This window comes from Euprymna scolopes, chromosome 45 (assembly GCF_053919585.1).
Source record: "Euprymna scolopes isolate OS-2025 chromosome 45, ASM5391958v1, whole genome shotgun sequence".
Taxonomy (NCBI): Eukaryota; Metazoa; Mollusca; class Cephalopoda; order Sepiida; family Sepiolidae; genus Euprymna; species Euprymna scolopes.
The window spans coordinates 34,891,316-35,145,234 of NC_136526.1; the positions used below are offsets into that span (position 1 = coordinate 34,891,316).

The 253,919-nt window shown below is 33.9% G+C and overlaps 4 protein-coding genes, 2 long non-coding RNA genes and 1 pseudogene across 11 annotated transcripts in view; 5 read left to right on the plus strand and 2 right to left on the minus strand.

The window, feature by feature from the left end:
* LOC145269410 (uncharacterized) overlaps nt 1-10,933 on the minus strand; it is a 17,642-nt gene extending 6,709 nt beyond the window's left edge. Inside the window, exon 1 of the long non-coding RNA XR_013865037.1 lies at nt 10,612-10,933. This is a non-coding gene — a long non-coding RNA (uncharacterized LOC145269410). The remainder of the gene's footprint in view (nt 1-10,611) is intronic.
* A 21,218-nt stretch (nt 10,934-32,151) lies between these two features.
* Nucleotides 32,152-93,664, plus strand: LOC145269162 (uncharacterized). Its single transcript, XM_080124770.1, has 3 exons — nt 32,152-32,236; nt 40,537-42,046; nt 88,406-93,664. Exons 2-3 carry the CDS (start codon nt 41,090-41,092, stop codon nt 89,297-89,299), a joined length of 1,851 nt encoding a protein of 616 aa, XP_079980896.1. The 5' UTR covers nt 32,152-32,236; nt 40,537-41,089; the 3' UTR covers nt 89,300-93,664.
* On the minus strand, nt 75,703-75,931 carry LOC145269911 (U2 spliceosomal RNA; annotated as a pseudogene).
* A 26,945-nt stretch (nt 93,665-120,609) lies between the features above and the next one.
* Nucleotides 120,610-201,276, plus strand: LOC145269412 (uncharacterized). Of its 2 annotated transcripts, XR_013865040.1 has the most exons (4): nt 120,610-121,076; nt 137,488-137,602; nt 197,454-197,555; nt 198,428-201,276. It is a non-coding gene; the product is annotated as an uncharacterized LOC145269412 (long non-coding RNA). The 2 variants fall into 2 exon arrangements; XR_013865039.1 differs by having other exon boundaries at nt 197,454-201,276.
* Nucleotides 169,438-197,337, plus strand: LOC145269411 (histone-lysine N-methyltransferase SETMAR-like). 2 transcript variants are annotated; one of them, XR_013865038.1, is made up of 2 exons: nt 169,438-170,270; nt 174,255-177,835. XR_013865038.1 is itself a non-coding variant. In XM_080125096.1 (2 exons), exons 1-2 carry the CDS (start codon nt 170,229-170,231, stop codon nt 195,599-195,601), a joined length of 252 nt encoding a protein of 83 aa, XP_079981222.1. In that variant the 5' UTR covers nt 169,438-170,228; the 3' UTR covers nt 195,602-197,337. The 2 variants fall into 2 exon arrangements, 1 of the variants encoding a protein (XP_079981222.1); XM_080125096.1 differs by lacking the exon at nt 174,255-177,835 and adding an exon at nt 195,392-197,337.
* A 20,780-nt stretch (nt 201,277-222,056) lies between the features above and the next one.
* Nucleotides 222,057-222,482, plus strand: LOC145269163 (uncharacterized). The gene has a single exon (XM_080124771.1). The coding sequence runs from the start codon at nt 222,057-222,059 to the stop codon at nt 222,480-222,482; it is 426 nt and encodes a 141-aa protein (XP_079980897.1).
* Nucleotides 222,483-225,608: 3,126 nt separating this feature from the next.
* On the plus strand, nt 225,609-241,196 carry LOC145269413 (uncharacterized). Of its 4 annotated transcripts, XM_080125097.1 has the most exons (3): nt 225,609-226,183; nt 236,455-236,556; nt 238,154-241,196. In XM_080125097.1, the coding sequence occupies exon 3, from the start codon at nt 239,546-239,548 to the stop codon at nt 241,187-241,189; it is 1,644 nt and encodes a 547-aa protein (XP_079981223.1). In that variant the 5' UTR covers nt 225,609-226,183; nt 236,455-236,556; nt 238,154-239,545; the 3' UTR covers nt 241,190-241,196. The 4 variants fall into 4 exon arrangements, 1 of the variants encoding a protein (XP_079981223.1); XR_013865042.1 differs by lacking the exons at nt 236,455-236,556; nt 238,154-241,196 and adding an exon at nt 233,935-235,120; XR_013865041.1 differs by lacking the exons at nt 236,455-236,556; nt 238,154-241,196 and adding an exon at nt 233,994-235,120.
* Nucleotides 241,197-253,919: the final 12,723 nt, after the last annotated feature.

Below are 253,919 nucleotides of genomic sequence, written 5' to 3' on the forward strand. Positions count from 1 at the left end.
ATATAGAATATACTTTTGTAGATATAATAGAACATACTTTTGTAGACACTAGCATTAAAACCTGGGGTTGCCTGGGTGTTTGGAGATGTACGTTGAGCTCCCCAAAAAACACGGTCAATTTTTTAAAACTTTGACTCCTATTATGACCCTTAATATTTATTGTTTTCGGCTCAAATAAACTTATAAGCTTAGATCCATGTCCAAGGAGCCTATATCTAAAATTTCAAGTGTTCCGACCAAAAATTGTCGGAGGAGTTTGGTAGAGTTCTCAAAGGTCAAATCGTTGAACTTTGACCACTTAACAGTCAAATTCTTGGCCTAAAATAGACGACCAAGATTTTTCTAAATTTCAGTTCCCTGTATATCAATTTTCGAGTCTGTAGACTAAAAATTGACAGAGTTATTGCACAGGGAAATGTATCCACACACACGCAAACGTGCACTTTTATAGATATATAGAATGATAATAAAATATACTTTTATAGATATAATAGTATATACTTTTATAGATAGATAATAGAATATACTTTCATAGATAATATAAAATATACTTTTATTGTTATAATAGAATATACTTTCATAGATATAATAGAATATACTTTTATAGTTATAATAAAATATACTTTTATAGATATAATAGAATATACTTTTATAGATAATATAGAATATACTTTTGTAGATAATATAGATTATACTTTCATAGATAATATAGAATATACTTTTATAGATATAATAGAATATACTTTTATAGATATAATAGAATATATTTTGTAGATATAATAGAATATACTTTTATAGATAAAATAAAATATACTTTTATAGATATAATAGAATATACTTTTGTAGATATAATAGAATATACTTTTATAGATATAATAGAATATACTTTTATAGATATAATAGAATATACTTTTATAGATATAATAGAATATACTTTTGTAAATATAATAGAATATACTTTTATAGATATAATAGAATATACTTTTGTAGATATAATAGAATATACTTTTGTAGATATAATAAAATATACTTTTATAGATATAATAGAATATACTTTTGTAGATATAATAGAATATACTTTTGTAGATATAATAGAATATACGTTTACAGATACAATAGAATATACTTTTATAGATATAATAGAATATACTTTTATAGATATAATAGAATATACTTTTATAGATATAATAGAATATACTTTTGTAGATATAATAGAATATACTTTTATAGATATAATAGAATATACTTCTATATATATAATAGAATATACTTTTTTAGATATAATAGAATATACTTTTATAGATATAATAGAATATACTTTTATAGATATAATAGAATATACTTTTGTAGTTATAATAGAATATACTTTTATGGATATAATATAATATACTTTTGTAGATATAATAGAATATACTTTTGTAGATATAAAAGAATACACTTTTGTAGATATAATAGAATATACTTTTGTAGATATAATAGAATATACTTTTATAGATATATTAGAATATACTTTTATAGACATAATAGAATATACTTTTATAGATATAATAGAATATACTTTTGTAGATATAATAGAATATACTTCTATAGATATAATAGAATATACTTTTATAGATATAATAGAATATACTTTTATAGATATAATATAATATACTTTTGTAGATATAATAGAATATACTTTTATAGATATAATAGAATATACTTTTGTAGTTATAACAGAATATACTTTTATAGATATAATAGAATATACTTTTGTAGATATAATAGAATATACTTTTATAGATATAATAGAATATACTTTTGTAGATATAATAGAATATACTTTTGTAGATATAATAGAATATACTTTTATAGATATAATAGAATATACTTTTGTAGATATTATAGAATATACTTTTGTAGATATAATAGAATATACTTTTATAGATATAATAGAATATACCTTTGTAGATATAATAGAATATACTTTTGTAGATATAATAGAATATACTTAGTTTCGGCTACAATAAACTTATTAAGTTAGATCCATGTCCAGGGGGCCTATGTCTAAAATTTCAAGTGTTCCGACCGAAAATTGTCGGAGGAGTTTGGTAGAGTTCTCAAATGTCAAATCGTTGAACTTTGACCACTTAACAGTCAAATGTTTGGGCTAAAATGGACGACAAAAGTTTTTCCAAATTTCAGTACCCTGTATATCACATTTCGAGTCTGTAGACTAAAAATTAACATAGATATTGCACAGGGAAATGTACACACACACACAAACGTGTACTTTTATAGATATATAGATAGATAATAGAATATACTTTTATAGATATAATAGTTATATACTTTTATAGATGGATAAAAGAATATACTTTTATAGATGGATAAAAGAATATACTTTTATAGATATAATCGTATATACTTTTATAGATAGATAATAGAATATGCTTTTATAGATAGATACTAGAATATACTTTTATAGATAATAGAATATACTTTTATAGATAATAGAGATTATACTTTTATAGATATAATAGAATATACTTTTATAGATATAATAGAATATACTTTTATAGATATAATAGAATATACTTTTGTAGATGTAATAGAATATACTTTTATATTTATAATAGAATATACTTTTATAGTTATAATAGAATATACTTTTATAGATATAATAGAACATACTTTTATAGATACAATAGAACATACTTTTATACATATAATAGAATATACTTTTATATATGTAATAGAATATACATTTATTGTTATAATAGAACATACTTTTAGACATATTATAGAATATACTTTTATAGATATAATAGAATATACTTTTATAGATAATATAGAATATACTTTTGTAGATAATATAGATTATACTTTCATAGATAATATAGAATATACTTTTGTAGATATAATAGAATATACTTTTATAAATATAATAGAATATACTTTTGTAGATATAATAGAATATACTTTTAAAGATATAATAAAATATACTTTTATAGATACAATAGAATATACTTTTGTAGATATAATAGAATATACTTTTATAGATATAATAGAATTTACTTTTGTAGATATAATAGAATATACTTTTATAGATATAATAGAATATACTTTTATAGATATAATAGAATATACTTTTATAGATATAATAGAATATACTTTTATAGATATAATAGAATATACTTTTGTAGATATAATAGAATATAGCTTTGTAGATATAATAGAATATACTTTTATAGATATAATAGAATATACTTTTATAGATATAATAGAATATACTTTTATAGACATAATAGAATATACTTTTATAGATATAATAGAATATACTTTTGTAGATATAATAGAATATACTTCTATAGATATAATCGAATATACTTATAGAGTTTGGTAGAGTTCTCAAAGGTCAAATCGTTGAACTTTGACCACTTAACAGTCAAATTTTTGGCCTAAAATGGACGACAAAGATTTTTCCAGATTTCAGTACCCTGTATATCACATTTCGAGTCTGTAGACTAAAAATTGACAGAGTTATTTCACAGGGAAATGTACACACACACAAAAAAAACGTGTACTTTTATAGATATATATATAGATAATAGAATATTTTTATAGATATAATAGTATATACTTTTATAGATGGATAAAAGAATATACTTTTATAGATGGATAAAAGAATATACTTTTATAGATATAATAGTATATACTTATATAGATAGATAATAGAATATACTTTTATAGATAGATAATAGAATATACTTTTATAGATAGATACTAGAATATACTTTTATAGATAATAGAATATACTTTTATGGATAATATAGATTATACTTTTATAGATATAATAGAATATACTTTTATAGATATAATAGAATATACTTTTATAGATATAATAGAATATACTTTTATAGATAGAATATATTTTATTGTTATAATAGAATATACTTTTATAGATATAATAGAATATACTTTATAGTCATAATAGAATATACTTTTATTGATATAATAGAATATACTTTTGTAGATATAATAGAATATACTTTTATAGATATAATAGAATATACTTTTATAGTTATTATAGAATATACATTTATAGATATAATATAATATACTTTTATAGTTATTATATAGTTATAATATAATATACTTTTATAGTTATTATAGAATATACATTTATAGATATAATAGAATATACTTTTATAGATAAATTAGAATATACTTTTATAGATATTATAGAATATACGTTTATAGATATTATGGAGTATACATTTATAGATATGATAGAATATACTTTTATAGCTATAATAGAATATACTTTTATAGTTATAATAGAATCTACTTTTATAGAAATTATAGAATATACTTTTATAGCTATTATAAAATATACTTTTATACTTATAATAGAATATACTTTTATAGTTATTATGGAATATACTTTTATAGATAATATAGAATATACTTTCATAGATATAATAGAATATACTTTTATAGATAATATAGAATATACTTTTATAGATAATATAGAATATACTTTTATAGTTATAATAGAATATACTTTTATAGTTATAATAGAATATACTTTTATAGATATTATAGAATATACTTTTATAGATATAATAGAATATACTTTTATAGATATAATATAATCTACTTTTATAGATATTATAGAATATACTTTCATAGATAATATAAAATATACTTTTATAGATATAGTAGAGAATACTTTTATAGATATAATAGAATATACTTTTATAGATATAATAGAATATACTTTTATAGATATAATAGAATATACTTTCATAGAAATAATAGAATATACTTTTATAGATATAATAGAATATACTTTCTAGATAATAGAGAATTTACTTTCATAGATATAATAGATTATACTTTTATAGATATAATAGAATATACTTTTATAGATAATATAGAATATGCTTTTATAGATAATATAGAATATACTTGTATAGATATAATCGAATATACTTTTATAGATATGATAGAATATACTTTTATAGATACGATAGAATATACTTTTATAGATAATATAGAATATACTTTTATAGATATAATAGAATATACTTTTATAGATAATATAGAATATACTTTTTTAGATAATATAGAATATACTTTTATAGATATAATGGAATATACTTTTATAGATACATTAGAATATACTTTTATAGATATGATAGAATATACTTTTATAGATAATATCGAATATACTTTTATAGATAATATAGAATATACTTTTTTAGATATAATAGAACATACTTTTATAGATAATGTAGAATATACTTTTATAGATATAATAGAATATACTTTTAGAGCTTTTTTAGAATATACTTTTATAGATATTATAGAATATACTTTTATTGATAATATAGAATATACTTTTATAGATAATATAGAATATACTTTTATAGCTATTATAGAATATACTTCTATAGATATTATAGAATATACTTTTATAGATATTATAGAATATACTTTTATAGATATTATAGTATATACTTCTATAGACATTATAGGATATACTTTTATAGCTATTATAGAATATACCTTTATAGATATTATAGAATATACTTTTATAGATATTATAGAATATACTTTTATAGATATTATAGAATATACTTCTATAAATAATATAGAATATACTTCTATTGATAATATAGAATATACTTGTATAGATATTATAGAATATACTGTTATAGTTAGAATATACTTTTATCGATATTATATAGAATATATTTTTATAGATATTATAGGATATACTTTTCTAGATATAATAGAATACACTTTTATAGATATAATAGAATATACTTTTATGGCTATTATAGAATATACATTTATAGATATTATAGAATATAAGTTTATAGATATAATAGAATAGACTAGCAGGTCGCCCATTATTGCTCAATCATAAAATACACATAAACATTGTATTTTAATTAATGCTCAATTCTAAGTTATTATAAACAGAAATGCCATAACATAAAATTCTCCTAAAAGGATGAAGTATCAAAAACAGAAAGAAACTGAAAAGCATGCATACAAGTAGTATATTTTTTTCTAAACTTCTTGTGAGTAAAAAACTCTTGCTGAAATCGAAACCAAAACGTAAACACAAATAGTCCAGTACAAAAACCATTCAGCCAGGTTTACATGTTTTTGAAAAAGTGTTTTCAAACCTACTTATTCTTAACATAAGTAATCTGTGATATGAATGATTCATGCATGCACATTCATTACACATTTGAAAAACAGATAAAAATCCAATGACCTCCTACATATCTATTCTTCAATTTTAATCCCTTAGCCGTCCATTTTTCTTAAATGAAACTGACGAAAATTTTTTCCATGTCTAAATACCATATATACCAAATTTCATGCCTTTAAATCAAAAACTCACCTTCATCAAGAACTTTTTTACATTGGACTTGAAGACTACCATATTCTAATCAGCTTGAAAGCAGGTAAAAGGAAGTTCTGCAAACATGCAGTTCTCAGAAAGAAGCTTTGTTAATGGAATCTACGTTTAGGTTCAGGCACAGATAAAGAGTGAGGGAAATTATTGATAGTGTTTTCAGCTAGATGAGTGTTCTTCGTGAAAGTTTGGAAAGGGGGGACCATAGATTCGAGCTCGCCACATCTCTTCTGTGGGAATGAGGTTGCATGAAAAAAAAAGGGGCATCCCCTACTAGGCTATGAAGTATGCTTTGAACTCTGTCAAGGCAGGTTAAGATGCTTCTAGCAGCTCCTGCAGAGGTGTGGCAGCAGTACTCCATTCTAGGACATACTTGGCTCTTATACAGCTAGAGAATTCCATCCGTAGTGATATATCTACTGGAGCAGTAGAATGGTCCCACCATTTTTCCAGCGACATTGGCAACAGATTTGATGTATGGGTTCCATTACAGATCAGGAGTAAAGGTTAGATCCAAGACCTTGTCAAAACATGGAGCCATTCCTTCCAATTGATGCGAGATGGGGGTCAGAGGATTGATGATATAAAGATAGAAGCTTGGTTTGGGGTGCATTAAAATCAACCAGCCACCACTTTCCCCATTGCACCACATGCTCAAGATCTGAGGAATGAGAATCAGAGAGAACTTGGTCATTGAAGTGTTGCCATAAATGGCAATGTCATCAGCCTGATCTTAAAATGTAATTTGGTAGATCATTAATGTAGATCAAGAAGAGAGTTGCGCCTAGGGGCTCCACCAATAATGCTGTCAGCTTTTGATTTATACCCCTCAACCACTACTTTTATGAACCTATCAGAGAGAAATGATTTTATAATTTAGAAGACATTTCCAGCTATACCGTAGCTGGAGATCTTATGGAGTAAACCTTATGCAATACTGTATCAGAGGCCTTTGATATCTCCCGAGCAATTGCCCTAGACAGATTCGCTAATCCTATGAGATATAACTCATTAGCATATTTGCTGTAGATCTAGCAGAATGTAAACCATATTGCATATCAATGATGAGGTTATTTTTTTCTGAGGTGTTTAACTACTTCTTGACGTAACAAAGATTCCAGCAACTTTCTCATAATGCACAGGAGATTCTTTAGTCTGTATTAAGAGGAAGATAACTGATCACCTTTTTTTTTTAAATATGGGCATACCAGTTAGTGTTGTATGGTCAGGGGGATTTTATATAAAATGTGACATATGTTATATGTCGGAGCTAATAATTTGTTAATGATATTTTCTCATAACATCTGTATTAAAACGTATTAATCGTATGTATATTTGTTTAGCCAGGAGGATATGATATTGACGTATGAACTGAGTCATGTTGTATCAGAGAGTTATCACATGTGTATATATTACAGTTCATATATAAGAAAAATAATATATGTGTCATAACTTCTTTCCTCGTGAGTTCTTCTATCTTCCTGCTGAGCTCCATGACGAACCATGAAATGACCAGCACCATCCAATTGAGACATCTGTTCTTTCTTCACTTGTGAAACCACAAGAACAACACTTTATATTTTCATAATATAAATTTATTTCAGTTGTCTGAAATGGCTTCACAGGGTCTGCATTTCGTCTACATGGTTATTCTTCCAGCCCGCTTCCTGGCTGATTGTCCATCCCCCTGACTAGACTCCAACTCTGCCATCTCTTCACTCTCATGATCAAACTCTAACTCCCAACTCTAAACTACCTGACCTTTGACCTCAGTTCCGTTATGTCATCATTCAAAACCACACGTATCTCTTACGTGTGACCTTTCCACATCTGCCTGCCCAAGATTATTTTGTTTATATTTAACCTAGTTAATTTATATAAACATCAGCTAAAATCCATTGCTACACTTTATTCTATAAACAATACATAACTCCCAATATAAACTATTTTAAGAATATTATTGAATAGATAGATAAATAGATAGATCGACAGATAGCTCACTAAAACTAATTAACTTTTAACAATGTTAATAACCCAACATCAGGTTTTCCAGGGTTTGGGAAGCAATTCTCCTTAAGACAACATTTAAAGAGTTTTGTAAATATGGGAACTAATTCTGGTTGAAGCTTTTTCAGCACTATAATCCAAATGCCATCAGGATCAGTTGCTTTACTTTAATCAAGGTTTTTGATTAGCTTGGTAGAGTGTTTTCAGGCACAGGAGGAAAGACAGAGGGTTGGCTGCACTGATCGCATGGGGTAGAATTAGCTGAATAGTTCTTAGCAAAGAGATTGCCTTTGTCTGATGCTGATGAGATAACTTCAGGCTCATTGAAGATGGTGAAGCCCATGCTTCTATTCAGGACCCTATTTGTAATGTGAGAACTAAGCCACTGGTCAGCTTCTTTGCACTTGATGGACTGAGCATACTACTTTAGTACTCTTTTACAGATACTGCTGGCAGTCCTTAAGGTGGCTTTAATCTCAGTAGATCTTTTATGTTGGAAGCAATGAAAAAAGTGACTTCTGTGTGCAATGGCAGCAGCACGTTCTGAAGAGAACCACTGCTGGCTGTTAGGTTTTTGCTGGAATTTTTTAGAGGGTATAAAGTAGTCTATACCTACAATTAATCTTTTTAGACATGTAATGCAGAGTTATATCTGATATAAATGTACAGAAGCTATTCCAGTCAGCCATAGAGTATCGATATACTGTACGATAAAGAGGTACATCTGAGGATTTATTATGTTTTGTTTTCATCTTAACTGAGGCAACCGAGTCGTTGGAAGATCCCCGTGGAGACAGAATGGAGGATGAACATAGCTCAGCACAAGTTGTGAGAAAAAATCTAGGAGACTGTCAGTGTTGGCCACATGGGTGGTTCTTGAACAACCTGAGTTATGTCATAAGCAATTGAGAAATTTTAACAGAACCTCCCTTATCATCTGTCTTGTTTGAGTGGAATAACAATTTAACACTGTGTACATTGAAGTTTCTACAGACTTGAATGTTAGCCGATAGATGAGCAAATAGGATGTTGTCAATATTTTCAGATATGCTCTTCAAGATAGTAACTCCACTATTGCGGGTGCGACAGCAGACAAATATGAAAATAGTGGTTTGAGAAAGTGCAACCCAAAATCACATATAGGGCAATTTAGAGTCTTCTGAAAAGCCATCTCGGGTTAGGGTTAGAGTAAATGGGTCACCCATTTTTTCATTTTTTTCTAAACACGGAAGTGTCTTCAGAAGAAATGGTCCCATGTTGACAAAGCAATGTATTGGGAGGCGTATGATATGAAAATTGACAATGAGATGGAAAATTATGAAACATTTATCCAGCATGTTAGTGAAATTTATAATACTTCAAAGATTAAAAAAAAAAAGTTTTGAAAAAAAAAGCAATAAAACCTCACCTTTCATAAAAACAGATAAATTATGGTAAAGAAACACCCACAAATTCACCTTTCATAAAAACAAATAAATTATTTAAAAATAAAAAACACCCACAAACTCACTTTTCAGTACCAAAAACTAAATAAGTTTAAAAAAAACTCCTGAAAACTTTATTTTCATAAAAAAACAATGTTCATTCTAATTTTTTTTCTATTTTTTTCTTTGAGAAACAAAAATATTTGTGACTTACAAATGCGATAGGCTCACGTTATTTTTTACTTTCTATGGTATTGATATACCCGCGTTTTTATTGGTTACAAAATGGGTAACTGATTTACCAGAACGTTGTAACTAAAAAGTGAGCAGCCCCTTTCAAATGTCGAAATAATGATTTTTTTTTCATAATCTTGTTAATTAGTGTCCAATCAATAATAATCCAGTGAAAAAAAATTAAAAAAAACAAAAAAAAAAAAACTATCAGAATAGAAATTACGCATAGTTGTACAACTTCGCCGATTCTTAATTCTTGAGAATACTGGAGAATCAATATATTACAAATTTTTACAATTATTTGAAATAGGGGGTCGAAATTTCCGTTTTTATTAAGTATGACTATTAATCAATTGAATTCGCCTAAAATCTTCAACTAGATTAAATTTATTTTTAATGACATTAAAGTTAATCTTATCTAATTTCAATTACCGACATAAAATTGCTTGCCGCCTCCTCGATGTGATTTTTTTTGAAAATTAATAAAAACATATTTCACAAAAAATGGAAATAATCAAAGTTACTTACATTTATTGAATCCTCTTTCGCTTCACTTGTTTGATGGAAACATTCGTTGATGTTTTAAGGGTGACGTGTGTGTTTTTGTTTTTAAGTGAATCTCGTCAAGGTCGCATTCCGTCATCATCAAAACTAAGGTTTCTTCCCCTCCTCTCTCTTACAAGTTTGTAATTTTTATTTATTATAAACACAATTTCTACATTTTATTTTTACTTATTATTCTATCGATCAATTATTATTTATTATTATCGTTGTTAAACTTAAGTCTATAAGTCTAGCCTGGTGACCTCATATATTACAAGCCGAGCAGGACAACAACGCCTTTGTTCTCAGATTGGAGTAATCAGCGCATGCGTCATCAACTAAACAAGTCTTTGTTTTGTGTTAACTCGCCTCTAGGTGTATCAGAATTTTTGTAGGAATTTTTGACACCCCTTACACGAAACTGCAAATAAAAAGGAATAGAAATATTCTTTAAAAAAATAGTAATGAAATTAATTGAATGTTACGAGTTCAGTATTTTTCAATTTTTAAACTTTAAAAATCTGTCAAAATTTTTCTATTGATTCTATTTTTACGATATTTTCAGGGTCAATGTGAAATTTTATGTTCTTTCCAATAAACCGAATATAATATTTTAGACAAACGTTTTTTTTTTTTAATTCACGCCCCCATTCTCAAATGTCTATTAAAAAGTAAATAATTAATTTATGTACCAAAGTTTTATATATTACAAATTGAAGATAAAAGATCAATAAATAATATATTCAAATTTAAAAACAAAAAAAGTAGTGTTTTTTAGAAATTTACCTGTAAAGTCCGAAGTTTAAAACCTTTTTTAAAAAAACACCCACGTTGTTTGTTTTTGTGTGTTTTTTTTAATAAAACCTTGGTCCTTGCTCCTTTAATTGAAAAAAAAAATTAGGGCTTGAATGACATTTTTCGAGGAGATATAAGCTCTGAAAGATAGCGGATGGAATTATTCAATAGTTTTCACGAAATTTCTGACTCTGCTAGCTTCTCTCTCTCTATCTATCTATCTATCTATATATATATATATATATATATATATATATATATATATATATATATATATATAAAATATATATATATCCGTCCTCATTTCCTTCTCTCACGCACTCTCTCATTCCCGAATCATTTAATTTTCTGCAATATACAACGAAAGTATATTGTAAGTAAATGCCGGATAAGTACATTTATATCAATATATATATATATATATATATATATATATATATATATATATATATATATATATATATATATATATATATATATATATAGAGAGAGAGAGAGAGAGAGAGAGAGAGAGAGAGAGATAAGAATATAGAAATATATATATATATATATATATATATATATATAGATAAGAATATAGAAATATATATATATATATATATATATAGAGAGAGAGAGAGATAGATAAGAATATAGAAATATATATATATATATATATATATATAGAGAGAGAGAGAGATAAGAATATAGACATATATATATATATATTATATATATATATATATATATATATATATATATATATATATATATATATATATATATATAGATGGATAGATAAGTATGCCGGATACGTACATTTATATAAATATAAACATAATTTTTTTTTAATCCATTCTAAAATTAATAAATAATTATTTTTATTTGTTATTTAAAGTGTTGTTTTTATTTATTGTTACATATTCTTTATTAAAAGTGAAAGTGTACCCATTTTTAATGTCATTTTTAAATATGAGCGTGGGTAAAAAACGATATGTAGTTTGTATAGTAGAGGACTAGGATATATATATATATATATATATATATATATATATATATATATATATATATCCTAATCCCGGTAAAAAGAAAATAATTAAACGAATGGAAAGAAGGAAAAAAAAACTCAATTGCTGGATAAAATAAACGTGTCGTTTATTTCCAGTTGAAAAAATGAATATATTAGGCATAACACGTGTTCACTAAAGCTGTGTGCCATGTTAGCAGTCAGCTACGCGAAGGTATTCTCAGGCACAAGTTGTATATATAGAGAGAGAAAGAGTGAGAATGTCAATCCAGTTCATGGAGAAAGAAAACGTATAAGGTGTACGTACTGCCTGTTAACTCTTGTCCCACGCATAGTAGCGGGTGGCGTGAGGCGCGTGCGCTGAAAGGGCAGGCTGTTGGTTCATCGACCGTTCAGCTGGTCCGAAAAGAAAGCAGCTGCTTATTGCTCTTGCTTTTATAGTTGTTTCCGGTGGTCTTTTGCGCATGTGTGGATTTCCTGGGAAGTGACGGTGCCCATGTGTGCGTACATGTGCGCGTATATGTGAGTACATGTGTACGGTAGCGTGTGTGTGTATACACGTGAATGTGAGTGTATGTCCGCGAACATGAATATATGTATGTGTGCGGACGTGCGCGCGTATATTTTTGTGCGCGTATGTATATGACAAGTAATATAGCTTGAGATGTGAATGCGTGTTTTTGTGTGAGACTAGAAAAGGCTCGCACAGTATGAAACGATTTATGCGGAATCTGAAAATCAAATTGAACAAGGAAAACAGTCATTACAATAAAGTATTTCAGCGGCGTAAGTTATTTCACGGGCAAAAATTTATTAAAAAATATTTATTTTTATATAAAACACATTATTAGATTATTAATGTGTTTTATAAAAATATTTATTTTTATATAAAACATTATTAGATTATTAATGTGTTTTATAAAAAAAATATTTATTTTTATATAAAACACATTAATAAACCCTAGGGCTGAAATAAAACACGAAAAAATTTTATTTTTATTTTTTCAACATTTTTTATTTTTAGACTAAATTTTTTTATTAGACTAAATTTTTTATTAGACTAAATTTTTTTATTAGACTAAATTTTTTATTAGACTAAATTTTTTTATTAGACTAAATTTTTTATTAGACTAAATTTTTGATTAGAATAAATTTTTTATTAGACTAAATTTTTTATTTTTAGACTGATTTTTTTATTAGACTAAATTTTTTTATTAGACTAAATTTTTTTATTAGACTAAATTTTTTATTAGACTAAATTTTTTATTAGACTAAATTTTTTATTAGACTAAATTTTTTATTAGACTAAATTTTTTATTAGACTAAATTTTTTTATTAGACTAAATTTTTTTATTAGACTAAATTTTTTATTAGACTAAATTTTTTATTAGACTAAACTTTTTATTTTTAGACTACATTTTTTATTAGACTAAATTATTTATTAGACTAAATTTTTTATTAGACTAAATTTTTTATTAGACTAAAATTTTTATTTTTAGACTAAATTTTTTATTAGACTAAATTTTTTATTAGACTAAATTTTTTATTAGACTAAATCTTTTATTAGACTAAATTTTTTATTAGACTAAATTTTTTTTTAGACTAAATTTTTTATTAGACTAATTTTTTTATTAGACTAAATTTTTTATTAGACTAAATTTTTTATTAGACTTAATTTTTTATTAGACTAAATTTTTTATTAGACTAAATTTTTTATTAGACTAAATTTTTTATTTTTAGACTAAATTTTTTATTAGACTAAATTTTTTATTAGACTAAATTTTTTTTTAGACTAAATTTTTTATTAGACTAAATTTTTTATTAGACTAAATTTTTTATTAGACTAAATTTTTTATTTTTAGACTAAATGTACATTACAACAACGGAGACCGCCATCTTGTTTTGATTCTGACTGGATCTTGAGAGTGAATTGCAGAAGCCAATTCAACAAGATACGATTATAATTTTGTTTATCCTAATTTAATTCCAAACGTCACTCTCTTACAAAAATTATAGTCTTGGATATTAATCATCGAGTCGGACATTTGGGTATAAGCACAACAGTGACCAAATTAAGATTATCCGGATTGCAACTCAATTTGTAAAGTCTCTGACTGCAATACATAGTAGCCTTCAATTTCCTCACTTTGACAAAATTGCCTAAACACAGAGTAAGGTTAATTAAATTCATTCAAACACACCAGTATCGATTACACGGGTCACATTTGAATGCAAAGAGATGGAAACTCTCAAAAAATGCATTTATTGATTTTCACGTGTATGAATGTGAGAGCTATTCACGTTGAGCTTGTGCCTCATATGATCCCTCAAGCTTTAGTCCAAGCATTGCTTCATTTTACTTATATTTATGGATTACCCAGCCACATATACAGTGACAGTGCACGTTCCTTTAATGCAGCCATGGGCAATGATGTAATTAAACATCACATCAACAGCAATGAGTTCTGTAACTCATATACAAGCTCTGTCATCAATAGAGCTAGGACAACAGCATATTCTTTTTATTGTTTGGATTCTCGAGTGTGTAGCCGTTGATATCTTATATGCTTTTATATAGAGTGATGTGCGGTGATTAAGTGTCGGATATATATTCGAGAGTCAAAAGAAGGAAAAGAATATGCTCTTGTCATAGCAAACATATAAAATACATGTTATATCGCATATCCCTCTATATGTTCATGACCAAACCGAAAACCAGCAATGGCGACACTAGGACAAATCTGTTCGTCGGTACAACGCAAATGAACACAATAAATACACATGACAACTTCAAATCCCATTTCTTTAGATACACACATCATTAGAATAACTCGCACCTTACTTCAACAAAGAAAACCACCACAGCAAAAGACAAAACCAAAATACAAAACACGAACATCACAGCAAACGCAACTCCTAAGCATATAAACACCAATATATAATTCACATAACGATGCAACCATACAACACCGACTAGATACCATTCACAATTTTATTAGCTTCAAATCGATATAACACACCCATACATACACCAAAGAGACGGCTCACTACAACACATTATAGCACGGGAAACAAACACAATCATAAAGCAGACTCAAGCCAGCGATTAAAAAAGCTTTATGTGCTCCTACTACGTCCGCTTCATCAATATATAAATACCAGCCTTTTTGACAGACAGACCGATCCTAGCGTGGAACGCTGTGAATGCGCTCCGTCATCAGCCAGCACCCAGCCTCTCTCAGCGACATCAGACTCGGAGCGTACTACACAAGCATCGCCCGCCGCTACCATCTCACCCGCGATCCTGATACAAGCTCCTTTCCTTCTTCGGCTGATACCAAATCATCACCTCTCACCAACCCCACTTGTGCTACCAAGCTTACTACATACAGCCGGCATCACTCCGCCAAGCGACATCAGCTAACAAGTATCGCCGGACACGCTAAGCCACATTCCTGCCATCACCGCCCCGCACCCAACCGAATCCAAAGAACTTTGATCATCGACGATTTTATCTCAACGCCCGGCTGGCCATCATAACAACGACGCCTAAATCTTTAATTTGGTGAGAAATAAAATATATTTATTAACCTTACTCGGTCGTCTGGATTTTTCTTGCAACCTTACGCTTATTTATTAGATAAATCTGTAGCAGAGACAAATGTGATTTTTTCTTTCACAAATCAATGCCTCTCCCCTGTGCTATTTGGTCACACATTGACCAATCAGGGGTACGGGGCATTGATCCTTCCTATCCTCTAAGGAAATCGGCCAGCATCCGGTTTGAAGAAGAAGAACTCTTCCTGACTGAGACAGCCACCAAACAGAACGGACCTCCCTTTTTTTCTCTCTCTCCACCTCGATGATTTCTAACGGTATCGACGATTCCACTGGGAATAACTACCGCGATAGCACCAGGTAGCCGGAGTTCAGCTTTTGACAAGGACCGTATCACATTCTCCTTAATAAACCTTTGTTGTGTAACCTCTTATGAAGTTGTTGCGTTCGTCATTTCAGAAGCTTGTATTGAATTATTTATTTTATTAGGTTGTGCCCTAAAAGCATTCTAAACCCTAAAATGGTGACCCCCCCTCGTAATATACAAGCAATTCTAAATGGCAAGCCTTTTTCTTCATTTTTTTTTTGTAAAACCCGACACAGCACAGAAAAACCAGCGAGCTAAAATTCGGCCCCAAAAAGCGAACTTTTCAACAAAGAAAAACAACAAGTGAACTACTACTGACAAGTAACTCAACAAGCAACAATGGCATTGAACCTCCTTTTTTCTTTGTGCTAATGGACCTCGTTTTTCCAGAACTCTTTTCCTTTACAGACAACCGACACATCACGCCGTTATTTGACTAAAGACAAGCAACGTTGGGTATACAGACAGTGAGGAAAAAGAGGATTTTGCTGGCAGCGGACGAACAATGACAAAACCCCTCATCAGACTCGACAAAGAAAAATAAACACGGAGCTGTTGACTTCATATCTAATTTTAAAAAATTCGAGCTCGACAAAAAAAAAAAAGGAAAAGGCGCTATTTCCTTGTTATGTATTGGACCGTTGGTGTTTTCTTTACCTGAAATAAATATATACATAAAGATATTTTAAGGAGTCAGCGCCACATCTTTTGACGCATGTGGTCGATATATTCTCTCAGAAGAAAACGCGTGCTGCCACATCACATAGCAGTCCGTAAGCGACAGACTACAAGAACGTTCAAAAAAAAGAAAGTGACTAAACATTTTTTTTTGTTTTGGCTAAGAAGGACGCAAGCACGCACACACGTGCGTACACATACACACTCAAGCAAGAGACAACTGATACAGAAAAGAGAACGTTTCAAAATAAAAAATATATATATATAATATTTCTCTTCGTTTCTCAGCCAAAGAAAACTTAAGTACCCTTTTAAAAAGATTTAACTTCAGGCTTTACGTATATACATAAAAATCTCTCTCTCTCTTTCTCTCTCATATATATATATATATATATAGAGAGAGAGAGAGAGAGAGAGAGACACACACACACACACAAAATCACACACGCATATATTAACTCTTTTACCACTACCTTTTCCTTTCAAGAGTATATTTTTTAATTTTATTTTTTGTGGAATTTTTTTTTCTGTCTTTTTCTCTAGTATTTTTTGTTTAGTGTTAAATATTCCCCCTTTTTTCTCATGTGGTCCTTCGACAATGTCCTATCTATATTTCAGATAGTTAATTTTTTTGGTCTGTTGTTGCTTTCTTTATATATACGAGTATATAAAATAGTTGCTGCGAGCCTTCGCAATGATGTCACAACCTAACGACATCATGGATATGGCTATTTTAAAAGCCATTGAGAGACTCACTCATGGGGTAAAAAAATTTGGCAAGCTGGAGCCGCAGTTGCGTAGGCACCAAATCCAGACTAACTCCTTACATACAGGCAACTACCGTCGCCACCGCCGCCACTCAAACAAGCCAAAACTGTGCTTTTATGACAGTCATTTTGGTATGGAGGCACGGAAATGCAAAAAACCTTGTTTGTACCTTGCTTGGTTGATACTGGAGCGGCCTGTAGTATCTGGCCACTGAAACTTCTCACAGAGAAACCTCCAGTGTCGTCCATCACACTGCAGACAGTAAATCACTCCCCCATCCCCACATACGGTTAAATTTCTCGTTTTCTGGACTTGGAATTACAGTGGGACTTTATGTGGGTCTTCTCTATAGTAGATTTACCCTACCCCATACTAGGTGCGGACTTCCTGCACCACTTCAACCTGATAGTGGATATGCGCAGACGTCGGCTGATAGATGCAAATACAGAACTTTTTGTCTCTGGTGTAAAAACAAACACCCCCCTCTATCAGCCCAGTATTCTTCATTGCCGCTTCAGATAACCTGTATCAGACTGCGTTACACTCCTACCCGGAGTTAACAAATTTAAATTTTGTCGTAAGCAAACCCACGCACACTACAAAACACCACATCGAGACCATAGGTGCTCCTGTTTTCTCATGCCCTCGCCACCTTCCTGCGGATAAACTTAGGACAGCGAAGGCAGAATTTAACCATATGCTGCAGCTAGGAATAATACGCCCCTTGTCCAGTCCATGGGCTTCCCCTTTGCATATGGTCCCAAAAGGAGATGGAGATTGGTGTCCGATTGGAGACTACCGACGACTCAATGCCATGACAGTACCTGATCATTACCCAATCCCACATATACAAGACTTTGCTTCCTCTCTGCATGGTTGTAAGACCTTTTCCAAACTAGACTTAGTTAAGGCTTACCATCAGATTCCAGTGAATCTGGCCGACATACCCAAGACTGCGGTAACGACTCCATTCGGAGTGTTTGAATTCTTAACTATGCTCTTTGGTTTGCGAAATGCGGCTAGCACATTTCAGCGCTTTATGGACAAAGTAGTGCGTGACTTGGACTTCGTCTATAACTATATAGACGACATTCTCGTGGCAAGTGCCTCACCTAAGGAACATGTCACTCACCTCCGCCTACTATTCGAACGGTTTCAGTGATACCAGGTCAGGATTAACCCTGGTAAATGTGTTTTCAGTGCATCGTCACTAGTTTTCCTGGACCACATTATCAGCCCAGACAGTATATCTCTGTTACCGGAAAAGGTGAAAGCTCTGTAAGACCTTCATCCACCCACTTCACTTCGCCAACTAAGGCACTTCCTCAGTCTGTTAAACTATTACAGACGATTTATCCCACACTGCGCAGATCTCCTAGCTCATCTTTCCGACCTGTTACGTAATAGGAAGAAGAAAAATGAGCAAATCTCACTTAATGAGATCCTGCTTAAGACTTTTAATGAAGTCAAAATAAAACTGGCGACAACATCTCTACTTGCACATCCTGTACCCGATGCCCAGTTTTCTCTGTTCGTTGATGCATCAGGCACAGCTGTAGGTGCAGTGTTGCAACAGCAGCACCAACAACAGTTACAACCTCTCGCATACTTTTCAAGACAGCTGAAACTGGCGGAACAACGTTACAGCACGTTTGGCAATGTACCTCGCAGTGAAAAATTTCCAACATTCACTCGAGGGTCGTCAATTTGTGATCTAGACTGATCACCGTCCGCTTACGTATGCACTGCGTTCTAAGCTGGACAAATATTTTCCTGTGAAACGTGCCACTTGGATTTTGTTTCTCAATTTACCAGCGATATCTGACATATCTCAGGTGAGCAGAACGCCGCGGCAGACTCCTTGTCTCGCCTTCCCATTAATTCTCTGTCCTCACCATCTGGACAAATATTTTCCCCGCGAAACGTGCCACTTGGATTTTTTCGCAATTTACCAGCGATATCTGACATATCTCGGGTGAGCAGAACACAGCTGCAGACTCCTTTTCTCGCCTTCCCATTAATTCTCTGTCCTCACCATCGGATATCGACTTACAGAAGATGGCCTAGCCAAGTCTGGACACGTTGGATCCATCGTCACCTGAATTTGCAACTTACAAATTCACATACCTGCCCGTGCCTACCTCGAACACACAAATCATTTGTGACACTTCAACTGATTCACCTCGACCATTCGTTCCAATGACTCATCATCGAGTTGTTTTTGACACCCCCACACAATTTGGCACACCCCGGATGCAGAGCCACAGTGAAGCTGATTACAGCTAGATTTTTCTGGTAAAATAAGAGGCGTGATATCACTGCCTTGATACGTTCCCGTGTATCCTGCCAAAAGTCAAAGGTGCACAAGCATATCCGTGCACCCCTAGGAACATTCACCACCCCAGACGCTCGGTTTAGCCATGTGCACATCGACCTTGTTGGACCTAGGCCAGTCAGTCAAGGATTTACTTATCTCATGACCTGTATAGACCATTTCACATAGTGGCCTGAAGCCATTCCCCTCACAGACATTTCGGCTGAGTCTGTAGTGCGAGCCCTTATATCAGGCTGGATATTGCATTACGGAGTTCCCACCACCATCACCACTGATCGTGGCGTACAGTTTGAATCCCACCTCTTCCAGGAACTCTCCAGGTTTCTAGGGATCTAACGTATTTGCACTAGAAGCTATCACCCTGCTTCTAACGGGATGATTGAATGCTTCCATCGCCAATTGAAAGCAGCATTACGTGCTTACCCTGACCAACAGTGATCGAGCGAAAATATACCAGTTGTCCTTCTTGTCTGTCGTACTGCTATCAAAGAGGACCTGAGATACTCTTCAGCCGAACTTGTATATGGAGTACCTCTATCGTTGCCAGGCCAAATGTTGAGCCCGATAGAGTTAACAACAAACGATTCAGCTCTGTATGTCAACAGACTGCGAGCTTATTTTAGTAAGCTCCGACTGATGCACACTAGGGAACAGACCATTAGATCTTTGGCCCCAAAGGACATTTCGTCTTGGACTCATGTTTTTCTTAGAAAGGACGCCGTGAAAGCCTCCTTAACTTCACCTTATACTGGCCCCTATCGAGTGCTTTCATGTACTGATAAACTTTTTACTTTAGATATCAGTGGTAGAAGAGAAACTGTTTCTATTAATAGAGTAAAAAAAAGCCTTTCTTGACCCAAAAACACACGAGCCACACATTCCTCCTACTTTCACACAGCATCAAAACATGCATACACCTGAATTTAATGCTCCAAATGAAGACGATCATGTCACCACTACACATAGTGGTCGACGGGTACATTGGCTAAAGAGACTGTGCAAAATTTGGTAGTTCTGCTAAGAAAATATTTTTCCTTGTTTTCCCTTCTTTCAAAAAAAAATATTCTATTACAAAAAGTTGCAAATATTCCCCAACTTTTCACATAAAAGTAAGAACATTTTTTTTCTTTCGCGTAAAAATAAATACAATAAAAAGACATTTTTATTTTTCGCCATTTGTTATGCTACTTTTTTCTCTGTCGGCTTTCAGCCTAAGCAGGGGGTTATGTAGCAGAAACATGGAACTTTTTTTTCTTCGAATCAATGCCTCTCCCCTGTGCTATTTGGCCACATACTGACCAATTCCTATCCCCTAAGTAAATCGGCCAGCATCCGGTTTGAAGAAGAAGGACTCTTCCTTACTGAATGAGCACCCAAACAGAACGGACCTGCCTTTTCTTCTCTCTCTCCACCTCGGTGATTTCTAACTGTATCGACGATTCCACTGGGAATTACTACTGCAATAGCACCAGGTAACCGGAGTCCAGCTTTTGACAAGGAACATATCACATTCTCCTTAATAAACCTTTTCTGTGTTACATTTTATGAAGTTGTTGCGTTCATCAGTTCAGAAGCTTGTATGGAATTATTTATTTTATTAGGTTGTGCCCTAAAAGCATTCTAAACCCTAAACATCTATACTCACCTTGTATTGGTAATACTTAAAAAAGAATGTTCAGATAATTTGAACGGTTAGTCGGTGGTATTGTACAACAAATTCCACCTCATCTCTCCAAATATGTTGCCTACTTTACGTATCTGACAAACTTACTTCTCTAAACTTCTTTGTGGATGCCAGTGCCACTGTTAGTGTAGTCCCTCCTAGACGATGTAACATTACAGCAGCAAACTCTACTACAATACAAGCAGTGAACGGCAGCCCCATCCAAACTTTTCTTTAACCCTCTACTTCGGTCTTGGATGAAGACTCCCATGGATATTTTTCATTGCTGACGTTAAAACATATTGTCTTGGTGCTGATTATTAATCCCATTTCCAACTTTCCATCGACCTGAGAAACCTTTGTTTAGCCGATACAAGAACATCCTTTACTGTTCTCCACGGTACGCTTTCTTGCATATGCACCACAACACCATCACATGCAGTTTTTGCTGAACTGTTGAGTAAATTCCCTGACTCACCTAACCCTTCTCCTATACTGAGAACATTAAACACCATGTGCGACATCACATCACAACTTGAGGTGCTCCTGTGCATGCCAAACCTCAACAATTGTGCCTGGAGAAGCTAGTTTTTGCCTGCTCAGAATGTCAACATATGATTGATCTTGGCATAATATGATGCTCCATCAGCCCTTGGTCTTCACTACTACACATGGTATGAAAGAAATTAGAAGGAGACTGGAAATCCTGCACTGACTACCGCGCACTTAATGCAGCAGCCATACCGGGCAGGTATCCTATTCCACACCTGCACGATTTTTTAGTTTAACAGTTTTTTCCTGGATCGATTTAGTCCATATGACGTGATCACCTAAGGGAGCGATATTGCTCCCCATTGTGGAGATTAAGATCCCCTAAATACTGAGTAAGACTGGGTAATTATGTTGAGATTGTCTGTTAAGTGTTAACTGAATCCCGGACAGCGGCAGGTAACATATCAAAAGGGATGAATTTATTGTTTTTGTAACACAGATATATATTTTATTGTTTGGGAAAGATAACAAGAAGATGTCAGATTAACGTAGAATGAAATCATACATTCGTTTGGCCTGACGAACACCTGCTCAGGCTGTCTGGCTTCTGAGTGTGAAAACATGAAACTGTTGACCTTTGAGCATGTAAATAAAATCGAGTTTTGATCCCAGATCGCAGGCTATGGAATGCCTGCCGAGGTGCACACACGCACAAAGAATTTGGGAATTCCCCGAGTGATGGGTGGAATTCTAGTTGGTCAGGGAGATTACCCCAACCTTCCCTGCCCCTTGGTACATAAGCGAATGCACAGGCTGAAATTGCAGATTAAGCCAGACCTCGGGAGAGAGAACCTTACCAAGAGATATCACTCTTACCCATCTGTCGTCTCCACCACTAACCTGAGAGAATAAGTGAATGCGTGGTTCATGAAATGTAATCGAACTGAACAATTGTACATATGTAACCACCTGTAAATTTTCGTGAATTAACTTTTAAATAGACTAGAACCTCTTTGAGTTTGTCTTCCTTTTTGGCTTGCATGTGAAGCTAATTGATTTTCAGCGATAATCGATACAAAGCATGCGACGCTGAGAATTTTGTTAAAGTGCTCCTGGAGAAGATAATCATTGGCCATCGCAGTTTCAACAGAGTCAGAGGCATCCACTGACCTAAGACAGGGGATCCTTAATTGGGAAGCACTTTACATTGGTTGCCGCGACCGAGAAACGACCCTGAAAAAAAAAAACGAAAAAGAAACAAATGGATATATTAGAGAGAGAGAGAGAGAGAGAGAGAGAGAGAGAGAGAGAGAGAGAGAGAGAGAGAGAGAGAGACAAACAAAAAAAACACGGAACACACATTTGAAAATAAGACGATCATTAAAGGCTGAAAAAAAAGGAACTATAAATAAATAGAGAAAGAGAGAGAGAGAGAGAGAGAGAGACAAAAAAAGAAACAACCTGCATTTAGTCGATTTGCTGCTCCCATAATAGCGTTAACAAAAAAGCATGCCCGTTATAAATGGACGCCAGAATGTCAGAGGGCTTTGACGCCCTGAATGACCATTTGGCTGCTATACCGTTCCTGGCATATCCGGAACTGAGTAAGTCCATGGTTCTATAAACAGATGCGAGTGACACGTGTATAGGGGCAGTGTTGACCCAACCATGTCCTAAGAAGGAATGTCCCATGCTTGGCATACCGGAGGACATTCCAATATACTTCCTGTCACATAAGCAGAAGAGGTGGCTAGTGATTGAGAAGGAAGCTTTTGCGATTCTATATGCGGTACAAAAGCTAAACTATTATCTAAGTGGGGCTGAATTTGTGGTGAAAACTGACCACAAATCGTTGAGATATCTGTTTGAGGCGGATTGGACAAAGAAGAAGATCCAGCAGTGGGCACTCAAGTTATCCGGCTATCAATGCCAAATCGAATACTTACAAGGTAAGGAGAATACCTGCATGGATCTTTTGTCCCAGATTCCAGAGCAGCCATTTGATTGGAGCATGAATAAAGATAGAAGGGAGGTAGAGTTCAAGGTGAGAAACACTGTTTACTATAATGTGAAAACTCAAGAAGGGAAGCTGGATAGACGTTGGACTCCTTACTACCGAATAGTAGAGCAGACCAGCCCCCCTTTCTTTTATAATCTGGGACCAGGTCGCTGGGAAGACAAAGAGAGTTGGCAAAATTGGAATTTGATACAAAACCTGCCCCATGGAAATCGGGGAGGAACCCACATAAGGCTACCTTGGTCGCATCCTAGGAAATGGAAACCTCTGATGAAGTGGGGGGTCGGTTCAACTAGACATGGATGTTATGAGAACGCTTAGAAACCAGGGTAATAGGGGGGCAGGCTCTCAAGACTCCTAAGCGGCCGGAAATTAGTGCCAGTCCAAGCGGATTTCCGATCAGAGAACAACAGAGGGCGTTGGCACTGAGGATGGGGACAGTGAGACCCAGAGGGACTTGGATGACTCTTGGGAGGAGTAAGATGAAATTCCCCAATCATTGCTCAAAGAAGCTGTCATGGCAAATGGAGGAGAGTGACTCTCAAACTGGCCCGTCGTTACTTCCAGGTGAAAAGCCCCAAGGGACAGACTGTGGGGGGGAGCCATGGCGAACCCAGGAAGGACTGACTAATAAGCGGAATTGAATTATACCTCAATGGGGCGAAGTTCTGTCCGCTAATAGAAATCGGGTGATTGAATTGGTAAAAAAAGGGAAGAAAGAGATATAGAATCCTTGCAGAGCGCCTCTATAAAATTGAACCAATAAAAGTATGAGTGTTGACGATTAAATTTATTTTTGAGAAGAAAATAGAATTTTGCCTCAGTCTTGAAAGATTTCCCTCATAAAATTGAGCAGATGTCGGTTGAGTTCAGTCGGGAATGGCTGAGTGTGATTAATTGAAAACAATTATGAGTATTACTGAGCATTGGGAGATTATTTTGTGGTGCACTCGTTTTAGCGTAAAAAATGATTTTTTTTTCTTTAGATGGACTTTTCATTACAAGTAGATTGTGTGGGTAGCATTTGCACCTGGAGAATTTAATTCAAGTGGGAAGAATGAAACTTGGTGCTCAAATATGTCCTCACTTTTCTCAATAACTAGGTCTTGAAATTTTTTTAAATTTTGCACAAACATTAAACATGATATGAGTAAAAAAGTAACAACAGATTTTCCAGGAAAACTCCGGTTGCCCCCCTAGGGGTACCCTTTGGGTTAAAATGACTAAAATCGGCACTTTTGTGCTTATTAAAAAAAAATTAATGCCTTAAATCTTTATAAAACTTTCTGAAAAGTTGTAACTGATTTCTATATAATTTTGTTTGTCTATATTATTATATTATTATATTGTCACAATAACTCTTGGGTGTGCCCCAGGGGCACCTTTAGGGCAAATAAAAACACTCCATTTTTGGGACTATTTTACTATATTTGTCCAAATTTTTCTGTGTATGTCTATTTAGCAGTTTTGCATGGTGCTGAACTCAAACTTAAACATGTTAAGGCCTTGGGGACTTTTGGGACTAAATGTGGGGGGAGGCAAATGATGACTTAGTCATTTCTTTTTTGCATGTTGCACAACTAAAATTTACATATGTTTAGGCTTAAAAGTGCACTGTTTGTGCATTTTCACCAGGATTTGACATGCCCTGGGGACTGGGGGGGGGGGCTAAATGGAGGGGGAAATGCTGAACTTAGTCATTTTTTATGCCTCGTTCACAGTGCGCACACGGGGGACCATGCATGCTTCACTTGTTACTATAGAAATTGACATTTATATCACCAATTTGTCTATATTTTTACCTATTACTTTTTCATTTTTTAATAACTTTATTTTTTAAGTTTTCATATATTTATTCGCATAGTTTTTGGTTTTATATACTTTTTTTTATTGATATATATATATATATATTATTAATTTATTTCTTATTGCTTATTTATTTATTTTTTACTATTTATTTACTATTACCAGTTTATGTTAAGAACGACTTTCGAAGTTACGGGTGTTTATTCAGAAAGCTAATCTTAATATGGGGAGGTTGTAGGTGTTTATACTATCCTAGGTTACGTCGTAAAAATACCTTAATATTTTTGGATAAGTGTAGGGAAAGGCGTGACTTACCTAACCAGCACGTGTGCATAATTCAACGGGCCAGTCGTGGAACGAAATGAATGAAGAAGAAAGAAACAAAAATGGCTGCCTTATCTTTTTATATGCCTGTAATGTTACCACTTGATATGCAGATGAGATGATCCTGGTTGGAGATAAAAGAGGGTTGATTTGGCAGAGAGCATGTTCATTTTGAAGTTGGATTTTAAGAAGTAATTTCGATCAGCAGAAGTGCTTTTGCAGTTGAGTGAAGGTGCGTTACTGCGTTACATATGTTATGTGTGTAGACATGCATATAAGGACAACAGACACGGATGCTAGGGACAAGATTCATATTGTAGCTTATTCGCCATAATGGCTATCTTACAGACACCCCACACCAAGGTGAGTTATGCCGGCCAAGGGAGGTAAGTAGGGGAAGTGTACCTCTACTAGGAGAGTTACACCTAAAGGCGGGGGGGGTATTGTTTATACACGTAACATCTCCCTCCTTACAGGGGAAGAGAGAAAGTGTGTCCTTTTCAAAATTCAGGTAGATCATTCACAATATCTGACAGGCTTTCTTATGACTTTGCCCGATCTTGTCTGTATTGGTGATATTGTTCTCTCGTTTGGGTCTTGTTGATCTGCTGGTGTTTCCATCTCATTTTGTCTATTTGTTGCATTGTCTGGGGTGAGTCTTTCTATCTCAGAGTGGTTGTAGATGGTGCCTCTTGGTTGGTGTATGGGGAAAGAGTGTTGTGGTTGTATTGTTTGGCGTATGAAACGACGGTTGTGGCGGTATCGTTGTCCGCTTGCATTTTCAACTTCGTACGACCGACCAGTCAACCTTTTTCTTACCGTGGCTTCCTCCCACTCTCTTGCGTGAGGTCTTAGAGGCTGGATCCAGACATTGCTGCCCACATGAAGTTGGCTCAGTTCTCTGCCTTTGCCCTGCCGCCTCAGCTTCTTATCTTCTTTCTTTTGTGCCTCATAATGTGAGTAAGTGTAGCTGGGCCTCAGTAGGGCCTCGGCGGTTGGTACTGTTGCCTTTGTCCGTCGGCCTAGCAGTCTCTGTGCTAGACTAGTATTGAGACCTTCAGTGGGTATATTTCGCATGTTCAGTAGCCCAAGTAATAGGTCCTCTCCCGAAGCTTTGCACTTTCGCATTAGACGCTTCATAATTTTCACAGCTGCCTCAGCAGCACCATTTGCTTGACTGTTCCCAGGGGATATTGTTTCGTGAGTAAACGCCCAATCTTTTACGAACTTCCGAAACATGCTAGATGAGAATTGGGGTCCATTATCAGAAATGAGGATGTCTGGTATACCATATCTAGCAAAATGACCTCTAAGATGACTGATCACTGCATCTGACGTTGAGCCATTCAACTTGTCCACCTCAAAAAAACTGCTATGCTGGTCCACCGTGACCAAATATTCATTTCCACCCCATGAGAAAATGTCGGTAGCAACTCGTTGCCAGGGTCTCTTTGGTACTTCTGTGACTATGAGGGGCTCCGCTGGTTGACGGTCTGCATATGTTGCACATGTGGCACAGGCTTGGACATATCGGCGTATTTCAGCGGACATACCTGGCCAAAACAATAGCTCTCTCGCTCTTCTGAGACAAGAGTTTATGCCTAGGTGGCCCACATGACATTTTTGTTTCATTTCAACTCTCATAGACTGAGGTACGACTATTCTTTGTCCTCTTAGTATTAGTCCATCTTGTGCTGTCAACTCGTCCCTGTAGTCAAAAAAAGGTTTTACTGAGTCGGGCAACAGTTTTTTGTCACTGGGCCAGCCTGTCGCAATAACCTCGGCAAATATCTTCATGACAGGATCCTCCAGTGTCTTGAATCTGATCTCAGAAAGTCTGCGGTCTTTGATGGGATGCATCGTCAAATTATTTACAGTCATGAGCTCTTCTGATTTTGGTTTGTCTATGAGCGCACGTGAGAGAGTGTCTGCTAATGGGATTTCTTTCCCTGGCTTGTATCTGATAGAGAAATCATACTGTTGCGCCCGTAGCAGCAAGTTTTGGAGTCGTTTAGGTGCTTTCGCTAGTGGCTTCTGGCAGATCGCCACAAGTGGTTTATGGTCAGTGAGGACATTCACTTTCCTTCCATGCGTGTAATGGTGAAATTTTTCCAGACCATATACCACTGCAAGCATCTCTTTTTCAATTTGGGCATATCTTCCTTCGGTGTTCGATAGGGAACGGCTTGCATAGGCAACTGGTTGCCCTTCTTGGATCAGGGCTGCTCCCAACCCATACTCACATGCATCATTCTCAAGTGTGAGTTCTTTAAGTGGGTTGTAGTAAGAGAGCACTGGTGCTTTGCATATCATATCTTTGACTGTCTTGAAAGCCGATTGCTGTGCCTCTGACCACGTCCACGTGACATCTTTTTTTGTTAGGTTTTGGAGGGGCTTTAAGATTGTCGTCAGGTTGGGGATAAATTTCCGAGCATAGTTTACCATGCCAAGAAATCTACGTAGGTCTCCAATAGTTTCTGGTGCTGGCATGTCAGTAATGGCCCTGATTTTTTCTGGGTCAGCCATTATACCTTCCTTGGTTATGCGATGCCCCATGAAAACGATAGCGTCTAGGCCTATTTTTAACTTTTCAGGGTTTAATTTTATCCCTATAGTCTGGCATTTTTTTAGAAGGCTGTGAAGTCATCTGTCATGTTCCTCCTGGTTAGTTCCATAAACCACCAGGTCATCAGCAATGATAATGACTCCTTTCATGTCCTGGAATTGCTCTACCAGCTTCCTTTGAAATATTTCGGCTGCCGAGTTTAGACCAAAAGGTAGTCGACGCCAACGGTATCGGCCGAAACATGTTTGGAATGTGGTCAAGTTGCTGGAGGCTTCATCAAGTTCGACATGCCAATATCCTGAAGATAGATCCGCCTTGCTAAATATCTTTGCATCCCTCATATCGTGGAGGGTATCCTCGAGGATAGGCATGATGTAGTGTTCCCGCATGAGTGCTTTGTTGAGCTCATGCGGGTCCAGGCATATTCTTAAGGTTCCATTCTTCTTCCTTGTGAGGACTAGTTGGCTAACCCATGGAGTAGGCTTATATACCGGCTCGATGACTCCCATTTTTGTCAGTCTGTCTAGTTCCTTCTTTAGTTCTGGTCGTACCGCCACAGGTGTCCTCCTGTTCGGCATCACCGCTGGAATAGCATCTGGCTTAAGTTGTAGGGTTACAACTCCTGGTAGCCTTCCCAATTTTCCATCAAACACCTCCTGGTAGTTATTGTCCATGTTAACTGCTGCAACACGGTGGAAATTCTGCTGTTTTATTTCAACCAGGCCTATATGCGTACTTGTAGGTAGGCCCAATAAGGGTTGACAGTTGTATTCGTCTCTGAATACGACAAACTCCACTGAATATGTTTTGTTCGTCTTAGGGTTTTTAACATTTTTGTGACATATTCCGAGTGGTTTCAAAAGAGATTTGTTCCACATTGTCAGAACCCCATTGCATGGTGTTAATTCATTTGCAAACCTTGCAGGAAGTGTGTTGATGGTTGCCCCTGTGTCAATCTGGAAGACAATTTCCTGGTTGTCGAGGAGCATGAGACACTTGGCATCTTTCCTATGCTTCCTATTTGACTTCACTGCATTCACCCAGTGGGTATATTCTCCCTCATCATCCTCTGATGAAGTGTCGACATGGTGCACATGTGGTCGTGGCCTACTGTACTTTTTATTCTTTGATGTGTTGCTCCATTGTCCCATAGCTTTACTGGACTTGTTGGGGCACCTTGACTCAAAATGGCCTTTCTCCATACATGCGTTACATCGTTTACCAAAAGCTGGACATCTGCTGCGCTTTGCTGCATGCAAGTAACCACAGAAGGAGCATTTCTTCTTTTGAGCTGGTTCCCAAGCTTTACTGGTTTCTACTGACCCTCATTATCCGGGCAGTAGCATTCTCTGTTCCCATATTTTGACTTTGTATAGAGGCCTTTTCAGCTGCCCTGCAAATGTCTACACTTTTCTGCAGGGTAAGGTTTTGGAGTTTTAGAAGGTCCTGCTTTGTGTTTTGATCCCGGATGCCTCCCACAAGCTGGTCTCTGAGCATCGACTCATAGCATTTGAAACAAAAATTACAGCTTCGTGACAGGAGTCTTAAGTCGTTATAGAAAACATCAAAGGCTTCACCTTCCTCCTGCTTCCTCTGACGAAAAACAAACCTCTCGTAAGTTTCATTCGTTATTCCTACAGCATATTCACTTAAAGCCTGTAGTATATCTTGTACAGTGCGGTCTGTATCTGGGGTGTCGAACTGTATACTCTGGTATATCCTCATAGCTTCATCGCCTAAACAGTTTTCTAGCACTGCCACTTGTATTTCTCTCGGTTTTCGGTCAAGTCGGGTTAGCAGTGTTGGACCATCTTTTGAAAAACAAGTTCCATGAGTCAGCCTTATTCCCGCCGAATACGAGTCTTTCAGGAGCCCCCATGTGTAGACCAGCCATATCAGTAGAGAGATTAGTGACAGTAGTGGTAGTAGCCGTCGTATCATCAATAGACATCTTGATGGTGTAAATAGGACAGATAAATAGTCACAGTGACAAAGTGATGCTAGTAAACACCAGAAGTTAACAGTAAACAGACCAGACACCGTCACCGTCCGTAGCAGAGAAGACAAAAAAAAAAATAATAAATAAAAAACAGCTTACTCAGTTTTATGACGACCGGCAGTTGTTTTTATAGTTTAGGAGACGTGTTTCGGTTTTTACCACAATCTGCCACCATGTTATGTGTGTAGATGCATATAATAAGGACAACAGACACGGATGCTAGGGACAAGATTCATATTGTAGTTTATTCGCCATAATGGCTATCTTACAGACACCCCACACCAAGGTGAGTTATGCCGGCCAAGGGAGGTAAGTAGGGGAAGTGAAGTGTACCTCTACTAGGAGAATAACACCTAAAGGGGGGGGGTATTGTTTATACACGTAACAACGTATACAGAAGTTGGAAGTTTGGACAACAGTGTCAATCTTAACCAATGGCAGAAGAAATAACACGCGGGTTATTTAATTATAATAAATGCGCTTTTTTTTTCTTTGAAAAAAGCATTAATTTGAGTATTTGTAAAAAGTAAGATATTTCATGACGTTTATTTTTTTAATAATTTTTTTTTATTTATAAAAAAATTCTTTCGCTTTTAGTTTTTTTTCTCTGTGGTTGGTACTCATGCAGCCGTGCTAAAATAACGTTATTATTTTTAAAAAAAAAGCCATTCTTAACATGGGGAGGGGGCGGGTGTTTTCTACCTATTCTGTACTTTAACCTTACAATTGAATAATAAAAAAACATAAAACTTTAATTAAACGTGGGGAAATACGATTTAAAAAAATAATCACTCTTTGCATTAGCACCATTTCTGTAAGTAAACATATTTTAATAAAGGAAATTGCACTTACATGTGTTTTCGTATGTTTAAAATGCAAAATTCACAGGGTTATATATTTAAGGTACAAAGGCAATTCCTTGACACTTTCTTAGGACGAAAAAAGGCTAGTTTCAGTGAAAAATCGATCAACATTACCTTTTCACCCATCGTCCATCTCATATTTTGTTTTGTTCCCATCAAACTATTAAAATATTGCGACAAATAATATTTTTTGCATCATATTCACAAAAGTGGTCGAATGTTCCACAATAATGCATTTAAATTAGTTCGGATTATATTTTCTGCGAACTAGTTTTTTCATTCCGCCATCTTAAATTTAGACTTTCGACAGTCAAATTCGAATTAACGCATCATATAATTGTTTCTTTCTTTAAAATAATTTGTCAAACAAAAGGTTAGTGCATTTCTTGAATTTAATTGCTTTTATGTGTGTGTGTTTTTTTTCCTTCTTACAAGTGCAATCTGAACCATTATGATAGACTTTGCGGGTTTGTTTTACTATACACATAGATTCGAAAAGGTTATCAAAAAAACAAAAAAACAAATATATAACAAATAAATGTTATGAAAGGCAAAATAAGTAAAACTATACAGAATACTGTTAGGAACTCAATATATGTTACCGTGATATAGGCTAACATATATTCGGTGGGGTTTAGCAGTATTTTGTATAATTTACTTGGTACTTGTACAGTTTAATCAAGACATTAAAAAATGAAAATATCGGAAAAAGTTTATATTGCAGATATCCATTATGGAATGAAGTTCTCCGAAAAAAAAAAAAATCACTTAATTTCATCAAGTAGTTTTTGTTTTACAGTGAAAAGACAATTTGGTACTCATGCACTTATTGACCCGTGCTAAAATAATAACGTTATTATTTTAAAAGCCATTCTTAACATGGGGAGGGGAGGGTGTTTTGTACCTATTCTGTAGTTTAACCTTACAATTGAATAAAAAAACAAAACTAATTAAACTTGGAAATACGATTTACAAAATAGTGTGGATCGGTAAGGACATTAACAGTAACACCAACAATTTGTTATGATATCGGGAAAAAGGTTCGATTTTTAGGAAGAATAGCTAATATTAAAGATGGAGAGAGAGTGTCGGCGCTTTAGATTGAGTTATCTCCCCGTAGCGTGTTCAAAAAATCCAAACAAAAATTTAAAAATTCAAAGATGTCTACCTTCAACGTGCTGTCATAAAAACGTGTTTTTCCGCTGTAAAAAAAAAAAAAAAAAAAAAAAAAAAACTATTCTATCAAATTAAGTGAAATTTTTTTGGCGCTTATGTCAACTGATCATTAAATCTAAGGGAGATAACCAGCATAGATATAGCAAAAATAAGCATATTTTGCAAGATATAATTTGGGACGCTGAAATAATCATCAGAACAATGAAAGAATGTTAAATGACCCCCCCCCCAAAAAAAAAAAAAAACGATTACTGTAACTGAGTTACGGAAATTGATGAAAAGGAAACAAGTTAGCGAAGTTAAGTAACAAAATAAACATATTAATTAACGTATTATTGCCTACACTAAACAAAAGAAAACTGTTACAATGTTTCGATGTTCCACAACAAAAAATGAAATAAACTTGTTTGAAACGAGGATAATTTGTGTAGATTTTTTAGTTTTAATAAAAAAGTAACGTGTTCAGCAGTCAGCACAGAGTTCGCCACCATTTGTATTTTTCAAATACATCGATAAACACTCTGTTTTTCAAGCCGAATAAAATTTTACATTAAATAAAAACACTAAAAAAATAGCTAGTTAGACAGAAAAGTAACTTATCTTGCCTTTGAGAACATTTGTTACGTATTCGTTTTTTGACAACTATGTTGAATCTACAAGTCCGACTTTGGTTTTGATATAGAAATGAATCAACATTTCAAGGGGAGGAAACCATTAATATTGATTTATTTGTGTACTTTGTTAGTTATTTACATTTGCTTTTAAATCTGTGGAAATTTACTTTTACTACCACTTATGCAGAATACGAACCGCACTGAAATTTTAACGTTATAAATTAGAAACCCATTTTTAACATGGATATTTTTTTTTAAATTATGTACTTTCACCTATCGATTTAATAATAGTACTGCGTCATTATTGTAGCAAAATCTGACATCCAAAAAATTGAGTTTTCACTAAAAAAAACATAACTACTTACTTTTGGTATTTTTTTTTTTAGATAAGTCCACCTCCACAATATTTTTTTAAATGATGACTTTTAGAAGTTTTCTACTATGCTGAATACGGAAATTGCTTTGAAATTTTGCAAAAATAAGTAGTTATCGAGATATAAATAGATAAATAGTTGTATTATGCATTGTATTTTTTGGTGGCCATCGTTTTTACGCGCGTGCCATAAACAAATCTATGCGCGTAACAAAGATGACCGCCAAAAATAGATTGCATAATACAATTTTTTATATCTCGATAACTAATTATTTCTGCAAAATTTCATGGCGATTTTCGTGTTCAGTATGGCCGAAAACCCTAAAAGTCGTCATTTAAAAGAAAATTGTGGAGGTAGACCTAATCTGAAAATTTACCTTACCTTTTGTGGTTTGAGTTGTCCCCCTTTGCAAATTGGCTGTTTGGAGAAATGGAAAACTAGATGGTTCTGGTTGATAGTCAATTTGCATAAGTGGAGAAATGGGCAGCATATAAACGGTACTTTTTTTAAGCAGGGGTGAAGAGCGTAGAGAGTGAAACAACGGTTGGAAGAAGTGACGGTGAATTCTTTTTGTGACGGTGAATTATTTTTGGACGTTGAAGAGCTCAACCTTTTGGAAGGAACAGCTGTGTCTTATATATATATTTTTTAATTTGTTTTTTTTTCTACTTCACTACAAGCTATTTCGGCGGGAACTATGGAAGCAAAGAGGATCAGCAGTGAAATGCTTAAGACGTTCTCTGGAGAGGGAGATGTTATAACCTGGCTGACCAAGGTTAAACTTGTCGTTAAGTTGCGGGACATCGCGGATGTAGCCAGCTTGATACCACTGTATCTTGATGGTGATGCTCTGGCCCTATATCTGGAGATGCGGGAGGAGGATCGACTGTCTGTTGACGCCATTGAGGAAAAGTTGAAGGAAGCATTTACCGAAGAACCGTTTGTGGCATATGGCAAACTAAGTCCTATGGTGTGGACCGGAGAGCCTGTCAATGTTTACGCCAACAATATCAGGAGGTTGACGGGACTAGCAGGATTCAATGGAGGAGGCCGTCGACAGATGGTTAAGATGGCCTTTATCAATGGCTTCCCGGACCATATTTCTACAGCTCTGCAGCAACTGCCCGGAGTAAATACTATGGAGGTGGCGGAGTTGATTACACAGGCTAGGGTGCTGACCAGGAGAAAAGAGAGTGAGCAGGGAATCGTAGCTGTCGCTCAATGAAGCAAACTGCAGCAGGAAATTGTGCCGGACGAAAAGCAGAGAGGACTGTGACAGAGACCCAGGTTCTCTGGCAGATGCTACCGATGCCAAGGCCCCCATATGGCGAGGGAGTGTAGGGAGCCAAAGCCAGAAGTCACGTGTTACCACTGTGGGGAAGTAAGCCACATCAGCAGATTCTGTCCCCAGGGAAACGAACAGGGGGAAGCCACTGCGCCGGTGGCTACCCCACTTATTCGATGAAGGTGCTTCAGGGTATGTCACCACAAGTAGAGGTGACCCTAAATGGACGAAGTGCAAAAGCCCTTGTCGACACGAGCTGTACTTCAACAATTGTCACCAAAGACATGGTTGACACATGCAATAGAACCAGCAGCATTACGGCAGTTGACGGCAGAGAGGTGAAGTGCAATGGCACAAGTATCGTCCGGTTGATGGTACGTGGGATGTCACTAACAATCCAGGCGATTGTTATTAACAAAATTGTCACGGGTGTCGATTTGGTGCTAGGGATGGACACAATTGCTCGACTAGGGGGCGTTACGGTATATAGGAACTCCGTGAGATTTGGAGAACATCAAGGGGCTGCAGGTGTGCAATTCGAAAAAGGTGTCACAGGAACGGCCGGGTCAGACAAAAGTTGCACGATAGAGGACCAAGATTTCTCTGCACACTTTGATGGTGAGAAATGGACAGTCAAGTGGGAATGGAAGGAAGAACCTCCCATACTGAACAACAGAGTGGAATGCTACGAGCATACATTGTGAGGAGGTACAAGAGTTGAATTTGAGAAGGAGGTGGACCGATGGATCTCAGAGGGGATTTTAAGACCATGGACGGAGAAGGTGGAAGGTGTGCTGCCGTTAATGGCGGTTGTTCAGCCCACAAAACAAAAAGTTCGGCCAGTACTGGACTTCAGGGAGCTGAATATACACGTTGCGTGTCACACGGGAGGCGATGTGATAGACGTGTGCGGAGAGACCATGCGAGAGTGGAGGCAGATTCAGAAGGCTGCGACGATTGTGGATTTAAAATCTGCATACCTACAGATCCACATTTCACAGGAATTCTGGAAATACCAGCTGGTTAGATACAAGGGCCGAATGTACTGCCTTACTAGGTTGGGTTTTGGCCTGAATTCTGCACCAAAAATCATGGCAGCGATCCTCAAAACGGTGCTAAGCAAGGAGGACGCTTTCAGAAGAGCCACCAGTTCCTACATTGGTGATATTTTGGTGGATGAGACGGTAACAACTGCGGAGGACGTAGTAAAACACCTCAACAGCTTTGGGCTAATTGCAAAATGCCCGGAATCGTTGGAGGGAGGAGCTGTGTTAGGGCTCAAACTAAGAAAGGACCAGATAGGACGGTTAGTGTTCCGGAGGGGAAATGAGATCCCGGAGGTGTTGGAAAAATTGAGCAGGCGAGAACTCTTCTCAATATGTGGAAGACTGGTGGGCCATTACCCTATTGCAGGATGGCTACGGACTGCATGTAGTTATATCAAAAGGCTAGCTAGTGGAGCGAAGTGGGAGGATGGAGTTGATAAAGAGACTGTGAACATTATGAGAGAGATTATTGAAGAGGTGAAGAGGGAGGATCCAGTGAGAGGTGCTTGGCATGTACCCAACAGTGCAGAAGGTGTTGTGTGGTGTGATGCAAACTGTATAGCAGTGGGGGTCACCTTGGAGATAGGTGGTGTTACTGCAGAAGATGCTGCTTGGTTGCGGAAGAAGGACGACGTGGCTCACATAAATGTGGCGGAACTGGATGCGGTTATGAAGGGCATCAACTTAGCCTTGAAATGGGGGCTACAGAATGTTGAGGTGAGGACCAACTCAGCCACTGTGTTTTCCTGGATCCAGTCCGAAGCTACAGGAGAAAGGAGGGCGAAGACGAAAGGCGCTGCCAAGATGCTAGTAAAGCTTCGATTGATGATGTTAAGGGAGTTGATTAGGGAATTTGATCATCAACTTAGGGTCACTATCGTTCCTTCAGCGAAGAACAGAGCAGATGTGATGACGAGGGTGCGGAAGACCTGGCTAAAGGCGCCGAATGAGGCGGCTGTTGCAATATGTTGTTTGAATGAAGACACTCTGAAGGATTTGCATGACATGCACCATTTTGGAGTGAATAGAACCTTGTTCTTGGCCAGGAAGGTAGACCCCAGAATCACAAAGGAAGCCGTTAGGACAGTGGTTGAGAGATGCAGCCGGTGTCAATCAATCGACCCTGCGCCGAATAGACAACAAGCTGGTGAGGTTCAGGTGGCAGAGAACTGGAGCAGGTTGGCGATAGACGTAACGCACTATTGATAGAGGCCGTATCTGTCAATGGTCGACTGTGGACCAGGAAGAGTAGCCATTTGGAGGGAGATCAAGGTGGAAAATGCAGGTGAAATTGCAAAGGTCTTGAAAGAGGTGTTTTTGGAGAGGGGTCCAGTGACGGAAGTGCTAATGGACAATGGAACTGCCTTTCGCTCAGCTGCCATGGAGAATGTGTTGGATAAGTGGGGAGTGCAGCGCTATTTCAGGGCTGCATATAGACCAGGCAGAAACGGAATTGTGGAGCGGCATCACAGGACCATTAAGGCTATAGCTGAAATTTCGCCGCCAGAAGCTGTCTTCTGGTATAATATGGCTCCAAAGTCAGAGCAAAAAGTGGAGTCAGTGCCGCAGAGGGCAGTCTTCAAGTACGAGTGGCGGCATCCCCGAACTGCACAGGTACCCGCGAAGGAAGGCGAGAAGCGAGCGACTGTGCGAGTGGGAGAGGAAGTGTGGAATAAAGTGCCTGATGCTCGCTGTACCACACGCTGGGGGAGGGGCATTGTGACAAGTGTCCAGTCCCCGAACAATGTATCTATCGACGGCATCTCTCGACACATCCTTGATGTGCGGCCGGTAGTGGTGTCATCAGAGGATGACAGCGACGTCGAGCCAAGTAGCGACGTTCACGAAGAGGCTTCGCGGAGATCGCAGCGAGAGAGACGGCCGCCATGTTGGTCGAGCGACGACGTGATGGGTTGACATGTGATGATCGTGTAGATCAAGGGGGCGTGTGGTTTGAGTTGTCCCCCTTTGCAAATTGGCTGTTTGGAGAAATGGAAAACTAGATGGCTCTGGTTGATAGTCAATTTGCATAAGTGGAGAAATGGGCAGCATATAAACGGTACTTTTTTTTTTTTAAGCAGGGGTGAAGAGCGCAGAGAGTGAAACGACGGTTGGAAGAAGTGATGGCGAATTCTTTTTGTGACGGTGAATTATTTTTGGATGTTGAAGAGCTCAACCTTTTGGAAGGAACAGCTGTGTCATATTTTTTTTTTTTAATTTCTTTTTTTTTTCTACTTTACTACAGTTTTTTGTCAATTTCAAGGACAAGCAATTGTCATGTCACAATTATATGATCTTACATAAAATACTTATTTCCATTATTCAACGAAAATAATTTCAGCCATGTTTTTTGTCACGTGTTACGTGTGACGTAAACAAAGGTAAATAACTCTTAAAATAAAAATAAATAGCTTTTATTGTTAAAGAAGGATTTATTAAAACCAAAGCAATAACAACGAAATGAATATAATGTATAACTCATAGTTTTGATTTTTTTTCTTTCCTTTTTCCTTTCGTATAAAAAGAAATAATTGAAAATAAACATATATTCATATTTTGCATCTTTTTAAACGAATTATCTCCCTTGCTAATATGAACGCTTTTTGATTACCATGAAATTAAAATGGTATTGCTTTATATTAACTCCATCTCACCATTCATAGACGAAATGTAGACTTTTATAGATTTTTCAGATAGTCTTACAATGAATAATACAATTAAATTTGGGGCTGATAAGGAGTTTACCCGATATGAAAACAGTTATTATCCAATGTAAAATCTAATGTAATTCTTGGCACCTATAATACAATGAAAGAGGTCACATTGGCGACCTCACTTTATATTTTTAGACTGGTGGTCCCGGATATGACATTAAACTATATCCGATAACCGGGAGTGTGGAGTTACCCCTTAATTGCCAGGTCTACTCTGATCCGGAGTGGTAGTACCTGTTAGGGTCCCAACTATGGGTTAAATAGAAACCGACTTGAAAAAAATACAAAAAATATTTCAAAGTATTTCTTCCAAATAAAAATTAAAGACTTTTTTTGCTGTCCAGTGCATTCTCTAATCGTTGTTTCTACTTAATACATCTTTTTTCATTAGATCACATATTATCCACTATTAACGACCTTCCTTTCATAGAGCACTAAGAATCAATTAACTATAAATATATGAATGTTGTAGATAAATCGTCATCTGCTTTTCCTCACTTAACTGCAGTCAGACCATGAACGCACCATATGTTATAGGCATCAATATTAGACAGAAAGTCGAAACTCTTCATCAAGCTTAACTGACACATGAAATCAAATTTCTAAATTAATTCAATATTAAATTGTCTGGGCTGTGCACTACTAATTTCTATTATAAGTTTTTAATAAAATTTTCCCTAAAATAGTTTGTAATGTTCATTAGGAAATTATTTCAACTTTAATCACTTTCCATTTTCGATTACCGTAATTGCTTTTAAGTTTTCCTTCCATCTTTATCTGTGCCTAAACCTAAACGTAGATTCCATGAACAAAGCTTTTTTATTAGAACTGCACGTCTCTGCTTTCCGGCTGACTACAATATGGTTGTCTTCAAGTCTAACGTAAATAAGTTCTTGATGAGCCGTTCCATATAAGTTATCAAATTTAACAAATTTTCATTACTAATGATTATTATATTGTCCAATTTCTACTGTACACTCTTTAACCCTTATCCTTGAGTGGCCTCTTGGCCTTGATAATGAGTTGATACCTATGAAAAAAAAAAAGAAAAAGTCCAATGTGAACAAGTTCTAATTGAATCGTCCCCCTAAGTAATCCAAGTTTCAAAATTCCCACTGTTTACTATGCTAAAATCACAATGACTAATGTATACCTATTAACCCTTATCCTCGAGTGGCCTCTGGACCTTGATAAGTGGTGACTCCCTTATAAAAAAAAATCTAAGAAGATGAGAAAAAGAGTCCAATTGCATTACTTAATATTGTTACACAAAAACTTATTTAATAAAGAATTGAATAATAAAATAAAATTAAAACTTTGTCTCGTGTCTTTTAAACCACTATACATAAATATTTTTTTATGAAATATGGCAGTGCATTTAAGAATATTTTTCAGTTGTTTTAATTTTGCAAAATATGTATAAAATATATATTTTTTTTAAATTTATTATTTTTAATTTTGCAGGATATCATTAATTCATGGGCAAAACGAGTATCATTGGATTTGAATGGGTCTACATTTTTTGGTGCCTATAAATATGGAAATGTCTTACAAAATATATTTTTCAATTTTACATTTTTATGTAAATTGTCTACTATTGTGAACAGGACAAATGTTTATCTTTCGTCGAATCAAATATTACAATAGTACATTATACAAAAGATTTTCTTGTAAACTGTATATTATTTTCCTTCTTAGCTTTATTTAATAGAACACTTATTTAAAAGAACACAAGCTCGAATTATTGTTACAGATACATGCACTTGATGTACATATGCTTTTGTATGTTTAATGAACTCAGAAATTTATTCATATAAATAAATTTCTTATCCGTTAAAAATTAAAACATTGTGAATAATTTCAAATTCATAGCTGATCACATAAACTACAGATGCTAAAATTGTACTTTAACATGAATATTTCACCTTTAAAATGAATTATAAGCAGAATACCGAAAAAGATTCCTATTCTTGTGAAATGTGTGGCTCTTTTTATACAAATAAACACTACTATACATATGCGAACACATACTAGAGAGAAACAACAATATCCTTGTGAAGTGTGTGACTCTTCTTTTAGACAGAAACAAAACATGGTGCAACATATGCGAACACATACTGGAGAAAAGCCATATTCCTGTGAAGTATGTGGCTCTTGTTTTAAACAGAAACAAAACATGTTGAAACATATGCGAACGCATACTGGAGAAAAACCATATTCTTGCCAAATATGTGGCTCTTCTTTTACACAGAAACAAAGTATGATGACACATATGCGAACGCATACTGGAGAGAAACCATATTCTTGTGAAATATGTGGCTCTTCTTATACATGGAAACAAAGTATGTTTCTACATATGAGAACTCATACTGGAGAGAAACCATATTCTTGTGAAATATGTGGCTCGACTTTTACGTGGAAAAAAAGTATGTTGCAACATATGCGAATACATACTGGAGAGAAACCATATTCTTGTGAAGTATGTGGCTCTTCTTTTACACAGAAGCAAAGTATGTTGGAACATATGCGAACTCATACTGGAGAAAAACCATATTCTTGTGAAGTATGTGGCGCTTCTTTTACACAGAAACAAAACATGTTGAAACATATGCGAACACATACTGGAGAAAAGCCATATTCCTGTGAAGTATGTGGCTTTTCTTTTACACAGAAAGAAAATATGTTGAAGCACACCAGAACACATACTAGAGACAAACTATATTCTTGTGAAATATGTAGCTCTTCTTTTACACAGAAACAAAATATGTTGGAACATATGCAAATGCATACTGGAGAACAGCCATATTATTGTGAAGTATGTGGCTTTTCCTTTACACAGAAACAAAACATGTTGCAACATATGCGAACACATACTACAGAGAAACCATATTCTTGTGACGTCTGCGGCTCTTCTTTTACATACAAACAAAACATGTTGAGACATAGGAAGCAAATACATTCAGGAGAGGAAACAAACTGATAACATTTAAAACGAGAAACTATACCTGTTTCCCACCTGAGTACAACTTAGATGTCTTCAAGTCCAACATAAACAAATTCCTGATGAACCACCCCCTTAAGTAAGACACGTTATCAAATCTCCAATATCAATGATTACTACGATGCTGTCCCATTGATTACTGTACATGCAATGACCCTTTTCCCCGAGTGGCTTCTGGGACTTGATAAGTGATGACCTCATGTAAAAAAAAACAAAAAGAGAAACTATTTTATTGTGAAGTATGTGGGTCTTCTGTTACAAATAAACAATATATTTTCCGACACATTTGAACACGTCTTTAGTACAGTTTATTTAACAGAGTCAGACCATTTATGGACTTCGGAAAATGAAACGAATGTGTGACATGTTATTCTGAATGGAATAAAGGGGAAACTGAAATCTGTCATGGTTTGTTCATATTTAAAAAAATAGTTCACTATTTAATGAACTACTCTGGTTAAAAGTATGCCTGGAAGAAATTTGATTCAGCATTGAATGTAGGATATGCGACTATATTATATAGGTTGGTGTTAGATTTTAATGGATATTGCAATATAAAGAAGTGATTGTACAAGGAATGAATATATTCTTGTTATGTATTTGTAATATTATATGAGAGTTGAGGAACATATCTTAGCAGTGAGAGATGAAAAAATGGAACAAAAAGAATTTTACCCGATCATAGGTGGCAGAATGAAAACATGCTACCCTCGTCAATGAAATAAAGGATTATGTTTTAAATTTTGTACAGATTCCCGAGCTCAAGAAATAACAGATTATCAATTATCATTTAACAAAAACAAGAAACATAATAAATCATTTTCTTTTCAATTTGTATATTTGATGAATTTCACAAAATTTTTGTTTATTGCTCGTCAGCGCTTAATTGCAGAATTTATATATGATGGGTGATAAATATTCAGTTTTTTAAAAACTAAATTCTGTAATACTTAATCTAAGATTATAAATATCATGCGATTTTGTAATCTTGTTAAATAACTAAGTTCTGTATTTATGTCACTTTTATATTTTGGTTTATATCATGTCGAAAATACATAATGTCAAAATTTTTATATTTAATTTGTTTAATACACATTACATAGATAAAAGTGAACAGAAAAAACTTTATAAAAAGCCAATCAATTTTTTTTGTTGATAAATCAAATTCTTATATTAATAAAATTATAAAACTTTTGAAGCGCACTTTGCACGTGCACTATTAATAAAACGTTATTGAATTTTCAAAAGACTTTATGTACAAAAGTGCAATATATTTGACCACATATTTTTTATCATGCTTTATTAAGAAAAACATTTATAAAAACCTATGGATCCAAACTAAAATAACTGTCGGAATTAGCCTAATGACAAGTAGGGGAGGAGGGGAAGAAAAGACGGTTAAAGTCTTGCAACGAAATGTCGACGTTGCTTACAAGCAGTCTTTCCTTGTAAAAGTAACAAATGGGTAACGATGGTCGAAGTGTAATTTGTCTAAAAGACAGCAACAACTACAACAGTATAGCGGCCACCCCCTTTTTATCTACTCCAACTCTCAGTCAACGAGATTCACGCGTGACTGAAATGTCTATTTAACTTGTAAGGAATAGGCACTCAGGTTCTTTGATTAATGGACCACCGGCCGTGTTGGTCACAGCTACCAGCACTCCTTTCTTCCCCACCGACCTACCCTCGGCAAGTCAACCAATTCAAAATTCTCACATAACTTAAGAAAAAGCAATACTGGAATTGTAAAAACTTACCGACATTTTTCTGGAAATTGAAGGTAAAATATCTGGAGCAAGCAATACTATGAATGCAATTGCAAAATAACTTAATCTTACCCAATCAAAGTTAATGAAATAGTATACCGAACGAAATAAAAAAGGAATTGAAAATTACGGATGAAGTAAAGAATAGATACCCCGTAGCAGACGCCGCCGCCTGGCGGTGCCAGGCGCACAATTCAACTAACACCGGTGATTCGACCTTTTAAACACGTCAAATAGCAAACATGCTCGAATATTCACCAGCATTTTTTTAAAAATATATTTACAAAACCTTGGAAGATTTAAAAGAAAAAGTGTATATTTACAAAACATTTTAAGACAATTCAATATTTATTCTTTAAAACATTAACTTCAGCGACAATTAATATATTTTCAAAATAATATTTTTAAATATTACATTTTTACGAATATTCGCGAGCAAGATTTTTTTTATAAAGGCGGCGTCGTCTGCTACGGGGTATCTAATATTTACTTCATCCAAAATTACTTTAAAATCTTACCAATCAAAAATAACGGAATGAAAGCATGCTGCTCTCCTGAGATAAAGGAGTAAGTTTTAAATTTTGTACAGATTCCGAGTTCAAGAAATAAGTGATTATCAATTATCATTTCACAAATGAAAAAACATTAGTCATTTTTTCTTCAATTTGTATATTTTTGTTTATTGCTCATCAGCGCTCAATCGAAGAATTTATATATGATGGGTGATAAATATTCAGTTTGTTTGAAAATTAAATTCTGTAATATTTAATCTAAGATTGTAAATATCACGTGATTTTGTAATATTGAACTAAATATTATGCAAGTTTCTAATATTGTTAAATAACTAAGGATCCAAACTAAAATAACTTTAACAAAAACTTTCTAGCCTTTATATATTTGTAAATATATACAAAATGAAATTTGTTTTTAAAAGGCATAGAAAGTAAATTTCAGTAGTAATAGTTAGAGTTGTGCGATTCGAATGGTATCCCTGGAACAGTGACGAAGATTAGTTTCATAATTTAAATATCGAAAGCACTGTCCAAACTTGTACTGTCACGCTGTGTTAGCTTGTGTTGTGTGATTGGTTAATAGAGAGAAACGAAAAGACGCGTGTTGTTAGTTTTAAATATAAAACATGGAGGCCTTTATTTCCAGTGTGCATGCGTGGTTGTTACAAAACAAGGATTGTCATGAAACGAAATGATAACGTTGTTACAAAACTAGGATTGTAACAAAACAAAACGATAACATCGTTACATCCCCCCTTTACCAATATGAAGATTATGATATTGAGCATATTCAATATATGATAAAAGGTAAGGGCTAATTCAGGGCAGACTGCCTGAATAGCGACAGCGAAGCAGGGGATTATTCTGCCCCATGAATTGCTTGCTATACTTCTCTAGAAAATGTTCACAAGTTCATTTTTGATGGTGGTCGTACCATCCTGCCACTGCGAGTGTATTGTTGGGAGTCTCTTTGTGGAGACTGAGTTGTACATGCAGGTGGTTCTGCAAATGTTACATGCTTTGGCGTTTGTGGTGGTGTTGGCCTTATTGGAGCACTCCTAATATGCTGCCGGTTTCTCCGTATCATATATCCGTTTGCAGTTTGTAGGAGATATGATCGGGGACCATCTGCTTGAGAAGCTACGGTTGCTAAGTCCCAGTTTCCGTGTGTAGGGGTTTGTGCTCTTACCCTCTGGCCAGGATATAAAGGTGGTAGGTCTTCCTTGAGCGCATGCTGGTCAAAATATTTCTTTTGCTTGTGTTGCCTTTGTTTAAAAGCATCATATATTTGATCCAGATCTTGGTGGTTGTTTTCTATTTTTGTTGCAATTGGGGATTGGATTCGTCTTCCCATGAGTAGCTGTGCAGGGCTGGGTATGGCGTTTGAGATAGGTGTGCAGCGCAAGTGCAATAATGCAATTTCGGGTGTTGTCCTAGATTGCTTGGCCTTTTTGAGGATGGTCTTGATGGTCCTTATCTGGCGCTCTATGAAACCATTTCCCTGTGGTCTTCGAGGTGAGGTGGTCTGATGGTTGAAACCCCATTCTGTGGCAAATTCGTAGTAAAGGGCGCTTGAGAAGTGCGGCCCATTGTCACTAACCACTTTTGATGGTATGCTAAACTCCGCAAAGGTTTGTTGCATTATTTTTATGACAACACTGCTTGGTGAGTGGGCAGGTAACTGTTTGATAACAGGGTACTTGGAGTAGTAGTCTGCTATGATCAGCCATTGATGTCCATGGAGCTCGAAAAGGTCTGTTCCAACTATGTCCCATGGCTTTGTCGGAATGTCGTGCTACAGAAGAGGCTCTGACATTTGTGATGGCTGATGTTGTTGACAGATGTTACATGAGCTTGTGAATTGTTCGATGTCTCTGTTTATATTTTTCCAATAGACAGTGTCTTTGGCTAGGAGTTAGGTTTTCTCCTGTCCTAATTGAGCGGTGTGGAGTTGCTTTAGGATATCTTCTTGGAGGGTCTGAGGAATGACAATTTGTTGTCCTTTAAGGATAAGGCCGTCATCAATTGATAGCTGATCTCTTAGGCTCCAGAATTCTCTGATATCGGTAGGCAGTTGCTTGATTGTCTCAGGCCATCCCATGACAATGGTATCTCTTAGCTGGTTAAGCAGAGGGTCAGCTGTTGTGCAGTCTCTCAGTTTTTCAATGCGGTCAGCAGAGAAACGAATGGTGTCAACTCGAACATCCAGATCGATAGGGTACGAATTACCAGGTGATGGCAGGCGTGATAACCCATCAGCCAATATGTTTTCGGATCCCTTGTTGTAGGATAATCTGAAATTATATCCCTGTAGCTGGATGAGCATTCGTTGTAGGCGAGCTGGAGCTGAGGTGAGAGGTTTGTCAATGATCATGACAAGAGGTTTGTGGTCAGTGACAATTTGGAAACCATGACCGTATAAATATGTGTGGAATCTATGTGTGCCAAACACGATTGCCAGTAGTTCCCGCTCGATACATGCGTATCGTTGTTCTGTTTGTGTCAGACTCTTGCTTTCGTATAAGACAGGCATTAAATTGCCAGCTGAGTCTGGTTGTAGAAGCGCTGCTGCTCCTATTCCATGAAGACTTGCGTCACAGTGTAAGTAGATTGGGCGCTTGGGGTCAAAAACATCGTTACATGTACAATCTAACGTCCAGAAGATGTGGCAAATATCCTTGGCAATAGTAAAAGTTCAGCGATTTTAAATTCCATTTGTTTTGGTATTAAATAGTCTACAGATTTCCCTACAAATTATTTCCTTTCAACAACATTTTTTAAACCACAATTATAATTAATCTGTGATTTAACTCATCTCATTGTTCGGATTTTGTGCCTAAAAGACACAAGTGTTAGATGTGTTCACAATTATCATTGCAGGAAATGATAATTATGGCTTTTCGGGAATTTCGAACCTAGTTACAAAGTCAACCTTTAACCTCATTGGCTAAGACGTTACCTTTGGGTCAGTAGCACTTAACACAAGAATTAAGGGAACTTAAACACCTATAAATGTCAAATGTGAGAATAACAAAGTAAAGAAATCAGAGAGCATTCGATCGGAAGTTGGATGTTGCCTTTTGTTAATTCCTGAAACAATAAATACTGCAAACAAACACACCACATATGCATTGTTAAATTCGCAACTCTTATCATCTTCCTATTCATCAAAATAATATGTTGGAGAAATTCTTTAGTCTTCAGGAGTGAGTATCTCCGAATTAATGAGAGATCACCATTAAATGAATACGTGTTGTGATACTCAAGTAAAACTTCATTGTTGTGAACTGCACAATTCACTATGTTCATAGAGATACACATGGATCAAAGGAAAATTATATGCGAACATCAGTGAAAAACTGTATTGTTTGAAGTATGTTGCTCAGAAGTTTCCGGCAAAGGTGAAACTTTAACTTGAATGATTACTTAAAGAACTTTGAGTGTCTTCGATTTTAGGTACTCTGACAGGAAGATAATTTCCATTTGAACAAAACTATGACAAAATATTTAAATATATGTTATTTTCTTCTCAAGTTATCCAATGAAAAAGCAGTAGACAATGATGAACTCATCTATATATATAAAAGGCAAAATCTTTGTGCACATTTTTTGTATGTCCAGCAAAGGCTTTGGGGGGTTCTCTGTGGAGTTACTACATTCTAGATCTTTTTCTATACTGTAGAGATCGTTTAAACCCAAAATTGGCGGAGGAGTTCGGTAGAGTTTTCAAGGTCAAATCATTGGATCTCGCCCCCTTGACGGCCAAATTTTTGGCCGAAAAACGATTATAAAGTTTTTTCCCAAACCTCAATACCACTTATGTCAAATCTCGAAACTGAAAATTGGCAGAGTAGTTTGGTAGGGAAATGTACACACACAGACAATTTCACTTTTATAGATATATAGATTACTATATATTGAGTCTAATATAATATAATAATAAATACAAAATCTGCATTAATCAAAATATCATATTTAAGCGTATTTTATGATCGGGCAATGCCTGGCGGCCTGCTAGTATTCAAATATTCCATTAAAGTTTTACTTTCTCTCTTAAACACACACGAATGGAAATAAAGATAAAAATATGGAGAGTTGACCACCAAAACAGAGATGACCGCAGGCGGATGAATAAATTAAATACAAAATTTTTTTTTTTAAATTGTAAATAAATGAAAAGATAAGAAAAGCTTCTTCTTAATTTAAAGTCTCTTCCTGCGACTGAGGTAATTAAATGTTTTTGTTATGTAATGGAGAAGACAGTTCTGCAACTGAGGAATCAAAAGTTCTTTACGTAATGAAGAAAAGTTCTTTTTAGGAAGAATTAAACAATATAAAAATCCATTGCTTACTTTAGCGGAGAACTAGAAAAGAGTAAAAATCCATTAAGATAAAAGGCCCATCTCCATTCGACTATTGCTCTTATGGTTGGATCGTCATTTTCTCGCTGGCGACTGTCCATGGGAACATGCATGGTTTCACAAAAGTAGAAATTTAAGTCGTATAACAAAGAAAGGAAAACACAAATGCCAATGTTTCGCATATATTTGAAGGTTGGACTTGTGAGCATGTGTGTCTTATCCCTATTCTATCGATGTTAAGTTCGTCTGTCAGTCACAATTTGTCTCTATTTCTGTTTCGCAGTCAACTCTAAAAACTGTCCAACTTCTGTCGCTATCAACTCCGATCCGTTGCAACCAGCAACTCTGTGTCAACTAAGTGTCTTCTCTGCGTTGGTATCTGAAGTCGCCTCCACCCCCCATCCACCCGGAAGCTGCCCTTCCTTTGTCACCTGTAGGCTTCTATTGTCATTGTCAAATCTAAAAGTCTCGATCTAAAAATACTTACAGATTCATTGTTTGCTACTTCCTATTTCATTGTACATTGTAGGACACTTCCTATTCCTTTGTCTATTGCCCCCCCCCTCTCAGTACTTAGTGGCTCAAGTCCACCTCAGGTCCACTTTATAGTATCACAACGCCATCCAATCTAAAATTTGATGTATTGAGAAATAGTAGTTCATATATCAGCGTTTGTTACTGAATGAATAGAACAGGTGGTGCTAACAGTTAAGTGAGAAACATAGTTTTCAACTTAAAATTATTTCTCTTCATATATAGCATAACGTTCTCTTGGACGTAAGAATGGCGTTCTATCAGAATTTGTCATACAAAAAAAAATGCAGTACAATATAAAAGCGAAATTTCACTCCAAGAAAGCACTAAAATGGCAGATGGAGAAATGGAAGCAATAACTCCTATGTACACTAAAATATCAGCTGAATAAATTCCCTAAAAGTCAAGACAAACAAGAAACTCATTTTCTTATTTATGGTTAAAGAAAGATTTAAACACAATTAAGGTTGAAGGAAGATTTAAAGGCTTGAATGCACTGACGGTTGATGGAAAACGTGAAAGCAATTATGTTTGTCAAAAGATGTAAAGAGACTAATGTTAGAAAGAGTTTTCCTTACAAATATTACAAACAATCTCAGTGGTGTGATGATTGATGTTGTAAGTAATCGATACTTGCTAAATATCGATTATTACTGTAGTGAGGTTGAGGGATGGATAGTGATTAAGGAGAGAGAGAAAGAGAAAAACGAACACCTGAAATGGTGTTTTTTAAATATACAGACTGATCATCCCCGGATGTCACCAGGGGCCGTAACTCCTGTGACACAAGAGGTTATCTCCCTTTATTGTTTAAGACATTACAAGTGGCATGGTCATAGTTTCAATTTTACAATAATACAAGAAAATTATAGTGCAGAAACCAGCCAATCCTAAATTTGATGGATTGAGAAACTTAATTTATCAGCAGTGTCTGATGAATAGATCTGACTGCCTAACGGGTGGGGCATTCATGTCTTGCTAGAAGTTAAGTGAGGAAAATGGGATGTTTCACTTCTATGAAACGAAACATTATATACATGCCATTTGCTGGAATGAAAAAAGTCAAATGTATTATCTTGCAATGTGAATGTGTCTCAGAAAAGTCAACACTCATTAATTCATTCTGAGTGCTCATGTACACGACTGAGTAAGAGAAAATGTTGAACTTACCAAAAGCAAACTTTTCAGGTAATTACTCTTGATGGTGAAATGCAGCCACAATTAGGTTTTGGTCACTAATGAAAAAAATCAGGTCTTGCAGATGTATTATTTTGCTATATATATATATATATGTTTCTGAAAACTTAATGCTTATTCTTAGTGGTGAAATGCAGAGATCCTGACAATAGTGAAAGACACAATTAGGTTTTGGTCACTAATGAAAATAAATCTTTCATATGTATTCTAAGAAAATATTAAAATAGATGCAATGAAAACTTCTACAAGTATATGTGCCATTTGCAGGAATGACAGTAGCAGATCTTACAAATGTATTCGTAAATGTGTCTAGAAAAGGTTGAAACTCTCTTTTGAACGAATATTACAAACAATCTCAGTGGCATAGTTTAAATTTTAAAATAATAATGCAAGAGAATATAACTACTAAATTTGATGGATTAATAAAGTGAAGTTAATGTATCAGCAGCGTCTGATTAATAGATTTGACTGCCTGATACCCATGCATATAACGGGTGGTGCATTCATAGTCTGCTAGTAGTTAAGTGAGGAAAATGGGATGTTTTACTGCTATAAAACGAAACATTATTCACAACATGTACACATGCCATTTGCTGGAATGAAAAAAGAATCATTTCTTGCAGATGTATTCTCTTGCTATACTTTTGGTGGTGAAATGTAGAGATAAGAAAATATGAAAATAAATGCAATGAAAACTCCTACAAGAGTATCTACCTCCAAGACAGGAGGGTCGAATTTTCTGAAGAGCTAGTTTCTGTATGTGTGACTGGACGTGCCGTTGTTGTCTTACAGTCATCTTTTTAATGGATGGTGTATTCATGGTCTGCTAGCACTTAAGTGAAGAACTTGGAATGTTTCACCTCCATAAAAGAAGCATTATTCAAAATATTTATGCATTCCGTTCGCTGGATTCAAAAGGAATCAAGTCTTGCAGATGCATTCTCTTGCAGTGTGTAGAGAATAGGAACGACCATTAAGACGGGACACACAAAAGAGTGACACCGTCGTCTGATGAGTAGTATAAATAGAGCACGCACGCACGCACCGGTAGGAAAAACTACGACTACGACGATAGTCGACTCGGAAACTTTACATGGCGCTACGAACAGGATTTATTTTTCAACATAATTTCTTTTGCACGATTTTTGGAGTATAATGGTGTCAGGACAACACGAGGACGGCCAATACATGCAGTTGATTCAACAACTAATAAATCTGCAAAGAGAAAACAATGAGCTTCGCGGAGGGAGTGCCTCGAGTCGGTCTAACACCAAGAAACCAGACCGGCCACGTATCGAACATGGATTCACCGATGCGGACTGGGCGCTTTTCATCGACTCGTGGGCCCGATACAAACAAATGTGCGGCCTTACCGACCCCGTGGAAATCCGCAATGAACTAAGGACAGCCTGCTCAAATGAGGTAAATAAACTTTTATTTGACTTAGTTGGGCCTGAAACCCTCAATTCTGTCACAGAGGAACAACTCTTAAGGCATATACAGTTCATTGCGGTGAAAGGTCTACACCCGGAGGTGCATAGACATAAATTTCATAACATCAGAAAACAGACGGGGGAGGGACCCGCACAGTTCTTGGCAAAGCTTCGGTCCCAGGCACGGTTTTGCAATTTCACGGTTCTGTGCCCCAACGAGAACTGCCGGCAAGCCGTAAACTATTAGGAGGGACCAAATCCATGACGATGGGTCAAAACTGGGAGAGTCGTCGAGACAATGGGTAACAGGCAGTACAGGATACGGTTGGATGGTAGCGGCAGGATCACATTACGCAATCGCCGTTTCCTCAGGAAAATCAAACCGGTCATGGATACGCCGGAGTATCCACCCACTCAACAACCCCATCAACCACCTCCCCAAACACCAAGAAGGGAGGACAGCAAACCACCGTTCAACATGCATGAGATGATGGAGGTGGAAGAAGCTGATTGTGACACATCAGAAACAGATATGGAGGTGGACCAAGATCCGATCAACCACAAGCCAATGCAGACGAGTCCGGTCCCACGACGCAGCATGAGGGTAACACGAGCACCAAGGCCACTTTCCCCTCAAATGCAAGGACCAACTCACTACTACACGGAATTCTCCAGTCACATGACCACAAAACGACGGTAGTGTGGTCACATGGTGGGGGGAGGGCATGTAGAGAATAGGAACGACCATTAAGACGGGACACACAAAAGAGTGAAACCGTCATCTGATTAGTAGTATATACAGAGTACAAAATAGACTTCGTGGCTTAGTGGGGGATGCCCTTTTCTCTACCCTGCAACCTCTCTCCCACAGAAGAGACGTTGCGAGCCTGTCCTTGTTTTATCGTTATTTCCATGGCAGATGCTCGTCTGAACTCCAATCTCTGGTCCCCCCCTCGCCAATCTTTCACGAAAAACACCCGTCTAGCTGAATCCACTGTGAAAAATTTCCCCCACTCTATATCTGTGTCTAAATCAAAACGCGGATTCCATGAACAAAGCTTCTTTCTTAGAACTGCACGCCTGTGGAACTCTGTTCCGTCTGCCTGCTTCCCTCCGGACTTCAACTTGGATGTCTTCAAGTCCAATGTTAACAAATTCCTAATGAACCGCCCCCTTAAGTAAACACTTCAGCAAATCTCCTCAGTAACTTAATGTACTTGCAATAACCCTTATCCCTGAGTGGCTTCCGGGCCTTGATAAGTGGTGATCACTGTGTAAAAAAAAAAAAAAGTCCTGATTATGGTGAAAGACTCAGTTGGGTTTTTGTCCCTGATGTAGATAGAGGCAATGTAAGCCCCTACCTTTATGCCATATTTATTTGTATTTATCTATAGTCAGAAGGGGCCAATTTTTCATGAGCCAGTTTCTGTGTGTTTAACTCTATAGCCCTTGTTGCCCTAGAGTCTTCTTTACATGCAGATTTAATTTCACTACGAAATGGTATTGCAATATAGAGAAAAATTGTTTACTTTATATGACAAATATACCTTAAACTGATTTATAGATTTCAAGTAAAACAAATAGAAATAGTTATATGTTACAAATTACTAGAACCTCAAACTTCATGTTGACTTATAAAATGTTGACACTGATTTTTGTGTCATAAAATTTAAGGCCAGGAGATGATGAGGATCAAACACTGTTAATCGATCTATGATCTGCCTTTAATTTTTCTGATCTAAGATACAATTTGGATATTGTTTATAACAGCTGTAGGTATCTGGAAATGAAGAGGTTCATTATCCTTGCCTTATATTCAGACAACTACATTAAGAAAACAACCCCGGAATATATCAACAACTTATATGAAATTGTCACATCTGAATTATATATTTCTTAACACTTGTCGCATTTTGGATTATTTATATTAATTGGAAATCTAGGAATTTGATTATTTCTAACTTGGAAACAGGTTACTCGAAGTTCTACATATTATTAACAAAACGAAGATGTTTTATAATTACTCACTGTATATCATCCCTTCAAGTATTTGTCATCATAATACGCAAACAAAGGTGTATTGTCAGGTTAGGATGAGTGGGTTGAGAATCCCCGATTTGTATATGCAAAGAGAGACCATTAACAGGGTCTAAAAATATAATGAATAGACTTATGCAAAGGTTGCTGGAGACAATTAGGAATGAGGCAGAGTCTGTGTTGCAGGCACAAGTCACTGCAAATGACAGCATTAACTACAATTAAATACAATGAATCCATTAAAGTAGCAACCATTTTGGAATATGATGGACAAAAAAACTCCAAGATCATTGCTATTACTATAAGAAACATTGATTTGTAATTTATAATTTAATTGTTTTTATAGTGTGTGTCCATTAATCCCGTGCAGAATCGATGGAAAAATGAGAAGATTAGAATTATCAAAGTAATGACAAAGTTTTTTATTGCTGTTAATCAATATTGAGATGTGCACTTCCTCACACTCATCAATTGATTATTCTGTTGCATTGATTATTATAATAGACAGGCACTCACCAACAAGATTCCTAACGGACAACAACACAAGCATTTAACAATAGGAGCTTCAAAAAGTATGATGAGAGTTTGAAGGTCTTACTGTATTTCCACTTTGCATACAAACATAGCTCTTTTCATGCAAGTTAATAAAATAACAATTATCTAAAAACAAAAAATCCACTTGTAATGCTAATTAACTCAGTGTGTAATATCCTTACAATCATCTTTCGTTATAATACGCAGAAACATGTGTATTGCCAGGTTATGATGACTAGGTTGAGAATCCCCTATTTGTAAATGCAAACAGAGACCATCAACATGGTATCACAAAAGAATAGTGAGTAGACTCATGCTGAAGACAATTAAGAATGAGGCAGAGTCTGTGTTGCAGATAAATGTCACTGCCAATGACAGCATTAACTACAATTAAATACAATGAATCCATTAAAAAAGCAAACATATTGGAATATGATGGACAAAGAAACATCAAGATGATTTCTGCTACTAAAAGAAACATGTATTTGTAATTTAATTTTAGATTTATAGATTGCTTTCTTTATATAATGCGTGTCTATTTATCCCGTGCAGAATTGATGGAACAATGCGAAAACAAGAATTCTCAAATTAGTAACAAACTCTGGTATTGTTGTTAGCCAGTATTAGGGTGCTTACTACCTTCCCATCGTCAATTGATTATTCTATTACATTGCTTACGTGTCTCAATTCCATTATAATAGACAGGCATTCGTCCACAATAGAGAATCCACAAAGAATCATGAATGAACAGACATTTAACAAGAACTTCAAAAAAGAGAATTTAAAAGCTTTACTGCATTTCCAGGTTTGTAGTAGAATGCGACAATAAACTTGTATTAGTATTAAACAAAGCTCGTTTCCTTTAACAGTTATAAGTAACCAACAATAGCCAGTGTGAAATAAGAATCCATTATTCTAAATTCTTGGGCTAACACTCATAAATAACATGCATGGAACAAATGAAGATATTGCCAAGTTTGCATCAAAGAAAGTGAGCTCTCTATACAATGCTATTTAACTTCTCACACCTTGCAGTATCCTATATCTATTAAGTTGACAGAAAAGTTCTTGCAGAATTTTTAATTTTGATTTCAAATGATATATTTTTAAATAAGTTTTCGTAATAATACCTTTACTTTATCATTTTAATGAGTGTTTTTCGATCTATTTAATTTAAATTACGATTACAATAGACTTCGTAGCCTCGTAGGAGATGTCCTTTTCTCTTCCCTGCAACCTCTATCTCACAGAAGAGATGTTGCGAGTTTGTCTCTGATGTATCGTTATTTTCATGGAAAGTGTTCGACTGAGCTTCAGTCTATGGTCCCCCCTCGCCAAACTTTCACAAGAAACACTCGTCTAGCTGAAAACACTATCAATAATTCCCCCCACTCTTTATCTGTGCCTAAACCTAAACGTAGATTCCATGAACAGAGCTTCTTTCTTAGAACTGCACGCCTGTGGAATTGTCTTCCATTTTCCTGCTTTCCGGCTGACTACAATATGGTTGTCTTCAAGTCTAACGTAAACAAGTTCTTGATGAGCCGTTCCATATAAGTTATCAAATTTACAGAATTTTCATTACTAATGATTACTATATTGTCCAATTTCTACGGTACACTCTTTAACCCTTATCCTTGAGTGGCCTCTTGGCCTTGATAATGTGGTGATGCCTGTGTAAAAAAAAAAAAATTTTTAAACAATAGTCTTCTCTCTAGAATATTGAATGGAAAAAAAGCAAATTCACACAATTTCCTTATTCACTTTAAGTTAGGCCGAAAAGCTGTTAAAACAGCTCTCGATACTAACAAAGCGTTTGGCTCAGGAACCAGTAATGAATTCACAGCACAATGGTGGTTTAAGAAATTTTGTAGCGGCGATTAGAATTTTGAAGATGATGAGCATTTTAGGGTTTTGAATGCTTTTAGGGCACAGCCTAAGAAAATAAATAATTCCATACAAGCTTCTGAAATGACGAACGCAACAACTTCATAAAATGTAACACAGAAAAGGTTTATTAAGGAGAATGTGATATGTTCCTGGTCAAAAGCTGAACTCTGGCTACCTTGTGCTATCGCGGTAGTTATTCCCAGTGGAATCGTCAATACCAGTTGAAATAGCACCGAGGTGGAGAGAGCAAAGAAAAAGGAGGTCCGTTCTGTTTGGTGTCTCTCTCAGTAAGAGAGAGTTGTTATTCTTCAAACCGGACGCTGGCCGATTTCCTTAGGGGATAGAAAGGATTAATGCGCCGTACCCCTGACTGGACAGTATGTGGCCAAATAGCACAGGGGAGAGGCATTGATTCGTGGAAGAAAAAAGTTCCATTTGTTCTGCTACAGTATAGAGGTCGGCCATTGGATGTTGAAAATGATTAATTTAGAGCCTTAGTTGACGCCAATTAAGGCACAACTATTCGAGAACTTGCTTCTGAATTAGACGTAATGTATACAATGATTTCCAACCACTTGAGAGAGAGATTGGAAAAAAAAAACAAAAAAACTAGATAATGGGTACTTCACGAATTAAATAACAACAAAAAGAAACACCGTTTTGAAGCGTCATCTCTTTTATGCAACAAGAATGGCCCGTTTCTTAACCATCTTGTGACTTGGAATAAAATGGATTTTTTACAACTGGCGATGCCCAGCTCAGTGGTTAGACGCCAAAAAAGCTCCACAACGCTTCCCAAAGCCAGAGGTGCATCAAAAAGAAGGTTATGCTTACAATAACAAAACATTAAGTGCACTTAGAGTTGTTTTTGCGCCCACCTTATTTTTCCAGATCTGACGCCATCACCACTAACACCACCAGTAACTATTAGCTGTCTACAGAATTCAAAAGAATTCTCCAGGGAAAAAGATTGTGCTCCAATGAAGAAGTGATATTGAAAAAGTAGGTGTATTTTGAAGAGAAATTGTTCTACAAAAAATTAGGCATCAAATTGTGAGAGAAACATTGGAAACAGTGTATCACCTTTGAAGGAAATGAAACTGATTAAAGTTAAATTTTGCCTAAAATTTATCGTTTTATTAATTAAACTTGGGACTTATTAAGTGATGTTTTCATTGGTATAAAGAAACTGCTGATTTGAGTTTTGTACAAACAAGAACCAACATATAAAACAGCATTCACTGTCGTTGCTATTACAGGGTGACTGTATTAATCTATTTTTATTTCGGACTATTATTCTCATCTTTATTAGTTGTTGTTTTTCGTCTTTTATTGGTTGTTTTTATTCACACTATAGAAGATCAGATAATAAATAAACGTGGATTTATAAGATCAAAGAATCCAACCTTGATCGCCCTTCGGGGGCCCGTGGAGCAGTTGATAGAGACGTTGAATCTCCACAGTTCCAGATGAACATTGTCTGAAGATAGCGGTTTCAATCCCACCCAAAGCGTGCCAGAGGTTTACTTGGCCAAAATGTGGTGAGCCGACAACTACGGATAGCAGTGATTGCTGAGAATGCAGTTAGGAGATTCGAAGTTCCTATCCGTCGCAGTCACCACCTGACGAAGGCCAAAGGAATAGTTGGCCGAAACGGTTGTGAATAAACAAAACCAATAAAAGATGAAAAACAACAACTAATAAAGATGAGAATAATAGTCCGAAATAAAAATAAATTAATATATATAATGCTCATCTCAAAAATGAATTCCAATTAAGGAATAATATATATATCATTCAATGTCACTGCTACTACAGGGTGATAACCCACCAAAAAAAAAAAAAAAGAGGCCATCTAGAACATATGCTGTAGAACGGAGAAAAAAAAGAAAAAAAAGGCCAAAGACCCTAGTGTTTTGATGTGATATTTTGAATATAATAAACTAGTTATGACCAAAGTTTCATTTCATTCGGACAAAACAGTAAGAAACGGGGCCTAATTAGAGCTGGGCCCGTTTTTTATGGGTCACCCTGTATAAACAATATAACGAATATAGCAAGAAATATATTAGCATTTCAATGTTTTCTAATGCACTTGATAACATTTCTGATATAAATAAAACATTAATTTAATGAAAATCTTATTTTTAAATAATAAACTTTGAAACATGTAAAAAAAATATTTGTTTTAATTGATGCTTTTATTAAAAAAAGTTGGACAATTTGTTTTTAATTGAAATAAAAAAAAAATATGTGAAAATAATAACATTCTACATTTTTACTTTTAAAGATTTTTTTTAACATTTTCACAAAAATCAAATTTATGTAAAATAAATTAAAAATTTCATGTGATTGCAAATTTCAAATTATTAATTTTTTATATTGCTGCGGGACTACGGGCATCGATATTAGTCCCGCAAACTAAAAAAAAAAAAAAAAAAAATAATAATAATAATAATAATAATAATAATAAAAAAAAATAAAAAAAAAATTGGAGAAATAACGCACATGCGCAACTGTTTTTTTTTTTTTTAATAATTACACAGCACTTTAACTTTAAATCAATGTATTCAAACAGTCCTTTGGGGGGGGGGGGGAAAAACGGTACTCATGCACTATGCAGAGAGTGATCCGTGCTGAAATAATAACGTTATTATTTAAAAAGCCATTCTTAACATGGGGAGGGTGTTTTGTACCTACTTTAACCTTACAATTGAATAATAATAATAAAAAAAAACATATAACATTTTAATTAAACTTAGAAATACGATTTAAAAAAATAGGTCGGATAACTCTCTGCATTAGCACCAAAAGAAATATGTAAAATAAAGTGGTGAATTTTTAAAAATCGTATTTTCGGGTTTGTATTAGATTCGAAAAAGTTGTCACAAAACAAATATATAACAAGTTATCAAAGGCAAGATAAGTTACTTTTCTACCTAACTGGATATATTTTTTGTGTTTTTATTCAATGTAACAATTTATTCAGCTCGAAAAACATACAGTGTTTACCGATGTATTGGAAAATTCAAGATGGCGTCTCACACCCTCTTTAACACCGTAAGTTTGGGAAAAGGTGTTATAAATAAAAAACTATACAAAATACTATTAAAAACCCGCCGAATATATGTCAACCTATGTCACAGTAACATATATTGAGCGAGTTTTTAACAGTATTTTAACCGGTTTTTTATTTATAACACCTTTTCTCAAACTTACGGTGTTAAAGAGAGAATCAGACGCCATCTTGAATGTTCCAATACATCGGTAAACACTGTATGGTTTTCGAGCTGAATAAACATGTTACATTGAATAAAAACACGAAAAATATATCCAGTTTGGTAGAAAAGTAACTTATCTAGCCTTTGATAACATTTATTTGTTATATATTTGTTTTTTGACAACTTTTTCGAATCTATGTGTACAGTAATACAAACACTTTATTTGTTATATATTTGTTTTTGACAACTTTTTCGAATCTATGTGTACAGTAATACAAACCCAAATTAATTTGTTGTTGATCCTTCAAAGTTGTTTTAATTTAAAAAAAATGTTTTAAATTATTTATTTGTTCGAAAAAATTAAAAAAAAAGCAACAAAAAAACAAACAAACCATAAAAATCCAATGTTGCTTTCATTACAAAATTGTTTTATTAAAATTATATTTTCTAGCGCAAACTTTTCAATAAATGTTTTTACAATTATACTTTGATAAATTTTATACAGTAAATATTTTGGTTTTCGAATGGTGCTCGGCCAGTTTAGACAATTATTAATATGTCATTTTCATTTTCTGTTTTTCCTTGGCGTTCGGGTCAAGATCAAAGTGTAGTATCCGTTCTTATTGCTGCACTTCAATTTCTTGTTCTTTGGCAGTGGAAGAGAAATTCTTCACGACTGAGACAATTTTTATTTTTGTTCCTTTTCTCCACATTAAAAAACGACCCTGGTGTCTAACTCTGTCCCGTGGGGAGGCATTGTAAATAGGAACATTTCCAATTAAACAATTACGGATATATGTTCTCTTTCACTTTCTTTACTTTTTTCATAGTTCTTTCCGGAAGTTAATCTAGTTTAAGCTTTTGTTATTTATTTCATGCTTCGGCCATAGTTTAAAATACTGATTTCTCCCTTGGATTTTTACGACAGGTGCGTGAAATAAAATGGCGTCTCCAGTTTCGACGATAAAGTGTAGAACTACCAAAATTTATTTTTAAGAACAAAACGAGGTGTTTTTTAATTAATTTTTTTTTCAATTACATTGAAACTTGGTCTTTTTGGTAAAGATCAAAGTGTAGTATCTGTTCTTCAGATGCTGCACTTCCATTTCTTGTTCTCTTTCAGTGGAGGACTGGAGGATCAGTTCTTCACTACTGAGACAATTTTTTTTTTATTTTTGTACCTTTTCTCCACGTTAAAAAACGACCCTGGTGTCTAACTCTGTCCCGTGGGGAGGCATAGTAAATAGGTACATTGACGCTTGATTTAAAACATTGCCGGGGACGATTTTTTCGCATACACCGCCATGTTCATAGTTTCGCAGAACAACGGAGATGCCAAAGTAAAACAAATGCATTCCAACTCGTAATCACTTATATAAGAAGAGGGGTCTCATTTTGGTGGGAGTGCGATTTATCTGAAGGTGTGCTGTATTATTCCGTTGTATTTGTTAGGACGAATAAGTAAACATATAGGGGAGATAAGGACGAGTCTTTAGTGTACAAGAAACCATTTTGGATTTTCTATTCAAAGGGGCGTAACTCGTACAGTTAAAAACACAAAACAAGGTGAGATAATCCATATCTTGACAAAGTGACAAATTTATCAACAATTATTTAAATATAATATTTTCAAACTTCTTTAAAGTCCTCCCTGGTGTGCTTTAAAATATATAAACTCTAGAATGTATTATGGATGTTCGTTAGTGCAAATTTATTTATCTATAATAATTTTATTTTATTTTTTGCCCACAAATGATTTCAAATTTCATAGAGAACGTTTTTACTTTACCACTGCGAAGAAAGCAATACGAAACTAAAAACAATTTAAAAGACGCAAATATCTGGGAGCTAACATATTTAATATAGCACAGGCTAATATTTCACAGCTCTAATATTTTCAATATAGTGGTCATTTTGGGTTTGTGTTACTGTACACATAGATTCGAAAAAGTTGTCAAAAAAAACAAATATATAACAAATAAATGTTATCAAAGGCAAGATAAGTTACTTTTCTACCAAATTGGATATATTTTTTGTGTTTTTATTCAATGTAACATATTTATTCAGCTCGAAAAACATGCAGTGTTTACCGATGTATTAGACAATTCAAAATGGCGGCCGACTATCTCTTAAACACGGTAAGTTCGAGAAAAGGTGTTATAAATAATAAACTAGACAAAATACTATTAAAAAACACCGAATATATGTCAACCTATGTCACAGTAATATATATTGAGCGAATTTCTAACAGTATTTTGTCTAGTTTATTATTTATAACACCTTTTCCCGAACTTACGGTGTTTAAGAGATAGTCGGCCGCCATTTTGAATTTTCCAATACATCGGTAAACACTGCATGTTTTTCGAGCTGAATAAACATGTTACATTGAATAAAAACACGAAAATTATATCCAGTTTGGTAGAAAAGTAACTTATCTTGCCTTTGATAACATTTATTTGTTATATATTTGTTTTTTGACAACTTTTTCGAATCTATGTGTACAGTAATACAAACCCGTCATTTTTAATTATCTTTTTAAAGAGTTAAATTTATTTAATCCCAAATAATTACCGACATTTTCCTTTTAAAAATTGCTTTTCATCTCGGTATGATATTTTTGAAAATTAATAACATATTTACAAAAAGATAAAATAAGGTTTTGTACACAGATTTGAAAAAGTTGTCACAAAACAAATATATATCAAATAAATGTTATCAAAGGCAAGATAATTACTTTTCTAACTGGATATGTTTTTGTGTTTTTATTCGATGTAACATGTTTATTCAGCTCGAAAAACATACAGTGTTCACCGATGTATTGGAAATATGGCAGCCGACTCTCTCCTTGAGGCGGTAAGTTTGGGAATATGAGTTATAAATAAATAAATAAATAAATAAATAAATAAAAAACAGACAAAATACTGTTAGAAACGCGGCCAATATATGTTACCGCGACATAGGCTGACATATATTCGGCGGGTTTTTAACAGTATTTTGACTGGTTTTTATTTATAACTCCTTTTCCCAAACTTACCGTCTCCGAGAGAGAGTCGGCCGCCATTCTGAATTTTCCAATACATCGGTAAACACTGTATGTTTTTCGAGCTGAATAAACATGTTACATTAAATATAAACACTAAAAACATATTCAGTTAGTTAGAAAAGTAACTTATCTTGCCTTTGATAACATTTATTTGTTATATATTTGTTTTGTGACAACTTTTTTCGAATCTATGTGTACAGTAAAACAAACCCTAAAATAATTCAAGTTTTACTCACATTCATCGAACCTTTTTTTCGCTTGACTTGTTTGATGGAAATATTCGGTGATATTTTAAAGAATGCGTGTGTTTTCTTTGAAGGACAGAAGTAGATGAATCTTGTCAAGGGCAAATGACGCATAGCGTCATCAACAAAACTGAGGTTTTCTACTGGGGTTCTCCTCCTCCTCTCTGTAACAAGTTTGTTATTTTTATTTATTGTACACACAATTGTTACCTTTTCTTTTTACTTATTATTCTGTTCATTAATTTTTTATTTTTTATTGTTGTTAAATTTAAATCTATAAGTCTAGCCTTGTGACCTCATGCTGAGCTGGAAAAAGACTTTGTTGCTAGATTGGAGTAATCGGAGCATGCCCCATCAATCCAAACGTGCCTTCCTTCTACGTTTTCACTCTCTCTCTCTCTCTCTCTCTCTCTCTCTCTCTCTCTCTCTCTCCCTCCCTCCCTCTCTCTCTCTCTTTGTCATGCTCATTTCTTTCCCTTTCGCCCTCTCATAACTGATAAGTTTTAGTATTTTTGTTGCTGTTATTGTTGTTGTTAATAATAGTAATAATAATAATAATTCTGATTTCGCTTATGAACATCTCTCTGGAAAGGGATGGGATTCATTTCCAGAGGATTTCCCTTAATCCCGGCTTCAAACAAGGAGCTTCAAAGATCAAGGGTTTTCCTAAGGATGTTGGTGGTACCTATAATTGCAGAGGTTTGAAGACCGCCTAAAACATTGGGGATTTGTAGTTTTTTTCAGTTGTCCTTCCAGACGAATTGATACTACTCCTAGTGTACCAACTATGACCGGGATTATTTGTGTTTTAACCCCATGTATACACCTTATCTCCAAGGCCAATTGAGCATAATTGCTCCACTTCTTATTCTCCTTCTCTCTCACATTCCTGTGCCAGGGTACTGAGAAGTCTACAATCTGCCAGTTTTTTGAGACCTTGTCAATGACGACCAAATCCGGACGATTATGTTCCGATTGCTTGGTCGTTATGACACTTTTGTCCCACCATACCTCTACCTTGCCATCCTCACTTGTTCTCACTTCATCAGGCACCTCCTTAAACCATTTTCCAGCACACTTCACCCCAACCCTCTTACACGCCTGCCAATATATCCGGAGTCCCATGCGGTTGTGTCTTTGCGGTTCTCTCTCTGGGCCAGTCCACTACACCCTGCTGCAAGGTGCGCAATTGACTCTGAGGTCTTACCACAAATCCGGCATTCTGCAGCAACTTCCTCTCCTAGAACCACTTTTTTGAACGATCGTGTTCCTAATGCCTGCTCTTGTGGTGCACAAACAAAAGCTTCAGTACTCTTAGCCAGATACCCAGCTCTAAGCCATTGCCATGATCTTTCATCAGCCACTTCTGCTATATCCTTGAAGAACCTTCCATGCATTTTCTTCCTAGCCAGTTCCTCTGCCCTTTCTCTATCCATACGTTTCACATAATCAGCCTTGGTCTCACACACCTCCACTTCATTGGCCTCAACCTTAAGCATCCACTCCCCACTTCTAACCACATGCTCCTTCAATGACATCTCCTCGGTTCTAACACAATCTTTTACACTTTTCAATCCTCTCCCACCATCTTTCCTCTTTTGATACAGCCTTGCTATGCTACTTCGAATGTGAAATATACCAAACATTGCTAAAACTTTTCTTGTTTTGATATCCATGTCATGCAACTCCTTGTCATAATAATAATAATAATAATAATAATAATAATAATAATAATAATAATAATAATAATAATAATAATTTCTACCTAGAAAGAAAGGTCGTCGAGGCTTACTTAGTGTTGAAGATGTAAATATAGAAAAAGAACTAACTGAATATATTTCTGAAAGCCATGAAATTCTTTTACATAAAGTAAGAAGAGAAAAAATATTAAGACCTGGAGTGAAGATTTGTCAGCGATTACGAGAGAGAGAGAGAGAGAGAGAGAGAGAGAGAGAGAGAGAGAGGGGGGTTATTTGGAAAGAAACTACACAATGCATTCTATAAGAATACTGAATTTAGAGATAACAACAGCTGGAATTGGTTGGTCAGGGGAGATCTTAAAAGATCTACTGAGAGCACATTAATGGCAGCCGAGGAACAAGCCACTCGCACTAAGTCCATCAAACATTACATCGACAAAACTGCAGAATCACCGATGTGCAGATTGTTTAATGAAAAGGAAGAAACATTAGCGCATATTGTATCAGAATGTCCTGTGCTAGTTCAACACCAATATAAAAAAATGGAGACACGACAAAGTCGCTCAGGTTCTACACTGGAATTTATGCAAACTCTATGCATTAGACCACAGTGAGAAGTGGTATGAGCATAAACCGGAAGTGGTGCAGGAAAACGACAATGTCAAACTTCTTTGGGATATGTGCATACAGACTGATAAGGTCCTTGATAACTCCAAACCTCATATAATTTTACTAAATAAAAACGAGAACTTGCTCAATTATTGACGTAGACAGCCCTTTTGATACCAGATTACGAGAGAAAGAATAAAAATAAATACCAAGATCTAAAATAAGAATTATTTAGACTCTGGAAATGTAAAGAAGTCAAGGTGATTCCCATTGTAATAGGAACGACTGGAACCATAACAAAAAGCCACCACAAATGGCTTAATCATATTAACAGGACAATTTCTTTTACAATCTTACAAAAGGCTTGCTTGTTGGGAACAGCGAAAGTGTTAAGGTACAAGCAATACCTATAATATAATGTTTAAAAAAAAAAACAATTTTTTTAAAATTGTTTTAATTTTAAAAAATTCGTCATAAAAGTTATGAAACAATAATAATATATCAACACCTCAAACTGTATGACAGTGTAGTGGACTGGTGAATATATTATACATATCCCCCAGTCGTACAAAATAGGAAAAATGATTTGAATTGGGAAAGGAAAAATGAATTGCCTTGAGGAAGGAATGAACAACGCGTTTACTTGAATTAAACGAACTGGGATTTATTTCGTGAAGAAACAAGTGAAAGAAAAGGGTACAACATGTGTTCATGTCTGCGTTTTTCTCTCGCTGTTTACTGGTGAGGTGGAAAGTCTATTGTAGTATAGAGAGAGAGAGAAAATGAGAAAAAGTCAATCCAGGCCATTGAGAGAGTAAGCATATAAGGTGTACGTACAGTCTGTTAGCTTTTTGCCCCTCATGGTAGCAAGTGGCGTGAGGCACGCGCGTGCGCGCACTTGCCGAAATGGCTGCTGTGCTAACCACTCACCTTGGAAGCTGGTCCGAAAAAGGGAAGATGCTGCTTATTGATCTTGCTTTTATAATTGTTTCCGGTGGTCTTTTGCGCATGTGTGGATTTCCTTTGAAAGGGGAAGTGACGTTGCCCTTGCGTGTGTACGTGTGTGCGTTTGTGAGTACATGTGTGTATGTTAGCATGTATGTGTATACACGTGAATGTGAGTGTATGTACGCGAACGGTAATATATCTGCTTGTGTGTACATGTGCGTGTATGTCTGTGTGCGCGTATGTATATGACATGAAATATGACTTGAAATGTGAACGCGTGTTTTTGTGTGAGACTAGGAAAGGCACCCACAACAGCCAAGGTAAAGTCCATTGTAATTGAAAAGCTTGAGAACGTGACACAAAAGCCACCATAAATTGCTTAATCAGATTAACAAGACAATTTCTTTTCCAATTTTGAAAAAGGCTTGCCTGTTGGAAACGGCGATAGTGTTAATACAGCTTGAATGTCTAAAGTCAAAGGAAATGACCTGATGTTGAAGAAAGAAAATCCAACTAAAAACATTCAAAGGTTGAGACTACGATGATAATAATAATAATAATAATAATAATAATAATAATAATAAGAAGAAGAAGAAGAAGAAGAAGAAGAAGAAGAAGAAGAAGAAGAAAAAGAAAGTGGCAAGCCGGATGCAAGTTCTCTAATACAGAGGGAAAAAATGAACTACCTGATGTACATTGACAATCTGAAAATGAACTAGCGACACTGAGAGACACTAGCAGGTCCTTCAGTCATGATATCCAAATAGAGCTAGGTATGGAAAAGTGCTCAGTACTAGTTATAAGACAGGGAAAACTAGAGACGACAAAAGGCATGGGTCTACTCAACCTAATAGAGATGATAGCACTAGGGGAACAAGACACCTATAAAGACTCGGGAGCTCTGGAAGCGGACACTGTCAAAGCAACAGAAATGAAAGAGAGAATTGGAAAGGAATACCTCAGGAGAACAAGAACATTCCTGGAAGTAAATAATATAGCAGAAAACTAATAAAAGGTATAAATACATGGTCAGTATCATTAGTAAGATACTCTGGACCATTCATAGGATGGACTAAAGAAGAACTGAGACAACTCGGTCTAGACTAGGAAACTCATGACCATGCACAACTCTACGTGAAAAGGAAAGACGGCAGGAGAGGACTTGCTTGTATAGAAAGCTGTGTGAATGACACACAAAAAAAAATACATAATGCAGAACACTGGAAGGATAATTATGGCAGCGAGAGACACTGAAAATAAATCGAAAACGAAAACAGAAAACGAAAACAGAAAACAGAGAAACAAAGGATAAGAGGAGAAAAAAATGTGAAGAGAAACAACTACACAGAAGATTCATAAGAATTACAGAAGATGAGAATAACGAAGACACTTGGACCTGGATGTGAAAAGGACACATAAACCAAGAAACTGAATCCTTAATAACTGCAGTACAGTAAAACCCGATAGAACCAACCACATCAAAGCAAAGATCGACAAAATACAAGAAAACAGCAAATGCAGACTCTGTGGAGAAAGAAACGAAATGATAAACCATATAATAAGTGAATGCAGCAAACTGGCCCAATCCAATATAAGAACTGGCACAACCAAGTGGGGAAGGCAGTATACTGGGAATTATGCAAACAACTGCATCCTGAACGCACAGACAAATGGTACGAGCATAAGCCAGCAACAGTACTTGAAAATGAGGATCACAAAATCCGATGGGGATATGAACATACAAACGGATAAACCCATCTAAGCAAGAAGACTGGATATTATAATAATTAACAAGAAAGAAAAGTCCTGTCAAATCGTAAACTTTGCTGTTCCAGCTGACCACGGGGTGAATATCAGTAACAATAAAAACAACCACAACAGCAACAAAATAATAATAATAATAATAATAATAATAATAATAATAATAATAATAATAATGTTTACTTTAATTACAACAGAACGAGACCAATAAAATTTGTTTTTTACGAGTTTTCGGGGTTGCTTATAATGAATCTGATATTCAAACCCGTCGCAAATTTACTGTTTGCATGGTATTAACCCCTGGACCCTCACACTTGTTTACACTATTCTTACATGATACGTTCGTGCTCACATGCGTAATCAAGTGACTTGTCACATCGCGAAGGAATATTTACCGGACATTTGAAATAACGAGAAAGTTTTAAAAAACAAAAAAAATGTGGGTTATTTTTCTGTGTTACATAATTTTTTATGCTTTTAATTGATCTAAGTTTTCACAAGTGGTTTACAAGAACATTTTTATGTTTTTCGTTCATTTTTTTTAGGGAGGGGGGTATTCAATTATAGAACTTGTATAGTTTTTAACAGGTGCTTCTGTAGGTGTATCAGAATTTTGGGGGAATTTTTACACCCCCAACACAAAACTGCAAATAAAATATAAAAACTCGTAATTGCTCTTTTTTAAGTGGGTTGTTTATTTTTATTTATGAAATATACTTCCGAAATAAACTATTAAAGTTGTTTAAAAAATAATAGAAATATTATTTTTTATTTAAAAAAAACAGTGTTTACAAAGTGCCGGCTGACCTTCATGCAGCCATTTTTTTTTTTTTACGTAATGAAATCAATGGAATTTTATGAGTTAAATATTTTTCTATTTTTAAACTTAAAAAATCTATCCAAATTTTCTATTTGTTCACTTTTTACAATATTTTCAGGGTTAATGTGAAATTTTATGCTCTTTCCAATAAACCAAATATAATATTTTAGACAAGCGTTTTTTTAATTCACCGCCCCCATTTCGAAATGTCTATTAAAATTTTAATAATTAATTTACTCACCAAAGTTTTATATATCACAAATTAAAGATAAAAGATCAATAAATAAAATATTCTAATTTAAAACAAAAAAAAAGAAGTGTTTTTTGGAAATTTACCTGTAAAGTCCAAAGTATAAAACCTTTTTTTTTTAAATCACGTTGATTTTTTTTTCAGTGGAAGCATATGTTATGCTTAGATTGTCAAGTACATATTGGACGCTGACGGCAATTTTTTCTATTTCATTGAATGTTTTCTTTTTTAGATATAAAAAAATAAATTCACTCGATAAAGAAGAATTAAAATATATTAAATCAAAAATTAGTGTATTTCTTTAAGAGAATAAAGAACATCGGTTGAGTGTTTTTTTTTATAAAGGCAAAAACGTATAAGTGAATGTGTTCATTTTTTACCTACGGATGCACCAAAATACTAATTTTTGTTTACAGCACGCAACAGAAAGAGATATTAATTATGTCCCTTTAAAGCCACCGGAAGATAAAGGCTAATAAAATTAGACGTTTGTCTCCCTTCATTTGAACAGTTAAAAAAAAAATCTGAGTTCGCTTTTTTTAATGCTTATTAAAAAAAATATTTTATTTAAAAATGACATAGAATATAAGTATAAATATGGATAAATTCTTAACAATGAACAATTGAACTACTCATTGAATAGTAGTTTTTATAGGTAAGTTATTTTTTTGGAATTTATTTTTTTTATAATCGAAGTAAGTAAAATTTCGTTGATTTCCTTTAAATCTTTTTTTTTTAAAGAAAACTGATTTAAAAAAATAAATATTGCATAATTTGCTATTAAACCTGTTATGTTTTTAAAAATTTGGTTTTTGCTCCTTTAATTAAAAAAAATATTAGGGTTTGAATTACATTTTTCAAGTTATAAGCTTCGAAAGATAGTGAGTTGAATTATTCAAGTTCATATACGGCATTTTTAATGACGGCTTTTGTTCTGCAGTTTAATTAACCGTTTTCTCGCAAGTAACGCGCTGACATGGACCGAGTAGAAGAACAGTTTAACTTTTCACCAAAATTCCGTTTACATTTAGGTCTTGTGGTGAATTTTTGTGAAAAATTAAATGGTTCTTCTGCATTTCAGTGCGTTACTTACCATAACATCCGCTGGCTCTCCCCAATGTAAACAGAATTAGCATGAAATAAATGGTTCTTCTGCTTTGTTAATGTTGCTGCGTTACTTACAGAAAAACAGTTGATTAAAACGCAGAAACACCTATTAGTTCTTACGGAAAAATTAGAAAGAAGAAAATTAGAACTTGTGCGCAATAATTATCTAAATTAAATGTAATGTTAACAAATATTAATTCTTTCCTTATGAGGACGGAACTTCTTAAAAATGTAAACAAAAACATGTACACCCAAAAATGTCTGCAGAGACATGTACATAAGGAAAGCCGAAAACGAGGCTAAGCTCCTCCTACCAAAATGTGCGCAAACTAAAATTTGAAAACGAGGCTGTTTTTAACAGTGCATTATATATATTTTATTTATTTATCTTTGTTCTCTTATTGCAGTCTTACTAAAAATTGAAACTCCTTAACATTACCTATCATGTCTTATTACTCATGTTTTAACCTTTTTTTGTTAAATACGTCTGGTATTATCCTAAACTAGCCTTTAAATAAGATGCCCCCAATCTAAAAACATAAGCTGACCTCACAAGTTGCATTATTGAAACGTAATTATAAGTTTAATCTCGAAGGTTCTATCGCGAAGTACCTAAAGCAAAAAAAAAAACAAAAAAACAAAAAAAAAAACACACTTCCACGGATTAATATGGGAGGGGAGACTATCTTCAAATTCTATCCTAAACTGGGAATGGGCAAAGGACTTATACAAAGTAGATATAAATAAGTCCCTCTTACCGTTTTTCTTCTTTATGTTAATGGAGAGTAGATAATGCAGTGGATGTGTTATTGCCAGCTCCAGTAACTCTCGCTTCTCCTTTTTTGTCCCCCAGTCCTCATTTCTAATGAGTGATGTTTCTGACAAAGGGTGAAGAAAAAGCTGCTTCCCAGGTCGGTAGTAGTTCGTGAACAGTAGTCTGAGATGTCGGAAATTTTCTGTCTCTATGTCTATCCTTGCGGCCATGTCACTAGTAAGGGTGCTGGAGGTAAACGTTTTCATCTGGGCTGGCGTTAACCGCCTGATAGTCAGGGACACGAACCTTGGAAAACCACTAAGGAGGCTGTCCTATCAGCAGGTGCAAAGTACTGCGGCTGCTGTATTGCCATTTGGTGAATGGATTCTGGACCATACAGTAGTCTCTGGTAGGGCCTCTCGATGCCATACTAGTGGGTAATTGTTACGGCTTTACCTTATCATGTGCTACAAAAAAAAAAAAAATTCCTATCTTTCCTCTCTTACTTTCCCTCTCTGCTCTGCTCTAACCAAGTATACTGACCTGTTCCACAAACCCCAAAATCCTCAACATGAAATATCTCAAAAAAGAAAACACGAATAAACCTAGAACCCCATCCTCCTACGTAGACCCCTACTACCATGTCTCCTTCTCCAACATCAGGGGTCTACGTTCTAACCTTCCAGAGGTTGAAACACAATTACAGGAGACGAAACCTGACATATTCTTCCTAAGTGAAACTGGAATAGGGCTGACCACCTCCTAGATGAGTTCATAATTAAAGGATACTCTAACTTAACATCTAAATCTGACCCCCAAGATCGCCACAGGCATGGAATATCTGCCTACATTAAAGATGGCTTTCCATGTGGCAGGGATATCTCCAGAGAAGACCCTAATCTACCTTATATGTGCTTCCAGGTTGCACTTGCTTACACCACCGCATTTATATTTGCCCTCTATCGCCCCCACAACAGTGGAGTTACTGTCTTTAAGAGTATATCAGAAAAAATTGACCACATCCTGTCTGCTCATCCCTCAGCTAACATTCACATTTGCAGTGACTTCAATGTCCATAATGTGGAATGGCTGACCCACTCAAATAAGACTGATGATGAGGAGAGGTTCGGTCATGATTTTGCCATTGCCTATGACCTCACTCAGATTGTCCGCGAGCCCACCCGTGTGCCCGATAGTACCGGTCAGTTCACAAGCCTCCTAGACCTTTTTCTATCCACATCCCCTGAGCTATGCTTGTGTCCTGTTCTATCTCCTCTGGGATCCTCTGACAACTGCGTCGTATCAGTTAAGATAAAAATGAAATATAATACATCTACAGACGTACCTCTCCACCGTACTGTATACCGATACTCTATGGCGGACTGGGATAGCTTCCGTACATTCATATCTGATCTCCCTCTCCATTCCATGTTTAAAAAGGATGTGTCCTCTATAGTATCAGACCTGACCGAATGGTTACTTGTAGGCATAGACTAATTCATACCACCCAAAAAATTTCAACAAAAACCTAACATGGTTCTCCCCTGAATGTGCTGCTGCCATCGCACACAGAAATCACTTTTTCCATAGCTACCAACGTAATAGATGCACTGAAACTAAAGCTGCTTTCAGAACCGCCAGCAACCACTGTAAAAGAGTAATAAAAAATGCAAGAGAACTATATGCGCAATCTGTTAAATCCAAAGTAGCTGAGCAGCGGCTTGGTTCCCACCAGTTCTGGCAAATAGCAAATAGGATCCTGAACAGAAACCTGCGTTCTATCCCAACCATTATCAATGGACCAGAGGTCATCTCGACAGCATCCGACAAGGCCAAACAATTTGCCAAAAACTTTGCAGCAAATTCTACCCTGTGTGACTAAGGCCATCAACTCCCCATATTCCCTCCTATAACAGACAACACGCTATGCAACATACAAATATCTGTGCGTGAGGTCGCCAAGCTAATCAGGAACCTTGACTCCAGTAAAGCAACTGGTCCCGACGGTATTCCAATTATAGTGTTAAAAAAATTACAACCAGAACTTGCCCCCATACTTTCCAAACTGTTTAAGCGCTGCCTTAAGGAGAAGTGCTTCCCAACACCCTGGAAAACCTCATCAGTATGCCCTGTATTTAAGAATTCAGGAGATAAGTTATCCCCCTCCTAGTACAGACCAATAAGTCTCCTGTGTGTCATAAGTTGCTGGAATCCACAATAAATAGAGAAGTAGTCAACCACCTCAGCATAAATAACCTTCTTAGCGACACGCAATATGGTTTCCGCTCTGCTAGATCTACAGCAGATGTTCTAACGGTTATATCTCATAGGATTAGTGAATCTCTCGACAAAGGTTCATTTCTAGGGCAATTGCTCTCAACATATCAAAGGCCTTCGATAAGATTTGGCAAAAAGGCCTACTACACAAGATTTCCAGCTATGGTATAACTGGAAATGTTTTCTCTATCATTAAGTCATTTCTCTCAGATAGGCTCATAAGAGTAGTGGTTGATGGGCAGAAATCAGAGGCCCACAGTATTAATGCTGGAGTACCCCAGGGGTCCATCCTGGGCCCATCTCTCTTCCTGATCTACATCAATGATCTCCCAAACCACATACTAAAATCTTTCATTGACATCTATGCTAATGACACGACCATCTATGGCAACACATCAAAGGCTGTAAATGATGATGTTCTCTCTGATTCACTCTCCTCTGATCTTGAGCAGGTGGTACAGTGGGGAAAGAGGTGGCTGGTTACCTTTAATGCATCTAAGACCAAGCTCCCATCTCTACATCATAAACGCTCTGATCCCCATCTTGCATCAATTGAAATGGATGGCTCTCGTCTAAGGGAGGCCCCAGGCTTTGATAAGCTCCTGGGTTTGACCTTTACACCTGATCTTAAATGGAACACATACGTCAAGTCTGTGGCCAAGGTTGCTGGGAAAATGGTGGGATCCTTCTCCTGTTCCAGAAGATATCTCACTAATGATGCAATTCTCTATCTATATAAGAGCCAAGTACGTCCAAAGATGGAGTACTGCTGCCACATCTGGGCAGGGGCTGCTAAAAACAGCCTATCCTGCCTTGACAGAGTACAAAATAGACTCTGTGGCTTGGTGGGGGATGCCCTTTTCTCTACCCTGCAACCTCTTTCCCACAGAAGAGACGTAGCGAGCCTGTCATTGTTCTATTTTTATTTCCCTGGCAGGTGCTCGTCTGAGCTCCATTCTCTGGTCCCCCCTCGCCAATCTTTTTCAAAAAACACCCGACTAGCTGAAACCACCGTCAATAATTTTCCCCACTCCCTATCTGTGCCTAAATTAAAACGTAGATACCATGAACAAAGCTTCTTTGTTAGAACTGCACGCCCGTGGAACTCTGTTCCGCTTACCTGTTTCCCTCCCGACTACAACCTGGATGTCTTCAAGTCCAACACAAACAAATTCCTGATGAACCGCCCCCCCTAAGTAATGACACCTTACAAATTCTCCAATACTATTGCTACACTATGACGCTCCTCGAACAAAAATTCGGCAAATGTGTATTTCAGCGGCTTAAATTCAAGTTTTACACGCGTGGGTGCTCAATTTACGTAAAATTCTTCATATCTTGGAAACTACTCGTTTGCTGGAATTTTAAACGTTATTTTCGTTTTCAACATCCTCAGAAACTTATAAATGTCTTAATTTTCCAAGTTTTTTTTTTCTATAGTGTGGAAAGTCGATTGTCTGCCCCCTTGTCGATCTTATATTCCCAATAGGTGTCGTTAGCAGTGTATAATTCAAAAACAAGATGGTGGGAAGTTTTTCTTCGATAAAATTTCTCATAGTATTTGATTTTCTTAAATAAAAAAAAAAAGTACTTGATCGATTTACGTTATTTTTGGAATATGACATTTTCATGAAGTGACGTACAATATAAAGATTTTTTTCAGATTTTTATAGTAAAAAAGATTACTATTGGCCCATTTATAGACTTGCACCAAAAATAACAACGTTCAAAGATTCTGCACAAGATAAAGTGTCCGCTTTTTTTTTGTAGGGGGGGGGATCTCTTAAATAAGGGAGACATTTTTCTTTGGCTAATTGGACAACAAATTCTTGATTAATTAACAAGTTTATTTAATTTTTGTTTCATTGTAATAGGTTGTTTACTTTTGTTTTGTTCTTTTTGTAATACTTTAATTAATAAGTTTATTTTGTTACTTAACAATAACATGGTTATATTTTTAAGTTCGTTGATTAACTTCGCTAATTTATTTCCTTTTCGTAAATTGCTTCAGCAATTTCCGGAACTCGGCTCGGGCTACAGTAATCGTGTAATCATTTATTTTATTTTATTTTTTATTTAACATTCTTTTATTGTTCTGCTGATTATTTTGAAATTATATCTTGCAAAATATGTTTATTTTTTTTTTGCTATGTCTATACTGGTTTGATTTGGTTAGATTTGATGATCCGTTGTTCGTTGACATATTGGCATTTATTTTGCCCGTACCTAATAGTATTCAGTTTTCGCCATCTATAATTATTAGGACTCGTAAAACCTTATTATTTGAAATGAAATAAATAGCGTTTTAATCAACTTTAAAACACCAACAAATGCTGCAAGTAAGTTGGCAAGTAATTTTTATAACCGCTGGTAACATTTATTTGTCGTATATTGTACTTTTTGACCAAATTTTTCGAATCAATGTGTATAGTAAAACAAACCCATATTTTTTTTCCTTTGGGAAATTAACTTAAGTCTTTAATCTTTCAAATACAATCAAAAAGTTGTTGGAAACCTACAAAAAAATTATAATAAATCAGCTCTCAAAACTATGTCTCCTTATCTTTATTCGGCCATTCTTGCCCATAAAAAAATAATAAATTTAAAAAAATTAGAATGGATAAAAAATATATTAACATTTATAAAATATAAATGTACGTACCTATTTACAATGCCTCCCCACGGGACAGAGTTAGACACCAGGGTCGTTTTTTAACGTGGAGAAAAGGTACAAAAATAAAAATTGTCTCAGTCGTGAAGGATTTCTCCTCCACCGAAAGAGAACAAGAAATGGAAGGGCAACATCTGAAGAACAGATACTACACTTTGATCTTGGCCAATAGGCCAAGAATTGTTGGCATATCAGTTTAATTCTCATCTAGTTTCGTTGTTTATTAAAAAAAATACATAAATAATAAAAAAAATTAAATGATTCAGGAATAAGAGAGAGAGAGAGAGAGAGAGAGAGAGAGAGGGGGGGGTAAAAGAAAGACTCGTTTGAGTTAATCACGCATGCGCTGATTACTTTAAAGGCTGATAACAAGGCCTTTGTCCTGCTCACCATGTAACTCATGAGGTCACAAGGATAGACTTATAGACTTAAATTTAACAATAAATAAAATAAAAAAATTAATCAACAGAATAAATAACAAACTTGTTAGGAAGAAGAAGGGAGAGAAACCCAGTAGAAAACCTCAGTTTTGATGATGACGCAATGCGTTATTTGACCTTGACGAGATTCATTTAATTCTGACCTTTAAAGCAAAAAAAAAAAAAAAAAAGCACACACACACACACACACACACACACACGCGCATCCTTTAAAACATCAACGAATGTTTCCATCAACGTCATGCGAAAAAAAGTTTCACTAAATGTAAGTAAAATATTACTTGAATTCTTTCACATTTTTTGTAAATATTTGGGTTTGTATTACTGTACACATAGATTCGAAAAAGTTGTCAAAAAACAAATATATAACAAATAAATGTTATCAAAGGCAAGATAAGTTACTTTTCTATCTTACTGGATATGTTTTTAGTTGTTATATTTAATGTAGCATGTTTATTCAGCTCGAAAAACACAGCGTTTACCGATGTATTGGAAAATTTAAAATGGCGGCTGACTCTCTCTTTGAGGCGGTAAGTTTGGGAAAATGAGTTATAAACAAAAAAAAAACAGAGAAAATACTGTTAGAAACTCGGTCAATATATGTTACCGTGACATAGGCTGACATGTATTCGGCGGGTTTTTAACAGTATTTTGACTGTATTTTTATTTATAACTCATTTTCCCAAACTTAACGTCGCAGAGAATGAGCCAGCCGCCATTTTTAAATTTTCCAATACATCGGAAAACACTGTATTTTTTTTGAGCTGAATAAACATGTTACATTGAATATAAACACTAAAACATATCCAGTTAGGTAGAAAAGTAACTTATCTTGCCTTTGATAACATTTATTTGTTCTATATTTGTTTTTTGACAACTTTTTCGAATCTATGTGTATAGTAAAACAAATCCAAATATGTTTTTATTAATTTTCAAAAAAGGAAAATGTCGGTAATTTAAATTAGATAAATTTAACTCTTTAAAACATATAATTAAAAATGAATTTAATCTTTTTGAAGATTTTAGGCAAATTCGGTTGATTAATAGCGAAACTTAATAAAAACGGAATTTTCGACGCCCATAAGAACAATGTGACATATCTGAAGATCCAGCCTCTGAGTTCGGGGTAAAGGTGTATTACGTCGTACCTTGTGACCAGTGTCGTGGCAAAAAATTAACCTTTTGAATATATTATTTATTACTATAGACAACATTTAAGAATTAGAATTTAAAAAAATAAAAATAAACAATTCAAAGAATTAGAGGCAAATGTGTATTTCAGTGGCGTGAATTATTTGACAGACAAAAATTTATAAAAATTATTTATTTTTATATAAAACACATTATTAGACCCTATGGCTGAAATAAAACCCGAAAAAATTTAATTTTTATTATTTTTTTCAACATTTCTATTAGACAAAATATACAACAATCGAGACCGCCATTTTGTTTGGAAATTTTGGCCTTTCTAAGGCTTGCCGGTTGGCTTTTTTGAGGCCAAATTTGGCCTTTTTCACGCTCATGCATGGAACCATGGTCCATGGAATTTTTGTTTTCTATAATAAATTATATATATATATATATATATATATATATATATATATATATATTGATGTATAATTATATCTTCTTGGCAGTATTTTGCAAACAAAGATGCTATGAAGGAGGTTTTCCACCTCAACTGCAGGCACGCTTGTGGCTGACGAGCATGATGCGGGACAAGCAAGTTCGGCCACAGCGGCAGCAGTCAAAAGTCACGTTAGGTGTTGCTGCTGAGGTTTCCCGAATCTTTTTCCCGCAGCGCTTCTCCCTCAGATTCTCTGTGCAGGAGATCTCAAAGGAGGCGACAGCCTGGTGGACAGTACGTCGCCAGGTAACACGGTCAGCAGCGAGAGTAGACCACGGGAGGTGGTCAATGTGGCAGTCACCGAGGGACTTTTTCAGAGAGTCTTTATATCTTTTTTCTTTGATGCCCCTCTGTCACGATGGCCATTAGAGAGTTCGCCATATAGGACTATCTTGGGCAGGTGATGATCCTCCATTCTGAAGACGTGCCCGACCCAGCATAGCTGTGACTTCAGCAGAATGGCCTCGATGCTGGTGATTTCCGCCCGCTTGATGACCTCAACATTGGTGACATAGTCACTCCACTAGACGTTGGTCGCCCCCCCCCCTTCTGCCATTGATGAGGCATCTGTCCGTCAAGTTGAGGTTGCCCAAGATGTCAAGATTAGTACAGGGTCTGTGGCAAGTATCATTCATGACCATTTGCATATGCATAAGGTGTCTGCCAGATGGATTCTCAGGTTGCTCACACCATTCCAGAAGCAAGAATGTGTCGAGGGCTCGAGGATGAATTTGGAGATGTGCCAAGAAAATGAGTCAAAGTTTTTTAAAAGACTAATTACACAGGATGAAACCTGGGTCCATCACTTTGATTCAGAGACCAAAGCCCAGTCAATGCAGTGGAAGCACTTGGACTCACCACCTCCAAAGAAGGCAAGGGTGCGGCCCTCCGCTGGCAAGGTCATGCTCACAGTCTTCTGGGACAAGGACGGAGTAGTGATGACAGATTTCATGGCAAAGGGTACCACAATTACAGGAGCCTATTATGCTTAGCTTTTGAGGAAATTAAGGGAAGCTATCAAAATCAAGAGGCTGGAAAGATCAGCAAAGGTACTCTCCTCCTGCAGGACAACGCTTCGGTCCACAACTCGCATGTCACCAGATCAGTAGCACGGGTGTGTGGTTATGAACCCCCTCCCCATTCTCTCTACTCTCCCAACCTTGAACCCTCTGACTTTCATCTCTTCCCAGCCATGAAGTTGTTTTTGAAAGGAAAACGGTTCCCAAATGATGCAGCCTTGATTTCTGAAGTCACATCATGGTTGGAGGACCAACCTGGGGTGTTCTACAAAAACGGTCTGCAAAGCTGCATCAAACGATGGTATAAATGTATAACTCTGGGTGGTTCCTATGTAGAGAAAGACCAATAACTCTGCCAAGTTTCGTAGCTTCACTGCTATGGGAAGTGGGTTAGGGGCATTACTTATTGTACGCCCTTTGTTATATATATATATATATATATATATATATATAGATGTATAATTTTAATATATATATATATTATATTAATTTTGTTTTTATAAGATAATATAAATGTATAATTATATATATATATAATATATATATATACATCTATATATATATATATATATATATAAAATATATATATATATACATCTATATATATATAATATATATATATATATACATCTATATATATATATATATATATATATATATACATCTATATATATAATCTTATTATAGAAAACCAAAATTAATTATATATATATATGTATATATGTATGTACACATAGGTATATTTATATATATATAAAAATAAAAGGAAGGAAAACGTCTACCTTAAACCACTAACGTAGTTCTAAAACAGATCCTTTGTTCGATAAAATGCATGCCCATTGGTTGATAGGAAGGGGCGCGGTGGATACTAGAAAGCTGATTGGCTAACTAGAAATCCTCAACATATATAAAAACAAGAAGCAACCACAAAATTCGCGCATAAGCCTGACGAATCCTATAGTGGATGAAACGCAGAATATTCAGTGTAGCTTAATCGCCATATATATTTTATAAATTACTATATATATATATATATATATATATAATATATTATATTATTATTATTATTATTATTAGTGGTGCTATCTCTATGTCAGGAACTTATAGTGTATAATGTTACAGTACAAGAAATATTTAGTTCCAAAAGTTTATCTGTTTAATAAAACTGAAAGTTTATTAAAAATATTTTATTTAAAAATTTAATATTAGTATTTGACATTTGTTTAAAAGCAATTAGTATTTTTCATTATTCACAGAATTTTAAGTGTTATTGAATTCATTTGTCGTTTATTATGATTGAAAAATATATTTTTAGAATTTACAAATCGATCATGGCGTCATTCTTCTTGAACTATTTTGAAAATGAACGTATGTAGTAGATATATAATAGCAGAAAAAATATTGTTTTCCAAAGATATAATTTATTGCACGATTTTTTATTTAAATTATAATGAAAAAAACATGAGATTTTATTTGTTATGGTTAAAAAAATATAAAGAAAATTAGAATTTAATGAACAAATTTCTGACAATGAGAAATCAGAACTGGTCACGTCTGTTGTTATAGAAAACTAAAATTAATAAATTTGTTTTTTGCAGAGTTGTTCCAGAAAATATGAATTCCAGAAAATATGAACTGCATATTTTAAATAACAGACTGCTATAATGGGAAATAATTTTTAAATAACAGGTAATTATTCGAATTTGTAAGATTTTGGTGTTTATTTCTTTAATTATTAAAATTGCATATGTTTATTTAATTTTGACAGCAAAATAAATATGATAATTCTACTCAGAAATAATTACATTTTGTGGGATTGTTTTAAATAATAACATGAAACTCTAAGAACTTTAATAAAATGTAATAAAAACTAGTTGGTAGGTCTGGAGATATGTAATAACGAAAATTGATTTAAAAAAAAAACAACATTCATTTAATATTATAGAAACATTATGATTTAATATTTTTTGCTTCAAGTAGTAGTTCTTCAATTTTTGAAATGAAATAATAAATAATTTTTATGATTGCAATATATAAATGTAGAATTACATGAATAAACAATGTTTTACTAAACAAACTTGAGATTTAACACGACATATTCTTTGATTTTTTTCCTCTAATATTTTGCATATATTTTTTACATTGAGGACATGGATTATCGCAATTGAAATTTTAGTTAATAATGAAGATAACGAAAGGAAGTCTCATTTTAACATTTAATAAAAAACTTTATTTGTTATCTTTGTTAGTAGCTTTGGTGGAAGAGAGAAACGTATTAGTAAAAGAGTTCACTGAAAGAGAGAGAAAAGTGTTCAATATGTTTAAAGATAGAATTAATAACATGCCGGCTGGTTGAAGAAGAGAATAGTTCAGTGTTCGTGCACGCACGTGTTTATAGCTGTTGTATACATACATCATTATATATGTGATTTATATAAGCAAAGTTTTTCTATTTGTGAGTGTGACAATAAAATAAGTTTGTCTTACCGTGCAGATACTTATTTAATATCAGTATGGGTTAGTAGAGATCAGGATGTCCTGTGGAAGACATATGAGGAAAGAGATTGACTCCAAGTAGTTTAAAACAACTTTTATTTCCAGTAAGCCATCTTACCAGAAGCCCCAGCTACTGAAAGTGTCCTAAACTGTCAACCCGCAGTAAATGTGTTTCGTATGCATATACATACATATATAACATCCCCCCTCCCAAGGTCTTTTGCTATTGAAATGATGCAAGTTCACTAAACATATATAATCTTGCATCTGGGTTGATGTATTGGTCATCCTGACCTTGATCGAACTCCTAACTCTGGAGTTGCCGGGTTTGGTGCTTCTGATCTTGGTTGATGAGCTTGCTTGGGTAAACCAAATATTGTGTCAGGGTATGGTTGTGCTGTTGGTACCTTTGAATGAGGTACTAGCAGAAGATCTTGGCAGTTTTGGTGTATAGTTCTGCCATTATCCATCAGTACCAAGTATGACCTTGGTTGAGAGCAAGGTTCAATCACTTTGCCTTTCCTGGACCAAGTTTTCCCATATGTGACCCCCTATCTTTGGTGAAGGCAGCATGGGGTAAAAGAGAAAGAAAGGACAAAGTCTTCAGTATACTCATGTGTTGGCGTGCGTAAGTATGAGTTGTATCGACGAGTCCTGTAGAATGATAGATAAAGTTCATGTGGGTACCGCACGTGGAAATAAGTGGATTGGCAGGCGTCAGCACTGTAATTCTCTTGCATTATTTTTAAATTAAAACTATGACACTGAGAGTGAGCCCAGGATCTCTGCTTTTCACCACCAAGAGTAAGTTTTTGGAGACACATTCACATTGCAAGAGAATACATCTGCAAGAAATGATTCTTTTCATTCGAGCAAATGGCATGTATACATGTTGTGAATAATGTTTCATTTTATAGCAGTAAAACATCCCATTTTCCTCACTTAACTACTAGCAGACTATGAATGCACCACCCGTTATATGCATGGGTATCAGGCAGTCAAATCTATTAATCAGACACTGCTGATACATTAACTTCACTTTATTAATCCATCAAATTTAGTAGTTATATTCTCTTGCATTATTATTTTAAAATTTAAACTATGCCACTGAGATTGTTTGTAATATTCGTTCAAAAGAGAGTTTCAACTTTTTCTAGACACATTTACTAAACTAAAAGAATACATATGAAATATCTGCTACCGTCATTCCTGTAAATGGCACATATACTTGTGACTAAAGATATTTTTTATAGAAACTGACCTCATCAGAAAATTTGACTTTCCTGTAGGAATTTTCATTGCATCGATTTCCATTCTATTAACTTTTTGGAAGCATTCAGATAGCCAAAGAATACATCTGCAAGATTTGATTTTTTTCATTCCAGTGAATGACATGTGTACATGTTGTGAATACTGTTTTTTTATAGAAGTAAAACATCCCATTTTCCTCACTTTACTTCTAGCAAACCATTGTATTATTTTAAAATTTAAACTATGACCATGCCACTGAGATTGATTGTAATATTTGTAAGAAATGATTTAATGATTGAGAAAACATTTCCAGTTATACCGTAGCTGGAAATCTTGTGAAGTAGACCCTTATGCCATACCTTGTCAAAGGCCTTTGATATGTCAATAGCAATTTCCCTAGAAAGGAAGCCTTTGTCAAGAGATTAACTAATCCTGTGGGATATAACCGTCAGCACATCTGCGGTAGATCTTGCAGAGCGGAAACCATATTGTGTGTCACTAAGAAGGTTATTCCTGCTGAGGTGGTTGACTATTTCTCTATTTAATATTGATTCCAGCAACTTACTCATAACACAGAGGAGACTTATTGGTCTGTACTGAGAGGGAGATGACTTATCACCTGAATTCTTAAATACAGGGCAAACTGGTGAGGTCTTCCAGGGGGTCGGAAAGCACTTCTCCTTAAGGCAGCGCTTAAATAGTTTCGTAAGTATGGGAGCAAGTTCTGGTTGAAGCTTTTTTAACACTATAATTGGGATGCCATCAGGGCCAGTTGCTTTACTGGAATCTAGGTTTTTTATTAGCTTGGCGACCTCGTGCACGGATATTTGTATGTTACCTAGCTTGGTCTGTGTTATAGGAGGAAATATGGGGAGTTGATGGCCTTCGTCGCATAGGGTAGAATTAGCTGCAAAGTTCTTTGCAAATAGTTTGGCCTTGTCTGACGCTGACGAGATGACCTCTGGTCCATTGATAATGGTTGGGATAGAACGCACACTTCTGTTCAGGATCCTATTTGTTATTTGCCAAAACTGGTGAGAACCAAGCCGCTGATCAGCTACCTTGGATTTAACAGACTGGGCATATAGCTCTCTTGCATTTTTTATTACTCTTTTACAGTGGTTGCTGGCAGTCCTGAAAGCAGCTTTAGTCTCAGTGCATCTATTACGTTGGTAGCTATGGAAAAAGTGATTTCTGTGCGCGATAGCAGCAGCACATTCTGGGGAGAACCATGGCTGGCTTTTAGGTTTTTGTTGGAATTTTTTAGATGGTATGAATTGGTCAATGCCTACAATTCACCATTCGGTCAGATCTGATACTATAGAGGACACTTCCTTTTTAAACATGGAGTGCAGAGGTAAATCAGATATGAAATGGAACACGTACATCAAGTCTGTTGCCAAGGTCGCTGGAAAGATGGTGGGATCCTTCTACCGCTCCAGAAGATATCTCACTACTGATGATATTCTCTATCTATATAAAAGCCAAGTACGTCCAAGGATGGAATACTGTTGCCATATCTGGGCAGGAGCTGCCAAAAACAGCCTATCATGCCTTGACAGAGTACAAAATAGACTTCGTGGCTTAGTGGGGGATGCCCTTTTCTCTACCCTGCAACCCATCTCTCACAGAAGAGACGTTGCGAGCCTATCCTTGTTTTATCGTTATTTTCATGGCAGGTGCTCGTCTGAACTCCAATCCCTGGTCCCCCCTCACCAATCTTTCACGAAAAACACCCGTCTAGCTGAATCCACTGTGAAAAATTTCCCCCACTCTTAATCTGTGCCTAAATCAAAACGCGGATTCCATGAACAAAGCTTCTTTCTTAGAACTGCACGCCTGTGGAACTCTGTTCCGTCTGCCTGCTTCCCTCCGGACTACAACTTGGATGTCTTCAAGTCTAATGTTAACAAATTCCTAATGAACCGCCCCCTTAAGTAAACACTCCATCAAATCTCCACACTAACGTAATGTACTTGCAATAACCCTTATCCCTGAGTGGCTTCCGGGGCTTGATAAGTGGTGATCACTGTGTAAAAAAAAAAAAAAAAAAAAAAGGGAAACTCTTTCTAACCTTGGTCTCTTTGCATCATTCAACAGCCGTAATTGCTTTTACATTTTCCATCAACCCTCAGTGCATTCAAGCCTTCCTGCCTTTTAGTCTTCGTTCAATCTTAATTGTGTTTGTCTTTCTTCAACCATAAATAAGAAAACGATTTTCCTCGCTTAACTACTAGCAGACCATAAATGCACCACCTTTATATGCATGTGTATCAGGCAGTCATATCTATTTATTAGACAATGCTGATGCATAAACTGCACTCTCTCAATACATCAAATTTAGGATTGGCAGGCATCAGCACTATAATTCTCTTGCATTATTTTTAAATTAAAACTATGACTATGCTACTGAGATTGTTTGTAATATTCGAAAAGGAAACTTTTTCTAACTTTGGGTGTTCACATTTTTCAACAACCGTAATTGCTTTTAACCCTCATTGCAGACAAGTCTTTCTGCCTTTTAGTCTTCGTTCAATCTTAATTGCGTTTAAGTCTTTCTTCAACCATAAATAAGAAAACGAATCTCTTGTTTGTCTTGACTTTTACGGAATTTATTCAGGTAGTCTTTTAGTGTACATGTGAGTTATCGCTTCTATTTCTCCATTTTCTTTGAGTGAAATCTCGCTTTTATATTGTACTGTATTTTTTTATATGACAAATTTTGATAGAATACCATTCTAAGTACAAGAGAACGTTATGCTATTTATGAAGAGAAATGATTTTTAGTTGAAAACTGTTTCTTAATACACAAGTAGCAAATTTAATTATCTAAGGTGATTCGTCATGTCACAGCTATTTAGTATGGCTCCACACATGCACACGTGCATGTGCATGTGAAAATAATTGTAACGTTTTAAAGAAACCAAATGAAACTAATTTGATGCAGCTATAATCTGATTCACCTCGTGGGAAGGACCTATCGCTTTTTTAAGTTGTTAACATTAAAAGTTTTAACAATGTTAAAAGGCCCATTTTTAAATGTTGAAATAAAATACGTTTTTATCGTTATTTTTCTTTACACAAAACATTTTAATAAATAAAGTGAGTAATTAAATGAAATCATCTTATAATTGTCTTATGCTTTTAAAATACTATATACAAACATGTATTCATTATAGCATATTACACCTCTTTAAAATATTTTTCAATTTTTTTAAAATTACATTTTAACCCCAAACAATGCACGTTGCCACTTTGATGTAGGGGGCTACTATCAGGGACCTAAGTTGCGGGGGTACTTGTAGGGAGTTTAGCAGAAAGATGTCTGTTCACATTACACTTGAACGTCTGCATGTCAGTACAGTTGGCGGAAGTAGGAGACCAGGAGAGAATTCCAAAATCTTGCAGTTCTGGGGAAGAAGCTATCAGAGTAAAAGGCTTTCTTACATCTAGGGATCTCAACTGCGTAGAGTGGGACTTCGCTGCTTGTCGGATTTGTCGGGGGTATTTTTGTCGAGGGGGGTACAAGGGTTTGTAGTTCGTCAGACCATCCAACATTAAAATACTTGTAAAACAGGCAGAGGTATGCAACATTACGTCTGTGGGACAGGGGCTGAAGTTTAGATGACAGTTTTATTATAACATACTATGCGTCTTTAAAATATTTTTCAATGGTTTTAATTTTGCAGAATAAAATCATATCTTTTCCTGAAATTTATATTTTAATTATTTTTATTTTTTCAGGATATCATTGATTCATTCTTGAGAAAAACAAGTATCATTGGATCTAAATATATATGCATTCTCTTGGTGAATTAAAATGTGGAAATATATTACAAAATATATTTTGTGATTCTAATGTTTTTATGTAAATTGTTTTGTATTTGTGAACAATAGAAATGGATTTCTTTTATCAAATCAAACTTTATGATGGTATCTTAAACAAAACATTTTCTTGTTAATTAAATATGTATTTGATATCTTAATAATTAAATCCAGTAGAAGACAAGCATTCACATGTATATATTTAATGAACTTACAAATTTATTCATATGATCAAATTTTAAATCAATTCTGGGCTTGACATTTACTCCTGATCTGAAATGGAACACATACATTAAATTCGTTGCCAAGGCAGTTGGAAAAATGGTAGGATCTTTCTATCGATCCATGAGATATCTCACCGCTGATGCAATTCTCTATCTATATAAGAGCCAGGTACGTCCAAGGATGGAGTACTGTTGCCACATCTGGGCAGGAGCTGCTAGAAAGGACTTATCCTGCTTTGATAGAGTTCAAAATAGACTTTGTAGCCTCGTAGGGGATGTCCTTTTCTCTTCTCTGCAACCCCTTTCTCACAGAAGAGATGTTGCGAGTTTGTCTCTGCTTTATCGGTATTTTCATGGCAAGTGCTCTGTCAACCCTCATTGCATTAAAGTCTTCCTGCCTTTAAGACTTCTCTCAATCTTAATTGCGTTTAAGTTTTCCTTCAACTATAAATAAGACAACGAGCCTCATTAGATTACTGAATTCGTCTTTAAAAAAAAAGATATTTTAATAAAGAAATGGAGTAATTAAATGAAAACTATTATCTTATAATTGTCTTATGCTTTTAAAATACTATATACAAACATGTATTTATTATAACATATTACGCCTCTTTAAAAATATGTTTCAATTGTTTTAATTTTGCAAAATGAAATATCTTCCTTGAATTCATCTGTTTATTTTTTTTTCAATTTTTCAGGATATCATTCATTCATTCTTGAGAAAAAATACTATCATTGGATTTAAATGGATCTACGTTCTCTTGGTGACTGAACTGATGGAAATATATTAGAAAAATATATTATGAAAATCTTTGTCTGATTTATAATCCATTCATCATGTAAACTACAGGGAATCAAATCGTACTAAATAATTTAAAACATTCCATTTTAAAACTGAAACTTGAAAGGATTCAAATTGTGCTGTGCGAACACAAACTAAAAAGAATGATATTGTTTTGAAGTATGTAGTTATTTACAATGAAATAAAATCTTCATTATTCGTTATTGTCATGGAAAGTGTTCGACTGAGCTTCAATCTATGGTACTCCCTCGCCAAACTTTCACAAGAAACACTCATCTAGCTGAAATCACTATCAAATTCCCCCCACTCTTTATCTGTGCCTAATCCTAAACGTAGATTCCATGAACAAAGATTCTTTCTTAGAACTGCACGCCTGTGGAATTGTCTTCCATTTTCCTGCTTTCCAGCTGACTACAATATGGTTGTCTTCAAGTCAAATGTAAACAAGTTCTTGATGAGCTATTTCACTTGTTAACAAATTTATCGAATTTCCATTACTAACGATTACTATATTGTCCAATTAACTACTCTACACTTTTAACCCTTATCCTCGAGTGCTCTCTGGGCCTTGATAAGTGGGTCTGCCTATGTAAAAAAAATCCTGAGAGAAACCATATTCTTATGAAAGAGGTGCCTCTACTTGTAAACAGAAACAAAATATACTGCGACATATGCATGCAGAAAATAAACTACATTCCTGGAAAGAATATCACTCTTATTTTACAACAAAGTATATTGCAACACAGGCGAACACTTACTGGAGAGAAACCATATTCTTGTGACATATGTGACTCTTCTTTTATATTGAAACAAAACATGTAACACATGCAAAAACATATTTGAGAGTAACCATATTCTTGTGTAGTATGTGGCTCTTTTACAGAAAAACAAAGTATGTTGCAACATATGCTGACATATACTGGAGAGAAATTATATTCTTGTAAAGTATGTGGCTCTCCCTTTACATGGAAATAAAACATGTTGCAACACATGCAAACACATACGGGAGAGAAACCATATTCCTGTGATATATGTGGCTCTTCATTTACAGCAAAACAAAGTATGTTAAAACACATGCGAATACATACTGGAGAGAAACCATATACTTGTGAAGTATGTGACTCTTCTTTTAAATGGAAACAAAGTATGTTGCAACACATGCGAATACATACTGGAGAGAAACCATATTCTTGTGAAGTATGTGGCTTTTCTTTTACACAGAAACAAAGTGTGCTGCAACATATGCGAACACATACCGGTGAAAAGCCATATGCTTGTGAAGTATGTGACTCTTCTTTTAAACAAAAACAACATATGTTAAAACACATGCGAACACATACTGGGGAGAAACCATATTCTTGTGAAGTGTGTGGTTCTTCTTTTACATGGAAACAAAGTATGTTGCATCACATGCGAACACATGCTGGAGAGAAACCATATTCTTGTGAAGTATGTGGCTTTTCTTTTACACAGAAACAAAGTCTGTTAAAACATATGCGAACACATACTGGTGAAAAGCCATATGCTTGTGAAGTATGTGGCTCTTCTTTTAAACAGAAGCAAAATATGTTGCGACACATGCAAACACATACTGGTGAAAAGCCATATCTATGTGAAGTATGTGGAACTTCTTTTAAACAGAAACAACATGTCGTGGGACACATGCGAACACATACTGGAGAGAAACCATATTCTTGTGAAGTGTGTGGCTCTACTTTTAAACAGAAACAAAGTATGTTGGAGCACATGCGAACACATACTGGGGAGAAACCATATTCTTGTGAAGTCTGTGGCTCTTCTTTTACATGGAAAAAAAGTATGTTGCAACACATGCAAACGCATACTGGAGAGGTGCCACAGGACTTATGAAGAAGAACCTGAAGTCCTACCTAACTAATATTCCTGGTGAACCAAGTGCAAAAGAGATTCAGACAATTGCACTTAAGGGAACAGCGAGGATACTAAAAAGAGCTCTCGGATGGTTTCAATAAAAAAGCGAGGCAATGTTGGCAGCTGGTTTGGCTGCCCCATACCCGGCATTACAATCTTCAAAGGAAGAAAAATAAAAAAAAAATTAAAAAAAGAGAGAAACCATAATCTTGTGAAGCATGTGGCTCTTCTTTTAAACAGAAACAACATTTGTTGCAGCACATGCAAGCACATACGCTGTTGCCCTATATCTTCATTGTTGCGCTGTATCCTCGAGCAATACAGAGTTTCCCCAGGTTGTGGATTGGGGAAAACCCTCTATTTATAGAGGACAGCTTTGAATATTAAGTCAGAAGCCGTTGACAATGAGGAATTATGAAATGAAAATGAATACCAAAAATAATCATTACTGGCTGACTATCGCCCAGGATAAAAAGGAGCCCTTAACTCGTTCACACGCTGACAAGAAAGAGTATTTGAAGGTGTAAACCCTCTTACCTCAGATAATGGTACTACCATGACAAAGGTCCACTTGGATCAGCCAACAGATCGTAAATTTGATCCTGGCCCCAAACCATGTGAACCAACAAAAAAAGGAAACAGAAGAGGCCTAAAAACCCAACCCTGTTGCACAAAAGAAGGTCCTTTTATATTGCTATCATTATTCAAAGCTTAAAAAATGGAGCAAATCGTCAAATAAGGTCCTAAAAGAGAAAATCAAGAATTCAAACCTTCCTGAAGAAAAAAAACAGACAACAGTTGCTAAACTATGATCCCTTATATCGTAAATCAAGATATATCACAGAAGAAGACGAAATTGACATAAAAAGTAAAGCCCTAAAAGATGCTAAGCATGATTGGGTTCTTATTCAGTAAGAGGAGACTGAGAAAAGACTAAAAGCCAGATGGAGTAAGGACGAAAAGTGGACTTTAATTTGGGCCATGGAATATGCTAGAAGCAAATATGTAAAGCAAAAACAAAGAACAGAAATCTGCTGCTATTTCTGGCCATGGAGGAAGAATATCCCACTTAGTAATATATCCTCTCAAAAATATAATATTTTAAAAGGACGAGTGTTCAGTGAGGAAGAACTAAAATACATGAGAAAGGAAGTAAAAGCCCAAAGGTTAATCCACTAGAGAAACCTATTTTGTATCCCACCAAAGTTAATGACACTGCAAATGTGAGCTCGCAACATCACCACCATAGATCAGTGTAACATTTGTCGGTAACTACTCAAAAGATAACCCTTACAACGAAAACTCCAATAGAGGTGCATAACTCCATAACAAAAACACCTACAGAATCCTCTCCACCTATGGCACAGTTTCATCTCCGTCAACGTGTGAAATAACTTCCTCACCAAGAAAAATTCCATCATTTGTTTTGCTTCCAGAACCTAAGAATGACCAGTTGGAAGTAGAAGATGAACTCTGCAACACGATAGAGATAGAGTAACCAATATGAGGATGGAAGAAAGGTCAAGGTTACCTAAAATACAAGCCTCAAGTTTCTTTCAGCCCTTAACCATAAAAGTATATATTGCACTCATAAGACCTTAGGCAGCTAAATAATATAACACATATACAACTAGACTATACATGAGCAACAAAATACTTCCTCCCAATAAACACCAAAATACAAACAAAAAACTTATGTAACCAAAGCAACACTACAATGGAAAGTCAAGCTGCTAAAACAAATAAACACCTGTAGAAAGGAAGCAAGCCAATTAAAACAGTTCATGAAGAATCCCACAGAGGAAGGTAGGCTCAAAAACACTGTCAAAAAATTCTGTTCCAAATTTCAAACAAATTGTAAAAATATAGGAAACATAATGAAGGAACTGGAAGACAAAATACCAGCCATTGCCCAAAGGATTAAGCATTGTATGGCAAAGATTAACTCAAAGACATAGAATAAACTTTTTACAAATAATACCAGAAATTCTACAGAAATCTAATAAGGGAAGAAATTAAAATCCAAGATCCCCCATGTAAACAGGAATTAGACGATTACTGGAGACCCTTATTTGAAAAAGAGGAAGTGCATAACCAAGACGCCCAGTGGATTGGGGATATTATCAATGCAAACAAAAATAAAAGAGAAATGTCAGAGCCAGAAATAACACCAGACAAAATTAGATGAAAGTTGGCACGACTTTCAAACCACAAAAAAAATGGCATTGACAATATATCCAACTTCTGGTTAAAACAGCTGACAGCACTACACGATCATTATAGCAAATGCTTCACCAGAATTTTGAAAGCTTATGAAGTGACACCATCATGGCTATTAAAATGCGATACAAGCTTAATACTGAAGAGCACGGAAAGTAAAACACCCAGCAAATATCGCCCAATATGCTGCTTGACCACAACTTACAAGCTATTCACTGGATTGATAGCTGACAGCATTTATGAACATCTTTTCACATCCGGAGATTATCTTAAGGAAGAACAAACAGGATGCAGGAAAACTGTCAGGGCACCAAAGATCAATTGCTCATCAATAAGACCATTTTGGACGATTGCAGGAAAAGAAAAAGGAATCTAAATATGGCATGCATAGATTATCAAAAATGATTCGATAGTGTACCCCATTCGTGGATACTAAAGTGCCTTAAATTATATAAAATCCACCCGACTATAAGAGAAATTATAGCAGATGCATTAAACCATAACGGGGGAAGGATACCCATTCCAAATATAAAAATAAAAAAAGGAATCTTCCAAGGAGACACTTTATCTCCTGTACTATTTTGCTTAGCAATTGATCCTCAGTAAGCTGCTAAAGGACTGCCAAGATGCTTATAATCTTAGCTACAGCCGCCAAAAGGAATCTCCCAAGATAATAAACCATTTTTATGGTTGAGCTTAAGCTGTATGCTAGCTCGGATAAGGACTTGTGTCATCTATTAAAAGTTGTTCACATTTTTTTCCAATGACATCAAAATGAAACTTGAGTAAGATAAGTATGCTAATGTACTCTGAAATCTGGCAAGAGAATATCTACTGAAAACATACATAAAAAGTAGTGAAATCAGAGAACTGGATGAACAGGAAACATACACATACCTTGGCATTGATGAAAATGCATCCATCAAGTATGCCCAGATGAGAGAGAAGCTAAGCCAAGAATATTTCCAACTTGCCATGCGAACATATAGTTATGGCATTATTGACTGGTCTCAGAAAGATATAAATTGGCTTGACACAAAGACAAGGAAAATGTTAACCTTGTACCGATTTATTTATCGAAACCAGTGCATGCCTGATTCAAAGAAATCCAATATGTTGCAAATAATGAGACAAAGATTCCTGTTTAATATAAATTTTTTTACAAATTTTGAATATTATACGAAAGCATGTGTGATAGAAACTAAAATCCTGTGGATTTCTCTGTTGCAATTAAATTTATCAAGTTACCTGACTAATTTATATCATGATAGGAGAGAGGTAAACATTATAATTAAATAATGGTTTTGAGTTTTAAATTAGTATCTCTTATTTGGATGCGATTCACAGAAAACAGTTTAATTATATATTTCACACACATGATATAAAACATCTGCGCAGGTACAGGAATTACCATAGATCCTTTTGTAATGTGCATTCAGGAGATAAGCGCCCGCATGTTTGCGTGTTGTGTGAGTGCGTAAGAGAGACGGACGAAAAGGAAAGACTTCCCTCGAGACCAGCTCGGCGTCACCGACCGAAAATAGATAAAGAAAGATCAAGATGGTGGCTGCCGTCTTTTGTAAAGGATGATATCTCACAAAGTCACATGAATTCTGGCAATATGCAACGACCATAAAAGCGGGTGATGAAAAAGACGTTGGGAGAGCGACGATTGAGTTGGTCGGGGAATCGTGTTGCTGTTGCTTCTCGTGCCGTGTGAGGATATGTTACCGTTGTTGGGTCCGGTCTGAGTAACCGTTCGCGTCCGTCTAGGCACCTTGCTAGTTGGATTCCGTGCAGAACCGGTGTATACTGGTTATTGAATTGCTGCAACATTTATAACATCTTTTCCTGAACGTATCGTGTTAAAGAGAGAGTCGGGCGCCATCTTGAATTTTTCCTTATACATCTACAGAGGGCGCAGTAATTTTTTTTAAAGGACTTTCCTTACACATTTTTCTACACCTTTGAAAGGAAATATGAACTACCATTCCACTATAAGGAGTTAAACTACCGGCTCTCTATTTGAAAGGCAAAACTGGACCACCGTTTTGCAATGGACTATACTAGGACCAGTAACTTTTCTTTGCTGTTATAACTGAATAAATTTTGAGTTTAAAGGTATGGCTTTTGTAATTTGTGAAAGGTTGAGGGTGCTTCATGTGAGAGACACGTGTGGAGTTAATCCGTGAGCTTGGACAGATGATGCGAGCAGTTATGTATGAAATGGAAGTAATAGTTCACAAGTCTGACATAACAACGTAATTGGCACAAGGAAGTAAGTACAGGAAAATCCTGGATTTCTTGCACTTTTGAAAAGGGCGTAAGTCGAGATTTGTTAATTGGTTGTCCGAGAAGATCTAGGGAATTGACACTGAATTCATATTTTGCAACATTTACTTTTAGTCCATAGGATTGAAAATGTTGGAAGACTGTAACGTGGGTCAAGTGTTCTTCCTGTGACGAACTTGCGATTAGGATGTAGGCAATGTTTCGCCGACGGTTTCTCAGGTCAATGGAAAGTTGGAAATGGGATAAATAATCAGCACCAAGAAAATATGTTTTACTGTCAGCAATGAAAAATATCTGGAAATATTCATCGAAAACCGAAGTAGAGGGTTAGAGAAAATGTACCAAAGGTTTGGATGGGGCTGCTGTTCGATACTTGTAGTGTAGAAGAGTTTGCTGCTTTAACGTTACATCGTGTAGGAGGGACTACACTAATAGTGGCACCAGTATCTACAAAGAAGTTCCGACGAGTAAGTTTGTCAGATACGTAAAGTAGGCAACATATCTGGAGAAATGAAGTGGAATTTGTCGCACAATTCCACCGATTACCCATTTAAATTACATGAACATTCTTTCCTAAGTATTACCAATACAAGATGAGTATAGATGTATTTTATATGTTTAATGACTAGGACTATGACAGCAGCATATTCTTTTTCTTTCTTTTGATTCGCAAATATATATCAGACATAGTTAATCATCCGAGAACCACATCACTCTATATAAAAGCATATAAGATATCAACGGATACACACCCGAGAGTCAAAACAATAAAAAAAATATGCTGTTGTCCTAGCTGTATTGATAACAGAGCTTGTATATGAGTTACAGAACTCATTGCTGTTGATGTGATGTTTAATTACATCATTGCCCATGGCTGCATTAAAGGAACGCGCACTGTCACTGTATAAAAATGAAGCAACACTTGGGCTAAAACTTGAGTGCTCATATTAGACATAAACTCAATGTGAATAGCTCTCACATTCATACACGTGAAAATCAATAAATACATTTTTTGAGACTTTCCAATTCTTTGCACTCAAATGTGACCTGTGTAATCGATACTAGTGTGTTCAAATGGATTTATTGACCTTATTCTGTGTTTAGGCAATTTTGCCCAATTGAGGAAATTGAAGGCTAGGCTGTTTTATTTTCTACTAAGTATTGCAGTCACAGACAACAATGTTCACAGATTGCCTTGCTTGTACTATCCAACAATATCCGGATAATCTTAATTTGGTCACTGTTGTGCTTATACCCCAATGCTCGACTCGATGATGGCTATCCAAGACTTATTTTTTAGGCTGACGTTTTGCAATTAAATTAAGATTAAAAAAAAATTATAATCTTGTTTTATTGGCTTCTGCAGTTCACTCTCAAGATCTATTCAGAATCAACATTTGATTTATTTCTTGACGTCACTAATTCTCTCATTGTAGTTATCAAATATTTGTGCCAGGGAGGATTAACACGTCACCACTCAATGGTTAATCTCCCTTCTTAAGACTACTGGTAATTTTTCTTACATAATGTGGCTGACCAAGAACAATCCTGGGAAGCTATCCTAAAAAAAATCTGATATGAAGTTTTTAGTTCAGAGAAATCTGCTCTCACCTCAACAAGGTATTGCTTCATAGACACAAATTCAAGATGATGTTGAGGAGAAGCAGAAATGATTTTCTTGAAAATCTCATTGATGATAAAAGGCACAGCCAAAGATTCTTTGATTAGCAAGTTTACAACTACATCAAAATTTTTATCTTCCAAGGTAACGATGGTAAGCCAATTATAATGGATAATCTCTCAAATATTGCATTAATGTTACCAACCAGACTTAATATTCAGTGCAGTTTTTGAATTGAGAGAAAATTTTTGATTTCGAACTTGGAAGGATTGATTTCATTAAAAATTGCACACTGTAATTTGAAGATGGAAAGCAAAGGTACTGATTCAGCTTCAGTTTTCTCCGATGTAGTGAGTTTTTTAACAGAATTTTCATTTAAAGTATTCCATTTTATTGTTAGCTGTTCTCCTTTGTGTTTGACGAAGATTAATGGGTTTTATTTATTTTAAATCAAAGTGTGATACCAATTCCTTTAAATCGTCAAAACAACAAAAATTAGAACAATTTCTGCTTTTAATTAAACAAATCCGTTGGGAATTATCTCCATATGTGATATTTTGATTGTGGGAATCCCCTTTGGACCAAATTATCGTAGGTTTGCAACAACAGATGCTATATACTAATTCATTACGTCTAGGCTTTTAGCCTATGGGCTCGGTTTTTATGAAAAAGGATTAGAGGAGGAAAGGATGCCATAGAGGCCACAACCAAGAATACATGAAATGAATAACGTTGGAAGTGTGTAGATCTGACTCCATATAATTAAAGACAGACGAATATTGAAGGTTGAGAACCGATTTTATTTACTACCAACAATTTGTATTAGGAGAGGCAAAGTGTTCGTAGGATGGAATGTGATTTAACAAAGGAGATGAATGTTCGTAAAATGTTTGTAGGTATGTATGAATTAACAAGGAATGAATGTTTGTAAAATGTTTGAAGGTATGTATTAATTGACGAAGAATGAATGTTCGTAAAATGTAACTTATCTTTTGGACGATGGAGATGGTTAGGATAGGCCGGTCATCCTGCTGTCGGTGATGTGTGTCCTGGCTTGTAACTGGAAAGCAAGTGACTTTTTCATCAGCAGCTAGCAGCCCAGCGTCTTCATCTTCTTTTTCTTCCTCCTCTTCATCTCCTTAGGTCGGGTGGGAGAATCTGTCCATGCGTTCACTGACGCAGCAGGGCGAATCTCCCCTTCCTTCCTTCTGGTTCCCTCAAATCCCTCGTTTTATAGTGGCAAACTGGCTCCCAGTGACTGTGATATTTGAGGTGTTTATTTTAGGCGCGGAGCTCTGCCATTGGTCAATAATTATTTTGTGGTTATCTTATTTTTTTTCCCAAGCGGAAGCGATGCGTGGAGCCATGTGCAAAAGACGATTTTTCATTTTGTCTCTCATGGTGGATGCGTTAACATCAAGTTCGCTGCTAATTCTCATCATGTTCCCACAAGTCGTTATAAATAAATAATGCTACTTGCATTCTACGAGCAACACCATGAAAATCGCCCCATCTATAGAGGAAGGAGGCCCTATTTTTCTCTATAAATATTAGTCCTCCTCTTACTGCTACTAGTTGACACTGGGACCAATACTACATTTTCCTACTATAGTTATGAGGGGTGTGCACTAAGTAATGCCCCTTACCCACTTCCCATGGCAGTAGAGCAACGACACTTGGCAGAGTTATTAGTCTTTCTCTACATAGGAACCACCCAGAGTTATGCATTTTTCCCATCATTTGATGCAGCTCTGGAGACCGTTTTTGTAGAACACCCCAGGTTGGTCCTCCAGCCATGACGTGACTTCAGAAATCAAGGCTGCATCATCTGGGAAACGCTTTCCTTTCAAAAATAACTTCATGGCTGGGAAGAGGTGAAAGTGAGAAGGAGAGTAGGGAGGATTGGGAAGGATTTCATAACCACATGCCCATGCTTCTGATCTGGCGACATGCAAGTTGTGGACCAGAGCGTTGTCCTGCAAGAGGAGGGTACCTTTGCTGATCTTGCCCTGCCTCTTGATTTTGATAGCTTCCCTTAATTTCATCAAAAGTGAAACATAATAGGCTCCTGTAATTGTGGTACCTTTTGCCTGGAAATCTGTCATCACTACTCCGTCCTAGTCCCAGAAGACTGTGAGCATGACCTTGCCAGCGGAGGGCTGCACTCTTGCCTTCTTTGGAGGTGGTAAGTCCAAGTGCTTCCACTGCATTGACTGGGCTTTGGTCTCTGGATCATAGTGATGGACCCAGGTTTCATCCTGTGTAACTAGTCTTTTGAAAAACTTTGACTCATTTTCTTGGCACATCTCCAAATTCATCCTTGAGCACTCAACGCATTCTTGCTTCTGGAATGGTGTGAGAAATCTGGTAATCCATCTGGCAGACACCTTATGTATATGCAAATGGTAATGAATGATAGTTTCCACAGACCCTGTACTAATCTTGACATCTTGGGCTATTTGACGAATAGTAATGCACCGGTCTTCCAAAATGGTAGCCTCAACTTGACGAACAGATGCCTGATCAATGGCAGAAGGGGGCGACCAGGTGTGGGAGCTGTTTCCACAGACTTCCGGCCATGTTTGAATTCACGATGCCAGCGTTTTACAAGGTCATATGATGGGTCATTATCACCATTAGTTTCTTTCATTTCATCAAAAGTCTCCTGTGGTGTGCGTCCTTTCAAATACAAAAACCGACATTCAACAGGCTCCATTTCACACCTGACTCAGTTCAAACACCTGTAAAACAGAAACCACAATTAGTTCAGAGCTGTAATTTGCTACATAACCGTAGAGATATAAATCATTGCACATGCAAAATTTCAGCTATATCAGACAAATGGAAGAGGGCCAGGGGCATTACTTATTGCACACCCCTTGTATATTGCATCCATCATAACTGTTTTTTTTTAGCTACATACAAATAACATAATCTTTCGTTTTCCTGATTCTAAAATAATAAATTCTTAAAATCTGCCTATTCTCATTGGCTGAGAGCTGGCAATTCTATTATTCCGGAATCAACATCTGCACATATAAACGAACGCTCCAGAAATTTTCCAATATGGCTTCTATCTCTACATAAGACAATCGTGCTAAAAAAAATAATAGGTACGAGTAAAAATGGGTGGATAAAGATAGGGAATCTAGTTTTGAAAGCCGATTTATCATAATTCTTTTGTAGGTTTCTGTTATGGCTTGCAATAAGCCACAAAGAAAACAGAACAATAGAATAGAGTTTCAACAATGTATTACTGGAACAAAAACATAAAAAGGTTACAACTGAAAAGAGTAATAAATGTCACCGAGCAGGCGAGGGTCGCCCTGGTGTTTAATCCACACCTCGGATCAAAAGGTCTATGGTTTATATAATGGATAGAACGGTCTATTTGGAGGATGATTCCCCCACAACAGTTTCCGGCTACTTTTTGATTGTATTTAAAAGATTAAAGACTAAACTTAATTTCCAAACGGAAAAAAATATTTTTACACATGAATAAAAAAAAAAAAATTATGAAAAATGTTTTCACGGCGAGCTAACCAATTCAGCTAAATTTTGAAGTTAAATAAATTTATTGTAAAAATCCTTTAAAAGATAAATATTAGTTTTCTGGGTCTATTTCAAAGATAATTAGTAAAGTCCCAAGATATTGAAATTAATTAAAAAAAAAACACAATATATTATTTGTACAAAACAGAAATTAATTAGCCCCCAAACAGAGTGATTCTGCCGTTTGCAAAATGCAATAAACGAAAGTTTGGTAAACACGGAATATACGAAAGCTCAAAATTTCAGCCAGTCGAAAGACTGTGAAAATGGCGTCATGTAATTAAAAGAGAGAAAGGGGGTGCTGTTTTTCTTTTTTTTTCCCCCAGACGTGCATCCGTAAATTCCTATTCTGAACGTTTGTATAATTTTTACCATTTTTTGATTTAATTATTTTTCTTTATTCCTGTTTTTAAATTTAAGTTTTTTTTAATTATTGTTCAATATTATATAAAAATTATGTTTCACATTCAGTTAAGCAAGGAAAATATTAAAATCTTAGATATAAAAATTATGCGAAACCTGTAATTAAAAAAAAGTAGAAATATTTTTTGCTATTATAATTTTTAGTGTGAAAATGTTACATAAACAATGCTTATTACAATGATAATATCGGTAGTTGGAGAAATTCATTTTTCTTCAAATTATATCCAATTCATAATTACAGACTTTAGGGGCTTTTATCGGAATGTTCCTGTAAAATTACATTTTTTTTTTTAATTGTTATATTTTATGATGCTTTATTTTCGTTAAAAAAAGCAAAACTAAATTAATTCATTTTTTTTACTACTGAAAACCGTAACTTTTGTAAAGGTATTTAAAAAAAAATACATTTTCACTAAGATTTTTTTTTTTACATAGGCATCACCACTTATCAAAGCCAAGAGGCCACTCAAGGATAAGGGTTAAAGAGTGTATAGTAGACATTAGACAATATAGTAATCATTAGTAATGAAAATTTGGTAAATTTGATAACTTATATAGAACGGCTCATCAAGAACTTATTTACGTTAGACTTGAACACAACCATTTTGTAGTCAGCCGGAAAGCAGGAAAACGGAAGACAATTCCACAGGCGTGCAGTTCTAAGACAGAAGCTTTGTTCATGGAATCTATGTTTAGGTTTAGGCACAGATAAAGAGTGGGTGGAATTATTAATAGTGTGTACAGCTAGACGAGTGTTTCTTGTGAAAGTTTGGCGAGGGGGGACCATAGATTGAAGCTCAGTTGAACACCTTCCATGAAAATAACGATACATCAGAGACAAACTCGCAACATCTCTTCTGTGAGATAGAGGTTGCAAGGAAGAGAAAAGGACATCTCCTACGAGGCTACGAAGTCTATTTTGAACTCTATCAAGGCAGGACAAGTCCTTTCTAGCAGCTCCTGCCCAGATGTGGCAACAATATTCCATCCTTGGACGTACCTGGCTCTTATATAGATAGAGAATAGCATCAGCAGTGAGATATTTACCGGATCGATAGAAAGATCCCACCATTTTTCCAGCGGCCTTGGCAACAGATTTGATGTACGTGTTCCATTTAAGATCAGGAGTAAAGGTCAAGCCCAGAAGCTTGTCAAAACTTGAGGCCTCCTGAAGAAGATTTAAATAAAAATAATGGGTTCAATATATTCTGTGAACATTATTTGATAAATACTGAAAATTGATTAAAATTGGTTAATTTCCTGATTTTTGGTGAATTTTTAAGTAAAGCGGGGGTCAAAATATTCATACATTTTTATCATCGGCATTCATTTTGCACGTACCTAAAAAATACAAACATAATTACCGTCCAGAAACAGAAATTTAGATATTTGTGCCCACATTGACTACACGCCGTTAGAAAAAAAAAACAAAACAAAACAAACAAAAAAACAGATCCTGAAAAAAATAGACAAACAGGGTTTGTATTACTGTACACATAGATTCGAAAAAGTTGTCAGAAAACAAATATATAACAAATAAATGTTATCAAAGGCAAGATAAATTACTTTTCTACCAAACTGGATATATTTTTTGTGTTTTTATTCAATGTAACATGTTTATTTAGCTTGAAAAACATGCTTCACCGATGTATTGGAAAATTCAAAATGGCGCCCAACTCTCTCTTTAACACGGTAAGTTTGGGAAAACGTGTTATAAATAATAAACTAGGCCAAATACTATTAAAAAGACACCGAATATATGTAAACTTATTTCATGGTAACATATATTGAGCAAATTTCTAACAGTATTTTGTCTAGTTTATTATTTATAACACCTTTTCCCGAACTTACCGTGTTAAAGAGAGAGAGTCGAGCGCCATTTTGAATTTTCCAATATATCGGTAAACAGTATATGCTTTTCGAGCTGAATAAACATGTTACATTGAATAAAAACACGAAAATTATATTCAGTTTGGTAGAAAAGTAACTTATCTTGCCTTTGATAACATTTATTTGTTATATATTTGTTTTTTGACAACTTTTTCGAATCTATGTGTACAGTAATACAAACCCGACAAACAATTTTCGGGTACCATTATTTATTTAGCTTTTTGGGGGGATGGGGGATCTTTTACTTTGTTTTGTGGTCGGCGTTTTTTTTTTTTTTTTTTTTTTTTTTTGTGTGTGTTTTAAAAATCTTTTTCTTATCTCTTTCGACAGTCTCTTGCAGTTACGCTCAGCAAAGTCGAAAGTAAGTTCGACAACTCTAGAAGAATCTGTATTTTACACCATCAAGTCACGATATTACGAATTATTAGTTTCAGAACTTCAAATCAATACAATATTTTTTTAAAAAATATATGAATACTTTTTAATATTTTAAAAATATTTTTTAAATATTTTATTTGTTTTAAGTTTTACGATTTATTACACACGACAAAGTTTCACGGTTTTAAAAAAATATTTTAACATTTTTAATATCTTTTTTTTTATTATTTATTTCATAGGAAGGCCATATCAGTATTTTCCACCGTCAAATCACAATATTACGAATTATTAAAGTTTTATCACAATATTACGAATTATTAAAGTTTTATTACGATATTACAAATTATTAAAGCTTAAAAATATATTTGGGGTTTGTAATTGTACACATAGATTTAAAAAAGTTGTCAAAAAAACAAACAAACAAAGATATAACAAATAAATGTTATCATAGGCAAGATAAGTTACTTTCTACCTAACTGGATCATTTTTTTTTTAGTGTTTTAATTTAATGTAACATGTTTATTCAGCTCGAAAAACATACAGTGTTTACCGATGTATTGGAAAATTTGTGACTGGAAAACTCATCCCCAGAAAACCCATACCCGGAAAACTCGTACCCGGAAAACTTGCCCCTTTTTGGTAGGTAGGAAAACTGGTCCTTTACTTAATGAATATCGATTGAAAACACATTTTATGACCGTTCTTGGAGAAGATATTGTCTTTAAAAGGGAATACAGATCCGAAAATATTTTTTAAAATTATTTTTAACTCTTGTTTTAACAGAATAAACTTGATCACGAAGTCAAGACACGAAAAATGAAACTATATACTTATTTTTAAAAAATACTATAGTGTGGTAAAATAATAATCACTTGAGAGTAGTCTGCCCCTGTTAGAAAATTGTCTCCCTTTGTTTGATATACCGAGTTGCCATCTTGTATATGTATCGTGTGTAATAAAACCTAAATCTCCTAAAGGTATTCTTTATTCTAGTAATTCGCCACATCTAGTTTTTACACTTTTTGTATTATTATTACGAAACAAAAAATAAAACAAAGAAAGCAATTATTTTATTCAAAAGAATTAATTTTGTTTAAACAATTCTTATGTTATTACGAAACAACAAAAAAGAAAACATGATACTTATGTATTTTTGGTACCGTGCTGAAATAATAATGTTATTATTTTGAAAGCCATTCTTAACATGGGGAAGGGAGAGTATCGTTTAATTAATAATTAATTAATTTTGGGGGCACTTGTGCTGTATGCAGACGGCGGCTACTGTTAGGGGGCGATAACTCCAATGTCTCTTGGTCAAATAACGCGGCAAAAAAGTAATAAACAAGATTTTTTTTTTCCGAACAGAAGAATATTTGAAAACCAAAACATTTATTGTATAAAAATGTATCAATATATAATTGTAAAAACATTTATTGTATAAAAATGTATCACTATATAATTGTAAAAACATTTATTGTATAAAAATGTATCAATTTATAATTGTAAAAACATTTATTGTATAAAAATGTATCAGTTTATAATTGTAAAAACATTTATTGTATAAAAATGTATCACTATATAATTGTAAAAACATTTATTGTATCAAAATGTATCAATATATAATTGTAAAAACATTTATTGTATCAAAATGTATCAATATATAATTGTAAAAACATTTATTGTATCAAAATGTATCACTATATAATTGTAAAACATTTATTGTATACAAATATATCAATATATAATTGTAAAAACATTTATTGTATAAAAATGTATCAATATATAATTGTAAAACATTTATTTAAAAATATGCGTAAAGAAAATATAACTTTAATAAAACAATTTTGGGGTTTGTATTACTGTACACATAGATTCAAAAAAGTTGTCAAAAAAACAAATATATAACAAATAAATGTTATCAAAGGCAAGATAAGTTACTTTTCTACCTAACTGGATATGTTTTCAGTGTTTATATTTCATGTAACAATTTTATTCAGCTCGAAAAATATGCAGTGTTTACCGATGTATTGGAAAATTCAAAATAGCGCTCGACTCTCTCTTTAACACGGTAAGTTTGGGAAAAGGTGCTATAAATATAAAACTAGACAAAATACTGTTAGAAACTCGCTCAATATATATTACCGTGACTTAGGTTTACATATATTCGGTAGGTTTTTAATAGTATTTTGTCTAGTTTATTATTTATAACACCTTTTCCAGAACTTACCATGTTAAAGAGAGAGTCGGGCGCGATTTTGAATTTTCCAATGCATCGCTAAACAATGTATGTTTTTCGAGCTAAATAAACATGTTACATTGAATAAAAACACGAAAATTATATCCGGTTCGGTAGAAAAGTAACTTATCTTGCCTTTGATAACATTTCTTTGTTATATATTTGTTTTCTGACAACTTTTTCGAATCTATGTGTACAATACAACCCCAAGAGTTTTGTAACAAAAGCAGCATTGGATTTTTGTAAAGTAAAATAACTTTTTTTGCGAAGGAATAAATAATTTAAATGAAACATTTTTTTTTAATTAAAGCAACTTTGAAGGGACAACAACAAAATTATAATTTAAATGTTTTTGGACCGAGAAACGAAGCGCCATCTGGCGACAGTTTAGTGAAATGCGCGGAAAAAAGATTGCCGCCGTCCTCATACTGCACAAGTGCCTTTTGTTGTTTCATGAATACAAAAAGTGTTAAAACTAAATTAATTTTTCGGTATGTCAGTCTTCACGGGGAATGTGGACCCTGCGTAAACAGTGTTTTTATTTATTAAATTTGATTCACACTTTTATTTTGTGCTTGTTTTTATTTTATTTTTATTTCGTTTTATTTTAATTGTTTTTATTTTCTCCACTAAATATTATTTTTTTGATAAATTATTTTTTGATAAATTATTTTTTGATAAATTATTTTTTGATAAATTATTTTTTTGATAAATTATTTTTTTGATAAATTATTTTTTTGATAAATTATTTTTTGTTAAATTATTTTTTTGATAAATTATTTTTTTGATAAATTATTTTTTTGATAAATTATTTTTTTGATAAATTATTTTTTGTTAAATTATTTTTTGTTAAATTATTTTTTTGTTAAATTATTTTTTTGATAAATTATTTTTTTGATAAATTATTTTTTTGATAAATTATTTTTTTGATAAATTATTTTTTTGTTAAATTATTTTTTTGATAAATTATTTTTTGATAAATTATTTTTTGATAAATTATTTTTTGATAAATTATTTTTTTGTTAAATTATTTTTTTGATAAATTATTTTTTTGATAAATTATTTTTTGTTAAATTATTTTTTTGATAAATTATTTTTTGTTAAATTATTTTTTTGATAAATTATTTTTTTGATAAATTATTTTTTTGATAAATTATTTTTTTGTTAAATTATTTTTTTGATAAATTATTTTTTGTTAAATTATTTTTTTGATAAATTATTTTTTTGATAAATTATTTTTTGTTAAATTATTTTTTTGATAAATTATTTTTTGTTAAATTATTTTTTTGATAAATTATTTTTTTGATAAATTATTTTTTTGATAAATTATTTTTTTGTTAAATTATTTTTTTGATAAATTATTTTTTGTTAAATTATTTTTTTGATAAATTATTTTTTTGATAAATTATTTTTTTGTTAAATTATTTTTTTGTTAAATTATTTTTTTGTTAAATTATTTTTTGTTAAATTATTTTTTGTTAAATTATTTTTTGTTAAATTATTTTTTTGATAAATTATTTTTTTGTTAAATTATTTTTTTGATAAATTATTTTTTGTTAAATTATTTTTTTGATAAATTATTTTTTTGTTAAATTATTTTTTGTTAAATTATTTTTTGTTAAATTATTTTTTTGATAAATTATTTTTTTGTTAAATTATTTTTTGATAAATTATTTTTTTGTTAAATTATTTTTTTGATAAATTATTTTTTGTTAAATTATTTTTTTGATAAATTATTTTTTTGTTAAATTATTTTTTGTTAAATTATTTTTTGTTAAATTATTTTTTTGATAAATTATTTTTTTGATAAATTATTTTTTGTTAAATTATTTTTTTGATAAATTATTTTTTGTTAAATTATTTTTTTGATAAATTATTTTTTTGTTAAATTATTTTTTGTTAAATTATTTTTTTGATAAATTATTTTTTTGATAAATTATTTTTTGTTAAATTATTTTTTGTTAAATTATTTTTTTGTTAAATTATTTTTTTGATAAATTATTTTTTGTTAAATTATTTTTTTGTTAAATTATTTTTTTGTTAAATTATTTTTTGTTAAATTATTTTTTGTTAAATTATTTTTTTGATAAATTATTTTTTTGATAAATTATTTTTTTGTTAAATTATTTTTTTGATAAATTATTTTTTGTTAAATTATTTTTTTGATAAATTATTTTTTTGTTAAATTATTTTTTGTTAAATTATTTTTTGTTAAATTATTTTTTTGATAAATTATTTTTTTGTTAAATTATTTTTTGATAAATTATTTTTTTGTTAAATTATTTTTTTGATAAATTATTTTTTGTTAAATTATTTTTTTGATAAATTATTTTTTTGTTAAATTATTTTTTGTTAAATTATTTTTTTGATAAATTATTTTTTTGATAAATTATTTTTTCATACATATTCAAATAATGCTTTTGCTCTCCATTTTTGGGGGCTTCAAAAAGTTTTCGTAATTAAAGAAACTAAAGAAAACCTTTTGCACATGCGCTTTGAGGGAGCAATCATTAAATAAAAACACAGTTTCTGCAAAGTCCACCTTCCCCGTGAAGTACCAATTTTTCTAGATAAAATATTTGTTTGATTATTTGGTAATACAAAGAGTGTTTTCTTTTTTGTTTTTGTTGATTTGTTTCGTAATAACACAAAAAATGTTAAAATCTAACGAAATTTTGGGTTCGTTATCAAAATCCGTTTTCCATGGTAACAAAAATGAAAGGAAAAAAATATGGATTCCAGCAACTTACTCATGACACACAGGGGACTTATTGGTCTGTACTAAAAGTGCGACGACTTATCATACAGGGTATACTGATGAGGTTTTCCAGGGTGTTGGGAATAAGATATAATAATAAGAAGAATTAGATCAGCTGAAATACCTTGTAATATCCAACGAGAAGGTATGTTCAGAAAGACGTATCTACTGAGAGTACAAACATGATCCAATTTTTTTTATTAGTTTCGTTTAGACAAGGTAAGGGTGAGATTGACTAAGCAATGCCTCTCTATTGAGCCATTCCGGGCCATACACCCAGAAATTGAATAACTGGGAAAATGTAGAAGTGTTGATACCTCTAGTTAGAAGATCTGCCGAATTTTCCGACGAAGAAACATATTTTAATTTCGGTAGAACGCCAAATTTAATATTAATATCTTCTGAGAATTTTTTTTAACTCTGCGATCCTGTTTTCAATAAATATATCTTTCTTGGGTCCTTTACCGTTCAGGACCCACGAGAGTGCAACCTGGGAATCAGACATCAGAAAGGAATTATCAATGTTAAGGAGCCCCAGAGCGCCCAAAAGTTGAGGCGCCACCTTAAGGGCTAAAAACAGAGCCAATAGTTCCAAAGTGGGAAGTGACTCCCCTTTTATTGGGGCCACTCTGGCCTTTGCGAACAACAGAGAACAATTCACTCCCTGTTTTGCATGCAGGGTGAATCCGTACGCGTTTTTTGACACATCACAGAAACAGATAAATTCGACAGAATGATTTTTTGACAATACACACCTGGGAAATTCAAAATTCCCCAAGTCATTTAAATACTTGACATGGATTTGCCATAGCTTATTGAGCTCTTCGGGTATCCGCTCATCCCATGACTACTTGCTTTTCCAGATCGAGTTGACAATGATCTTCCCCTGTATTGTGACGGGGAGAAGCATAGATAAGGGGTCATACACTCCTGATATTTGCGAAAGAATCACCCCTTTGGTATTGACCTCAGGGTCCAGTGAAGTGGGAGAAAGTTTGAACGTGTCCCGAATAGGATTTTATAGGCATCACAATACCTTCTCAAAGGCTGGGAAGGGAGAAGAAATAGTTTCATCCTCCAACATTTTATCTTGTATCTTAGAACAGTTAGAATTGTAGGATCGCAAATCGAAGCCTGTCTCTGACAGTCTGCTACGAACATTGTTATAAATAGCAAGAAGGGACACAACTGGTGATGACAAAATTATCCACATAAAAATTGTTGGAAATAGCATGCGATGCTGCATCCTTTGCATATTTTTCCGCATGAAATTTCAAAATGAAGTTCAGAATGAAGGGGCTAGCGTTGAACCCAAATATAATTGTTTTGTACCTTTATGAACATAACTTGTCACCCTTTTTAAGGAAAAAACAAAATCTGTTTTTATCCTTTTCCAATTTAAGGTGAATTTGTAAAAAGGCCTTCCTTATATCACCTAGAAGGACATGTTCGTTTTTCCTGAATCTCAGCAATAAATCCAATAATTTAGCAGTTAAGTTCACACTCATGTAGACAGTGTCATCAATTGACATCCCCTCTCGATGTTTCAGGGAGCAGTTAAATCCGGGACGAATTTTTGTCGTCACTCCAGGTCCCTCCTTAATAACGGGTCTATGTGGAACTCAAATACAATCTTCATACTTCCCACGCGGGGCAAAAAACTGCTCCACTATTCCACATTACTTATAATCCTCAAACACTTGGAGGTACTCATTATACATTCCTTTCCTTTCTAAGGACTCTGCCACTCTGTTCAGTACCTTCAAGGAAGTCACAAAGTTACTTTTTACCTGTGGGAGTTTATCGTGATGCCACGGTAAATTTACATAATATTTCCCCTCCTCCCATACGATGGAGTCTTTAAACTCTTCTATCTTCTCCTTGTCCACGGCAAATAACTTAACCTCTCCACCGATTCCTAATGAGTCAAGAGTGAGCAAAGTCTCTATCCCTCGTTCAACTGTGGATTCGGATAAGAAAGGCTTTAATCCGTCCTCATAAGATAGGTTCGGATTTAGAACAGAATTGATTAAATAGCTGTTGCATTGAGGAAGGGACTTCACAACGCTATTAAAGGGAGACAATTCTATCTTTTTCAAATCTTTATTAAAAAAGTGTTGGCTCTCGCCAAACGGAATTATGAAATTCCCGTGTCGCCATGCATTGCCATTAAGACACTCAACTAATCTAAGATTATTTAATTTACTCAGAAGGTCCAAACCAATAATCCCTTTAATGGGAGTTCTGTTTAAATTCTTATAACCGGGACAGAGCCGGAATTCTTCTTGAGATAATTTATTGACAACTTTATCGAAATTATCAACTTCGAATTTGAAATTCAAATCCCTGGAAAATTACGCCGCAAATTTAAAAGGATTTTGATCACCTAATTTTATAGATATATTGTACTCCTGCAATCTCAAGGAGTCACTGCTAATCAACATGTTCACAGCCATATCAACCTTCTTGTGGTTTATGGTTTTAGCAGAACACAACTTAAACAGAATTTCCTGGGCGAAAAACGATCATTGACTCCCAGTATCAATCAAACAGAAAAAAATAGATCGGTCGTCCATGTGCTTTCATCGATATTCTAAGGACGGGAAAAATACTGTTCTGTGATTCAGAATATGTTGTTCGGCCCACAAAGACTTACTTCCCTTAGGACACCCAACACTAAAATAACTTTTCAACCCACAGACTGCACAAGGGTAAGGAAATCCCTTACTTCCACGACAAACTGCATCTGAGTGCTCACCCAGACACCGAGTACATAATTTTAACTGTTTTTCCCTTCGGCATTTCGCATCAAAGGAAGGAAATTTACTACAGTTCTTAATCGAATTATCTGTAGCTTTCGCACAGCTTGCATAATAAAGTGGTCTTCATCCCTCGTGGGTAGGAAGACACCATATTGGATTTCATCTTAGGTGAAGAAGGCGCCAATTGTGGCGCGCAAATATCCCGCCGAACATCGAGCAGGGCGGCTAGTAAATATTCCGTAATTTCAAACACATGGGGCATAATAGAATTCAGAGAACATTAGGACATTTAGCAAATAGTATGTGGGCTATCAATGCCCCTGAGGTCCCACTCTCAGCAAAAAATAGGACTTATCAAGTTCGGTCAAATCTCTCCTAACTTTTTCGAGAAATGACTTCAAAATTTTTAAATCCGTTATAAGAGACAGAGAAGGAATAATTTCCTCAGAAACCCGATTTTTAATCAAATCAGGATTTAAATATTTTCCCCTTAACAATTTCAGGTTTACGTCATAATTATCTGACGTTACATATAGGCTGGAGATATGCATCACCATCCAGTTTTAATCTAAGCACTAACAACCTGTCAGCCTTATTCAAACTATCAGTGCAAAATTCGAATTTTTTCAGAAATGTTCTTATCATCCATAGACGTTCCAGAAAATCTCGGATAGTTCAATCGCATCTACACTGGCATAACTGTCAGAGCTTGCTTGACTTGAGGGGCATCAAATTTTAATTTTAGCGAAAGCAATTTTTCTTCGATTTCCGAAGAAAACCTTTCCGAAACCTCGCAAAGCTGCAATTTCCCCTCTTCTGGAGTCTTGATTGGAATTTGGTCTATCAGATCGTCCAGGTTCCTTAACCAAACTCTAATTACTGCTTACTGGGGCCTGAAAAAAATCTGGTGAAGGGTCGTTAATTTCTAACCACTTCACAGCAGCCTTTTGGCCTCACATTTAATCATGAGTTCCTTTAGGGTCATATTTCGTCCCTCGAGAACAATTAATAAAATAACAGAGATATAATTATCTGCAAATATTAAGGTGGCGAAAACCGCCAATATTATTCCAAAACGGAATTATAATCACAAATAACTCACGCTAACAAAATGGCCGCCAGCGATTAATCTACCCCACAATTAGGGCGAATGCGCTAAGAAATATGATCCACTTACACATTTATAACCGAATTCGAAATTACCGAGCTACACCAAGGATATCTGAAAAATGTGGGATAGATTAAACCCTTCCCTGTCCGCTATTTTTTTTTTAAATAAAATTTCAACTCACATTATCATTTTGAAACCCGACAACAGAAGCACAAAATATCCAATGTGTACTTTAAACATTACATCATAATTACAAATCAAACATTAGCAATCTCAAATTCAAATTAATCAATTTAAAAATCAAATTAATATCCAATGCGTGCAATAAACACATTTAAAGTGTGACTTTTACATTAAAACATTTAAATTTTGGAAAAAAATCATTAATGGTTTCTTAATACATGTTTTTTTTTTTTTTACGGATACAGAATTTGAACCAAAGTTTTTTTTTTCTTAATTTAGTCATGCAAATGATCCACGTGGGATCTTAAATCGAAAAAATGCAATCATGCAATTATACACGCTAGTAACTTACGACCCCAAATACAAGGTCAAATTAAATTATTATCTAACGCAATTTCAAATGTAAGAAGAATTCCAATTTTTTTCTTACTTTTTTAAGAGTGCAAACATAGCATCAATCGAAACTTATTAATGTCTTATTAGTTTTTAGCGACATAAGTTACATTAGCGAAATAAATTATTTTTCTGATTCAACGAAACAGAAAAAAATATTTTATCTTTTTCTCCCCCCTTTTTTTTGGAGTTAACAAACCATAGTTTCTAAGAATTATGTTATGGCGCCTATATTAAGGCATAAAGTGAGCCCCTTGGGACTCAAGATTAATTGATATGATCCAATATTTGGTAAATAAACATGCAGAACAGTTCTTGAATGTCATCCTTGATTTGGGTAGATTCAGCAATATAACTTGTCTCTGCTTGTAGAAATGTGTCCTTCGTTCACCAACTGTTTAGTGTTCATGAAGGAATTATCTTAGCTCCCTCGAGGGAGAGAGAGAGAGAGAGAGAGAGAGAGAGAGAGAGAGAGAGAGAGAGAGAGAGAGAGAGACTGTATTGAGTTTATCCCGATGCCGAGTTTCTGTTAGACTGAAAAATAAAAGCATGTTACAAAAAGGGCGCCAAGCAATTTACTTGACTTATTAAAAATTAACCAATCACGGACTGGCTACTAGAACTGTGTGGCCGGCCTAAACAAGAAAGATGGTGGTTGTATATGAAATTTCTCACAAACAATAGTCTGGATACTGGATACTGAATGTCTTCAAATATGGATAACTGCATATTTGCGCCAAATATAAATGCGATATTCGTTCTCAGCATACTTGAAAACATAAAAGTCGACAAATTAAAGGTGAATGCGGAGAGGTCGGTAAACTAAAAAAAAAAAAAAAAAAAAGACGTGATAACTCTCATGTCGGATATTTTTTGTTCAAAAGTAACACTTGACATTACTTGTTTTTCTTTCTTTTCTTTTTACTAAATAAACTCTTTTATCAGTGCTGGGGGTTCAGAATGCCATCCGTTGAGTTGATTTCTGGTAGATATAATCAACCCAATCATCGGCAAATCTCCATCATACGTCAAAAACTCAGCTCACTTCGTGGAAATAATAAAAAATGCTCCCATTCATTCCAACCAGATGGTGAGTCTAGATGTAGTGAGTCTGTTCACAAAAGTACCCACTGATGAGACTCTGACAATGGCACGGGATAAGTTGACATCGGATGCCTCACTAAAAGATCGCATTTGCATCCCAACTGACAATCTAATGGAGATGTTGACATTCTGTATAGAAACTACATACTTCGTGATGGGTTCAGAAATATATCGGCAGGAAGAGGGTCTGGCGATGGGATCATCATTGTCCCCAGTACTGGCCAATGCATACATGGAATACTTTGAGGAAATGGCATTAGGATCAACACCACTAAAGCCAACAATGTGGTTGCAATACGTAGATGACACATTCATACTCTGGCGCCATCAGGAAGATGTTCAAACGTTACTAGACCATGTGAACTCGATCCGTCCAACTATGCAGTTCACAATGGAAAAAGAAAATAACAATAAATTATCATTCCTAGATGTGCTGATAACTCGCACAGGTCAAGGATTTATGTCATCTGTATACCGAAAGCCAACTTTCATTGGACAGTATCTAAATTACAACTCCCACCATCCATATAATGTAAAGAAAGGGATCGTCCGTTGCCTAAAACACCGAGCAAAAGCAATATGTAGTAACATCAGTGCATATCAAGTGGAGATGGACAGTTTAAGAGAAAACCTTCACCGAAACAATTATCCAGAGAGCATGACATCAGCTCCAAGAAATCTGGACCAAACACAAAAGGACACGACTCAGAAACTCACCGCAGTTTGTATACCATATATGAAGGGCTTGTCTGAAAAACTTCAACAAATATGTAATCCATATGACATCAGGACAGTATTCAGGAGTGATTCAACTCTCTAAAAACAGCTTGTGAGAGTCAAGCCCCCATACAGAAAAAAATCATGACTAACAACTGTGTATATGAAATCCCATGTAAATGTGGAAAACTATACAAAGGTTAAACATGACGTCCGTTGAATGCACGGTTAGAAGAACATCAAAAAGCCGTAGTACATGGAGAGACTGAAAAGTCAGTTATAGCTGACCATATATGGAAAGAAAAGGGAAACCATCTACCATTATGGGACGAAGTAAAAATTATAGACAGAGAGGAACGGTGGAGAGTAAGACGACTGAAAGAAGCAGCACAAATGCTGGGGAATAACCAACTGCTAAGTAGACCTTGTATAGAATTCAATACGGTATGGGAACCAGTAATCATAAACAATAGAATATATGTATACAAGTAAATAAAAAAAACATTAATATATGCATGTAATAAGTATAGAGATAGATATACATTAATATATAGTAATAACCTTGGATTAACCACTAAGGAGGCTGTCCTATCAGCAGGCGCAAAGTACTGGGACTGCTGTATTGCCATTTGGTGAGTGGATCTGGACCATGCAGTAGTCTCTGGTGGGGCCTCTCGATGACATACTAGTGGGTAATTGTTACGGCTTTACCTTTTCGTGCGCTACAAAAAATAATTCCTGTCTTTTTCTCTCTTACTGTCCCTCTCTGTACTGCTCTAACCAAGTATGCCGACCTATTCCACAAATCCCAAAACCTCAACATGAAATATCTCCAGAATAAAAACTCGATTAAACCTAGAACCCCATCTTCCAACGTAGACCCCTACTACCAAGTCTCCTTCTCCAACATCAGGGGTCTACGTTCCAACCTTCCAGAGGTTGAAACCCAATTACAGGAGACGAAACCGGACATATTATTTCTAAGTGAAACTGGAATAGGGCCGACCACTTCCCTAGACGAGTTCGCAATTAAAGGATACTCAAATTTAACAGCTAAATCTGACACTCAAGATCGCCATGGGCATGGAATATGTGCCTACATTAAGGATGGCTTCCCGTGTGGCAGGGATATCTCTAGAGAAGATCCTAATTTACCCTATATGTGCTTCAGGGTTGCACTTGCTTACACCACTGCATTTATATTTGCCCTCTATAGGCCCCACAACAGCGGAGTTACTATCTTTAAGAGCATATCTGAGAAAATAGACCACATACTGTCTTCACATCCCTCGGCTAACATCCACATATATGGTGACTTCAACGTCCATAACGTGAAATGGCTGACCCATCCAAATAAGACAGATGATGAGGGGAAGTTTTGTCATGATTTTGCCATTGCTTATGACCTCACTCAGATTGTTCGCGAACCCACCCGTGTGCCCGATACACCCGGTCAATATGCAAGCCTCTTAGACCTTTTTCTCTCAACTTCCCCTGAGCTATGTTCATGTTCCGTTCATTCTCCTCTAGGATCCTGCTACCACTCTGTCGTATCAGTTAAGATAAAGACGAAATGTAAGAACCCCCAGACGTACCCCTCTACCGTACTGTATACCGATACTCTATGGCTGACTGGGATAGCTTCCATACATTCATATCTGATTTACCTCTGCACTCCATGTTTAAAAAGGATGTGTCCTCTATAGTATCAGATCTGACCGAATGGTGAATTGTAGGCATAGACCAATCCATACCATCTAAAAAATGTCAACAAAAACCTAACAGCCAGCCATGGTTCTCCCAGAATGTGCTGCTGCTATCGCGCACAGAAATCACTTTTTCCATAGCTACCAACGTAATAGATGCACTGAGACTAAAGCTGCTTTCAGGTCTGCCAGCAACAACTGTAACAGAGTAATAAACAATGCAAGAGAGCTATATGCCCAGTCTGTTAAATCCAAGGTAGCTGATCAGCGGCTTGGATCCCACCAGTTTTGGCAAATAACAAATAGGATCCTGAACAGAAGTGTGCGTTCTATCCCAACCATTATCAATGGACCAGAGGTCATCTCGTCAGCGTCAGACAAGGCCAAACTATTTGCAAAGAACTTTGCAGCTAATTCTACCCTATGCGACGAAGGCCATCAACTCCCCATATTTCCTCCTATAACACAGAACAAGCTAGGTAACATACAAATATCCGTGCATGAGGTTGCAAAGCTAATAAAGAACCTAGATTCCAGTAAAGCAACTGGCCCTGATGGCATCCCAATTATAGTGTTAAAAAAGCTTCAACCAGAACTTGCTCCCATACTTACGAAACTATTTAAGCGCTGCCTTAAGGAGAAGTGCTTTCCAACTCCCTGGAAGACCTCTTCAGTTTGCCCTATATTTAAGAATTCAGGTGATAAGTCATCTCCCTCTCAATACAGACCTATAAGTCTCCTGTGTGTTATGAGTAAGTTGCTGGAATCCATATTAAATAGAGAAATAGTCAACCACCTCAGCAGGAATAACCTTCTTAGTGACACACAATATGGTTTTCGCTCTGCAAGATCTACCGCAGAGGTTATATCCCACAGGATTAGTGAATCTCTTGACAAAGGCTTCCTTTCTAGGGCAATTGCTCTTGACATATCAAAGGCCTTTGACAAGGTATGGCATAAGGGTCTACTTCACAAGATTTCCAGCTACGGTATAACTGGAAATATTTTCTCAATTATTAAATCATTTCTCTCCGATAGGCTCATAAGAGTAGTGGTAGATGGACAAAAATCGGAGGCCTGCAATATAAATGCTGGAGTCCCTCAGGGGTCAATACTAGGCCCAACTCTCTTCCTGATCTACATCAATGACCTCCCTAAACACATACTTAAATCATTCGTTGACATCTATGCTGATGACACGACCATCTACGGCAACACATCAAAGGCTGTAAATGACAAAGTTCTCTCTGATTCTCTCTCCTCTGATCTCGAGCGCGTGGTTCAGTGGGGGAAGATGTGGCTGGTAACCTTTAATGCATCCAAAACCAAACTCCTATCCTTACATCATCAACGCTCTGATCCCCAGCTGGCATCAATTGTGATGGATGGCTCTCGTCTGGATGAGGCCCCGTGTTTTGACAAGCTTCTGGGTTTGACCTTTACTCCTGATCTGAAATGGAACACGTACATCAAGTATGTTGCCAAGGTCGCTGGAAAGATGGTGGGATCCTTCTACCACTCCAGAAGATATCTCACTACGGATGCAATTCTCTATCTATATAAAAGCCAAGTACGTCCAAGGATGGAATATTGCTGCCATATCTGGGCAGGAGCTGCTAAAAACAGCCTATCCTGCCTTAACAGAGTACAAAATAGACTTTGTGGCTTAGTGGGGGGTGCCCTTTTCTCTACCCTGCAACCTCTCTCCCACAGAAGAGACGTTGCAAGCCTATCCTTGTTTTATCGTTATTTCCATGGCAGATGCTCGTCTGAACTCCAATCTCTGGTCCCCCCTCGCCAATCTTTCACGAAAAACACCCATCTAGCTGAATCCACTGTGAAAAATTTCCCCCACTCTATATCTGTGCCTAAATCAAAACGCGGATTCCATGAACAAAGCTTCTTTCTTAGAACTGCATGCCTGTAGAACTCTGTTCCGTCTGCCTGCTTCCCTCCGGACTACAACTTGGATGTCTTCAAGTCCAACGTTAACAAATTCCTAATGAACCACCCCCTTAAGTAAACACTTCAGCAAATCTCCTCACTAACGTAATGTACTTGCAATAACCCTTACCCCTGAGTGGCTTCCGGGCCTTGATAAGTGGTGACCACTGTGTAAAAAAAAAAAAAAAAAAAAAAAAAAAAACTAGTAATAAATGGTGATATTTACAACTAGAAATAAAAAGTAGGTTCAAGGCTCCTAAAATTTGTACTAGAATTATTCGCAAGGACCTGTGGCGCAGTGGTTAGAGTACTGGGGAAAGATCAATTATAAAAGTGATATTCTCCTGAAGGTTGACGGTTCAATCCTCAGTGTGGGCGACCGAAATATACATTTGCGAATTACTTAGGACCTATATCCAGTCATGGCTGACGGAACAAGAGCACGCTACCCCCGTGAAGTAAATAAAGGGTTCCACTCGAAATTCCGTCCAAATTCCCGAGTTCGACAGAAACATTCCCGAGTTCGACAACATACACCTGAAGAAGGTCGGAGGTTACATCAACCAAAACGTTGTGAAAATCACGCTCAAAATGAGAACAGTAGTCTGATGAATAATAATATAAACAAGTAAAAATATTTTTTTTTTAAATATATTATGGGATGTGTATTCTCTTTTAAAGACAATATCTTCTTCAAGAACGGTGATCAAAATGTGTTTTCAATCGATATTTATTCAATAAGAGACTAATTTTCCTACCTAGCAAGCAGGGACGAGGTTTCCAGGTACGAGTTTTCCGGGTGCGGGTTTTCCAGAGACGTGTTTTCCGGGGACGAATTTTTGGGGACGTGTTTGTTGATATATTTGAAAAAGTAAAATGGCGGTGTCTCGCTGTTGACTACGGTAAGTTTGGGAAAATGAGTTCAAACTAAATAATTACACAAATTACTGTTAGAAACTCATCGAATATATGTCCACCTATGTCACGGTAACATATATGTAGTGAGTTGTTATATATTTGATTTTTGACCACTTTTTCGAATCTTAGTGTAACACAAACACTCAAACTTATTTACATTTAAAACATTAACTGATTACGTATTTTTCATGCAATATTTACTTTATTGCAATGCCTGTTTAATCTGACTTCTAGAATCCGTATAAATCGTCTTACACAAATGACATCCCCCGATTTTTTGGCAGATTTGCTGTTTAGTTGTACAAATATCCTCAAACCAGGTAATCCCTAAAATGAACTCGTAAAGGTCGACACCGGTATCGGCAGAAGTTTGTTTACATGTTTTACTAACTTTAAATGGCTAAAATATAATCACATAATTATTGAAAATGTGATCATCATGTTATTAAAATTTAATTTAAATTAACCACGTTGTTTAGCAAATAATTAAAGATGAAGTATTAAAATGATTAAATATGTTTTATTTTATAATTTAACATTAAAAACACTGAACAATAAAAATAAAATTTTGGGTACTTATATATTGTTTGGTACTGTGCTGAAATAATATTATTTTGAAAGCCATTTTTAACACGAGGAGCGTGTTTTGTAACTATTCTGTGGTTCCAACTTACCATTAAAAAAAAAGACATCGTGAATCTTTAATTTAACCTGAAAAAATATTTTAAAATAGCGTGGTACCAGAAATGCATAAGCACTAAATTTTGGTTTAATGTTACAGTAGATATTGCTCTCAGATGTATACGATGGAAGACGGTACCACCCTAGTTTTATAGTTTTTTTTTCTTCAGTTTAAATGAACGTTTCACGATATTTTTTTCTATTATGAAATTGTAACGTGGAAGCAAAAAATAGTTACAAAATACTCTCACCTCCTCATATTAAGAATGGTTTTCAAAATAACGTTATTATTTCTGCACGGCACAAAAAATACATAAGTTCCCAAATTTTCATTTTTATTATTCAATGTTTTTAATTTTAAATTATAAAATAAAACATATTTAATCATTTTAAAACTTCGTCTTGCATTATATTTTTTTAATTTGTTAAACAACGTGGTTAATTTAAATTAAATTTTAATAACATGATCATATTTTCAATAATTATGTGATTATATTTTACGAATTTAAAGTTTGTAAAACATGTTAACAAGCTTCTGCCGATACCGGTGTGGACCTTTAAGAGTCCATTTAATGACTACCTGGTTTGAGGATATTTGTAAAACTAAGCGGCAAATCTGCCATTTACTCACGCTCATATTTAAAAAAAAATAACATTAAAAATGTATACTTTCATTTAAAGAAAAAAATTAAATATAAAAACATTATCTTTATACCAAAGAATATGTAAACAAAAACAAAAAACAACAAAAAAACAATACTTGGCGGACCTCGGCGAGAGTGCCCCCCTCTAAATTCCACATTTTTTACTTTTTAAAACTTCTTTCTTTTAATATCATCAATTACAGACTTGAATTTCAGATTATATAAAAAAGTTTTAATAACTTTTCACGTGGGGTTTCAGTTTTCAATTATAACGTTGTACTATATTGAACACGAACTTTGTGACCACGATGAAAAAAATAGCAACTCTCTCTGATGTGACCGGAAGATATGGGTTAGAACGGAGGAGTTAAGAAAAAAAAAGGAACATTTTTTTGCCCCCCCCTCTTCCCGCCTCCCAATCTTATCTATGTATCTACCCCTCTCTCTCATCTATGTATATCTGTATGTATCTATCTATTCATTGTAGCCACAAATTTCGTGTCAATTTACTACAACGTTATGAGTGAAAACTGAACTCCCACGTGAAAAGTTTTTGGTTTCTTTTTTCAATTTTGGGGGGTTTGTTTTACTGTACACATAGATTCGAAAAAGTTGTCACAAAACAAATATAGAACAAATACATGTTATCAAAGGCAAGAAAAGTTACTTTTCTACCTAACTGGATATGTTTTTATTGTTTATATTTAATGTAACATGTTTATTCAGCTCCAAAAACATACAGTGTTTACCGATGTATTGGAAAATTCAAAATGGTGGCCGACTCTCTCTCTCTCGGAGACGGTAAGTTTGGGAAAAGGAGTTATAAATAAAAAAAAAAAACAGTCAAAATATTGTTAAAATCCCGCCGAATATATGTCAGCCTATGTCACGGTAACATATATTGAGCGAGTTTCTAACAGCATTTTGTCTGATTTTTTTTTATTTATAACCCATTTTCCCAAACTTACCGCCTCAAAGAGAGAGTCGGCTGCCATTTTAAATTTTCCAATACATTGAGCTGAATAAACATGTTACATTAAATATAAACACCAAAACATATCCACTTGGGTAGAAAAGTAACTTATCTTGCCTTTGATAACATTTATTTGTTCTATATTTGTTTTGTGACAACTTTTTCGAATCTATGTGTACAGTAAAACAACCCCCCTTTTTTATAATCTGAAACTTAAGTCTCTAATAGATGATATTAAGAGAAAAAAAAAAATTTTTTTTTAAAAGTGAAAATTGTGGAATTTAAAGGGGGGCACTCTCGACAACGTCCGCCCAATACTTAAAATAACAATAAATTAAATACCATAATAACTATTTATTAATTTTAGAATGGATAAAAAATATTTATATTCATATAATATAAATGTACGTATTGATTAAACAAGTACCCTATAAAATATAAATGTACGTAGTTCCTATTTACAATGCCACACCACGGGAATGTGGAGAAAAGGAACAAAAATAAAAATTGTCTCAGCCGTGAAGGATTTCTCCTCCACTGACAGAGAACAAGAAATTGAAGTGCAGTATCTGAAGAACAGATACTACATTTTGATCTTGTCCCAAAGGTCAAGTTTAAAATGTACGTAGTTGATATATCAGTTTACTTTCAATCTACTTTCGTTGTTTGTTGAAAAAAAAATTAAATGATCCGGGAATAAATAACAAGAAAATGCAGAGAGAGAGAGAGAGAGAGAGAGAGAGAGAGAGAGAAAGAGAGAGAGAGAGAGAGAGAGAGAGTTTCCCGCTAGATCTGGAGAGTTCGTTTGAAATCTAGCGGGTAAATTTTGGATCTAGCGGCTAGCGGTTTTTTCCTCTAAAATCTGGAGATTTCGTTTTCATATTATATGAGAACAAAGCCTTTGTCCAGCTCACCGTGTAACCCATGACGTCACAAAGCTAGACTTATAGACTTAAATTTAACAACGATAACAATTAAAAAAAAAATTAATAAAAAGTAAAAATAAAAGGTAACAATTGTGTTTACAATAAATAAAAATAACAAATTTGTCAGAGAGAGGAAGAATACTGACTGGGTTTCTTCCTTTTGATGATGACGCAATGCGTTATTTGACCTTGACGAGATTCATTTAATTCTGATCTTTAAAGCAAAAAAAAAAAAAAAAAAAAAAAAAAAAAGACACACGCAACCTTTAAAACATCAACGAATGTTTCCATCAAACAAGTCAAGAAAAAAAGGATTCAATAAATGTAAGTAAAATATTACTTGAATTTTTTCGTAAATATGTTTTTATTAATTTTCCAAAAAATATCACAGCGAGGTGGAAAACACTTTTTACAAGGAAAATATCGAAAACTGAAATGAGATAAATTTCACTTTTCTTTAAAAAAATATAATTAAAAATGAATTTAATCTCTTTGAAGATTTTAGGCGAATTCGATTGGTTAATAGCGAAACTTAATAAAAACGGAATTTTTGACCACCATAATAACAGTAAAAGCTTGTAAAATAAAATTGATTCATTGTAATTTTTGCAGTATTTTCAAGAAGAAAGATTCTATAAACTCTATAAAACTCTTTTTATTTGCTCCATAAAACCGGTGAATTAAAAAAATAAATAAATAAAGGGACTAGTGATCCGAACGTAAATAATAAAGTTAAAGTTATTATTTAAAAAGCCATTCTTAACATGGTGAGGGGAGGGTGTTTTGTACCTATTCTATACTTCAACCTTACAATTGAATAAAAAACATATCATAAAACTTTAATTAAACTTTGAAATACGATTCAAAAAATAGCGCGGATCGGATGACGTCGCGCCTGTACTTTGTAAACACTGTTTTATAAATAATAAAAATAATATTTCTATTATTTTTTAAACAACTTTATTAGTTTATTTTGGAAGTATATTCCATAAAGAAAATAAACAACCCACTTTAAAAGGAGAAATTACGAGTTTGTTTTTTTTAATATTTTATTTGCAGTTTCGTGTTAGGGGTGTCAAAAATCCCCCCCAAATTCTGATGTACCTGTAAAGTTAAAATTTTAAAATTTTGTTTTTTCAAAAACCACGTTGATTTTCTCGGGATTTTTTTTGTCTTTTTTTTTTGTGTGTGGAAGCTTATTTTATGTTTAAATAATTCACTTAATATTGGCCGATGACAACATTTTTTTCTATTTTATCCAATGTTTTTTTTTGTTTCGATATTAAAAAAAAAAATTTCCAGTCGCTAAATAAGAATTTCAATATATTAAATCAAGAATTCATGTATTTCTTTAAGAGATTAAAAATAAATGGAAAAGTTGTTGATCCATTGAGCTATGAATGGTCAAAATCCATGAATGAAATGTTTGTATTTCGTATGTATGGTAGCCTAGTAGCAGCAGCAAACACATTCTACTCAGAGTGGAAATCAAATATAAAAAAAAAAAAGCTTTAAGAGAATTAATGTTTAGCAATATATCAAAGGGAGATAACCGAAGCTTTAACTGTTAAGTTCATGTACGCGCAAACAAACCTCTGTCGTTTAATATAATTTTACTCCTGTCACGTCGACACAACTATTTCGTTTTTTTTATATTTAATCCTTTTGGCTAGCCGGGACTTTTTGTTTTGAAAATGGTGAGTTTATTTTTACTTTCTATAACTTATGGGGAAGTTGTACTTTAATTTTATTTTGATATTTGAAACTTTATTTGAGTAAAAAAAAAAGAAAAAAAGTATTAATTTTTAAGTTAATTCTACACTTTATCGCAGAAACTGAAATAAAATTACGTCTCTAGTTTTGACAACAAAGTAGTGGGTTGGTTGGGTTTGTATTATTACTGTAGACATAGATCCAGAAAGTTGTCAAAAACCAAATATATAACAAATAAATGGGGGTTGTATTACTGTACACATAGATTGGGAAAAGTTGTCAAAAAACAAATATATAACAAATAAATATTATCAAAGGCAAGATAAGTCACTTTTCTACCAAACTGGATACATTTTATTTGTTTTTATTCAATGTAACATGTTTATTCAGCTCGAAAAACATGCAGTGTACCGTGTACCGATGTATTGGAAAATACAAAATGGCGCCCGACACTCTCTTCAACATGGTAAGTTTGGGAAAAGGTGTTATAAATAATAAACTAGGCAAAATACTATTTAAAAAACACCGAATATATGTCAACTTATGTCACGGTAACATATAATGAGCGAATTTCTAACAGTATTTTGTCTAGTTTATTATTTATAACATCTTTTCCTAAACTTACCGTGTTAAAGAGAGTGTCGGGCGCCATTTTGAATTTTCCAATATATCGGTAAACACTGTATGCTTTTCGAGCTGAATAAGCATGTTATATTGAATAAAAATACGAAACAGATATCCAGTTAGGTAGAAAAGTAACTTATCTTGCCTTTGATAACATTTATTTGTTATATATTTGTTTTTTGACAACTTTTTTGAGTCTATGTGTAGACAAACCCAAAATTTAATCCAAACCTTTTATTCCGAATTCAAAATGCCTGGAAAAATGTATTTATTTTCTTGTTAAAAAAAATATTGAAAACTTATTTTTGAATTTAAATCTGTCCAAGAAAATTTATATTTTCTTTTTTTCTTGATTAATAAAAATTTAATGGAAACCTTTTATTCCGAATTCAAAATGTCTGCTGGAAAAATTTATTTATTTTCTTGTTAAAAAAAATATTGAAAACTTTTTATTCTGGAATTTAAATCTGTCCAAGAAAATTTATATTTTCTTGTTTAAATAAAAACATTTATACTTTTATTCTGAATTCCAAATGTACGCTGGAAAATTTTATTTATTTTCTTGTTTTAAAGACATTTTCAAAATTATTTGAGTAAAATCTTACATTGAAAAATATAAAATAGAAATCCTAAAGTTTTTTTTTTATTTGGATATATATATATCCAAATAAAAAAAAAACTTTAGGATTTCTATTATATATATATATATATATATATATATATATATATATATATATATATATATAAACATTCATTTATTTTATACACAACTGAATAACAAACTTATGTTTTAAAAAAAACGTGTTTTCGTTCGTTTTTATTACATTAAATGTTCGTTTATTCGTATAGGGTAAATACGAAGAATTACTTCACTCTCGGAAATAACCTTTAAAATTATGGCAAACGAGTAGTTTCCAAGATATGAAGAAATGTTAGTGGTCAAAAAGTGGGTGGTAACTATTGTATAATAATTTAACGTAAAATGGGCACTCACTTTATGGCCACACGGGGGGCAATGTACAATAAACACAATTTAACAGAAAATACTTTTAATGATTAACATTCCAAGGAACAAGTAGCTTCCATGAATTAATACGCAGTTAATATCGGCACACTAGCAACGTTTGGGAAATAGTTATTTTTTTCAACTTACATGCTTCCATAGTTAACAAAGTGACACGTCCTTTAACATCCGGGTTATTTAACGGACAAAAGCGTATTATTGGAGACGCACCAAGTCATTAATTTGGTTGTAAAATCCTTTCATTTAAAAAATCCATGGATTATAATATATAAATATTGATAAATTCTCATACAGGAAGAATAGGAGAAAGCCAGTCTTAGTAAAAATGGAACCGGTAAGTGATTTTTTGGCATTTATATATTTATATAAGAATTTGACTAGCGTTTGTTTTTGGCTTTCCGTGAAAACTCTCTCAAACAAAGTTGAGGAAAAAAAAAATTGTATATTTCTCTATTAAATCTTTTATGATATTAAAATTGGGTCTTTGCTCATTTTATTGAAATAAAAATTAAGGTTTAAAATTACATTTTCATTTTGTTATAAGCTTGTATACATTGGGGGGGGGGTCTATTTGAACAGTTGTTTGTTATGGCGGGTCAGCTACAATTCTGATACACCTAGCGGATCACTCTCTGGGCAAAAACAAGGGCAAAACTGGGACCCCATGTTATTTCTACGTATTTTGACGTAAACAATAAAAGCAACACGTTTTTAAAAATTCTCTCAAATTACAGTGTAACCCGGATATAAGATACTCTGATATACTAGAAACTTGGATATAAGAGAGTGTAAATTTTTAACGACGGGCCCCAGTGTATTATAAACATGCCAACCGAAATTCCAAAAAAAAAAAAAAAATATGGGAAAATTGGAACAACATGTTTTAATATAAACAATAAAATTGGAAACAACATATTTTAATATAAACAATAAAATTGGAACAACATATTTTAATATAAACAATAAAATTGGAACAACATATTTTAATATAAACAATAAAATTTCTACATATTTTGATATAAACAATAAAAAGAACGTGGTTTTTAAAATTTTCTCAAAAATCAAATAATCGATAAATTTCATTAATTTTTTACAGACTTATTTAAAATAGACCAAACTATATATAAACTGAAATAAAATATACAAAAAATGCGCATATTTTGTCCCCCTCCAAAGCGGGTCCTGGATATGACCTTAAACTATATCTGATGGTGAGGCCCCAGCTTGCAGGCTTTGGGGAGCGTGGGCCACCCTTTAATTGACATTGCTTCCAAATCCACTCTGACTCGGAGTGGTAGTACCTGTTTCGGTCCCAACTATGGGTTAAATAGAAACAAACTTGAAAAAAAAATATTCTATTAAAAAATTTTTCTTCAAAATCACTGGATTCGGCATTAAATAACCTGAAAAGGGTTGATATGCCGTAAAACAAACAACCCACCAACAACCAACCACCAGAATGCATTTTGGTTCTTGGTAAATCGCTATGTTGTTTTCAATGTTTTTTTTTTTTAAGGGTTGACAAAAGAATGGATTACGCTGTAACTCTTTGAAATTTGAATGGAATTTACTGTCGAATATAATTTGATTCTGGTTTTGAATTCATTAGCAAAGGAGCACTTTAACAGTCTAGGGTGATAGCCATATCCAATAGTTCATAATTGGAGATTAAGACAGGATTAGCTATAAAACGGAACGTTAATAATTTCATTTGATAAATACTTGATCAAATGATTTAAAAACTATACATAATATTCAAAATCTAATTAATGGAGTGGCAGTACCTGTTAGGGTCTCAACTATGGGTTGAATAGAAACCAACTTGAAAAAACAAACAAATATACTGTATGAAAAAAAATTTTTCTTCAAAATCACTGGATTCGGCATTAAATAACCTGAAAAGGGTTGATATGCCGTAAAACAAAACAACCAAATCCTCCAAAGCGATTTTATCAGATTTTTTTTTTTGGGGGGGGGGGTCATATTTTAGGGTTTTTTTTACATAATAAAATATATTAGAATGATGAAATAAAGTATTTAAGTAAAAGTTTATTTGAACTGTAACACAACAGCGACTATTCTAGTTTTTGTTTTTAGAGGCTGCTGAAAGTGAATGAGGCATTTAAACTCGTTGCAAATTTACCGTTTGTATGGTATTAACCCCTGGAGCCTGGGATTATTTAGCGCCATTTCACCGCTTTCATTAATGCTTTTCTTACATGATGTGTTCATGCATGTATGTACATAGTAAAGTGACTTGTTCCATCGCGGTGGAATATTTAGCGGAGATTTGAAATAAGAAAGTTTTTAAACAAAACAAAATGTGGCGGCCACAGCATCCCACACTCCTCCCCAAATGTAAACAGAATTTGTGTGAAATATTAAATGGTTCTTCTGCTTGGTTAATTTCGGCGGGTTACTTATGGAAAAACGGTTAATTATACTGCAGAAGCACCTGTTAAAATATCTACAAGTTCTTACAGAAAAACGGATCATTAAACTGCAGAAGCACCTGTTCAAAGTAATACTCATTATATAATTGAATACTCCTCTCCCCAAAAAAAGAATGAAAAATATAAAAATATGTTTTTGTAAACCGCTTGTAAAAACAAACTTTTAGATCAATTAAAAAGCACTAAAAATCATGTAACAACACACAAAAAAATGAACCCCACTTTTTTAAAAACTTATTTAAAATGTCTGCGAAAGATTCCACTGCAATGTGACAAGTCACTTTACTATGCACAAATGCATCATGTAAGAAAAGTGTTAACAAAAACGGTGAAATGGCTCTAAATAGTCTTAGGCTCCAGGGGTTAATACCATGCGACGGGCTTAAATGCCAGATTCGTTTCCAATGACCTGCATAACCCCTAAAAGCACAAACTAGAATGGCTGGCAGTGTCTTACAGTTAAAAAAAAAAATTTACCAATATTTAATTTTGGATCACAAATGATTTATAGAATTTTTATTGAGTTTTCGGAAAAAAGGAGTTGGAAGATATATTAAAATTATTTAAATTTATGAAATTTAAAAAAAATTATTCATTATTTACATTTGACAGTTTTTACCTGTGTAATTTCAAATGATTTCTGAATATTCTTTTTTTATGATTGAATTTTTCAAGGTTCGTGAAAAAATATGTGGAAGATTTGGTCTTAAAACTTATTATAAAAAAACAAACAATCTTTCTGTCAATAATAAATTGTTTTAATCGATGCCATTTTTGAATGGTGACTAATTAAAACATCTATTTAGAAACTGATTGTGAATGTTTTTTTTCCTACGGAAGGCCAATTAGTCAATTATTTATTCGTATGTAGCTGATAAAAATTGAAGCATTATTCGTATTTGTCAAAACAAAAATATAATTTGTTAACCAAGTAACTGAAACAATTATGATTTAAGAATTAATTAAATTTCTTTGTGCACCGCATGTTTTACTATCTGTTCATATTAAAAAAAAAGTGATTTAGTTTATAAGTCCATACAAAAATTTTGAATTAAAAATAAATTTTCAAAAGTTACTTTAAGGATGTAGTTAATATTTTTACATTTCCTAGAAAAAAGATGAATTTCATTAAAAAATTTAAATATTACTCTTTTTGGGCTACAAATGACGATATTGAAAATTAATAATACAGGAAATTCTGTCAGTTAGTGGCCTTCATATCAACAAGAAATTAATCATTTTAGCTGTTACCTGCTCAAGCCTGACCTATTTTTGACTTACACATCTATATATGTATTTTTCATAATATTTAAAGTGAAAGCCAAAACTTTTTCTGTTATATTTCACTTAAATAAGTGAACAAAAAATCTTAAACAAAATATAATGTATATTTGTACTAAGTTTTTTTTTTCCTAAATTTTAATCGTTAATGTAGCCTGTTTTTTTGTCATATCGAAATTCACTTCCGCCATTATATTTTTCTCATTTTTTAAAGTGTTGGTTTTAAAATAACAGACTGCTATAATGGAAAAGAATTTTTGAATAACGGAATTATTCGAATTTGGAAAATTTTGATGTTTATTTGTTTAATTTTTATTATTAGAATTGCCTAATTGTTTAATTTTTATTATTATAATTGCATAAGTTTACATAATTTGTACAGCAAAAAATTTTTGATAATTCTACTCAGTTTAAGACAAAAATCTTAGAATTAAAAAAAATATAATAAAAACTAATTGGTAGGTCTTAAGATAAATAATAAGCAAAATTGATGTTTATTTAAAAACATTCATTTAAAATCATATAAACATTAAGTCTTCAATTTTTAAAATGAAATAGTAAATATTTTTTACTGATTGCAATATCTAAATATAGAATTGCATTGATAAACAATATTTTACTAATCAAACATTGGATTCAACTCAACATATTCTTTGATTTTTCCTTTAATATTTTGTTTATATATTTATATAAACTAGTCAATAGGTATTAACCAAATTAATAACAAAATTGATTTTTATTTAAAAACTTCATCAAAAACCATAAAACATTATGATTTAATATTTTTGTACTTCAAATTGTAAGTCTTCAATTTTGAAATGAGATAGTAATATTTTTACTAATCAAATTGAGATTAAACACAACAGATTCTTTGATTTTTTCTTTAATATTTTGTTTATATATTTATAATCAATAATATTTATAAACTAGTCAATATGTATTAACCAAATTAATAACAAAATTGATTTTTATTTAAAAACTTCATCTAAAACCATAAGACATTATGATTTAATATTTTTGTACTTCAAATTGTAAGATTTCAATTTTTGAAATGAGATAGTAATATTTTTACTAATCAAATTGAGATTAAACACAACGGATTCTTTGATTTTTTCTTTAATATTTTGTTTATATATTTTCTTTCACTGAAGACATGAAATATCACAATAGAAATTATAAAAAAGTGAATGTGCTTAAAATAGGAAAAATCGTAAATAAAGAAATATAAAAATTCAATTAAACTAAAGAAGTATAACATTCTAAAATTGATGGAAAATTAAATTCAACAATGAAGTAACGTACAAAGGCGGAAGTATTAGTAAAATAGACTTGGCAGAAAGAAATAATTTATGAGAATTTTAGAGAGGAATCTTACATTACTAAAACTTAGTAAATTAAAAGTAAAAATAAAGCCAGTGGAGTTTGAGAAAATAATGCAGTAGAAATTGTAATTAAAGAAAAAAAAATGAAAAAACATAAAATTTGAGTAAACATATAAAGAAAGAAAAATTTGTCATAAAAACAGAAAATATTTTTACAAGCTTTAGAAAAGATAAAACACATAATCAGAGAAGTGATCATATAAACATGATTTAATATTTTTGTACTTCAAATAGTAAGTTTTATTTAAATAAGCATTCATTGTACTTCAAATAGTAAGTTTTATTTAAATAAGCATTCATTGTACTTCAAATAGTAAGTTTTATTAAAATAAGCATTCATTGTACTTCAAATAGTAAGTTTTATTTAAATAAGCATTCATTGTACTTCAAATAGTTAGTTTTATTTAAATAAGCATTCATTGTACTTCAAATAGTAAGTTTTATTTAAATAAGCATTCATTGTACTTCAAATAGTAAGTTTTATTTAAATAAGCATTCATTGTACTTCAAATAGTAAGTTTTATTTAAATAAGCATTCATTGTACTTCAAATAGTAAGTTTTATTTAAATAAGCATTCATTGTACTTCAAATAGTAAGTTTTATTTAAATAAGCATTCATTGTACTTCAAATAGTAAGTTTTATTTAAATAAGCATTCATTGTAGTTCAAATAGTAAGTTTTATTTAAATAAGCATTCATTGTAGTTCAAATAGTAAGTTTTATTTAAATAAGCATTCATTGTACTTCAATTTTTGAAATGCGATAGTAAATATTTTTTCCTGATTGCAACATTTGTTACATGAAAATATAAAAAAAGTAAATGGGCTTAAAATAGAAAAAATATAAATAAAAAAGTTTAAAAATTAAATTTAACTAAAGAAGTATAAAACTCTAAAAATGAGAGAAAATAAAATTTGACAATGAAACAACGAAAATTAATTTTTTTCAAAGGAGGGGGTATTATTAAAATGCGAAACTAAAATTAAACTTGAAAAAAGAAGAAATAATTTATAAGAATTTTAGAGAGGAATCTCACATTACTAAAACTGAGTAAATTAAAAGTAAAAATAAAGCCAGTGGAGTTTGAGAAAATAATGCAGTAGAAATTGTAAAGAAAAAAAAAACATTTTAATGATAAAAACATAAAATTTGAGTAAACATATAAAGAAAGAATAATTTGTTATAAAACAGAAAATATTTTAATGTGTTTACAAGCTTTAGAAATGAAATATCAAAGATAAAACCACATAACCAGAGAAGTGAAAAGAGGAATTATTGGAGAATTACAGTGTTTAAAAATAATAGCAATTTTATGTGAAAATAATATGAATTTTGTATATATATTATTCAGATTGCTGTTCTCTTGAATGTTATTTGCTCAACGTTTTAGTTGACTTATCCTCTAACCTTCATATTTATTTTACCGAACTGGGAGTCTTTCTCTCAAACGCATGAATCTTTCTGATAAACGGGTAACTGCACAGAATTTTGAACGGAACCCTTTAATAAATCCACAGGGATAGCATGACAAGCACGACTGGTTAGAAGTTTTAAGTAATTTCCAATTGTATTTTAGGTTTTCTTGCATAATTTTCATGTAATACATTGTGAAAAGCTTTGGATATATCAAGCAATATCAATATAGCTTCATTTTTCCCTCTAACTGGATTTTTTTCATATTTGTTTTCTCAAAAGTTGGAAGCGTTTTGTAATTATTTTACTTTCTGGATATTTCATTTGAGAAGTTTTATGAGAAATAATTTTTATTGATATTTCATCAGTTGAGAAGTTTTTCTGACAAGAGATATCTGTTGTTATCAACAAATAGTGTGGGTAAATAAAATATTTATTTAAAATATATAAACTAGTGCTGGTATAATGCGGAAGTAAAAATGTGGTATGACCTTGTGTTAATAAACAACCTCTTTTGTTATGCATCACATTTAAGTAAAAATTATTGATCTGTAGATAGCTCGACACTACTTTTATCGATGGTTTGTATGCAAAATGTAAATACAGTAAGACCTATATAAACTAGTGCTGTTATAACACGGAAGTAAAAATGTGGTATGACCTTGTGCCAATAAACAACCTCTTTAACTTTGCATCACTTCTAAGTGAGAATTAGCTGTTTATTGGTCTGTGGATAGCTCAACATTACCTTTATTGACATTTTGTATGCAAAATGGAAATATCAGACTTTTTGAAGGGATAGGATATTGTAAGGTGTGAGAAGTTTTCTAACATTGTATAGGGAATTCACCTTCTTTGACAGTTTGTAATTATTGTAAGCAAAATGGAAATGCAGTAAGTCCTTCAAACTCTCATCAGACTTTTTGAAGCTCCTTTTCACATTATATTTGTTTTTCCCTATGTTGGTATAGTTAGAAAGACGGAACAGGGACACAATTCTAATGACTATGTTTCCAGTAAAGAATCTATTAGAGTAGAAAGACTATTGGCATATAAGGACATCTATAGCAAATAATTTGATGATTGTTTGGTTAATTGGCGGGAATCCAGGGGGAGTTTAGTAAGTTTGTCAGACCAGATTCTTTTAGGCATATTTATAAAACATGCACAGCAAAGCAACATTGCACAAATTGGACGAGCATTGCAGTTTTGTAGACAGTGTGAAACCTATTAGATTAGGCATGTTATCGCCGTGTGGACGGGATAGAAAGAATAGCATTGTATAGGGAACTCACCTGCTTTGACAGATTGTATGCAAAATTGAAATGCAGTAAGTCCTTCAAACTGTCATCAGACTTTTTGAAGCTCCTGTTAAAAGCTTTTGCTGTTGTGGATTAGGAATCTTGTGGCTGAATGCCTGTCTTTTATAATAGAATTAAGAAACTTAATCAATGCAAAGGTTGATGAGGGTTAGGTAGTGCGCATCCCGATATTGGTTAAAAATAATAACAAACTTTGTCATTACTTTGATAATTCTAGCTATCTAAATTTTCCATCGATTCTGCTCAGGATTAATGGACACACAGTATAAAAAGAATGCAATTATAAATTACAAATACATGTTTCTTATAGTGGTTGCAATCATCTTGCAGTTACTTTGTCCATTACATTCCAAAATGTTTGCTATTTTAATGGATTCATTGTATTTAATTGTAGTTAATGCTGTCATTGGCAGCGACATGTATCTGCAACACAGACTCTGCCTCATTCCTAATTGTCGCCAGCAACCTTTGCATGAGTCTATTCACTATTCCTTTGTGACACTCTGTTGATGGTCTCTCTTTGCCTGTACAAATAGGGGATTATCAACCCAGTCAGTATAACCAATGAACGTGTTTTTGCATATTATAATGAAGGATGCTTGTAAGGATGATATACACTGAGTTTTCATCAGTAAACACCTTCCTCTGGTTAATAAGTTAGAATTTTCAGTAACTCATTTCGAAATTAGAATAATCAAATTCCAAGATATCGAATCAATGCAAATAAAAATGCAACAAGTGTTAAGAAATATATAATTCAGTATATAGGCAGTGATTCTCATCATCTCGTTGCTCTTAATTTTCTGACGCAAAACTCAGTATTAAAATCAAATTATAAGATATCCAATCAATACAAATAATCTTTCCAACTGACTATAATATGGTCGTCTTCAAGTCCAGCGTTAACAAATTCTTGATGGGCCATCCCCTTAAGTAATCCAATTTACCAAATTTCCACTACTAACGATGACTGACATGTTCCCATTGACAACTATACAAACATTAACCCTTATCCTTGAGTGGCCTCTGGGTCTTGATTTGGTTTTCTGGATATGAGGCAACAATAAAAGACTTCATCATTTGATAGATAATATTCATCATAGATCCTTACTGCTGTTATAAACAATGGTCTTATAGATCCAAAGTGGTTTTTAGATCAGAACATTAAAAATAGGCAGATCAAGTAACACACTGTTTGATTCTCATCATCTCGTTGCTCTTAATTTTCTGACGCAAAACTCAGTATTAAAATTATATGCAGCAACATGAAGTTTGAGTTTCTAGTAATTTTTAACGCAACACACTTTTGATTAGTTCTACTTGATGACTGTTATCAGCAAGAGTTGTCATTTCAGCAGTTTATGGTTTTCTTTGTCATAGAAATAATTCTTTATTGCTTTAACTTTTCATTGAACTGTTTTATGACTGGTGCTCTTTGCTTCTATGATTTCCTAGTTAGAAAAACTCTACATGAAAATAAGACTCTAGGACAACAAGAGCCCATAGAGTCATTCATACAGAAATTGGCTCATTAAAAATTTTGATTTTCTGGATTTAGAGGTAGATCCGCTTGTAGGAGCTTTCAGTGCATTTGTGTTTATTAGGGACAGAAACCCAATCGGTTCTTTCACAATTATCAAAACCTAAGTGAAAATATTACTTTCATACCCCAACTTAAAATGTCTACATTTTATCACCAAGAGTAATTTTCTGAGGAGTTTGCTTTTGCTAAGTTCAACATATTCTTTTACTTAGTCTTGTAAAGGAGCACTCAAAATCAACTAATGTGTTTCAACTTTTCTAAGACATTTACTAAGACAAAAGAATACCTGCTACGGTCATTTCAGTGAATGGCACATATACTTGTGAATAAAGCTACTTTTATAGAGGCAAAACCTCCCAAGTTTTTCACTTAAGTGCTAACAGACCATGAATATACCATCCATTAAAAAGATGACTGTAAGACAACAACGGCACGTCCAGTCACACATACAGAAACTAGCTCTTCAGAAAATTCGACCCTCCTGTCTTGGAGGTAGATACTCTTGTAGGAGTTTTCATTGCATTTATTTTCATATTTTCTTATCTCTACATTTCACCACCAAAAGTATAGCAAGAGAATACATCTGCAAGAAATGATTCTTTTTTCATTCCAGCAAATGACATGTGTACATGTTGTGAATAATGTTTCGTTTTATAGCAATGAAACATCCCATTTTCCTCACTTAACTACTAGCAGACTATGAATGCACCACCCGTTATATGCATGGGTATCAGGCAGTCAAATCTATTAATCAGACACTGCTGATACATTAACTTCACTTTATTAATCCATCAAATTTAGTAGTTATATTCTCTTGCATTATTATTTTAAAATTTAAACTATGCCACTGAGATTGTTTGTAATATTCGTTCAAAAGAGAGTTTTAACTTTTTCTAGACACATTTACGAAACCAAAAGAATACATTTGAAAGATCTGCTACTGTCATTCCTGCACATATACTTGTAGAAGTTTTCATTGCATCTATTTTCATATTTTCTTAGAATACATATGAAAGATTTATTTTCATTGGTGACCAAAACCTAATTGTGTCTTTCACCATTGTCAGGATCTCTGCATCTCACCACCAAGAATAAGTATTAAGTTTTTGGAAACATATATATATATAGCAAAATAATACATCTGCAAAACCTGATTTTTTTCATTAGTGACCAAAACCCAATTGTGGCTGCATTTCACCACCAAGAGTAATTACCTGAAAAGTTTGCTTTTGGTAAGTTCAACATTTTCTCTTACTCAGTCGTGTACAAGGCATATGAAATATCTGCTACCGTCATTCCTGTAAATGGCACATATACTTGTGAATAAAGCTATTTTTTATAGAAACTGACCTCATCAGAAAATTGGACTTTCCTGTAGGAGTTTTCATTGCGTCGATTTCCATTCATGACGAAAATTTAATCGGGTCTTTTACCATTATCAGGATCTCTGCATTTCACCCCCAAGAGCAAGTATTAACTTTTTGGAGATATTCACATAGCCAGAGAATACATCTGCAAGATTTGATTTGTTTTAATTCCAGTGAATGTGTGGGGTATATGGTTAGAAAAGAAAAAAAAAGAAACGTACCGGATGTATCTGCATTGCTCTTTGGGAAAGAAGAAGGAAAGGATGGCCAGCGCATTTTTATATGCGAAGGGCATCTTGGGAAGGCAGAGCATGATGAGAGAAGTTATTATTTTTTTTCTGTCTCTTCCTTTTTTTTCTAGATAGGAGGATATAAAAGCAGGGAAAAATTCCCTGGGGCAGCAGGGAGAAAAGAGTCGTGAACATCTTCTCTTGAAAAGAATTTTTTATTGCTGACGTTCAGATTGTGCTGTGTGACATTGGTTGTTAGAGGCCAGGTATGGTCGATTGGAAAAGAAAAGGGCTGTTGTCAAGAGAGTGACTCACTCCTTCCCGAACCCCAGAACCAAATCCTGATTATACCCCTATACATGTTGTGAATAATGTTTTTTTTATAACAGTAAAACATCCCATTTTCGTCACTTTATTTCTAGCAAGCCATTGCTGATGAATTAATTTTCTCAATCCATTAAATTTAGGATTGGCTGGTTTCTGCACTATAATTTTCTTGTATTATTTTAAAATTAAAACTATGACTATGCCACTGAGATTGACTGTAATATTTGTAAGGGAACCTCTTTCTAACCTTGGTCTCTTTGCATCTTTCAACAACCGTAATGGCTTTTACATTTTCCATCAACCCTCAGTGCATTCAAGCCTTCCTGCCTTTTAGTCTTCGTTCAATCTTAATTGTGTTTAAGTCTTTCTTCAACCATAAATAAGGAAACGATTTTCCTCACTTAACTACTAGCAGACCATAAATGCACCACCTGTTATATGCATGTGTATCAGGCAGTCAAATCTATTTATTAGACAATGCTGATGCATAAACTGCACTCTCTCAATACATCAAATTTAGGATTGGCAGGCATTAGCACTATAATTCTCTTGCATTACTTTTAAATTAAAACTATGACTATGCTACTGAGATTGTTTGTAATATTCGAAAAGGAAACTTTTTCTAACTTTGAGTCTTCACATTTTTCAACAACCGTAATTGCTTTTAACCCTTATTGCAGACAAGTCTTTCTGCCTTTTAGTCTTCGTTCAATCTTAATTGCGTTTAAGTCTTTCTTCAACCATAAATATTAAAACGAATCTATTGTTTGTCTTCACTTTTAGGGAATTTATTCAGCTGGTCTTTTAGTGTACATGTGAGTTATCGCTTCTATTTCTCCATTTTCTTTGAGTGAAATATTGCTTTTATATTGTACTGTATATTTTTATATGACAAATTCTGATAGAATGCTATTTTAAGTACACAATTACATTACGCTATATATGAAGAAATGATTTTAAGTGAAAAGCTGTGCATGCATGTGCGTGTGAAAATAATTAATTGTAATGGTTTAAAGATGAAACTAATTTGATGTAGTTATAATTTGATTCACCTTGTGGGAAGGACCTATGACTTTTTAAAGTTGTTAAGATTAAAGGTTTTAATAAAGTTACAAGGCCCATTTGAAAATGTTGAAAAAAATGTTTTCATTGTTTTTCTTTACACAAAAACATTTTAATAAATAAAGTGAGTAATTAAATGAAAACTATTATCTTATAATTGTCTTATGCTTTTAAAATACTATATACAAACATGTATTTATTATAACATATTACGCCTCTTTAAAAATATTTTTCATTTGTTTTAATTTTGCAAAATAAAATATCTTCCTGGAATTTATCTATTGTTTTCAATTTTTCAGGATACAATTGATTCATTCGAGAGAAAAACAAGTTTCTGACATACTACAGAAAATCAGATGTACTAAATAATATTAAACATTCAACTTCCAAAAATATAACTTAAAAAGTAGATATGTGGCTATGCGAACACATAAAATAATTGTTGTGAAGAATTCATTTATTTATTTAAATACATAGTTATTTACAAAAAAGTGTTTCAACAAATGCGAATGCATTCTAGGGAGAAATCATGTTGTGAAGAATGTGGTTCTACTTTTAAACAGAGACAAAATATGTTGCAACATAAGACAAAGCATACAAGAAAGAAACCATATTCGTGTGAAGTATGTGGCTCTGTTTTTACAAGGAAGTTATCAATTCCATTTCTCCATTTTTTAGTGAAATTTCACTTTTATATTGTACTGTATTTTTTTATGACAAATTTTGATAGAATGCCATTCTAAGTACAAGAGAACGTTATGCTATTTATGAAGAGAAATGATTTTAAGTTCAAAACTTTCTTAATACACGAATAACAAATTTAATTATCTAAAGACAGGTGAATAATCTTATAATTGTCTTTTGCTTTTTAAATACTATACAAACATGTATTTATTATAACATATTACGCCCATTTAAAATATTTTTTAATTGTTTTAATTTTGCAAAATAAAATATCTTCCTTGAATTTATCTATTGTTTTCAATTTTTCAGGATATTCATTGATTCATTCAAGAAAAAAACAAGTATCATTGGATTTAGATGGATCTACATTCTCTTGGCGACTAAACTGATGGAAATATATTACAAAAATATATTTTGAAAAAGTGTGAGTGATTCATTATCTATTCAGTTTCTGACATACTACAGAAAATCAGATGTACTAAATAATATTAAACATTCAACTTCCAAAAATATAACATAAAAAGTAGATATGTGGCTATGCGAACACATAAAATAATTGTTGTGAAGAATTCATTTATTTTTTTTAAATACATAGTTATTTACAAAAAAAGTGTTGCAACAAATGCGAATGATTTCTAGGGAGAAAATCAAATGTACTAAATAATGATAAACATTCTACTTTCAAAAATGATACCTAAAAAGAAAGATATGTGGCTATGCGAACATAAAATAAGTGTTGTGAAGAATGCAGTTATTTTTTTAAATAAATAGATATTTACAATAAAAAAATGTTGCAACATATGTGAATACATACTAGACAGAAATCATATTCTTGTAAAGAATGTGGTTCTACTTTTAAAAAGAGAAAAAATATGTTGAAACATGTAACAACACATACAAAAAAGAAACCACATTCGTGTGAAGTATGTGGCTTTTGTTTTTCACGGAAACAATGTATGTTGCAACACATGCGAACACATACTGGAGAGAAACCATATTCTTGTCAAGTATGTGGCTTTTCTTTTTCACGGAAACAATGTATGTTGCAACACATGCGAACACATACTGGAGAAAAACCATATTCTTGTCAAGTATGTGGCTTTTGTTTTTCACAGAAACAAAATTTGTTGCAACACATGAAAACACATACTGGAGAGAAACCATATTCTTGTGAAGTATGTGGTGCTTCATTTATATCAAAACAAAATATGTTGCAACACGTGCGAACACATACTGGAGAGAAACCATATTCTTGTGAAGTATGTGACTCTTCTTTTACAACGAAACAAAAGATGGTGATACACATGCGAACACATACTGGTGAAAAGCCATATTCTTGTGAAGTATGTGGCTCTTCTTTTTCAATGAGAAAAAATATGTTGCAACACATGCGAATACATACAGGAGAAAAACCATATCCGTGTGAAATATGTGACCATTCTTTTACAACAAAACAAAGTATGTTGCAACACATGCAGACACATACTGGAAAAAAAACATATTCTTGTGAAGTATGTGGATTTTCTTTTATACAGAAAAGTAACATGTTGCAACACATGCGAACACATTCTGGAGAAAAACCATACTCTTGTGACATGTGTGGCTCTTCTTTTTCACTGAAATACAGTATGTTACAACACAGACGAACACATACTGGCGAAAAACCATATTCTTGTGAAATATGTGGCTGTTCTTTTACAACAAGACAATGTATGTTGCAACACATGCGAACACACACTGGAGAAAAGCCATATTCTTGTGACGTATGTGGCTCTTCTTTTACACAGAAGGGAAGTATGTTGTATCACATGCGCATACATACTGGGGAAAAACCATATTCTTGTGAAGTATGTGGCTCTTCTTTTACAACAAAACGATCTATGTTACAACATGTACGAACACATACTGGAGAAAGACCATATTCCTGTGAAGTATGTGGCTCTTCTTTTACACAGAAACAAAATTTGTTGCAACACATGCGAACACATACGGGAGATAAACCATATTCTTGTGAAGTATGTGGCTCTTCTTTTACACAGAAAAATAATATGTTGCAACACATGAAAACACATACTGGAGAGAAACCATATTCTTGTGAAGTATGTCGCCTTTCCTTTTCACGGAAAGCTTATATGTTACAACATACACGAAAGCATACTGAAAAGATCCTATAGTCTTTCAGAGTTTGCATCATTCTTTTTATAAATAATTGTTGCAATATATGTGAACACATATGTGAAATAAACCACATTATTTCTATGTCTTCTTTTTGCAAGAAATCATATATGCTGCATGCAACCACATAAAGATCAATTTCTCTTTACATCGATGCAATATGTTGAAGCAAGCTCAAATACATATTACAGAGAAACTATATTTCTGTAGACTATGTCGCCCTGAGCTGTTAAAACAGCCTATCCTGCCTTGACAGAGTACAAAATAGACTTTGTGGTTTAGTGGGGGATGCCCTTTTCTCTTCGCTGCACCCTCTCTCCCACAGAAGAGACGTTGTGAGCCTGCCCTTGTTTTATCGTTATTTCCATGGAAGGTGCTTGCCTGAGCTCCAATCCCTCGTCCCCCCTCGCCAATTTTTCATGAGAAACACCCGTCTGGCTGAAACTACTGTCAATAATTTTCCCCACTCTTTATCTGTGCCTAAATCCAAGCGTAGATTCCATGAGCAGAGCTTCTTTCTTAGAACTGCACGCCAGTGGAACTCTCTGCCGCTTGCCTGTTTCCCTCCTGACTACAACTTGGACGTCTTCAAGTCCAGCAAAAACAAACTCCTGACAAACCGCCCCCTTAATACTAATGATTACTACAATACTATCTCATTGATTACTGTACACGCAATACCCCTTTTCCCTGAGTGGCCTCCGGGCCTTGATAAGTGGTGACCCCATGTAAAAAAAAAACTACTTTCATCAAATGTTGCAATAAAGGTAACCAAATTCATATATATTATAATATAACATTTTACAGTCTCATACATAAACCACATGTGGTATAACATATGTTTACACATAGTAAAATGTAACTATATTGCTAAGAATGTGTTGGACTCTTTATTTCATCTTTATTGAATTATATCATGTGCAAAGAAATCCAATCTGTTAAAAAATAATGAGACGAAGATTCCAGTTTAATATATAATTATTTACACACATTGAATATCATATGAAATCATGCATGCTAGAAAGTAAAATCTTGTAAAGTTCTTTTAGGAAATTTAACTCGTAAAGTTTTTGCATTGTCTCTTATAACTAAACCACGTTGATTTCCAATGCATATTGGAGATAAATTCCAGTACTCGTATGTGATCATTAAATGATCATAAAATTATAAAAAATGTACCTAACGAATTTACATAAGTAAGCATTATAATTAAATGTTTGTTTCGAATTTTTAAATTAAATAAACCATATTCTCATGAATTATTTCTATCATAATTGCAATAATCAAAAATCAGTGGCAACGTTATATGTTACATGAATGGTTTTGCATCCTTTATTTATTACTTATCGTTTCTTTTTACTTTGTGTCTTTTTACTTTGTGTCTTTTTACTTTGTGTCTTTTTACTTTGTGTCTTTTTAATTTGTTTCTTTTTACTTTGTTTCTTTTTACTTTGTTTCTTTTTACTTTGTGTCTTTTTACTTTGTTTCTTTTTACTTTGTTGAAAAATTATTCTTATGTTTCATTTTCAAAGAAATCCATTATGTTGAAAAATTATTCTTATGTTTCATTTTCAAAGAAATTCATTATGTTGAAAAATTATTCTTATGTTTCATTTTCAAAGAAATTCATTATGTTGAAAAATTATTCTTATGTTTCATTTTCAAAGAAATTCATTATGTTGAAAAATTATTCTTATGTTTCATTTTCAAAGAAATTCATTATGTTGAAAAATTATTATGTTTCATTTTCAAAGAAATTCATTATGTTGAAAAATTATTCTTATGTTTCATTTTCAAAGAAATTCATTATGTTGAAAAATTATTCTTATGTTTCATTTTAAAAGAAATTCATTATGTTGAAAAATTATTCTTATGTTTCATTTTCAAAGAAATTCATTATGTTGAAAAATTATTCTTATGTTTCATTTTCAAAGAAATTCATTATGTTGAAAAATTATTCTTATGTTTCATTTTCAAAGAAATTCATTATGTTGAAAAATTATTCTTATGTTTCATTTTCAAAGAAATTCATTATGTTGAAAAATTATTCTTATGTTTCATTTTCAAAGAAATTCATTATGTTGAAAAAATTATTCTTATGTTTCATTTTCAAAGAAATTCATTATGTTGAAAAATTATTCTTATGTTTCATTTTCAAAGAAATTCATTATGTTGAAAAATTATTCTTATGTTTCATTTTCAAAGAAATTCATTATGTTGAAAAATTATTCTTTTGTTTCATTTTCAAAGAAATTCATTATGTTGAAAAATTATTCTTATGTTTCATTTTCAAAGAAATTCATTATGTTGAAAAATTATTCTTATGTTTCATTTTCAAAGAAATTCATTATGTTGAAAAATTATTCTTATGTTTCATTTTCAAAGAAATTCATTATGTTGAAAAATTATTCTTATGTTTCATTTTCAAAGAAATTCATTATGTTGAAAAAATTATTCTTATGTTTCATTTTGAAAGAAATTCATTATGTTGAAAAATTATTCTTATGTTTCATTTTCAAAAAAATCCATTATGTTGAAACATTATTCTTATGTTTCATTTTCAAAGAAATTCATTATGTTGAAAAATTATTCTTATGTTTCATTTTCAAAGAAATTCATTATGTTGAAAAAATTATTCTTATGTTTCATTTTGAAAGAAATTCATTATGTTGAAAAATTATTCTTCTGTTTCATTTTCAAAAAAATCCATTATGTTGAAAAATTATTCTTATGTTTCATTTTCAAAGAAATTCATTATGTTGAAAAAATTATTCTTATGTTTCATTTTCAAAGAAATTCATTATGTTGAAAAATTATTCTTATGTTTCATTTTCAAAGAAATTCATTATGTTGAAAAAATTATTCTTATGTTTCATTTTCAAAGAAATTCATTATGTTGAAAAAATTATTCTTATGTTTCATTTTCAAAGAAATTCATTATGTTGAAAAATTATTCTTATGTTTCATTTTCAAAGAAATTCATTATGTTGAAAAATTATTCTTATGTTTCATTTTCAAAGAAATTCATTATGTTGAAAAATTATTCTTTTGTTTCATTTTCAAAGAAATTCATTATGTTGAAAAATTATTCTTATGTTTCATTTTCAAAGAAATTCATTATGTTGAAAAATTATTCTTATGTTTCATTTTCAAAGAAATTCATTATGTTGAAAAATTATTCTTATGTTTCATTTTCAAAGAAATTCATTATGTTGAAAAATTATTCTTATGTTTCATTTTCAAAGAAATTCATTATGTTGAAAAAATTATTCTTATGTTTCATTTTGAAAGAAATTCATTATGTTGAAAAATTATTCTTATGTTTCATTTTCAAAAAAATCCATTATGTTGAAAAATTATTCTTATGTTTCATTTTCAAAGAAATTCATTATGTTGAAAAATTATTCTTATGTTTCATTTTCAAAGAAATTCATTATGTTGAAAAAATTATTCTTATGTTTCATTTTCAAAGAAATTCATTATGTTGAAAAATTATTCTTATGTTTCATTTTCAAAGAAATTCATTATGTTGAAAAATTATTCTTATGTTTCATTTTCAAAGAAATTCATTATGTTGAAAAATTATTCTTATGTTTCATTTTCAAAGAAATTCATTATGTTGAAAAATTATTCTTATGTTTCATTTTCAAAGAAATTCATTATGTTGAAAAATTATTCTTATGTTTCATTTTCAAAGAAATTCATTATGTTGAAAAATTATTCTTATGTTTCATTTTCAAAGAAATTCATTATGTTGAAAAATTATTCTTTTGTTTCATTTTCAAAGAAATTCATTATGTTGAAAAATTATTCTTATGTTTCATTTTCAAAGAAATTCATTATGTTGAAAAATTATTCTTATGTTTCATTTTCAAAGAAATTCATTATGTTGAAAAATTATTCTTATGTTTCATTTTCAAAGAAATTCATTATGTTGAAAAATTATTCTTATGTTTCATTTTGAAAGAAATTCATTATGTTGAAAAATTATTCTTATGTTTCATTTTCAAAGAAATCCATTATGTTGAAAAATTATTCTTATGTTTCATTTTCAAAGAAATTCATTATGTTGAAAAATTATTCTTATGTTTCATTTTCAAAGAAATTCATTATGTTGAAAAATTATTCTTATGTTTCATTTTCAAAGAAATTCATTATGTTGAAAAATTATTCTTATGTTTCATTTTCAAAGAAATTCATTATGTTGAAAAATTATTCTTATGCTTCATTTTCAAAGAAATTCATTATGTTGAAAAATTATTCTTATGTTTCATTTTCAAAGAAATTCATTATGTTGAAAAATTATTCTTATGTTTCATTTTGAAAGAAATTCATTATGTTGAAAAATTATTCTTATGTTTCATTTTCAAAGAAATTCATTATGTTGAAAAATTATTCTTATGTTTCATTTTCAAAGAAATTCATTATGTTGAAAAATTATTCTTATGTTTCATTTTCAAAGAAATTCATTATGTTGAAAAATTATTCTTATGTTTCATTTTCAAAGAAATTCATTATGTTGAAAAATTATTCTTATGTTTCATTTTCAAAGAAATTCATTATGTTGAAAAATTATTCTTATGTTTCATTTTCAAAAAAATCCATTATGTTGAAAAATTATTCTTATGTTTCATTTTCAAAGAAATTCATTATGTTGAAAAAATTATTCTTATGTTTCATTTTCAAAGAAATTCATTATGTTGAAAAAATTATTCTTATGTTTCATTTTCAAAGAAATTCATTATGTTGAAAAATTATTCTTATGTTTCATTTTCAAAGAAATTCATTATGTTGAAAAATTATTCTTATGTTTCATTTTCAAAGAAATTCATTATGTTGAAAAATTATTCTTATGTTTCATTTTCAAAGAAATTCATTATGTTGAAAAATTATTCTTATGTTTCATTTTCAAAGAAATTCATTATGTTGAAAAATTATTCTTATGTTTCATTTTCAAAGAAATTCATTATGTTGAAAAATTATTCTTATGTTTCATTTTCAAAGAAATTCATTATGTTGAAAAATTATTCTTATGTTTCATTTTCAAAGAAATTCATTATGTTGAAAAATTATTCTTATGTTTCATTTTCAAAGAAATTCATTATGTTGAAAAATTATTCTTATGTTTCATTTTCAAAGAAATTCATTATGTTGAAAAATTATTCTTATGTTTCATTTTCAAAGAAATTCATTATGTTGAAAAATTATTCTTATGTTTTATTTTCAAAGAAATTCATTATGTTGAAAAATTATTCTTATGTTTCATTTTCAAAGAAATTCATTATGTTGAAAAATTATTCTTTTGTTTCATTTTCAAAGAAATTCATTATGTTGAAAAATTATTCTTATGTTTCATTTTCAAAGAAATTCATTATGTTGAAAAATTATTCTTATGTTTCATTTTCAAAGAAATTCATTATGTTGAAAAATTATTCTTATGTTTCATTTTCAAAGAAATTCATTATGTTGAAAAATTATTCTTATGTTTCATTTTCAAAGAAATTCATTATGTTGAAAAATTATTCTTATGTTTCATTTTCAAAGAAATTCATTATGTTGAAAAATTATTCTTATGTTTCATTTTCAAAGAAATTCATTATGTTGAAAAATTATTCTTATGTTTCATTTTCAAAGAAATTCATTATGTTGAAAAATTATTCTTATGTTTCATTTTCAAAGAAATTCATTATGTTGAAAAATTATTCTTATGTTTCATTTTCAAAGAAATTCATTATGTTGAAAAATTATTCTTATGTTTCATTTTCAAAGAAATTCATTATGTTGAAAAATTATTCTTATGTTTCATTTTCAAAGAAATTCATTATGTTGAAAAATTATTCTTATGTTTCATTTTCAAAGAAATTCATTATGTTGAAAAATTATTCTTGTTTCATTTTCAAAGAAATTCATTATGTTGAAAAATTATTCTTATGTTTCATTTTCAAAGAAATTCATTATGTTGAAAAATTATTCTTATGTTTCATTTTCAAAGAAATTCATTATGTTGAAAAATTATTCTTATGTTTCATTTTCAAAGAAATTCATTATGTTGAAAAATTATTCTTATGTTTCATTTTCAAAGAAATTCATTATGTTGAAAAATTATTCCTATGTTTCATTTTCAAAGAAATTCATTATGTTGAAAAAATTATTCTTATGTTTCATTTTCAAAGAAATTCATTATGTTGAAAAATTATTCTTATGTTTCATTTTCAAAGAAATTCATTATGTTGAAAAATTATTCTTATGTTTCATTTTCAAAGAAATTCATTATGTTGAAAAATTATTCTTATGTTTCATTTTCAAAGAAATTCATTATGTTGAAAAATTATTCTTATGTTTCATTTTCAAAGAAATTCATTATGTTGAAAAATTATTCTTATGTTTCATTTTCAAAGAAATTCATTATGTTGAAAAATTATTCTTATGTTTCATTTTCAAAGAAATTCATTATGTTGAAAAATTATTCTTATGTTTCATTTTCAAAGAAATTCATTATGTTGAAAAATTATTCTTATGTTTCATTTTCAAAGAAATTCATTATGTTGAAAAATTATTCTTATGTTTCATTTTCAAAGAAATTCATTATGTTGAAAAATAATGCAACTAAAATGCCAGTTTAATATATAATTATTTACACACATTGAATATCATATGAAATCATGCATGCTAGAAAGTAAAATCTTGTAAAGTTCTTTTAGGAAATTTAACTTGTAAAGTTTGTGCATTGTCTCTTATAACTAAACCACGTTGATTTCCAATGCATATTGAAGATAAATTCCAGTACTCGTATGTGATCATTAAATGATCATAAAATTATTAAAAGAATTATATAAAAAAACGTACCTTACAATTTTATCTGATGAACTAATATGAGAGAAGTAAACATTATAAATAATAGTTTTGAATTTTGATATTTGGATACGATTTACAGATCACAGTTAAATTGTACATATAAAAAAAATCTGAGAAGGCACAAATCGTAATTGTAGTTTTACAATGTGAAATCAATGCAAAAATGAAAAGTATTTTTGAATAAAGGATAAAGGGGAGAAATATTTTAGCAAATCCTTTTTTTTATAGCAGGTAAATAATGACTGTTAACAACCTTTTTGAATACATCATCACAAATTATTAATGAAAGGAAAGGATGATTTGTAAAATCATATTTTTTAAATTTTACTTTTATACACAAAAATAACCTCTACAAAAATGTAGAAAAAATGTGCAGTGTTTCTTCCTCTGTATTTGTAAATTAATTTTTTTTATTTTGCCTTTTTTATTTTTATTGTTATCAAAATGTAAGGCGATATTTTTAAGTAACATTTATCATTTGTAAAATATACTTGAAAAGTAAATTATTAGTTGCAAACCTTTTAATGTGTTTCTGAGTATTTTTATTCCGTTTTATTTTATTTGTAAAAGAAATGCTCGTTTGATTGTTTTGCTTTGATTGTTTTCATTTATTAAGCCAATTTTCAAGTGTTTTTTTGGGGTGAGGGGTTTATTTTTCAGATTTTTTAAAGAAGTTTTAACTTCGTTTGCCTTACGTTAGTTTTTTGTGTTTTTTTTTCGATTTTTTAAATTTTTAACTTTTTTTTAATATAATATTTAATTTTTATTTAATATTTAAAAATATTTACTTCGCTTATTCTTATGTTTTTATTACCCCCCTCCCACTGCCCGAGCACAAACACCTCTAAACATCCGGGCAATGCCGGGTACCCCCCTGCTAGTCTATATATAAAAGGCAAAATGTGTGTAACCATTTCATGTATGTCTTCAAAAGGCTTTTCTTGCACACGGTTCCAGGGTCGTTACGATCGGTTACAACTGTTTATATGGGTCCTAAATAATAATATGTACGATTTGAGAAAGCGCATCGCATCTAGATTTATTTACATCTACTTTTACAAAATTATTGCTATTTTGGCTTCTCGCTGTTGATGAAGCTTCTTCGTATAAAAAGCGAAACTAATTCAAAGTTAACAACGAACAACATTCTCGGCATTGCACCGGGAAATGTCCAGAAGCAATCAGCTTTGATCAATGTTGTACATCAGACAATTGCTATTCAATCTGGACAATTGGGAGCTGGCCCCAACATCTGTTGGGGAAAAAACAGTCAAATTTGGATAAGCAACTGCGTGACTTCTATTTGACCTTCTTAATTAGGTCAAATGGAAGCAGCAGAATTAACTCTTATCGCGCATGCCTGTTTTTATAGTTCAATAAATAAATTCAAACCTATCTATGTTGTATGTCGCGGTGGCCTTATGGGTAACATCGCCCGTTTTTTTTTTTTTTTCACACATTAATTTCCAACTCAAGGGTATGGGTTCGATTCTCATTCTTACCTACCGAAACATTGTTTTTATTATTTAACACGCCCCTCCCGGAGTTTTGATTTACCTCAAGACACCTGGGCATCGCCGGGTACCCCCCCGCTAGTCTATATATAAAAGCGAAAATATGTGTATGTATGTTTGTTTGTATATATGTATGTGTGTTTGTATGTCTCGCGAAAACTTTCGACACCTGTCACGGATTTTTACGAGATTGGTATCATTTTAAAGTTCCAAACTTCGCCCAACAAATATCGAAAAATTGGCCAAAAACATTAATTTCTTCACCCTAAAATCATCAGTTTTCTACAGGAAGGGGTCAGCAAAAACCGTCCTCTCAAGTTCGCTTCTACGCATGCGTCATACGACGTCGGAACGTGATTTACTTTAAATATAAAAAACACAGACACAATTTCGTCGATGTCGTCTTAGCTTAGTTGCTTAGAGCACAGCCTCATTATCTACAGGCTTTGGGTTCGAATCGTGATGTGAGATGTCTTTTTTTTTTGATTTTTTAAATTTTGATATTGAAACAGGGTTATTTAAGCCATTTTCTACGTGTTTTTGTTTTAATTTTTATTTTTCAGATTTTTTAACAAAGTTTTAACGTTCGTTTTTCTGTTTCGCGTTTTTTCCCCCATTTTTACATTTAACATCGTTCGTTTGCTTACGTTAGTTCTTTTTGTGTTTTTTTAAAAAAATATTTACTTCGCTTATTCTTATGTTTTGATTAACACCCTTCCCCGCCCAAGCACACACACCTCGAAACACCCGGGCAACGCCAGGTACCCCCAGCGTTATTTAAGTCATCTTTCATGTGTTTATTTTTGTGTTTTTATTTTTTAGATTTTTTAAAGAGGTTTTAACATTCGTTTTTCTGTTTTCTTTTTTGTTTTTCCGATTTTTATATTTAACATCGTTCGTTTGCCTTACGTTAGTTTTTGTTGTGTTTTTTCGATTTTTTAAAGTTTTAAAATATTTACTTCACTTATTCTTATGTTTTGGGCCAAGCACACACACCTCTAAACACCCGGGCAATGCTGGCTACCCCCTCGCTAGTTGATGATAAAAGGCGCATCCAAAGATTCTTTGATTAGCAGGTTTACAACTACATCATAATTTTTATCTTCCAAGGTAATGATGGGAAGCCAATTATAATGGATAATCTCTCAAATATTACATTAATAAAACCAACCAGACTTAATAGTCATTGCAGTTTTTGAATTGAGAGAAAATTTTTGATTTCGAACTTGGAAGGATTTATTTCACTAAAAATTGCACACTGTAATTTGAAGATGGAAAGCAAAGGTACCGATGCAGCTTCAGTTTTCTCCGATGCAGTGAGTTTTTTAACAGAATTTTCATTTAAAGTATTCCATTTTATTGTAAATTTTTAGACGTCATCTTTTTTTTACATGGAAGCTACCACTTATCAAGGCCCAGAAGCCACTCGGGGATAAGTGTTATTGCGTGTACAGTAATCAATGGGATAGTATCGTAGTAATCGTTAGTATTGGAGATTTGATGAAGTGTCTTACTTAAGGGGTGGTTTATCAGGAATTTGTTTATGTTGGACTTGACGACATCCAAGTTGTAGTCAGGTGGGAAACAGGCAATCGGAAGAGAGTTCCACAGTCGTGCACTTCTAAGAAAGAACCTCTGCTCATGGAATCTACACTTGGATTTAGGAACAGATAAAGAGTGGGGAAAATTAATGACAGTAGTTTCAGCCAGACGGGTATTTTTTGTGAAAGATTGACGAGAGAGGACCAGAGATTGGAGCTCAGACGAGCATCTGCCATGAAAATAACGATAAAACAAAGACAGGCTCGCAACATCTCTTCTGTGGGAGAAAGGCTGGAGGGAAGAGAAAAGTGTGTCCCCCACTAAGTCACAAAATCTATTTTGTACTCTGTCAAGGCAGGATAGGCTGTTTTTAGCAGCTCCTGTCCAGATATGGCAGCAGTACTCTATCCTTGGACGTGCTTGGCTTTTATACTGATAGAGAATTGCATCAGTGGTGAAATATCTTCTGGAGCGGTAGAAGGATCCACCATCGTCCCAGCGACCTTGGCAACAGATCTGATGTACGGGTTCCATTTCAGATCAGGAGTAAAGGTCGCACCCAGAAGCTTGTCAAAACATGGAGCCTCTGAAAGACGAGAGCCATCCATTTCAATTGATGCCAGATAGGGATCAGAGCGTTGATGGTGTAAAGATGCGTGATGAAGATTAATGGGCTTTATTTATTTTAAATTAAAGTGTGATACCAATTCCTTTAAATCGTCAAAACAACAAAAATTAGAACAATTTCTGCTTTTAATTAGACAAAACCGTTGAGAATTATCTCCATATGTGATATTTTGATTGTGGGAATTCCCCTTTGGACGAAATTATCGTAGGTTTGCAACAACAGATGCCAGATCATAATTCATTAAGTCTAGGCTATTAGCCACTGTCTTATGTAACTTTAATATTCGAATTCAGACACATTAAGTCGTTATAAAAAATGCTACATTGCATCCAAGTGAAATGTTATCATTTTTTATGGAAGGAAGGACGACAACGCATGAGATGCAGTTAAAGGAGTCATGATATGAGCTCCATTTTTTATTCTTCTGAAAAACCCGCCGAAACGGAAGTGGTTCTATATTTTAAACCCTGTTCCTTAGAGAGTTCGCTAAAGGGAGGTAACTGTTCATACTATCACATCCCCCTTCTTTCAATAATTTGATAAAAAGATAGAAAAAGGAAAATAGTTACAAACCGATAAGACAAAATCAAAGATAAATAAGAAAAATCAATCAGTAATTGTTTCATCTCTAAATCTTTTTTGCGGTCTGATAACACATCTAAATCTGGTGGTTGTATGGTTGTCTGACTCTGTTACCTCATAAGGCACTTGTTTAACAGGTGACTGTTGCCTTTGTGTGTTGTTAGTTTCTATACTGGACGAACAATCTCTGGCAGGCTCCTGAGAAACCTCAGTCGAGTGTATCTCTGGACGTGATGTGCTTCAGGAGGGGTCTACTCTAAGATGCTGACGATTTCAATGCAGAGTTTTTTTTCCAGAATGGGTCTGTACTATATACGACCTTGATTCTCTGCCCATTTGTGTGCAAATGCAGGGGACCACTCGCCTGCTTCTTTATCTAACACGTACAGGTTGTCCGATGTGCAGTCTGGGCAGATCGTTTGCATGTTGATCGTGGTACATCTTCTGATTTCCTTGCCTCTGATACAGTCGTGCCAGATTGCTTCTCCTTGTTAACGTTCTGGTTGGTACATTTGACTGGGATGTCTCCAGCTAGCTTCCCTTGGTATAGGACTTCCCCTAGTGATGGAATGGCATGATCTAGAAGAGTCAAAAGCAGGCATAGTAATACCATGTCCAAGTCACGACCACATGAAGCAGCTTTTTTGAATGCAGATTTCACTGACTGGACACAGCGCTCTGCGAAGCCATTTGATTGCGGAAAACAGGGTGAAGACGTGTGATGTTCAAAGTCCCATTCTTTTGTGAATTGCTTGCTCTGCGAATCCATTTGATTGCAGAAAACAGGGTGAAGACGTGTGCTGTTCAAAGTCCCATTCTTTTGCGAATTGCTTGAAATAAACACAGCTGAAGTGTAGACCATTCTCACTTATCACTCTGGAATTCCTTGTTCTCCCAAATATTTGCTTTGTATGTTTGATGACTTCATGACTGAAGAACTCCTTTAGCAATCTCACAAATGGAAACTTGGAATAATAGTCCATAATGAGCATGAAGTTGAGAATGTCAATGTGAAATAAATCAGTGGCCACTATCTGCCATGGCCTAACCGGAATCTCATGGGGCATCAGGGGTTCAGCACTCTGCGCCTTTTGGTGCTGCTGACAAATGGTACATTGTTGTACCATGTTGTCTGTCTTTGTTAATGCTGTGCCAGAAAACACAACTTTTTGCTCAGAGTTTACATTTCTCCATCTCCTGGTGTCCATAATGTATTTTCTGCAATACATCTTGTTGCATTGATTTGGGTATTATTATTCATTTGATTTTAGTAATATGCGATTTTCGATGGACAGTTATCCCAATAGGTCTCATATTTTTGTCCACTTCTCTGAGTGTGTCAGGCAAACCTCTTAAAATAATCTGCCTCAATTCACATAGTGTGGTATCCTCATTTGTTGCTTGGTTTAACTGAGCCAGTTTTTAGGTTGAACATTGAACAAAATATACCCTCAGGTCCAAGTCAATAGCTTTTTTAGCTTTTTTGTTTGCTAGCCTTGAGAATCCATCCACCAGTGCCATATCTTTCCCAGGGCGATATACAATGGTCATGTCATATCCCTGCAAATGTAACAGCATGTGTTGGAGGCGAGGTGGAGCTGCAACCAAATTTTTTAAGTTAATCATTTCCAGAGGCTTATGATCACTTTCCACCTGGAACGCATTTCCATAGGTATAAGTCCAGAATCGTTCACAGCCAAAAACAACTGCAAGGAGATCCCGCTCTATGCTGACATATCGTTGCTCAGTCTCTGTTAAAGATTTGGATGCAAATGCTATGGGCTAACCTTTGTGAAGGAGAGCAGCACTAAATCCTCTACTTGATGCATCAACCCGGATAAGATTGCTTTGAAGGGTCAAAATATGACAGCAGAATATCTTTGCAATTGAGATCCTTGACTTGCTGGAGGGATCCCTGCAGATTTTCTGTCCACTGATACTCCACTTCTTGTTTCAGGAGATCTCTTAAAGGTGCTGTAAGATCTGACAGGTGTGGAATGAAAGGTGCCATATATGGGATGATTCCCAGCACCCTCTGCAAGTCAGTGGTGTTCAATGGACTAGGTAACATTTTATTTCTGTTACATTGCTGGGATCAGGGTGCATACAATTCTGGTCGTAGATTGCACAAAAAAAATGAATTTGTTTTTCATTGATGGCACACTTTCCACGGTTGAAACAAAGTCTTTCCTTCTGTACAATGCTCATTCAGTTATGAAGGTTTTTGTAATGCTCTTCTTGGGTTTCTCCAAAGACAATTACGTCATCGATCAGCCCTAGAGTTCCAGGACACTTTTGTAGGATGATGTTCATCTTCTGGATAACCACATCTATTATGGGGTTAAATGGTAATAAGAACAAAGAACACAGGACTTTTAGGAACAAACATGTATTCACATATATTACAGGCAAAAGCAGGTTGAGGAATACCGTTCCTCAACTGTAGCCGTTTGCACATGACCCCCTTGGCCGCATGCCAATCTCTGACTGGCGGGCACCAGTACTCTTTACCAGAAGTGACGTCACCAGAGGAAGTGACGTCATCAGATAGTCCATTCCCATGGAGGGGCCTCCCCAACAACATCCTGAGACATCATCAGACCAAAAGGCATACGTTGGAAACAAAATCTTTTAAAAGGGTAGTCGAAGGTAGTCAACAGTTGTGAGGCTGCATCAAGTTTGATGGACCAATATCCATTTTTGGCACCAAATTAGAAAAATATTTGGCACCAGACAGTTTATGTACAAGTTCTTCCATTGTAGGGGTCTTGTCAGCTAGCTGTCTTATATGGTCTATGGAAGCTTCATGTGTCCTGCCACAGTTTATAGCTTCCTGCAGTGTTAGATCTTTATCCTTCGCTAAAAGTTGTTTTTTAAATTCTGGGTGCTTCGTTTCAGATATGACCTGCTCGATGAGTCGTTCCTCTGTTTCCTGGATATCCCAGAATTTGCACTTTAATGCCTGCAATTTACATCGAGCTAGAACGTCATCAAAATTCTCTGACTCCCATTGTTTATCTTCGACGCAGATAAAAATGAGTAAAAATGTGTAAATTTAATTGTGGCTGCAGTCTTCTCACATTTGAAAGTTTACTCACACTTCGTAACATAGTGCCGTTCGTATTTTTTTTGTTCCTTCTTTTTTTTTAGGTCGCTCATATGTTTTGACCACATTCATCTGATCAGCAGGGCATCGCAAAGATCCCACCGTTGTCACCATGAAATATTATCATTTTTATGGAAGGAAGGACGACAACGCATGAGATGAAGTTAAAGGAGTCATAATATGAGCTCCATTTTTTATTCTTCCGAAAAAACCCGCCTAAATGGAAGTGGTTCTATATTTCAAACTCTGTTCCTTAGAGAGTTCGCTAAGGGGAGGTAACTGTTCATACTATCATACTTAGGAGCAACATCATCAATATCGCACCATCTATAGAGGAAGGAGTCTCTATTTTTCTCTATAAGTCCTCCTACTGCTACCAGTTGGTACCGGAACAAATTCTACATTTTCCCACTATAGTTATATTGCACGCATCATAACTGGTTATTAGCTACATACAAATAACATAATCTTTCCTTTTCCCGATTCTCAAATAATAAATTCTTCCTTCTTAAAATCTGCCTATTCTCATTGGCTGAGAGCCGGCAATTCTATTATCTCGGGATCAACATCTGCACATATAAACAAATGCTCCAGAAATTTTCCAATATACCTTTGATCTCTATATGACGCAATCATGCTAAAAAAATACAAGGTACGAGCAAAAATGGGCGGGCAAAAATGGGCGGGCAAAAATAGGGGGACCTAGTTTTGGAAGTCGATTATCATAATTCCTTTGTAGGTTTCTAACTATTTTTTGATTGTATTTGAAAGACTAAAGACTAAACTTAATTTCCTAAAGGAAAAAAAATATTTGTACACGTGAAAAAAAAAAAGTTATGAAAAATGCTTTCACTGCGAGCTAATCAATTCAACTACATTTTTAAATTAAATAAATTAATCGTAAAAAATACTTTCCATCTCCAAATTACAATGTGCAATCTTTAGTGAAATAAATCCTTCCAAGTTCGAAATAAAAAATATTCTCTCAATTCAAAAACCTGGACTGACTATTAAGTCTGGTATGTTTTATTAATGCAATATTTGAGAGATTATGCCTTATAATTTGCTTCCCATCATTACCTCTAAAGATAAAAATCTTGATGTAGTTGTAAACCTGCTAATCAAAGAATCTTTGGCTGCACCATTTATCATCAATGAGATTTTCAAGCAAATCATTTCTGCTTCTCCTCAACATCATCTTGAATTTGTGTCTGTGAAGCAATACCTTGTTGAGGTGAGAGCAGATTTCTCTGAACTAAAAACTTCACACTAGATTTTTTTTTAGGATAGCTTCCCAGCATTGTTCTTAGTCAGCCACATTATGTATGAAAAATTACCAGTGGTCTTAAGAAGGGAGATTAACCATTGAGTGGTGACGTATTAACCCTCCCTGGCACAAATATTTGATAACTACAATGAGAGAATTAGTGACGTCAAGAAATAAATCAAATGTTGATTCTGAATAGATCTTGAGAGTGAACTGCAGAATCCAATACAACAAGATTATAATTTTTTTAAATCTTAATTTAATTGCAAAACGTCATCCTAAAAATAAGTCTTGGATAGCCATCATCGAGTCGAGCATTGGGGTATAAGCACAACAGTGACCAAATTAAGATTATCCGGATATTGTTGGGTTGTACAAGCAAGGCAATCTGTGAAGATTGTTGTCTGTGACTGCAATACTTAGTAGAAAATTAAACAGCCTAGCCTTCAATTTCCTCAAGTTGACAAAATTGCCTAAACACAGAATAAGGTCAATAAATCCATTTGAACACACTACTATTGATTACACGGGACACATTTGAGTCCAAAAAGATTGGAAACCCTCGAAAAAATTAATGAGATTTTCAAGCAAATCATTTTTACTTCTCCTCAACATCATCTTGAATTTGTGTCTGTGAAACAATACTTTGTTGAAGTGAGAGCAGATTTTTCCGAACTAAAAACTTCATATCAGATTATTTTGAGGATTGTTCTTGGTCAGCCACATTATGTATGAAAAATTATCAGTAGTCTTAAGAAGGCAGATTAACCATTGAGTGGGTACATATTAACCCTCCCTGTCACAAATATTTGATAACTACAATAAAACAATTAGTGCTCTGTCAAGAAATAAATGAAAACAATCTTTATTCTGACTGGATCTTGAGAGTGAATTGCAGAAGCCAATACAACAAGATACGATTATAATTTTGTTTATCTTGATTTAATTGCAAAGCATCACCCTCTTACAAAAATAATAGTCTTGAATAGCCATAATTGAGTCGAGCATTTGGGTATAAGCACAAGTGACCGGATATTGTTGGGTTGTACAAGCAAGGCAATCTGTGAAGATTGTCATCTCTGAATGCAATACTTGTAGAAAATTAAACAGCCTACCCTTCAATTTCCTCAATTTGACAAAATTGCCTAAACACAGAGTAAGGTTAATTAAATTCATTCAAACACACCAGTATCGATTACATGGGTCACATTTGAGTGCAAAACGAGGAAAAGTCTAAAAAAAATCTATTTATTGATTTTCACATGTATGAATGTGAAAGCTATTCACATTGAGCTTGTGCCTGATATGAGCACTCAAGTTTTAGTCCAAGCATTGCTTCGTTTTTCTTATATTTATGAAGTACCCGGCCACATATACAGTGACAGTGCACGTTTGTTTAATGCAGCCATGGGCAATGATGTAATTAAACATCACATCAACAGCAATGAGTTCTGTAACTCATATACAAGCTCCATCATCAATAGGGCTAGGACTAACCCGACGTGCACCCCACGATAAATCGCCGACTCCCAACGTTGTGTACCATGGATTTTTCGTTTGACTATTCCTCTCATGGCCGGATCGTCATTTTCTCACTGGCGACTATCGGTGGGAACACACACAGTTCACAAAATAAAAAATATGAACAAAGAAAGGAAAAACACAAACGCCAATGTTCACATATAAATTGACTGTTGGACTTGTGAGTGTGTCTTCTCCCTGTTCTATTGATGTTGCATTCGTCTATCTCTGTTTCACAGTCAACTCTAAAATTGTCCACATCTCTATTTCACAGTCAACTCTATAACTGTTCAACTGTAGTCGTTATCAACTCCCATACGCTGTCACGGGTATCTAGATGTCAACTCTAACCGTCCAACTTCCATCCGCCGTCTAGCACATCTAGATGTCAACTGTCTCCTCTGTCTTGGTCTCTCAGGTCGCCCACCCCACCTTGGCTACCGGAAGCTGCCCTTCCCTGTTTTATCAGTAGGTTTCTATTGTTATTGTTTTCTACCTCCTATCTATTGTTGATTGTAAGATATTTCCTCTTTCTTTGTTTATTCTAAGCGATTTCCTCTCCCTTTGTCTATTCCCCCCTCTCAGCTCAAATCCACTTCAGGGCCACTTTATAGTATCACACACCTCCCATGCCCAACTTGTCATTTATTACATAAATTACAAAAACACAAAATCATATCAACATAAATTACATAAAATTCATGCATATTACATGAATAATGAAACACCAGATATATGTCCTTCACTTAAAAAACAGAAACAAAAAAAAAAGCAGAAATTCGGTGTATCATTTCAAAACCGGGACTACAGGTGTGCACCATACTCTCTTGGTATTCCAGGCTTATTTGAATACCCTTTAAAAAACTCTTCAAAGCAATTCCTTTTTTTTTGACTGGCTCCAGACAACTGGTACACCTTTTAATGCCAGAGAGGGAAAATCAACCTCGCCCCTCCATCGAGGTAGAAATAAAACAAAAGGAATTTTAACCACCTCCACAATAACAGACATTCCGCCATTTCGCCGCAACCTCCCAAAAATAAACAGGAGGAATTTTAACCACCTCCAAAATAACAGGCATTCCGCCATTTTGACCCACCCTCTCAAAATAAACAGGATAAATTTAACCCACCTCCACAATATTTCGCCCCACACTCCAAAAAATAAACAGGAGGAATTTTAACCAACTTCAAAATAATTCGCTCCACCCCCTAAAAAATAAAAATAAAATCATGAGGAATTTTAATCATCTCAACTGTAACAGCCATAGTGCCACTCTTCTCTCTCCCTTACTCCCCCCCCCCGTGTACCGTGGACTTTTTGTTCGACTATTCCTCTTATGGCTGGATCATCATTTTCTTGCTGGCGACTGTCGGTGGGAACACACGCGGTTCACAAAATAAAAATATGAACAAAGAAAGGAAAAACACAAACGCCAATGTTCACATATAAATTGACTGTTGGACTTGTGAGTGTGTCTTCTCCCTGTTCTATCGATGATACATTCGTCTCTATTTCTGTTTCACAGTCAACTCTAAAATTGTCCACATCTCTATTTCACAGTCAACTCTATAACTGTTCAACTGTAGTCGTTATCAACTCCCATACGCTGTCACGGGTATCTAGATGTCAACTCTAACCGTCCAACTTCCATCCGCCGTCTAGCGGCCACCCCACCCTGGCTACCAGAAGCTCCCCTTCTCTCTTCTATCAGTAGGTTTCTATTGTTATTGTTTTCTGCTTCCTATCTATCGATTTCTTTGTTTATTCTAAGCCATTTCCTATCCCTTTGTCTATTCCTCCCTCTCAGCAATCTGCCCTTCCCTTTTTTATCAGTAGGTTTCTATTGCTATTGTTTGTTACTTCCTATCTATTGTTGATTGTAGGATATTTCTGATTTCTTTGTTTATTCTAAGCTATTTCCTCTTCCTTTGTCTATTCCCTCCTCTACGCTCAAATCCACCTCAGGGCCATTTTATAGTATCACAGGACAACAGCATATTTTTTATTGTTTTGACTCTCGAGTGTATATCCTTTGATATCTGATATGCTTTTAGATAGAGTGATGTGGTTCTCGGTTGATTAACTGTGTCTAACTGTGTCGGATATATATTCGAGAGTCAAAAGAAAGAAAAAGAATATGCCGTTGTCATAGCCTTAGTCATCAAACATATAAAATACATCTATACTCACTTTGTATTGGTAATACATAAGAAAGAATGTTCAGATAATTTAAATGGGTAATCTGTAGAATTGTGCCACAAATTCCACCTCATCTCTCCAGATATGTCACCTACTTTATGTATCTGACACACTTACTTGTCGGAACTTCTTAGTGGATACCGGTGCTGCTGTTAGTGTAGTCCATCCTACATGATGTAACATTACAGCAGCAAACTCTTCTACACTACAAGTAACGAACGGAAGCCCCATCCAAACCTTTGGTACACATTCTCTAACCCTTTACTCAATGGTGTAGCAAGGGAGGGTGGGGGTAGGTCCACCCCGGGCGGCACCTTCCAGGAGGCGGCATTTTTAGAGAGTAAAAATAAAAATTAAATGAAAGCTAACAAAAAATATGAAATTTTATGCCGAAAAGGTTATAACACATCGGGATTTTTAGAGATATCAGAATCAGAAAAATGTGTCCCTATTTTATGAATGGCACACGTCAGGGGCGGTATTTTGAGAGGTTAAAAATAGAAAATAGAAAAAATAAATTAAAAAATAAAAGCTAAAAAAAAATTCGGAATTTATTTACCAAAAAGATGATAAAAAATCGAAACATTTGGAGGTATCGGAATCAGAAAAGTGTGTCCCTATTTTATGAGTGCCACACATCTGGGGTGGCATTTTGAGAGATTAAAAATAGAAAATAGAAAAAATAAATATAAATAAATAAAAGCTAAGAAAAATATCTTAAATTTTATGCCGAAAGGTTTTTTTAAAAATCGAAACCTTTTGAGGTATTGGAATCGAATAAAATGTGTCCCTATTGTACGAACGGCACATGTTATGGGGGGGGCGGCATTTTTAGATGTTAAAAATAGAAAATAGGAAAAATTAAAAATTAATAAATAAATCTAACAAAATATCTTAAATTTTATACCCACAAGTTTCAAGAAATCGGAATTTTGGAGGTAGTGGAATTGGAAAAATGTGTCCCTACTTTATGAACGGCACATTCCAGGGGGGCGGTATTTGTAAGGATAAAAATAGAAAATAAATAAAAATAAGGATCAAAGCTAACAAAAAATTTGAAATTTTATACCGAAGAGGTTGTAAAGAAAATTGGAACTTTTGCAGGTATCGGAATCGGATAGATGTGTTCCTAATTTACGATTCCAAAACCGATTGTTTTAAATTTTTGATTTAATTTTTCATTATTGGTACTAATGATAAACATTTATTGTTTTTAAATCATCACTAAAACTAAAATGATAATAACATCAACATTCGATGTACATTTATTTTATTTGTAAAACAAAGTTTTTAAAAAGTTGCATAAATTCTCTAGGTAACCTTTTAAAGAAAGCAGTTGATTTACATATTCCAAAAAATGTTGGCTCGACCTCTTGATAATAACATTATAAAGAAAAAAGAAAAGACTACATCGGACTATTCTCTATTTGATACATCCATGTTTTTTTGCGAAAATTCAGACTAACAACAACAAAAAAGTAAATAAAAATGATTTTATCATTTCATAACATTTTCAGGTGTCATTTAAATTTATTATTATATTTGTTTGTGTAGCCAATTAATTTAACATTTTTTTTTATAATTTGAATTATACGTTTTTGTTTTGAAAAAATATTTGGTTTCTTCTGCTTCATATTAATGTTTACATAATTCCTTTCAGATTAATGTTTACATGCTTATTATTCAAATTATTGAAAAAGAAATTGTTAAATTAAATAAAAATTAAAAAAAGAGGAATTATGTAACTGAAGGGAATTGTGAAAACATTGGTTCAATGAAAATAAATATTTTGAGGGCTTTTTGGAATTTTGAAGGTTTTAACAGGTTGTCATATGCCAGTAGTAGGGGTGGGGCAGCAAAACAGGTAATTATATGCGAGTGGAGAAGGGGGGACAAAGCAGATAATTATATGCCAGCAGAGGGGGAGGGGCAAATTTTCCGACCGCCCCGGGCGGCAAAAACTGATGCTATGCCACTGCCTCTATTTTAGTCTTCAATAAGACTCCCACCATAGATATTTATTCTGACGTTAAAATACATTTTCTTGGCGCTGATTATTTATCCCATTTCCAACTTTCGATCGACCTGAAACACCGTCGTTTAGCCGCCAATACCAGGACATCCCTTATTGTCCTTTGCGGCATACTTTCTTGAGGCACACCCAGCTTACGCACCACAACACCATCACATGTAGTTTTTGCTGAACTGTTGAGTAAATTCCCTGACTAACCCAACCCTTCTCCCATACTGAGAACATTAAAAACCATGTGCGACATTACATCTGAAGTTGAGGTGCTCCTGTACATGCCAAACCTTGACTACTGTGCCTGGAGAAGATAGTTTTAACCTACTCAGAATTTCAACAGTTGATTGATCTCAACATAATACGACGCTCCATCAGCCCTTGGCCATCACTACTACACATGGTATGAAAGAAATTTGAAGGAGACTGAAGATCCTGCACTGACTACCATGCACGTACAGCCGTACCAGACAATCCGTGCAATCGTGCATACAATCAAATCCCCGTCACTGATAATGACATTCATAAGACGGCGATTTGCACACCTTTCAGACTATTCGAGTTCACCTGCTTACTTTTTTAATTGCATAATGTCGGCCAGGCATTTCAAAGATTTATTGATGAAGTCCTTCGTGGACATCCCTTCGTCTTTTCATACATTGACGACATCTTTATCACAAATTCGTCACTGGAAGAACACTTGACCCACGTTACTGAAGTTTTTTTTAACGTTTTCAATTGTATGGACTAAAAAAAAAAAACGTTGCAAAATGTGAATCTAGTGTCAATTCCCTAGATTTTCTCGGACAATGGATCAATAAATCTGGACTTACGCCCTTTAAAAACTGTAAGAAGTCCAGGATTTTCCGGTCCCTACTTCCTTGTGCTAATTACGTTGTTACGTTGGACTTGTGAACTATTACTGTCATTTCATATCCAACTACTGGCATCACCTGTCTAAGCTCACGGATTCACTCCGCACGTGTAAGAAGAGTCTGTCGCTCTCACATGAAGCACCCTCATCTTTCCACGATTCCAAAACTGCTCTGGTGAACTACACAAAACTTTTTTACATCAACCCTGACCAACAGGTCAGCTCTTTCTTTCGACCGATGCTTCTGCTGTAGCTGTTGGTGCTTTTCTCAATCAGGTAGTAAACAGTCAAACAAAACCTTTGTCTTTTTTTTCTGTTTAGTTGAGTAAAACTCAGCAAAAATACAACGTTTTCAGTCAAGAAGTGCTCGCCATGTACTTAGCAGTAAAACATGTCCATTACATGTTGGAAGGGAGATAATTCACAATTTTTACCGACAGCAAACCACAGATTACCTCCCTTACTGTAATGTTTTGAAGGGTTTAATATAAGAACAGAACAAAAAGAGAAATATGAAATACGACAGGATTTATTTACTCTTCTTCCAGCCCGCGTGGACCTCGATTACATTACCTTTCTTTGTCTCTCATTCCAAAAGAGTTCAATTAAGAGGAAAGAGGGTTAACAGTCCAAGGGAGGTAATTCCGATTATTCCACATCCCCCTTTCAAGTCCCAAATTCATAGTGAAAGTTTCTCTGGTGGTTGAATTTTTCTACCACTCTTTGTATATTTTACTTTGGGACTTTCTGAGTTAAAGGATTGGATATCCTCGTGTACAGTTGACTGCACATCTGTCTGGTTAGTTTGTCCTATTAAATTATTGTAGATGCACTCAGGAATGTCTCTGGATGCATTTGGTAAGACAGATAATTCTGTCGGTGCAGCTATTTGAGGAAAATCGATGTGCTCATTTCTTTTTCGAAGATGGTTTCTGTTTCTACGAAACAATCCTGAGTCCATTTCAACCAGGACTGATCTTGGAGAAACAGTATCTACCACTTTTGGCTGGGATCGTTTTGGGTGTTTTCACCCAAACTGCCTGTCCTTGGGTAACAGGGGTTTGTTCTCTAGTTCTATGACGTTTATCAAAATACGACTTTTGTTTCATTTTGACCCGAGCGTCTGCTTCTTTGAATTTTTCGACACTTTGTTGATAATTTTCATTTTGGTGAGGAAGTGCTGGAATGCGAGTCCTGAGTTTCCTATTCATCAACAATTCTGCAGGGCTTTAGCCATGCTGTAGTGGAGTAGTACGGTAATTAAGTAAAGCAATGTAAGGATACTTTGACTTTTTAAAAAGATTTTTGACTGTCTGAACAGCACGTTCTGCTTCGCCATTGCCTTGAGGATGGTGTGGACTAATGGTAAGGTGAATAAAACCATAGATTTTTGCAAACTCCAGGAAATCTTTAGATATAAATTGAGGGCCATTGTCACTTATCATTTCAGGTATACCGTACTTAGCAAATATTGATTTGCAGTGGTTTACGATACAACTTGCATTGGTATTTTCAAGATGTGATATTTCTATCCATCTTGAATAATAGTCTATAATTATGAGATATTTGTGGCCATTCAATTCAAATAAATCCATTGCAACTTTTTGCCAAGGGTAGTCTGGCAACTTGGTTGGTTGTAGGGGTTCTGGCGGATATCTTCTTTCTCTTTCACAAATACTACATTTTTCTATTTTCTCCCCTATTTGTTTTGAAAGTCCTGGCCACCAAACATTACTCCGTGCCAATGCTCTACATTTCACTATACCTTGGTGTCCCTCATGAAGACGATCCAAGATGCCTTTTTGAAGATCCGCAGGGATGATTAGTTGGTTCTGATACAGTAAAAGTCCTTGGCAGACTGTAAGGTCCTGCCTTATAAACCAGTAGGGTCTTAGCTGAGGGTCTCGTGTAGCGGCTTCAGGCCAATGGTCCATTTTATAATAGTTCATGAGTTGACTGCAGATTTTGTCAGAGTGTTGTTTCACCCTTATTTCTTCCAATCTCCTGTCGGTAACAGAGATGTTTTGTATAATTGAACAGATGAACATGTCTGTCTCTGTCTCCTGGCAAGACTATAGTTTAGGTGGAAAAATAATCTCGCATTCGTTATCACATAAAAGGAACTAATTTCCCTAATCACCGGTACGTTACTATGCCAATAATATATAAACAATAACATAGGTATTTCAGAAGAAAAAACTTCTATTTATATTGTTACCGTGACATAGGCTGACATATATTCGCTGGGTTTTTAACAGTATTTTATCTAGTTTTTTCTTCTTTTTTTTTAAACTCCTTTTCCCAAACTTACCGCGTGAAAGAGAGTGTCGGTCGCCATTTTTAACTTTCCAATACATCGGTAAACACTGTATGTTTTTCGGGCTGAATAAACATGTTACATTAAATAAAAACACTAAAAAAATATCCAATTAGGTAGAAAAGTAACTTAACTTGCCTTTATTAACATTTATTGGGTTTGTATTACTGTACACATAGATTCGAAAAAGTTGTCAAAAAACAAATATATAACAAATAAATGTTATCAAAGGCAAGATAAGTTACTTTTCTACCTAACTGGATATATTTTTTTGTGTTTTTATTCAGTGTAACATGTTTATTCAGCTCAAAAAACATGCAGTGTTTACCGATGTATTGGAAAATTCAAAATGGCGGCCGACTCTCTCTCGGAGAGGGGAAGTTTGGGAAAAGGTATGTTGGTACGGGTTTAGGTTCTTCCAAGTCCCAAAACTACCGACCAGCTTTAATAATTACTAAACGTACAACAAGTATAAACGACAAGAATTTATTAACAAACATGAAAACATGACAACGCTGCAATTCAGAACATTAAGGTAAAAAGATTACTCACTTCAATAGTGGGGTTTACGGGAGGAGTGAGGACTGTATTCTAGAGTTGTACTCTGCCTGTCCAACATTGTCTTTTAGGAGAAGAACTTTTTGCGTCCGTGCCTCATGTGTACGGACTCTCCTCTTCTTTTCTCAAGAGACCTCACTCCTTACCTACATCGGTAATCCGGTGCTCTTATTTATTCCCCTACAGTACTCCCCCCAAAATACGGAGTACCTGAAATAAATGGGCAACATTTTTAATTTTATTTAAACCGTCACAAAATTTTTTAAATGTGCTGGCCATCTGACATGTCTACCTGACCGTGTCTTTTTCTTTTCTACTTTCTGAAGCGTCATATCTACTGGCATGGCGTTTGGGGGTGATACTTTCAGATATGTCTCTTCCAGTGCTGCGGGTTTTAACCTGTCTACCGAAATGTTTTGTTCCTCATTCTTGATAAGCACCTTGAAAAACTTATTTTGTCTCTCCACAACCTTAAAGGGGCCACGATACGGCAGTTGCAGGGAATGCCTCCTTTCCGTATCACGGATAAAGACGTGCGTGCAAGTCTCTAAACCCTTAGGTACATATGGGACCATGTTCCTATTCGAGCCTGAGGGAGAATATATCATCTTAGCCATTTTTGTTGTTAGCCGGTCGACAAACGCTGTCATGTCCATAACTTTTTTTGGTGCTTCAAAAAAATATTGTGCTGGCAACCGCAGTGTGGTTCCATATAGAGCCTCCACTGCTGAACACTCTATATCTCTTTTCACCGTTGTCCGCAGTCCCAACAATATTAGTGGCAGATGTTCTAACCACCTTGTATTGTCCGTAAGCTGTGCCCGTAAGGAGGCTTTCAGACTGCGATATAGTCGCTCGACCATGCCGTTTGCCTGGGGGTGATAAGCCGTGGTGTGTATACTCTTGGTGCCCAAAAGTTTTGCAAGTTTATGAAAAAGGTCTGACTCAAACTGTCGACCTCTGTCTGATGTAACATTTTGTGGTACACCGAATCTGGCCACCCAGCCAGCAAGGAATGTCCTGGCAGTTGTGTATGCCGTCATGTCTGGCATCGGTAGAGCTTCAAACCATCGTGAGAATCTGTCGATACATGTCAGCAGATAGCACTGACTTCACATGTCGGAAATGGTCCGGTGATGTCGATATGAATGTGCTGAAATCTCTCATCTGGAACTGGAAACGTGCCTAGAGGAGCCCGCGTGTGACGACCGACCTTGGCTTTTTAACACTCCACACACATTTTCGCCCATGCTCTTGTATCAGCTTTTATTCGCGGCCAGACATATCGGTCTGTTAGTAGCCTTACAGAGGCATTGGCCCCTGGATGCGATAGACCGTGTACTGCCTTAAATATGTCTTTGCGTAGCGATGCTGGAACGTATGGTCGCAGTTTGTTTGTGCTTGTGTCACACACAACTTTTGTGTGGCTGGTAGGGTTGGTAATTGTCACTAGGTTCAATGGTTGGATTATTCTGCAGGAGATTTTGTAAATGTTCATCCTTCTGTTGTTCTTTAGACAAGGTGTCGACGTCAATTGCCGGCTGCAACAGAAAGGAATTAATTCCCCGCGATAAGGTCTCTGCTGGGATGTTGTCTGCTCCCTTGATGTGCCGGATATCCGATGTCAATTGAAGGATATAATCCATCTGGCGAATCTCTCTGGAAGAATATTTGTCCGAGGAAGACTGTAAAGCGCCTAACAGGGGTTTGTGGTCCGTGAGGATATGGAACTGCTGACCTTCCAAGAGCTGCCGGAAATGGCGTATCGCGGAAAATGCAGCTAACAGCTCTCTGGAAAATGTACTATAGCGTTTCTCAGTCTCTGTTAATTTTTTTGAGAAAAAGGAAATAGGTTTCCAGTCCGCATCAGATTTTTGTTGTAGGACCGCTCCAATTCCAATTGCAGATGCATCCACTGCTAGGCACAGCTCCTGGTTGGGTTGGATGTGAGACAATTTTGCAGTCTCCTGCAACATAGCCTTGATCTTGTTGAATGCTTCTACCGCGTGCTCTGAAAATACAATGTCACACTTCCTCACATTTGTCAACAAACTTGTCAATGGTAAAAGTACTTGTGCACAGTGAGGTAAGAACCTACAATAAAAGTTTATCAGCCCCAAGAATTGACGCAGCTGCCTCATTGTGGAAGGGATAGGGAAATTTTGAATGGACTTGACCATCTCTGGTGATGGGGATATTCCTCCCTCTGAAATATGGTGTCCTAAAAAAATTACTTCGGATTGACCAAAAGCACATTTTAATGGGTTTAGGACTATCCCATATTGCTTCAAACGTTCGAAGACCTGTCGCACATAACCGATGTGTTCCTTTCTAGTTTGGCTAGCAATAAGTACATCGTCAATATATGCACAGACGAATGGCAAATCTGACAACACCTGGTCTATGAACCGTTGGAATGTTTGTGCTGCATTCCGCAACCCAAAAGGAACTCGCATGAACTCGAACATCCCGAATGGGGTGATGATAGCCGTTTTAGGAATGTGTTCGGGCTCCACCGGTATTTGGTGATATGCTCGAATTAAATCCAATTTTGTAAAAAAACGGTTATTTTGAGCCACTGCTGTCACGTCTTGGACATGTGGTACTGGGTATCTATCTGGTTTAGTGACTGCATTCAGTGCTCTGTAGTCCCCACATGCCCGCCATGTGTTAACACCTTTGTTGACAAGATGAAGAGGTGAAGCCCATTCGCTCTTTGAAGGGTGAACTATGCCTAACTTCATCATTTGCTGAAATTCAGCCTTGGCCGCTGTTACCTTTTCTGGTGCTAAGCGCCTAGCTTTGCTATGAACGGGCGGACCCTTTGTTTCGATATAGTGTGTGGTGGAGTGTGGCAAAACGTCCCTATGGAAAGAAGGCACTGAAATTGAAGGGTATTCCTTCAAGAGACTCAGAAAATCGTTATCCTGGTTTGCATGTGCCACTGCTGGACACAATGGAGTACCAGTCCTAACTACCCCACAGGCTGTGAGATGCGCTTCTGGATCTTTCAGACACTGGCCTGTTATATCCACCACAAAACCGAACGCCTGTAAAAAATCGGTACCTAAAATAGCACTGTCTACATCCGCCACTATAAAAATGTGGGTAAATGTTCTATGCAGGCCTAAATTAAGGTCCATACACTTCTCCCCATATGTGTGTATTAACGAGCCATTCACAGCTCGTAGTGTGAATTTACAGGGAGGGGATTTCTTGTCGGCTGCAGTCGCAGGAATGAGAGACACCTGTGCCCCGCTGTCCACCAAAAAGGACGTACCTGAGTTTTTTTCCACCACATACAATAGGCGGCCTGAACGAGATGCACCGACAGTTGATGCCGCATTCTTCTGTCAGTTTAAGCTTTTCCCGAACTCTTGTAACTACACAGTGGGATACAGGAGTTTGCCTTCTCCCCAAATCTCTTGTGCTTCCAGCAAACGGTCCTATCCTGCCTCCGTTCTCTGGAGTGGTTGCGCGCACCCCCCCCCCCCGCCTTTGCTTATTCTCGAGGGTAAGTCTCGCGATGTCCTCCACCATTTTGTTCATGCGAGCTTCCAATTTGGTCTGTCCCTCCATTAGTTTGGAGAGTAGCTCGTCTTTCTCTGATGTCTGAACGCCAGCCACCGTTGACGACCGTGTCGACATTATATCGGCAATATGGTCGGCTATCTCAGCTACTTGTTCCACTGGCATAGATTCATCTTGTGCAGCTATTACCACCTTATACTCGGTTGGTAGTCGCTGTAGGAAGATGTGTTTGACAATATTATTGTCCATTGTCCCTTCAGCCAACTTCTGCAGCCGTTTTAGAAACTGTGACGGCGTGCTATCCCCCATCGTTTCCTGTTCTAATAATTGTGAAATTCGCCTGTGTGCTGAAACTGACACAGCAGTTGTCACTCTTTCTCGTAGGATGTCATATGGTTTCTCCGTGGGAGGAGATATAATTAGGTCTCTCACCTCGACGATAACATCCTGAGGTAATATAGTCGCCACATGGCAAAACTTTTCAGTCTGTCCTGATATCGTTTTCTGCTGAAAATATAAATCTAGCTGTGCGAAAAACAAAGCAGGGTCATTCCGTACATCCGTTGGAATCAGACTGAATGTGGGCGACGCCATTTCACATTTATTTATGATTTTTATTATTATTATTATTATTTATTTTTATCTTATTTATTTATTTATAGCGACAGTTAGCTAGATGACACTGTATAGTAGTAATAGTAGGGACAGAGCAAGAGGAAGACGAAGTGTGACGTAGTGTTCACATCAGCCAATCACGAGACTGGCGCCGCGTGCAAATTGAAGAAGACGCAGTCGGCCATATTTGTTGTGCGAGAAAAATGTGAATATCCCGATGAAAGGGTAACGATACTTGTATAAAATAAATCGTGGCACAAAAACGTAACTAGTCATTATTTTTTTATTTTTTTATTTTTAACTTACGTACGTAAATGTTTTGTTTATTTATTTTTAACTACTCTGACGCCGGGATTCATGTTATGGATTATTTTTATTTAAAAATAAACTTTTATTTTACGCATTTTCCTTTTTTTATTAAAACATAAAAAAAACGTTGCTTTGTGTATTCTATGTTGCTAGTTGGGGTCACCACTGTTGGTACGGGTTTAGGTTCTTCCAAGTCCCAAAACTACCGACCAGCTTTAATAATTACTAAACGTACAACAAGTATAAATGACAAGAATTTATTAACAAACATGAAAACATGACAACACTGCAATTCAGAACATGAAGGTAAAAAGATTACTCACTTCAATAGTGGGGTTTACGGGAGGAGTGAGGACTGTATTCTAGAGTTGTACTCTGCCTGTCCAACATTGTCTTTTAGGAGAAGAACTTTTTGCGTCCGTGCCTCATGTGTACGGACTCTCCTCTTCTTTTCTCAAGGGACCTCACTCCTTAACCTACACCGGTAATCCGGTGCTCTTATTTATTCCCCTACAGGTATTATAAATAATAAACTAGACAAAATACTATTAGAAATTCGCTCAATATATGTTACCGTGACATAAGTTGACATATATTCGGTTGTTTTTTAATAGTATTTTGTCTAGTTTATTATTTATAACATCTTTTCCCAAACTTACCGTGTTAAACAGACAGTCGGGCGCCCTTTTGTAATTTTCCAATACATCGGTAAACACTGCATGTTTTTCGAGCTGAATAAACATGTTACATTGAATAAAAACACAAAAAATATATCCAGTTAAGTAACTTATCTTGCCTTTGATAACATTTATTTGTTATATATTTGTTTTTTTGACAACTTTTTCGCATACAAACCATCACTTTTTTTCAATATTTTCATTTTTTTAACGTCTTGACTAAACTGTATAAGCGCTAAACAATTAAGGTCACTGGTCGGTGAATAAAAATAACGAGAATAACAACAACTATTTAAAAGTGACGAGAGAGAGAGAGAGAGAGAGAGAGAGGGGGGGAGGGGAGTAGAAAAAAAAGCTCATTGGGTTGATGACGCATGCGCCGACTTCTCCAGTCTGACAACAAAGCCTTTGTCCTGCTCAGCATCGAAACATGAGTCCACAAGACTAAACTTATATTCAATGTAACAAAACGATAACAATAAAAAATAAAATAATAATAATTTACAGAATTATAAGTAAATATATATATATATATATATATATATATATATATATATATATATATATAACAATTGTGTTTACAATAAGTAATAATAACAAACGTTGCAAAGAGGAGAGAAACCCAGTAGAAAACCTCAGTTTTGATGATGAAGCAATGCGTTATTTGACCTTGACGAGATTCACTGAATTCGGCTAAAAAAAAAAACAAAAAAACTAAGAACAAACAAACAAAAACAACCGTTAAAACATCAACGAATGTTTCCATCAAACAAGCCAAGCAAAAAAAGATTCAACAATGTAAGTATTACTTGAATTATTTCACATTTTTGTGAATGTTTTTATTAATTTCCAAAAGGAAATGTAATTAAGTTATGTATTTCAGAGCGATAGGTGTATCAATTTTGGAGGACTTTTTGACACCCCTAACACGAAACTGCGATATATATATATATATATATATATATATATATATATATATATATATATATAACAAAACAAAAAACTTGTAATTTCTCTCTTTTAAGTGGGTTGCTTATTTTCTTTATGGAATATACTTCCAAAATAAACTATTTAAGTTGTTTAAAAAATAATAGAAGTATTATTTTTTATTAAAAATAAAAAAAAACAGTGTTTACAAAGTGCCAGCGCGCCTTCATGCAGCCATTTTTTTACGTAATGAAATCAATTGAATTTTACGAGTTAAATATTTTTCAATTTTTAAACTTTAAAAATCTATCAAAATTAAAGAGATTCACTTATTTCTGCTTAAAAAAAAAACAAACAAACAACCACCGTTAAAACATCAACGAATGTTTCCATCAAACAAGCCAAGCAAAAAAAAAAAAAAAAAAAGATTCAATAATGTAAGTATTTGAATTATTTCACATTTTTGTGAATGTTTTATTAATTTCCAAAAGGAAATGTAATTACGTTCAGCGCCTCAGCGGCGTAAATTATTTGACAGACAAAAATTTATAAAAATTATTTATTTTTTATTAAAAACACATTATTAGACCCTAAAGCTGAAATAAAACCCGAAAAAATTTAATTTTTATTATTTTTGCAACATTTGTTATTAGACTAAATGTACAACAATCGAGGTCGCCATTTTGCCTTGAAAATTTGGCCTTTCTAAGGCTTCACAGATTGGCCTAAAAAGGAAAATTTTGCAATCCTTAGAAAGGCCAAAATTCTCGCTGTTTAGGAAAATTAGTTAACAATAAAAAATTATACGAAATACTGTTTGAAACTCATTCAATAAATGTTACCGTGACATAGACTTACATATATTCGGTCAGTTTCTAACAGTATTTTGTATAATCTTTTAGTTTGGACTCATTTTTCTAAACTTAATGTATGCTACACTGCTACAGTGAGTTGGTTGCCAAAACACTGCATGTTTTTTAGCTGAATAAACATGTTACATTAAATAAAAGCACCCAGTTAGATAGAAAAAGTAACTTGTCTTGCCTTTGATAACATTTATTTGTTATATATTTGTTTTTTGACAACTTTTTCGAATCATTGTGTATAGTAAAACAAACCCAGTTACTCTTCTAACTTATTTTTAAGTGTTTTCTAAGTCGAAATACGATGCATCTGGGATTCTGAAGAATTTCAATGATCTTGTTGTTATAAGTTTACAACTAGGCACTACTTGTGTTTCAAACTTAAAAAAACGCCTTAAAATAAGTAAAAGCACTAAAAACTTATTTAAGTAGCGCCAGTATTAAACTTATGACCGCATATTGGTCAAGGGAGATAACTCAGCATGACTATGTTATTGAGAATGCCTCTTCCATTTTGTGTTTAGTTTTTCAGTTTTGTTTGGAGTTTGGTTCGGTTCATTCGAGAATAATGTCTCTTTGTTCCTTCAAACGATTTTGTGTTATATACCTTTATTTACTTGCATGGTGACACCGGTTTATTTACCCTCATTCGCTATTCCAAAGGAAAAAATAATCGTTTTTTCTTTGAATAAGGAGTATATTACTCACCAACTAATTGGGCGAATGCCTGAAGGGATTTTTTAGATGAGACTGGACTATCGAAGCATCTCTTATCCACATACGAGTTGTTCAAGTATATCTCGGTATGTCTGAACGTGCCAATAAGCCGTGATGCCCAGAAAATAATGAGACTATTTCTTCCTTTGAGGCATGGAGAAATCACCTTCTATATTGTTGATCTCTTGATAGCAACCATGCCCCATTCCTTGAGACGAACTGGTAGAAGTCACACACTCATCCACAGCACGGCTTCACAAATGATGGTATGGAAGTACCTGATGTCAACAGAGACACCGCTATCCAAAATAATAATATTGTGGAGATGATGTTGTGACAGGCTCTCGTTTCATGGACTTTAATATCATACAGTTTAAACCGGACAAACACTCAGAGACTTACAGCCTTTATTGACGACTCTCTACTAAACACTGATATGGCATCATGACAATATACGGCATCATGACAATGTTCCTACAAAAGATGACGTAGTCACCCTTACAGTAAAGAATATAGTAGTCTTCACTTTGTTGTGCCTCCTTCATTCAGCCTTCCCTAAATTAGTCAAGCAACGTTATGGGATGAAGTTGAGATTATGCACATTGGCATCTGTCTGGCATTAGATTTGAGGACTTGGAAAATGAGATGGTGTGAGCCAGACATTTACTCCACTTTGATCTACTAGGAAGTTTCAACTGAAGAAGACTTTTCTACTGTGTAGTTAGGGTAGAAGTCCCAACACAAACCGTTTCTTGAATGAATGCATTCGGTTTATTTGTATTAGTTTTTATTTTTTCAAATAAAATTAACGTTTTTATATATAGTATCTGTTCTGATACTATACTCTATCGTTTCTGTCCATTGTCAATGAAGGAGAAATCCTTTAAGAGTGAGGTTTAAAAATAAATTGTTGCCCCTAATCTTGAGTGCCTCTTTTGGGGGTAGACAGGTTTTCACTGCATTAAAAACGGACCTTGTGTCTAACTTAACCATCGTAGGAAGGCAAGTAAATATGTATATGTATTTTCACACGTGGAAAACTTTCTTTCTGTATTTAATGTTTGCTTAAAAATAGACGCAATAAACTTTGCTGAGGTGTTAGCATATGCTGTACCATAGAAAACGTGGTTCATTCTGGCAAAACGTTGAAAAATTTAGTAAAAATAAGTAAAATCATGAATGTTGGCACTTTGGGGAGACAAGTAAGGTGGAACAACAGTCATTCTTTAAATGTAGAATAGTTAACAGTCGAGACATTGTAAACAATAACAAACTGAACAAATACCTAATACCAAACGCAGTAAAATTCGAGTATCTTTTATACGTACTGAAACTGAGTTTACATTCTTTTTATTTCATTTTTTAGCTGTTTTTACAACAAATAACTTGTTGCTTAACCGTTGGGGATTTCATTCTTGAAAATTTATGAAATAATCTATGATTACCACTGACTCTAAATTTGGGAGTCTACCTTGAACTTAGGGTTAGTGGTAGTGTTGTATAGCTGGGAGGTTCATATTGGGAAGAGACGGGAACTTTTAATATGAAAGTGTATTAAAAATGTATATAGAAAGTTTAAATAAGCTGTCTTTCTTTCTTCAAATCAAATCTTACTTTATATTTCATTGTCAACTGTATCCAGTTCCTGACATAAAATACAGATGATCGAATTGTATATAATATGTCATTTTCAAACATTGGTTAAAATCTACTACTTTTCAAGTATCTGGTTCTTTTCTAACAAACATGCATAATTCATATGCAAACACATACAAAAACAAAACACATTCTTCTAAATATGTGGCTCTTCCTTTAGTTTGCTTTTCAAGTATAAAGTCACAGGTCCGTATTAATAATATTAAATCCCCAAGAATTGTCACCGTCTCCCATGTGATGTAAATGTATATAAATGTCATTATCATTTGTTCTGAGTCCCCCGTTATATATGTCTCCAACATGAACCCCCTGCTATACAACATTCTGAAGGTGGAAAGAAAGTCCCTCCACCCACCCCAACAATGGTTGCCACACAGTGGGTGCTCATTTTACGTTAAATTATTATGGAAAAGTGATACCCTCTTTTTTAAAAGTAACATTTCTTTATATTTTAAAAACTACTTGTTTGCCATAATTTTAAAATTTATTTTCGTTTTCAGCACCCCCAAAACACATAAAATTGTTGAGTTTAAAAGAATTTTCGAGGTTTGAGTGATTCTTCATATTTACCAAAACATTTAACTTAATTTGATCAAGTAGTTTTTTTGTTTTCTTACAGAGGAAAATCAAATTTTTGTGAGATTGATCATATCGTCGCCATCTTGTCTATTTGGCGGACGAGGATGAGGTGCCTTCAAACGAAAAATAATTAACAAAGGACAAAATGAAAAAGAGATTAAAAAAAGACAAGTTTTTGTCTAACAAATATGCATAATTCATATGCAAAAACCCATACAAGATATAAAACACATGCGGACACATACTGAAGAGAATCCAAATTCTTGTGAAGTATGTAGCTCCTCTTTTACACTGAAAACTTATATGTTGTAACATGCAAATAAATACTGACGAGAAACCATATTGTTCAGAAGTATGTGGCTCGCATTTTGAACGGAAATCATATATGTTGAAACATGCAAAATCATACCAGAGAGAAACGTCATTCTTGTAAAATATGTGGCTCTTCTTTTACAGCAAAAAAAGATATGTTGAAACACATGCAAACACATACAGTAGAGAAACCATATTCTTGTCAAGTATGTGGCTCTTCTCTGAGAACAAAACACACTTTGTTACAACACATGCGAACACATACAGGAGAGAAACCATATTCTTGTGAAGTATGCGGCTCTTCTTTTACACAGAAACCAAACATGTTGATACACATGCGAAAACATACAGGAGAGAAACCATATTCTTGTAAAGTATGTGGCTCTTCTTTTACACAGAAAATAAACATGTTGACACACATGCGAATACATACAGGAGAGAAACCATATTTTTGTGAAGTATGTGGCTCTTCTTTTACATCTAAACAAAACATGTTGACGCACATGCGAATACATACAGGAGAGAAACCATATTTTTGCAAAGTATGCGGCATTTCATTTACACATAAACAAAATATGTTGACACACATGCGAATACATACAGGAGAGAAACCCTATTCTTGTGAAGTATGCGGCTCTTCTTTTACACATAAACAAAATATGTTGACGCACATGCAAAATCATACTGGAGAGAGACCATATTCTTGTGAAGTATGCGGCTCTTCTTTTACACAGAAACAAAACCTGTTGAGACACATGCGAATACATACAGGAGAGAAACCATATTCTTGTCAAATTTGTGGCTCTTCCTTTACACATAAACAAAATATGTTGACACACATGCGAAAACATACTGGAATGAAACCATATTCTTGTGACATATGTGGCTCTTCTTTTACACTTAAAAACAATATGTTGCGACATATGGAAACACATGCTAGGGAGAAAGCCACACAAACAGAAGTGTAAAAATACTTTACATCAAATTCGGAAGAGGAATCTACTCACCATAGTCTATTGAATTTAACTTCTGCCTTTTGATAGCTCTTTTAAGTAAGCTAATCAAAAAAGTCAAGCACTTACACTCAGAGTCAAGGCTTCTAACAAGAGCCAAACAATATGAAACCACCTGCTTTTTATGGGCGACCTCAAGCTGTATGCCAACTCAGACACTGACTTAAGTCGACTTTTACAGGTTGTTATAACTTTTCCAGAACTATTGAAATGAAGTTTGCCAACTAATCAATCAAAGTTGGAAGAAAGTATCTAATGGAAAACGTACAGCTTGATGAAGATAGTTACATGAAAGACCTAAAAGAACAGAAAAAATACAAATACCTTGGCATAGAAGAAAACGATTCAATTCAGCATGCCAAGATGAGTGAGAAAATTAGCAGAAAATATATTATAATATATATGTTGCGTTAGGAAAATCTATAACACATTAACCAACAAGCAATGCCTGTTATAACATATAGCTTTGGCATTATCGACTGGCCACAAAAGGACATAAACAGACTGGACACTAAAATACGGAAAATGCTGACACTGTACAAAATAACATATCAAAACCAGTATCTGCCTAGACTTTATCTGCATGGAGTTGCAGGAGGTATGGGGCTCTCAGAGAGTGACCATCAACACCATGCAACTATTGTGAACATCAAACAATATCTGATGAGCTCCCAAAACATAGAATCTATAATTTCTTAAAAAAATGTAGAAGCTTTTATGACTCCAAACGGCATTTTTTTTCGAATTAGAATAACCCTTTGTTACACCGTTAAATGTAAAAATTAGTGATTAATTTACCTTAAACATTTATTTTCGACCCAGTGACCGGTAAAATTATTTAGCAAGAATTTAGTATAGTAGGCTTATTTAATCGCTTCCATGTATGAAAATTTATGATCGGTAATTATGATCTAGAATCTAACTGAAATTTCATGTTTTTAATTATTAGTTTACCAGCACCTGTTTACGTCTATTTGTTCTGGTGTCTTTTTATTTTATACTCTGCTTTACAATGAGTCATTTATGTCAAATTCTGTCACACTCAAGAAAGTCCTAAACTCAATGGCAGACACTGCATCAATAATATGCTCCCAAAATCCAAACCTCAAAATTGTACAAAAACACCATGAAATAAGTGCGAGCAGAACTACGTTTCTCATGAAAGTGGCTCATTTTTTTTAAACCAGACTGTCTTACAAATGGGACAGAATCAGAAAACAAGTTTTCTCTGAACATATCTCAAAAAGAATCGCCAGAAATACACAAAGAACTTCTATCGCAAAAAAACTTAAAAAGGTTTGGATAATCAAATAAGTAATTATAATCAAGCAATGATTCTTATCATAATTAAATAATCATACTAATTGTAATTAAATAATCATATTAATGATAATTTAAAAAATCATACTAATGATAATTGATAATCATACTATATTGTATGTTAAATAAATAGTCTTTCCACTGTTTTTATTAGACGAAAATGTTTCTAAAACAAATTCGATTTGAAAAATACAATCTCGTATATGGAGGGCCCCATGTTAGTTGTCTTGTGTCACACTTCAACAGCCAGATTTATGAGAGCTAATCTGCAACAAGCATCCTGTTGCCAGATAGGAAAATATATCGCTTTCTACTTAAAAATAGTCACCGAGAATGAATACAATAAAAATCAATATTTGAAATGCAATCAGCTTTGTTTGCAAATAAGTATTGTCTAAATCAATGTGTTCAGGTCACAAAATCAAAGAAAAATAAGTCGAGGAACAAAGAAAGGTACAACGCCAAGGCTTTATATACATGTGACTATTAGGCGTGTGTGTATATGTCCATAGGCTCACTCCCATGTTCTCTCAAGGTTAGGTTCGTGTGTCAGTCGTCAGCTCATCTTGATCCCTGTCTCGCTGTCAGCTCTAAAATTGTTCATGTGTCGTCACTCGCTATCAACTGACTTGTCAGCCTCGTGAGCTCAAATCCTCTACCCCGGCTAACAAGAAACTACCCTTTTCTTTCTAAGCATCTCATTGACTCCCAAGGTGTATCAGAATGTTTGGGGAAGTCGCCATTGCTAACAATTGATTAAAATAGACTCTGCATATCTACAAGCTTGTAACAATATGAAAATGTAATTTCAAACCTAAATTTTTATTTCAGTAAAATGAGAAAAGACCAAATTTTGAAATCACAAAAGATTTAATAAAAAATATACAATATTTTTGTTTTTCTGTAAAAAAGATATCACGAAAATCAATAAATTTTACTTTACAAAGAACTAATAAAAATATATAACTGCCAAAAATTGCTATCTGATCTTTATGTTTAAGAATTTGTCCATATTTATATTCTATATTCCATGTACTTTTAAATAAAAGGATGTTTAAACACATATTCACAGAAAACGGTTTTTTCGAGAATTGTAATCCGCCATTTCGCAAAACCAGAAGTTCGATGTGTCATATACGGAAGCATCGAAGTGAAATAAATATTTATATCAAAAACGTAAAAACACATTAGTAATCTCGATAGTAACTACAGTAAATTCATGTAAGTTTTAAGAAGTGTTTTTCGGCCAAAATTTGTTTTCTTCATTTCAAAAAAATCTTGGAAGGGTCAGTCTACACACGCATAAAGTTTGGTGAGTTTAACTTTTATTTTGTGGAAGCTATTCAAATTTAAAGATAGGACCCTTATTTTGGCCCACCCTGTATATGAATAAACAAACATTTAATGTAATAATAACGAACAAAAACACGTTTTTTTACTATAAGCATATTTTATTCAGTTTTGTATAAAATAAATGAATGTTTATGTATATACCAAAAATATTAAAAGAAAACTTTAAAAATTACATTTTCCTATTTTTCAACATAACTAAGTTTTTACTCAAATTAATTCTTATAAATTCTTCAAAGATGTGAAGAATTAAGTTTAAAGACAAAGAATTTCAAATTAAATTTATTGAAATGAGAAAATAAAAAGAAATTGATGGTTTTTTAAATCAGGAAAAAAATGAAGTTTTAAAATGCCTTTAAAATAAGAAAATAATTATAATTTTCCAGGAGACATTTTGAAATCGGAATAAAATGTTTTAAACAAATTCTTTTTAAACAAGAAAATAGGAAAATCTAAATTTTTTTGGAAATATTTAAAGTCCAAGGTAGAAAGTTTTCAATATATTTTTTGAACAAGAAATTAAAAATTTTCCAGCGTACATTTGGAATTCGGAATAAAAGTGTACCTGTTTACAATGCCTTCCCACTGGACAGAGTTAGACACCAGGGTTGTTTTTTAACGTGGAGAAAAGGTACAAAAATTAAAAATTGTCTCAGTCGTGAAGGATTTCTCCTCCACTGAAAGAGAACATAAATGAAAGATACTACACTTTTATCTTGACCAAAAGGCCAAAGTGTAAATGAGTTTGTTTTTTTTAAACAAGAAAATAAGAAAATCTAAATTTTCTTGGGACGGATTTTAATTCCACGATAAAATTTTTTCATTAATTTTTTTTTAACAAAATAAAAAGACATTGTGAATTTGGAATAAAAGGTTTTAAATTATTTTTTCTTACACAATGAAATAAGAAAATCTAAATTTTCCTGGAAAGATTACATTTCAAAGTTTTCAATAATTTTTTTTTAACAAGAAACTAAAAATTTTCCAGCAAACGTTTTACATTTTGAATAAAAGGTTTGGATTAAATTTTTTTTTAAACAAGAAAATAAGAAAATCGAAATTTTCTTGAACAGATTTAAAAACCAGGATAGAACGTTTTCAATAATTTTTAAACAAGAAACTAAATAAAATTTTCCAGTAGACTGTTTGAATTCGGAATAAAAGGTTTTAAATAAATTTTTGTTAAACAAATTAAGAAAATCTAAATTTTCTTGGACAGATTTAAATTACATGATAAAAAGTTTTCATTTTTTTTAACAAAATAATTTTTCTGCAGCAGACATTTAAAATTTGGAAAAAAAGGTTTTAATTAAATTTTTTTACACAATGAAATAAGAAAATATAAAGTTTCCTGGAAAGATTTAAATTCCAGGATAAAAAGTTTTCAGTATTTATTTTTGTAACAAGAAACTAAATAAAATTTTCCAGCAGACATTTTGCATTCAGGTTTTAATTAAATTTTTTTAAAACAACAAAATAAGAAAATGTAAATTTTCTTGGGCAGATTTAAAATCCCGGAGAAAAAGTTTTCAGTATGTTTTGTTTTTAAAAAAGGAATTAATTTAAATTTTCTTGTACTGATTTAAAATTCTGGATTAAAGTATAATTTTAAAACAAGAAAATAAGTAGAATTAACATTAACAGTTATATATTTGAATTAAACAATGGAAAAAGCAGTTACTTTAAATTTTACTAAAACTAAGATTTTTACTAAAACTAAGACTATAACTAAAACTAAATTTATTTTGTAATTATGCAAAAAAGAAATGGCAAGGATGTAAAAAAAAATTAGATACAAATTAATTCGTTAATTGCATAGTCTGCTGCTCATTCATATTTTCATATATTATTACTTCATCTTCCTTATCATATTCAACAGTATACTTATGGTTCCCTGGACTGGCTCAAAAGAGGATCCCTCCATTACGACCAAGAGAGGTTGATATTGGCTGCACAAGACCAGGGCCTCATGACAAACGCCTTCAAAAAGATGTGTGGTCTAAGCAACAATAATAAATGCAGGTTCTGTAGCACTGAGGTTGTGAGTGTGGGCCACCTGATTTCTGGTTGCAAAGTCCTACGTGGAGACGGTTATTATACAGATCGCCATAACGGAGTTTGTAAATACCTTCACTGGAAGATATGTAAGAAACTCAACATTCAGTGTAGCAAAAACTCCTGGGAACATATACCCGAACGAACAGTTGGGAATGACAACTACACTATTCACTATGACTACATAATCCCTACTGCTACATATCTTGAATACGCAGCTGTTAAACCAGATATAGTGATTTGGGACAGAGCAAACAAAAAAGCGACCGTAATAGAGGTCAGTGTACCCAATGATACAGGGCTTAGCAGAGCTGAGAGGGAAAAGATAACAAAGTATCAAGGACTTGTGTATGATATGAAACGAAATTGGAAATTAAAAGACGTTTCAATTATACCAGTCATCATAGGAGCAACTGGGCTTATGAAAAAGAACTTTAAAAAGTACATAGCAAGCATACCCGGTGAGCCAAGTGCAAGTGAAATACAAACGATTGCACTGAAAGGGACGGCTAGAATCATGAAAAGATCTCTTGGTTGGACTCACTAAAATAGGGGTAAATGTCAGACATCTGGTTTAACACTAATTACTAGACCGTTAAATTCTTTATCTACATTATCATCCTCCCAGATATGTAAAATACTCCTAACTATGATACTGCCTAACAAAATAACCCTAATTTTTACATGATCTGGGAACTTCTCTATCAATAGGTTATTTGGAAGAGATAGATGATTTCTTTCTAGGTTTTTTAATTGTACTTCTAATTGTTTTCTATGTTTATCTGAAATCCTTTTCTTAACAGTTTTATTTATTGTTTTTTTATATTGAGTATTTAGTTTATGGTCTTCGGTGCTCTGTTCAATTGCTAAACTTATTAACCTATCAAGAAATTCTACATGTACTTTTTCACCATGGAGAACATCTAAAACCTCATTTCTATTTGCTTTGATGGAATTGCTTTTTGTAAACGTATCTAAAGTAGATGAGGACTGTTCTCTACCACTATACTCACCAAAGACACTTTCTTCCATAGTGTGTAACCTAGCTGAGGTCAGAACATCCTCTCTTAATCTATCTAACCTAGCAAAACTAGCTGTATACTGCCTTTGGATGACAACGATGATAGCTTCTAAAGACTTTTTCTTCATCGACGTAAACAAGTCACAATATTGGGAAGGAGGACGCTCATCAATTTACCCAAGTCCTCATCCAAATCAATTGGATTCCCCTAAAAATCAAAAGTGCTTGAATGGGATCTTCAACTAAAATCTTTAACTTATCAACTAAACCTTGCACTATCCGGATCCCATCTGTGACTGTATACTGATCTTTCAGGGATGTGTAAAAAGTTTTCATCCAAGGACTTGAAAGAAGCTTACCTATAACACCTAAAACCTGTAACTCTAAATATGTTACTTCATTCCCAAAGGCAGCTTCTAAATCTTTGCACAAAGATTTAGTATTCCTGAAAGTCCTTAAAAATGATAAAAAGTCTTCTCTATGTGTAAAGTAAACCAAAGTTAAATGAAAAATTATATTAATTCTATTACCTCTATATCTAGGAACTACCTTAGTTAAAAATTTACTTCCTAAGAAATCCTTAAACTCTTTAATTAAACCTAAAGTATTATTATATCTAAGAGAAGACATTTTCATAATTATCTGATGCCCTATACAATGCTTGCCACCAAGGACTAACTCACTAACACTAGCATCCTCAAAATGCTTCAATTGCAGACATACCTTCTTTGGAAATTGCTTCCAAAGGATGTCTGTTGGAATTGAGCTCTATTAATTGCTTTTCCCATTGTAATTCCAATATCTCTACAGTACGGTGATTGACAGCTGCTCTGTCTGTCAAACACGAGCCAATTTTTTCAATTATTTTATTTTTTTATGCTAATTGCAGGTTCACCAAAAATTTTAGAGTGTACCTGAGCCAATTTACTAATGCAGTCATTGATGTGATTTGCATAGTCCTTTGTATAACCACCAGGTACACTCTGGACACCTATGACATGGGTCGACTCAGGCGTTGTTAACATAACATTATTAATATGTTTGCCATCCTTGGTGGTGGCGTCAAAAATCAAAGTACACACAGCAGAGTTAAGGATTTTATCCACAGTCATATAGTCTGCAATAAAACCCAACTCTGCTGGCACCTTGAACACTGTAGCTGCTGAAAAAAATGTTATATTTTGTATTGAAAAAAGTACAAACTGAGTTTACCAAATGTGGCAAATTTTTTGTTATCACATTATGCATCTTGCATATATACTCTTAATAACATTATGCATCTTGCATCTTGTATATATAAAACAGAATTCTCAAAAAATATTTAGAAGTTTTTGTGTGTGTTTTTTTGAGAAATTGGTCTGCGTTGATGCATCACAAGTGGTTTTTATTGTGCTCATGGTGCTCGTACTGCTGCTTGGGTTACTGGTGATGCTGATGGTGATGGTGATGGTGCTGGTGCTGGAGAAAGAGGACTTTGAGTGAAACAGTTAATGCACTGTTTTTTTGCATAAACTAATGAAGTTTCCAGACTGTGACATTTCTTGTAGTTATTCAATTTTTTGCAAACATTGCAGACATTAGAAACTGAAACTACAGAAAAAACCATTTTCTGCATTTCTTCTAGTTGCCCACTCTGAGATCTTCCTCAGTGGAAGATGTTGAACTGCTGACATATAAAGTACGTGTCCAGTCAAAACTAGCTCATTTCCTTCAACGTTTTCAAAATTCTTTAAAATAGACATCAAAAGTGTAGTTAGTTTGTGTTCAGACTGAAAATAATAGAAAAAGAATTCTTTTCAAACTTAGAACTAATTTTTCAGATTAGATAAAATTTATGAAAATTGAAACAATTTCAATAATCCCGAAAAGCAAATGCTCAGATTATAGTTATTAAAATTATTGCATTTTAATTAATTATACTGAAGACCAATTTCCTAGTTAAAAATTGGGTCTAATTCATGATTTATAAATTGTACCTACACTGGGTTGGTATTACTGTGCACATAGATTTGAAGAAATTGTCAAAAAAACAAATATATAACAAATACATATTATCAAAGGTAAGAAAATTTACTTTTCTACATAACTGGATAATTTTCTAGTGATTTTATTTAATGTAGCATGTTTATTCAGCTTGAAAAATATACAGTGTTTACTGATGTAAAATTTAAAATGGCGCCCGAGGCCGACACTCTTTCACACGGTAAGTTTGGGAAAATGAGTTAAAAATAATAAAGTAGACAAAATATTATTAGAAACTTGCTCAATATATGTTACTGTGTGGTGGGTTTTTAACGTCGGAGCTCACAAGAGCCATAACAGCCAACAAACCAGAAGTCTAAGACCCAAGTTTCGCCCTCGTTTTGGGCTCATCAGTTAGACACATCCGAACTCGGGATTTCCATACAGGGCGAACACTCTACCAACTAAGTAAGCACGCCACAAAGAGAAGAAAGCTTATTAACTGACACAGATCAAGAAAACCGCAGTGAAATCCAACAATGAATTGAACCTACCTCATACTGAACAAGGGACGTGGTCATCGCAACCCACTATAACCCAAGCCGAAATCTCACAAGTAGGAATTTTATACTCATAAGGACGATGCCATCATGACATGCTTACCTTGCAAGCAATTAGTAATAGAATATTGAGAATGTGAAAGAGTATATAATTATTTCTACAGCCAGCCAGACAATATATATATATATATATATATATACCAGCTGTAATCGTAACTCCCTGCACTGATGATTCCCAAAAGGATGAAACACTACTGTCTGTAGGTATTTAAAAATTATTATAGTAATAAATTTGTCATCCCCTTTAAGAACTCGGTTCTTATTGTTGAGCATTTTAATGTTGAATAGTTACTTGGTCACTTAACCTCATATTCGTAGATCATGATATTAAACTCATTAGATCACTTAGGACGGATGTCTCGACATTTGATATAAATGATTAAATTTCAACCTAATTTCTTGCAGTTAACGAATCTCCCGACTGGATGTAATCGTAACTCCCTCCATATATATAATATTGAATATTACAAATGAAATCATCGTTATTTTATTAATCACCAATATTTTAATCGTTAAATACGATGATTCAAAAGATGGCACTTGTGCAGTCTAGCTTTGCTTATGGAATCTAGGTTTAGGTTTAGGCACATATAAAGAGTGGGGGAAATTAGTCATAGTGTTTTCTGCTAGACGGGTGTTTCTTGTGAAAGTTTGGCGAGGGGGAGACCATAGATTGGAGCTCAGCCATGAAATTGCAATGAAAATAACAATAAAGCAGAGACAAACTCGCTACATCTCTTCTGTGAGAAAGAGGTTGTAGGGAAGAGAAAAGGACATCTCCTACGAGGCTAAAAAGTCTATTTTGAACTCTATCAAGGCAGGATAAGTCCTTTCTAGCAGCTCCTGCCCAGATCTGGCAACAGTACTCCATCCTTAGACGTACCTGGCTCTTATATAGATAGAGAATTGCATCAGCAGTAAGATATCTACTGGATCAATAGAAGGATCCCACCATTTTCCCAGCGGCCTTGGCAATGGATTTAATGTATTTGTTCCATTAAAGATCAGGAGTAAATGTCAAGCCCAGAAGATTGTCAAAACATGAGGCCTCCCCAAGACGAGAACCATTCATTTCAATTAATGCCAGATGGGGATCAGAGCGTTGATGATGTAAAGATAAAAGCTTGGTTTTAGATGTATTAAAAGTAACCAGCCACCTCTTTCCCCATTGTACCACTTGCTCAAGATCAGAGAAAAGAGAATCGGAGAGAACTTTGTCATTTATAGCCTTAGATGTGCTACCATATATAGTAGTGTCATCAGCATAAATGTCTATGAATGATGTGATTTGGAAGATCATTAATGTCGATCAGGAAGAGAGTTGGACCTAGGATGGACCCCTGAGGGACACCAGCATTAATACTGAGAGCTTCTGATTTCTGCCCATCTGGTTTACTAATTGTAGAAAACAAAAACAAACGGGAGAAAAAAGGAGCTCAAAATGAAAGAAAAATAAAACAAATTATTTTTACAATTGTAGCCATCCGTATTATAAGATTTGTGTGACGTCACTTCCAATGTAAATAAAGAAGTGCGGAGCGTCAGGATAACCATTTTTTTTTATTTAATGTAACATGTTTATTCAGCTTGAAAAACACAGTGTTTACCGATGTATTGGAAAATTTAAAATGTCGCTCGACTCTCTCTTGAACACGGTAAGTTTGGGAAACAGAGTTAAAAATAACAAACTATACAAAATACTGTTAGAAATCCACTGAATGTATGTCAGCCTATGTCACGGTAACATATTTAGCGAGTTTCTAACAGTATAGGATTGTATAGTATTTTTTATTTTTAACTCAGTTTCGCAAACTTACCGTGTTCAAGAGTGAGTCGGCCGCCATTTTAAATTTTCCAATACATCGGTAAACACTGTATGTTTTTCGAGTTGAATTAACATGTTACATTAAATAAAAACAGCAAAAAAAAAAAAAGTATCCCGTTAGGTAGAAAAGTAACTTAACTTGCCTTTGATAACATTTATTTGTTATATAGTTGGGTTTTTTTTTTTGACAAGTTTTTCGAATCTATTTGTACAAACCCGAAATCACAATATTACCCTTACAAAAAAGAAAAAAAAAAAAAAAGGTTGATAGGGAGATAATTAAGAAATGTTGCTTACGCCACGTAACGAACGTAATTCAAAATGTCGAGCAAAATTTTTCGAAAACCCTTTTTGGGTTTGTATTACTGTACACATAGATTCGAAAAAGTTGTCAAAAAACAAATATATAACAAATAAATGTTATCAAAGGCAAGATAAGTTACTTTTCTACCAAACTGGATATATTTTTCGTGTTTTATTCAATGTAACATGTTTATTCAGCTCGAAAACCATACAGTGTTTACCGATGTATTGGAACATTCAAGATGGCGTCTGATTCTCTCTTTAACACGGTAAGTGTGGGAAAAGATGTTATAAATAAAAAAAAAACGGATAAAATGCTGTTAAAAACTCGCTCAATATATGTTACTGTGACATAGGTTGACATATATTTGGCGGGTTTTTAATAGTATTTTGTATAGTTTTTTATTTATAACACCTTTTTCCAAACTTACGGTGTTAAAGAGGGTGTGAGACGCCATCTTGAATTTTCGAATACATCGGTAAACCCTGTATGTTTTTCGAGCTGAATAAATATGTTACATTGAATAAAAACACAAAAAATATATCCAGTTTGGCAGAAAAGTAACTTTTCTTGCCGTTGCTAACATTTATTTGTTATATATTTGTTTTTTGACAACTTTTTCGAATCTATGTGTACAGTAATACAAACCCCCAGTTTTTTTATTAAGAAATAATTTTTCGTTTTCCTTAATTTTTGGATATGTTACTATTTGCCTTACTTGAAATTCAATATTTTTTCGTTATTATCATTCATAATTATAATATCATTCATAATATCGACATTTTTTATAGTTCCTCTCGTGTTTTTCGAATTAAAAAAAAAAGCAATAAAAAGTTATATTTACGTTGGTCCTTCAAGCACAACTGATGAGTTAATAATGTAGTTTTTAATGTGTAGCTTCATGGTAGGCCTTGACTCGCTCTCCTCTTCCAATGTAGATAAAAATAAAATGGGTGCATTTATTAGTTTTATCGCTTTAAATTCAAAACCAAAAAACAATCGTTTCAACTTTTTTTTTTTTTTTTTTTTTGTCAATTCTAATAAGTTACAGCTTCCAAATTATGCAACCGAAATTACATGAATATTACGGAATTATTAAAAAAAAAAGGGGGGGGCTTTTTTAAATCGAAAATTACCTCCCTTTTAAACTCTCCAGAGTTTTACAATCGTTTTCTTCAAATTCTTTTTTTTTTAATTTTCTTTAATAAATAATTTTCTACCCTATCAATTTTCGTAATTTTCAGATATAATCATCTTAAAAATACGAGGAATAAATAGATACCATTGTTTTCATGTGAAATTCAGTTTTACGATTTCTGAAATTTCGTCCCAATAGTGTGGAACTGTGGAAGTGCCAGAAAAATATTTATAATTATAAAAACAATTAATGTGCGTATTTGGCGTGGCCGGGGAATAAAAATAATGAGAATAAAAACAACAACAATTTAAAAGTGACGAGAGAGAGAGAGAGAAAGACGGGGAGGGAAAGAAAGAGAGAGAAAGATGGGAGAAAGAGAAAGAGAGGGAGGGGGAGAAAAGATAGAGAGGGGGGATTAGAAAAAATAAATAAATAAAAGCTCGTTAGTCGTTGATGTCGCATGCACTGACTACTCCAATCTGACAACAAAGCCTTTGTCCTGCTCATGAGTTCACAAGACTAGACTTATAGGCCCTCTTGCACTGCAAGGCAAGTGGAAATTAGGAAGATAGAAAAGCAACAGCAGTCGTTTGACACCGGTTGAAAGAATGCCATTGATTCAATGAAAAATAATAATTTACAGAATAATAAGTTTAAAAAAAAACAACAAAAAAAACAAAATCTAACAATTTTGTTTACAATAAGTAATAATAACAAACTTTGCAAAGAGAGGATGGAGAGAAACCCCAGTAGAAAACCTCAGTTTTGATGATGACGCAATGCCAATCCGTTATTGGTCCTTGACGAGATTTATTTAATTCTGCTTAAAAAAAACAAATTAAAAAAACAAAAAAACAAATAACCACCGTTAAAATATTAACGAATGTTTCCATCAAAAACAAGCCAAGCAAAAAAAAAAAAAAAAAGATTCAATAATGTAAGTATTATTTGAATTATTTTACATTTTTGTGAATATTTTTTTATTAATTTCCAAAAGGAAATGTAATTAAGTTCAGTCAGCGCCCAGCAGCGGCGTAAATTATTTGATAAACAAAAATTTATAAAAACTATTTATTTTTATATAAAACACATTTTTAGACCCTAAGGCTGAAATAAAACCCGAAAAAATTTAATTTTTATTATTTTTTCAACATTAGATTAGATCATTTTATTAGACAAAATGTACAACAATTTAGACCGCCATCTTGTTTTGAAAATTTGGCCTTTCTAAGGCTGCACAGATTGGCCTTTTTGGAGCCAAATTTAGCCTTTTTTACGCTCTTGTCTGAAACCATGGTCCACGCAAGAGCGTAAAAATGCCGAATTTGGCCTCAAAAAGGCCAATTTTGCAATCCTTAGAAAGGCCAAAATTCTTGCTGTTTAGGATTATTAGTTAAAAATAAAAAATTATACAAAATTCTGTTTGAAACTCAATAAATGTTATCGTCACATAGACTGACATATATTTGGTCAGTTTTTAACAGTATTTTTTAGTTTGGACTCATTTTCCTAAACTTAACGTATACTACAGTGAGTTCGCCCCCAGAACACTGCATGTTTTTAACTGATTAAACATTTTATTTTAAATTAAAACACTAAAAACTTATCCAGTTAGGTAAAAAAGTAACTTATCTTGCCTTTGATAACATATATTTGTTATATATTTGCTTTTTGACAACGTTTTCGAATCTATGTGTATAGTAAAACAAACCCAGTCACTCTCCTAACTTATTTTTAAGTGTTTTTTATAGGCAGCGCCAAAACTGGGGGGGGGGGAAGGCAGGTAAGTACTTTTTGACGGACTGTCTTTTTAAAAATCTACCAAAAATCAGATAATTATCCGATCAATACGAAATTTTCAGCGATTATTAAGAGAAGAATGAACTTTATAATAGTGTATTTATTTTTCATAAACAATATATATATATATATATATATATATATATATATATATATTGCTTACAAACCCCCCCTTGTTTTGAGGGGGTACAAATATGCTTAAAATAATCATCTGAAACTGAACACAACATATTGTGTTGTTGTAAGGGACAGAATTATAGATTTAAAAGAAAAAAAAATTGTTTGCATACCTAAAATAAGGTATGCAAACAATTTCGTCAGTTTCGTCTGAATATCACAACTTCAATTGTGTTTAATTATCCCGCTTTTGAGTTTTGAAGTGTGAAATTCGGTGAATATGTTAAGTAAAATAATTAATTTAAGTTAAGAGAAAAAATTTTTTTTTTAATATTTATACGAAAAAAGCCATTTTAAAATCTTTGATAAATAAATTAACAATTTTTTTTTAGCAAACCGAATAATGCATGACCATTATTAAAGAGGGCATGCTTTGAAGAATCGATACAAAAAAAAATTTGATAAATATTGTGCCCTTTGTGTTAAAAATAGCATCATTTTTTCGATCCCGTTTGAAAACGTTTGCCGCCTTTCGACTAAACGCGCTGAAATAAATTTTTTTTATTCTGCTTTAAATTGCCCCCCCCCCCATTTTTGGGAGCCTGGCCCCCATACACATTAAAAACCAAACTCATACAAATGGTCACCCATCTGGTACTGGCCAGCCTCAGCGTTAATAATACATTGAAATTTTCGTCATTGAAAAATAAGTTTTTTTTTGGCCTGTATGGTCTTCCATAGTTTGCTTTTTATCAACTACAAATGTAAACATTGTCGATCTAGACTCTAGATCGACGCGAAGTAACTGGTTGCCTATATGAATAAGTGGAATTATTTGAAATCCAGGTACTTATATTATAATATTTTTGCATAGTCTCATAGAAAATCATCCTAAATCTTAGTTAGACAACAAATAAATAAATTAATTATTTCAAAAACCTTTTTTTTTTAAATATTTATGTACGTTTTTTATGCAAGACAAAAAATGTCAATTGTTAACTGTTTGGGAAAATTTAACATTTAAAATTAAATTAAAAATAGTAGAAAAAGTTTTACTTTATTCTGTTTTCTATATGATAACATTCAGGGTTTTATCTTTCTGGAAAAAAAAAGTTACTCAGAAATAATGGATTTTAATAAATGTAATTTCGTTTTAAAAAACAACAACAACTTGATTTTTCGGCCATTTTTGGCGGTGCCTAGTTTTTAAGTTGAAATACGATGCATCCAGGGTTCTGAAGAATTTCCATGATCTTGTTGTTATAAGTTTACAACTAGGCACTACTTGTGTTTCAAACTTAAAAAACGCCTTAAAATAAGTAAAAGCACTAAAAACTTATTTAAGTAGCGCCAGTATTAATATTATGACCGTATATTGTTCAAGGGAGATAACTCAGCATGACGATGTTATTGAGAATTGTTGTCTGCCTCTTCCATTTTGTGTTTGGTTCTTCAGTTTTGTTTGGAGTTTCGTTCGGTCCATTCGAGAATAAAATTTCTTTGTTCCTTCAAACGATTTTGTGTTATATACCTTTTATTTACTTGCATGGTGACACCGGTTTATTTACCCTCATTCGCTATTCCAAAGGAAAAAATAATCGTTTTTTCTTTGAATAAGGAGTATATTACTCACCAACTAATTGGGCGAATGCCTGAAGGGATTTTTTAGATGAGACTGGACTATCGAAGCATCTCTTATCCACATATACGAGATGTTCAAGTATATCTCAGTACGTCTGAATGTGCTTATAAGCTGTGGTTCCCAGAATATAATGAAACTATTTCTTCTTTTGAGGCGTGGAGAAATAACCTTGTATATTGTTGGTCTCTTGATAGCAACTATGCCCCATTCCTTGAGACGAACTGGTAGAAGTTACATGCTCATCCACACTATGGCTTCACAAATGATGGTATGGAAGTACCTGATGTCAACAGAGACACTGCTATCCAAAAGAATAATATTGTGGAGATAATGTTGTGACAGGTAGCAAATTACTGCCCCAGCATATCACAGAGTGCCATTGTTAAGAACTCAATGTAAATAACAAATGTTTGGTAAGCCATAAGACATCTTTTTGCCTTCCAGAATAATGGCTCTCATTTCCTGGACTTTGATATCATAAAGCTTGAACCGGACAAACACTCAGATGTAATGATAGCGCCGCTCTTTCGTTTCAGTAACTTTTATATAGACTCTTTCGTTCCGGTTTCGTGATCTAACTTTTGTATGCACTCACGCATGCGCATAGCAATAAATAAATAAAGCTGGGCACCATTTATTCAGTTCCCTTCTTACCAACCAAACACACGTGTTCCAATCTTATTCTTACACATCCATGCACAACACAGCATGACATGGTGGCAAGCGGTATTATCATACAACACACAATCTTATAACGTCACAGACAATTAAAAAAAAAAAAAAACATTTTTTTAATCTCTCGCACGCTGAACAAATTCTTTTTCTAACCTCTGACGCCACACAAATTGTCTGCACCTTTTTTCTTCACACTTTCTTATCGTAATGGCCACAATTTCATTACAAGTCCTTACTTTTGATTGGGGCTCGACATGTATTGCCGAATCATTCAAACTATTTCAACAACGAATAGAACTTTACTTCACCGTCAATACGACAAAACACGAGAATAAAGTCCCTCTAATTCTTCTCATGACCGGCGAAGAAGGTTTACGCTGGTATAATAGTTGGTCGATGTCTGATGATGATCGCAAGGATCCACAAATAATATTTGCTGCATTTTTGAAGCAACTAGAATCGGCAACAAATCACCGCGTTTGTAGACTAGAACTCGGAAAATACAAGCAGAGACCAAATGAAACAACATACATCTTCATCAGCAGGTGTCGACTGTTGGCAAAGAAATGTGATTTCAGTGCCAACAAATTAAACGAACGTCTCGTCAAGTTACTAATTGCCAGCACACCAATACCCGAACTGCAAAAAAAAAACCTGTTAAACAAACCGAAGGGTTACAGAATCGAGGAAGCTGTTAGATTAGCCCGTTCACATGACGCTTCAGCAGTTTATGTTAACCAGCTCCACCAGTTACAGGAATCACCACAGATAGCCGCAATAAGCCATGGTACACACCAGTGGCAAGGGATTGACCGAAAACGTGGGCAAACCTGCAAAATATGTGGACACAGTCACCGTTTTGGCAAAGAACACCGCCCGGCCAAAAATGATATATGCCACACATGTGGCAAAACAGGTCACTGGGCTACAGTTTGCATCTCAGGGAAGCACAAAACCAAGAGACAACAAGGAAGGCCCTGGCATAACAGTCATAACAGTCATAACCAACAACGGGAATTTGGCAAGAAAATAAATAGCGTTGCCAAACACGATGACCAAGCCATGACTGACATGGGCACGGCAATGGAGAATCTCACCTTTAGCTCCATCACAACTAACAGTGGAAAGTCAGCAAACATGAAAGATCCTCGAAATGAGGCATTTGTTGATCTAAGCATCCAGCTAAAGGACCACCCAGGCACTCATACCTCCAACCTGAAAGTAGATACAGGGGCACAAGCAAATATATTGCCTATCTGCATATTCCGCAACATGTACCATAGCAATATAGATGAAGCTGGAAACCCAATGCCCGGATCACTCACCTCAACAGAATGTCTGTTAACAGCCTACAACAATACCAGGATAAACTGTTATGACGCCACAACTTTTAGGTGCAAGTATAAAAACTCCCCATGGCTTGATACCCAATTCTATGTGGTTGATGCATCAGGAGCAGCCACATTGGGCATGCCAACATCAATGGCTCTTAGGGTAGTGACAATGAACTTTGCCATCCAAGCCCAGCACCAACCCATCAATAGTGTAGCTGACCTAATGTATCTATACCCTGAGAGATTTGACCATATTGGTGAATTTCGGAACACTCACAAGCTTGTTATCAACCCCAATGTACCATGCCACATAGACCCACCGAGAGGGACACCTATAGCCATGTGCGGAAAAATCAAATCGGAACTCGACAAGATGGAATTGCAAGGAGTCATTCGCTGCATCAACAAACCCACAAACTGGGTAAGCTCTCTAATTTATGTCACCAAACGTGACAAAACAATTAGGGTTTGCTAGACCCACGAGTGCTAAACAAAGCTCCCATACGGCCATACCACCAAATTCCAACTGTCGAGGAGCTCAACCACCGATTTGCAGGAGGATTTGCAAGTTGGACGCTAAGTCTGGATACTGGTCTATAAAGTTCGACCCTGAAAGTCAGCCACTAACAACTTTCCAAACGCCATTTGGAAGGTATTGTTTTGTACGACTGCCATTCGGTTTGTGTGTCAGTCAAAATATCTACCAACTCGAGATGGACAGAATACTCAAGAAATGCACTGGTGCTTGTGGTATAGCTGACGATATCACCATATATAGGTCGACAGAGCAGGAACATGACGAAAACCTAAGACGTCTCATGGAGGTCATTACTGAAGAAGGCCTTACCTTGAACTCGGAGAAGTGCAAGATCAAATGCCGTGAAATATCCTTTTTTGGAAACCTGTACACACACACTGGACTAAAACCAGACCCGGCGAAGGTACGTGACCTACAGAAAATGCCTGAACCACATAACAAGACGGCACTACAACAATTCTTTGGTATGATGACATACCTGTCTCGTTTTGTCAAGGACTTCAGTTCCAAGACAGCAGTGTTGCGTGACCTATTATGCAAGGCCTCTGTTTTATAGTGGGAACCACACCATCAGGAAGCTTTCAAAAAGATAAAAAGTGAAGTATCTGAAACGTCCCTGCTCCAATATTTTGACCATAAAAAACCGATATACATGCACTGTGATGTGAGTTTACATGGAATCGGTGCAGCTCTCCTACAACCAGATGAGGATGGCAATCTATCGCCTGTCACATGTGCTAGCAAGAGCCTCGCACAGAACAGAGATACGCATGTATCGAATGTGAGCTACTGGCCATCGTATTTGGCAAACAGAGGTTCCACACATACCTCTATGGTCACCATTTCCAAGTCGTCACTGACCACAAACCCCTCACTATGATCATCACAAACTGCTCACCTCAGCCCCGGCACGGCTGCAAAGAATTCTAATAAAACTCCAAGGATAGAACTTCAAGCTCACATATAACAAGGGAACTGAATAAATGGCGCCCTGCTTTATTGATTAATTCCTATGCACATGCGTGAGTGCATACAAAAGTTAGACCATGAAACCGGAACGAAAAAGTCTATAAAAAAGTTATTGAAACGAAAGAGCAGCACCATCATTACATCTCCCTTTCTCTGAAAACAAAGATGACTTAGGCATGTAAAACAAAACTAACAAAATGGAAAAGCTGGTTCAGGGTAGACTGTGGCAAAGAAACCGACAACACATAAGTATTCCAGTGACGCCTACCCCACAAATGTCGCAAGACCTCCCTACACAGCTCCACAAAATTGTGCAACGTCTGTGGATCCACTTGTGTGTGCATCCCCAAACATACCAAATGACACTCAAAAACGTACCCGTAGTGGTAGGGTGGTACGACCACCATAAAAAATGAACTTATGATGAGCACACACTCATAACCTCCCAGCAAGCATCTCATGGGGCAGAATAATCCCCTGCTTCGCTGTAGCTGTTCAGGCAGTCTACCCTACTGGTGAACACATAAGAGTAACTTATCTTGCCTTTGGTAACATTTCTGCTCGCTAATTCTTTGAACTGTTTTCTGTGAGGCAGGAGTACAAAGATAATGCTATGATGTTCTATACTTTGGAGTTGACTCGCTCCAAGAGTCGAAAGTAAACTAAAAAAATAATGGCAGAAATCCACCAAATAACTGGCATTGCTTTCGTAGCAGTGATGACTTAAAAACGTTCTCTCTGAAATGTAAATCATGATATTGGGTGAAATTAAAATCATTTTAGATAAATAACCCTGCATTAAAGAATATTAATTATAGATTCTACAGTTTATATGTTATTTTTAAATCATACCAGAAAATTATTTTAAAATGTAATTCTTATTTAGTTACATTATGTGATAAAATAAAAACCAAAATTATGTCAGTATTTAATGTGGCAGTTAGTTTTACATATATTAGGTTGAGAAGAAACTTTTTGCTGTATTTTTAATTTTGATTTTAAAAGAAGTATTTTTAAGTTTTTGTTATAATACATTTACTTTATATATCATTTTAACGAGTTTTTCGCTTTCTCTAATCGTTTAAATTACATTCGTTTTTAAACAATTCTGTCTTCTTTTCAGAACATTGAAATCAAGATGGAAAAAAAGCAAATTTACATTATTTCTTATTTCAATTCAAGCTAGGCCGAAAAGCTGCTGAAACAGGTTGCGATATCAATGAATCCTTTGGCCCAGGAACCACTACTGAAGGCACAGAACAATGGTGGTTGAAGAAATTTTGTGGCAGCGACGGGAGTCTTGGAGATGATGAGCATAGTGGTCGACCATCAGCTGTTGATAATGATCAATTAAGAGCTTTAGTCAAAGCCAATCCACTTACAACTGTTTGAGAACATGTTTCTGAATTAGATGTAACATATACGATTGTTTCCAACCAGTTGGAAAAGATTGGAAATACGTAAAAAAAGATTGGAAATACGTATAAATGGGTGCTTCGTGAATGGAATTACACCCAAAAGAAATGTTGCTTTGAAGTGTAATATCCCCTTCTTTTACGCAACAAGAACGACCCGTTTCTTGACTAGATTGTGATTTGTGATGAAAAGTGAGTTCTTTACAACAACCAGCGATGCTCATTTCAGTGTTTTGATGCTGACGAAGTTCCACAACGCTTCCCAAAGCCAGAGTTGCACCAAATAAATGCCACGGTGATGACATGGAGGTTTGAAACTGGTCTCATCCATTATAGTTTTTTTAATGCAGACAAAACGATTATGGTAAATAACTAGTCAACAAATGGATAAAGTGCATCAGAAACTTTGAAAACACCTCATAACAGAAAAAGCCCAATTTGTCTCCATGAAGATGCCCAACTTCACGTTGCTAAACCAACCCTGCAGAAGTTGGACAAATGGTGCTACAAAACTCTGACTCAACCGCCATACTCTCTAGACTTCTTACTAGCACTTTTTCAAGAATCTCAACAATATTCTGCATAAGAAATGCTTCTAAAACCTAAGCGATATCAACAACACTTTCAGTGACTTCATCGCCACCAGAACGCAAGATTTTTTCACATAAATACACTTGTTTTACGTTGGAACGTGTGTTTATTCTGATGGTGCTTATTTCGATCAATAAATTTTTGTTTGAGCCGAGATACGTTCATTTTAATTGAAAAGTAAAACAAAACTTAGGAACTTTCTTGTCAACCTGACAAAATTAGCATAAATTTATCAGCTATTTTCGGCAAATCGTCTCTCTGCGTAGTGTTTTAAGAGTATATGACCAGATTCTTCTTAGTTAAGAGGAGTAAATTATTTGAGAAAGATGTTTAAAATCTCAATTCACCCTACCAATAACCCCAAATTCAGGAAATAACATTCACTCCAAATTCCTTTACTTAATCCACTCATAAACCGTATTTCATGTGCTCCAATTCTAAAATAAGAATACTGTACATCCATGGTTTTACTAGAATGAATAGATATCATTCAAACACTATCAGTCTAAAAACTTACTGATCATTTTATCTTGAGTTGTAAGCCATGTTTAGTTTCAGAAAAGTTTTCGATGGGTAGTTTTTCTATACAATTCCTGGAGATGAATTCTCAGTAGACAGTTGTTCTGTACTGGTTCCAGACTTCATAATTTTGTAGTCAAAGAGCAGAAGATTGTTAAAAAGGATTAATCTTTATGGATCAATTCTGGTTTCTGATTGGTCGATAGTATAATGGGAATTAATTTGATTCGTCAGTTTCTAGCAGCAGCATTTATAAATTGTGAGGGACCCTGCCCCATTATGAATAAAATATATTGCAACATTTATATTAAACTTATCTGTGAAACTGACACCTCACCCTAAATCAAAGCGAAGATTAAAAGTCGACTGCCTAGACTACAGTGAGCGCTTCTAATTGTTATGATATGTGGCTGCTGTAACATTATTGTAACAGTGAGTAGAGCAAGGTATTATGTAAATATAAAGCAATGAAGCTACACAGTATTTTTAAACATACACACACACACATATATATATATATATATATACATATATATAAATATACATATATATATATATTTAAATATTATTTTCCATTCAGATTTTTTAAATTATTTTAAAAAAGTAGAGATTTGATTTGTTTGTGTTAAAATATATAAAAAATGAGAATTTTATTAAAAATTTGTAACAATGTTAAATCCAAACTTTATTATTATTATTTATTTATTTATCTTTTGCAGATTTATTCTGGAAAATGTAAACTGCATATAATTATAGTCAAAAGCATCAAATGAAGCTTAAAAAATAGACTGATTCAGTAGTAAAGAACTTTCTAATAACAGGTAATTATCCAAAGTTGTCAAATCTTCTGTGTTTATTATTTCTTTATAAATAATATTGACATAAACACTTTTATTCATATCATTGTACTTCAAATAGAATACAACGTTTTACAAATTTGACGTATAAAATTTGATACAACATATTCTTTGAGTTCTCTTTAAAAATTTCATTCATATCTTTTACATTGAAGACATGAAATATCGCAATTGACTATACTTAAAAAATTGAAATGTAAAAAGAAAGTATGATAATTAAATTTAAATAAAGAATTATAAACTTCTAAAAATGAAGGGGGAATTAAATTTAGCAATAAAGCAACAAAAATACTTTAATAAATTTGAGTTATAAAAATGGGAAACTAAAAGTAAACTTGACAAAAAGAAATAATTATTAAAAGTTTAGAAAGGAAACTTGCATAACGAAAACGAAATACATTTAAAGTAAAACTAATGTTGCTGAGGTTTGAGAAAATAATACAATATAAATTGTCATGAGACGAATTAAAAAGATAATTTAAATAATAAAAATATAACAAAATTGGAAGAAACGTAAGGAAAGGACAATTTGTTATAAATATTGAAAGTAAAATACAAAACTACTCGAATTTTTACACAAAACTATATTGAAAGTAAAATACATAACTAATCTATTTTTTTGCATATTACCTTGAAAGTAAAAAACAAAACAATTTTTTCCAATACTATATTGAAAGTAAAATGCAGAACTAAACTATTACAGACAAACTGATTTAGTCGATGCATGAGAAAATGACGTTATATTACAAATATTTTAATTGTCTTTATTTCGCAAAATATGCATAAAACTAATATCTATTCTTGAAACCTATATTTTATTCTTTTCTATCTTGCAGAATATCATTTTCTAACAAATATGCATGATTCATATACAAACACATACAAGAAATAAAACATTCTTTCGAAATATGTGGCTCTTCCTTTACAAACCAAAAAACTATTCTGCGCAGACAAAAGTTAAACCATATAGTAAAACATATATGTTATTGAAAAGTAAATCATATATGTTATGACATGTGTGAACACGTAGTGTAGACAAACTAAATTCTTGTGAAGTTTGTGGCTCTGCTTTTGCACAGAAAGCTTATAGGATACTACACATGTGTACACACACTGGAGAGAAACCATATACTTGTGAGGTATGTGACTCTTGTTTTGTACAGAAATCACATATGGTGCAACATATATGACTTCATGCTGGAGAAAACCCATATTCTTATTGGTTCTTTTAAACTGAAACACAATATGTGGCACCACAGGCCGACACATACTGGAGAGAAACCGTATCCTTGTGAAGTATGTGGCTCCTCTTTTACACGGAAAACCAATATGTTTCAACATATGCACAAACTATCTTACAAATATACCAGGTAAACCAAGTGCAAAGGAGATTCAAACAATTGCACTTAAAGGGACCGTTAGAATCTTAAAAAGATCTCTCGGTTGGAGTGTCTAAAATAGCAGGTGTATGTTTGGCATCTGGTAGGATGCCCCATCCCTGGCTTAAACAAAATGATAAGAAAAATGAAAAAATAGAGATAAACCTCATTCTTGTGAAATATGTGGCCATTCTTTTACAGTTAAACAAAATATGTTGAACCATGTGAGAACACATACAGGAGAGAAACCATATTCTTGTGAAGTATGCAGCTCTTCTTTTGCACAGAAACAAGATATGTTGAAACACATGCGAATACATACAGGAGAAAAACCATATCCTTGTCAAGTATGTGGCTCTTCTTTTACAAATAAACAAAGTATGTTGCTGCACATGCGAAAACATACTGGAGAGAAACCACATTCTTGTGAAGTATGTGGCTCTTCTCTTTCAACAAAACAAAGTTTGTTACAACACATGCGAACACATACTGGAGAGAAACCTCATTCTTGTGAAGTATGCGGCTCTTCTTTTACACTGAAAAAAATATGTTGATACACATGCGAATACATACAGGAGAGAAACCATATTCTTGTCAAATATGTGGCTCTTCTTTTACACATAAACCAAGTATGTTGCTACACATGAAAAAACATACTGGAGAGAAACCATATTCTTGTCAAGTGTGTAGCTCTTCCTGTACACATAAACAAAGTATGTGTACACTCATTCGAGAACATACCATGGAGAAACCATATTCTTGTGAAGTATGTGGCTCTTCCTTTGCACAAAAACAAAGTATGTTGAAGCACATGCAAACACACACTGGACATAAACCATATTCTTGTCAAGTATGTAGCTCTTCTTTTACAACAAAAGATGGTGCTGGTACATATGCGAACACATACAGGAGAGAAACCATATTCTTGTGAGGTATGTGGCTCTTCTTTTACACAGAAACAAAATATGTTGAGACACATGCAAACACATACAGGTGAGAAACCATATTGTTGTGAAGTATGTGGCTCTTCTCTTTCAACAAAACAAAGTTTGTTACAACACATGCGCACACATACAGGAGAGAAACCATATTGTTGTGCAGTATGTGGTTCTTCTTTTAGACAGAAACAAAGTATGTTTAAGCACATGAAACACATACTGGAAAGTAACCATATTCTTGTGAAGTATGTGGCTCTTCTTTTACACTTAAAAAAATATGTTGCGACATATGGAAACAGGCTAGGGAGAAAGCCACAGAAACGGAACTATAAAAATACTTTACATAAAATTTAGAAGAGGAATCTACTAACCATAGTCTATTGAATTTAAGTTCTTCCTTGCTATAGCTCCATTTAGCAAGCTAATCAAAAAAGTCAAGCACTTACAATAAGAATCAAGGCTTGTAACAAGACCAAAACAATATTAAACTACCTGCTTTTTATGGACAACCTCAAGCTATATGCCAACTCAGACACTGACTTAAGTCGACTTTTACAGGTTGTTATAACTTTTCCAGAAATATTAAAATGAAGTTTGGTGTGGATAAATGTGCCAATTACTCTATCAAAGCTGGAAGAAAGGATCTAATGGAAAACGTACATCTTGATGGAGACAGTGACATGAAAGAGCTAAAATAACATAAAAATACAAATACCTAGCATGCCAAGATGAGTGAGAAAATTAGCAGAGGATATATTATGATATATACGTTGCGTAAGGAAAATCTATAACACATTAACCAACAAGCAATGCCTGTTATAGCATATAGCTTTGGCATTATCGACTGGTCACAAAAGGACATAAACAGACTGGACACTAAAATATGGAAAATGCTAATACTGTACAAAATAACATACTAAAACCAGTATCTGCCTAAACTGTATCTGCCCTGAGTTACAGGTGGTATGGGGCTCTCAGAGAGTGACCATCAACACCATGCAACTATTGTGAGTACCAGACAATATCTGATGAGCTACAAAAATCTCACAAAGAATCGCCAGAAATACACAAAGAACTTTCATTGCAAAAAACTTAAAGAATGGTTTGGATAATCAAATAAGTAAGTATAATCAAGCAATCATTTATATCATAATTAAATAATCATACTAAGTGTAATTAAATAATGATATTATAATTTAATAATAATTATAATAATTTAATAATAATTATAATGAAAATTAAAAAATCTTGCTAATGATAATAATCATATTAATGATAAATAGTCTTTTCACTGTTTTTCGTAAACAAAAATGTTTTTTAAAGCAAATTCAATTTGAAAAATACAATCTTGTGTATGACCCGTTTCTTGTCGCTGTATGAAATATAAATTTCAAATCACATTTTTTTTAATAAATAAATCAATGATTGTGGAAACTTTTTTTGCTATTCTACGTTTTTTGTTTTATCAAGTTGTGCTGAAAAAGCACAGTATTTGTATTGATTTTATTTTTGTATAAGTTCAGGTTTGTAAATAAAGTATATTAATCTGCGTTTTATTTTTTTTAATATTTGTGTTGAAAATACTTTTGTTTGTACATATCAGATCTCCTCATTTTTCTAAAATATTTTTAAACAAAATTTATTTTAAGAGAAATTTCCTTTCCTCGAGTTCATGGTAAGATACTAATGAGAAATTCAATTGCAGAATTGGAAGTGAAATGATTAGTTGAAATCAGTTTCATATGAGATGCTTTAAATAAATACTCCATGAACCGTCCCTGGTAGGTTCCTGGCGAATTTCAGTGGAGTGCATCTCTGGATGTGCTATGCTTCTGGAGGGGATTACTCCAAGATGCTGTCGATTTTGACAAAGAGTTTTTCTAGGGGGGGGGGGTTTCTGTACTATGTACGACCTTGGTTCTCTGTCCAATTGTGTGACAACTGCAGGAGACCACTCACCTGCTTCTTTATTTAACACACGTACAGGTTGTCCGATGGGCAGTCTGGGCAGCTCTTTTGTATGTTGATCATGGTACATCTTCTGTTTTTCTTGCTTCTGATACAGTCGTTCCATTATTCTCTCCTTGTTAGCGTTTTGGTTGGTGCATTTGACTGGGATGTTCCCTGCTAATTCCTTTGATATATAAGCTCACCTGGTGAGGGAAAGGTATGATCTAAGGGAGTCGAACGCAAGCATAATAGTACCATATCCAAGTCATGACCGCTTGAGGCAGCTTTTTTTTATGCAGATTTCACTCCTTGAATACAGCGTTCAGCAAAGCCATTTGACTGCGGAAACATAGGTGAGGATGTGTGTTGTTCAAAACCCCATTCTTTTTCGAATTGCTCGAAATGTATCGAGCTGAAGTGTGGGCCATTGTCACTTATCACTCTCTCTGGAATTCCTTGTTCTCCAAATATTTGCTTTGTCAGTTTAATAACTTCCTTACTGGAGAACTCCTTCAACACTCGCACAAATGGGAACTTGGAATAATAGTCCGCAATGAGCATAAAGTTGAGACCTTCAATGTGAAATAAGTCGGTAGCCACTATCTGCCATGGCCTCACCGGAATCTTATGGGGCATCAGGGGTTCAGCACTCTGCATTTTTGGCTGGCAAATGGTACATTGTTGTACTATGTTGTCGATGTCTTTGTTAATGTTGTGCCAAAAGAACGCAACTTTTGGCTCGGAGTTTACATTTCTCCATCCCTTGGTGCCCATAATGTATTTTCGGTAATGCCTCTTGTTGCATCGATTTAGGTATTATTATTCTGTTTGCTTTCAATAATATGCCATTTTCAATGGACAATTCGTCTCGATAGGGCCAATAAGGTTTCATATTCTTGCCCATTTCTCTGAGAGTGTCGGGCCAACCTCACAGAATAATGTCCCTCAATTCACATAGTGTGGCATCTTCACTTGTTGTTTGGTTTAGCTGAGCTAGCTTTTGGGTTGAAAATTGAACAAAATCCACCCTCAGATTCAAGTCAATAGCTTCTTTAGCTTTTTTATTTGGTAACCTTGAGAATCCATCTACTAGTGCCATATCTTTTCCAGGGCGATATACAATTGTCATATCATACCCCGGCAAACGTAGTAGCATGCGTTGGAGGCGAGGTGGAGCTGCAAGCAAATTTTTTAAGTTGATCATTTCCAAGGGTTTATGATCACTTTCCACCTGGAATGCACTTCCATAGATATAAGTCCGAAATCGTTTGCAGACGAAAACAACTGCAAGGAGCTCCCGCTCTATGTTGGCATAGCGTTGTTCGGTTTCTGTTAAGGACTTGGATGCAAAAGCTATGGGTTTACCTCCTTGTACGAGTGCAGCGCCGAGTCCTTTACTTGATCATCGACTTGAATAACAGTTTGCTTGGAAGGGTCGAAGTATGATAGCAACATGTCTTTGCAAATTAGATCCTTGATTTGCTGGAGGGATCTCTGGTGACTTTCTGTCCACTGATATTCCACTTCTTTCTTTAGGAGATCTCTCAAAGGTGCTGTGAGATCGGACAGGTGTGGAATGAAAGGTGCCATATATGTGATGATTCCCAACACCCTCTGCAGGTCGGTAGTGTTTGCCTGATTAGGTAACATTTTTATTTCTGTTACCTTGCTGGGATCAGGGTGCATACCATTCTGATCATAGATTGTGCCAAAAAAACAAATTTGTTTCTTATTGATGGCACACTTTTTGCGGTTGAAGCACAGTCCTTCCTTTTGAGCAATTCTCATTAGATTGTGGAGGTTCCTATCATGCTCCTCTTCGGTTTTTCCAAAGACAATGACATCGTCAACTAGCCCTAAGGTGCCAGAGCACTTCTCCAGAATCATGTCCATCCTCTGGGCAAACATATCCTGAGACATCACCAGACTAAAAGGCATTCGCTTGAAACAGAATATTCCAAAAGGGGAATTGAAGGTAGTCAACAGTTGTGAGGCTGCGTCTAGTTTGATGGACCAATATCCATTCTTGGCATCCAACTTGGAGAAATATTTGGCACCAGAGAGTTTATGTGCAAGTTCTTCCATTGTTGGGGTCTTGTAATGGCATCTCATGATTGCCTTGTTTAAATCTTTTGGATCTAAACACAGATGGAGCTTTCCATTGCCTTTCCGCACATACACCAAGCTGCTGACCCATGGTGTAGGCTCGGTTACTTTCCGTATGATGCCTTGTTTTGTCATATTTTCCAATTCGGTCTGGATTTCCTCCCTCATATGTATAGGACATTTTCTTTGTGCATGTATGACAGGGGTGTTGTCTGGTTTCAGGACAATGTGATATTCACCCTCAAAATTGCCGATATTGTCAAAACGGTTTGGGTACATATTTACCAGATCCTGTGTTGAACGTACTGAGACTGGTGTTTCCTGGATTGCACAGTGTAACGTTACCAGTCTCAGGTCTCTGATTGAAGGTAGTCCTATGATGGTAGGCCCTTCTGTTGTCACTACAACGAATTTGATGATCTTCCATATTCCTTTGTGTTAACAAGCTATTTTAACGGATCCATGCTGGGTAATATGAGCACCATTATAGGCTGTTAGAACAGTTGGTTCATCCTTTGTTGTACCGGGGAGTAGCTGTCCTGCTGCACTTATTAGGTGTGGAAACATCTTCCGGAAGGTACGCAACGAAAGAAAATATGTTGCCTTCGGCTCCTGTGTTAACCTTAGCTTTCAGAAAATGGGTGCCTGGGAAGTTGGGCAGCTTGATTACAAGGTCTGTGAAAACATCTGTCCGACTCTCACCTTGTTCTTGAATAGAGTCAAATTGTTCAAATTTGTTATAAATCCCATCATTGTCCCTCTGAGAGATATTTACCAAGTGCATACGGTTGCCAGTGTTTGTACTGGTCCCTTTGTGCTTCTCCATGTCCTGGTTTATTACCTCCATCTTTCCATGTTATGCATGTCAGAAAACGTCCTGCTGTGTTTTTATTTTTGCTTGCGTAGACATAAGCCCAATGATTTTGTTGTCCACATGCGGAACATGTGGTACCCCATGCTGGACATTTTTGCCTCGGATGGGAGCCTCCGCATCTGTTACACTGTTTATACTTGATTGCATCTATTTCATGCTTATTCTGCTCTAATTCAGCCAACTGTCTCATGTGGGTTATGGAAACTTCATGTGTCCTACCGTAGTTTATAGCTTCCGGCAGTGTCAATTGTTTGCCTTTCGCTAGCTGCTTTTGGAGTTCTGGGTGCTTTGTTCCTGATATAACCGGCTCGATGAGGCGTTCCTCCATTTCCTGGATATCCCGGAACTTGCATTTCAATGCCTGCGATTTACACCGGGGCCAGATAGTCACCGAAATTCTTTGATTCCTTTTGATTATACTGGCGCAGTTAAAAACGAGCGATTCAGAAGTTTAATTGCAGCTGCAGTTTTTCCTCGAATTTTTCCCAGATTATTTCTGGATTATTCCTGTCGGCCTCGTTTTCAAATGACCAAGTGTTGTATCTTGTAAGGCCTTCTTCGACAGTAGCAGGATGTGGTCAACCTGTTTTTCCAACGAAATATTTTTAACTGAGAAGTAAAGATTACAATGTTGCTTAAATAATCGAAATGCTTCGGTTAGGTCTGTGGACGACCAATTCATCGACGTTTCGTTTGTAGCCATTGTATTTATTTATTTCGTTTAGTTCCAGACGATATAAATTCAGTCTTTCGTTTATTTATTTTTGGGAGTTGAGAGAAGGTGCGTTACATATACAGAAGTTTGGAAGTTGGAAGTTTGGACAACAGTGTTAACCTTACCCAGGAAATTATTGATGTGAGGGGCGGACGAAATAAGTTATTGAATTATAAGCTATTTTGGCTCTCGGTGTGTGGTGACTCGAAAGGCAGAAAATGGACAGATTCGACTTTCGCTTGATACTTGAGTTTTATGGATCTACCACTGGACCGTCTGTCATCGAATGGGTGGAAAAGGCTGAGAAGATCTGTACACTGTGCAGAATTAAAGAACCAGCCACAGTCATTCCTTTGAGGTTAACCGGAGGGGCCTATGCAGTCTACCAGCAACTCGAGGATGAACCAGACTGTGATACAATCAAACAGTGTACAGCGTTTGGTACAGATCCGTTTGTTTCATGGCAACAGTTCACGAGCCGGCGGCTTCACCCCAAGGAAACAGTTGATGTGTACCTAGCCGACCTACGAAAGTTGTCGGTACAATTTGGTGCGATTAACGATAAGATATTAAGATGTGCCTTTTTAGTAGGCTTACCTGAGGAGGTCAGCAAACTGTTGCGGGCATCGTCACGAAGTGATGAATTGACAATTATTAGCCCGAGCTCGAAACATCTGTAAGGAACGGGAGCCAATTGCAGCAGCAACTAGTATTCAACATGCAACAGTCGAACCGCATGCAGGCAATGTAGATTCTCTCCCAAGTAGTAATAAGCGTGTAGGCCCAGTGTGCTATAAATGTGGGGAGGCCAATCATTTTGCTAAGGATTGCCGGAGTGATAGGAGGTGTGTATATCCACAAGCACAGAGAACAGTACAATGCTATCGCTGCAATAAGTATGGGCACATATCTAGAAACTGTTCGGGAAACGACGTTGGGGGCAAGGTACTATCGCCACCCTTGCCCCTTGCCAACCAATAAACACAGTATTACCGGTCATTTGCGTTAAAATTGACGATGTGCAGTGTTCAGCACTCATAGACACGGGGTGTTCCCGGTCCATAATTAGTGCACATTACTGTCAGATGTGGCAGGAGCAACCAGTCGGTATTATGACGATCAATGGTTTATCGCGAGCATGTTGTAGTGAAGGTATAGTCACGATCTGTACTGAGAAGGGTGACACAGCCAAAGTTGATGTTCAGGTGATGCAAGAAACCCCCTTGGCTATGACATGTTGATTGGAATTGATGCAATACAAGCACTAGGAGGCGTCATAATCACAGCGACTGGAGGTGTAATGCTTGGAGAAGGAAAAGAATTCTGTGCAGCCATGTCTATTGAAGAAAATGACTTCTGTGCTACGTTTGACGACAACGAAAATGCGTGGACGGCAAAGTGGAAATGGACTATGAGCCAGGCACCAGATCGGTTGTGCAACACCATTCCAGAGTATGCAGTTTCCACAAAGAATAGGGCAACATGTGAAGAAGAACTTCAGATGTGGATTGATAACGGATGGTTAATATCGTACCTATAGAAACGTCTGAGACCACTCAAAAGATTAATTCCGCTCATGGCTGTTGAACAACCTACTAAAGACAAAATTCGGCCCGTAATGGATTACCGAGAATTGAATCAACATGTTGATGCTTTCACTAGAAACGCAGACGTGTGCGCTGCTAAACTAAGAGAGTGGCGTCAGAAAGGGAGTAATGTAGCACTGCTGGATTTGAAGAGAGCCTACCTGCAGATACGTGTCCATGAGTCATTATGGCCATTTCAGACAGTGATAATCAAGGTACAACGATATTGTTTGACACGTTAAAGTTTTGGCCTAAACATAGCACCCTTAATAATGACAACTATTATTAAAACTGTGTTGATGCAGGATGAGACCACAGCAAAAGCTGCTTCAGCTTCCATTGACGACATCTACGTTAATGAGGATATAATGTCTGCAGATGTGGTTCGAGCAAAACTGGAATCGTTTAGATTAATAAGCAAAGACCCTAAGCGCCTAAAAAACGGGATGCCCCTGTTAGGCGTAGAGGTCTATGAGAAGGGCAATACTTTGCGATGGAAGCGAGGGAGTGCAATTCCAGAGTTACCCAGTGTATTGACAAGACGCATTATGTTTTCTATTTGCGGTAAATTAATAGGACATCCCCCTGTCTGTGGATGGCTCTGATCGGCAACAGGAGTGTTAAAAAGACGAGTAACTGCAGTAACCAAAGGATGGGACGACATGGTGGATGATGGTTCTCTGCAGCAAATGATGGTTGAAATGTTGTCCAGAGTACATAGAAACGACCCTGCCCAGGGTGAGTGGCAAGTATCTGGAAACGAACTGAATGCATGGGTTGACGCAAGTTCACTGGCTACAGGTGTCATGTTGGAACAGTTGGGTGCTGTTGTGGAAGATGCGTGCTGGCTACATCCGAAAAATGATGCCCAGCATATAAATTTGGCAGAACTTGATACCACGTTAAAAGGGCTTAATCTTGCATTGCAATGGCAGGCTAATGTTGTGCATCTCCACACTGACTCGTTGTGTGTTTACCACTGGTTGACCGACACCTTGACTGGAAAGGCTCGAGTTAAGACTAGAGCTGCAAGTGAGATGTTAGTACGAAGGAGACTGGCAATAATAAAGCGATATATCTGATCGCCTACTGCCCCTACAGGTGAGCATAGAAACACTACCTACAGAACCAGATGAGGGAATGATGGAACATACTAGTAGCAATAGTGATGAGGACGATGGACATGAGGAAGTAATACCACCAGTTCCTCATCGAAGTACCCGAGAAAGACGAATACTGCCCACCCACCGTGATTGTGAAACACCACCTATAGCACCACAAGAGGGAATGATGGAACATACTGAGGAAGATGGAACCGAGGAAGTGATGCCTCCGATTATTCGAAGGAGTACCCGACAAAGACGGATACTGCCCCCTTGCCCTGATTGTGAAACACCGCATAGAGAACCACAAGAGGGGATAATGGAACAGACTGGTGGCAATAACGGTGGTGATGAGGAAGTGCTTCCCCCGATTCTTCGAAGAAGTACCCGACAAAGACGACTGCCCCCCTGCTCTGTGTGTGATCATGAGATCAGGGGGGGGGGAGTGTAGATAAACGTGCGACTTACCTAAACAGCACGTGTGCATAATTCAACGGGTCGGTCATGGAATGAAATGAATGAAGAAGAAAGAAACAAAAATGGCTGCCTTATCTCTTTATATGCCTGCAATGTGACCACCCGATATGCAAATGAGATGCTCCTGGTTGGAGATAAAAGAGGGTTGATTTTTTAGAGTGAAGTTCATTTTGAAGTGGGATTTCGAAGAATAAGTTGAATTAGCAGAAGTACGTTGGGAGTTGAGAGAAGGTGCGTTACATATACAGAAGTTTGGAAGTTGTAAGTTATCCAAGACGGTACCGCTGTCCCGGACACTGACCTTCTTCCGTGTTTACACAGGCGCTCATGAGGTGTCTCATTTGTGGGTGTGGATATTAAAGACCGAATGGAATGGAGGGAGTCTGCTAAAACCTCTTCCCAATGTTCAGTCGGCAAACCTTTGTCTTCTAATGCTAATGAAATAGTTTTCCACACTGTTCCATTCATTCGCTCCACTTGCCCATTCCCCTGTGGGTGATATGGAGTGCTGTAGCTGGTGGAGATCCCTTTGCTGTGCATATAATTCTTGTACTCAACACTCTTGAAACAACTCCCGTTATCTGAATGAACTTGGCTGGGAGCAAGTTTGTAGTACACTCTGGGTACTTGTGTCTCTACAAGGGTACATGAATGGAAAGCGGCTGTATGCATCAACTAATAGCAACATATGCTTATTTGGGGGTAGAAGAAGGTAGGGGTCCTTTAAAATCGAGATTAAACCTCTAGAAAGGTTGAGTTGATTTGATTAAATGCCCATCAACAGGGTGGAAAAATCTTGGTTTTCACTTGTTGCAAACAATACAGTCCTTTGTCATCTACCGAATATCCTCAAGGGAGTAACGGAAGTTTTTTACTCCTTACGAAGACCATCATCCTTGTAATCCCAGGATGGCACAAGGATCGATGCAAATTGAGGAGGTTGTTGCTACTATTCACAGTAACGCAAGAAGCACGTTTCAATGCGTCAGCTACAAGATTATTCTCATCAGGGCGATAGATAATCTCGAAATTGAAGCATGAAAGCTCCAATCTCCAACGGAGCAATTTATCGTTTTTTATTCGACTATGGTGATTTTGGTCGTAAACAAATTTTACTGATTTCTGATCAGTAATAAGTTTGAAGTGCATCCTCAAGAGGTAATGGCGCCAATATCTAACTGGTTCTATAATGGAAACCGCTTCCTTGTCAATAGCTGGATGGTTTAGTTCAGAGCCGTGTAGAGTTCATGAGAAAAAAAACAACTGGTCTACCATTTTGGTTGAGGACTCCAGAAAGAGCACAATCAGAGGCATCAGTCTCCAACTCAAGGGAAGCATTCTCGTCGATAGTTTTTATTACAGCTGATTCAATATCTAGCTTTAGACTTTCAAATGCATTTCGAGCTTCCTGATTAAGGGGAAATAAATTGGTCCTAATAAGAGGTTGAATCTTTTCAGAATACCTATGGATCCACTTTGAATAATACGAGAAAAACCCCCAGGGCTCGCTTGAGTTATTTGCCGTCAGTTGGATGAGGGAGTTCTTTTAAAGGCTTCAACCTCTCGGGGTCGGGTTTAATTTGACCGTTGAGTCCAATGATATAACCCATGGAGCTCAGTTCATTCACAGAAACACACACTTTTCTATTACTTTGATAAATTTTGCCAGATTCTCATCGTGTTGCTCCTGATCCTTTCCACAGATGAAAATATTGTCCAGGTATCCAAAGGTGTCGGGTAAGTACTCAGAACTAATAATTTCATCGACAATTCGCTGAAAACAAGCAACTTCGTTTGTAACCCCAAAGGGTATTCGGGTGAACTGATACAAACCGGAATTAGCTTCAAAAGCAGTGAAGGGTTTGTCATTCTCATTGATGGGGATCTGGTGATACACATTTTTCAGGTCGATTGTGCTGAATACATTATACTGAGCAACCTTATTCACTACGTCATCCAGCCGGGGCAAGGGGTAGGCATTAAGGCTTATGTACTTATCCACACTCAGAATAATCAATGACCATCCTCTTTTTCTGATTATCGGATTTAACCACGACCACTTGTGCCCTCCAGGGGGATTTTGAGGTTTCGATAATCCCCTCCTTTAAAAGGCGCTTAACCTCTGGGTCAATGAACTTGCTATCACTTGAGCTATAACGTCTAGACTTGGTGGAAACTGGTTTGCAGTTCTTATTTATATTAGCAAAAAGTTCAGGCGGTTTCACCAAAGCCACAGCGAGTCCACAAATCTCAATAGGAGTTGAACTCTCACTGTACTTGAAGGTAACGCTTTCATGTTTACTTTGAAAATCCAGTCCGAGAATCACATCACAACAAAGGTTATTTAAAACTGACAGTTTCTGGTTGGGATACATACGTTTGTTAAAAAGTACATTAGGAAAACAAGCACCTACCACTTTGGATAAGAGGTCCGACGATGCCATCGAAACTCTCAAGTCTGAATCTGTTATTTTTAAATCCAGATCCTCAGCTACTTTGCTATGAATAAAGCTGTCAGAGCTACCACTGTCTATTAGTGCTCTTAATGGACGACTAAAAATGTGGATTTCTATGGTGGATCTCTGTAGGGAGGATGGAACTGTCGAACTTGAACTTATAGAGGCTATTATTATTACTTCTTACAGAATATAGCATGTGTCCGATTCTTTTCATGATAATCCCCTCCTCCCAAAATTTTTTTCCACTCCTGTAATTCAGGAAGAATATTCTGTCACCAGGTTTGTAAAACCTTGTTGGAAATTTTTCTTTTGTTGTTGTTACTCTGGTTGCACTTGGTAAAATTCTGTCAAATACAGATCTGATTTTCCGGGCAAACATCAGTTCAGCTGGTGACGAACCGGTATCAGTGTTTGGGGTTGGAGTTATCCTGTACACCGATAAAAATTGTTCAAGACTCTTCTCGTCAGTGTCCATTCCTTGGTTTTTCTTCAAGGCTCTTTTGAATGTATCGACGAACCTCTCTGCAAGGCCATTTGATCATGGGTGGTAGATTGCCGTTGTTAAATGTTCAATGGCTAGAGCCTTGCAGAATTCTTCAAATTCTTTGTTGGTTAATTGGGTGCCGTTGTTGCTGACAATAGTTTTAGGCACTCCAAAACGACTGAAGAGAACTCTTAGTGCATCTATTGTACTAATCGAAGTAGGGTGTTTGTATTTAAACACTTCTGGCCATTTTGTGAAACTGTCGACGACCACTAAGAAATAATGTCCATTTAAAGGACCTGCATAATCGATATGTAACCGAATCCACAGTGTATCAGTGTTTGGCCACGATTGTATCTGCACAGGTGGTGCCTTTGCTGCTAGCTGACACCCTTGACACTCTCTTACGAGTTTTTCAATGTCCTGGTCCATCCTAGGCCAATACGTATATCCACGCTTTCATTCTCAACATGCCTGGATGACCACTATGAAATTCTTTTAAAATTCTTCTCTGAAGCATAGTCGGTATGACGACTCTGTCTGCGTACATCAAGGTTTGAGCACAAATGGAAAATGGTAAAATTTTAGGGTCTTTCTTTGATTTTCCATTTAGTTGCATCAACTTTTTCGTTTTCACAATATAATCATCCTTTTCTGCTGCCTTATTTATTTCGTCTAGAGTCACTGGTAACTCTCTGATTGTGTGGCACAGTAATCCGGAGAGTTCTTTTTCCTCTGTCAATGCAGCTATTACTGTGTCTTCCAAAGGTTCAGCACACTTTTGGATGAGCTTGGACAGTCCATCTGCATGTCCGATATTTTTGGATGAAATGTACTCCATTTTAAAGTTATAATTTAGTAGAATTATGCTCCATCGTTGGAGTCTGTTCGCAGTGTGCGTAGGTATGCCTTTTTTAGAGCCAAAAATAGTCAATAAGGGTTTGTGGTCGGTTTGCAAAGTAAAAATCCTTCCATGAATAAATCTATGGAATTTTTTAATGGCATAAATAATCGCCAAGCTTTCTTTTTCAATTTAAGAATAGTTTCTTTCAGCCGGCAAAAGTGATCTGGATGCATGGGCTATTGGCTCTGTTGATCCATCTTCAAGTTTATGGAGAAGAACTGCTCCTACTCCGTAGTCACTTGCATCTGATGCAACAATCAATTCTTTCTGTGGATCAAAATGTGCTAGAGCTAAATCTGATAGCAGGCATTTCTTAATATCTTCAAACGCATTTTGGCATTCTTTTGACCAAATCCACTTTTGTCCTTTTTTAACAAATCATTCAATGGTGCTCCCAACTTATGCATGTTTGGAATATAAATAGCATAATATTGAGCCAAACACAAAAAAGATTGTAACTGAGCAACATTTTTGGGTGCTGGCATCCTCTCGATTGCTTCTGTTCTCTGATGATCCGGTCTTCTGCCTTGGCTGTCGATAAATTGACCAACATATCTTATCTGTTTTAAAAAGAATTCACATTTTTCGGCACTTAACTTGAAACCAAATTCCTCAATTCTTTGGAAAACTGCTCTGATGTGTTCCTTATGTTCCTGTACATTTTTACTTTTGACAAGGATATCATCCAAATATGCGATTGCAACATCTAAATCAGCAAGCATCGTATCCATTATTTGCTGAAATAGTGCTGGGGCAACTTTTAATCCAAAAAGAAGTCTTTTTAGTCGGAAAAGTCCTAGATGGGTATTGATACACAAATACTTTGAACATTCTTCACTGACTTTTACCTGAAGGTAAGCTTCCGATAAGTCGATTTTGGAGAAAATTCTACCTCCATTCAGCTTTGTAAAAATGTCTTCAGGAGATGGAAGTGGATAACTATGATCCATCAGACAGTCATTAAGGCCTGTAGAAAAATCGGCACATACCCGAATCTTCTTATTTTTCTTTTCAACATACACAGTGGGGCTCGCCCACTCAGAATAGTCAACTTTTTCGACTACACCATTCTTCTGTAGTCTTTTTAGTTCAATTTCAATATCTTCTTTTGAAGAAAAAGGCACATTTCTTTTTGGTCTAAAAACAGGTTTCACATTCTGTTTTAATTCAAAATTTACGTCAGTTTTGGTGCACACTCCTAATCCCTCTGAAAAAACTTTGGGGAATTCACTTTTTAACACTGCCAGAAAATTGTCATGTTGTTTGGAATTTTTCTTTTCCAATGCTCTTACATTATTGCAAAATGAATTGATGGGTAGCTCCCATAAATCAAACAAAACAATCCAATCAGTTCCAAAAAGGCAAGAATTTATTCCTGGAACAACTGAAAGGTTTGAGGAAAAAGTTTTGATCCAAGAGAAACACTGCAATTAAATTCTCCCATGAATTTTAATCACTCTCCTGAAACACCTTTTGCAATTTTTTTGTGTTTTTCTCAGTTTTGGACCACCAATTCTCTTCCAGGTCACCTCGTCGATAATTGATATATCGCTACCTGTGTCTAAAAGTAGCTTCACTGAGTGACCATTTATTGGTGTGTGAACGAATTTCCGTTTCCCTCCTTGTTTTATTTCTTCTTTGGACAAGACCACATTTACTTTTGGCTTCCATTTCCGTCTTTTGTCTTGCTTAGTTCAGCAGTGGGATGCCCGGTGTCCTACTAGGCCACATTTGGTACAACGTTGGTCTTTATTAGGGCAGTTTTTTCTTAAGTGTGGACCTACACAACTCCAACATTCAAAACTTTTCCCTTTGTCTTTTGGAAATGTCTTTTGTTTTACTACCTGGACTTGGGATGTGACTTTTCCCTCAATCCTCGTAGTGTCCCTTTTTACATTTATCAATTTTTGACATTTTTCTTTCACTTTTTGCAATTTCATTTCCGGGTCTTGCTCCATGATTGATAATATCCTTGACTTTAAATCCTTGTCCTTCGGTGCTGTCAATCCCTGGACAAATATGTAGCACTTAAACATGTCCACTGATAAATCGTTTAATTTAAACAGTTCACACTGGGCGTTGACTTTGCCAATGTCATCAGTTTCGTCTTTTGACATATTTAAACACCTATACCGTGTATGAAAAAGACTATCTCTTTCACCGAATATAACACACAAAATTTCCACCGTTTCAGAGAAAGAGATCTCTTCCGGTTTTTTAGGCAATATCAAATTCGTGAATTTAGTATTTTCTTCTGTGCCCACTTTTTGGAGTAATAGTGTTATTTTTTCCTCATCCGACCACTTCTCGCATCGTTTTGTAAATATCGTTTCAAACCTCCGATAATAGGCTGGAAAAGTGTCACCTTTTTCTGGGTCATATTTAAAGTCTGAAAACGAGTTCGCTATACCCTCAGCAGAAAAAAAAAACTGGATGCACCCTCCTTAGATTTTTCGAACAAAATCGTTTCACAAAATAAGCGATTATCCGTCATTTGTTGTATTACAAGAGTTTCGAAACGTTCTTTTTGAATTAGCATTTGTTTCTGAAAATCCATTTGGGCTTTTTGTTGAGCGATTAAACTCTGAGTTAACGTTTTCGTCAACGTCGCTATTTGTTCCGATGTCATTTTCTTTTTAAATGTATCAATAGCAAGTTAACGTATACCAAAGAGAAAAAAAATATTGTTCAAAAACAAGATGCTTATTTTCACAGAAAATTGTCAACACATAGGAAAGTTCTGAAAAAAAAATCACCGTTAAAATAACACTTGACAAAATTTCAAGAGACTCTTTTCGTCTACTTCAGCAGACACACGTAAACTTCTTTTAAAAATTTTCTTTACTAAATAAACACAGATTCCTCAATATTGTTCATTTGTTGTTTTTTTATCGTATTAACCAAATACAAAAAACACGTCCGTTGATCGTTTTTTTTTTAAATTATTTTTAGTAATAACGAGATGAAAAATATCTCCCATGAAGAAAGTCACAATTTACACACACACACACACACACACACACACACACACACACACACGTTATATAACGTCAACTCTTTGGGAGTTTAAAAAGAAAAAAACGGAGTTTAACTCATCAATAATATAAAAATTATTTTTTACTTGCGTAAATTTGTGGCAGACACAAGTCTTTCGCTGTCTAAGAAGCTTTTTCTTCAATTAAAAGTGAACTTTGTGAACAACAATTTTCAGAATGTTCTCAGTTACCACATGTTTTTTTTTTTTTTTAGATGAATTTACAGTTCGTACCTCATCTTCGTCGCCAGTTGATATATCCTGCGGTGGGGGCCGTAATAAAAGGATATTCAAGAAAGGTATTCCACAAGGAAAATAAATGGATAAAGAGGTTCTGAAGTTAATAAAGAAATGGAGAAGTTTATTGAGAATATTTACAGAGACAGCATGTTACGTTTTTAAGTGTTCCCGCCCAGGGAAGGCTCTCACAACCGGTGACCGGTGATAACATTCTTTCGATAAAAAGTTCCGGCGGTGAATTGCTCATCTCGCCATAAAACTTTTCATGCTCGCATTTTTCTATTGTAATCCATGATTTTTCCAGGCTTCCAGTAAATTCACTTGTTCTTTCTTTAATTTCAGTGTAAATGTTTTTGCCCCCATAAACATAACATACACATTTGTAACAATGTATGGCACTCATTGTTTCAGTACCCACCCCCATTATCTCCCTTTCATTCTTTCATTCTCTGTTTCACTTGTTACTTCTCTTTTTGTGAGAGCGGTGAATTGGTAGCAACAGTAGCCGCTGAAGCGACGTAGTTGCTATGAAAACTGGTCATAAAAGACGTCGCTCACCTCCTTATGAATTTTTACAATTTTGAACACCAGTAAATCATAACTTTTGTTTTACTGAACGAAAATTAAATTTTTTTTTCACAATATAGCTGAGAAGGTGATCGATAAACTGTAATAATTGTTTAAAATTTGGTCGAAAAATTAGTGAGCAGTGAAGCTGTAAAGCAGTTCTAAATGACTAAAACTGCAACTTATCCATTAGGTGTATCAGAATTTGGAGGGAATTTTTGACACTCCTCACACAAAACTGCGAATCAAATATTAAAAAAAACTCATAACTTCTCTCTTTTAAAGTGGGGTGTTTATTTTCTTTATGAAATATACTTCCAAAATAAACTATTAAAGTTGTTTACAAAATAATAGAAATATTATTATCTTTTTCAAACAGTGTTTACAAAGTGTCGGCGCGCTGTCATGCACCCATTTTTTTTTCGTAATGAAAGTAATAAAATTTTACGAGTTAATTATTTTTCAATTTTTAAACTTTAAAAATCTATCAAAATTTTTCTATTGGTAAAAATTTTAGGATATTTTCAGGGTCAATGTAAAATTTTATGCTCTTTCCAAGGAACTAAATATAATATTTAGGACAAACGTTTTTTGTTAAATTCACCCCTCCCCCCATTTTGAAATGTCTATAAAAATTTAAATAATTAATTTATGTACCAATTTTTTGTATATCACAAACTGAAGATAAAAGATGAATAAATAAAATATTCAAATTTAAAACAAAAAAAGTTTTTTTGGGGGGAAATTTACCTGTTAAGTCCAAAGTATAAAACCTTTTTTTTTAAGCCGTTCCCCTCAACTTTCTAGCGGCAGCAGCGGCAGCAGCAATAGCCGTTCCCTTCAGCTCCATCCAGCAGTAGCAGCGGCAGCTCAGCGACAGCAGTTGATTCAAGGTGCCTAGTCACCATAGGCACCTTGAATCAACTGCTTGAATCGCCGCTTGTTCCCTTGAGGAATACCACCAGCGAACCCCGACTCATCCCAGCGACTCCTCAGCGGCAACAGCGGTGGCGATGTTCCAGTCCCGGACGTCATCCCCAGACCGTACCAGCATCTAGGCCCCTGTACCTGCCCGAACCTGATCAGGCCAGGATCCCAACCTCTCTAATCCCTATTCCGGCCTTCCTGACGCCCGGCTGACCATTCCGGCCTTGATTGAGGATATATATACTTATTCACATTGACCCTCAATAAAGGTTTAAACCAAATTACTTCGTTTGTTCTCCTTGCTTCCATACGCTCGTGTTATTTTATAACAATTTTATGCTCTTTCCAATATACCGAATATAATATTTTAGACAAACGTTTTTTTTTAAAAGTCACTCCCCCATTTTGAAATGTCTATAAAAATTTTAATAATTAATTTATGTACCAAAGTTTTATATATCACAAACTGAAGATAAAAGATGAATAAATAAAATATTCTAATTTAAAACAAAAAAAGTTTTTTTTGGGAAATTTACCTGTTAAGTCCAAAGTATAAAACCTTTTTTTTTTTTAAACCATGTTGAATTTTTTTTAAGTGGCAGCTAATGTTATGCTTAGAATATCAAGTAAACATGGGATGCTTACAACCATTTTTTAATTTCATTCAATGTTTTCTTTTTTTAAATATAAAAAAAGAAAAAATTCAATCGATAAGAAGTATTAAAATATATCAATCAAAAACTCATGTATTTCATTAAGAGAATAATATTTTAAATCGGTTAACTGTGTTTTTTTAACAATAAAAACTTTTAAGTGAATATGTTCGATTTTTAAGTATGGTGGACCGAACTACTAAATTGTTTACAGCACGCATTAAAAAGACATATAAATTATGTCCCTTCAAGGCGCCGGAATATAAAGGCGAATAAAATCAGACTTGTCTCTCTTTATGTGAACAGTTAAAAAAATGTGAGTTCGCGTTTGCTTTTAATCCTTGTTTAAAAAAGTATTTTATTTAAAAAGGACATGGAATATAAGAATAAATATTGATAAATTCTTAACAATGAACAATTGAACTACTCATCGAATAGTAGTTTTTATAGGTAGGTAATTTTTTGGAATATATATATATTTTTTACAATCGAAGGAAGTAAAATTTCGTTGTGTTTTTTAAAAATCTTTTTTAAAGGGAAAGTGATTTTAAAAACACAAATATTGCATAATTTGCTATTAAACCTGTTATTTTTTAAAATGTTGGTCTTTGCTCCTTTAATTAAAAAAAAATAGGGTTTGAATTACATTTTTCAAGAAGTTATAAACTTCGAAAGGCAGTAAGTCTAAATATTCCAGTGTTTACCGCAAAATTTTACAGAAAAAAAGGTGGTACTTGTAAGACAAGACATTACAAAATAAAAATATCGAAAATGTTATATTGCATGTATCCGTTTTGGACTGAAGTTTAAAAAAAAAAATTCACTTAATCTGATTGAGTTTTTTTTTTTCCACAGTGGAAAAGCACGTTATGACAGCGTGCTGAAGGTAGCCATGTTTGGATTTTTAGAATGTGCCACGGGGGAGATAGCTCAGCATAAAGAACCGACACCATGTTAAATACTAGCTTTTCTTGCTAAAAATCGAAACATGGCTACTATAGAAATTAGAGAAGGACGAAATGGAGTTTTATTCTATATTAATAAACAACTTTATTTGTTATCTTCGTTAATAAAATGTACACGAGAGAAACGGGTTAGTAGGTTGAAGTGTTCTTGTGTAAAGATAGAATTAATATGTTGCTGGCACGTTGAGGAGAGAACATTCTGTGAAATGTTAAACAGTATTCTACTCGGTAAATATCGGTGCGTTACTTATGGAAACACGGTTGCTTAAACTGCAGAAGCACTTGTTAAACTACACAAGTTCTATAATTGAATACCCCCCAAAAAAAAGAACGAAAAACATAAACTATGCTTTTATAAACAGCTCGTGGAAACTTACTTTTCTTTATCAATTAAAAGGGGTTAATACCATGCAAACAGTAAATTTGCGACGGATTTGATCATCAGATTTGAGGTCAGCAACATCGAATATCCCTAAAAAAAAAAAAATAAATAAATTAGTGGTCGGTGTTCTGTTGTACCTATTTACTATGCCTCTCCACGGGACAGAGTTAGACACCAGGGTCGTTTTTTAACGTGGAAAAAAAGGTACAAAAATAAAAATTGTCTCAGTCGTGAAGGATTGATTCTCCACCGAAAGAGAACAAGAAATGGAAGTGCAGCATCTGAAGAACAGATACTACACTTTGATCTTGACCAAAAGGCCACCTGTTGTAGCGAAAGGTAATATTTACCTTTTAATTTATTTTAATAAATATTATTCTAAATAGTTTTTAATTTGTGGTCTTTTCTGTGCGTTCTTTCCTTTCGCTCAAGATTTCTTGGAATTTATCCCTTCCCCTCCCCCAATAAACTTATTTTTTTATTTTTTTTTTATTTTTGCGCCAACGCCGGTGGTTGGGAAGAAGGGATTCCAATTACATATGGCATATTTAGCCTTTTTGGGCGTTTATTCGTTATAGGAAAACAAAATGGCCGCCATTAAAAATGATAGAGAATACGTTGGATACTGAATATCTTCAAATACGGATAACTGCCTGTTTGCGCAAAAAATGTGATATTCGTACTCAGCGTACACGAAAATCTTTTAAGTCGACAAATTAAAGGTGAATGTCTAGGGGTCGGTAAACTAAAAATTTACCAATTTTTCGAAAACAGTTTTTTATAGGCACCGCCAAAAATGGCCGAAAAATCAAGTTATTGTTTTTTAAAACGAAATTACATTTATTAAAATCCATGATTTTTGAGTAACTTTTTTTTTTCCAGAAAGATAAAATCTTGAATTTTATCATATAGAAAGCTGAATAATGTAAAACTTTTTCTACTATTTTTAATTAAATTTTAAATGTTAAAATTTTCCCAAAAGTTAACAATTGACATTTTTTGTCTTGCACAAAAAGCGTATATAAATATTAAAAAAAAAAAGGTTTTTGAAATAATTAAGTTGTTTATTTTTAGTCTAACTAAGATTTAGGGTTATTTTCTATGAGAATATGCAAAAATATTACAATATAAGTACCTAGATTTCAAATAATTCCACTTATTCATATAGGCAACCAGTTACTTCGCATCGATTTGATAGTGTTTTTTTTTATTATTTTTTTAAATTTTATTTTATTTTTTTTTTACAAGGTAGTCACCACTTATCAAGGCCTAGAAGCCACTCGGGGATAAGGGTTATTGCGTGTACAATATGTTAGTATTGGAGATTTGATAAAGTGTCTTACTTCAGGGGGCGGTTCATCAGGAATTCGTTTATGTTGGACATCCAGGTTGTAGTCAGATGAGAATTGCCAGAGAGAGTCCCAAGACACGAAAGGAGTTGGAACAGGAAATATCAAAAAACCATGGACGGATGAAGAAAGAAGAGTACTGTGGGATTGCTTTGTAAGAAGTGGAAGTACCAAATCTGGCGGATATATCCAAAAAGTAAAGGAAGAATGGTAATCGAGAGGAGGAGGAGCTAGAGGTGTCGCGAGTTTGTTATCCCAGTTAAAACAAATTAAAAATAACAACCTATTTTCAGTGATTGTAAGAGAAAGAAGAAAACAAGAAGGTTCTAATCTGTCTCCAATATTCTGGAACGAAGACACTTTCCTTTGGAATAGAAAAGAAAGAAAAGAAACTCCCTAATTTTTCATGAGAACGTCTACAAGTTTTTTTTTTGTTGTTTATTAATAACAAGAGAGTCATATTTGAAAAGTTTCACTCCCTGTTAATTAAAAGGACAAAAAAAGACCCTACCAATGGAAATCATTTGTTTCAAACCTTTAATTACATAGCAAAAAGGCTCGCTCGTACTTTGCCAATCAAGGCTTCATATTCGTTTACATGTAGACCTAAATTTTTCAACTAAAATTTGTGTTTGTTCACATTTCCTCGCCATTTTTTTTTTTTTTTGCATACAAAGATTTTTATTCTCTATCCAGTGAGGCAAAGATGCTAATTGTGACTCTATGATTAGTTACTAAACTTTTTATTTATCCAGACTACCGAAAGACCCTTGGCCAAAATGTCGAAACATTCTTCCGTGTCTGGTGCACCAAAATGCAAACGAAAAACGGAGGAGGCGTTTATTTAAAAACAAAGAGGTGTTATATTAAATTTCGTTACTAGTTAGCCGCCACATACAGCAGCATTAACTTCAGATACTCAGCTCCAAAACGAAAAAGATACACAATATTCTTCCCAATCGCTAGCAAGTGGTCAATGTAGTCAGATGAATTTGGAAAAAATGGTCAATGAATCGTTTAATTTGCAGGAAGAAGTAATGGACATGGTCAATAAAGATGGCGATGCAGGTTCATACGATGTAGTGAGAGCCAGCAGATCGACTTTGTCGTGGGGCAAGACAAACTGTTCCCTTTCCCCCCACTCCACTGTTTCATACAACAAAACAGACATGCGACATTCCAGCATGAGTGAAAGAGAAAGAAGAAGAAGAGAAGAGAGGACGAATAAATCCGCTTAACAACAAACCGAAAGCGAGGCAAGTTGACCTACTTATGCCCCTCTTCTCCAGCATTCCTGTTTTATTTGTTTTGCTAAACTACTTGGCGTCAAACACATTAAGACTACAGCATATCATCCTTATGCCAATGGCCTCATGGAAAGATTCTACCGGACACTGAAGGCTTCTCTGACCACGAGACACCCCACCAACAACTGGGTGGACGGGCTACCTTTGATTCTTTTGTTAATCCGAAACTCACTGAAAGAGGACATAGGTTGTTCCCCAGGAGAAGTAGTCTTTGGCACAGCACTTTCTCTACCTGGCCAATACTTCCAGAACATCATGCCCAACCTTACTCCGGCAAGTCCCTTCACTCAAGAGCTACGCCATAAAATGTCCCAACTCATGTACTCACAACCCAGGCAACCATCATCACCGATCGTCCACGTCCCTCACCAGCTCCAGGACTGTGAATATATCTCCATACAAAATGATGCAGTAAAGAGACCACTGACACCAACATACCAGGGTCCATTTAAAGTCTTGCAGCATGCTGAGAAACATCTGAGCATCAACTGAGAAAATCGAACCGACACCATTTCCATCAACAGGGCTAAACCAACTTTCCTGGAAAAGACATCACAAGGGACGGAACCCATCTTAACTGACCCAGCCTGCCAAGAGACAGACCAAACTCCAGAAGTGTCCAGCCCTCCAACCAGACACACTAGACGTGGAAGAAAGGTTACCTTCTCAAGTAGATATAAGACATACATCTACTACTAGTGGATTATACCCAAGTATCCAGGGAGAGGGCCTTTGTTGCAAACCATCATATATATACATCCTCTTACTAAGACAGTATATCACATTTTTTTTTAATTGAGTATGATCAATTATCCAGGGAGAGGGCCTTGTCGTGGGGCAAGAAAAACTGTTTCCTTTTCTCCACTCCACTGTTTCATACAACAAAACAAGACATGCAACATTCCAGCATGAGTGAGAGAGAAAGAAGAGAAGAGAGGACGAATAAATCCGCTTAACAACAAACTGTAAGCGAGGCAAGTTGACCTACTTATGTCCCTCTTCTCCAGCATTCCTGTTTTATTTGTTTTGCTAAACAAAATATACATAAAGCTTAATTTTTTATGATTAAAATCTAAATAACTGTCCTTTTGTTTTAGACGGAATTAATTCAAATACAATTATCAAACTTCTGAACTAAGTTTGATTGTAAAAATTTTGTTTGGAATTAAGATCTTCCTTTATTCATTTCCTGAGAGCGACATCACTAGTTGGGCTCTGTTGCCATGAAGAAAGCGCTTCTTGGCCAAAAATTTAAATCCGACTAGGGGGCTAAGAGTCCCCCGAATTGAGAGATCCAAACACTGCCGAAGGATCTCATGCAGCAGCAGTTCCAGCAGCAGCAGTAATTCAAAGAGCCCTTTTCAGGGCTAGGTTACTACGAAAGACCTTCCCTTTTGCTTTAGTGCCTGTCAGTTATTGCAAGTTCCAGCGATCCTACAGCCTCAACTTCTCCTGACTGCAGTCTTCAGCTACGTTTCTATTTATGTTTGTAGTTGATAAAAAGCAAACTACGGAAGACCAAACTTGCACAAAAAACTTATTTTTCAGTGAGGTAAATTTCAATGTATTATTAACGCTGAGGCTGGCCAGCACCAGATGGGTGACCATTTTGATGAGTTTGGTTTTTAATGTGTATGTGTGGGGGTTAGGCTCCCAAAAATGGAGGGGGGGGGAGTTTAAAGCAGAATAAAAATTAAAATTGACCCAGTCTAGAAAGATTTCTCCTTCATTGAACGAGGAAGAACTGTAGGGGTTTTTGACTACATAAGCAACACCGAGGCTGGCCAGTACCAGATGGGTGACCATTTTGATGAGTTTGGTTTTTAATGTGTATGTGGGGTCAGGCTCCCCCAAATGGGGGGGGATTTAAAGCAGAATAAAAATTAAACTAAACTACATAAGAAACCCTGAGGCTGCAAGTGTACGGGCCATACTAAAATAATAACTTTATTTAGAAAGCCATTCTTTACATGGGGGTGTTCAACTATTCTGCACTTTCACCTAATAATTCAATGAAGGTTTAACCATTTTTTTTACGGTGCGTATTTTTCGCAGTATAAAAAAAGTACTGTTTCTAGTTTAAAATTAATTTTTCACTGTAAAGTTTCGTTTATGGCAGACGGACGAACAAATAGCCGCTATAGTTTCAGTAAAACAAAAATAAACACGTGTAATGATAAAAATAATAATAAATTTTTATTTACCATCCATAATTTTGTCTCGCAATGAAAAGAGAAGCGTCTCGTTTCTATGTGAGTGTCACCAACCAAAATTGGGTACTACTGTACTGATTCACGCTTGCACCGATTTTGGCAGTCACGGAGATCCCACAAAATTATTTCAGCGCGTATGGTCCACCGTAGTCGAAAGGCGGCAAACGTTATCAAACAGGATCGAAAAACTGATGATATTTTTAACACAAAGGGCACAATATTTATCGATTTTTTTTTTGTATCGATTCTTCAAAGCATTCCCTGTTTAATAATGGTCATGCATTATTCGGCTCGCTAAAAAAAATTATTAATTTATTTATCAAAGATTTTAAAATGGCTTTTTTCGTATAAATATTTAAAAAAATGTTTTTTTTTTGCTTAACTTAAATTAATTATTTAACGCATGTGCTTGAAGGACCAACGTAAATATAACTTAACACATTCACCGAATTTCACACTCCAAAACTCAAAAGCGGAATAATTAAACACAATCAAAGTTCTAATATTCAGACGTTAAAATAAGGTATGTAAACAATTTTTTAAATTTTTATCTATAATCCTGTTCCTTACAACAACGGAATATTGTTCAGTTTCAGATGATTATTTTAAGCATATTTGGTACCCCCCCCAAACAAGGGGGGTTTTGTAAGCAATATATATATATATATATATATATATATATATCGTTTATGAAAAATAAGTACACTGTTATAAAGTTCATTCTTCTCTTAATAATCGCTGAAAATTTCCTATTGATTGGATAATTACCTGATTTTTGGTAGATTTTTAAAAAGACGGTCCGTCAAAAAGTACTTACCTGCCCCCCCCCCCAGTTTTGGCGGTGCCTAGTTTTTTATTAAAAAATAATTTTTCGTTTTGCTTAATTTTTGGATATGTTACTATTTGCGTTATTTGAAATCCAATATATTTCTGTTATTATAATATCATTCATAATATCGACATTTTTATAGTTCGTCTCGTCTTTTAGAATCTTAAAATTAAAAAAAAAAGCAATAAAAAGTTATATTTACGTTGGTCCTTCAAGCACATGCGTTAATAATGTAGTTTTTAATGTGTTGTGTAGCTTCTTGGTAGGCCTTGACTCTCTCCTCTTCTTCCAATGTAGATAAAAATAGAATGGGTGAAATAGGGTGCATTCATTTCACTGCATTTATTAGTTCTATTACTTTAAATTCAGAATAACATTTGTCAGATTAAAAAAAAAAAAAACAACCACAATGGTTTCAACTAATTTTTTTTTTTTTTTGTCAATTCTAATAAGTTACAATGGTAGCTTCCAAATTATTACTGAATTATTAAAAAAAATTATTTTTTAAAAAATAGGGTAATCCCTTCTTTTTTTCTTTTTTTTTTTAAATCCAAACGGAAAACTACCTCCCTTTTAAACTCTCCTGTGTTTTACGATCGTTTTCTTCAAATTCTTTTTTTTATTATTATTTTCTTTAATAAATAATTTTCTACCATATCGATTTTCGTAATTTGGATATAATCATCTTAAAAAATGCGAGGAATATGTAGATACCATTTGTTTTTCATGTGAAATTTAGTTTTACGATTTCTGACATTTCGTCCCAATAGTGTGGAAGCGCTTAAAAAATATGTATAATTATAAAAACAATTAGTGTGCGGATTCGGCGTGGTCGGTGAATAAAAATAACGAGAATAACAAAAGTAATTTAAAAGTGACGAGAGAGAGAGAGAGAGAGAGAGAGAGAGAGAGAGAGTAGAAAAAAAAATAAAAGCTCGTTAGTCGTTGGGTTGATGACGCATGCGCTGACTACACCAATCTGACAGAAACCCAGTAGAAAACCTCAGTTTTGATGATAACGCAGTGCCAATACGTTATTTGACCTTGACGAGATTTACTTAATTCTGCTTTAAACAAACAAACAAAATACAACCGTTAAAACATCAACGAATGTTTCCATCAAACAAGCCAAGCAAAAAAGATTCAACAATGTAAGTATTACTTGAATTCTTTCACATTTTTGTGAATGTTTTATTAATTTTCGGGTTTGTATTATTGAACACATAGATTCGAAAAAGTGGTCAAAAATTAAAATATACAACAAAGAAATATTAACAGTAGCTATAAAAGTTACTTTGCAACCTACCTGAATCATTTATTAGTGTTTTTAAGTAGTTTTAAACGCTGTTTATTTCATACCAAATATTAACTTTTTACGAGTCGTAAGAATTCAAGATGGCCAAAATTAATACCCCCCTTCTTCTTCGAAGAGAGAAGCCTCGTTTTCAAATTATAGTTCGCGCATATTTTTTGGGGGAGGAGCTTGCCTCGTTTTCAGCACGTGTCTCTGCGGACATTTTGCGTTTACATGTCTCTGCGGACATTTTGCGTTTACATTTTTTTTGGCCGTTGATATTCGCAGCCGGCTGCGGCTATTCTAAAATGCTATTCGCAGCCGGTCGCATCAGCTGACCGGAAGTGACGTCAGACAAATCTTAAGTAAATTCTTGGCTAGAATTGTAAAAATAATTTGTTTTCTTTTGTAATAGAATTTAACAATTTCTTTCATTTTGAGCTGCTTTTTTCTCCCGTTTATTTTTGTTTTCTACAATTAATAAACCAGTTTACAAGTAAAAAATAAGTTGTTTTAATTTTTAATTACCAACACAGTGGCGAATTTAATTTTTCTCTCTCCCATTTTTTATTTTGAGCGGAGAATTTAACATGTCTTTTCATTTTAATTATTTGTTTTAGTTTTTCATTACTAACACAGCGGAGAATTTGGGGTACTCATGCAGAGAACGGCATGGGCGTGGCTTATCACTTGCTCAGTTGCGAAATATTTTTGTTTTTAGTAAATAATTTGCGTTTTTTGGCAAAGTTTATTTTTAATAAAATTAGCGTATTTACTGATATTTTTGAACCGCGATATTACCATTCTTTCATAACACCGATCACTTTAGTCCTGCCTTCTTACACAGGTTTTCGGGTCGCTGACAACGAATCTGATAATCAACCCCACAGCAAATTTACCGTTTAGATGGTATTAACCCCTCTACCTGTCGCCATTTTACAGGCTTCGTTGCCCGCCCGCTAGGTGTATCAGAATTTTAGGAGGAATTTTTGACACCCCCAACAAAAAACTGCGAATAAAATATATAAAACTCGTAATTTCTGTTTTTAAAGTGGGTTGTTTATTTTCCTTATGAAATATACTTCCAAAATAAACTATTACAGTCGTTTAAAACATAATAGAAGTATTATTTTTTATTTTTTAAAAACAATGTTTACAAAATGTCTAAGCGCGTTTCTCCGACAACTTCTTTTTAAAAACAATGTTTACAAAATGTCTAAGCGCGTTTCTCCGACAACTTCTTTTTAAAAACAATGTTTACAAAATGTCTAAGCGCGTTTCTCTCGACAACTTCCGGTTTCGCCGCCGGCCGGCTGCGAATAGCATTTTAGAATAGCCGCAGCCGGCTGCGAATAGTCACTTCGTTTTTTTTTTTTGTTTACATTTTTTAAAAGTTCCGTCCTTGTAATGAAAGTATTTGTAAACATTACAGTTAATTTAGATATTTATTGCGCACAAATGCTTTTTACTTTTTTTTTGGGGGGGGGGGATAACATAAAGTGGTCAAAACGGTAAATATTTTTTAAGTTTACATTTTTAAGAAGTTTTGGTACTAGTGCAGCAGAGAGTGATCTGGACGTAAATAATAACGCTATTATTTAAAAAGCCATTCTTAACATGGGAAGGGGAGGGTGTTTTGTACCTATTCTATACTTCAACCTTACAATTGAATAAAAAAATATATAATAAAACTTTAAACTTGGAAATACGATTTAAAAAATAGTGCGGATCAGTAAGTGCACTAGCACCGGAGTTTTTTATAAGTGGCAATTAAATACTAAATACGTGGTAAAAAAAAAAAAATTTTTTTTTAAAATGGTAAATATGGCCTGGTAGACCAACACAAAACCTACCTTAAGAAACTTGTTTTCTGGGGATTTTCGGGTGTGCTGAAAACGAATATCACATTTTCAGGATATTGCAAACATACTTTCTGCATGTTTCATCCAGTAATATATGCGGCAGCCATAGATGTTCATAAAATACTTAACAAAATCAAAATTCTCGATGACAAACTCTTTTACTGATATAAGACATCGTCTTTCCCAATCCAGAAATGCTCTGGTCGCTATGTATTCCAAAATTACTCCAACAACCTGATAGAATAAACTCTCGTTAAGTCCCGAGAACAGCGCACACGCGCGTGGATAAACTTTTCCGCTTGAATGCTCACGTGTTCATAATTGACCAATTTAATTTTCATTATTCCAGTAAATGAAGACTTCGAATTCCTGAGACTTCTTTTATGCCTATCTCATACACTGTTCTGAAATTTTTACATTTATATCATACTTTTCCGAAACTTAAATTTATATCATACTTTTCCGAAACTTAAATTTATATCATACTTTTCCGAAACTTAAATTTATATAATACACTTTACAGTAATACTAAGGGAATTTGAGTGCTTATTTAATAAGAGTGAAATTTGGAGAGAAAAAAATTTTACGCTGAGGTGGGTTAACTCATCTTCAACCTTGCCGTTAAATGATATTATTTTAAAGGTCCTAATAGCAATGAGATTTTAAACATACCTTTGCGAGTGCTAATATGTTTGGTACCCTTTTCCGCAATACCAGACATAATTATCTTGGAGTCCTTAACTGTATTCATCTCCTCTCCACATTTACAGCATTTCATCCGTCGAGCGATTATGCCAACCTTCCAGGCAAACTTTAGAGTAGCCTCTATGTCATGACGGAAGGTTGCGCCCATTGACATCAGTGACAATTCACTGAAAGCCCTATAAACAATCTGCGCTTGAGCCATTTTTTTTTTTTTTTTTTCAGAAATTGGAAGTTGTTATATTTCAGAAAAATACAGTTTCAGGAATCGATGGATATAAATTTAAAAGAAGTTCCGGAAAAGTGTATGATATAAATTTAAATTTCCGAAAAGTGTATGATATAAATTTAAGTTTCGGAAAAGTATGATATAAATTTAAGTTTCGGAAAAGTATGATATAAATGTAAAAATTTCAGAACAGTGTATGAGATAGGCATAAAAGAAGTCTCAGGAATTCGAAGTCGTCATTTACTGGAATAATGAAAATTAAATTGGTCAATTATGAACACGTGAGCATTCAAGCGGAAAAGTTTATCCACGCGCGTGTGCGTTGTTCTCGGGACTTAACGAGAGTTTATTCTATCAGGTTGTTGGAGTAATTTTGGAATACATAGCGACCAGAGCATTTCTAGATTGGGAAAAGACGATGTCTTATATCAGTAAAAGAGTTTGTCATCGAGAATTTTGATTTTGTTAAGTATTTTATGAACATCTATGGCCGCCGCATATATTACTGGATGAAACATGCAGAAAAGTATGTTTGCAATATCCTGAAAATGTGATACTCGTTTTCACCACACCCGAAAATCCCTAGAAAACATGTTTCTTAAGGTAGGTTTTGTGTTGGTCTACCAGACCATATTTACCATTTAAAAAAAAATTTTTTTTTTTTTACCACGTATTTAGTATTTAATTGCCACTTATAAAAAAAAAAAAAAAACTCCGGTGCTAGTGCACTTACTGATATGCACTATTTTTTAAATCGTATTTCCAAGTTTAAAGTTTTATTATATATTTTTTTTATTCAATTGTAAGGTTGAAGTATAGAATAGGTACAAAACACCTTCCCCTCCCCATGTTAAGACTGGCTTTTTAAATAATAGCGTTATTATTTACGTCCAGATCACTCTCTGCTGCACTAGTACCAAAACTTCTTAAAAATGTAAACTTAAAAAATATTTACCGTTTTGACCACTTTATGTTATCCCCCCCCCCCAAAAAAGTAAAAAGCATTTGTGCGCAATATCTAAATTAACTGTAATGTTTACAAATACTTTCATTACAAGGACGGAACTTCTAAAAAATGTAAAAAAAAAAATGTAAACGCAAAATGTCCGCAGAGACATGTAAATGCAAAATGTCCGTAGAGACAATATGTCCGTAGAGACACGTGCTGAAAACGAGGCAAGCTCCTCCCCCAAAAATATGTGCGAACTATAATTTGAAAACGAGGCTTCTCTCTTCGAAGAAGAAGGGGGGTATTAATTTTGTCCATCTTGAATTCTTATGACTCGTAAAAAGTTAATATTTGGTATGAAATAAAGAGCATTTAAAACTACTTAAAAACACTAATAAATGATTCAGGTAGGTTGCAAAGTAACTTTTATAGCTACTGTTAATATTTCTTTGTTGTATATTTTATTTTTTGACCACTTTTTCGAATCTGTGTACAGTAATACAAACCCTAATTTTCAAAAGGAAATGTAATTAAGTTATGTATTTCAGCGATAGGTGTATCAGAATTTTGGGGTAATTTTTGAGACCCCGAACACAAAACTGCGAATAAAATATATATAAAAAAAAACCTCGTAATTTCTCTCTTTAAATTTTGAACACCAGTAAATCATAATAACTTTTGTTTTACTGAACGAAAATTGAAAGTGACAGGTTGACATGTATTCAGTGGGTTTTTAACAGTATTTTGCATATTTTTTATTTTCAACTCCTTTTCCCAAACTTGCCGTGTTAAAGAGAGAGTCGGTCGCCATTCTTAATTTTCCAATACATCGATAGACATTGTATGTTTTTCGAGCTGAATAAACATGTTACATTAAATAAAAACAAAGTTACCAAAGAAAACCAGTTAGGTAGAAAAGTAACTTGTTTTGATAACATTTATTTGTTATATATTTGTTTTTTGACAATTTTTTTGTATAGTAATACAAACTCAAAATGTGTTTTCGAGGGATTTTCGAGACTTTGTTTATTATGGTGCAGTCCTGGGTCGAGGGAGAGCGGTAGAGAAAATAAAAGTAGCTAATGTTGTGTTGTATGTTTAGTCTAACGCACATAAAGGCTTGATCGTCCGTTTCTAGGTTTGTTTCTCTAGTCAGGGAATGGGTGTTACGAATGTAGACTCCAAGTCCGTGCATATGTCTGTCAGTCCTTACGGCAGAGTGGGAGATAGCCAGGCAGGTTAAAGTAGTTAGAGGGGATGGAGGAGTGTAGGTTAGTCTCCCTTAGGGGTATTTGTTAGGAGAAATGCTTCAACATCAGCTAAATTAGTTCTAAGCCCACGGATGTTAGTGAATGCAAGCCTCAAGGGAGGGGGCAAGTTGAATTCTGTCTGACAACGCAGTATTGGTGCCCTGATATATGCAGATAAAGGAGGGAAACTATGCTCTATGGTTGCGAGACTACACAGCCATCAACCCATCTGGTTACCATGAGAAATTAAAGCATTGGCTATTACTGCAGCAATAAAACTTTTTGGATTGCACCTGATTAAGTCAGAACATTATTCCACTGTCCTCAGTGATAGCACACCCTGTCTTCAGGCCTATGAAAGGCTCTGCCTAGGCCAGTTTTAACCAGCTCCATATTAGCATTGTTTCTCTCGATTCTTTTTCGTTTCCAGGCTTCCGTTCAACATCTGGCAGGCAGAGCAAACATGCCTGTTGATTTTAACAGCCATAATTCTCCTGAATGTAGGCATTTAGCATGTCAGGTTTACTCCGCCTTGCAAGTGTGGGGGGAGGTCACCTTGTTGTTGGAAATAATTAATGGATCCTCAAACCTCCCCTATACCAGCCATCCTGCCATGGAAAGAAATTCAAAATGAGTGCTCATACCTTAAATGAACATGGGCACACCTGATGCATGGAACTTGCCCTTAATGGCATTAAGGATGTGATGATATTTTCAGACCACAACATTTGCCTTTGATGGCCAAGTTATTGTTTGTTGAAAGGGTCCTCTTCTCCTAAAATTGGATGCAATTTTTGTCCCGTGACATGCCCTACTGATGGCGCTACATATTAAACTAGAGCACCCTACCAAACGCCAGATGCAACAGGTAGTGAGTCCGTATTTCTACACCTTGTGAACAAAATTGTATCCTTATGTCAGCAATGTGCTTTATTGAGCAGCTCATCACTCATAGCTGTTTCTCAGTCCCGTGAAGCCCCCTTGAATGCACTCAGGTTTAGGTTCACTGCTTACATCATCAAGAGGAATAAACAACTGATTTTTTTCTTACAGGAGTATGTCAGTTCTTATACTGGTTCACAGATCTCTACAGTCTCACTCTCTGTAGCATGTTGAACTGTAGGTTTGGATCAGTCAGATTGTCCCACAGAGAGGTCTTGTATCATCGGGGCTAATTTAGCAATGAATGCATCCACTTCAATGATAATAATATTATAGACGAGCAGCATCGTAGGTGCAAGGCCAACCATGTTTACAGTGAGTGGTCTTAGGCTCTTAGGCCTTGTATGGAGGTGAATGTTGGAGACATTGTGTTCCTTCACAGTGACCTATCAAAAATTAACGATACAAGTGATACTTAGTTTTCTCAAAACATGTACATTCAATGTACATTCGAAAGTTTGCTGGCTCCCAGTTAAGGGCCAGTATATACAAGGTCTAAAGATGATTGCTTCAGGGTTCTCATTCAGGTAACAGTCCAGAGAATCATCTTGAACATCAAGATGACAGTGACGAGGAAGATTGAAACTTGGCCTTGCATACCAAGTCCTCCATCCCTGAGACAATTAGCCGCGTAACCAGTGACAAGAGGTTACCACTAAGCAGTCAACCAGCCAACACCGTATTGTGACCGAGGAGTTGATTCCACCCACAGACTTAACACAATACACCCCACCTTGTTGAGAGTCACTAGACAAAGATATACCCGTCCCCCCAGATGTAGGGCAAAACCATCCAACCTGAACGACTGTTACTAACCATTCATGACTAGCTCTAAGATCTCTTATCTTGAGAAAAGAGAAAAAAGGCGTCGCATCAGTATCGAAGTAAGACTGCATATTGGTCAAGTGAGATAACTTGACCAATATTATGGTGGTGTTATTTAGAGCTGTTGTCTGCCTCTTCCATTCTGCGTTTAGTTTTGTTTGGAGTTTTGTTCTGTTTGCTCGAGAATACAGACTCTTCATTCCTTCAAATGATTTTGTGTGATATACCTTTATTTACTAGTAAACACATAAGAGTAACTTATCTTGCCTTTGGTAACATTTCTGCTCGATAATTCTTTGAACTGTTTTCTGTGGGGCAGGAGTACAAAGATAATGCTATGATGTTCTATACTTTGGAGTTGACTCGCTCCAAGAGTCGAAAGTAAACTAAAAAAATAATGGCAGAAATCCACCAAATAACTGGCATTGCTTTCGTAGCAGTGATGAATTAAAAACGTTCTCTCTGAAATGTAAATCATGATATTGGGGGAAATTAAAATCATTTTAGATAAATAACCCTGCATTAAAGAATATTAATTATAGATTCTACAGTTTATATGTTATTTTTAAATCATACCAGAAAATTATTTTAAAATGTAATTTTTATTTAGTTACATTATGTGATAAAATAAACACCAAAATTATGTCAGTATTTAATGTGGCAGTTAGTTTTACATATATTAGGTTGAGAAGAAACTTTTTGCTGTATTTTTAATTTTGATTTTAAAAGAAGTATTTTTAAGTTTTTGTTATAATACATTTACTTTATATATCATTTTAACGAGAGTTTTTCGCTTTCTCTAATCGTTTAAATTACATTCGTTTTTAAACAATTATGTCTTCTTTTCAGAACATTGAAATCAAGATGGAAAAAAAGCAAATTTACATTATTTCTTATTTCAATTCAAGCTAGGCCGAAAAGCTGCTGAAACAGGTTGCGATATCAATGAATCCTTTGGCCCAGGAACCACTACTGAAGGCACAGAACAATGGTGGTTTGAGAAATTTTGTGGCAGCGACGAGTCTTGGAGATGATGAGCATAGTGGTCGACCATCGGATGCTGACAATGATCAATTAAGAGCTTTAATCAAAGCCAATCCACTTACAACTGTTTGAGAACATATACGACGGTTTCCAACCAGTTGGAAAAGATTGGAAATGCGGAAAATCTTCATAAATGGGTGCTTCGTGAATTGAATTACACCCAAAAGAAATGTTGCTTTGAAGTGTAATATTCCCTTCTTTTACGCAACAAGAACGACCCGTTTCTTGACTGGATTGTGATTTGTGATGAAAAGTGAGTTCTTTAAGATCAAAGTGTAGTATCTGTTCTTCAGATGCTGCACTTCCATTTCGTGTTCTCTTTCGGTGGAGGAGTAGTCCTTCATAACTGAGACAATTTTTTTATTTTTGTACCTTTTCTCCACGTTAAAAAACGATCCTGGTGTCTAACTCTGTCTCGTGGGGAGGCATTGTAAATAGGTACAACAACCAGCGATGCTCATTTCAGTGTTTTGATGCTGACGAAGTTCTACAATGCTTCCCAAAGCCAGAGTTGCACCAAATAAATGTCACGGTGATGACTTGGAGGTTTGAAACTGGTCTCATCCATTATAGTTTTTTTAATGCAGACAAAACGATTATGGTAAATAACTAGTCAACAAATGGATAAAATGCATCAGAAACTTTGAAAACACCTCATAACAGAAAAAGCCCAATTTGCCTCCATAACGATGCCCAACTTCACGTTGCTAAACCAACCCTGCAGAAGTTGGACAAATGGTGCTACAAAACTCTGCCTCATCCGCCATACTCTCTAGACTTCTTACTAGCACTTTTTCAAGAATCTCAATAACATTCTGCATAAGAAATGCTTCTAAAACCTAAGCGATATCAACAACACTTTCAGTGACTTCATCGCCACCAGAACGCAAGATCTTTACATTACTCACATACATACACTTGTTTTGCGCTGGCAAAAGAGTCTTTATTCTGATGGTGCTTATTTCGATCAATAAATTTTTGTTTGAGCCGAGATACGTTCATTTTAATTGAAAAGTAAAAAAAAACTTAGGAACTTTCTTGTCAACCTGACAAAATTAGCATAAATTTATCAGCTATTTTCGGCAAATCGTCTCTCTGCGTAGTGTTTTAAGAGTATATGACCAGATTCTTCTTAGTTAAGAGAAGAAAATTATTTGGGACAGATGTTTAAAATCTCAATTCACCCTACTAATAACCCCAAATTCAGGAAATAACATTCACTCCAAATTCCTTTACTTAATCCACTCATAAACCGTATTTCATGTGCTCCAATTCTAAAAAAGAATACTGTACATTTATGGTTTAACTAGAATGATTAGATCTCATTCAAACACTATCAGTCTAAAAACTTACTGATCATTTTATATTGAGTTGTAAGCCATGTTTAGTTTCAGAAAAGTTTTCGATGGGTAGTTTTTCTATACAATTCCTGGAGATGAATTCTCAGTAGACAGTTGTTCTGTACTGGTTCATAATTTTGTAGCCAAAGAGCAGAAGATTGTTAAAAAGGATTAATCTTTATGGAGCAATCCTTGCACATATTTTTCTCGTGTTGACATGAGAAAAATATGTGCAAGGTTGCTAAAAAGGATTAATCTTTATGGAGCAATTCTGGTTTCTGATTGGCTGTAGAATGTGAATTAATTTGATTCGTCAGTTTCTAGCAGCAGCATTTATAAATTGTGAGGGACCCTGCACCATTATGAATAAAAAATATTGCAACATCTTACGTTAAACTTATCTGTGAAACTGACACCTCATCCTAAATTCAAAGTTTTTTTACCTAGTTTTTCGATAGGAGAGTCTTACACAGTTTTAGAGCTGGGTTCAGGATTGATTATATGTAATATACATATGTATATGTGCATGTACATATATATGTATATATACATATATATAAATATAGTCACCTACAGACGGAATCTTTCGCTGTATCACAGCTTTTCAGTACGGCTAGACTAGTCACTACCTCAAGCCAAGATTAAAAATCGACTGCCTAGACTACAGTGAGCGCTTCTAATCGTTATATGTGGCTGCTGTAACATTGTAACAGTGAGTAGACCTAGGTAGTAAATTATGTAAATATAAAGCAATGAAGCTACACAGTATTTTTAAACATACACACACATACACACATATATATATTTATATATATATTTATATATTATTTTACATTCAGATTTTTAAAATTATTTAAGAAAACTAGAGATTTGATTTGTTTGTGTTAAAATATATAAGAAATGAGAACTTTATTAAAAATTTATGAAATCCAAACTTTACGTCTTCATTATCGAAAATCAAAATTAATTGACTTATCTTTTGCAGATTTATTCTGGAAAATGTAAACTGCATATAATTATAGTCAAAAGCATCAAATGAAGCTTAAAAAATAGACTGATTCAGTGGTAAAGAACTTTCTAATAACAGGTAATTTTCCAAAGTTGTCAAATCTTCTGTGTTTATTATTTCTTTATAAATAATATTGACATAAACAGTTTTATTCATATTATTATACTTCAAATAGAATACAACGTTTTACAAATTTGACGTATAAAATTTGATACAACATATTCTTTGAGTTCTCTTTAAAAATTTCATTCATATCTTTTACATTGAAGATATGTAATATCGTAATTGACTATACGCCCTTAAAAAATTGAAATGTAAAAAGAAAGTATGATAATTAAATTAAAATAAAGAATTACAAACCTCTAAAAATGAAGGGGGAATTAAATTTAACAATAAAGCAACAAAATACTTTAATAAATTTGAGTTATAAAAATGGGAAACTAAAAGTAAACTTGACAAAAAGAAATAATTATTAGAAGTTTAGAAAGGAAACATATTACAAAAACGAAATAAATTTAAAGTAAAACTAATGTTGCTGAGGTTTGAGAAAATAATACAATAGAAATTGTCATGAGACGAATTAAAAAAATAATTTAAATAATAAAGATATAACAAAATTTGAAGAAACACAAGGAAAGGACAATTTGTTATAAATATAGAAAACATTTACAAGAAATATAAAAGGTAAAAACATTTAATCAGAGAGGTGAAAAGGGGATTTTAGAATTGTTTAAAATCAATAATTTATGGGAAAATAATTTGCCATTTTGTATTATTTAAATTCTTCAGACAACTGTTCTCCTCTTGAGTGTTCTTTTCACTACATTTCGGTTGAATGCACTTATGACTTCAGATGTATATTGCGAAACTTACAAACTGTCTGCCATACTTTATTTAATCCGTGAAAGTTGCATGTCCTAGTTCTATCGGCCGTTACTCAATAGAAGTCTACAGTAATTCACAATTGTCTTTTGGGTTGCCCACACTGAGGATTAAACCTTCAAATCCAACCGAATTTTACTAAAAACTATATTGAAAGTAAAATACAAAACTACACTAATTTTTACACAATACTATATTGAAAATAAAATACAAAACTAAATATGTTAGAATATTAAATTCAAAGTAAAATTAAACAACTACAGATAAACTGATTTAGTGGACTCGTGAGAATTTTTACTGCAACCTTGCAAAGTGTTGATTTAATTGTAATTACTTCTAAGTAATAAGTATTGAAAGTAAAATACAAAACTAAACTAATTTTTTCCAATACTATATTGAAAGTAGCATAAAGAACTTAAATAATGTTTGCCAAAACTGTATTGAAAGTAAAATACTAAACTAATCTATTTTTTTGTTTGCATATTACCTTGAAAGTAAAATACAAAACTTATCTATTTTTTTGTTTGCATATTACCTTGAAAGTAAAATACAAAACTTATCTATTTTTTTTTTTTTTGCATATTACCTTGAAAGTAAAATAGAAAACAATTTTTTCCAATACTATATTGGAAGTAAAATGCAGAACTAAACTACTACGGATAAACCGATTTAGTAGACTCGTGAGAAAATGTCGTTATATTATAAATATTTTAATTGTCTTTATTTCGCAAAATATGCGTAAAATTAATATCTATTCTTGAAATTTATCTTTTAATTCTTTTCTATCTTGCAGAACATCATTCATTTATGAGAAAAACAGTATCATTGGATTTTAATGGATCTACATTTTCTTGGTGACTTTTAATATGAAACTGTATTAAAAATGTATTTAGAAAGTTTAAATTAGCTGTATTTTTTTCTTCAAATCAAATCTTACTTTATATTTCATTTTCAACTGTATCCAGTTCCTGACATAAAATACAGATGATCGAATTGTATATAATAATATACCATTTTGAAACATTAGTTAAAATCTACTACTTTTCAAGTATCTTGTTCTTTTCTAACAAACATGCATAATTCATATGCAAACACATACAAGACACAAAACACATTCTTCTTAATATGTGGCTCTTCCTTTATTTTAATTTTCAAGTATAAAGTCACAGCTCTGTATTAATAATATTAAATCCCCAAAAATTGTCACAGTCTTCAGTGTGATGTAAATGTATATAAATGTAATTATAATTTGTTCTGAGTCCCCCGTTGTATATGTCTACCTCTGCTACACAACATTCTGAAACTGGAAAGGAAGTCCTTCCACCCCCCAAAAAACTGTGGCCACAAACTGGGTGCTCATTTTACGTTAAATTATTATAGAAAAGTGATCCCCATTTTTGCAAAAGTAACATTTCTTTGTATTTTCCAAACTACTACTTTTCCGTAATTTTAAACGTTATTTTCGTTTTCAGTATCCAATTAAAACTCATAAACGTGTTAAATTTAAAGGAATTTTCGAGGGTGGAGTTATTCTACATATATACCAAAATATTTCACTTAATTTGATCAAGTAGTTTTTTTTTCTTACTAATTTTCATGCATCTTGTTCTTTTCTAACAAATATGCATAATTCGTATCCAAACACATACAAGAAATAAAACATTCTTTCGAAATATGTAGCTCTTCCTTTAGTAAGTAAAAACTATTCTGCACAGACAAAAGTCAAACCATATGGTAAAAAATATATGTTATTGGAAAGTAAAAAATATAAGTCGCAACATGTGTGAATATGTAGTGGAGACAAACTAAATTCTTGTGAAGGTTGTGACTCTTCTTTAACAAGAACATATTTTCCAACACAGTAAAACATATTCTTGTGAAGTATGTGGCTCTTCCTTTTAATGAAAGTACTATATGTTGCAACATATGCGAACACATACTGGATAGACATCATATTTTTGTCAAATACATGGCTCTTATTTAGAGATAGACAAGGTATGTTGAAACTCATGGAAAAACATATTAAAGAGAAACCATATTCTTGTGCAGTATGTGGCTCTTCTTTTTCACAGAAATCTTATAGGATACTACACATGTGTACACACTGGCGAGAAACCATATACTTGTGAGGTATGTGACTCTTGTTTTATACAGAAATCACATATCGTGGAACATATATGACTTCATGCTGGAGAAAAACCATATTCTTATTGGCTCTTTTAAACTGAAACACAATATGTGGCAACACAGTCGGACACATACTGGAGAGAAACCATATTCTTGTGAAGTATGTGGCTCCTCTTTTAAACGGAAAACCGATATTTTGCAACATATGCGAATACATACTGGAGATAAACCTCATTCTTGTGAAATATGTGGCTATTCTTCTACAGTTAAACAAAATCTGTTGAAACATATGAGAACACATACAGGAGAGAAACCATATTCTTGTGAAGTATGTGGCTCTTTTTTTACAGAGAAAGGAAGTGTGTTGAAACATATGCGAGTACATACTGGAGAAAAACCATATCCTTGTCAGGTATGTGGCCATTCTCTTTCATCAAAACAAAGTTTGTTACAACACATGCGAACACATACTGGAGAAAAAAGAGAGAAACCTCATTCTTGTGAGGTATGCGGCTCTTCTTTTACAGTGAAACAACAGATGTTGATACACATGCGAATACATACAGGAGAGAAACCTCATTCTTGTGAAATATGTGGCTATTCTTCTACAGTTAAACAAAATCTGTTGAAACATATGAGAACACATACAGGAGAGAAACCATATTCTTGTGAAGTATGTGGCTCTGTTTTTACACAGAAAGAAAATATGTTGAAACACATGCGAACACATACTGGAGAACAAATAGAGAAACCTCATTCTTGTGAAGTATGCGGCTCTTCCTTTACAGCGAAACAACATATGTTGATACACATGCGAATACATACAGGAGAGAAACCATATTCTTGTGAAGTATGTGCATCCTCTTTTACCCTTAAAAGCAATATGTTGCAACATATGCGAATACATACTGGAGAAAAACCATATCCTTGTAAAGTATGTGGCTCTTCTTTTAGAAATAAAAAAAGTATGTTGCTACACATGCGAAAACATACTGGAGAGAAACCACATTCTTGTCAAATATGTGGCTCTTCTCTTTCAACAAAACAAAGTTTGATACAACACATGCGAATCCATACTGGAGAGAAACCCTATTGCTGTGAAATATGTGCCTATTCTTTTGCACAAAAATCAAATATGTTGCTACACATGAAAAAACATACTGGAGAAAAACCATATCCTTGTCAAGTATGTGGCTCTTCTTTTAGAAATAAACAAAGTATGTTGCTACACATGCGAAAACATACTGGAGAGAAACCATATTCTTGTCAAGTATGTGGCTCTTCTCTTTCAACAAAACAAAGTTTGTTACACCACATGAGATCACATACTGGAGAGAAACCTCATTCTTGTGAAGTATGTGGCTCTTCTTTTACACTGAAACATCATATGTTGATACACATGCGAATACATACAGGAGAGAAACCATATTCCTGTGAAGTATGTGGCTCTTCCTTTGCACAAAAAGCAAGTATGTTGAAGCACATGCAAACACATACTGGACATAAACCATATTCTTGTCAAGTATGTGGCTCTTCTTTTACAAGAAAAGATAGTGTGCTGGTACATATGCGAACACATACAGGAGAGACACCATATTCTTGTGAGGTATGCGGCTCTTCTTTTACACTGAAAAAAAATATGTTGAGACACATGCAAATACATACAGGAGAGAAACAGAACTCACAGGCAGAAACGAAATAACTGCCATTAACCAACTAGCCATGCCAGTGGTAACATACAGTTTTGGTATTGTCGACTGGCCACAAAAAGACATAAATAGACTAGACACTAAGACATGTAAAATGCTGACAATGTATAAAGTAATATACAGAAACCAGTGTCTGTCTAGAATGTATCTGCCCAGATGGAAAGGAGGTATGGGGCTCTCGGAGATTGACCATCAACATCGTGCAACTATTGTGAGCACCGGACAATATCTGATGAGCTCTAAAAACCCAGCTCTCAAGATGGTACAATAACATCAGGAATCAAGAGCCAGTAGAACAACATCCATCACAAAACTGGCCAAACATTTTGGGAAAGACTGTCTTACAAGTGAGACAGAAACAGAAAAGATACCTGCGACTGAAATAGCCAGAAAAAGTCGCCAGAAATACACTAAAGCTTTCCATGACAAGAAAGTTGAAGAAGGGCCAACCAACAACGGCCCAAGTATTTTCTGGACGAATATAACCAAGACTATATTGATAAGGAAGGGTCTATAAGCTGGCTAAAGGATGGATCGCTCCACTATGACCAGGAGAAGTTTATAATAGCTGCCCAAGATCAAGACTTGATGACCAATGCGTTTAAAAAGATGAGTGGTCTCAGCAAAGACAACAAATGCAGATTCTGCCACACAGAAGTAGAGTGTGTGAGCAACCTGATTTCTAGCTGTAAGCTTCTGCTAGGGGACGGCTACTATACAATGCGACACAATGAAGTATGCAAATATCTCTACTGGACGATCTGCAATAAGTTAAATAGCAAATGCAGCAAGAAGTCATGGGAACATATACCCGAAAGAACAGTCGGAAACCAGTCATATACCATCCACTATGACTATGCAATCCCTACAGCCACGTACCTAGAAAACGGAGCTATAAAACCCGACATTGTAATATGGGACAAGAAGGAGAAGGAAGCAACCTTGGTGGAAGTTAGTGTCCCGAATGATGCTGGGTTAAACAGAGCTGAGAGGGAAAAGATTACCAAATACCAGGGTCTTATGTATGACATGAAAAGAAACTGGAACCTTAAGAAGATCTCTATCATTCCAGTAATTATAGGAGCAACCGGACTTATGAAAAAGAATTTTACAAACTATCTTACAAATATACCAGGTAAACCAAGTGCAAAGGAGATTCAAACAATTGTACTTAAAGGGACGGTTAGAATCTTAAAAAGATCTCTCGGTTGGAGTGTCTAAAATAGCAGGTGTATGTTTGGCATCTGGTAGGATGCCCCATCCCTGGCTTAAACAAAATGATAAGAAAAATGAAAAAATAGAGAAAGTAACCATATTCTTGTGAAGTATGTGTCTCTTCTTTTACACTTGAAAACAATATGTTGTGACATATGGAAACACAGGCTAAGAGAAAGCCTAACAACCTGAACTATAAAAATACCTTACATCAAATTCAGAAGAGGAATCTACTAACCATAGTCTATTGCATTTAGCTTCTACCTTGCGATAGCTCTGTTAAGCAAGCTAATAAAAAAAGTCAAGCACTTACAGAGTCAAGGCTTCTAACAAGAGCCAAACAATATGAAACCACCTGCTTTTTATGGATGACCTCAAGCTGTAGGCCAACTAAGACACTGACTTTTACAGGTTTTTATAACTTTTCCAGAAATATGTAAATGAATTTTCGGTTTGGATAAATGTGCCATCTACTCGATCAAAGCTGGAAGAAAGGATCTAATGGAAAACGTATAGTTTGATGAAGATAGTGGCATGAAAGACATAAAAGAACAGAAAAAGTACAAATAACTTGGCATAGAAGAAAACGATTCAATTCAGCATGCCAAGATGAGTGAGAAAATCAGCAGAGAATATATTATAATATATACGTTGTGTTAGGAAAATCTATAACGCATTAACCAATGATCCATGCCTGTTATAGCATATAGCTTTAGCATTATCCACTGGCAACAAAAGGACATAAACAGACTAGCCACTAAAATACAGAAAATGCTGACACTGTACAAAATAACCAAACAGCAGTATCTGATTAGACTGTATCTGCCCGGAGTTGCAAGAGGTATGTGGCTTTCAACATCATACAACTATATTAAGAACCAGACGATATCTGATGAGCTCCGAAAATCCAAATCTCAAAATTGTACACAAACCACATTTTGAACCAGACTGTTTTACAAATGAGACAGAATCAGAAAAAAAGTTTGCTCCAAACATATCTAAAAAAGAATCACTTTGGTTTGAATGATCAAATAAGTAACGATAATCAAGCAATCATACTAATGATAATTAAATAATCATTATAATTATAATTAAATAATCATACTAATGATAATTAAAAAATGACTCTAATGATAATTAAATAATAATACTAATGATAATTAAATAATCATTATAATGATAATTAAATAATCATTCTAATGATAATTAAATAATCATACTAATGATAATTACATAGTCATTATAATGATAATTAAATAATCATTCTATTGATAATTAAATAACCATTATAATGACAATTAAATAATCATTCTAATGATAATTAAATAATCATTATAATAATTATTAAATAATCATACTAATGATAATTAAATAATCATTCTAATGATAATTAAATAATCATACTAATGATAATTAAATAATCATTATAATGACAATTAAATAATCATTATAATGACAATTAAATAATCATTATAATGACAATTAAATAATCATTATAATGACAATTAAATAATCATTCTAATGACAATTAAATAATCATACTAATGATAATTAAATAATCATTCTAATGATAATTAAATCATCATACTAATGATAATTAAATAATAACACTAATGATGTTTAAATAATCATTCTAATGATAATTGAATAATCATACTAATGACAATTAAATAATCATACTAATGACAATTAAATAATCATTACAATGACAATTAAATAATCATTCTAATGATAATTACATAATCATTTTAATGATAATTAAGTAATCATTATAATGACAATTAAATAATCATTATAATTACAATTAAATAATCATTCTAATTATAATTAAATCATCATACTAATGATAATTAAATAATAACACTAATGATGTTTAAATAATCATTCTAATGATAATTAAATAATCATACTAATGACAATTAAATAATCATTATAATGATAAATAATCATACTAATGATAATTAAATAATCATACTAATGATAATTTAAAAATCATTATAATGATAATTAAATAATCATTATAATGACAATTAAATAATCATACTAATGACAATTAAATAATCATTCTAATGATAATCAAGCAATCATTCTAATGATAATTAAATAATCATACTAATGATAATGAAATAATCATTCTAATGATAATGAAATAATCATACTAATGACAATTAAATAATCATTCTAATGATAATCAAGCAATCATTCTAATGATAATTAAATAATCATACTAATGATAATTAAATAATCATTCTAATGATAATTAAATCATCATACTAATTATAATTAAATCATCATACTAATGATAATTAAATAATAACACTAATGATGTTTAAATAATCATTCTAATGATAATTAAATAATCATACTAATGACAATTAAATAATCATTATAATGATAAATAATCATACTAATGATAATTAAATAATCATACTAATGATAATTTAAAAATCATTATAATGATAATTAAATAATCATTATAATGACAATTAAATAATCATACTAATGACAATTAAATAATCATTCTAATGATAATCAAGCAATCATTCTAATGATAATTAAATAATCATACTAATGATAATGAAATAATAACACTAATGATGTTTAAATAATCATTCTAATTATAATTGAATAATCATACTAATGACAATTAAATAATCATACTAATGACAATTAAATAATCATTATAATGACAATTAAATAATCATTCTAATTATAATTAAATAATCATTCTAATTATAATTAAATCATCATACTAATGATAATTAAATAATAACACTAATGATGTTTAAATAATCATTCTAATGATAATTAAATAATCATACTAATGACAATTAAATAATCATTATAATGATAAATAATCATACTAATGATAATTAAATAATCATACTAATGATAATTTAAAAATCATTATAATGATAATTAAATAATCATTCTAATGACAATTAAATAATCATACTAATGACAATTAAATAATCATTCTAATGATAATTAAATAATCATTCTAATGATAATTAAGTAATCATTATAATGACAATTAAATAATCATTATAATTACAATTAAATAATCATTCTAATTATAATTAAATCATCATACTAATGATAATTAAATAATAACACTAATGATGTTTAAATAATCATTCTAATGATAATTAAATAATCATACTAATGACAATTAAATAATCATTATAATGATAAATAATCATACTAATGATAATTAAATAATCATACTAATGATAATTTAAAAATCATTCTAATGATAATTAAATAATCATTCTAATGACAATTAAATAATCATACTAATGACAATTAAATAATCATTATAATGATAAATAATCATACTAATGATAATTAAATAATCATACTAATGATAATTTAAAAATCATTATAATGATAATTAAATAATCATTCTAATGACAATTAAATAATCATACTAATGACAATTTAATAATCATACTAATGACAATTAAATAATCATTATAATGACAATTAAATAATCATTCTAATGATAATTAAATAATCATTATAATGACAATTAAATAATCATACTAATGACAATTAAATAATCATTCTAATGATAATTAAATAATCATACTAATGATAATGAAATAATCATTCTAATGATAATTAAATAATCATTCTAATGATAATTAAATAATCATTCTAATGATAATTAAATAATCATTCTAATGATAATTAAATAATCATTCTAATGATAATTAAATCATCATACTAATGATAATTAAATAATAACACTAATGATGTTTAAATAATCATTCTAATGATAATTAAATAATCATACTAATGACAATTAAATAATCATACTAATGATAATGAAATAATCATTCTAATGATAATTAAATAATCATTCTAATAATTAAATAATCATACTAATGATAATTAAATAATCATACTAATGATAATTAAATAATCATACTAATGATAATTAAATAATAATTCTAATGATAATTAAATAATCATACTAATGATAATGAAATAATCATACTAATGATAATTAAATAATAATTCTAATGATAATTAAATAATCATACTAATGATAATGAAATAATCATTCTAATGATAATTGAATAATCATTCTAATGATAATTAAATCATCATACTAATGATGTTTAAATAATCATTCTAATGATAATTAAATAATCATACTAATGACAATTAAATACTCATTATAATGATAAATAATCATACTAATGATAATTAAAAAATCATTATAATGACAATTAAATAATCATACTAATGACAATTAAATAATCATTCTAGTGATAATCAAGCAATCATTCTAATGATAATTAAATAATCATACTAATGATAATGAAATCATCATTCTAATGGTAATTAAATAATCATTCTAATGATAATTAAATCATCATACTAATGATAATTAAATAATAACACTAATGATGTTTAAATAATCATTCTAATGATGTTTAAATAATCATTCTAATGATAATTAAATAATCATACTAATGACAATTAAATAATCATTCTAATGATAATCAAGCAATGATTCTCATGATAATTAAATAATCATACTAATGATAATGAAATAATCATTCTAATGATAATTAAATAATCATTCTAATGATAATTAAATAATCATACTAATGATAATTAAATAATCATACTAATGATAATTAAATAATCATACTAATGATAATTAAATAATCATACTAATGATAATTAAATAATCATACTAATGATAATTAAATAATAACACTAATGATAATTAAATAATAACACTAATGATGTTTAAATAATCATTCTAATGATAATTAAATAATCATACTAATGACAAATAATCATTATAATGATAAATAATCATACTAATGATAATTAAAAAATCATTATAATGATAATTAAAAAATCATTATAATGATAATTAAAAAATCATTATAATGATAATTAAAAAATCATTATAATGATAATTAAAAAATCATTATAATGATAATTAAATAATCATACTAATGACAATTAAATAATCATTATAATGATAAATAATCATACTAATGATAATTAAAAAATCATTATAATGATAATGAAATAATCATACTAATGATATTGTATGATAAATAAATAGTCGTTGTTCCACTGTTTTTCGTAGACTAAAATGTCTTTTTTAAAACAAATTCGATTTGAAAAATACAATCTCGCATATGTATTACACGTTTTTATCGCTGTATGAAATATGAATTTCAAATCACATATTTTTTTTAATAAATAAATCAATGATTGTGGAAACTTTTTTGCTATTCTACGGTTTTTGTTTTATCAAGTTGTGCCGAAAAAGCACAGTATTTGTATTGTTTTTTTTTGTATGAGTTCAGTTTTGTAAATAAGGGATATTAATCTGCATTTTATTTTTTTAATATTTGTGTTGAAAATATTTTTTTTTTTTTATCAGATCTCATTTTCGGAAATACTTTTAAACAAAATTAAACTTAATTTATTTTAGGAGAAATTTCTTTTCCTCGAGTTAATGAGGAATTCAATTACAGAATTGAAAGTGAAAGGCTTTGTTGAAATCAATTTCATATGAGATGCTTAAAATAAGTTTCTTGACTTTTTATATGCAGCCCTTTTGTTTAGAGTATAATTGGACCATTGTACTTGACTTTTGCATTTTAACTTAATTCAAGTCATATGAAATTAAAAATAAGTTCATAAAATCAACAGTAGGTTCTCTACATTGCAATGTAGAATGCAATGAATTGTGGACAACGTCACTAAGGGCAGGCATGTGAAACATAATCTTCCAAGTTCCTAGAACAAAGCGGGGATTTTGTTTCTAGGGCCGATATTCTTGCTCATTGGTGAAATTAATTTTTTTTCTTTACAAAAAAGAACTCCTCAAAAGACAGCGATTTCTATCGTTAATCTTTTGAGAATAATAATTTAACAGTTGTAAGACTCTTGTTTGCCTTTTATTAACTGGTACTACTTTTCCAGTCGTAAGAAACTAGTTATCTTTTAATGACTGCGAATAAAATTACGTTAAAGGTTTAGTACCTTCCAATGGAGTTCTGAACAAACGTCTTTCTCCAAAGGAGGAGAGAAAAAAAAAACTAAGAATTTAACGTCAAAAATCCTTTTGACGGAACCAAAATTAGCCTCCTGTTCTTAGGCCAGCCAGATTTGACTGATGAAAATGGGCAAAAGCCCTTTCCTCTTTCTCCTCCTCCCCTCCAGAGGGTAGGAGGGAGTAGCGGACTGCTGGAAGAGAATTATAATGATGATAATGATGATGAAGTAACCTGAAACGGCCGGTCAAGGAGTGCGTTCCTTTCCCCAAATGCCGAGATGTTGAATGTATATATAAAAAAATAAATAAAAATTATTTCTTTATTCAAAATTTCAACAGTCTGTATTAATGAATTCGATATAACTAAAAGAAAAATTAATTTCTCGAACAACCGATATTATCATTGAATTAAGCACAGTTTATTTAATATCGTCACACAAAAAATTATAATTGCAAAAAATATTTGTATTTTTTTTAATTACAGCTTTCGCATAATTCCTATATGTAAGATTCTGATATTTTCTTTGCTTGTATAAATGTAAAACTTTTGGTGTAACAGGTTTTATTTTTCAAGATTATACAAAAGTTTTTTCAAATCTAAAATCATAGAAAAATAATTAAATTTTAAAAATGGTAAAAATCGTACAAACGTTCAGAATAGAAACGTACGAATGCACGGCTGGGAAAAAAGAAAACCAACACCTCCCACCTCTCTTTAACTAACTCACATCATTTTCCGGCAGACTTTTGACTGTCTTAGATTCTGAGCTTCTGTATAATCCAATCTTTCAAGACTTCGGTTTTGTTGACATTCTGCAAAGCGAGAATCTCTAGCTTTTAAAAGCTAATTAATCTATTTTTTGTACAAACAAGATGTTTTATTTTTTTAAATTTAATTCAATATATTAAAACTTTACTTTACTAATTATCATTGAAATTGACCCAAAAAACTAATATTTATCTTTCAAATTTATTAAACTTCAAATTTAATTGAATGAGTTAGTTCGCCGTGAAAACATTTTTCATAACTTTTTCTTTTTTTTCACGTGTACAATTTTTTTTTCCATTTGGAAATTAAATTCACTCTTCAATTTTTCAACTTCAATCAAAACGTAGTCGTAAACTAAAAAAAAAAAATATTGTAAATCAGCTTTCCAAACTATATCCCCCATCTTTATTCGGCCATTTTGCCCGTACGAACGTTTTTCTTTCTTCCCACTGACACTCGAATTAACCGTACTTTCAAACGATTCTGACTCAAAAAAAAAAATGTCCTCCCTAATAAAAAAGATACTTGTACAGTTGTATCAAGACCAGTGGCGGTTCGTGCTGTGGAACTGCAGCAGCAGCACCCCCAAGTAATTTCTCCTCATTATTATCGATACCCGTTAAAAAGAATACGTTTATTTTTTTTTCTTTCTATGTGATAATATATCATATATATATATATATATATATATATATATATATATATATATAAGCCTGAAGCTTACTATCGATAATCGTCCCCATACTCATATAAGCATAAAAGCAAAACTTTGCTTGGAGCTGCGAAATTCACAGTTACACATTCTTAGTGGTTCGCTTGTGCGCATGCCCGATATAGAACGGCTGATATGAGCCAGTTTGGAACTGTAGTTTTCGCAGTTCCAAACGCGGTATTTGCGCGTTTTGACTTTTTTTTAAGAGGCTTGTTTACAAGTGTTTTCTTTTTATTATTATCAAAAAGTGTAACTTGTTCTTGTAAATAAAATCTCCACCTTAATAAAAATTCCCACACTTTTAAATGCGATTTAAGCAGACAAAAATAATACAATATGCCAAACTTTTTTTTTAATTAAAAGTGTTCGGGCTTTTAGCCTTGAAGCTACCAACGCGACTAATGTTATTTTTTTTACCTATATGGCTTATTTTATTTGTATTTTTAAGTAGTTTGAAATCTATTTATTTTGTAGTAGTTTAACTGTACAGAATAAAAAATATTAACATTTTTTTTTCTATGGAAAAGCGATCTAGACGGTCAACATGAGCCAATTTGGAACTGTAGTTTTTGCAATTCCAAACGCGGTGTTTGTGCGTTTTCGCTTATTTTTTTTTTGTAAGAGTCTTGTTTACAAATGTTTTCTTTCAATTATTATTATTATTAAAAAGTGTAACGTGTTCTTGTAAATAAAATCTCCACCGTAAAAAAAAACCCACACTTTAAAATGCTATTTAAGCAAACAAAAATATACAATATGCCAAACTTTTTTTTTTAAATTAAAAGTGTTTGGGCTTTTAGCCTTGAAGCTACCAACGACACTAATGTTATTTTTTTTACCCATATGCCTTATTTTGTTTGAGTTTTTAAGTAGTTTGAAATCTATTTATTTTGTAGTAGTTAAACTTTACAGAATAAAAAAATATTTATATTTTTTTTCTATAGAAAAGCGAAGAAAATTTTATTTTTGAAATACATTTTAGTTAGAAATGTTTTTACCTTACATATATATACACACACATATATATACAGACATACATATACACATATATACACACACACATATATATACACACACATATATATATATACAGACATACATATAAACATATATACACACACACATATATATACGCACACATATACAGACACACACATATATATATATACACACACATATATATACAGACATATATACACACACACACATATATACACACATATATATATACATACACATATATATATACACACGATATATATATACACATATATACACGCACACACACACACACATATATATACACACACATTGTATATATATATATATATATATATATATATATATATAACAAGACGAGTATGTAAAACCGTTTTTTATAATAAGCTTAGTAAATAGCAAAGTTTGTTTTTATTTTTATATAAAAAATTGTAAAAAGATTTGTGAATAAAATTATGTATCTTTAAATCTTTTTTGTTTGCTCATAGTACAAATATGTAAACTTTTATTCTACATTTTATTTACAAAGTTTTGTTATAAACACACATTTTTTAATTTTACATTAAACTGTACCATCGTTTGCAGGCAAGTAAATTTCAAAGATTTTGTTTTTATGAAAAAATTGTAAATAAAATGTATTTAAAAAATGTTTTTCGTTTGTTTTCCTGTGGAAAAAGCCCGTAAAATTTTATTTAATCTGTAAAGTTTAAAAGAAATATATTTGCATATTTTTTATTACTCTGTAAAGTGTACACAATTTAAAATAGTGTTTGTTAATTATAATGTTTTTGCGTATTACCCCTTTTTCGACGTCTTATAATGGCAAAGTTAAAAATATTTGTATTAAAAAAGAGCAATTTTAATGACAAGCTTATTTTGTTATACGCCTATTTTTAATTAACAACAAGCTTTTTATAAATAAAACCGTTGTTAAATAGTAAAACTTTTTTCGCTAATAAAAATCTGTGACCTAAAAGTTACAAAAGTATGATTCAACTCAGTTAGAACTTCTGGTTCAGTTGAATCGCAAGAGGATCACGTAAACATTGTATTCCTTCTACCCTAATTGATATTCTACTAATAGACTACCTAGTACTTACCTTTCCCAATACAATTGATATAAAAAGAATTTAACCATGGTCTCCTTGCACCCCCAAGAAATAACTTTTGCGACGGTAAATGAACTTCAAAAGATTGAGTTTTTACAGCTGTCTCTCCATGATAAAGTTGAAATTAAGAAAAGAAGCCGTTCAACGCTTGATATTCAAATATCTCAGCCAGGCATTAGCAACAACAAAGTGCATATTCGTAGCTTTAATGGTACCAACGGAAAAGTTGGCTTTGCGGCTGTGAACTAAAAAAGGCATTGTTCTACTTTCCTTGTTTGTTGTTAGGGGGTGATGTAACATGGACAAAAGATAGTTTCAGAACTATTAGCAAAATGAAAGATAGAACTGAAAAGCATGAGAAGCACGTTGACAATGTAGTTTCCCTATCAATGTTCAAGCATAAAAAAAACTCACTGAAATTCAGTCAACATCATATGTAGATGAGACCGTTGCAGAAGCGACAGGAATTCTGAAATATTTGAACGATGAAAATTTCATATTTTGGTTTGAGCTATTTCATAAAATTATGTCTCATATTGAAATTATTTCTCGGGAAATTAGCATATATAAAGTCAATGAATACATAACAAATTTCAAAACTGCTATTTTAGAGATAAGAAACACCAAATACTGTGAAAATTCTTCACAAACACTCAAGGGCGAAGCTAAAGAACTGTGTGACTATATATCTGTGCATATAACGGACAGATATTCTTCAACTAAACATTTAATACTTGCTAAATTGTTTTACAAGATAAGCTTTGGTAGTTTTAAGAAAAAAAACGATCTACAGAAGAGATATCCTTGACAACTGAAGCATATCCCATGATTGACAAAGAAAAGTTTGAAACTGAGCTAGAAATATTTTATAGTAGGTCAGATATCCATGAATATTGAAAAGTAATTGATCTTCTGAAATTTATTTTGTGAAAACAATTTAAACGATGTTCTCAGTGAAATCACAAAACTCATAAAAATTATCTTGACAATTCCCATGACTACATAAGAGATAGAACGTTGTTTTTCAACTCTGAAAAGAATAAAAACTTTTCTAAGGAACACCATGGGTTGCGAAAGACTAAATGAACTTGCCGTGCTTTCAATTGATAAAAAAGTTCTTCAGCAGTCATTCAGAAGTTAAGGAGAAAATTATCAATCTTTTCTCACAAATTAAAACAAGAAGAATGAAGTTTACTTTCAAATTAATGTAATAAGTACAATATTTAAAATATTAACATCTATTTAGGATTCCTTTAAGTTATTGTATTTTTATACGTGTGCATACGTATAAATTATATTTTTTGTTTGTTTTATTGTTACACAATATTAAAACAATAGGTATTTTCTTTAAAACAGCACCCCCACTAATCTTAGGCACGAGCCGCCACTGATCAAGACATTAAAAAATGAAATATCGAAAAAGTTTAAATTGTATGTATCCGTTATGGAATGAAGTTCTCTGGTAAATATTTCACTTTATTTCAAGTAGGTTTTGTTTTTACAGCGAAAAAACAATTTGTTGTGATACCGAGCAAAAGGTTTGTTTTTTAGATAAAAATGCTAGTTATTAATGATGGAGAGGGAGTGTCGGCCTTTAAACTGAGTTATCTCGCTGTGGCGTTTTTAACATCCAAACAAAAATTTTAAAAATTTAAAGATGTCTGCCTTAAACGTGCTGTCATTAAAAACGTGTTTTCCCGCTGTAAAAACGACAAAAAAAAACAAAAAAAAAACTACTCGATCAAATTAAGTGATTTGTTTTCAGAGATCTTCAGTTCAAAACGAATCCGTACAATATAACCTCTTTGTTTTTGAATATTTTAATTTTTTTATGCCTTGATTAAACTGTACAAGTACCAAACTATGTAACAGCACAAACAAC

Coding starts and splice junctions, on each gene's coding strand:
- LOC145269163 (XM_080124771.1), top strand. CDS start 222,057: ATGGAAAGATTCTACCGGACACTGAAGGCTTCTCTGACCACGAGACAC.
- LOC145269411 (XM_080125096.1), top strand. CDS start 170,229: ATGTTTCCATCAAACAAGCCAAGCAAAAAAAGATTCAACAAT. Junction 170,271..195,391: donor GCAAAAAAAGATTCAACAAT/GTAAGTATTACT, acceptor TTTCAATTCAAG/CTAGGCCGAAAAGCTGCTGA.
- LOC145269162 (XM_080124770.1), top strand. CDS start 41,090: ATGCGAACACATACTAGAGAGAAACAACAATATCCTTGTGAAGTGTGT. Junction 42,047..88,405: donor TACATTCAGGAGAGGAAACA/AACTGATAACAT, acceptor ACATGGAAATAA/AACATGTTGCAACACATGCA.
- LOC145269413 (XM_080125097.1), top strand. CDS start 239,546: ATGCTGGAGAAAAACCATATTCTTATTGGCTCTTTTAAACTGAAACAC.